At 43.1% G+C, this 288,358-nt stretch overlaps 2 protein-coding genes across 11 annotated transcripts in view; both read right to left on the bottom strand.

The window, feature by feature from the left end:
- The window catches only part of DNAH11 (dynein axonemal heavy chain 11), a 725,796-nt gene extending 625,183 nt beyond the window's left edge, over positions 1-100,613 (bottom strand). Inside the window, exons 1-2 of the mRNA XM_029589065.1 lie at positions 99,999-100,613; positions 75,401-75,544 (exon numbers count right to left, since the gene is read on the bottom strand). Of these exons, the coding sequence (XP_029444925.1) occupies positions 75,401-75,544; positions 99,999-100,235 (381 nt within the window). The 5' untranslated portion in view covers positions 100,236-100,613. The remainder of the gene's footprint in view (positions 1-75,400; positions 75,545-99,998) is intronic.
- Positions 100,614-137,317: 36,704 nt separating this feature from the next.
- SP4 (Sp4 transcription factor) lies at positions 137,318-255,932 on the bottom strand. 10 transcript variants are annotated; one of them, XR_003854525.1, is made up of 7 exons: positions 255,037-255,379; positions 254,614-254,695; positions 252,685-254,224; positions 213,849-214,080; positions 210,338-210,537; positions 150,432-151,017; positions 140,207-140,306 (listed from the first exon to the last, which is right to left on the bottom strand). XR_003854525.1 is itself a non-coding variant. In XM_029589062.1 (6 exons), the coding sequence occupies exons 2-6, from the start codon at positions 254,677-254,679 to the stop codon at positions 140,059-140,061; spliced, it is 2,286 nt and encodes a 761-aa protein (XP_029444922.1). In that variant the 5' UTR covers positions 254,680-254,695; positions 255,911-255,932; the 3' UTR covers positions 137,318-140,058. The 10 variants fall into 10 exon arrangements, 9 of the variants coding, with proteins under 9 accessions (XP_029444922.1, XP_029444920.1, XP_029444921.1 ...); XM_029589062.1 differs by lacking the exons at positions 150,432-151,017; positions 255,037-255,379 and adding an exon at positions 255,911-255,932 and having other exon boundaries at positions 137,318-140,306; XM_029589060.1 differs by lacking the exons at positions 150,432-151,017; positions 255,037-255,379 and adding an exon at positions 255,758-255,852 and having other exon boundaries at positions 137,318-140,306.
- Positions 255,933-288,358: the final 32,426 nt, after the last annotated feature.

Raw genomic sequence — 288,358 nt, 5'->3', positions numbered from 1 at the left:
GTCTATGGGTAAAACACAAAAAAATGCCTGTCCACCTTTCCTCACTTAAATATGCTGAAAAGCACTCAGAAATCCTAAATACCTAGGTAATCAATGAGGGAAAAAAAATCTTTCATTCAACAGTATCATAATTAGAAGGTAGTTAAAGAGTATGCTATACAGAAGTTAGGAATGGCTTAAATATATGTAGAAATCCAAAACATGAAAGGGTCTTATTTTTGATTACCGTGGTTTGCTCTTAGCTCAACAAAAGCTTTGCAAATCAAGCAGGATGAAGTCCTTCACAAACATGCATGCTTTTTCAATGTTAAAGCTTCAGACTGCATTCTAACCCCACCTAGGATAGGATGTGATAGATAGCTCAGAATTAAGAACATAAGAAGTTGTCTTACTGGGTCAGATCAAGGGTTCATCAAGCCCAGCATCCTGATTCCAACAGTGGCCAATTCAAGTCACAATTACCTGGCAAGTACCCAAACATTAAATAGATCCCATGCTACTGATGCCAGTAATAAGTGGCAACTCCCTAAATCAACATGATTAATAGCAGTTTATGGACTCTCCCTCCAGGAGCTTATCTAAACCTTTTATAAACCCAGCTACACTAGCTGTTTGTTTTGGTTTTTTTTTGTAATTTAACTTTTTATTTTGACAAACAATAATATACATGCCAGTAATTTTCATACAGCTACATCTCTGCAGAGATAGTCAGATTATCCAAACATTTTTATACTCCCAGCCCGCCCCCCCACCCAACCCCCTACCTAGAATACAGCAAATCTCTTAGCTAGTATAGTTGTCGCAATGAAACAGCATGCCCCACATGAACAGTAAAGTATGTGGATATGTAACATCTACATTATACAGAAATAAAGTATAGTGCGCCTGACATCCCTCTTGAACACAAATAAAATATATGACAAACCATTGTCTTGGCTCGTTCTTAAAGTATACAATGTGATGAAAAAGTAAACTGACAGGCCATTGATCAACCTGTGTACCGATTGACCTGAAGCCATTTGTCAAAGGGAGCCCAGATTTTCTCATATTTAGATAAGGTATCTCTGCGAAATGCAGTGATTTTCTCCATTGTTCTGATGCCCACAAGCCTTGTGACCACTAATCTCAACCGCGGTGTATCTTTCCTCTTCCACCACTGTGCTATCACTAATCTGACCGCTATGGCCAGATAACGCATGAGCCACAAGTGGGCTATCCCCTGTTCCTCAGGCCACAACCCCAAAAGCCACATTTCTGGTTGTAGCAATGGTTCCGTACCCATCATGTCTTTGGCCATCCCTTGAATTTGAACCCAGAACACACGAATGATCGGACAGGACCACCAAACATGGAGAAAGGTGCCTGGCTCTTCTTCACACCGCCAGCAAGTGTTCGAAATCTTGGGGTGCCACTTCACTAGCCTAACAGGGCAGATATACCACCTGTAGAACAGTTTATATTCATTTTCAATCATAGCAGTAGACATAGAATGATTACCTTATGGCCTGGAAACAGGATGCTGGGCTTGATGGACCCTTGTTCTGACCCAGTATGGCATTTTCTTATGTTCTTTTCTAAACCCAAGAAGCATGTATCCCACCGTTCAGTGTCCCAGCTGTCCCCCAACTCCTTCTCCCAGGCTTTGATATGTGATGCTTGATACGTCCCATCATCATCCAACAGTTTATATATCTTTGACATCAATTTAGAAGGTTTCTTATTTACCAAACAAAAACCTTCCATCAAAGAGACTCCACGTCCCATACCTCTGGAGACCTCGGAGCTGTGGAGTGGCGTAACTGAGCATAAGCCAAAGACTAAGCCTGGGAAAGATTGAATTCCCTTTGCAATGTTGAGAAAGGCTTCACAGCTCCCACCTCCCATACCTGTTGTACTCTATAAAGTCCCTTTTCTGCCCATGTTTGAAAAGCCTGAAAAGTCCAACAGGGAAGTCTGACATATCTAAATTGGGCAGGGAAAAAACACCCTTGTTTCCAGTTATGCGCTCCCTCCAGTTATACCATATCGTCAAGGTACAGTGTAAAGACGGCAATATGGAGGGCTCCATCAAGACCGGTCTCTTCCGATCCCAAAAAATGCTCTCCGAATTCTCTTCCCATCTTTGAGCCCTCAATATCCATCCACTGCTTCCTATAACCTAAAATGTGGTATTCTATTACCGCTTGGAGTTGTGAGGCTACATAGTATTTTTTTTTTTTTTTTTTTTTTTTTTTTTTGTGTGGTACTCCCAATCCTCCCTTGGCCCTAATCCTGTACATAGACTCTTGGAGGTCTTTTTTTCCCCATATATATGAAAAAAAATTTCCTTTGTACAGCCTTGAACCAGGCATCTGAGATCAAACAAGGTAATATCTGAAAAAGATAGCTTAATCTGGGGAATAAGTTCATCTTCACGGTAGCAATCCTACCCATCCAAGATACATGAAATCTAACCTATTTCTGCATATCCTTATACAGGTTACTAAGTAAAGGCTCATAGTTCACCTTAAAAAGATCTTTATGATCCTCCACTAAATTAACCCCTAAACATCTTATAGGACCTTTCGTCCAGCGATAAGGAAATAATTGTGACAAATTAGATTGTTGTGTGACAGAGAGATTCAGAGGCAAAATCTCTGATTTATCCATGTTAATCCGGAATCTGGACACCTACCCAAATTGCTCCAAAATTGTCGTCAATGCCCTTAGTGACATAGCTGGTTCCGAGACCGCAAAGATAATATCGTCAGCATATAAAGATATTTTTAGTTGAGCTTTATCTGCACTCCATGAACATCTCATGAGTTGCGAATCAATTCTGCTAAAGGCTCTACACTCAAAGCAAAAAGCATAGGGGATAGGGGACACCCCTGCCTAGTGCCCCTATAAATAGGGAATGTATCAGTAAAACCCCCATTTATTTTTATGGAAGCCCTGGGATCCCTATACAATTCCTTTACCCAACCTAAAAAGTAGCCTCCCAGGCCCATCTTGTCCATTACCGCAAACAGGAAAGGCCAATGAACCCTATCAAAAGCCTTCTCTCTGCATCGATAGTTAACAGAATGGACGAGGATTTATTCTGTTTTAATAGAGACATGATATTGAGGATCTTACGCACATTGTCAGAGGTGGATCTCCCCGGCATAAAGCCTGCTTGATCTTCCTTTACAAGATCTAAAGTCACCATCTGTAGGTGAGTGGCCAACACTTTGGCTAACAATTTGAGGTCTATATTTTTCAATGATATAGGGCGGTAAGAACCACATAACTTTTCATCTTTACTGGGTTTAGGAAGTATGGTTATCCCTGGGCAATAAATGCTGTCCCTCCCTGAGAGCATTAAACATATCTGTAAGCAGTTTTACTAGTATTCCCATGAATTTTTTATAAAAGAAGGGTGTATACCCATCTAAACCAGGTGCTTTTCTGGTTTTGAGATATTTTATAGCATTTTGAACTTCCAACACTTGTATAGGAGACCCCAATAGATCTTGCGCTTTTTGTGAGACAGAAGGCAATGACACCCTGCTTAAAAATTGGGAAATATCAGCCTCCATGGTTTTATGATCAGTAGCATACAGAGCCTCTTAAAAAGTTCATAAAGCTTGTCTTTATTGCCGACAACCTAGTTTGTTCCTGGCTGTGCTAGTCTTTAAATGACATGAATATGGGAGTATGTCCTTTGTCCTTTCAATTTATGGGCCAGTAATTTACTGGACTTATCACCCTGTTCATAATATACTTGCTTCACTAGATCTAGTTGATATGCAACTTGATCCGCATCTAATCCTTTTAAATTCCTGATGGGCCTCATCTAAACTGCGTAACGTAGTGGGTTTTTGCCCCTGCTTATGTTCTTTTTCTAGAGCTGAAATCCAGCTTAACACTTTTTGCCTCCTAAGTTCTTTTTACTTCTTGTGATATGTGCCGAGACTAATAAAATTGCCCCGCATGGTGGCCTTCAACCCTTCCCACAGAGTCACTGGAGAGATCTCAGGAGAGTTATTGAGCGTTAAATAGTCTATCTGGTCTTGCAATTTAGGAAAATAGAATTTGTGTTTTATTAAACTGTCATTCAGCTTCCAAAAGCGAACACCAGGATCCCATTGGGGCATATCCACCTCCCACCACACCGGGGCATGATTTTCTATATCAGCATTCCTCGTGTGATCGCTCAGAGTTTTATCAATTAGAAAATAATCAATACATGAATACGTATCGTGGGGCCTGGAGTAAAATGAGAAATTACGGCTATGTGGGTACAAGAGTCTCCATATGTCAAGTAAATGCCAGTCTTTCATTAACCGTGCCAGGGAACGCCTATCACTCTGTGTCGAGCCACCCTTCCCTGAAGAGATATCCTTGCCTATCTGAAGAGCCAAGTTAAAATCCCCCCCCTATCTCTAAAAAGCCTCCGTCCAACAGAAGCAATTTCTGATTGATCTCATCCAATAATGCTCCCTGGTTTTGATTTGGGCAATACACGTTTACCAGTGTAAATTTAAAGTTATAAATCTCCACCACCAAAATGAGATATTGGCCTTTTTGGCCTTCCACCTTTTCAAGTATTTTCACCCCTAAATGATTTGCAAACAGTATTCCAGCTCCGCTGTATTTGCAATCCGGAGTGCTGGCTGCAAAATATTTTTGAGAAAAGGATCGCGGCTTTAGTAAATGCTCATGGTGGCACCTTAAATGCAACTTGATCTGGTCAAAAAAACCTGCTGGAAGTTCCATCAGTAAAAAGTGCAGCATTGAGCGTGACTAGAAATAGAGCTTTTTCGGTTGTTGGACCTGTTCTTTGGAATGCTTTGCCGGATTTTTTAAGGCAAATACCTAGTAAGAAAGAGTTTAAAAAAGCATTGAAAACTCACTTGTTTCAAGAAGCATTCAAAGATATTGAACCTCTTAGTCAGAGTAAATAGTTGTTAGGTGAACTGTTCTCAGATATATTTTACTAATGGTAAGTTAGTATCTACTTTTCTGTTCTAATTTTCTGTTCTTTAAGTTTTTAAAATGTAGCCGCCAATTTTATTCTCATATCACCTTAAGTTTTATGTTATTGATAATTATTGTACACTGTATTTTTATTCTTACTTTGTTGAATTTTTTTCTGTTTTACTATTTTCTGTTTTATTATTTTATTAGTTATAATAGTACTGTAAACCGCTTTGATCAGTATCAATACTGGTAAAACGGTATATAAATATGCTAAATAAATAAATAAAATTAAATGCGTTTCTTGTAAGAAAACCACACAAGCATGGAGCCGGGACAAGTCATTACACAACTGCTTACGCTTCATTGGCAAATTTAAACCCCTGCTACCTTGAAACAGCGCAGGGATTTTCATCCAGTAACTGCGTTCCTCCGGAAAGATAGTCATAAATATCGTTGGCTCTATCCATGTGGGATGGCATTTACCGTTAAAGGAGTGACCTCCAGGGTCAAAACGAAGCCATGGTCCCACATCTCCCAACCACTGCCAGCACACCAAAACATACTATACCATACTGTCACATGCTAAAACATCCATACAAGAATCATGTTTCCCCCTTCCCACCCACCCCCTCCCAACCCTCCCCGCACCCCTGATATATCTGAAGTCTCCCCACATGTGGTAGACTCCTGAAAGAGGGAGTGACATCTAGGCCCTCCATCCTCTCCCACAAATAAATATTGAAAAACATTCCAGTTACATAAAAAGTAGTAATAGGCAAAAAACACAACAGCAAAGCGAAGTAATTTCCTAAAATGTATCTGTGGTGCAAATAAGTAGACGGAGACGCAGTATTCCGCAAACAGCTGATGAAAGAGTCCCATAGGTATACCGGTATCGTACGCCCACTGTAGATCTTCATGTAGTAGATTGTTCCTTCCGATTATCTGTGTTAGCTGGTTGCCATATCTCACCCGAGCCAGATGTTCTCTTCAGGCGGCAGCCTCCTTTTCCTGCCCTCTGCCATTTTCCAGGTTCCACAACTGGTAAAGCTGAATCAGCAGAAGAGGCCATGCAGGAAATCTCCAAACCTGCCGCCCACAAAACAGTGACTGCTTCTTCTATCGTTTTGACCCTGGAGGTCACTCCTTTAACGGTGAATGCCATCCCACATGGATAGAGCCAACGATATTTATGACGATCTTTCCGGAGGAACGCAGTTACTGGATGAAAATCCCTGTGCTGTTTCAAGGTAGCAGGGGAGAGATCATTATAAACAGATAATACATGACCTTCCCATTCAAAAGCTTCTAATCGTCGTGCAGCTTTCATTACAGCTTCTTTAACAATAAAGCTATGAAGACAAATGACAATATCCCTAGGGGTATTTCTTGGAGCTGGTCCCAACGCCCTATGCGCCCTCTCCAGCACAATAGTTGAAAGTCTCCCGCAGCCTCACCTGCATCCATCGTTGCTGTGGCTTGAAGAATCGCTGTACAAATGAGCTGGACTACTTCAGCTATATTGGCGTATGCCGGCTCTTCCGGTAATCCCCAGATCTGTAAGTTATTGCGTCTTGTGCGATTCTCTATATCTTCCAACTTCAACGCAGTGTCTTCCTGCAAATGTTTCATATTTTCTATCTCAGATGTTAAAGATTTAATGCGGGTATCGTGATCTTCCATCTGTGCTTCACTGTCATCTACCCGGTGCCCCAGCTCTTTAATATCAGTGTGTAGGGTAGAAATGGCATCCCTAAATTCGTCTGACAGAGCTTTAATGTCATTTTTCAGATCTTGAAAACAGACTTGAAGATCTCGTTTTTGAATCTGCTCGGCTCTCCCTGCCGATTCCTGCAGCTCAGGACGCTGTTTATTTCCCGTGGCCTCCGGGCCCTCTCCAGGCCCTGTGGCATCACAGAGGGCTGCAAAGCGGGATCCGCCGGAATCAAAGGAAAATTGCTGGAGGTCCACCGCTTTTTTCTTCGACGCCATAACTACGCTGTTTAAGGCATCTTAGCAAGGGAAATTAGAGGTTGTGCACCGTTGGAACTGGAAGGATTATCGATTGAAGGTTAGAGGAGAGTAGGAGAGAAATTCTAAGCAGCCATCTTAGATCGATGACATCACTTCCTCCTACACTAGCTGTTTTAACCACAACCTCTGGCAATGAATTCCAGAGCTTAATTGTGCACTGAGTGAAAAATGTTCTTTGATTTGTTTTAAATGTGTTACTTGCTATCTTCATGGAGTGCCGCTAGTCCATCTATTATTTGAAAGAGTAAATAACCAATTCACATTTACCTGTTCAAATCCTCTATGTTGTAGACCTACATGATACATCGCCTCCCTCCCCCACCCCCCAAGCCGTCTCTCTTCCAAACTGAGCAGCCCTAACCTCTTTAGCCTTTAACTCATTTTGGCTGCTCTTCTTTGTACCTTCTCCAGTGCAACTATATCTTTTTGAGATGCAAAAAGAGAATTGCATACAGTATTCAAGGTGGAGTGACAGAGGCATTATGACATTTTCTGTTTTATTTATCATTCCCTTCCTAATAATTCCTATCATTCTGTTTGTTTTTTTGACTGCTGCAGCACACTGAACAGACAATTTCAATGCATTAACCACTATGATGTCTAGATCTTTATGCTGGGTGGTATTTCCTTATATGGAACCTAACATCTTATAACTACAGCATGGGTTATTTTTCCCTATATGCAACACTTTGCACTTGCCCACATTAAATTTCATCTACCGTTTGGATGTCCAATCTTCTAGTCTCGCAAGGTCCTCCTGCAATTTATCCCAATCCGCTTGTGATTTAACTATTCTGAATAATTTTGTGTCACCTGAAAATTTGATCACCTCACTCGTTGTACCCCTTTCCTAATGATTTATAAATATATTACAAAGCATCGGTCCAAGTACGGATCCCTGAGGCACTCTACTGCTTACCTTTCTCCACTGCAAAAACTGACCACTTAATCCTACTCTCTATTTCCTATCTTTTAAGCAGTCTGCAATCCACAAAAGGACATCACCTCCTATCCTATGACTTTTTAGTTTCTTTAGAAGCCTCTCATGAGGGACATTGTCGAATGCCTTCTAAAAATCCAAATATACCACATCTACCAGTTCACCTTCATCCACGTCTATTCACCCCTTCAAAAATATGTAGCAGATTGAGATTGACTGTAAAGAGCGCGTTGCACAGGATCGTTAGCAGGATTTATTTATTTATTTATTTTTAATTTTTATATACCAGAATTCCTGTATGCAATACAAATCAATCCAGTTTACAAGTAACGAAAAGGTTGCCCTGGTCTGGGGGGTTAGACCGGGGTTATTTTACATGGAACATTGAACAATAACTAATCAACCATTGAACATTATTTCAGGGAATATTGAAAGTAACAATAATATTTAACAAATTTAAACATAATAACATAATAACAAAAACTTATTCGTGTATTGAATAGTATGTGTGTGTTCACCTTTTTACAAGGAACTTTAGTAGCGTTAATGGTCTGCAGTAAGCGGTAATATAAAGGTGAATATTGAATGTTAAATAGACATGCGAATAAGCAAGGATGGGTATGCAATTAAGGGACAAGGTGTTAGAGACACCCTGCAAAGGTTGGATCTGAAAGTCAGGAGGAGTGCCTAGTTACACTCTGGGAGTTGGAACGCTTGCCTGAAGAGCCAGGTTTTTAATCCTTTTTTGAACTCTGATAGATTGGGTTCGAGTCGTAGGTCTGGTGGTAGCGCATTCCATTGGTTTGGTCCCGCCGTGGATAGGAAAAGGGAAGTTCATCTGCCTCTCAAAACAGATCTTTAGCTTTCAACACGCCAGGTCTCGAAACATACAATACAGCAGAATCAAATTACAAACTGGATAACACAAACACATACACTCCATGACCCTGAAGAACATCTTGCAACCAAGGGAACAAGTGTTCCATTTTTTTTCCTTGTAAATACATCTTTTGCCTATTATTTTTGTATGTCATGGGTGTAGGGCCACCTAAGTCCAACTATATTATTAAAAGTGGAAGAGTAGGCTAGTGGCTAGAGCAGTGGGCTACAAACCACGAATCAAATCCCACTGCCACTCCCTGTGGCCTTGGGCAAGTCAAGTCACTTTACCCTCCATTGCCACAGGTACAAAACAGATTGTAAGCCCTCTGGGAATAGAGAAATACCTACAGTACCTGAATATAATCTCTGCTTTGAAGTGCTGAAATGCGGAATATAAATCAGTTAAATAAATAAAAGTAGGAACATTCTAGAGATGGGGGCGCGTTCGGTGGGTTTATTTATTTATTTATTTAAAGGTTTTTTTATATACCGCGGCACATTTCAAAACATCACCTCTGTTTACAATGAACAATAATTTAGCAACAGGCTTTACAATCAATTCAGAAAGAACAAGCATATATCAATAAGGTCAGCGAACAAGGCAATAAATCCACATATAGTACAATTGAATCCCATCTAATCTCCTGGGAGAAACTATGTATAATTACAAACTATATATGATAAGGTGCATTAGGGTCAAATAACAATAAATAATAATAATCATAATAATAATATACAAACTATGTATAATTAGGTACATTCAGGTATAGTGGTCACTTCTGAATGACAAGGAGGTCTATCATCAGAAGGGTGGGTCGGTGAGGAGTATAAAAGGGAACTCCATAGCTCACTAGGAAGGAGATCTTGAAATTGGCAATGAGAGAAGAACGACATCGTGAAGGGAACTTGGGGTGAGGCAGCCAAGGGGCTGGGCGCCACTTTGGAGCTCCATTTGATCAGTAGGTGAGGTGGAAGCCTTCCTGGAAGTGGCAGATCCTACGCTTAGACAACAGGGAGAGGATATGATCCTGGTAAACCAGCACCTGAGAGTAACTCTGAGAACAAAAGGAAAATTCTTTGAAATTCTGGTGCTGTCTACATAGTAGAGGCTGTCCCTAAAATAAAGTTCCTGAACTTGATTTAAGCTAAATAAGGAACTGAACTACATTTTGCGGGTTTTGGAAAGTAAAATCATTTCCTGTTTTGGATTGTAGTATTCTGGTCTGTATATATGTTTTTGTATGCTGAACTTTTGGTTTTCTTCAGTAAACTCCTTTTATTTGGAATACAACACTTTGTGTTGACTTTTCTTAAAACAAAACAAGAAAACTTACAGGCTTATTCTGTCCCCATCAGAGAACCCATGTCCCAAACCTTCTAATGAATGGATCCAGATTCAGCAGGGTTTGGAAGTGCAATCCCCTTCCGGGAGGGTGGGGGGGAATTACATATTTTATTTTATTCTGCTTTTTCAGGAATTTCAAAACGGATTACATATGTATGGAAGAAAAACTATGGAAGGTGAACTTACGGTACATAGTAAATGACGGCAGATAAAGAACAAAATTGTCTAGTCTGCCCAGTCCCCTTTATTTATTTATTTTAAGAATTAATACCTGCCACTTCATGCAGGTTACCCCAATGTAGAAATGTAAAACTTTCGATGTAACAGATGTTACCCCACTTCTTTATTTCCATTCTCTAACCACTAGGGACCCTCTGAGTTTGTCCCACACCCTTTTGAATGCCATTACCATTCTGGTCTCCACCACCTCTTCCAGGTGGGCATTCTATGCATCTACCACCCTTTCCATAAAGAAATATTTCCTGATATTGTTCCTGAGTCTTCCCCTTGGAGTTTCTTATTGTAACCTGTGGTTTTCCCATTGGAAACTATTTGATTTTCGCACACCATTCATCCCTTTCAAGCATTTGAAAGTCTGTATCATAAATCCCCTGTTGCTCTTCTCCTCCAAGAGCTGTGTCTTCCTGGAGGCACACCTAACCAGTCGGGTTTTCAGGATATCCATAATGAATATGCATGAGAGATGAATACATACACTTTGTCTCAGTTGCATGCAAATCTCTCATATACAGATTGATTGTGGCAATCCTGAAAACCTGACTGGATGTGTGCCTCCAGGGTATACATATTTAGATCTTTCAGTCTCACCTTATGTCTTCTGGTGCAGAGCAGACCCCACATCATTTTAGTTGCCTCTCTCTAGAGCATTTCCCTTTTGTCCTTATCTTTTTTGATACACAGTCTCCAGAACAGAACACAATACACCAAGGGGGGCCTCACCAATGACCTGCACAGGAGCATCACCATCTATGCCTCTCTATGCAGTCCAGCCTCCCTCTAGCCTCAGCAACCACCTTCTCACATTGCTCTGCTGCCTTCAGCTCAGACACCATGACCTCACAGTATCTCTCCTAGTTTATACACATCAGTTATTCACCCCCATCACATACAACTCCTTTGGATTGCCGGACCCCAAATGCATGACTGCACTTCTTGGCATTTAATCCCAGATGCCAAAACTTCAACCATGCCTCAATATTCTTAGGTCACTTATCTCTCTACCCTTTCAGGTGTGTCCACTCTGCTGTAGATCTTAGTGTCATCCACAAAAAGAAACATTCCTTCTAATTCCTGCACAATATCACCCTCACTGTTAAGAAGATGTTTGGTTTGAGAAGAGATATAGTGAATGCTATTTGTACATTACCATGAATGACAGAATGGATCTATGTGGCAGTGCTGTGCAAATCAGTGTGAGCAACCGATGCTAGTATAGCAATGCTCTATGACAGCAGTGTGATTTCTCTACAGTCCTAGGGATCCATCATAGAGAAGCTGAACAATAAATGTGTCAAAGTGCTTACATGCATGTAAACAGTGTGTGGAATACAAATACAAGCATGTGACATGTAACTGAATGAATATAAAGAGGGAAAGGGTTTACACAGATGTGCATGAAAACAGATTAGAATAAGATGTGAAATATTGTATAGGATTAAATGGTCAATTTTCTCAGTGGAAAAGGGTAAACAGTGGAGTGCCTCAGGGATCCGTACTTGGACCAGTGCTTTTCAATATATATATATATAATCTGGAAAGGAATACAATGAGTGAGGTTATCAAATTTGTGGATGATACAAAATTATTCAGAGTAGTTAAATCACAAGCAGATTGTGATACATTACAGGAGGACCTTTCAAGACTGAAAGATTGGGCATCCAAATGGCAGATGAAATTTAATGTGGCCAAGTGCAAGGTGTTGCATATAAGGAAAAATAACCTTTGCTGTAGTTACACAATGTTAGATTCCATATTAGGAGCTACCACCCAGGAAAAAGATCTAAGCATCATAGTGGATAATACTTTAAAATCGTCGGCTCAGTGTGCTGCAGCAGTCAAAAAAGCAAATAGAATGTTAGGAATTATTAGGAAGGGAATGGTTAATAAAACGGAAAATGTCATAATGCCTCTATATTGCTTCATGGTGAGACCGCACCTTGAATTCTTTGAACAATTCTGGTCACCGCATCTCAAAAAAGATATAGTTGCGATGGAGAAGGTACAGAGAAGGGCAACCAAAATGATAAAGGGGATGGAACAGCTCCCCTATGAGGAAAGGCTGAAGAGGTTAGGGCTATTCAGCTTGAAGAAGAGACAGCTGAGGGGGGATATGATAGAGGTCTTTAAGATCATGAGAGGTCTTGAACAAGTAGATGTGAATCAGTTATTTACACTTTCGAATAATAGGACTAGGGGGCATTCCATGAAGTTAGCAAGTAACACATTTAAGACTAATTGGAGAAAATTCTTTTTCACTCAACGCACAATAAAGCTCTGGAATTTGTTGCCAGAGGATGTGGTTAGTGCAGTTAGTGTAGCTGGGTTCAAAAAAGGTTTGGATAAGTTCTTGGTGGAGAAGTCCATTAATGGCTATTAATCAATTATACTTAGAGAATAACCACTGCTATTAATTGCAACAGTAGCATGGGATCTTCTTGGTGTCTGGGTAATTGCCAGGTTCTTGTGGCCTGGTTTTGGCCTCTGTTGGAAACAGGATGCTGGGCTTGATGGACCCTTGGTCTGACCCAGCATGGAAGTTCTTATGTTCTTATGGGTTAAAGTGGCAATGTCCTTTCGTGGATTACAAACTGGCTAAAAGACAGGAAACAAAATAGGATTAAATGTACAATTTTCACAGTGGAAAAGGGTAAACAGTGGAGTGCCTCAAGGATCTGTACTAGGACCGGTGCTTTTCAATATATTTATAAATGATCTGGAAAGGAACACGACGAGTGAGGTAATCAAATTTGCAGATGATACAAAATTATTCAGAGAAGTTAAATCACAAGCAGATGATGATACATTTAAAGAGGACCTTGCGAGACTGGAAAATTGGGTTTACAAATGACAGATGAAATTTAATGTGGATAAGTGCAAGGTGATGCACATAGGGAAAAATAACCCATGCTGCAGTTACATGATGTTAGCTTCCATATTAGGAGCTACCACCCAGTCTCAGTGTGCTGCGGCAGTCAAAAAAGCAAAGAGAATGTCGGGATTTTTTAGGAAGGGAGTGGTGAATAAAACGTAAAATGTCATAATGCCTCTATCACTCTATGGCGAGACCGCACCTTGAATACGGTGTACAATTCTAGTCGCCACATCTCAAAAAAGATATAGTTGCGATGGAGAAGGTACAGAGAAGGGCGACCAAAATGATAAAGGGGATGGAACAGCTGCCCTATGAGGAAGACTAAAGATGTTAGGGCTTTTCAGCTTGGAGAAGAGATGCCTGAGGGAGGATATGATAGAGGTCTTTAAAATCATGAGAGTTCTAGAATGGGTAAATGTGAATCTGTTATTTACTCTTTCGGATAATAAAAGGACTAGAGGGCACTGCATGAAGTTAGCAGGTAGCACATTTGAAGCTAAATCGGAGAAAGTTCTTTTTCACTCAACGCACAATTAAACTCTGGAATTTGTTGCCAGAGGATGTGGTTAGTGCAGTTAGTGTAGCTGGGTTTAAAAAAGGTTTGGATAAGTTCTTGGTGAAGTCCATTACCTACTATTAAGCAAGTTGACTTGGAAAATAGCCACTGCTATTACTAGCAACAGTAGCATGGGATCTACTTAGTTTTTGGGTACTTGCCAGGTACTTGTAGCCTGGATTGGCCACTGTTGGAAACAGGATGCTGGGCTTGATGGACCCTTGGTCTGACCCAGTATGGCATGTTCTTATGTAAGAATTCTTCCATACCACATTCTGTACTTAATGCCATAAACCAGGCAAGTGGCAAAATTGTTTTTTCCAACTTTGGTAACCTGTGGTAAATGCTACACCATTTGTTGCACTTTAATGCTTACGTTGTGAATAAGCTCAATAGCTTCTCTTTCATTAGCATGTTCACTGCTACATTAGCACAGGCAGTCACAATACTATTTACAGCAGGTTTACAGGCCTGGTGAATGGCTAGTATAGAAGGTGAAGTGATTACCATATGGTGAACATCCCAATGCCCCCCCATCTTACCACACTTTTGTAGATCGACTTCAACGTCAAATTCACAGCTTAAAGGAGATTCTAAAGGTATAATCGGAGGTTTCAATGAAATATCAGACCCTCTAAATCTGTCCCTATGTCCTTTAGTGTTCAGCTGGTAGCCATTATGGCACTCACTGTTGCTGACCTGATTAGAAGAAAGATATTTGTTGTTATCTGCTCACTCTTGCATGGTTTTTATTTAAATATTTGCACAGTAAACAAGTTGCCAGAGCTATTGTGAAATTGTTAGCTGTGCTGGGCAGAAGATATCAATCATGTGAATAGCTATACTAGCATTGTGTGTAAGATTTGCTGCTGCCGAGGACCAGATGCTTGTTTGTTGCTGTACATCTTCCCTAGCAACAATCTAAAAAGGAAGTAATTCAACCTTAAGAAGCACTTTAGAATAGCTGGCACAGTAAGCTAAAAGGGATACTTGCAAGATCCAAAAATATATCTATTTCAAATTAAACAGATTTGGAAACAGGACATTTGTTAATTGTTAGTCTTTCTGTTTGACTTATTAGCCACACAAACATGGTTTTGTGTCCAAAAGTGAGGTATAAATAGTATATTTTTGGTCAATAGCAGGCAAGTTAAACATTTATTTCAGATCAAGGGAGAGCTAACTGCTAACGAAGGGGAAGAAAAAGTACAAAAAGATTAGGGAACATGCGGGTCAAAGGGCAAGAGAAAAAAAGGGAACATAAAGGAGGAAAAAAGATCAAGAGGAATAGATGGGATTGTTTTCAACTAGGTCTGATGATGGGTAAGTCCAGAGAATATGTTTAAGAGTGGGCACACTGCAGGGAAAATTAAGTTGCAGCTCACCTCTTGAGTCAAGAGCTATAATCCTGGTATTATAATCACCGAGGTACAAAAGAAAAGAAAAGTAATCAATCACTATAGACACTTACATAGGAGGGAAAGAACTGGCAATTGTTAAACCAGAAAAAGAGACTTAAGAATAATCAGATGACTGAAAAATTGTCAGTGAATGTAGTAAAGCAGTAGGGAAAGCTGACTGTATGCTCATGTGTACTGCCAACAGGAAAAAGAAAGTAAAACCGCCCTTGTTCAGATCACTAGTGATACCCCTGCATGAGTACTGTGCTGGTTCTGGAGGCCACACTATTTTAAGACACATCAAGACAACAGATGCAGTTCAGAGAAGAGCTACTTACTAGTACTACTACTGATGCAATTAATAGCCACTGCTATTAATTGCATCAGTAGCATGGGTTCTTCTTAGTGTTTGGGTAATTGCCAGGTTCTTGGCCTCTGTTGGAAACAGGATGCTGGGCTTCATGGACCCTTGGTCTGTCCCAGCATGGCAATTTCTTATGTTCTTAGTACAAGGCTTGCAACACAAACTTTACACAGAAATGTAAAGAACTCAAGGGTATATTTCCTGGAGAAAAGAACCAATGGAGAAATTACTTACCTGATAATTTCGTTTTCCTTCATGTAGACTGATGGACTCAGGATCAATGGATATTGTGCTCTTCTGCTAGCAGATGGGAGACGGAGTTAGATTTCAAGCTGTCGTCATCCTGGGTACATATACCCCTGCACTTACCTCACTTCCTCAGTATTCTCTTAGAAAAGCCAATGTGGATATATCTGCTTAAATAACTTGCTTAAACTTGATTAAAACTTAACTGGTTCAAATGATTTCCCAACTGGAGACCACCAGTGCACTCAACCAATTAACGCCGACACCGGACAATCATGGGAGTCTTGAACTAGGGGTAGGCCGTGGCTTACCCATATTTGCTTAGTCTTGAGGTTCGTTATCCGAGGTTATCCCTTTTACTAGGGCAGCCGTAGGTGAAATGCTGAGTCCATCTGTCTACACGAAGGAAAACAAAATTATCAGGTAAGTAATTTCTCCATTTCCCAGCGTGTAGCCAGATGGACTCAGAACCAATGGGATTACAAAAGCTACTCCTGGATGGGGCAGGAGGCTGCCCATGGCCCACTTAGTACTGCCCTTTCGAAGGCTGCGTCCACCCGGGCCTGAACATCCAGGCGGTAGAACCTGGAAAAGGTGTGTATGGAGGACCACGTTGCCGCCCGACAGATCTCGGCGGGTGACAGCAGCCTGGTTTCAGCCCAGGAGGTTGCCTAGGCCCTCATATAGTGAGTCTTAACCTGTAGGGAGTAAGGTTTTTCCTGCCTCTATGTAGGCCACCTTGATTACTTCTTTGATCCAGCGGGCTATGGTCGCCAACAAGACCGCTTACCCTTGTTTTTTCCCACTGTGAAGAACGAACAGGTGGTCCATTTTACACACAGGTTCCAATCTTTCCAAGTATCGGACTAGGAGTCTGCCAAAATTTAGATGGTGAAGGTGGCATGAGTCTTCCGAGTCCTTATGTTCATCTAGAGATGGTAACAAGATGGTTTGGTTCACGTGAAGCTGGGAAACCACTTTTGGTAAGAAGGAGGGGGCAATGCGCAGTTGTATGGTTCCCAGCGTGAACCTAAGGAACGGTTCCCGACATGATAGTGCCTGTAGTTAGGAGATTTATTAAGTTGAATGTCTGTATATAAAAAACAAATAAAATCACCACATCGGTTTACATATAACAAATTAAAAAAGAAAAGGTTACATTGTGATAGTCGAGAGTAGATAGATAAAAAATAGAGGGAGAATTAAAGAGGAGGGGAAATAAAGTATGATTTGCAAACATTAAATAGAGTGGTGGTGATGATGATCCTTATTATGATGGGTATGCTTTCTCAAAGAGCCATGTTTTAAATTTTTTTTTTTTTTTAAAGCTTGTGATGATGGCTCAATTCTTAGTTCAGTGGGGAGGGTGTTCCATAAAAGAGGCCCGGTCAATGAGAAAGCACATTCTCTTGTTGAGATGCGAAGAGCTGAACATATTGCCTCCAAGAATGCAGTCTTCAATGTTAAGAGGCGTAGTGACGGGATGAAGAAGGGGCGTAGGACGGGATGAAGGGGAGTTGAGTGACAACCCCTTCTTCATACCGTCCTATAGGAATTCCAAAATCATGTGGATTTTGGCTGTCCACGGGAAAATCCCGTGGTCCTCACACCAGGCTTCGAACACTCTCCAGATTCATATGTAAGACAGGGATGTGGAGAACTTGCCCACTCGGAGCAGAGTGTCAATCACAGCCTTTGAATAACTGCGCTTCTTCAGGTGAGTCCTCTCAAGGGCCAAACCATAAGAGAGAATAGAGATGGATCTTCGTGGAGGATCGGGCCCTGCTGAAGAAGGTCCCTGTGTGGAGGTAGGCACAGAGGGTTCCCCACAAGGAGTCTTTGCATGTCTGTGTACCATGGTAGTCTTGGCCAGACCGGGGCCCTTGTGATGTTCTATCTTGCGGATGATCCTGCTCAATAGTGGCCATAGAGGGAAAGCGTTCAGAAGGTCTTCCTCTGGCCAGGTCTGGACAAGGGCGTCTATTCCTAGGGATTGTGGCTCTCGTCTGCGGCTGAAGAATCTGGGGACTTGGGCACTGAGACGGGTGGCCAGTACATCCACGGCTGGGAGGCTCCAGCTACTTACTATCAGTTGGAAGGCTATGGTCAACAGCATCCATTACCCCGGGTCTAGACTCTCTGCTGAGGTAGTCTGCTGAGACGTTGTCTTTTCCCACGATGTGGGAGGCAGAGATCCCTTGTGGGTTTATCTCCGCCCATGCCATGAGGGGGTCTATTTCCAGAGACACCTGCTGGCTCTTGGTTCCTCCCTGGCAGTTGATATAGGCAACTGTTGTTGCATTGTCCAACATTACCCTGATTGACTCGCCACGGAGTCTGTGGCTGAATCGCAGGCACGCTAGTTTGACTGCTTGAGCTTCCAGGCAGTTTATGTTCCATTCCGCCTCTTTCTCGCTCCATTGTCCCTGGGCCATCAGTTCCAGACAGTGGGCTCCCCACCTGCGGAGGCTCGCATCCGTGGTGAGTAAGATCCAGTTCGGGGGTGAATAGGCTTACTCCCCTCTTAGGTGGTCTTCCTGTAGCCACCATTGGAGCTGGTCCCGAACCTCTCTGATGGTAGTTGGAGATGAATTGAGTAGTCCTACATTAGGAGTCATCACTCAGGAAAAGGATATATGTGTCACCTTTGAAAATATGTTGAAATCTTCTGCTCAGTGTGCAACAGCCAAGAAAGCAAATAGAATGCTAGGGATTATTAGGAAAGGAATGGAGAATAAAACAGGGAACCTCATAATGCCTCTGTATCTCTCCATAGTGCAACCTCAGCTTGAGTATTGTGTACAGTTCTGTTCACCACATCTCAAAAAAAGATACAGCAGAAGTAGAAAAGGTACAGAGAAGGGCGACCAAGATGATAAAGGGGATGAAACAATTTCCCTATGAAGAAAGGTTAGAGAGGTTAGGACTCTTCAGCTTGGAGAAGAGAAAACTGATGGGGTATTTGATAGAGGGCTATAAAATGATAAGTGGAATGGAACGAGTAAACAATCAGTTATTTATTCTTTCAAAAAGTACAAAGACCACGGGACACACAATGAAGTTACTAGGCAATCATTTAAAACTAATAAGAGAAAATATTTTTTTACTCAATGCATAATTAAGCTCTGGAAGTTGTTGCCAGAGGATGTGGTGAAAGTAATTAGTGTATCTATGTTTAAAAAAGGTTTGGACAAGCTCCTGAAGGAAAAGTGCATTAACCATTAAGGTAGAGTTGTATAAATCCACTGCTTGTTCTTGGGATAAGCAGCTTGGAATCCATCTACCCCTTGGGAGTCTGCCAGATACTTGTGACCTGGCTTGGCCACTGTTGGACCCAGTATGGCAAATCTTATGTTCTTATGAAATGTTCCTGTGAAGGGAAAAACAGACTCAGTTTTCCTAGAGAATTTGGCAACAGCTGATTAACTGAGATCAGCTATAGACTCTGTCTGTAAGCTCCCGCCAAGGGAGTCAGAGAGAAAACATAGCAAAAACTATTCATCCAGTAATACTTCTTAGTATCTGAAGGCTGAAGAAAAGAGGAAGAAAAAGCTTGCCAAGATCTGGAAGAAAGCTCTTGCTTCACTATTATTCGGGGAAAGAGAGAATTCCAGCCTTGAAAGAAGAACGTTCCAGCTGGGATACGGGATCCAAACAGGCGTCTGCTGTGATTCTATGAAGAGAAGGAAGGCATGCTGGTTTATCAGTCAATGTGACCAGATGCAATGTGGTACTTCATACTAGGTGGAGAGAATACTTTGCCAACATGGCGCTTATAGGAAGGGAGAAAGTCTTTCTGTAGAGGTGAAGCAGGATTTCCAAGTACAAGAGTATCCCAAAAAGTGCATGAGCTCTTACCAGAGTCTGTGGGACAGCCTGCAACAAAGGGATTAAGGAGATCCTGATTGAATATATCGAATGAGTGACTGGAAAGAAATGATTCACTACCATGCAAATGCAGTGTGTGTTAAATTTTCTACTGAAGAAGTTTTGTTACAGGAAAGACTACTAGGAATGCATTCTTGAGTGTGGAGAGTTTTACTGGAACTCAACAAGCATACCTGAAGAGGTCAGATGTTAAGCTTCGCCCTGCTTTATAATTTATAGCCCATCTAGTATTGTTGATAGGTGGGCTATACATTTTTTAAACAAATAAACCACCATCAATGCCCCTTCATAGTAAGAAAGTGAGAAGGGGGAAGGGGATACAATAACCTTTGTTCACATTGTGAAAATTCAACTGGCACAACCGAGTATAGGCTCTGAGAATGCAAGATAACATTCTGGCAAAGAATATTAAACAAATACATTGCTAAAACAAGGTACAACGAAAAGAGAGAGAGAGACAGACAGACAGACACACACACACACACTCTGGGGAGGGCCTCACGGTATGCAACTATTTATATCTCTATAGGAGGGCCATCTAATAGGTCGTGGTGAGGTGCTGGTGGTGCTTTAGGGGACAGTTTCTCATGCAGAGTGAGATGTACAAATAGCACAGTACACCTCGGTGAAGATTTTATGACATTTATATGGCAATAATAAACCAACTTCCTATACAAGATTACAACATATTTTCCCTCCCTAGACAAAAAAAAAAAAAAAAAAAAAGAGGGGGAGACATATTACTAGCAACAAAAAAAGGCCTTGGCTTTAAACTACACTCGATTACATCTGAACCCAAGCTAGAAATCGGCTTCTTCTCCTCAGATCAACTCCAAATCCTCTTAGTTTATGCCCCCCCAGGGCTCCTGGATACAGACACCTCCCCAATCATCGAACTAATTACTACCACTATCAACCTGGACGCACCAGCAATCATTCTGGGAGACTTCAACTTACACGTTGACGAACCAACCCCTTCACGCAGCTGCGAATCCTTCCTCATGGCTCTATCCGCCTTAGGATTTAATCAGATAGTCAAAAAACCCACCCACAAAGCAGGCCATACGCTTGATCTAATATTCGTCAACTCAGGCATCAAGCATCCTTCTCCTCCGAAGTGCAAGAAAATTCCTTGGTCTGATCATTCTCTCATTACTACGAATTTATCCACAAATAAAACCAGCCCGACCCACGAACCTCTACCCTCCTTCCAATACAGGAAAACCTGCTCCACGGAAGACCTCAATGCGCATCTAACCCCTCAACATAGATCTCACCAACCCAAATACAGCTCTGCGGTCATGGAACAAAATCACGGAAACCATAGCAAACAAGCTTTGCCCCATCACAACAAAAAAATCTAACACAAATTCGCAAAAAAAACCAACCCTGGTTTACTGAAGAGCTAAGAAAACAAACTCACATTAAGAAAGAAAGAAAGTAAATGGCGTAAAACACCCTCCACGAGCACTCTTGGCGGCTACAAACAGACTCTCCACCAGTACAAAACCGCTACTGCTAAGTTCAAAAAGGACTACTATGCAAATAAGATTCATGATCTAATTTTCGACGCCAAAGCTCTATTCTCCTTTGTTTCAAACCTCACAAAACCCACCATACCAGCCATCCCTTTTATTCAAGCTCAATCAAAAGCCGAAGAACTGGCCCAGTTTTTCCACGACAAAATCAACAAGCTCGTAACGCAGCTACCAAACACCACCTCGCCTCACTTAACTTCCTCCCCAAGCGCAAACAACAAAGCCTCGCATCTTGATCAATTCGAACCCACATCAGCCAAAGAAATCCAATCTTAAACAAAATGAGATCCTCCTCTCACCCTGTGGACCATATTCTCACCAAATCCCTCCTGTCCATCCCAGAAACTATATCACAAAAGCTAGCAGACATCATTAATTGCTCACTATCACAAGGCCTCTACCCAGATGACCTCAAGATGGCAGCCATTAAACCGCTTCTAAAGAAGCCAAATGCGGATCCCAATGACTTAAACAACTTCAGACCGATCGCAAACCTACCATTCTTAGCCAAGATAATGGAAAAACTAGTCAACTCGCAAACAGACTACCTTGAAGACAACAAACTTCTCTACCCCTCACAATACGAGTTTCGCAAAGCATCCAGCACAGAATCCCTCCTGGTATCACTAATGGACCACCTTATCCTGGGGTATTGACAAAGGCCATTCATTCCTACTGATCCTGTTGGACCTTTCAGCTGCCTTCGACACGGTCAACCACTCCAGCCTCATAAAACAACTCTCATCCAATGGAATTGCAGGTACCGCTCTAGCCTGGTTCAAAACTTTCCTTAACAACAGAGGATACAAAGTGAATATACACAATAAGGAATCCTCCTGCTTCAAGGCCTCCATAGGAGTTCCACAAGGATCCTCCCTATCACCTACCTTGTTCAACATATACTTACGCCCACTGTGCCACCTTCTAACGCATCTCAATCTCAAACACCTTATATATGCTGACGATGTTCAGATAGTAATTCCTCTTAAAGAATCACTAGTCAAAAAACTTGAATACTGGGAATCTTGCCAATCAAAAATCAATGACATCCTCTCCAGTTTAAATCTCATCCTAAACACCTCCAAAACCGAACTAATTCTCATTACTCCTGAAAACAACAATCAACACACTCACACGTCAAACATCCCCCTATCTTCTCAAGTCAGAGACCTAGGAGCCATTATTGACAACAACTTGAACCTGAAAGCTTTTATAAACCGCACCACCAAGGATTGCTTTTATAAACTACAAGTATTAAAAGAATTAAGCCACTATTCCACTTTCAAGACTTCAGAACCATACTTCAAGCAATAATCTTCGCAAAATTAGATTATTGCAACGCCATACTTCTGGGACTCCCATCTTCATACACCAAACCCCTTCAGATGGTACAAAACACAGCGGCTAGAATCCTTACAAATTCTAAAAGAAGAGACCACATCTCACCCATCTTAAAAAATCTTCACTGGCTCCCCATCCAAGCCAGAATCCTCTACAAATCCATCACCTTCATCTACAAGTCAATCCATAACTACACCTTCCCTGGACCTTCAATATCCGCTCAGCCTTCATCTCTCTCAAAGACCAATTAGAGAAGTCCATAGAGGATCCCTCCAGGTACCGAACACAAAATCCACCCGACACACAACAGCAAGAGATCGGGCATTCTCGACAGCCGGACCCTCACTTTGGAACTCCATCCCCACAAATCTGCGCCTAGAACCCTGCCTACCAACTTTCCGCAAAAGATTGAAGACCTGGCTTTTCCAACAAGCCTTCCCGGACAACTCATAACCACCTCCAACTCCTGTAAGAATGTTACTGTAAATATTCATTAAGTTATTTATCTTATCCCCATACAACTCTTTTACTCCCCACTGTTCCTCTTCTTTCTCTCTCCCAGTTATTCTACCCCTGGTTTTTTGTAACTGCTTCCCCTTTGCACCAGTTTAGTTCTACTGTTCTATGCACCCCTTGTTTTTATGTAAACCAGCATGATGTGACTTGTTCATGAATGCCGGTATATAAAAAACCTAAATAAATAAATAAATTTGGAGTGAGGAAAGTCTCACAAAGTTGAAATTTTGCACTATGTTATCTCACCCTAGCTTGATGGTACCCTGTTATAGAGTCCATCAAGCTAGGGTGAGAGAACATAGTAGAAATTTCATCTTTGTGAGACTTTCCTCACTCCAAATGACATCTGATCTTCACAGAGGTGTACTGTGCTATTCATACATCTCACTCTACATGAGAAACTGGCCCCTAAATCCTAGCCCACCACCACGAACACCTCACCTCAACCTATTAGATGGCCCTCCTACAGAGATATAAATACTTCACTATGAGGGCCTTGTAGATAGTCTGTCTCTCTCCAGAGAGAGGTTTGTGGGTAGTGAGTTCTAGCAGTGAGACCAGCAATGGAGAGGGTTCGGTCCCTCGTGGAGGTGAGGTGTGCCTTCTTGAGGGATGGGATGTGGAGAGTTCCTATATTGGTTGCTCTGGTAGGGTGGTTAGAGAGTGTGAGGTGGAATGGCTCATCAAGCCAGTTGGAATTGTGTCATATTCACAATGAATATACATGAAAGATTTGCATACTATGAAGGCATGCATGAAGATCTCCCATATGAATATTTATTGTGGACATCTGGGGAAAAGATTGGCTAGGAGTTATACTTGAAGTCTGGGTTTGAGAAATACTGACAGAGCAGGGGTAGGCAAACTATAGCCAGCAGGCCACATCTAGCTCCCATGAGGGGTTTTTTTTTTGGGTTGGGTTTGTTTTTTTTTTTTACCATGCCTGTGAGCTCCATTGCATATTTCTAGTCTGTAAAAGCCAGTTTCTGTCCCACCCCTTGAGTCCCAGATTGCATAGGGAGAGGAATATGGCAGAGGGCCTTGAATCAGTGCAGAAAAGGCAGGAATTGGCACTGGACTGCCTCAAGGACAATGGTATTGAGTTGGGACCCAACACAGTTGGGACTCAAAGGGTAAAGTCCCTAAGGTGAAGGACAAGTAAAACAGGAGGGCACGGGGCCCAGGTGACAGGCAGCAGTAAAGGCTCAGAGCATCAGACAGCAGTGACAGTAGGTGCCCTGTCATACAATATCCATCCTCTAACATAGTCCTCGGGCCTAAGAGTTTGCCCACCCCTGATAGATACTCTAGGGAAGAGGAGAGGTAAAAGGATGTTTCAGTCTTAAATGTTATGATATAAAAGAATTATATCATTTTCTTATATATATATATTAAGCTTTGAAAACTTTAAGAAAAGATAATTTTAAAGAAAATACAAATAAACCAAGGGGTTTATTAAAAGCTTGTTTCACTGCTGTTCAGCACCATGGTCTGGACAGCTCCTGTGACAGACCAACATATTGCAATTAATAGCCCTTTTTTCATATTTTGAACTTAATAAAGATGTGCATGTTGTCAAACACTATGACTGTAAACCATCTGGCCAGTTTAATCTTTTTGTTTTTTTTGAGAAGCTGAGGTGAGACCCATTTAATTTTTTCCATTAAAAAAATGCCAAAATGTACTAGAGAGGGGAAGGGATTGCATTGTGACCAGTATAAGTTTATCACTTTCAAGATTCAAAACAAATTGGTTTATTGCTGTTTGGGGTCTATGCTTTCAACTGGTGTTCTTATTAATGTTCTATGGGCATTTCAGATCCATGAACTAACTGCACCATCTAAAGCAGAGGTAGATAGACCTGGAGTAACATTACAGGATATGTGGTTGAACAGGGAATGTATCTGACAAGGAAGATCAAAAACAGATAAAAAGGCAAGGGACGTGGATTAACTTGGGCAAAGCAAGCTAGTGATCACTGATAAGGAATATAGACCACAGAGGTTAAGTGCACAAGGATAGCTCTTTACTGTCAAGGGTTCAATTTCAGAACTCTTTGAATGGGACTTTGAATGGACAGTGAATGTTTTAAAAACATAGAAACATGATGGTAGAAAAAGATTATATGCCCATCGAGTTTGCCCATTAGGCCAATTCGTTTAACATTATAATTCTCATCACTTCCTTAGAGATCCCCTATATTTATCCCATGATATCTTGAATTCAGATAATGATGGGGGGTTTTATTTTATTAATTGTAGAATATCATACAGTCAGGAATACTTTATTGAAGAAAACATATCAGGCCAATTTCTACAGATAAATAATAAAATAAATTCAAAACAAGCAGGTTGCTATTACTTAGTCCACCAGGAGAGAGATACAAATATGAAAAAAAGAGAAAAATCAAAATTAAGAGACAAATGTTTAAGGTCTCATCCAGAAGAGATCAGGACCTGCATATTTCTATTCTACAGGAAGTTATCTAGCTGTGAGGGGTCACAGAAAATATACTTAGTTCCTTCAATTTTAATTATGGGAATTTAAGTAAAAAACAAAAAACAAAAAAAAAACAGCTTGGAAACCCAAAAAACTCTGCCTCAATGCAAGAAAGCAAATGTTGCTTACCTGTAACAGGTGTTCTCACAGGACAGCAGGATGTTAGTCCTCACATATGGGTGACATCACACGATGGAGCCCAATCACAGAACACTTTTGTCAAAGTTTCCAGAACTTTGACTGGCCCCTACTGGGCATGGCACTAAACCTGCAGCCAGCAGGGTCCTCCTTCAGTCTTGTTACAAAGCTACAGGCAGTGCCGAAAAATATAAGAAAATGAACCAAACACCGCGGGGTGACGAGCAGGTTTTGTGAGGACTAACATTCTGCTGTCCTGTGAGAACACCTATTACAGATAAGCAACATTTGCTTTCTCACAGGACATGCAGGATGGTAGTCTTCACATATGGGTGAGTACCAAGCTGAGGATGTCCGGACATGCACCAAATGTACCCAGGGATGTGCCAGAGGAGCTAGGATGGAATTTGGGAGAGGGCATCCTGAACCCCACAGGCAGGCGGAAGGGTAATGGCACGTCACATCGTAAATAGGTTACGCAATACAGACTGGCCGAAGATGGAATCTTGTCTTCCAGCTTTGTCTAAGCAATAGTGGGCTGTAAAAGTATGGAGAGAACTCCATGTGGCAGCCCTGCAAATGTCAGGAAGCGGCACCGATCGTAGTACTGAAGTCGCCATGGCCCTTACAGAGTGTGCTTTAACAGGTCTTGAAGTGGAATGCCCGCTTGCTGATAGCAAAAGGATATGCAGTCCGTTAGCCAGGAGGAGAGAATCTGCTTACCCACAGGCTGTCCCAATTTGTTAGAATGGAAAGAGACAAACTGAGTGCTCTTTCTGAGGGCAGCTGTACGGTCTAGGTAGAAAGCTAGAGCCCGTTTACAGTCAAGGGTATGCAGAGCCTGCTCTTCTGGACTGGAATGGGGCCTGGGAAAAAAGGTAGGTAGTATGATGGATTGATTGGGATGAAACTCTGAAGCTACCTTAGATAGGAATTTAGGGTGAGTGCAGAGTACTGTCCGGGCCTGCAGAAGTTTAGTGTAAGGCGGATAGGTAACCAGTGCCTGTAACTCACTAACTCTGCGAGTGGAAGTGATAGCCAAGAGGAACATCACTTTCCATCTTAGATAGCAAAGATCGCAGGAATGAAGAGGCTCGAATGGTGGTTTCATGAGCCGACCCAAAACTAGGTTGAGGTCCCAAGAAGGGGCCGGAGGACGCAGTGGAGGCTTGAGGTGAAGCAAGCCCTTCAGAACTCGTGTGACAAGGTGTTGCACTGATATAGGGACATCCCCGACACCTTTATGGAAGGCGGCTACTGCACTGACATGCATTCTAATGGAGGAAGTTTAGACCTGACTCTGAAAAGTGCCAGAGATAGTCTAGAAACTTCAGGATTGGACAGGTAAAGGGATCAAGGGCCTGAGAAGAGCACCATGACGTGAACCTGTTCCATTTGTAAGAGTAAGATTTTCTTGTGGAAGGCTTCCGTGAAGCAATCAAGACACGGGAAACTGGGTCAGAAAGGTTAAGAGGTTGAAGGATTAACCTTTCAACATCCATGCCGTCAGGGACAAGGCTTGAAGATTGGGGTGGCGAAGGCACCCGTTGTTTTGAGTGATTAGAAGCGGGTCTGTTCCCAAAGGAATGTGCCTGCGAATGGAGAGATCCTGAAGTATTGGAAACCACAGCTCCTCACTGGCCCTGTCAGATATCAGGATCACAGTTCCCTTGTCCTGATGTAATTTCACCAGAGTCTTCGAGAGAAGTGGAAGTGGAGGGAATGCGTATAGGAAACCGGTTACCCATGATAGGGAGAACGCGTCTCTTGGTGGATAATGCTGGCTGCGAGTGAGAGAGCAGAAATTGCCTACTTTGCGATTCTGGAGTGATGCAAAGAGGTCTATTTGAGGATAATTTTTGGAAGATGGTGTTCGCTACTGAGGGGTTTAGAGATGACTCATGCAGTTGGAAGGCGCAACTCAACTTGTCTGCCAACATGTTGTCCACTCCCGGCAAGTAGGTGGCCCTGAGGTACATCGAGTGGGATAGGGCTTCCGCCCATATCTGTGCAGCTTCCTGACACAGAAGGTAGGAGCCTGTTCCTCCATGCTTATTGATGTACCACATGGCCACCTGGTTGTCCATCTGGATCAGGATGACTTGATTGGATAGACGATCCTGAAATACTCTGAGAGCGTATCGGATTGCTTGCAGCTCCAGGAAATTTATCTGGTGTTTGGCTTCCTCTGGAGACCAAGAACCTTGTGTCTGCAGATCGGCCACGTGGGCTCCCCATCCGAAGTTGGAAGTGTCAGTGGTGAGAATTATTTGAGGGTCTGACACCTGAAAGGGCAAGCCCTGGAGAAGATTGGTCTGATTTGTCCACCAGGCGAGAAAGAGATGGAGTGAGTCAGTTACGTGGACAATGGTCGACAGGGGCTGAAGGGATTGAGTCCATTGCGACCTTAGAGTCCACTGCATGACTCATGGCCAAGCGGGCCATTGGGGTGACCTGAACTGAGGATGCCATGTATCCCAGGAGGATGAGAAAACTATGTGCAGTCGTTGAATGTTGAGACCGCAACTGATGCACCAGAGACACAAGAGTGAGAGCTCGTTGTCGAGGCAGGAAAGCCTTTGCCTGCAAGGTATCCAAGTCTGCCCCAATGAACGATAAGGTTTGAGATGGGACTAAGCAGGATTTGTCATAATTAACGAGAAATCCAAGTGAAATTAGAGTGTTTAAGGTGAGATGTAGGGACGACAGAGTGGCTTGCTGAGTCGAAGCCCTGATTAACCAATCGTCCAGATAGGGGTAGACGTGAACACCTTGAGTCCTCAGGAAGGCTGCAACCATGACGAGGCATTTTGTAAAGACACGTGGTGCAGATGCGAGGCCGAATGGAAGCACTCTGTACTGATAGTGCTTGGGGCTTATGAGAAACCTCAGGTATTTGCGATGAGATGGAGTTATCACAATATGAGTGTATGCGTCCTGGAGGTCTAGAGGGCAGAGCCAGTCTCTTCTTTGTAGAAGAGGAAGAAGTGAGCCCAAGGTTACCATCTTGAACTTTTCTCTCTGGAGGTACTTGTTTAGGGCTCTTAGATCCAGAATTGGATGAATGCCTCCCGATCTTTTAGGGATTAGAAAGTACCAGGAATAGAACCAGAGGCCTTGCTGAGGGGATGGTACTGGTTCTAATGCTCTGGACTGGAGGAGGGAAACTTCCTGCTCCAGAAGCAATGAATTGTCGGCTGTTTTCCATGTCCTTAGAGGTGGTGAATCCGGTGGGATAGAGAGAAAATTTGAGATGCTATCCTTGAGCAATTATCGCTAGGACCCACTGGTCTGAGGTGATTGAGTGCCACGGCACAATCGACCTCCCACTGGTATGTGGGGTAATGGAAGCTAGCTGCTGCTCTCTATGTGAGAATCAAAAGCCAGAAGCAGGGCCCGAATGGGGGGCTGTTTGTGGCTTTTGTTTCCGGGTCTGACGAGACTGTTTTTAGAAATGGTCTCGTAGAACGGGTGGCTGGTAGGACTTCTTTGGACGGAAGAAAGACTTTTTAGAGACCTTCCGGAAGGGCTGTTTGGATGAATAATCCGAAGGTATCAAAGAGAGCTGTCTTAGGGTCTCGTGATGTTCCTTTAATTCAGCCACTGTCTTTTGAATCTGCTCTCCAAATAGATTGTCTCCAATACAGGGGAGGTCGGACAATCTGTCCTGGACTTCAGGTCGAAGGTCTGAAGATTTGAGCCAGGCCCATCATCTTGCTGAAATAGCAAGATTTGAGCCAGGCCCATCGTCTTGCTGACACAGCAACCAGGGTATCTGGTTGCTGTGTCAAAGATATCATAAGATGTTCTGATCTCATGTTTGCCTGCCTCAAAACCCTTATTAAGTAGGGTTTGTGGCTGTTCTTGAAGTGGCTGAGGCATGAAGTCTGTCAGCTCTTGTATCTGCTTAAAGATGACCCTATTATATTGGGTCATATAAAGTTGGTAAGCGGCTATTCGAGAGATAAGCACTGATCCTTGGAAGACTCGGCGACCAATGGCATCTAGAAACGTCTGCTCTTTTCCAGGGGGAAAAGTGTGAGGTTTCGATCTTTTGCTCTCTTCTGTGCAGATTCAACTACCACAGATTGGTGATGCAATTGAGGTTTTTGAAAACCTGGAGCTGACTGCACTAAATAGGTAGTGTCAGCTTTTCTGTGGACTGGCGCAATGGAGCCAGGATGTTCCCAGTTCTTCTGGAGGAGGTCCAGAAGAACTTGGTGGACAGGGATGGAGGTTATTTCCTTGGAAGCATCAAGGAATTGGAGCAACTCCATTATCTGATGTCTATCGTCCTGCTCAGTCTAATTGGAAGGGAACCAATTCAGACATTTCCTTCACAAAATTAATGAAAGAAAGGTCCTCTGGAGGAGAACGCTTTCTACTCTCAGTGCGTGAAGGTGGTGATGCCAAGTCATCAGTGTCTGGTGAGGCGTCATCAGCCCAGGTATCATAAGGATCAGCACATGTCCTAGGAACTAGAGGGGGGACGGGGTGGTTTGATACCTGAAGGCCCTGGTCTAGGCTCCGAAGGAATTACCAGAGGCACCGATGAAGGCATCGAAGGTCTCGGCGCAGGCATCGAGGGCAGCGATGGACGTATCGGCACCGATGGAATTGGTGGCGATGGCTGTATCGTTCTCAATGGCTGAGGCAGAACTCCCAATGGAGGGATGCGGAACGGTGTTTCTCCTCCCGATGACAGAGCAAGCGGGGAGGGCACCAGAGCAATTGGTGACCCGGGGTACATCGGTGGAAAAGCGGCAATAAGCGCTTCCATCCTGGATAGCAGCGGTGCTAACGCTGCCGGAATCGGGTCGGTGGTCGGTTCCACTATCGGCACCAGTGTCGGGGGAACATGGAGTCGTTGCATTGCCTTGTTGATTGCCTCCTGAACCATCCGGTCCAGTTCTTCTCGGAGACCTGGAGCAAGCAGCCCCAGCTCCGGAACAGAAGAAGGAGGCAGAGGCATAACCGGAGGGACCACCGGTAAAAGCGGAGTCGCGGCTCCCGATGCCCCATCAGGGGAGGGTTGCCTCGGTGACCCGGTCGCCGAAAAGGTCAGTGCCTTTTATGGACAGGGTTTCTTCGACAGCGGCTCGGACGATGGCGAGGTCGATGATTTCGCTCCCTCGATGGTCCGAGTCTTTCGGTGCCGATGGCAATGTTTCTCCCTACGATCCCCTCGGTCTTGAGGGGGAGTAGAGGGTGTCGATGCCGGGCAGTCACCGGCCGGTGGTCAATGCTGGCGCGAAGTTGACGGTGCCGATTCTCACGATGTCTATGCAATGGCCAGAGTCGGGGTTTGAGCACGGAAGAGAAGTTCCATCTTTTCCATTCTGACCTTGCGACCTTTTGGTGTCATTAGGGCACATTTGGTTCAGGTCAAGACATCGTTCTCTCATCCAAGACACATTACACAGACTTTATGGGGGTCTGTAATGGACATGGTACAAGTACAGTCTGGGCACCAACGGAACCCCGACGCCATGGCCATAGAAAACAATTGAGCCGCGGTACGGTAGACGGCCAGTAGGCCGCGAGGGCCAAACTCAATGGTAATCGACGGAAAACGGGTAGAAACTTACCGGAGTACCGCGGCTTGAAAAAAGTTAACATGGGGACCCCTGCGGGGCAATTTAACTTTTAATAATTCCGCGAGGAAAATTCCTGTCAGGAATCTCTACAGAGCTCCTTAACCGCGAGGCTACTGCTGTGCGGAAAAACGAAGACTGAAGGGGGACCCCTGCTGGCTGCAAGGTTAGTGCCATGCAGGGCATGCCCAGTAGGGGCCAGTCAAAGTTCTGGAAACTTTGACAAAAGTGTTCCATGATTGGGCTCCATCCTGTGATGTCACCCCATATGTGAGGACTACCCATCCTGCTTGTCCTGTGAGAAACTTCCTTCTTTCAACTTGGGTTTCCTTGGTAACATCAGGGGAAAAAAAAAATCAAAATTTTCTTTCCTATGAAAAAAACAAAACATCTTTCTTCCAGAAAAACAAATTTCATAGTTAAATCTTTATCCGATTCTTGACAGAAGGTAGCTCTCAATGTGGCTGCTTCAAGCAATTCTAAGGGATTGCTCAAGAAAAGCAGTCAAATTGAAGTTTTCAGGCTGTATCTCAGCCACCTCAGAAACTTACTCCATTGTACCCCTTCCATCAATCTGGTAAATAAAACACTAAAATTCTGGCACAGATGCTTTGGAGAGCTTGAGATGGCCTAAGCAAAACTCTCTCAACATTTCAATGGGAGAAATTAAGGGACATTTTGGAAAATATATAAAGCAGAGGTTACATCTTCTAGAATGATTTGTCAAAATTTTCTACTTTCCGATACAAAATTAAATTGTCTTTCACCAAAGATAAATTTGTACTCTGAACCTCACCACACTTCTCCCTTAATTTGCCTATTTTATCATTATAATCTTTTATAGATTGAAAATGATCATTCACCATTGTAGTAATTTTCTCCATGGATACAAGCATAGGGCCGGATTTTAATATCTACGCGCAGGCATAGATTTGTGTGCACCTGGTTGTGCGCGCATGTTATAAAATCCGGGGTCAGCACGCACAAGGGGCTGCACACTTGTGCACCTTGCATGCGCCGAGCCCTAGGGGAGCCCCAATGGCTTACCCTGTTCCCTCTGCCCCCCCCCACACCTTCCCCTACCTAACCTGCCCCCCAGCCCTACCTAAAACCCACCCTAACCTTTATTTAGCAAGTTGCGCCTGCCTCTGGGCAGGTGTAGGTTGCACGATACCTCAGCCTAGCAGCCCTAGGGAGGCCTCTGGCCACGCCCATGCCTCTTTTTTCAAGCCCCGGGTCATACGCGCATCCCGGGCCTTGTACGCATTGCCGGGCCTATGCAAAATAGGCTTGGCGCATGTAACCCCCCTGCGCGCATAAACCCAGCTAGATTTACGCGCGTAGGGCTTTTCAAATTTGCCCCATAGAGTCCATCCTTGCAGATAAAGATCTTTCCATAATTTGAAATGCTCGTTCAAAGAACCTTTAAGGTTATTACTTCAGGTTTGGTAATAGTTATTAATTTTGTTGACTCAACACCAGAAGGAGTCTCACCATTACCAACACCAGCCATTGAAATTTGCCCATCACAGGACAGAATAGGGGTGGAGATATCAATTCCCCTAATTCTATCTCTTAGATCATTCGGAGAGGAATGGGCAGTCTGAGGTGGAGAGAGACCAACTGGGCTCAAGGAAGTCAAAGACTCCAACATAGCAGTGTTTATTAAACCTAGCTCAGCTTCACCAGGTTGTAGTCTCTGTATATTAAAGGAGTACAAAGTCAACTGAGTCAATGTGATGAGAGAGACTGTCCCAGATGGGGTGGGTCTTACAGAAACCTTCCTTTGTTTTGCTTATATTGTACTTACAGATACCTGGAAAAAGGCACTCCAAAAACTGTCAGAAGGGGCATGTGGCTTAGGTGCACTGGTGGCAGTATGCTGCTGCCCAAGGTCTTAATTAGAAGGGGATTCGCGGAAATGATGTCAGTGTAATGCAGCAAGGCAGGGATCCAAAACACCAAAGCAGACAAGATGGAAAAGCCTGGTCTATTCTCACCACAATTACATGTGCGGGAAACTAGGGAGCTGGAGTCACAGTCGGTAGAACACCCTCTCTTTCCGATCAGATACTGTTTTTGTCTCTACCACCTCAAGTGGGAGGTTGTTCCATGCATCCACCATCCTCTCTGTAAAGAAATTTCCTACACTGGGTGTCCAATGTATATAAATCTCTCTTATGCATACTGTGGAAACCCAACTGGGTAGGTGTGCCTCCAGGAGAGGGCTGGGAAACAATGAGCTAAGCGTCCAAGCAAATGGTCATTCTAGGTATTTGACAGTTTAGGGTAAGACAAGTGGGGTTTCCTATTAAGATAGGTTAGGTACATTATGCTGTGCATCTTGGTGGTGATGTTTTGTTCTTATTTGCTATGGTTGTTTATGGCTATTATTGAAGGCCTGATTCAACAAAGTCCCTGTTCCCTCCCAGTCCGCTCCTTAATTGGAGCGGACTGGGAGGGAACAGGGGAAGGCCCGATTTCATCGCCGTGCCTACTTTTACAAAATTCGGCCCTCCTGCGCACGGCCCACTTTTTTTATAATATGCACGCGCCGGCGTGCACATGTTATAAAATCCGTACGTCCATGTGTGTGCGCACGTTTTAAAATCTACCCCATATTGTTCTTGGAGAGAACCATAAGCTTAGTAGGACCAAAAAAAGATAGTGTAGTGCATGAGCTTTTCAGACCATAAAAGGTTCCTTCTTCATAAGTGAAAATTTTATTTACTCTGAGAAGTTTTAAATAAATGCACTACACTTGCCATGGAGAATATTTGTATAAATTTGACCTTACACATGTGGTCATGCTCACTTTCTGTTGCTCTAATAGTATATATGTTGATTTTCACATTTAGGTTAACAGTATAAAAGTTATATTTGCTTGATCTGTACTGGTTTGTATGAAATAAAACATGGATACTGATTGCTATATTTGTGTTATTTTTAATCAACTGAGGATGCTAGGAATGATCACTTTCTGAATTAAGTTTGTAAGATTATTTTATATAGTATCATGAATATTTAAGCACATGTTAAGGAAATTGGTTGAGAAATATTGTTTACAGATATTAGTCACTGAACTGTTCTGAGTTTTACAGAAACCTTACAAGCTGATTTTAAAAGCCCAAAGTTTGCCAAAGCTCAGAGATATGCAAATATATCAGGCTTGCATGCGCCACACTGATTTTAAGAGGTACCCAAGTATGCATGCATTTCCCGGTACACGTACAAATCAGGAATACAAACATATAAATCAAGTTTGCATTGGAAATACATGGGTTGGTATCCAACTATAAATTATAGAAAAACAAATTTTTTATCCTAAACCAATAAACAAAAATCTGCAGATAGAAAGCAATACCATTAGTACTAAACAAAATTGAGAGCGTGTTGCACAATAAGAAAACTAAAGGGAGAATCTCAAATTCTACGTAGTAGGGCATTACACATAGATCCTGCTATTTCTTTTCTTATTGACTAGACAAAGGGGATGAGGACGGGAGTCTCCTCTGATCTAAAAAGTCTTTTAACTGTTCGGGTACAAAGAAGATAAATATATCATTTTGTTTTTTAATCAAACACTTACAAGGAAACCGCAATGTGTATGAAAAACCCAAGCAATTACCTCTTGGCGTAAAGCCAAGAAGGCTTTTCTCCTTAATTGTGTAGAATACGCCAAATCTGGGAATATCTTAATTGGTTTACCCATATAATTGACTGGATATTTTTGAAAGTAATTCTTCATTATTTGATTAATATCTTTAATAGAGGAGAAAACTACCAATAAGGTTCCCTAGTCAATTATCTGAGCACTTGACTCAAGAAAATTGGTGAGGTCCCCTTGAAACATCAAATCAGATCTATCATTTACATTCCTAGACTTAGGTAGAAAATAACAATTCGTTATTGAGAATTCACCAGAAACAATGCCAAGTATATCAAAAAGAAATTTTTTCAGAGTGACTGAAGGTAACTCCCCAATCACTCTAGGGAAATTCAGAAATCTTAGGTTATAACGTTTGGCACTGTTCTCAAGTGATTCCAGTCTCCTAGTAATTATTTCCCTATCTTTAGCTACCGCTGCACGAAATTCCTGATTCTTCTTTTGAGACTCTTCTAAACCTTTTATCCTGTCAACTGAGTCCTTAATTTGTTTCTGAATATGCAATTGCTCTTGTTGATTCCCAGCAGTTAATGCATCTACTTTCCCTTCTAACCCCTTAATATTAGACATCATTCCCACCATCATATCCCACAAAATATCTAGTGTAACCACTGCTGGACGGTTGGGTATTCCTGGATTTATACCATGAGTTTTTTCCCCAACATGTGGGCTTAATAAATCCGGATCCCTTTCACCTTTCTCTGGAGTTGCCCCCATGGAATTAGGTGCTCTTTCTTCAACTAGATTATTGCAGGATATTACTTCTCCCGCTTTTGGCCTAATTGCGATGGTCTCAAATGAAGTTCCCTCAAGACTTCTCACCCAGTCTTTGAGCAGGTGGTATTCCGGTGTTCGGGCTTAGTGAAGCCTCGTCTGCCGGCTCAATCAGTCCTCCCTGACTGATTGGCACATCAGATTCCTTAGTCTCCACTTCTTTTAAAGCAGGGGAGAGCATAAACCTACTGATTTCCTGTTGTATCGGTGACGGTAGTGGATGTGAGGGAAATACCCTCACCTTCCCTTTCCGTTTAGGAGGCATTGCCCACTCTGGAAACACTACTCAGGATAATCTGCCGTTTTTGCCCAGTCTATGCTGCCAACTAAATCCACCGTGCAACAGATGATCAGGCAGAGAGAAATGTAAATAAATCTCAAAGTTAAAAGAACACAGTACTTTAATGAACCAGGGTCCATCAAACAAAGGAAACTGCAGACAAATCCAGATGAATCTGGGCGAAGCCGGGCTAAGCCAGTACGCCGCGCGCCCCTGCTGCGTGCCGCAAACGCCCCGGCTTAAATGGGGCACTTCCGGGTTCCGTCTCTGGGGCCGCCCTTCAACGTCACGGCGTCGAAAACCGCCGCAACTGGGAGATACTGTCGGGAAAGGTCTCTCACCCCGGGAACTCACAGGCAGTTAATGCAGGTATGTTGGACCTTGTTCTTGTTCTCTGTGCCCTCCTTTGTGTTATTTTTAATCAACTGAGGATGCTAGGAATGATCACTTTCTGAATTAAGTTTGTAAGATTATTTTATATAGTATCATGATATTTAAGCACATTAAGGAAATTGGTTGAGAAATATTGTTTACAGATATTAGTCACTGAACTGTTCTGAGTTTTACAGAAAACCTTACAAGCTGATTTTAAAAGCCCTATGTGCGCCAAAGCTCAGAGATATGCAAATATATCAGGCTTGCATGCGGCGCGCTGATTTTAAGAGGTACCCAAGTATGCATGCATTTCCCGGTACACGTACAAATCAGGAAGTCCCAAAAAAGGGGCGGGGCATGGATAGAGTCTGGGTGGGACATGGGCATTCTGGGTCTGCAACCTGAACTATTACGTTCACAAATGCCTGCCATGGTTCCCTATCATGCAGCTTTACTTCTGCTGTAGATGGCGTGTACGTTTTAAAATAAAAAAAATCTGGACTAGTCAGCGGGGTTTGAATGGTTGGGACTCATAGGGTAAAAGGGAGGCCTATCTAGCTTGGGGGGGGGGGGGGGTAGAAAGTCCTATCCTTTCCCCAGCGAACTGGGAACGAAACGAGGAAATGGGTATTTGTGTTGGCACACATACCTAGCAAAATCCCCCTACTTGCGTGGTAAAGTTGGCATTCGCGCACACATCCATATAAAATGTTCAGCTCACTGCATTGGTGATAACTCACTGCTTGTGAGTTATCACCAATGCTGTGTTCAATGCTAAAGTGTCTGCATATACAAGATATATCAGACGTGTGAGCACTCAAGTAATTACATTCAAACCCACTGGATGTGGAATCCCAAGAAACTTGCCATGGAATCAGTATTATATAGAAAGAATTAAAATTCTTCCATTTATGAATTCTGAGGCAGAACATACATAACTGAAAAATGTCAGGTAAGACAACCCATGCATTTATTTTTATATGGTTTTCAACTTTCAGAATGTAGATATGTAGAAATGGATATTTATGAATTCTTTAATTAAGTGGAATTTAATTAATATTAGTCAACACAGAATCAGTTTAATCTTCTATCATCCCTGTTTGGGGGTGAATGGATTGCTACTTCATAAAAACCATAGATTCAGTGTAAATCAGTGTTCATTTGACAGCAAGCCTTGCTCTATGGCTCTAACTTACATTACCATCCTTCGAAATGAGATCATCTTTGACTAAAGTCCATCCACATATCAAGGGCCCCTTTTGTGACCCAATAAGCCAAATTTCAGATCTACCTAAGAACTTTCAAGTCATAAAGTACAGAGAGGGACCTATCATTAAAATCATCCATTGTACCTGAAGACTGGAGGGTGGCCAATGTAACCCCAATATTTAAAAAAGGCTCCAGGGGCGATCCAGGTAACTATAGACCAGTGAGCCTGACTTCAGTGCCGGGAAAAATAGTGGAAACTATTCTCAAGAACAAAATTGTAAAGCATTTAGAAAGACATGATTTAATAGAACATAGTCAACATAGATTTACCCAAGGGAAGTCTTGCCTAACAAATCTGCTTCATTTTTTGAAGGGGTTAATAAACATGTGGATAAAGGGGAACCGGTAGATGTAGTGTATTTGGATTTTCAGAAGGCGTTTGACAAAGTCCCTCGTGAGAGGCTTCTACGAAAACTAAAAAGTCATGGGATAGGAGGCGATATCCTTTCGTGGATTACAAGTTGGTTAAAAGACAGGAAACAGAGTAGGATTAAATGGTCAAGTTTCTCAGTGGAAAAGGGTAAACAGTGGAGTGCCTCAGGGATCTGTACTTGGACCGGTGCTTTTCAATATATATATAAATGATCTGGAAAGGAATACGACGAGTGAGGTTATCAAATTTGCGGATAATACAAAATTATTCAGAGTAGTTAAATCACAAGCAGACTGTGATACATTGCAGGAGGACCTTGCAAGACTTGAAGATTGGGCATCCAAATGGCAGATGAAATTTAATGTGGACAAGTGCAATGTGTTGCATATAGGGAAAAATAACTGTTGCTGTAGTTACACGATGTTAGGTTCCATATTAGGAGCTACCACCCAGGAAAAAGATCTAGGCATCATAGTGGATAACTCTTTAAAATAGTCAGCTCAGTGTGCTGCAGCAGTCAAAAAAGCAAATAGAATGTTAGGAAGGGAATGGTTAATAGAACGGAAAATGTCATAATGCCTCTATATCGCTCCATGGTGAGACCACACCTTGAATACTGTGTACAATTCTGGTCGCCACATCTCAAAAAAGATATAGTTGCGATGGAGAAGGTACAGAGAAGGGCAACCAAAATGATAAAGGGGATAGAACAGCTTCCCTATGAGGAAAGGCTGAAGAGATTAGGGCTGTTCAGCTTGGAGAAGAGATGTCTGAGGGGGGATATGATAGAGGTCTTTAAGATCATGAGAGTTCTTGAACGAGTAGATATGACTCAGTTATTTTCACTTTCGAATAATAAAAGGACTAGGGGGCATTCCATGAAGTTAGCAAGTAGCACATTTAAGACTAATTAGAGAAAATTCTTTCACTCAACGCACAATAAAGCTCTGGAATTTGTTGCCAGAGGATGTGGTTAGTGCAGTTAGTGTAGCTGGGTTCAAAAAAGGTTTGGATAAGTTCTTGGAGGAGAAGTCCATTAATGGCTATTAATCAAGTTTACTTAGGGAATAGCCACTGCTATTAATTGCATCAGTAACATGGGATCTTCTTAGTGTTTGGGTAATTGCCAGGTTCTTGTGGCCTGGTTTTGGCCTCTGTTGGAAACAGGATGCTGGGCTTGATGAACCCTTGGTCTGACCCAGCATGGCAATTTCTTATGTTCTAACATTAGAGCAGTTTGGAGTCATGAGGATTTAATGTCGACAGTCTGGTCATCCGCCCATTATTTATTTTATTGTATTTATTTATTTTATTTAGTGTTTTTTTATACCGGCATTCATGATAGGAATCACATCATGCCGGTTTACAATAAACAGGGTGTGCAATATACAGCGAACAAAGAATTATAACGAGTGCATGGTTAGAAAATCACAGTTACATTAAAACAGGGAGGTGCACAACTGGGAGTAGAGGGGAGAGAAGAAGGAGATTAACTGAAATCAAAAAATATTTACAATGATGCAAAATTAATTACAGTGAAGTGGACTTGATGTAGTGAAGGAGATTGTTACTAAAGAGTTTGTAATGTCTTATGGTAAGTGGCTGTAATGTGAGGATCAGTTGAAGTCTGGATAGGCTTTTTTGAAGAGCCATGTTTTCAGCCTTTTCCTGAACGTCGGAAGGCATGGTTCCTGTCGCAGGTCAGATGGGATGGAGTTCCATAGAGGAGGTCCTGCTGTTGAGAAAGCTCTGACTTTGAGGGATTTGTGTTGGAAGATTTTGGCGTGAGGACATGAAGTGATTCTTTGTAAGACTCTGATGGGTCTGGAGGAGGTATGTTTTTTTTAAAAGGTATTTGTAGATTGAGCAGAGCGTGTTGATGGATGACTTTGTAAATGGTGGTGACGGACTTGTACATGATTCTGAATTGTATTGGCAGCCAATGAAGTTCTTTGAGTATTGGGGAGATGTGGTCAATTCTCTTGGAGTTTGTCAGGATTCTGGCTGCTGAATTCTGAACCATCTGTAGCGATTGGTATGGCATGCTGGTAGTCCTAATAGAGTTGCAATAATCTAACTTTAAAAATCTAACATTAAAAATAAATATTATAAGTTTTGGACTTTACTGATTGGCACTATAGGACTATTCCTATGAATCCTAAATCAAGATCAACTTGAATGTATCTTGGTCACTGAATCAAAAATTCAACACTGCAAGTCATGGCCAACAGAGATCTTACAAGAGATCTCCAATGTAGGGATATTGTTAGCCACCCTAATTTCCCTACCAGGTTTCATGAGAGATAGTCTTCAAGATTTGAATGCTGTGTTGCAGACTAATACTATTAAAAATGTTAAACTGCTTAAAACAACTACATTTATGCAGAAATTTTCTGTGAGTTGAAACTGTCCTTGAACTGGCACATAACCACAAAGAGTTAAATGTCATTTTGACTTTCACAGTCCACAGCTTGCTCCCTTCAAGACACCTTTATAGTTCTTTAACAAATTACACTAAATAGAGTTGAAATGAATAGATAGGGAACGATGTGACATTTAACAAAAAAATGGGCTAGAAAAAAAAAATTGAGTCACATGGCCTTTTCCTAAAATTTTCCATGTTCTTACATCACACCTAGAAAGGGATGCTTTAGTTGGGAAACAAAACCCACAACTATGAAGGTTATTTAAACTTGTTAGAAACAGTACAGTATTTAGTTGTTATGGCATTAAAGTTCATGCTACTGCTTACGTGGAAAATCTTTCAAGATGCAAGTTATCTAGTCTCTGTGCAAGCGACAGCTTTCAGTGGGCTACAGACAGTGGTTGAAACTATTTCCCTCTCTCACTCTTGAGGCTGGAAGAATGGGAGGGACCTCAGAGCTTTTATCTTGAAAATACAATAGCCTGCAATCAAACATTCACAAAAAGGTTATTCACCAATATGTTAAATTTTTATCTTTCTGTTAATCTCCTATAAAACTATTCATTTCAATGAGCATGTCATTTATTTTTTAAATAGCCCTGTATACAGAGGAAGTTAATTTATTATACACATTTATGGTGTTGTATTGCCTTTCCATGCTAAAAACGTACAGCAAAACTGACATTTCTGTTGTTGCTTCCTCCAGATCTCTCCCACGATCATGGGCATATTTCTTTTTCTACATGCAGAATATAACTTCAGAAAGGCTCATTTCATCCTACTCCAGGAGTATTCACTATGGCAGGGGTGGCAGATAATTCCAGTCCTCAAGATCCACAAACAGGCTAATGAATATGCACAGCTGCATACAATGGGGGTCACACTGCATGCAAATCTACCTCATGCATATTTATTATGGATATCCTGCAAGCCAGACTTGTTTGTGACTCTTAAGGACTGGAGTTAGTCACCACTGCACTATGGTATGGTTTTCAAGATAATCAAAATATACAATGACCACTCTCTTGCTTCTGGTCTATTTTGTCCAGAGTTTTTCTTGTTAGTTTCAGACTTGTTTTCTGTTATGGTTTTTATTTGTATCTCTGGCTTATTTTGCTTTACAAGTTAATGCTTGTATGATATATTATTATAAATAAAGAGTAAGAAAAAAATTCAAGTTACCATAATCCCTCCAAATGTATGCATATACTGACTCCATGATATGCAAATTAATCTCATGCATATTCACTGAGGATTTCCTGAAAACACGACTGGCTGTGGGGTCCCCAGATCAGGTTTGGGAAGCCCTGTTCTAAGGGTTTCAGTCCACGCTAGAAAGAAGGCTAAGCCTCATTTGCAACCCAAACTGTGCAATATTTGCTTATCTTTGTCAACATATGGCCTAGGGAAGAATGATGGAAGGATAATAGACTGGTTAAGGTGGAAGTCCAACACTACCTCAGACAGGAATTTAGGACACATGAGCAGAATGACTGGTGGATAAGTCACTAGGGCCTGGAGCTTACAGACTGTGCACTGAAGTGATTGCAAATAAAAAAAAATTTCCAGCTCAGGTACTTCAAACTTCAACTCATCACTTGGGTCAGTACCACATTGAGGTGACAGTGGGAGCCTTCTACTGAACCCCAGCCCCACATAAAATGAACTGAAGGCTATACAACGATAGGTTTATCAATATGTAGAAAGAAAACCTTTTCTTCAGTGCTACTCAATGCATGCAGAGCTGTACAAACAGATGAGACAGTCCCTGCTAGGGATGTGCAGAGCAAAAAACATGTTTTGGTTCGTTCATTCATTTTGTTCGGACCTATCTTCGTTTCATTAGTTTGAAAATGAAAAACATTTTTTCATTCATTTTCCATTAAAACATATGGGAGAATTATTACAGTCAATAGGCTTTAGATATTGAATTTTATATCAATTGTAATGAAACTTGGGAGAAGAAATCAAAAGGGAAAGAGTGGCATTTTAGAAAATGGCAAAGTGGCATAAAGTAGCCTAAGGCTCTGCAAAGGGGTACGAGGATTATGGGATTGGGAAGAGTTCTCTAATGCACTGTAAGTGAAGCAAAAGAAGCAGTAAGAGGAAGAGGAAGAACACCTCTAGGCTTAGAAAGAGGATGGCTGCCCAACAACAATGTCATGAACAGTTGATGGCAGCACAAGACACAAAGTGTCACCAAAAGTGGCATCAGGACCCTAAGGCAATAAAGGGGGAATGAAGCAGAAAATGTGGCAGAAAAAAATGCCAAGGTACAGATAAAGGGACCAAGAATCAGAGTGGTATCAAGATAAAGAATTCAAAAGCATGGGAGAGGTGCACAACACTACCCCAGATTGGCAAGAAGTCCTCAAAGTGTAAGAGTATGCCAGGAAGATACAGGTAGAAACATGTTAAGAATATAAAGGTATAAAATCCGCACATAGCAGCAAGGCTGAGCAGCACAAGGATCTGAAGGTGTAGGATGAGGGGCATAGCATTAAGGCAGAGCGGCATGGGAGATACCAGTCATTCCATAGAGAGGGCAGATGACTCTTCCTGTCAAAGTATGGCTCATCCACCAGTCCAGTAGGATATGTTTGTGTCATGGGGTAAGCCACACATCACAGCTAGGTAGTAGGTAGGTACCCAAATGCACAGTACAGAGGAACTGTTAGTGGGTCATGAAATCGGTTATGGCTCATGAAATGTTGCCACAAGTGTGCAAAAGAATGGATAGCTAAGGCAAGGGCAAGAAATGGAAAGAAGGTGAATACCATAGACAAAGAATGGTCTTAAAATCTTGAGGAGTGTTTCAGTAAGTTTGTAATGCAATTCTAAGGCTAGGGCCTCAGAGGTAATGATTTGGACATGGCATGTCATAGCTGTGTCAGGCCTCAGTAGTTAGGATTTGAACATGGCATGCCGTACCTGTGACAGGCTTCAGTGTTAATGGCTGGAAGATGGCATGCTGTAGCTGTGAGAGGACTCATTGGTAATGGTTGGAACATGGCATACTATAGCTGTAAGTGACAGGCCTCAGTGGGTTAGGGTTGGAGGAAGCCAGGATGATAAAGAATAGGTTGTACTAAAAACCAACATTTAATACAAATAGGTGACAAAAATAATAATTAAATAAGTACCTGGATCCATGTGGGGCTTGGATAGCCCGTGGAAACTAACCTTTTTTTTAGGGTCTGGCTGGCCTCTGTGTTAGGAGGATAGGCTGAGTGCTGCGGGGTTTTTTGGGGGAAAGAAAAAAAAAAAAGAGAACGACACGTACCGCGATGGGACCTCAAGCGGCATGATCGCCGCGTTTTGTGAGGGAGAGGATGTGAGAGGAGCAAGCCGGTGGCGGCATGAGCACCGCAGTTTTGTTTTGTTTTTTTGTGAGTGGCGTGTGCCGCATGTGCAGATTTCAGCAGCTTGAGCCATGTCCGAAATTGAAGCAGCGTGTGCCGTCAGAATGGATGACGGGGTACAGCAAGTTGGCTGCGTTTGCCGCATCTGTGAGGGAGAAAAACATCAGGGCCGGAGCAGGCGAGGCTGCTCCGTGTCACCAGATGTTTACTGGGGTTCCCGATGCATCTCCTGGCTCGGGAATGTCGGCATTGGTGAAGGTGCCGCGGAAGTGTGTCTGCCAGCGCAGGAAAAAAAAAGTTAAAATGTTAAAAAAAAACAAAACCCAAAACAAAACAATAAAAACAAAAAACTCACACCACCACGAGTAAGGGGAAGCTAAAGCAAACAGCAAATGTCAGCACTGCTGCTGCTCGGGGTCTCTCTGTAGCTCACTTACCATTGTGAGGATTGAAAGTTTAAATGAAATAAAAAAAATAAAATATAATATACACTTGGTGGTTAAGATTTCCTGGTGCATGGGGAGCTAGGAGACTGGCTGATGACATCATTAATGACATCAGGAAATTACTGATGTTATGCCTGTAAGTTGGTTTTTTTTTAGTTAAAAATAAAAGTTTTAGAGACATTTTAAGACTCTAAACTCTAGCATTTTTAATATTCATGAGTTAAAGAGGTTCACATAAAAGCTTTAAAGAGAGATACATTTATTTTCATACTTATTTGGGGAAGTGGGTCAAAGTGTCTACTGAACTTTAAAAATCCAAAGTTTTGTTGGTGGTGGTCATGAAAAGACTTGTTTAAAGTAAGATTCATATGAAAATGAAACTTTTAAAAGATTTGTTTAAAAATTTACATTTAAAAGTAGTTCCGGAGTCCAGATTAAAATACACATTTTTGAGGAAAATTGGTTCTGTATTGATAAACATTTAAGAAATGTTCAGGGAAAGCTTTCAATCTGCTTTTAAAAGGCTTTTAAGCTCAAATGTTACACTGAGGGGTTTTTCCATGGGATTTTGGGTGAATGGATGTTATGAGGTGAGTGATGACAGGGTGAATTTGATGTGCTTATCATGTGTTTGGGAAAGATAAAAAATTATTTGGAAACTATAGATTTAAATTGTATTTATAAATTTGATCTCTTACTTGGGGAGGTTGAATTCCATTAATTCAAAACTTAGAACAGCTAAGGCAAGGGAAATGGTTGATATGGAGTTTCCTAAACAATTTTATTGAAAATTCTTAAAATAAAAAAGGCAGAGTGATGTTACTATTCTTAAGTCATAGCACTGAAAATATTTGTAAAGATAAATAAGAGAAAAAGTAAACTGAAAATTTTCTTTGCTTTATTGTTTATTAATGGACTGATTGACTAGTAGATACCTGTTCTTATTTATTCTAAATGGAGAAGCTAGGAACTATTTTATTTGATGATCTCATTAAGAGTAATCTTTTGAAACCAATATAGTAGTTACAATATAGAACACTGGGGGGATTCCTGAGTTGACAGCCAAGGGAGAAGACCTGCGCAGCTTCTGCCGTTTATTTTGAGGCCTAGTGAAAGCACTTAGTGAAAGATAAGTTAGGCAAACATAAAAATGTTTGTGTGAATGTAAGGAATATTTGTTTACACTCTTCAAAGAATAAGTTTCACTGGTCCAATTAATTATCATTAGAATTATAACCACTTATGCAGTACCACATATTTATTTGTAGGACCTACAACTTAATGAGTTTGGCTGTCCTTCAAACTCATACCACAAGTGAAAGATCCATTTGCTTTATTTAATAATCACTCAATTTTTAGATTTTTTAACTTTAACTCCGAAGAGTTTTTTTTAAAAAGTATATGTACACAAACTATTGAGCAGATATTTGAAAGATAATACTCTGTTGAATTTGAAAAAGAGTCTCAGACAAATATTGAAGGAAAAAAGTCCCGTACAGCATGTAGATAAATTAGTACCTTTGTCAACGGAAAAGGAGCTCCTTTTCCCATTGACTCCTCTCCCAAAAAAAGTTAGAGATTTACTAAAGATATTCATGGAATTTTGGAATGCCTATTATGTAGTTCTTATAATATCTATTTCTGCAACAAAGTGCTTTGTTTGTATTATGTTTGAAAATGGTAAAATATATTAAAAAAAACACAAAAATTAGTACCTTTGTCTTATAATTGAAGTTTTAAAAATGTTTTGTCCTTAGAGTAACAGTAACTATCTGATACCTTATATAATTATTTTATGGCTTTCATTGAGTATGTGTGAGTGACTGGGTTCCAGTTATCCTGATGTTCCCTGTTTGAAGATCCTTCCCCCCCCCCCCCCCCCCCCCCCCCCCCATCAACAAATACACTAAGATACACTTTTGATGCGCTAGCTTTACCCCTTATTCAGTAAGGGGTAACAGCGCGTCAAACGCCCGGCCAACCCCCCGAAACTAATAGCACCCGCAACATGCAAATGCATGTTGATGGCCCTATTAGTTATTCCCGCGCAATTCAGTAAGTAAAATGTGCAGCCAAGCTGCACATTTTACTTTCAGAAATTAGCGCCTACCCAAAAGTAGGCATTAATTTCTGCCAGCACAGGGAAAGTGTACAGAAAAGCAGTAAAAACTGCTTTTCTGTACACCCTCCGACTTAATATCATGGCGATATTAAGTCGGAGGTCCCAAAAGTAAAAAATAATTTTAAATAAAAACAAAATTTTAAATCAGCACATGGCTCACGGGTTGAAAACCGGACGCTCAATTTTGCCGGCCAGTTTCCGAACCCATGGCTGTCAGCGGGCTCGAGAACAGAGGCTGGAAAAATTGAGCATCAGCTGTCAAACCCGCTGACAACCACCGCGCTCCTGTCAAAAAAGAGGCGCTAGGGACGCGCTAGTGTCCCTAGCGCCTCCTTTTAACGTGGGCCCTATTAGCATATTTTTCTTTACTGGATCGCGCGCCCAGGACACTGGCCTGTGTGCTTGCCCGCATTTCTTTCTGTATTGGCCTGATAGTTAGGTAACCAAGAGTGAGAGAGAGATTTTATTTTTTATTAGATAGAATCTAATACGTTCACCAAGGTTCCTGACTGCATACACATAGCAAAACATAGTAAACTGGGAAGAACAATTTAAATAGGGAGATAGTAGATAAAAGAAAACCACGAGTCAAGATAGATCAGAAACAATTTGTAAAGATACAGCGTTCTGGCCCGCGATAGCTAGCAGTGCGAGCCAGCTTCTCGTCTCAAGCAACTAAAGCTTCTCGTCTGCCTTTCTAAAGTTATCATTGATAGCCAGCCACAGTCACTAGCCTCAAACTCAATCGACCATAAAAGAATTAAGCTAAGTTCAATATATACGTTGTCACGAGACATTTAATACGTAAGTTTAATATAAACCTGGTACCAGAGTAAATGCTACATTGATTTAATAGTATGATTATATCTATAACCACATCTACCTTATAAATGGGCTCTGACCGACGGCCCGCAAATGCGCAGTAGAGAGCAGCTCTACCGCGCATGCGCGGGCAAGCATGTCGGTCAGAGCCGAGCGTGCCCGAAAAAAAAAATGGTACTGGGGCCGCAGGAGCGGCGACGGTGAGAAGCAGGAGCAGCGGTGAGAAGCAGGAGTGGGAGAAGCAGTAGCGGCGGCAGCGACGATGAGCAGGAGCGGGAGGGACACCCCCCCCCGGAGATCTTCCGTCTGCTGGTTGTGGATGATCTTAAAGGGGAGGGGAGGGGGAAGGTGAGAGAGAGAGAGAGAGAGAGAGAGAGAGAGAGAGAGAGAGAGAGAGAGAGAGAGAAGGAAATGGACCGAGCCCGATGTTAGGGGCTTAACGGCTAGTATAGATATATGATACCTAAGTCTAGAATATATTATTCATTTCATATGTCATGATATGGTACATTTAATGATATACGACTAATGTATGAGAGTCAATTCCCCTTTTACTGAAAATAATCCATATTCCTGTTATGTGAAACAAATTGTTTTCATTGAACATAACAGAATATTGTTATTGTGGAGAATCATATCTATTTCCTCTTATCTTTAGAGTCATCTTGAAAATAATAATAAACTGCCTGTTATCTATAGATGTTTTAGACAATCCATTATTTTCTTCTTCGTGTAGGCAACTGGTACAAGAATTGTTTTGGTAATTCATTTAAAAAGGGGGAAACCGATCTTTACTGCTTGGCTACTAATAAATACAACTGTGCGAAGCTAACAATTCTGTGCCAGGTGCTCTATATTAATAAGTGTCAGAGGATCTCAGTGGAGTCCTGTAGTGTTTGTCAAACTTTACACGGAGGCCAATTCCTCTGACCTCACCTGCCTGCTTCACCCCAACTATTAGGAATTAATAGTGAGGGCAAAGGCGATCGGCGCCATTTTGAAACCAATCCGGCACCCCCCGCTAGACCACCAGGTACATGTAAAAGGTTTTTTTTTTGGGGGGGGGGGGGTAATTTGTAAAGGTTCGGGGTGGGGTTTTTTTTTTTTTTTTTATTGGGCCATCGGTGCCATTGGCCCGAGAGATAGCACCGGCACCCCCCCTCCCCACACTGGACCACCAGGTAATTTAACATTTTGGGCGGGGGGGGGGGGGGTCGGGAGGGTGGGAGAGCAAAGGGGTCATTTGTAAAGGGTCGGGGTGGGTTTTGTTTTTTTTATCTGCTCAGGTCTCACTAAAAAGTTAACGATATGAATTGGAATCGGAACAGATTCCAATTCACATCTCTAACGATCCGATTTTTCTCTCCCTCCATCCGAACCTGATCGTTAAAACGATCGGGCACACGATTCACATCTCTACTCTGTATCGCTCCATGGTGAGACCGCATCTTGAATACTGAGTATAATTCTGGTCGCCACATCTCATAAAAGATATAGTTGCACTGGAGAAAAGTGCAGAGAAGGGCAACCAAAATAAGGGGCAAGGAATGGCTGCCCTATGAGGAAAGGCTAAGGAAGTTAGGGCAGTTCAGTTTGGAGAAGAGACAACTGAGGGAGATATGATAGAGGTCTACAAAACCATGAAAGGACTTGCACAAGTTAATAGTTTATTTACTCTCTCAGATAATAGAAGGACCAAGGGGCACACCATGAAGTTAGCAAGAAGCTCATTTAAAACAAATTAAAGAAAATTCTCACTCCGTGCATAGTTAAGCTATGGGATTCATTGCCAGAGGATTTGGTTACAGCAGTTAGTGTATCTGGGTTTAAAAAAAAAGGTTTGGATAAGTTTCTAGAGGAAAAATCCATAAACTATTAATAAGCAATAGTAGCATGAGATTTATTTAATGTTTGGGTACTTGCCAGGTACTTGTGATTTGTATTGGCCACTGTTGGAAACAGGATACTGGGCTTGATGGACAGTTGGTCTGACCCAGTATGGCATATCTTATGTTCTTATTAGTTAATGAGACTGAATGAGGACAGCCTCAAAAAGGTGGGTTTTTAGATAGGATTTAAACATGGTGGTGATCAGCATAAATTGCATGGATATGAACAGTGATTTAGTCTTCAGAGCAGATTCCAAAAAAATGTAGAATATATTCAAGCAGTTTTTATGTGGAACACACCAAAGGATCTATTGCATTTTGCTAACAGAAAGCAAAGTCTCCATTTCAAACCACAAGAAACATATAAACATAGAAATGATGGCAGAACAGGACCATTCTTTACTGAGGCCCGTATCTATTGGAGTCTAGATCCCAATTAACTTTCTTCACCTCAGAGAAGCTTCCTTCACAAAACACTGGCAATTAACTTTTATGTAAGAGTACCAAACATCAATGTCCGAGAACCAGCATCAGGGCCCCTCCAACAGATGCTTTAGGAGTCTCCAGCAAAGGATGGATATCAGTCTGTAAAGCCACCAATGCTAAATTGATGCCAAAGCACAAATTCTTGCCTTATTTCAGTCCAAGGACTTATGAAGCTTTTTAGCCAGTTCCTCCTCAAACTGACAATGTAATTTCACAGGGGAAGCAGGTGAGGCCACATATTCCTGGGTCACATGAAGATTGTGGCTGGCATCTGGACCCTTTGTTGCTGCTAAGTTTCTCAAGAATGATCCACCTTCTCTATGGGAACACTTTGGGAGATTTGATTCAAGTCAGCAACCAGAATGTCCCTACTCTGCTCATGTCGTGCATTGACAGATGGACATTGATGCTTCTAGGCCTTTGTATGATATATATTACTGGAGCTCCTCGATGCTGGTATAAAAAAAAAAATGGAACCCTGCACTTTCTTTAAGTGGGAGGAGTTGAGTGATGACCTATCACCCTGGTCTTTACGGGTGCTTGATTGGGAGGGTATTGATTACCCTCAACATGACAATGCTAATGCTTTTGATGTTGATAGGTCAAATTTAACTGTCTCAAAGAGTTTCCCCATCAGCTTTAGTTGAGAATGACATCCTCTAGGGGAAATCTCAGGTGTAGATCACCTTGAGATGACATGGTCCTCCTCCAAGCAAGCTCACACAAGTTCTTTGTGATAGACATGATGTGTTCACTCAAAAAGCACTTATTGAATCTGCTGGCCTTCTTTGCTTTCTGGGAACCTGGCCAAAAAATAAGGCACAATCAAATGACTCAATTTTAACAAGAACCTGACCAATGTTGCTTGATGCACAGATGTCAATGTACTACCTGGTGGTCAATGAAAAATAAAGAAAACTCGAATCACATGATAAAATCTACCTAGTGAAGCTAGAGAGATGGAAATGAGAGAACTAATATGTCCTATGCAAGAATTCAATATTTTTTAGAACCTTTTCTCCAAAAGAGAGAAGCACTGTGACAATGAGGTACTATGGAAAAATGAAGACTGAGATGGCCCCATGCAATATTGTGCTGTAGGTCATACCATACATGCTCAATCAAGCACACCAAAAGCTCCTAGAAGCTTGTATGTAAATCTTCTGCACCAAATTATATCACCCTACTGATGAGGGCTTATCCCGCTTGTCTTAGGAGAAAGGAATTTTAGATATGCTGTTACTAAAGGCTCAAAAGGCAATTTCATGAGCTGAGCAAGAATTGCATTTACATCTCAAGGAACAAGTGGATCTTTAATTCGGGGCTTTTAGATGAATCTGGCAACTGTAGGTTGCCGAGAAAAACTCCTCCTGAATTGTCTATATGCGCTCCTATAGCACTAAGATGCATGCATAGTTTTCAAACCCTGCATCAGATAGGCTTAAAAGGTATGAAAGAAGAGAGGTGAACAGTACATTTAAAAGGGTCCTGATTGACTCAAAAACCAGACAGAAAACCTTTTTTCCATTTAAAGTGGTAAGATCTTCTAGGAGAAGATTTTCTTGGTGCTACTCAATCCACTTTAGTCAGCAACTAATAGAAGAAACTAGTTGATTTTCAGCATCCATGCAATCAGAACAAACATTGAAGGTTAGGATAGAGAAGATTTTTGTTGCATTGAGTGATCAAGGATAGGAATTAGGAATATAATTTTGTTTGAATTACATTATCTATATTGTTTCATGTCCTTTTTAAAAACGGAACAAAATAATCCACACATTTCATGTATTTTATCTTGTTTTTAGTGTGCACTAACAAAAAAGTCATGTACACTAAAAAGATACTTACATTTTAAAGTGACAAAAAAGAAATACTAAAGAAATGAAGACAAACACTATAAAAAAAAATATTCCCTAATTAGGAATATTCTCAAATGTATTGGCTGATATTGAAACCACAGAAACCAAACTTGATGTGGCCGAAAAGGGGCTATAAAAATTATCTTTTTCATCATTTTGGCTATAAATAGAATTGGTGGGGGGGGGGGGGGTGAAAACACATAATGAAAGCCTTGATTCCATGGGATTGAAAAAGCACCCACCCCTAGACTGTCCTTTGCTGGTCTTTTGGAGCAGTAGGTAGGAAACCTTATTATTGATGGTGCTGCAAAGAGTACTATTTGCAGACTGTCCCAAAAGTTGAAACAGTTCTTGTGTTACTTGATAGTCTAATGGCCATTCATGTGGTTGCAGCTGGTAATTTAGCATATCTTCTTTCTGGTTCTGACTTCCAGGGAGTCAAACAGCTATTAGCTACATTATTTTATTTATTTACGATTTTTATATACCGATGTTCATGTCAAAAAGAGATATCACATCGGTTTTACAATAAGGTACAATAGGTAATTCACTATCCCCTAAAAGGGCTTCCAATCTAAAATTTTTGTACCCGAGGCTAAGAGATTACAAAAATAAAATCAAAATCATTCTTTGGAATACTGCCCATTTCCATAGCTTGTATGTCCCTTGATAGCGGATGAAGGAGTCTGCTCCTCATTTATTGAAGTAGATTAATCGATACCACTTTCCCCTTAGCCAAGGGCTAAATACTTTTAAAGCACTGAAGATTACTCCTAAGTCCAGGTAATTTGTGTGGCATAAATCTCTCTCATGGAGACTAGCTCTTTGATAAGAAAGGCTGGTTAGATGAGCTCCTCATCCTTGACGGCAGGCATTTCTGGTTACTGTAATTTGAAAATGAGGTTGGTGAAAATATTGACCTCTCTAGCCACTTTGCAAGAGAATGGATGAGAGGGTTAGATATAGTCACCTTGTGGAAAAAAGTGGTTATAGGTGTTGATGCCACTGAGATTTCAGGTGCCACTAAGCTTATCATGAGGAGACATGCAAAAAAGGGCAACAGGAAGTGGGCAGAAACCAGTTTCTGATGTGAAAGGGATTAGAATTGTCATGGTCAGATTACCTGTCCTCTGCTGAAGGAGAAAGACCTTTTCTTGTGTGGGGTCAAGGCAGACTATCATACGAATCTCCTCCAACCTCAATTTTGAGAAACTAATGAATCCTAGGGATTGGAGGGTATTCATCGTATAAAGTGTGGACAAATGAACTTCTTGAAGAGGATGGCTGGCTAATGGTGCAAATATGAGGAAAGAAATACATTGCTCTCTCAGATGAGCAGCAACACCCTGGGCACTATGGAGATGCCCACAGGGAGAGTTCAATATTGGTAATGATTGCTGGCTATTTATTTGATTTATATTCCACCTTTCAGCTACTTCAAAGTAGGATTACATTCAAATACTGTAGCTTTTTCCCTATCTCCAGAGGGCTCATAATTTAAATTTGTTACTGAGGAAATGGAGGGTAAAACAACTTACCCAAGATCACAAGCAGCAGCAATGGCATTTTAACCCTGGCTTCCCTGGTTCATAGCCCACTACTCTAACCAGTAGGCTACTCCTCCACTCTTTGGCTATGGTGAAGCACACAAATTCTATGAGAGTTCTGCAAATCAGGCTGTGTGTCTAGACAACCTTGAGGTCTACGTTGGTTAGTCAATCAATCTCCAATTATGAGAAGATTGTCCCTAAATAGTTCATCCTGAACTTTTCTTTTTTCAGGTATTTTACTCCTGGGGGATTTCTGCGCAAAACAAAAATTTTAATTCTGCAAACTTTATATTGGTCAAAATAACACAATTTACATGACAGTCTAAGTAATTACATTTTAAATTAATACAGAAAAAAAGTTATTACTTAAAGATGCAGAATTTTAAATATTTTGAGCGGAATTTCCCTAGAGATTCACTGTAAGTGTCCCTTCCACTCGCTCTCCTTACTCCTCTGGCCATTTTGCCCTCTCAGGCCCCAACTCCTCTACCTGCCAATATCTCTCCCCTCCACTTCTAGGCTCAACCCCTTCCACTCTATTGCCAGTCCCAGAGTTTGACCCAGTTCTCAGTACTACCCCACAACACATGCTCCCCTCTGTCCCTCCCTCTCACACACATGCTCCCTCTCTCTAATACACATATACACACCCTCTTACAGGCTCCCTCTCTCATACACACGAGCTCCCAATCTCTCACATACATACACACTGCTTCACATTCTCCTCATATAGGCTCCCTCTCTGAAACCCTCACTCAAGCATCCCCCCCTGCTCTCTTACCTCCCATTCTCTCTCACACACACACACACTCTCAACGGGGCCTTCCATCTTTGCTGCGAGTGGAGCGCATCCCGTGGCAGACACGGGACACACTCCATTCACAGCATGCCGGGGTCTCCTCTGCTATTTTCTGCGCAGAATTTGGAAATTCAGCGCGGGGAGGGGGGGGGAAATTCTGCATTCCGCAGTAGCTCAGAATTCCCCCACGACTAGTATTTGAGTTCTCAGAGGCTTAAGGTGGAGTGGAGACCACTTGTTTTCTTTGGAACAAGGAAATATTTCAAGTAGAGTCTGTTTCTTTGCAATAATGAGATAATTTCCATTGTTCATGCAGTGAGGAGTTAGAGCTGCTCTGCATTTATAGAGTGATTTTTTGAGTGGATTCTCTGGGGAAGAGGATGTGAAATTCAAAATGATAGCCCTTTTGTATGATATTTAATACCCAAAGGTCTGCTGTTATCAAAAACCATTAGTAGGTGAAATGTTGGAGTTGTCCCCAGACTGGAAGGCTGTATAAATCTAACTAGGAAGCCTTTTTGATATTGTAGATAAAAAGTAAGGTTAGAATTTGGTTGTGTTTCTGGAAGAGGTTTTGGAAGTGCTCTCTCCCTAGTATGCAGCGTGCTCTGCTACGGGCAAGGTTGTTAAAAAGGGTGTATTTGGTACCTTCTTCTTGAATAGGATTACTACCTCCTGTAATGCTGAGGCTGACCTTTACAGCTTGAAGAGGGCTCCTGTAGCTGCTAACAGAGTAAGGAGAATGGAGCAGCTCTGTGATTGGAACATCAACAAGTTTCTTGACAATATCTTCACAAAGACTCGAAGGCCACAGCCATACTAGCAGTCTGGATCCAATGGCAACTATAGACGTTCTGTAGAAAGTATTGTATGCCTCATAAGCTGATGCTTTCCACATTCTTCCATTTCTTGAAGTACAGGAGCGAAGCTATCAATGATTTTTGAAGGAATCGGATGGGTCATATTGCAACCTTTGCAAGGAATTGTGTGTGTGTATTGTACCATAAAAAGCTGATGGGCAGCTATCCAAGATGGTTGATTGGAACATTTTTTATTTATTTAGCCACACTATCTAGTAACTTTGCGGCTTTCCCCAGAGGGGTAACCAAAATGCATTTTCGCCTGCTTTGCTTTTTTCAAGGCTGATTCTATTACTACTACAGATTCATGGGGGAATTGTACCTTTTGATGTCCAGGACAAAGTTGAATTTTATACTTGAGATCCAACTTTCTTGGTACTGGTAACAGACAAGGGAGTCTGCCACATTCTGGTTTGGAGTACCTTTAGTACTAATATAAACCCTGCCCCCTGGGAACAACTGACACCCCAAGTCCCCGCTAGAGTAGTCTCTAAATTGGCTGTCTAATGTAAGGGGTGGTTGTTAGCTGTGGGCAACAAGGTTTACAAGAATAAAGAATTAGAACCCTAAAAGTTGTTTTACACTTCTTTGATCACTAGTAAGAAGTACACTATCTTAATATACTTAGGAAGAAAGCACTTAGACTCAAACTGGTAGTTTTGTTAGAGCAAATAAATTCAAAAAAAAGTTTATTTTTGTTACATAACTTTCTGAAAATATCCCAAATACAACAGATTCAACAACATGTCAGAAAAATATAAATAAAACAGAATTCACTTCCTCTCTTTTCAATTATGTATCCTTCCTTTTTATTTTCATAAATTTCTCAGTCTTTATACAGAACCTCTAACATGCTTTCCGGTCTGCTCTTTTGCTACAAAAAAATTGTTATTGTCTTTGGTTTAGTGAGCTCACCCATTGAACAGCGGTGGAGCCCTTTCTTTCAGATTTTGCTTCTTCTTTTCAGAGACTTCCGTTTTCTCCGCTGCAGGTCTTCCTCAGACACCTAACAACTTTTAAATCAATATAGGATCCTCAGACTCCTAAATGATTCCTTTAATTTCAGACAGTAACAGCAACTTGAGAGGTCCTGCCTTCCTAGCAGCCAGGTTTAAGCTCAACCGGCTTCAGAGAGGAAATTAATTAGCCTACGGTCAGTTCAAAACCAACAAACTTCTTATAATATTTCTTAGGGCTTAAGAAGTTTCTTTTAAATCAATATAGGATCCTCAGATTCCTAAATGATTCCTTTAAATTCAGACAGTAACAGCGGCTCTGTCTTCCTACCGTAGCAGTCAGGGTTAAGTTCAAGCAGTTCAGATAGGAGGTTTGTTACAATAACTAGCCACTGTCAGCTTAAAACTAACAAAACTTCAACAAAATTCTTTTCCTTTTAAGAGTCCATATCACAATCACACGCTAGAGCCAAACTCCCACGGGGGTTCTCTAAGTTAACTAAGACTCTCATTCATACACTCACCCCCTTACACTCTCAGACTGTCATAAAAAACCTCACAAAAATGCCTTTGAGAGAGAGGATCTTCACATACACGACCTCTCTCTCTCTCAAGGCTACCCACCCACTCACTGTTTAACTGCCACACTTTGAATGCTGACAGCAGCCGTACCAAGCTCAGTGACCCTGTGACAGCCACATGCATACAGACACACCTAAACTTGCCCTCTTTATTCCCCCTTACCTCTTTTCAGAACTTTTCTTTAATTTCTTCCCCCCCCCCCCCCCCCCCAACACCAATTTCCCAGCCTGAGGATCCAGGGAATTACTTTTTTTTTTTTTAAATTTTAACCCTTATGGGTTACACTAAGCGAACCAGAACATCCACTAGTTGTTTCGGGGCTTGAATATATTTCAATATACCAAATATGGTCTCTTGGTTCTGCCTCCTCCTATAAAGTAGATTAAAAATGTATGCTTTTTTGGACAAAACCAAGATATTACATACCCTCTGACAAAGATTTACTTCATAGATGTTATGGAGAGGGGTCCAGTGGAAGAAGAGTGGGCTCTTCATCAGAACAGTATGACAGAATTATGATGATGATTGTGATCCTTCCTGAGAGTCAAACAATATTATAGGTGGTACTTCTTAGATTGTCCTATCCTTATAGGAAACTTTCCTAAGGAAAGTGAACCTTGAAGCTCAATCTATTACTAAGTTTGCGGAATTTCATTCCTGGCTTGTAGTAGATTGTATTTCAGAATTGGGGGCCATGGATTCCAAAAATGGGAGGCATGATCTCTAACTGGGGTAAAGGAAGTAAAAAAACAAACAAAACAAAAAAAATCTGATATACTGGTAAAATAGTTTTTGATTTTATCAAGAAAATGTGGTTTGAATTAAAGAATAATGATCCTGTTTGAAAGAAGGAATCTGAATAGATTTCATTTATTTATTAAAATTTCTATATTTGGTGGGAACCATCATATCGGTTTACAAAATTACATACAAACATTTGTACTAAAAAAATCAAAATTACAAATATAACGACAATTCTAAAAAGTTAAAAGCTTCAATACAATTTTCATAATAATGGCCTAACAGTGAGACATATAGGCAACATTCAGCATTGTATGACTCCAGCTCCTTTCCTTTTTGTAATTTTTTGCTTCACAAAATACTGTCACCATCATTAAAAGCTTGCTGAAAAAAACATGTTTTGACTTTTTTTCTAAATTTGGTTCTAGCCGAATGTCAACTGGTAGGTTATTCCAGATTTTTGGAGCAGCTGAACTGATTTGGGAACTAGAATGCTTTGTAGAAGTGTATTTGGAATAAATACTAACTTTTTTGGTTAATCATTGCCAATATTGGTATTTTGACATAAGAAGTTGAAGTGCCAACAAGAACATGGCACCTTTGCTTGTTAAGAACATAAGGCTTGTCATACTGGGTCAGAACAAAAATCCATCAAGCCCAATATCCTGTTTCCAACACTGGCCAAGCCAGGTCACAAGTATCTAGCAGACACCCACGGGGTAGATTATTCCATGCTGCTTATCCCTAGGATAAGCAGCTGATTTTTGCAGCTCTACCTTAATGGTTTATGGACTTTTCCTCCAGGAACTAGGCAACATGCTGTTGACTATGCTGGAGGAAATTGTGCAAATTGATGGTGCCAAAAGTGCTTTTCTATATGTCAGTGTATTATTGGCACTCTAGGACCTGTTCTAGCTCCTGTACACCTCAGTGCTGAAGGCACATTTTCTCTCCTTTAGAAGATGGAGAATGGTACCTGTGCCAAGACAGAGTCATGAGGCAGCTCTGCCTTTTTATTTTTTTTTTTTTTTATTTAGGCAGTGGGCCCTCAGCTGGTGATGGTTTCCTCTTTGTTGATTCATAGGCTTGAGGGGAAATTATATTATTTTTAGATCTTCTGTCCCTGGGTGACATTTGAACATAGATAGAACAGAAAAGACTAAGCAGCAAATACGGCGGTCATACTGGTTTGATAAGGACATCTTGTAGGACCAGCAGGGAACACATTTTGAAACCCAGTTTGCTGTCTGCCATCATGAAGAAAGCTGAAGACAGGTCAAACACAATTTTGGAAATCTGAATTATTTATTTTTTTAATTTAAGGAGATTTGCAATAAGAAAAAGAATGCTTCAAGAAAGGAAAAGAAAAAATGCAAGGAAAAGATAAGGAAAGATATTAAGCATTTATTTGCAATAGCAGTGGAAAAGAATGAAGACTTTCACAGTGGTGGCTGCATAGAACACCCATATATGCTCAGAAGATCACCTTGGGGTTTTTTGGGTTTTTTTTGAGCTAAGACATTTTCTGTCTCAGTGCTGTCGAATGATGTCACCCATTTGTGTGGCCGATTACTGCTCTGCTTGTCATGGAGAAAATAAGCATTTCTGTTGGATTTCTGAAAATAAACCTCAAAGGGAAGAGGCAATTAAAAAAAACAAATTGATTTGGATGTAAATCCAACCACAATGAAAAGATGCTTGGAAATTTGGCATATTCGCTCTAATTGTCTATCAGAAAATATATCGCAAACAAAATGTCTAACAGACTTTTCAGCTGTAAGCCAGCAATCCCTTCAATAGCCCAACCAACAGGCAAAAGTGATACATCTGCTATGAAGAAGAAACGACCCAGAGATTTGATTCTATACAAATGCACACAATACAGGAGTTTTGTTTTCACATCATTCTTCCTTTACCTCTGCACCAGGAAAAGGGACATATCTGATTCTTTGCTTTTGAGCTGTAAAGGTCCATTATGAGGCAGGAGTATACAGACCAGCTACTGCACAATTAACCAAACACAAAAAGTCCTCAATTAACCTTTACCTTCTGCATGGCCCTGTCTGGTGATAAACAAAATGGAAATGTCTCTTCCTGTAACAAGGGGATGCAAAAGTGCATCTCCCCCACACATGCAAATCAGGAACTGCAGGCTAAAATTAGTGTGCACTTCAAAGCATCAGCAAGATCTACCTTAAAAAAATTGATGCTTCAGTAACCCCAGAAGTGAACCATATTTTTTAAAATGTTTGTTTTATGACAGGATTAAGAGGAAAAAAAAACCCCACACTGCCCTAGTGTTCATTAAGGGATAGAAGCACACTATTCTAACTTTACACACTACAAATGCTTTCAAGATGATCTTAAACCAATAGATGCCTCTGTACAAGGGTCTATGCCTTCAAAAGATAATTTTATTTCAGTGTGTGTAATCTATAGGTAAAGATACACACTATACACCTAACTTGGGAAACTGCAGGGAGGAGAGTGCTAGCACATGTTTATTCTATAGTGCCGTGAAGCCTTGAATCCCTTCTGATAAAAGCAATAGCTCATAGCCCACAATTTTCTAGTACCAGGGATAACTGTCCTAGAAAAGGTAAATCTTATACCCAAGATAAATGACTGAATGGCTCTTTGGGCTGCCACAAATTCTTTGAAAGCCATTTCAAATCTTGTTTTAATTGTTTGACTTTTTTTTTTTTTAATTTAGATTTATATTCCGCTTTTTGCACGTTTTCAGCGCTTCAGAGTGGATTACATTCAGGTTCTGTAGGTATTTCCCTATCCCCAGAGTTTACAATTTAAGGGCCTTATTTTCCAATATCGCATTGGTAACGCATTAGGGGGCGTTACCAATGCAAATGAGGCTTCTTTCGTGCAGTGGGGAAACATCGTGTGCGGCGATGTTTTCCCACTGCACGATGATTCTTTCAGTCTTATCGCAGTGCACGATATTTCGATAGTCCCAGACAGCCTGTTTCAGGCTCGGGGGGGGGGGGAAGAGAGGAGAGAGGAGAGGAGAGGAGAGGAGAGAGAGAGGAGGAGAGAGAGACGAGGAGAGAGAGGAGTAGAGAGAGAGGGAGAGATAGAGAGAAGAGAGAGAGGGAGGACGAGAGAGAGAGAGAGAGAGAGAGAGGAGAGAGAGAGAGAGAGGAGAGAGAGAGAGAGAGAGAGAGAGAGAGAGCGAGAGAGGGAGAGAGAGAGAGAGAGAGAGAGAGAGAGGAGAGAGAGAGGAGAGAGAGAGAGAGAGAGTTACTATAGTGCCTATGCCCTACATAGGTATTTTAACCCCTATGGGAGGGCCACCTACTAACTCGGGGTGGGGATTAGGTATGAGCGTCGGGGTTGGGGGCCACTTTCGCATTCCACATGAGACCTACGGACAGAACAGTGGTCTCTAGTGCAGATTTGCTGGCTGTCGGAGTGAGGACGCTCACTCCAAGAAGTGGTTTGGGCAACGTTCTCTCTACCTAGCTTGATGGACACTCTACCTGGGCAACAACATGCTAGGTGGAGAGAATGTTGGCCAAATCTCCGCTTGGAGTGAGCGTCCTCACTCCGACGGCCAGCAAATCTGCACTAGAGACCACTGTTCAGTCCGTAGGTCTCATGTGGAATGCGAAAGTGGCCCCCAACCCCCGACGCTCATACCCAATCCCCACCCCGAGTTAGTAGGTGGCCTCAGGCTGTCTGGGACTATCGTGGATGGCGGTAATCCTTTTCAGGCCTGTAACGCAGTCCATAACGCGAGGTTGGAGTTGTAGTTATTAGCCGCGATAGCAGCTGCGCTAACACTGCGGCTGTTTCGCCGCACACGATACACAGGTTCCCGCTTTACATATGCTCCGCCCCAACTCCGCCCCCTGAATACCAAATGACTAATTTGCATTCGCAAATCGCGTTAACAGCTGTTAACGCGATTTGCGAATTTATCGCACGCGGTAAAGTGCTTGGAAAATGAGGCCCTAAGTTTGTACCTGAGGCAATGGAGGGTAAAGTGACTTGCCAAGGTTTTGAAACATTTATTAATTATAGTTTTACAATTATTTCTGTGTGAGGCTCTATAGAAGCTTGGCTTATTCTGTTTTCCTAATAGGAGGTGTATTCATGTTTAGGGCCTGGTTTAATAGTTGTATTTCTTAGATTGGGTTGTTACTGTTTGAGTGTGTTCCATAATCCAGGTGTAACTTTGTGCGGATTAGTTTGTAGGCATGTGAATCGGAACAGGTTCCAGTTTCGTGGATCATCGGGAAATTCTGTTTTCCGCGGTCCGAACGGTTTTTTTTTTGTTTTGTTTTTTTTTAAATCGCTGCGCCTGAGCCGATAAACAAAAAACCCACCCTGACCATTTAAATCTAATTCTTTTGAATCCCCCACCCTCCCGACCCCCCAAAAAAAACTTTCTTAAAGTTACTGGTGGTCCAGCAGGAGTCCCGGGAGCGATCTCCCACTCTCGGGCCGTTGGCTGCCAGTAAACAAAATGGCGCCGATGGCCCTTACCATGTGACAGGGGCTATTGGTGCCATTAGCCGGCCCCTGTCACATGGTAGGAGCAATGGACGGCCAGCACCATCTTTAAAAATGGTGTGGGCCATCCATTGCTCCTACCATGTGACAGGGGCCGGCCAATGGCACCAATAGCCCGTCACATAGTAAGGGCAAAGGGCCATCGGCGCCATTTTAATTATTGGCAGCCAACCGCCCGGGAGCGGGAGATCACTACCAGGACCCCCACTGGAGCACCAGATACTTTAAGAAAGTTTGGGGGGGGTTTATGTGCCCTTTCTTCCCACCCCCCCAAAACGATAAGAGAACCCCACAAAGATTTCATGAGGTTTCCCTATAGCTTTCGGGGACCCCCCAATTTTTTATGAGTTTGAAAATATTGTACGATATTTTCAATCGTCAGAAAAACGATTCACATCCCTATTAGTTTGTGTGCATTATTGCAGATCCTGGGACTATGTTAGGTGCTATATTTCTCTTCCCATTTCTCCATGTTTGCACTGCATGCAGAGTGGCTTTTTTGGTTTTCCATTCCAGTTTCTGTCTCCATATTTATAATTTGTGGTCTTTCTGTACTTGGTGAAGGTCAATTCTGGGTGTGTGACAGAGGTGAGGTATTTTACTAGCATGTAGGCATTTGTATCAATCTTATTTGATGTGTTTTCTCAATAGGTTATGCTTTAGTGGTAAATTATTGCCTTTTCAAAAGGAGGGCTATTGTGCCAAGTAGTAAAGGAGTTTGTTTTGCTTTTACTGAGGTGTCATCCGAACCAGAATATCTTTTTTGCATGGTGAGTTCTATGGGTAATGCCCTAGTTCTGCTCTGCACCCATTGTTGGGGGTTGAGGGGGTTCCTGAGGATGCAGAATGTATATTTACTTTAGCCCCATGACAGGAGGCTGCTTTGGCGTTACAGCAAAATGGCACCCTCTGCTGGGAGGATACGCCAGAGTTAATTAACTCCTGCATGACTCCAGCAGATGGAATCGTTACCAGTAAGAAGAAAGAAGACAGCAAGACCTACAAAGAGGATGTCCAAGGTCTGGGCTCTGGGCCTAGGCTTCACTCTAGCATGAGGCCCAGGCATCAAGACCCAGCCGCTGGGCCAGGCTGCTGCATTAGACCTGGGCCTGAGTTGAGGCCCTGGCATCAGTACCTGGGATCCAACCTAGGCCGAGGGTCCAGCATCAGGACCCAGCCTCCAGACCAAGCTGCAGCATTGGGCCTGGGCCGATGCCCAGGTGTCAGCATCCGGTCTTTGGACCAGGGCCAAGGCATTGGCACCTACCTGACTGTTGCTTTGGATTCCCAACAGGTCAGGTAAGTTATTTTTCGTGGGGTTCTGGGCCTCTGCTCAGGTCTTGGCTGAGGCACAGACATTGGCCTGACCTAGACCAAAACCTCAAGTGTCGCACTTGGGGTAGGTCATGGCCCCTGCTTTGGGTGTCGGTCTATGCCTTAAGCAAGGCCATGGCCTCGGGCATAGGCCCAGACCCAACCGGAAGTTTTAAACAAACTAACCGAATAAGGCTTGTTTAATTCAGGGGACCCCCTCAGTTTGTTTCAGGGTCCCCCGAATTAAAACGAATTGCTCTTTATTCGTTGCATTTTGCAAATTTGTTTAACGCAAATGCACATCCCTAAAGGACATGACATTTTTTAGCCTGCACACCCTTAGTATATGACAGGCTCTTAAAATCCATCTCTCTGCCCCTTTGCACTTACATTGTACTGAGACAAGACATTGGGTATGATTGAGACTGGCTCCTTACCTTATAAAACAAGCATGCCTAAAGCACACTAAGGTGCTAGGAACTGTAAGTTGCCTCTAACCATAGGGATGGAGATCGTACAGGCACAAGTTGCTGAATCTGTTAAAACACAGATTCAGCCCTTCAGGGTTAACTACTAGAAAAACATTAAAAAAAAAAAAAAAAAAAAACCAGAAAGATCTGGGCCAAAGGGTTTGATCCTAAAATTCCTTACTGCCTGATTCATATAAATAATGCACATCTAGTTACCTAAAAGCAGGTTGATATGTTTGCATTCATTCAAAAGGGAGAAGATGACAGCAGCATAAAGAAATCAACTATTAAATCGCTTATGCATCTGTTTATGACCATGACAAAATCAAACACTGAGAAAACAAGAAGTTCTACCTGGAACTAAAGAAGCCCACTTTCTTGGACATTTGCACAGTTCCCAGATATGCATGGATCAAAAAAAAAAAAAAGAACAGTCCTCAGTCTCCTCATGTGCCTCTGACATAGCTTGTAAATTTTATCATGAATAGGATACCAAACACAAAAGTTATTAGGGAAATATACAGCACGATCTGAGAAGCCTCTCTTCATAAAATAGGCTAAAAATATTAATGAATTTATTTCAAAAGCGTGAGTTAAATATTTGATACAATAATATGGCAGCAGCAAGCTACAGGTTCTCACTTCCTTTGAGAGAGGCATACAGCCTTCAGTTTATCTTTAATTTAGTCCTTTCGGCATACCAAAGTGTTATTTCGCAGAATAGTGAGCCAGAAATAGTTCTCCCCTAGGGCAGTGTTCCTCGATCTCTTCAAGACCAAGGCACAGCTATGTTAAGAATATTGTGTGGCACACCAACCTCTCCGGAGCAGGCACTGTGGACATGGAGAGGTCTTACATGCTTCTAGATTTGTTCCTACAGTCAATACCCGTGATAGATGCAGCCTGGTTGTTGTGCCCCCAACTGGCCACTGAAGCACTCACCAGCTATGCAAGGAGAAGGCGGGGGGCGTCATCAGGGGATTAATGGAATGGATGCATCACTTCCTGCCCTCCCTCCTGGCATCCAATGCAACTCCCATTAGTACCTTGACATGCAGATCTGCGATCAGCCCACATTAGGATCCATGATTACAGAGCTCCAGCAGGAGAACGGTCCCCAGCAGAGGACAGTCATTGCAATGGACTGGCTCAGTAAGTTGGGAGAGGACATTAAACAAGGGAGCATCCGTTCCAATTGATTTGGAAGCCAAAAGGAGCAGACGAAAACTTACTAGGCTGAAAAAAAAAAAAAAAAAAAAAAAAAAAAACTAAAACAAAACCAGAATAAAAGGGTAGAAGACTTGGAATAGAAACATTTGGGACTTTCTGAAGTGCCCAGTTCATTAATATAAGCATTTTTTCCTTAAGAAAACAGAAAATATAGAAGTCCATATTCATCCACTGTCCAGCTATCTTAAAGTTAGCTGGTTATGTTGACCTGGCTAATTTTAGGACAGCCCTATGACCCAGAGTTGGCCACTTAAGATAACCAGCGAACTCCACTCCTCCCAAGAATGCTCCTACTCTGCCCCGGCACACCTCCATCTCATCCAACTAAATTTTCTTCTTAACCCCCTCCTCCAGTGTTTTCTAGTTACCCGGCTAGAATTTAGCTGGATAAAGGCTAAACATATCCTTCTAAATGGCTTACCCAGCTAACTATTACATTATCCATCTAAATGGTTTTTGAATATGGATCTCATGGAAAATGTTGAAGATTAGAAAGCTAATGGTAATCTTCCTAAACTTGATTCTCTCTCCCTTTTAGAAGCCTTTCATCTGTATTTATCCTGAGGATCTTGGAGTAATCCTGAGGGATGACAATTTTTACTCCCTATTAATTTTTTTTTTTTAATTTGTCTTGGTAGTAAATTGTTTAAAAAGATGAAGTCAAGCTCCTAAGATGTCAACCCATATGTGGGAAACCAGGCAGCGTTTCCCAAGCTGAAGGCACAAAGTCACATGGATTCCAGCCTTTTCTTATGCAAATAAATCTGTATTCAAGACACAGCAATTCAACACAGTACACTTCCTACTCCCTAGGCTTTGGGTCAGCATAGATTTACAAGAGCTGCATCTCCTGAAGATGTAGCGGCCTCTCGAACCCAGCTGGTCCCGTCCTCAGGCCTCTCCCCTGTCCTGCAGGGTCCGACCCACAAATCTCTCCCCCTCTGTGGGATTTAAGGTTCACCAGACCTGTAGCCTGGTCCAACACATACAAAAGGGAGAAAACAGGGACACTCAAGCCAAGCATCACTACTTCCCCCCTGGATCCCATTCAGCGAAGTACCACACCCCCCATTCCCCTTCATCTGGCCTCCACCAGCTAGGCTTGGGGACAGGGATCTAGGGTCAGATTCACCCCCGTACCTTAGGATTACCCTAGATTACACTGTTAGTACCACCCACTGTATCCCCACAGTCCTTTGAATCCCTCTGTAGCTCCAGGTTCCACTTCCACCCTAGCAGGACTCCTTGGACTGGCTGTGGGACATGGGGCGAGTACTTGTCACTCATTTCTGTGGTGGCTTGTGCCTCCTTTGCATTGTCATGACCAGAGCCCTCTGGCGACTCCATCACAGCTCTTGCTGACTCCTTGTCCGTTCACGCAGTGTCTCCTCAGAAGCCCCTCTCACTGGGAACTCCCTGACCTACGCGACCTCTTCATTTGGCCCCTTGGCAGCATCTCACAGGCTCCTCAATACTTCCTCTTGCTGGCCACCTGGTGCTGCCCCCTTCTGGGCAGTCTGTATTTCCCTCTCCTGAGCTCTTTTAGTGTTTGGGCACCCTATAGGTCCTTCTGTAGCATCAACCTCAGACTTCCCTGCACTACCCCTCAGGTTTCTTCCTGCTGCATTCCTGGCTCTCTGTGAGACCTCTCTTGGGTAATACAGTCATTGCAGGACCCGCATGGGCTTTAGCTCCATTGCTGCTTTTTATTCCCTTTGGAGTGGAGACTCTAAAGGGTCAAGCACCAGTCATAATTCCAATGGCTGCTGAGCTCCTTCAGCTTCCAATAGCTCTACAGCCTCATCTGGCTTCACTTCAGGCACACTGGCAATTCTCCTCAGTTCACTTACTACCATAGTGTTCTCTCTGGTGACTTGCCTTACCTCCGCCTCCCATTGGGTCACCTTTGCTGCAATCTCCTGTAGCTCAGCAAGCAGCTGCCACCATTTACTTCTGCCTTCCTCTCTGTGCATCTGGGAATGGCTTCACTGGCCCCACTCTCTTGGCTGGCCTTTCCATCTGCCAGACCTCCAGCCTCAGTTTCTCTCTGTCTGCCAGGACTTGAGAATGAGGAATGCCCCTTATACAAAAGTACATGGCTATTCTTCTTTTAAGCACACTGGCTTCTCTTTCATCTACCTGCACTACACCCACTGGATCCAGACTAGGTTTTTGGTAGTACTGCCCAGGCCTTTAAGCCCTCTGGCTTCTTTACTTGCTAGCAGTTTCCATTTTCACTCTGGGCCATGCCCTGCTCCAGCTACAGTGCACAAATGCTTTTGTCTTCAGGGTTAATCAAAGTGAAGATAATTTGTCAACATGCAGCAAGATATAAATAGAATTGGAGATCAATTTGCATTGAGATATCCAGCTAAACGCAAAAGGATTTACAAGGATCCCACTTTTTTTTTTATGACCCTGAACACGCACTTATTTGGTGAAAGCCAAGAACATGTGACAAATTTTTCCTCTAAATTCTGTTTCTATATGTAAGGAGAGTAGACTCTTGTGCTGTGGTGTGGTTGGCACAGCCTAGTAAACAAACCCATTAGGCCCAAGCCAACAGCTGGAGAACTCACTCTGGATCAGGACAGAACCGGAGCTTCATCTGTACCAGCCCCATTCCCAGCAGTTGGGTCCTTGGGTTCCAGAGACCGACAGGACTTAAGCGATGGTCTCACAGGGCAAACAGGAAGTCAGAGGCCAAGCTAAGGTTAGGGCAGGCAGCAGACGGGCAATCTCTGGTCTTCAGGTCAAGGGTCAGGGCAGACTGTGAGCAAGGCGTAGTCCAGGTCTAAAGCAACGGTCAGTGGCAAGCGACAGGCAACAGAATGACCCTTGCTTTGGACCTGGACCAATCTGGGAAGTCAAGCCAAGGTTAGGTAGGGTGGACTGGAGCAGGAAGGGATGAGGTAAGGCAGGAAGCAGGAGCAGAAGGCGGCAACATACTGCACAAGGCGGCAAGAGACTTGTTGCTGAGGCACTGGCTGTGAGCAAGTGCCAGACTTAAGTTCACAATCAACTGACGTCATTCCTGGGTACCTCAGTCTGTTTCCTGCTGCTGGGCCTTTAAGAGTGGTCCATGCGTGTGTGCCTAAGGGGCTGCCAGTGGTGGCATTGCAATAGCAGAGTCTGCCATGAAGAGCCAGAACAATGCACTGGGGTGGCATGATCACCACCTGGCTGCTGCTGAGGCAGTGCTGCTGGGCACCTCTGTTGGTTTTACAACCCGGGTCTTTAACAGTGGTCTATGAGCTTAAGGGGCTGCCAGTGGCGGCATTGCAATTGTAGTGTCTGCCGCGAAGAGCCAGGATGACGCATTGGGGTGATATGAACACCATGCAGCAGCTGCCAAGTGAGTGCTGCCAGTTGTGGGCTGACCCCACAACAGGAAAACATTACACTATATTTATTCATTACAAAATGTTTTCTATACTGTTTTTTTGGCCTTGCAGTGTCGACCAGAGCAGTTTACATCAGTGTACAATAACACACACACAAAGTTGTAATATAATTTGTACCCTGATATAGCACTGTCCCATTGGTTTTCCTCCTTCCACCAAGTCTCCAAGATGCCAATTATGTCTACCTCTTCATTCACTGCTAAATACTCTAACTTTCCCATCTTACTTTTTAAACTTCTGCATTGCCATACAGACATATCAAAGTATGTTTTGTTTGTATTAAAAACTCGCTTATTTGTTGACAGGGATAATTTGAAAGCTTTCAACTCAGCTGGGTCTTTATTTATAGGCACATGAATTACTTTTGCTTTTATTGGAACCTCTTTGTTGGAATGCGCTAACTCTCCTGTTTCATTAGTATATTTCAAAGATATCTCTTTCCGAATTATGCGCTACTGAGAAACTATCGACTTTCCCCCATGTTCTAGTTTATAAGCTTCATTATCTCCTTTTTAAAGGTTAGCGCCAGCAACCTGGTTCCACCCTGGATAAGGTGGACCCCATCCTTTAGGAAAATAATCCCCCTTTCCCAGATGTTTGCCCAGTTCCTTACAAAACTAAATCCTTCTTCCCTGCACCATTGTAATCCATGCATTGAGTCTCTGGAGCTCTGCCTGCCTCTGGGGTCCTGTACAGGGAACAAGGAACTTTACAGACAATGCTACCATGGATTTTAACTTCCTATCTAAAATCCTAAATTTGGCTTCCATAAACTGCCTCCCCTCCTTGAGTCATTGCTGCCCACATATACCATGACAGCCAGCTATTCCCCAGCATTGTCTAAAACCCTATCTAGGTGATGCATGTCCACTACCTTAGCATCAGACAGGCAAGTTACCAAGCAATCCTTACATCTACCAGCCACCCAGGTATCTACATTCCTAATAATCAAATCACCAACGATGATGGCTGACCTAACTCTTCACTCCTGTTCAGTAGCCCTGGAAGACTCATCCTCAGTACAAGATAATGCAGAAGCTGGAGAGCAGACCATTTGTACACGATCACTTCCTGCTACACTAGGGTGATGTTCTCTGATCAGGTAACCTTCCTCCTCTAAGGCAGCACCAGAGCTGCCAGACTGAAGTTGGGACTTGACAACTATGTCCCTGAAAGTATTCTCTATATACCACTCTGTCTGCCTCAGCTCCTCCAGGTTTGCCACTCTAGCCTTCAGAGATCAGACTCTGAAGGCTCTTTGCACCAGGTACACACATGCAACCTCTCACACCAACTGATAGTTGGTGCATTCCTCTTCTTCCAGGAACTTGAAAGTCTCAATATGAACCCAGATTACATTCGTCTCTGGATCCCTCATGAATGTCTGGGTTGGAGAGGCCAAGTCTCATCATTGTTCTGGCTCTCTTTGGTGAAACACCACCTCCTTCCAGGATACTTGAAGGTCCCAGCTGGGGGTATAAGGGTACAGATCTGGTCTTTGTCTTATGTATAAGGCATTCTCAATCCACCAGAATTTGTTTGTATGGACAGCTACCCTAGGTCCCCTCAGCAGAACGCTCTTGCTGAGATCAAACCATGTCAGAGCCCTGATGTGATCTCACCTTCATGGTTCCTCAATAAGGGAGCCTTGGGTAACGGATCATCTAACACACATGGGATTTTGCAGGCACTACATATTCGAAAGAGAAAGGGAAAGAGTCACTCTCTCAAGATCTCCCTTTCTCTTCTAGGCCTCTTCAACTGGCCCCACCAGGCCTCTTCTTGGGCCACCAGAAGACAGTCCACGGTGGCCCCAATGTGGGATGGGGGCTACAGCAACCCCACTGGGACTCCTCTTGAGGCACTGGGTCCATTGTGGCCCCACCTAGCTTTCTCTTAGGCCACTGTAGGACAGGGTCCTCTTCTGTCTACAGCATCAGATGACATTTGACCTGTGCAACACACGAGGGACAGTAGAGGCACCAGCATTGGCAGCACAACAGCCAACAGTTGACATTAAAACTCCATCTGAAACTGGGGTGGCAGCAGGGTAGCAAGCTAATTTTGGGGGTGGCACTTGTCACATCATAGTGACACCTATGCCTTCATGAGGGTACCTTTTGGGCATGACAATACCACCTGAGCTGAAACATTTTCAACTATCTGTAGCCTGTGCGCTAGTTGTTGTGGAAGGCCCGTACACAGGCCAGTACAACACAACAGCTATGAAAGCACCAAAAGCTGAACTATTGTTCTGAAAGCCCCCACCTCTAAATAAGGGTGATGTTTTCTTACTTGTCACAGATTTTAAAGTGTCAATTAAACCATCTTGTTTACCTGTGCCTCAAAACTAAACTCTGGTTCCATAATTTATGTCCAGATTCCTATTTCCGAGGAAGTTACTTTGGAAGGGGAAAGGCTAATGAAGGAGCAGTGTCCAAGGTTGGCTGACCCATCTAATATCTCTGGTTTTGAAAGAATTCAAAAAACCAGGTTACTTCTGGCAAGCCAATGTGCATTCATTCCAAATGTATTATTTATAACCTGCAGTGCCCCTACCTCCATTTTCAATGGGACCACCAAATGAATATATCATCTGCATATAAATAACCCCACACTCCTAAGGTGGGGAGTAGTGGTCCCAAAGGCTATATGAAAATATTTTAAAAGCCATTGAAAAAAAAAAAGGGAGGATCCCCATGGCATCCCAAAGCCTCCCTAACCCGCCCAGGAAAGATCCAAGCCAGTGCAGAGCCAACCCATGAAGGCCAGACCTCTGACATTTTTCCAAAAGGAGAGCATGATCTACTAGATCAAACGCCAAAGATACAGTAACATCAATAACATTGATATAGGAAGCTATAAGCATTTTTTTTCTATGCCGTTTACCTCTATCATGAAAGATTTTTTTTTCATGGCTGCTGACCAACTTTACCTCGTTTTGCTTTTTATTTACAAGAATTTGAGACCTTGCGTTTTCGTCTTTTTTTTGGTGGCTGTGTTAACGGAGGGGGGGGGGGGGGGGGAACAGGCGGCAATGGTTAATTTTCTACCTGAATTTAATTAGGATTAGTTTTTTTTCCTAATTATTAAATTGTACTTTGTTTAAAAAGTAAAGGACACAGAGTTCTGTTAACATTCCCAACTGAATTTCTGACTTTCACGCTATTAGAGGCTACTACAACAGACTAATCAAATACAATACTTTAATTCTCCAGCAGCATAACAACCTGCCAGAAAGCAGTAACGTCACACACACAGCCATCACATTGAATTTATGTAAATTTAAGAACTGAAAAAAAATCATGACTAGAGATTTCCTATGTGCCATTCATGGAAGAACAAAGGGTGCATAGCAAACTCTTTCAAGGACTTAGTGTTCCAGCGTACCATTGTAAACCTGGCAGGATTATGTACTTCACATGGCGAGATCCATTGTATGCCTCATTCAAATTTGGCCAAAACTGAGAACGCATGTAGCACTGCTGTTTTAAATGAATAATCAATATAAATCGCAAGAATCCAATAATCCGCTCTTGCATGAGCTAAACGGAGAAACCAACACAGGCTCAGTTCATGGAGATATTTCTTAGTTCAGAGCTACTTCCACTTGTGCACTGGGGGTCCCCAGTGGTTCTAGGCATAAAAAACTGAAATTGCTCATACTTTTCAAGACAGTCTTAAAGACTAGTTGGCCAATGCCAAAAGACTGATTAGCTCCATGAATGGTATTGAAATACAAACTATGCTAATGTCTCAGCCACTGAAAAGGTAATGAGATTCCTGATGCCATCGACATATGGCTCAATATTTGGGACTTTGAAAAGATACTGAAAGAGGCATAGGATACTGGCCCATGCAAGAGCCTGACAAAATAGCAACTTCTTATGGCTCAGTGAATACAGATAGGTTTAAATTATGGCCTGTAAACTAGTACAGTTATTTACTTGGAAAAATATGTACACACACAGACACCTACAAAGGGCTGGAATTAGCCAAGCATAAACCTGTAAGCAATAGCACTAATCAAAAGCTTTAATCCTAGACACTGTCCATTTCTGCATCTTACGCATTCTTACATTTAGGCATATTTTTTTTCAATTCAGTTAGGAAAGGCAGTTTATAAATAATGCTATGTTTAAAGTGATGTTCAAAAAACATAAAAATGTATACATAGACAAGATTATAGTATACAGGACATCAAGACTAAAAACCACACATAAGAAAGAATAAAATCAAACTAAACATAAAACCTGTATAGTTTTATGTACCAATGATTTTTTTTTTTTTTTTTTTTTTTAACAGGCAAACAGGTCAACACTTATTTATAAATCATCTGATCTTAAGATTTCAACTCATGGCAATTTACAACACACAAAATATCCAGTGTGCGCCTCTAAAATGTACTTTTAAATAAATTAGAAAATTTTAGAGCCTAAATAAAATTAGCTAAGTTTAAGCATTTATACAGAAAGAGGATAAAGACTGTGGCAGATCAAGTAATTCAAGGTATTTGAATTATGAATACTTATAAAAGTTGCAAACTTTTGTTAGGTCAACCCCTTTGTGTGTATTATTTACACATAAATCATACCCCTGGGAGAATTCCACACAACTGTTCGGTGCAGATTTTGTGTAGAATTCCTCTCCTGAGCAGAATTTGACTGCAGGTACTTGGGGAGCCAAACAGTTACCCAATTTCAAGGCCCATCTGGGTCACACAAAGGTAGGAGGCAGGTGGCATCACCAAGGCTGGCCACGGGAGCAGGAGGCATCTGTCAGCTCATGCCACCTAGGAGACAGTAACAGTTTCAGCCACACAGAGGAGAGACAGACCACGTCATTCTCCCACATGGCTGAAGGGAGGCAGGCAGCATCAGCAACAGCGAGGGTGGAAGGGAGGCCATTTCATAGCCTGCGTATTCCAGCAGAGAGGCAAACATGCAAGGGGCAGGGCACGTCACGTTGTCCCGCACGGTCCTAGACAGAGGAGAGAGTCGGGCATGGGGAAAGGGGGCAGGGAGGCAGGAAAGGTATGGAGGAGATTGGGACTGGAAGGGTCAGACCTCAGATGAGAGAAAGCCCAGGGGGCGTCAGCTCCAGGAGAGAGAGAGAGAGAGAGAGAGTGTATTGAGGGGGGGGGGGGGGGGCTCAAGCCCATTGGTAGAGAAAGCACAAAGGGGGTCAGGTTGGGAGGTAAAACCCTGGGGTTGAGGAGGGTGGAGACAGAAAGGAAGGATTGAGCCTGGAGCTGGAGAAAGAGAGGAGAAAGATAGTGGAGCGTGGAGGGGCTGAGTCCTGAAGGGGCAAAGTTAAAGGGGGTCAGGCCAGGGGAAAAGAGTAAATCATAAGGCTGTAAACTTCCCTTCCTTAGTGTGCATTCCTAGTGAAATTATGCAAAAAAATATTTACAAATTCTGCATCTTTGGAGTAATAAGTTTTCTATATTAAATTTTAAATTACACAAATTGATTTATATTGTGTTATTTTAACCAATGTAAAATATGTAGAATTCCCCCAGGAGTAAAATCACAATCAAGATATGAAGCACTATGTACATGAAGCAAGCTAAATTTATTTATTTTCAGGTTTATCAATCACCTATCCCAAGAAAGCAGGAAAAAAGTCAATTTTTTAAAATGATATACAAATTAAAAAACAGAAAATAAAAATGTAATGCTCAGAGGGGGGGGGGGTTCACAAAATAAAAACATGTTGATGCTTTTTTTTTTTTTGTGGTTCTCATCATCCTTTCCCCCTATGTGACTAGACTGCACCCCTATACCTAAAATCTTCAATCTTCTCTTTCTTACATTGGCAGAGCCACACCTCAAACTCACAACCCTAGGTTTCAGCAAATATAATCCATGGAATTAAAATATTTCAAAATTATAAGCTTTTCTTTATCTGGGGTACCAGAAGTCAACTAAAAAAAAAAAAAAAAAAAAAATCATTGGAAATCACAGCAGAAATAAGCAGCAGCAGTAACAAAAGCAAAGTGCTTTATGCTTCTTCCTCCAACCTTTAGATCTTAGCCACCTTCTTTAAAACAGCAGCTCCAGTAGTCATTCTTCACACACATCCCATCACAGAATGAACTTTAGGTATATAGCATCAGATCTCTCACACTATAGATGTGGTTTATCATCCCATTAGTAAATGCCTAGGAGTGTATAGTTTGCTCTCCAGCATGCAGGGTGACAGAGGCCCTAGTTCATCCAGTCAAGTAAGAAGGTCCACAGAGAGTCTCCCCAGACCCAAAATCAGTCTAATTTCCCCTCAATTCCACTTCAAAGAACTCATCACTGTAAGAGCTCAGTCATATCACAGAGCACACTTCTCCAGGGGGACTTCCACCCCCCACTATCACTCAAAGAGAGAGTGGCAAACAAAAAAAGAGCACCATACTCCTTTGTAACAGCAAACTCACAAGAACCAGAAGCAGAGGTTAAGTGGCAATACTGGACCAAAGTAAAGGACATCTATTTCAGTGGCTTAGGACTACAATTTAGGGCTTGGCCACAAAAACAAAGCAAAACAAAAAAAAAAACCAAACACACACCAGCAAAAAGCCACAAAGTACTTAAATCAAAACCAACTCAAACTGTATGGCTGCACTTAGGGGCAGATTTTTTTTTAATATTACGCACGTGGGATACATTTGTGCCCGCTACCCGGCGCGCAGAAATGTACACCCGATTTTATAACATGTGCGAGCTGCCGCGCGCGCATGTTATAAAATCCAGGGTTGGCGCACGCTCAAGGTGCACACTTGTGCACCTTGAGCGTGCGCCGAGCCCTAGGGGAGGCCCGATGGCTTTTCCCTTTCCCTCCAAGGCCGCTCTGAAATTGGAGCAGCCTTGGAGGGAAGGTTTTTTTTGGGGTCCCCCCCCCCCACATCTAACCCAGCCCCCAGCCCTACCTAAATCCCCCCTACCTTATTTTGTTGAGTTACGCCTGCCTACCTTATTTTGTTGAGTTACGCCTGCACACCGGCTCGCCATCCCCCGGCACAGGCCGCTGTGCAGGAGGATTCTGGCCCACCCCTGAACCGCCACCACGCCCCCAGCCACGCCCCCAGCCACACCCCCAGCCCGCCCATTTTTTAAAGCCCCGGAACATATGCGCGTTCCGGGGTTCGCGCGTGCCACCGAGCCTATGCAAAATAGGCTCGGTATGCGCAGGGGTAGGTTTTTTTGGGGGGGTTACACGCGTAACCCTTTGAAAATCTACCCCTTAGTGTTAGGAGCAGGAATCAGACATGGATTCCTTGCATCACATTTCTGGAAAAGCATAATGGCAGCAAACATGCATAGCTACACTGAACATCCTTCCAGAACAACTCACCCCTTTCTATGCATTACAGTAAATTTATTGCTGGTATCAATCTTTAAAAGGTCCCATTCTGCTTGCAAACAACATTAGGCTCTAGATGCAAGTTGTTAAAAAAATAGTTAATAGCATAAAAATTACAATACCTCTTCTATAACAGCAGTCATATGCTTGAGTGGTGTGCCAGACAATTCCCCAAAGACAAGACTTTGTTTGTAATTGTCTTTTCCAATGTATTCTGCATTCTTCTTCACAATATAAATTGCTTTAGTTTTTATATCACTGGGAACCTAAATGGGTGAGGGGGAAAAAAAAAAAGTTACCAATTATACCACTAAGTGACAAAACACTGGTTTCCATCCAGTTTCATAATATACATGGAATGTGGGATATAGGTTCAAATAATAAAATTGTACTTTGTGAATCTCAGACTGTTTTACGATTGCCGTTTTGGTAGATAGAATGCACCAAATAAGGGTAACACACAAAAGGAATTCAAACCTACTAACAAATGACAATAGAGATGTTCAATGCAGATCACAAAAGTAAGTTAGAGGTATGGGCTGTATATAAGAAACTGTAAACAGAATTTGACCCTGACAGCTGAGATGACAGGGGAAGTGATTATTACTTAGGAGTACAATTCACAGGAAAGAACATAAAGAATGATAAATAAAGAGCAGGTAAACTTATGTCAGATCACAAGAGGCAGTGTTCTACAGCAGGGGTACACTAACTTTTTTGAGCTGTGGGCCCCGGCCCCTCTTCTATTCATGCAATTGGTGGGGGCATTCCCAAAATGGATTACGAAACAGATACCCAGACAGACATACCTCACAGAGAGAGAATCCCAGACAGACAGACCACAGCTCAGACACATTCCACACCATACACCACAATGGCAAGGACTTGGAAACCAAACAAACCAACTTAGGTGTCAGCTAAACTTTGTCAGAAATTAATGAGAAATTCCATCCCATCCTGCCCAACGTTTTTTTTTTATCCTATTTTTCTCTATTTTTTTTATTTTTTATTTTTTTAGTTTACTCATCTTATTTTGATTTAAACTTTATGCTTTTTATAGGAGTAATGAAGAGGCATCAGACAGCTTTCATGGCAGGCAGGAAGAGGGAGAAGGCAAAGAGGCAAAGAGGGTTTGTCCTCCCGAGCCTCTTCCTTTTATTGTACATTCATACAAAGGCAGATGATGTGTCATTACATGATTGGCTACTTTCCCATCGCAACAGAAGAGTCATTACACCATTGGCTTTGGCTCAGGGGGTGTGCACGGATCATATCATTGGCTGCTGAAATCTATACCTCCTGACTTTGTCCTGCCTCTGACTAGGGAAAACCCAGCCCTTCTTTCAGGCTAACAGGATTAATTATAGGCCAGAGAAATACATGAAGTCAGGTATCCTCTCCTAGGCAGAGAGGCTTAAGCACAAGTGATGCTTTTATTCAGGCAAATGTCAGGGAGAAGGGAAGTTAGTGCTTAAACCTGATGAAATGGCTTGCTGGCAAGCGCATATTTCCCACACTTTTTAACTTTTCTCCTTTCCCACCTTCTCCTTTTTCCCCCACCACTTCCTCATTCTGGCTTCTTTGCCCATTCCCCTGTCCAAACTTACCACTTTTTCCCTGGTGAAGAGCAGCTATGATCCCTCTTCCCTTGGTAGGGACCCAAGTAACTCCTCCTGGGCTGATATCCGAGGCTGGCAGGTCTTCCTGGCTTGTGGAATATCACAGTGGTTGTTCCCATGAACAGTTGGCCCTCCACAGTGGAAGCAGCTCCATTCCCTGGCCCACTGAGAGACCACATGGCTAAACCGTGGCATGCTTACAATGAGGCCCCTGTAGTCTGGCAGCTCCCTCCCTCCTGAACTTGCAGTGTTTCCACAGCAGAGACTCAACTGCATATCCATTTTTTCTTCCTTGACTGGGCAGCCAGTGTGCCTCCTACAGGACTGTTCAAGTCCCCCACTTTGCTCACCCCAGTAGTCTATGGCTATCCCTCTTATCGCACTGTTTTGATAGGTGATTTGACAGGTGGTTCAGCCAATCAATGTTTACTTCTGGGTTAAGCCCTGCCCACCGACCCCCTCCTCTTAGCCAGTGTTCACTTACTGTCAAAGCCCCACACCTTTGTTGACAGCACCAGAGTTATGTCATAACCCCACCCCAAACATGCCTCTTTGTCCTTTAATGTTGTCATAGTGGGAACATGCCCCTTTCCGTCCATTTTTTGATGTGGTAGATCAGAACCAGAAAGACTGGTGGTTGTACTTTCTTGATCCTTCTATTCTGTGCACTGGGATCTTATGCTGGTCACTACTGTGGCTCTTGGGGCCTCAAGCTTCTCTGTATGAGCTGTGTGGGTCAAAGAGTTCCAGTGGTAGGTTTTGTTGCACCTCTCTGTGTAAGTGGAATGAGGCTGGAAGCACCTCAAATGCCCGAGTAGTATTTGGGGGAACAGGCCCCCACATAATCCTCCTTTATCACTGTGATAAAAAAATATGTAGTGCCTCTTTAAGCTAAAAGTGAGTAGCATACTGCTTTCGGTTAATCAGAATTTCTGCATTTTAAAACTTAACATTTTTATTTTTCCTATGAGGCAGAAAACTTTTTACTTAATACTTTGGAAATGCATGTATACAAAGCATTTACGTTTTTTTCTAAAAAAAAAAATAAAAAAATTTCAGTATCACCCCAGGCAATGCAGGTAAACTTTTCTCTCCCCATTTATACTAATAGGCTGCATGACAGCTGTGTCCTGCTTTGTTTGGCACACACATTGCAAACATCACTTCCTCATCTTTTTCCCTCCGAGTCCTTCCAGCCTCTGTCCTATCCCCATGCTGAGTGAGATGGAAAAAGGTGCCATTACACAGTATCAACACGTACCCACTGAAATAAAGCCCTATTATTTAAAGGAAAATATGGATTACATGCTCTCTTTTCAGTAATTTTTTCTTCTGAAGTATTTCTAAAATGGGAACTATTGTAACTTTCAGCTTTTCACAAATGATAAAACATGTCTAAGACTATTGTTTTGCAATTTGTTCTTTTGGGCAGTTAGGAACACGTAGAGTAGAGATGTGCATTGGCTTTTTTTTTCCGTTTCGGGCTTCATTTCGGGGCCCCCTGTGGGAAATTTTGTTCTTCCCGCGGGACCCCGATTTTCATGTTAGTGCGCACCAACATGAAAAATGGATTTTTCCGAAATTTTAATTCGTTTTTCGGTTCCCCAAAACCATTCCCTAATCCGGGAAAAACAAATGCACATCTCTATTACAGAGTAAACAGACAACACAAGACGTAAGTAATATTCTCAACAGGACAAGAATATGCCTTAAAGCAAGGCTTTGATATTATGTGAATACCTGTTTTGTTTTTCTTACAGTATTGGAACGGATAGAAATTGGGGCCAATAAGTCTGAAGATGTCCAAGAAGTTGTGAGGACAAGGCAGAGGCTCACCCACACAGCCTGCATAGAGAAGAATTATAAGCAGCAGTCACCATATAAACCAGACCGCAGGCAAGTTTTGGTTGGGTTTTTTTTGGTTTTTTTTTAAAGCTGTATCATAGACCTGTTGAAAAAGAATGGATCCCTACAACCCCCCTGAAAGACAGACAATAGAAAGTGGGGGACAACTCCCAGGTCTCAAAGTAGGCCGTAAGCTCCACTAATTTTTAGGGACCTCAGAGTTGGAAGGGAACCTGGTTGTAGGAATTGTGCTTGGTAGCTGGTGTCAAAGTGCAAAGACTAAATGTCGTTGGCACAACAACTGTTTAACTTCCAAGATATGAGCAATAATGAAATAGACTGAGAAACACTTGAAAAACAGATTGCTAGAAAGAGGGGAAGAGCCCATCACTTTCAAGGAGGGGAAAATGCTCTGTGATGTTATTAGGGACCTCACACCCTTAAACTGGAGCCAGAAGGGCAACTGGATATAGGAATTTTTATTGAATCTCCAGAGATCATTACTAGTGCTGAAGGAGAATGCAAAGAAGGGACATCCGATGCAAAGACAGACTAGATACCATTGGCGGAAAAGTTGTTAGATTTCCAAAAACGGCTTGATACCGAAGAGGACTGCAAAACTGCTGATCCAGAGACAAACGTAAAAGGTGACAATAGTAGTATAGATTGTATAGACATGGAACTGGACCACGCAGTAGTAGTTGCCAAGATGCTGGATTACTTTAACAAGAAGATTGTTCATACATGGTAGCCAAAGGTAAGAGCATTTTTAAAAAAAAATTTATGAGTGTTATGACAGAAAGTGAACTAGGTTTTAGAACAGCTCTGCAATCTTATAAACATTTTACATTATAGCTCACGAATGAAATCTTTCCTGACCGGAGAAAATTAAGATGCAGTGGTCAAGGTGTCCTAATGTGCTGGTTTATGCTTGCAACAATGAACTGGAAGATGTGGAAGGTAAACAAAGATGGCAAAAGGGCTTCCAGAGCAGAGGATGTAAGGGATATGAGCTGGTGGAATGAAATGAAGCTTTGTAAAGAAATGTGTGTATACATTTGTTATCGTAAAAGCATATTCAATTTGCTCATGTGATCAATGGTGTCTTGCAATATGAAGAAATGTTGGTACAGGGCCCTACATAACTGCAAGAAAATTCCAGGCAGAATTTTTATGAGTGTCTGAAATGTTTCTGACACATGGAAAAGCAGAAACTAAGAAGCATTTGCAATAGACTGTCTTGAGTGTGTCATAAATGTATTGGTGCTGGTGGGATATAAAATGGAGATATTGGGACTTTGTAATGAGGATGTAAATATGGTTATGGATTTGATCAAGTCTGTCAAAAATGCAAAGGACCCCTCAGACAGTCCTAACACATTTAGTTAGGCCCAATGTCGATAAAGATCAAATAAGGCTTACCAACCCTTGCATCTTTTTTCAAAAATGAAAAATGTTTTAGATCAGGGGAGACCAACTCCAGTGCTTGACAGCCCCAAATGGACCAGGTTTTCAGGATATCCACAATGAATATGCATTAGATAGAATTGCATGCTCTGCCTCCACTGTATGCCAATCTATCTTATGCATATTCATTGTGGATATCCTGAAAACATGATCTTTTGGGGCTCTCGAGGACTGGAGTTGGCTACCACTGTTATAGATGTTGAAGCGATCCAAGATGTATTTTGAAATAACAGTACTATGAATAGAAAGATATAAACATTTTTTGTAATCTGTGTGTTTTAAAACTATCCGCAATAAAAAAACAACATTTATACATTTTTAATAAAATCTATGGGCAGCATGACCCCGCTTTTTCATAAGACATGAAATGAGTCAGACTTTGTTGACCCTCTATTACTAAAGACAATGCATGTTGACAGCTGGAAAAATAGATTAATAGTTTGTGCATTTATTTCTAGAGTATGTGCATTTTTACATGACAAGCAATAAACATGACGATCTAATTCTCAGATTTTGTAACAAAATATTTTAATTTGACTGCTTCTTACACACTTCAGTTTGTTGTAAAATGAGTCACAACTCCAATTTTCTTTTTCCAAGGATAGAAGTCCTTACATTTAATTTCTGAAAGGAGATGCATCTAAATTAATGCTACCATGTAACCTGTGTGTTTTGAAACTAACAGTAAAAGAATGATACAATTTTTTTTTTAATAAAAATCTACAATTCAAACTAAAGGTTATGTCCTGCAGGTTTGTATAGGAGCTGCAGCACCAGTTTTACAGGGGCAGGAAATGACAACATGGATGAGAATGTGCAGTAATCTCACCACCATAGAGCATGCAGAAGCAGCCATGTTTAATAATTTCACTTGCAGTAGACTACCTATAAAAGAAAAAATGGTGACATTCAATTAACCATTTTAATTTTTGTTGTAGTACATTTTACTGTACTTCCATAAAACGTTTTTGCTTACTATGTTTCCAGGCTTAAGTCCTCCTCTGTGCCATATGTGATCCAAGGCCCTTCAGTGGGAAAAAATGCACCCATATGGACAAGTTTTAATTGTGCGATATCAAGAACACGAAGCAACTTGTGGTCAAAAACATTACACAAGTTTTAACTGTGTGAAAACACATCCGTTTGTTGTATAACAAAAGGTTTAAATGTGCAATGATATTAGGAACAAAGCAAGTATTGGCAACATACTTTCATTTGGGCTCATGGTGAAAAGTCTTATGATAAAGACAACCTTCCCACAGATAATGGATTACTGTAATGATTATGTCAGCAATTTGTACGCAACAAAAGCAAGTTGTACTTGGCTCTCCAGCTGGCATTAATTAGAACAAATTTTATACAAAGCCTTTCACAGAATCCTTCAGGCTAGCCAGGCAGTTAAAACAAAGTTTATCAGGTTTCCACAGCATTGGGACTCACCTGAACAAGCTGGTATCTCATGACCATGACATATAGTACATCACTCCCTCCCCATACTACTATACAGATAACATAGTAGGAACAGTATCACTCAATGCTGAGGAAGAGACTTCAAAAGATATAAACAGCATTGAAGTGTTCAAAGATATGCCAGACCAAAGAAATTCATAGAGCTAGAGAATAGTTACCATGATACATAACGACTGCTCATTTTGTATGAGAGGTCATGCTGAGGGTCTTGGTGAAGAGTTGTATATGCCATAGGACAAGAAGAGGGACAAGTAGATAGATTTGTTGCAGGTGGAGATTCTTCCTGATCCAACACCAAAAAAAATCAAAAGGAGACCCACCAGAAAAATTTAGAAACCAATAACCAACAACAGTAAATCAAAACAAAGAATATGGTTATAAACAGATGTCCCATGACTGACAAGGAAAAAGGAGAAGATTCCAACTTGGAGAGAAAAAACCTGAAAGAAGGCATCCCATAAACAACTCAAGTGGATCAAAGGAAGTGGCCATTCCAAGTCCCATGGTGTTGAGTTTTGTGTGGTGAAATACTATTTTGCAATAATTTAAAAAATAAATAAAAAGTCTAGTGTTAGGATAAATAGTTAATAATTCCACTCAAACAGGTGAGTGTGTATTGGCTGATTCTTGGCATAAAAGTTATGAAAGGTATATAAGAGCTCAAGGCACATTGACACATTATAGTCAACCATGGTAAATTTTAGGTAAAGCAAAAATTGTATGGATGCCAAAAAAAAAAAAAAGAAAGAAAAAAGATGCTGCAATACTTATGAGCCATGGAAGAAAAAAAAGTATCAAATTGTGATACTGTGCATCACTTCCAATCTAGAAAAAAAATTCTGGGTTTTGGCCCACATTCCATTATCTAGAAACATTTATCATCAGATAAACAGAACTGCGTGGATATTGCAAGAACACTTTGGTTTCATTCTGCTTTGCATGAAAGCCATGATTACAGATGCAGCTATGGATGGTAAGCAGCTTTAGCAGTAGTAATTGCAGCAGAAAAAGGTGAACAGATCTACGATACAGCACTAGCATCAATTTGTATGTTCAGAAACGGTGAGCCCATTATCTAAGAACATGCAAACTTCATAGAAAAATGTTTGAAAATAAAGTCCAGCTATAAAAAGTTATTTGATATCTATTCATAAGTAGAGATACTTAAAAATGATCACAGAGCAAGTATTGCTAAACTTCAGCACAAGTATGGTGTTGGGCAATCTAAGATTTAAAAGCACAGAAAAACTAAATTCTTATTTTATTTCTTAAAATAATTTATACAGGGGTAGATTTTTAAAGACACGCGCATCCAATGTGCTTGCTCTACCCGTATGTATGGACAGCGCGCACAAGGGGAGGTAGACATGCAAATTTCGTGTGGCGACGCATCGCAGCCTACCCCCTACCCCTCTCCTCCTCAACCCCTAAATCCTACCATTTTTCATTTTTTTTTTCTTTTGGTCTTCAAACTTACTTCCGGGGCCCGAACTGAAGTAAGTTGCGCGTGCCGCCAGCCGCCAGCACATGAGGTTCCAGGACAGCGATCAATGGCGTTGTCCCGGCCCACCCCCCGCCCCCCCTTCCAAGAGGCCCGGCACTCGAGTGTGTAATGGCCTTTACACATGTGGCCGGGGCTCTTGGAAAATTCACCCAGCGTGCATAAGGCCCAGCCTCGCACATAAAGGCTGGAATTTACGCGCGCCGGGCATTTAAAGTCTGCCAGACACTGCACAATCCATTGTTCTAAGTGGATTGCAAAGTTTTTATACTGAAAATGGCTCTGTAATGAGAGTATCTAAACATAACATCATGAGGCCTCAGAATTTTGATTGGACAATGTGTTATATAAATGGTTCTTCCAGCATCACAGTGAGGGTGTGCCTGCTTCTAGACCTATGTTAATGAAGATCAAGCTTTTTCATGCAGAAATTCACTTTCAATCTGCATGTGATTATTCTACTGCAGAGGTGGCCAACTACAGTCATTCGGGCCGATACAGTAAACGTCATGGGAGAGCACACAGGCCGCTCACCTGTGTGTGCGATTCTGTGTTCAAATGAGGGCCCATGGCAAAAAGAGGCACTAGGGACACTAGCACATCCTAGCACCTCTTTTTGGACAGGCTGTCAGTGGGTTTTACAGCTGATGCTCAATTTTGCCGGCGTCTGTTCTCAAACCCGCTGACAGCCACGGGTTGGGAAACAGGATGCCGGCAAAATTAAGTGTCCGGTTTTCAACCTGCGAGCCTATTTCAATTTTTTTTTTAGCTTTTTTTTTTTTTAAACTTTCGGGACCTCTGACTTAATATCGCCATGATATTAAGTCGGAGGGTGCACAGAAAGGCAGTTTTTACTGCTTTTCTGTGCACTTTTCCGGTGCCCGGAGAAATTAACGCCTACCTTTGGGTAGGCGCTAATTTCCGAAAGTAAAATGTGCGGCTTGGCTGCACATTTTGCTTTCTGAATCGCGCGGGAATACCTAATAGGGCCATCAACATGCATTTGCATGTTGAAGGCGCTATTAGGTTCGGGGGGGCGGGGGGGGGGGTTGGACGCGCGTTTGACGCGCAGGGGTAAAGCTAGTGAGTCAAAAACGCGCGTCCAATCGCAGGTTAACAGTGTGCTCCGCCTGATTGAGAGCCAAACAGAAATCCATACATGGGGTGAAGCTGACTGTTGTAATGCAGCTGGTACAAATAGCAAAGGGGCAAACTGTTGGTGATTGGTAAAAGTGCCCATCCAGCCAGCCCAGTTGCAGGTGTTGCACACTGCCTTAAGGAAGGTTACCAGTTTGATTCCAGGATAGAGACTTTTCTACAGCTGGGCTATTTGGGGATGCTGTGGAGGCAGCATTCACAGTTCTTAGGGAGAAGGGAGTCACTTAATGGCCTAATTTACAGGCCGATGCAATATCATCGTGTAAAACAACATGCGTCCAAACTAGGTGCACATTTTTTTTTTGAACACTGCATATCCACCTCTCCTGGGTGCTCGATGCAATAAGCAAATGAGCTGTTGCAAAAAAAAAAAAAAAAAGGGACATGCATTGAGTCATTTGGGAATGCCTAGTGCTCTGCATCAGGCACCCAGGAGACTTGGCTGTGCTCCCACAGAAGCATGGCCAGAGCTCCCTCACCACCCTCGGTAGGGCTGTTCCAGATTGGTTCTTTTCACTGACATGTGACAGTGAATGGGGCATTTGGCATTAAATAAATGACTGCTGGCAGGGGTTCCAAGTGGGCATGCTGCTTTCTGTGGCTCCTCCTACTTAGTATCGCTATGATACTAATAGGATGAATCACAAAAAAGTTTTGTTTTTGCAGTGAGCCCTTGAGCAGGGCATGCTTTAATGCCAGCTCCCAGGCAGGCGTTACATTTGCTCATTAAAATTGGCTCTTTGGATGCGCAGCAATTTTTGGCATCCTGGAGAAATAGCTAATAGACTCATCTAAATGGAATATACATGTGATAAGTGCTATTAGCTATGCACTGGTTTGGATGCACGTACTGATCCCAGTACTGCATCAGGCGTAAGTCTAGCGCGTCCAAAACATGCGTCCAACTGAGCACCTGATATTGCATCGGCCTGTTAGAGCCTATGATACAAGCTTCCAGAAGTTGTGGTAATGGCTCCTGAGCTCAGTACCATTGCAGGGGTGCAGCGGAGCTATAAAATAGGGAAAAATCCCCAGGTTGTTGGTGAAGAAAGCCTCATGATGTGGGGATACCAGGACTAGATCTGAATGGATTGTATCCAAAACAAGGTGTCATCTAGAACATGAAATACCAATATAATAGAATTCATGAAGAAGTTTCTAAGCTTTAAAGGAACAAATGGCTATGAAGGCTTCAGAAAAATCTCCAAAGATGTAGTTTGATGTATTGTTAGTGGCTGGGATGCTGCCACATCTCAAACTCTGCAGAATGCATGGCACAACCTATGGTCTTTCACCATGTTCTTAGAGAAAGAGGACAACATCGATATCAAAGGACTCAAGTCAGAGAGGAAGGTTGGCATTGCCAAACTAATGTGATATCTCCAAGCCTCAGTATGGAAGATTTTGAGAAATGGATTAAGTGTGACATTAATGCTCCTACATACCAAACTCTCATGCCCTGAAATTAATAGTGCTTTAAACATAAGACAGCAGACAATAGCAACAGTGAAGAAGAAAAATGTTTGGCCAGGCACACAAGAGAAAATGACAATAGATGAAGCTATATCCGACTGGTGAACCTCCTGGAGCAGAAATTATCACCTAGCAGAAAATCATGCAAATGCAGAGGCTATAAGAGAAATGTAATTGATAGACATGGATAGAATAATTCAGGGAGGCTTCAAGTGAATGATCACAGCAGTCTACACTAACATCAGTCAACTTGACAACCTTTGAAGATCTGCAACATCCTCTGATGCAATGACTTAGAACATAAGAAATGCCATACTGGATCAGATCAAGGGTCCATCAAGCCTAGTATCCTGTTTCTAACAGTGGCCAATCCAAGTCACAAGTACCTTGCAAACTATATCCTTTTTGAGATGTGGTGACCAGAATAGCACACAGTATTCAAGGTGCGGTCTCACCATGGAGCGAAACAGAGGCATGACATTTTCTATTCTATTAACCATTCTTTTCCTAATAATTCAACATCGTTTGCTTTTTTGACTGCTGCAGTACACTGAGCTGATGATTTCAAAGCATTATCCACTATGATGCCTAGATCCTTTTCCTGGGTGGTAGCTCCTAATATGGAACCTAACATCATGTAACTACAGCAAGGGTTATTTTTCCCTATATGCAACACCTTGCACTTACCCACATTAAATTTCATCTGCCATTTGGATGCCCAATCTTCCAGTCTTGCAAGTTCCTCCTGTAATGTATCACAATCCGCTTGTGATTTATATTTTTTTTTATATTCCACTTTTCACAGCGCTTCAAAGTGGATTACATTCAGATACTGTAGGTATTAACTTCCCTGAATAATTTTGTATCGTCCGCAAATTTGATAACCTCACTTGTCGTATTCCTTTCCAGATCATTTATAAATATATTGAAAAGCACCAGTCCAAATACAGATCCCTGAAGCACTCCACTGTTTACCCTTTTCCAGTGAGAAAATTGACCATTTAATCCTACTCTGTTTCCTGTCTTTTAACCAGTTTGTAATCCACAAAAGGACGCTGTCGCCTATCCCATGACTATTTTCTTAGAAGCCTCTCATGAGAGACTTTGTCAAACGCCTTCTGAAAATCCAAATATACTAAATTTACGGGTTCACTTTTATCCACATGTTTAACCCCTTCAAAAAAAAAAAGATTTGTGAGGAAAGAATTCTCTTGGGTAAATCCATGTTGACTATGTTCCATTAAACCATGTCTTTCTATATGCTCTATGATTTTGATCTTTAGAATAGTTTCCACTAATTTTCCCAGCATTGAAGTCAGGCTCACCAGTCTATAGATTTGCGGATCACCACGGATGACTTTTTAATTATAGGAGTTACATTGGCTATCTTCCAATCTTTACGTACATTGGATGATTTTAATGATAGTACAATTTAAAGCCTAATAGTTCTGAAACTTCATTTTTTAGTTCTTTCAAAACCCTGGGATGTATACCATCCAGTCCAGGTGATTTACTACTCTTCAGTTTGTCACAGGCCTACCACATCTTCCAGGTTCACCGTGATTTGGTTCAGTTGATCAGAATCATCACCCATGAAAACCTTCTCCAGAACTGGTATCTCTCCCACATCCTCTTCAGTAAACACTGAAGCAAAGAAATTGTTTACTCTTTCCACGATGGCCTTATCTTCCCTAAGTGCCCTTTTAACCACTTGATCATCCACGCTCCAACCAATTCTCTTAAAGGCTTTCTGCTTCAGATATATATTTTTTTTAAGTATTTATTGTGAGATTTGGCCTCTTAAATTTTCTTAGCCTGTCTTATCAATGTCTTGCATTTAACTTGCCAATGCTTTAGCCTATTTTCTTCTGAAGGATCATTCTTCCAATTTTTAAATGAAGATCCTTAGGCTAAAATAGCCTTTTCACCATGCCAGTAATCGTTTTGCCTTCCTTCCACCTTTCTTAATGCATGGAATACATCTGATCTGGGCTTCTAGGATTTTTTTTTTTTTTTTTTTTAAAGAATGACCTTGACTGTTGCACACTTTTTACCTTTGTAGCTGAACCTCTCAGTTTTGTTCTATTTCTCTTTTGAAAGGTTAGCGCTAGAGCCATGGATTCCAGTCATTAATTCAAATTTGATCATATTATGATCAATATTGCCAAGCAGCCCCACCACCGTTACCTCTCACCAAATCCTGTGCTCCACTGAGAATTAGATCTAAAATTGCTCCCTCTCTCGTCTGTTCCTGAACCAATTGCTCCATAAAAACTTGTCATTTATTCTATCCAGGAATTTTCTCTCTAGCATGCCCTGATGCTTCATTTACCCAGTCAATATTGGGGGTAATTGAAATCTCTCTTTACTACTGCACTACCAGTTTAGTTAGCTTCCCTAATTTCTCTGTCCGTCTCACCATTTTGGCCAGGTAGATGGTAGTATATCATTATTCTCTTCCCCAACACAAGGGATTTCTACCCACAAAGATTTGATTGTATATTTAGTCTCATGTAGGATCTTCAACCTGTTGGACTCTATGCCATCCCGCCACCAAGGTGCTCCTCTCTGTAATTGTGATATTTGTACCCTGGTATAGCACTATCCCATTGATTATTCTCTTTCCACCATGTCTCTGAGATGAATATTAGATCTATGTCATCAATTCACTGCTATACACTAATTCTTCCATCTTCTTAGACTGCAAACATTTCAAAGTGTGTTTGTATTAACATTATGCTTTTCAGTTTTCAGGGATACATTGGAATCTTAACTCAGGTGAGTTTTTAATTACAAGCACTTGAACTACTTTTGTTATTAGTGGAACCTCTCTGTTGGGATCATTTATATCCTTTGAAGATACCTCCCTCCGAACTATATCCTTTGAAGATACCTCCCTCCGAACTATGCACTGCTGAGTGACTGCCAGCTTTCCCTGTTATTCTAGATTAAAAGCTGTTTTATCTCCTTTTTAAAGGTTAGCACAGTAGCCTGGTTCCAGCCTGGTTAAGGTGGAGCCCATCCCTTTGGAAAAGACTCCTCTTTCCCTAAAAGATTCCCCAGTTCCTTACAAAACTGAATCCTTCTTCCTTGCAAACTTTTGTTTGTTGCTTAACTTTCTGACTACCTATTTAAAACAAAACACATGAACAGACTAAATAATATACTCCAATAGTTTATTTCTCCCCAATACTTAAGTTTTAAAAATTTATCCAAACTACTTACTGATTTTTTCCAGCCACCAGCAAGGTGATACTCTCCTCTCAGTGCTCCCACTGGATTGTGGGTTACTGAGCTCTTCCCTTGCAATATATCTTGTGCTTCTAAGATAAATTAGTTCAAAACAATAACTTTTGAGATTTACACTAGTTAGTTGTCCTGAATGACTCATTGCTGTCCTGATTAACAAATGTTGGTACCTAATCAAATCAATCACAGCACTTTAATACTTTTCCAAGGTGAGTAACAACTTTTTTGCTTAGGCATACAATGTTCCTAGCTTATCTTTTAGCTACTTTTTTTTTTTTTTTTTTTTTTAAATAAAACACACAAAACTTGTTTGTTGCCTGACTTTGATTATCTGTTTAAAACAAAACACACGAATACACTAAATAATACCTCAATAGTTTAGTTCTCCCCAATACTTTTAAGTTTTAAAAATTTCTCCAAGCAGTACTTACAGATTCTTTCCAGCCATCAGCAAGGTAATCCTCTCCTCTCAGTGCTCCCAAATTCTATACCAAATTCTTAAATGAGTTGGATAGCACAGCAGACTGTATTGTGAATTAGATTCAACATTAGCCATTGTTTGATATATTGAATAAACTGTATTTTGCACATTCACTGTTTTATTTTATTTTTAACATATGGGAAACTTCTGTCCTCTGAAAATATCCACCACCATACCCACTATGGTAACAACCCCTTTCAAATATAAACCTTGCTTTACTGTATTTATAAAGTAGGTATCAGATGACTGGGTATAAAACTGAAGGGAGACAATAAGCAAGCTTAGTTTTGTCCACATTAAATTTCCAATGGTTGTGAAGCATCCACAGACACGCAACATTGGAAAAAAGTAAAGAGATTCTGCAGAACAGCTGGAGTGCTGTCAACAAAAGAGCACGTGTGCTAATGGGTCCACAAACAAATAAGACTAAAACTTTGGCAAGGAAACCTTTGAAAGCCCTGCCAGGACTAAGGGGTCTATAAGGTATAGAGGAATCATGTACAGCAATAAAACAAAAGTACCAAAATGGCAACACGTTTTTCTCTCTGGCATGTTAGCAAAGAGCAAGAGACTATGGAGGTCACTATGATTTACCAAAGCATTAAGAGAACAAAGAAGGGTAACCCTCCCTCCCAATAAGCATAGCATTCTAAAATACAAGCAACCACAGGAGGAAAAAGGAGGAGATACAAGGTTACCAGAAGAAACAAAAGGGATGCAGGAACAGCCATTAGACTGACAAAGGCTCAAATGCAGGAGTATATTGGCCACTCAGTAAAGGCATGGGAAAAAGTTTCTTTAAATACACAAGTGAAAATAAGAAGGATTAAAAAGGAGAAATAAGAACTAGAAGTGGGTTTGACATCAGTGGTAATCAAAATAATGAAAGCACCACTGCAGGATAGAAGAGGGCAATACTTTGAGGTCAGTGGGTTGCAGGATCCTAGGCAACAGTTTCACAAAGAGAAATCTTGCCAAACAAGATTGATTTCTTTGATGAGGTGACTAGTGGGGTGCAATAGATGTAGTCTGAATTTCAATAAGGCCTTTGACACAGTTTCACAAAGACAACTAGTGAAAGATTTGCCAATCTAGAAATTGTAGGGAAATACATAAATTGATGAGAAAGTTGGTAGAGCAATAAGATTCAGAACAGTGATCAATAAGGCTCATTCTAGTAAAGACAAAAAGGGACTATAAGGGTACGACAAAGATCAGTACTAGGCCCATTCTTTTTCATTGTCTATTTAGGTGAAGAACTAGGAGGAAAGTGCATTGATGCAGATAAAAACATGTTTTATACATGTAATGCTTTTGAAAATCAGATCCTTTAATATTAAACTGTTTCTTATATAGTAACACAGTAAAAGATGGCAGATAAAGACCAAAGTGGTTCATCTATAGATATAAATGGGCTTCAGATATAGTGTCACAGTGTCTCAATATTATACTATCATTTTTGGGGATAGACTGCAAATAATTAAAAAAAAATAAATCAAGAAATATATAAATGTATAAATTAAAAGAAATATATAGCAATTAGACTAAAGGTAATCTGTTAGGGATGTGCAGAAGAAACTATTACGTATCAAAAAAAGAACTTAGACAATTTCCACAACACCAAACTATACACAAAAAAGGAAATGTCATATCAGAAAGTCTTATTAGATTGCAGTATTCCAAAATTATAGAAAATTTTAAGTATATAACCGCATCATCAAGCCTGACGGCATGTTCTAAGGGCCTGATTTTAAAAAGCATTTACTCGAGTAAAACAGGGTTTTACTCGAGTAAATGGGCTTTTGAAAATTGCTATAATATATACCATTGAATTGTCCATAGGATTTACTTGTGTAAGTGCACTTTACTCCAGTAAATGGCTTTTGAAAATTGCTACAATAGTAGTTACATTTACATGTGTAACTCCTTTTGAAAATTACCCCCTATGACTTCAAAAAGAGAGCCGCCCGGACCTCTAATCATCTGCGGCAAAAATTGTATCCTTTTATTGTGTCTTTTTTTTTTTTTATCAATTTTGCAATTTTTCTATTTAATGTTTATATTCAATCTTCAATTCAATGGCACTACCATTGTCAAAGTTGTTGTAATTTAAACCAAGCTCAACATATGGCCGAAGTTTCGCAGCGCTAGTTGCTTCATCAGGACCTGTAGTGCAAGCGCAGAATCTTATCAGACATATGATCAATCTTTCTCTGTCAAAATAGATTCCTGTATTTAAACAATTTTTATATATTTAGCAACTTTGGATATATAAATAAATAGTTCAATCACTTATCTGGGAACGGCAAGCAGTCAAACCTTAGAGCTGGACGAACACCGTCTCACAACATCTTTAAACAAGAAGAACAGAGACCATCTTTGCGTCAGACGCGAGCTTATAAACAGCTATCATCCAATCCGGACTTCACATGTCATTGCCAAGTGTGACGTCAGTATCAAGTTTTTTCACAGAAAAACATTAAGTTCTAATTCAGCATTCAACCCCCTGGGATAAAGGGTATCCAAGAAATGTATCCATCTTTGTTCGGCTCTCAAAAGTTTCTTGTTCATGTCACCCCCACGCCAGTGAGGCATAATTTGCTCAAGTACACATACTCTCAGTTCTTCAAAACTATGATCTTTTTTAAGGCAATGAGACACTATTGGTGCAGTCAAACGTTGTGTGACTAAACTTGAACGATGTTCAATAATACGAGTCCGAAGCTGTCTTGTGGTTTTACCAACATATGTTAATTTACACGGACACTGAATAATGTAGATGACACCCGCGGACTTACATGTCGTATTTTGCCTTAATTGTACTGTGATAGATGTATTCTCAAACTGGATGTCTGTGGTCACAAGCATGTTTCTACACACGGAGCAAGTTCCACACGCTGTGTGTGAGCCAGTGTTCTGTTTAGGTACAACAATCGTCGAGTCAGAATGTACAAGTTGGTCTTTCAAATTAGAACCTCTCATATGTGAATATGGGTCGCAATTTAAATTCACTATGATGTTGTAGTATTTGCCAATTTTGATGAATGAGTTGTTTGAGTGTGGATGCCATAGGAGAAAAAGGCACCATACATGTAATCAATTCTTCTGTGTTTTCTTTCGGTAAAAATTTAAAAAAATGGTTATTTGTTATTGTTGTACCTAAACAGAACACTGGCTCTCACACAGCGTGTGGAACTTGCTCCATGTGTAGAAACATGCTTGTGACCACAGACATCCAGTTTGAGAATACATCTATCACAGTACAATTAAGGCAAAATACGACATGTAAGTCCGCGGGTGTCATCTACATTATTCAGTGTCCGTGTAAATTAACATATGTTGGTAAAACCACAAGACAGCTTCGGACTCGTATTATTGAACATCGTTCAAGTTTAGTCACACAATGTTTGACTGCACCAATAGTGTCTCATTGCCTTAAAAAAGATCATAGTTTTGAAGAACTGAGAGTATGTGTACTTGAGCAAATTATGCCTCACTGGCGTGGGGGTGACATGAACAAGAAACTTTTGAGAGCCGAACAAAGATGGATACATTTCTTGGATACCCTTTATCCCAGGGGGTTGAATGCTGAATTAGAACTTAATGTTTTTCTGTGAAAAAACTTGATACTGACGTCACACTTGGCAATGACATGTGAAGTCCGGATTGGATGATAGCTGTTTATAAGCTCGCGTCTGACGCAAAGATGGACTCTGTTCTTCTTGTTTAAAGATGTTGTGAGACGGTGTTCGTCCAGCTCTAAGGTTTGACTGCTTGCCGTTCCCAGATAAGTGATTGAACTATTTATTTATATATCCAAAGTTGCTAAATATATAAAAATTGTTTAAATACAGGAATCTATTTTGACAGAGAAAGATTGATCATATGTCTGATAAGATTCTGCGCTTGCACTACAGCTCCTGATGAAGCAACTGGCGCTGCGAAACTTCGGCCGTATGTTGAGCTTGGTTTAAATTACAACTTTGACAATGGTAGTGCCATTGAATTGAAGATTGAATATAAACATTAAATAGAAAAATTGCAAAATTGATGAAAAGACAAAAAAAAAGGATACAATTTTTGCCGCAGATGATTAGAGGTCCAGGCGGCTCTCTTTTTGAAGTCTTAGAGAACAAGCCGTCAGGCTTGATGATGCGGTTATATACTTAAAATTTCTATAATTTTGGAATACGGCAATCTAATAAGACATTTCCTTTTTTGTGTATAGTATTGTAAACAGAAGAAACTATTTACATTTCTTATATTCCAAAGCTTCCAAAAAACTCATCCTGTGCAGATTACACACAAAATAATCATAAATCATAACACATAAAACATACAAAACATACAATCATATAAAAGTAACATCATACAGTTAAAACGCTAAAACATGAAGAGCACCACCTCATCAATATACCTCTTTAAAATGCATTAACTTAATCTTTTACTGTAGCCCAGTGGTTAGAGCAGTAGGCTATGAATTAAAGAAACTAGGGTTCAAATCCCACTGCTGCTTCTTTTGATCTTGCACAAATCATTTTCCCCTCCATGGCCTCAGGTACAAACTTAGGGCTTCATTTACTAAGCATTTTTCCAATAGACACAGAATGGGAGAAAAGCCATAGTAAATCAGACCATTAGATTGTAAGCCCTCTAAAGGATAGGGAAATACATACAGTACCTGAATGTAATCAGATGTGAAGTGTTGAAAAGTGGAATATAAATTTAAAAAAATATTTTATTTTTCTATTTATATTGTGGGGACTTAAATGTTTCATTAGTTTCAAAATGAAAGGAACATTTGGGTTTTTTCCCCATTTGCAATTAAAATTAATGGGGGAAGTACTGCAGCTTATTTTGGAGCTCCAGAACTGGTGTTCTCATCAATTCTCATGAAACTTGTGGGAAGAAATCGGAAGGGGGAAAGAACTCAAAGGTATCTAGACTGTAGCAAAGTGGCCCCAAAAGTGTGGAATGAATAGCCTAAGTTTCCAGCATTAGTAGGAGCTGTCCAAGGCATTATCATAGGAGCAAAGAAGAAAGGTAATGTAGGAAGACTCTAAAAAGAGGGCATGGCATGAACCCTCGATGGCATCACCAGAGGCAAGTGGCACAAAAAGTGGTATCAGCATCATAAGGCACCAAATAGAGGGAATGAGGCAGGAAAAACCCCAAGGTATTGAGAAAGGGACAAAGGAGCACAAAGTGTGGCATCAACACACCAAAGCAAAGCTGCCCTCCACAGTGGCCAGAATGCCAAGTGTAGAGTCTGGGGTACTGGCAGCAAGGCACGGTGGCAGAAAGAACTCCAAGGTGTAAAATCTGGGCATGACAGCAAGGCTTAGTTTGACAAAGATCCACTGGGCCAGATTTTCAAAGGGATACACGCATACCCCCCGAAAACCTGGCCCAAACTCCCCCTGCGTGCGCCGAGCCTATGTTGAGTAGGCTCGGCGGCGCGCACAAGTCCCGGGGCGTGGCCGCGGCCTCCGGACCAGCCCCAGACCATGACGCGCCGGCCCAACGCGCGCAAGTTACACCTGCTTCAAGCAGGCGTAACTTGTACAAAGGTTGGGGGGGGGGGGGGGGGGGGGGGAGCCCAAAGGAAAGTTCTCTCCGTGGCCGCTCTGATTTCAGAGCGGCTTCTGAGGGAATGGAGGCAGGCTGCGCGGCTCGGCACGTGCCAACCGCCGATTTTGGGCAGCTTTGTGCGCGCCAACCGCCGATTTTAATGGCTACGCGCGTATCTATTGAAATACCGCGTACTCTTGTTCGCACCTAGTGCGCCAACAAAAGTACGCGTGTGCGCAAATTTATAAAATCTACCCCACAGAGTATAACATGAGGAGGTATAGCAGCAAGGCAGATTGGCATGGGAGATGCTAGTCAGTCATTCTGTTGAAGCACACTTGCCAACTGTCAGATTCAATACAAAAAATTGAACTGATGAATATCATTTTCTTGAAGTAAGTTTATACTACATTTCCTGCTTGAACTAGATCTAGCTGCTGGGTAGAATTTTGATTTTCTTCTGAAATGAGCTCTCTGAATGCAACTATTATAGTCAGAACAAGCAAATAGTTTCTCTCCTCTTATGTTTTCTTTTCTGCCTGCATTTCTTCCTTCAGACTGAGTAATTTTGTGGACAATACACCCCAGTATAAACAGACAGAATGGGAAAACAAGACTGGGTCTGTGAAGGAGAGAAGAAAAAAACAACTTTAGAGCAGGTGCTGTGGTAGACGTAACCTGTAATTTGACGTTTTGTTTGTTTTATTTTTGGTCTGGGGACAAACAAACACCCCCCAGTATAAAAACCAAGAAGAAAGCTAGTATGGGACATGAACTCCTGATGGAAGCACGAGAGACAAACTGGAACTCAACTTGGCAACAGCATCCTAAGGCACCAAAGTGACAATGTAAGTGTGGACAGCTAAGTCTGCTGCCTGCTGATCTGCTCAAATCACTGCTGACCTCTTTGGATTGGACTGGTGCAGCAGTGCCCACTGCTTACTCTGAGAGAAAAAAAAACACAATCTGTACTTGCACTGCTGGTCTGCTGTCACTCTCTCCTCCTACACAAACCCTGCTGCACATTCGCCTATAGGAGGGAGAAAAAAAATATAATAAAGTGCCTGCCTGCCTGGTAATTACTTTCCAAAGTGGGTGACACCAGTGCAGCTGGCCAGACAGCCAAACAGATTTTTATTAAACATGATTAAGAAAGGACCTGTGAGAACAGTGTACAATATACAATCTTCTTTCACTCGAAAGTTTGAGAAGAAATGGTGCAGCACTGTCCACCCCGTACATGCCTAGACTCCAGGATCGGTATAATTGGATCCAGAAAGCAGAGATAGGCTGGAATTGAAAAAAGCTTCACTCTGATTTGTTCCCTCTGAGGTCTCCTTGCCAACAAGTCCGGCCCAGTACTCACCAGTCCATCACAAAGTTGTGACATCATGCATGACTTACAGGGAAGGGTTGGTTGCTATGCCAACAGGGATGGGCTGGCTGATGGTTACAGTAATTTTTTTTTTTTATTTTTTAACTTTCAGAGGAAAAAATGCACCTGTTAACATCCCATTCATTTCTATGAGCCAACAGAGCCATAGGAATGAATGAAATCACAACGAATTAAACTAATAGGATGTGTTTCATTCGTGGGATGTCCCCATTAGTTTTGTGGAGCCCAGGAATGAAACGCATGGAACTCATTTGTTTTGGAGATACATTTGTTTTAAAATGAATGCACATCCCTAGTAATCTATGAAATGGCTAGCTGGGCTGAACTAGTATATTTCCCTTACTACTTGCCAGCCAAAAAGTTATTCAAACTCTGGTGTCACCTCAGAAACGGTGACACAAATTCCCTCCATTATCAGAAACATTGTGAAATAACAAAACCCTGCAAAAGGACACTTGGAACCTATATAGCATATCTGGCATAAGAAGGAGCACTGTTGCTGTGACTGCACCCTCCAGAAGCTGCTACCTGAGGTGACCACCTAGTTTGCATAATGAGAAAGCCAGTCCTGGGCAGTCGCCTGAAACTGACTTTGAGAAGAAGTGATAGGAGCCAAGGAATGGCAGAATTCAAGCAATCAGTCAGATACAAAGGGACTTTGGTGGCAGGGGATGGGGGAAGACCAGATACTGAATAAGTCTATGGCAAAATACTAGGCAGGCTGGACGGAAGGGCTGGTGCTAGCTTTTTTTCTTCTCTGTGCGAAAAGTTACTGTGCTGCCCCCCCACCCGATTCTTTCAGTGCCTGTCCCAGTCTTATCAAATAAAGCCCAGCTCCGTCCTAGGAAGAGTATGAAGTACCCTTGGCAAACCTTACAAACTTGCACACATACCACCTCCCCACACACATGGATCAACATTTACAGACACACAATTAAATTATGCATTTATAAAGTTTTACATGAAAAAACATTCAAAAGTAAAGTCTGCTGAGGCAAAAATATCACTTACAACATGCATATTATATGGTATTTACATGCTCTCCTGTGGTGCCAACCAGAAAACTCTGCAAAAAAAAAAAAAAAATTTGGAGCTCTTATGGAATTAGACTTTTTGTAATGTGTATTGGGTGTGAGCTTGGCCCTCAGAAAGCCATGAACAAACAGAATAACCATTACAATATAGTAAACCTCCCATACCAAAACAACCTTATCTATGAAAAAGCAACACTGCACATATTACACCAGGCCCTAGAACACCAATGAAAGTTCTTATTAGGAAACCAGGCTGCTATAGATCTCTACACAGAAATTACATGCTAGCAAAATACCTCACCTCGGTCACATATGCAGAACTCAGAGAAACCCTGACCAAATCCAGAATAAAGAGATCAGAAAGTATAAACAGAAATGTGCTGAGAAAAACTGAACTGGAACCCACAACAAGCCAGCCTCTACATGCAGAGCAACAATGGAAAAACAAACATTACATAAAAAGAAATATAAAACAATCATAATAGTAAAATCATATTCATAAAAAATATTTCTAACCAGTTAATGAATAGAATATCCAAAATTTCCCAAACACCAATATTTCAAAACATCTGATGATTAAAAAATTCAATAATTAAAAAATGTTCTATTCCCCCCCCCCGAAACCCCCCCCAAATATTTCAAAAGAGCAGAATCAAATTATACCCAATAATTAGAACTAAGATTTAAAAAAATCTTCTGCCCTCCCTACCTGTGAGCTTCTGATTTCCAGTCACCCTGAGATAGTCATGGATTGGGGGAGGTAGGGCTGCACAAATTTTATCTTCTCTCACACACATGCACAATAATATTCATTCTCTCACACACTCCCTCTCTAACATACACAGGCTCCTTCTCCTTTGTGTGTGCGCGCCTGTGACAGCCTATGACTCATGAGCTCTCACAGGTATACAAACACACAGGCTCTCTCACAGTTACATTCACAGGCACACAGGCTCTCACAAAGACACACATACATAGGCTCTCTCACACAGTCATGCACACAAACACAGGCTCTCAGACACACACTGGCTCTGACACACATGGCCTCTGGTTGTCTTCGAACCATGGTGGCATGAGTTCCACCATGGCCTATTGACCTTCCTGCTTCGGGGGGGGGGAGAGAGGAGTGGAAGCTGTGTGTGAGCACTCGCACAACAGAAGACCCAGGCCTCTCACTTTCAGCCACTGGCGTGTTGAACCCTGGTACCCACAGCCTCTCTCCTTCAGCCACCAACAGGATAGGCTCCATCAGCAGCCCTATGACCTCTTGATACTACTGCCGCCCCATGCAACTGCTCGGTATGCAAACCTGGTCCTGCCGGGCCTGCTAAGTTATCTTTATCTGATGACACCTATTTTTCCACAAAGTCAGAGGAACAAATGTAGAGGTTAGAAGATTTGCTATGCAAGCATATAACCTTAAGGGACTTCACCCAAAGTAGGGTAAGAGACAAAGCAAAGATTAGAAAGGTGTAACTAGATCCCAACTAAACCACATCCAATTATTCCATTGCTGAAAGCAATGATTTTTGAGCTGTAAGGTCAAGACATAACAGTTCAATTTGGAGATATATAGATAGTGATGGCATGAGATGAATAGTTCAGAAACTAGCAAAATGTTCAAGTTTCAATTTAAAGAAAATAGCATTGGAACTATTTTACCCATACTAACAAGTGAAAAAAAGATAGATTCTAATAAGTTATTCCTATAAATTATTTTACTGTTCTGCAACTATGAGGTAGAAACCCTGTGAATTCTTGATGGCTGGCATTACCCATTTTCCTCACATGCAATTAAAAAAAAATTGCTAATTTAGTTTAAGAAAACTGGCTATCAATGCTTATGGAAAAAGAGCTATGGCCCAAGTGATAAACTGATTAGCCACAAGTGAGTGTAAGAAAGTATGCGCTCCCCACTCGGCCCCACAAATCCATGCTTATCTGAGTTAAGGGGAAGAGGAGGATGAAAGTTCGAAATGCTTCTCACCAATCTGACCTTCCACCTTCCGACTCCCCCCCCCTTTCCCAAATTTAGCAATCAAACTCAGCCTTAAGGTAATTGCAAACTGGGTTACTAAGACTTTTCGCCTATTCTGTGTCTAGTGAGGGGGAAAACTAAACTGAGTAAATAAGGCCCTTAAGGAGATCCGATAGGCAATAAAAGTTAAAGAAACGGACACGAGGAACAAGGAGCAAGCAGGAAGCGTGGTAATGCAGCCTCCAAAAGATTTCTTTTGATTAGAAACGGTACACCAGCCGCTAAGTTTAATCACAGCACTGCAACTAAAAAATTAACCAGTGCTGTTATACCTGTTTCCCGAGTGGGGCGGAAGGCTATTGAATAATTTTTCTTGCAAACAAAAGACGACTGACATTATTCCAAAGCATTCCATTTCCCCAGGCTTCCGTAAGGCTGCATTATTTTCCTTCGGCAAGCAATCGGAGCCATTACTTACCTCCCGTGCTGCAGTTAAGAGTCCTGCAGGTGATACACAAAACGCCAAGAAAGCCCCTGGATCGCTCGTTTCAAAGAACTCTGTGAGGGTTTTCTCGCTTTCCTCGGTTTCAATATATTTACTCCATCTGTCGGCTTTGAGTTTTAGTAAGTACTGCAGCCGAGCTCCTACGAACTGCACTCTTTCATCCTCCGAAAAACTAGGAAGCTGCACCACCTCTTCTTCCTCCTCTTCCATGCTTATTATTTTTCAGCAGTGGATAGAGACAGTAGGGAAGAGTTTGTGGTTCAAGCTGGAACGGGCGTACAACGAATTATTCTCCTCCCGATCAGAAACTATCCCTTAACACTCCTTACGCTCACGTTGTGCCAAAACTTCAGTCCATCCGGACAGTATCGTGCTGTGCGCGCCACTACATTTCTACACAAGTGAGCTGCACTGCTTTCTATGCCTGCAAAATGGCTCTCTAACGTAAATGCCTCCGTTTGATGTGCACATTAGCCCGCGTTACAATCCCCCCCCCACTACATGTGTGGTCTACTCGCTCCTAAAGTTTCCACCGCTGCCTGGGTGGGACCCGCCACGCAGGGCTTTTATACATGGCCAGGAAGTGCCGCGGCATCCTGTTTCCCTGGGGATTAAGAAAGTAACCAGACTCGGGCCCCGCCCCTTCCCAGACCCTTTCACAGGACTCGTCCTTCCCGGCTCTGGGGCGCGTGCAGTCCAGGGCCCGCCGGATTCTGCGCTAGGGCACTGGTACGGCTTGTACATGCGTTTGCCAAAGTCAAATGCAGAGCGATTCGAATCAAAGCGGAAGAAAAAGGAGGACTTACAAAATAATAACAGTAAAGCAACAGTTTAAGAACAATATCAGGGACGTGTGTCAGGTTTCGGTGCAGGTTCATTTTGTGCCCGGTCCGATTTCATTTCTGGTCGGGTGGCAGCATACCACCTATTTTGCTGCTAGAACAGGAGTGTCTGCCCTTCTCTGCTCTCAGGATTAAGACACCATTGTTTCTGCTCACTCTTTTTTGGGAAGTATTTGATTTGCTCTGGAATAGTCCATCTCTGATATTTTTGTATTTTATACAGCACTGAAGGAATTTTTTTTTCTCCAGTGGCCTGTTGCATTGTGTAGGGCAGAGGTTCTCAATCCAGTCTTCCAGACCCACCTAGTCAGGCATGGTTTCTGGATATCCAAAATATGCAGGAGCTGTATTTGCATGCAAGCAGTACCTGAGAAATGAGTTGAGATCCACTGGAATAGATTCTGGCTGCAGGTTTCCAGTTCAGTTTCTCTGTATCTTTTTAGTTCTTGTCTGAGCTCACTTATGCTGTCTTTGGTGTATTTTGACTGTATTTTACATTTTTGTAACCAAGCTGCTCTGCTAGCATTTATTTTCTGTTTCTGGATGTGAAGCACTCCAGTTTGTTTCTTTTCCAATTTTCACCTCCGAATACACCTGACAAACCCAATTGTATTGATTTTTGTTATCACCATGCCAATGAGGTCCATATAACAGACCTCAGGTGGTAATTACTTTCAAATAAAGCAAAATACCCACTGTCCTCTCTCTTTATTGCAACATTTAGGGCTAGCCCAACCAAAGCAGGGGTGGCCAACTCCAGTACTCGAGAGCCAAAACATGCCAGGTTTTCAGGATATCCACAATGAATATGCATGAGATATATTTTGCAGGCACTGCCTCCATTGTAGGCAATCTATCTCATGGATATCTTAAAAACCTGTCCTGTTTGTGGTTCTGCAGGACCAGAGTTGGCCACCCCTGTACTAAAGCATACCCCCATCCATTTTGTGTCTACTGAATAAGACCTGGCAAGACCCACTTGGCTGAGCTGTAGGTCTTTCCACTCTAGCAGCTAGGGAGCAACGCTGAGTTTAGCTACTGCCACTTCATGGGGCCAGCTCTACTTGCTACTGCATCTAGCCTGTTTTTGAAGCATCACTTTATTTCTTCCTAATACATTCTGGGTTTTTTGTCTCCCCCTTTTCACAATGCACAAGCCCCTCTAAGGGTTCCACCTGTGGATCAGGAGTCACAGCTGATCAGGAAAGCCCTCCAGGATGGTCTATCATCTACCCAACTAGGGTCTGCAACACAGAATGAACTATGGAAACAGTGGCAGCTATGCCATCAGTATGCACGGGTGGAAAGAAGAAAGTGGTTGCAGAATTATCAGCACATACCTATATCTGACCCCTCTCCCTTTTGGCATAATATAGTGAAAACGGGGTTTCAGATATTATTAGGAGTCACCCTATGAAGGAAACCAAGAAGGGGGAGGGCAGAAAGAGAATTCTCCTTCCAACTGAGTCTTCCTTACAATGGAAAAATGGGTCCAGAACCCACCCAGCACATCCCGCAGGGGAAGAGGGGGAAGGCAGAACCCAAAATTACAAATGCAAAATGTAAATATAACCTGATGAAATTTATTTTCAAGCAAGAATTATCAATGTGCATCTGCAATGAATAATATCTTAACAAAACAGGATAATAGATGTTCACATAAATGTTAACTAATAAGAGCTCTTTTCTTATTTTTCTTAGCTCCAGAACTAACAGAACCAGTTCTGAATATAAGCCAACATAACTATCAGATATGTCCTCTATTAGTCCTTTTCTTTAACAGTGGACTATTAAAGATCAAGAATTAAATCAATAGCTGTTTAAAGAAGTTGACTCCTTGTCTAAACTCTTTTTCAGATGTTATTGGAACCAGTTGATGAATGATACTTTACAAAGATTACTAGGAAACTTCTACAGTAAGTATACGTTATTCAGTATCTGTCTCCTTTTACTTTTTCTGTCACTATCTGATTTTGTTTTTTTTAATCTCCTCCTTTCTCTCCCACTCTCTCTGTTTGTGATGTTCACTGTTGCCTTTTCTGTTTGTGTGTCCTTTCCTTTTCTTTAAACTCTTTCAGGCCAATGCAATAAGACGTATGCTGAAAACAGGCACTTGTATTGAGTGCCTGTTTTCCTAACACGCCCACAGCCACATCCCTGTGCACCCCAGTGCAATATTTAAATGAGATGCAGCGTAAAAAAGGATGTGCTACGGAAGAATGTGCATCTCTGGCTCTCAAAAGATATTATTGCATCAAGCACCTACAACTGCAGTGGGCGCTCAATACAAGCATCCATTTTGATCACACTTCTGTTGGTTATTTTGCTGAGGTATCGATTTCAGTGCTGCAGTTTATTATATCTGGCACCCATTGCTACAGACATCTAAATTGTGTGGTCATAAGAAACATGAGCTTCTTTTCGAGCAAATAAATAGAAAATGTATTTTTTGCCACTGCAAGCAGTAAATTCAAAAGCCGGGATGATACTAAGGAGGAAGACACATTTATTGCAACACATAAGACCATATTTTGTAATGTTTCTCATGAGCCCTTGACTTTGAGTTAACTTTGCTCCAACTCTGGAGCTGGAGTTAAATTCCCCGCATTGAGAAATATGGGTTGGGTGCCCAGCACTTTCCTGAATCAGGTGGTAATAGTTAATGTCCCCGTCTAAATGGAATGTGCACGCATTCGGGGCTATAGGGTTCGCATTTGTTAGGGCGCTTGTTTTGGACGTGCTAATCTCCTGCCTGCATCAGGCGCTAGTCTTGTGTGCCCATAACATGCGCAAACCGTGCCCTAGGCTGGGAGCACTTTCTTGCATCGGCCAATCTGTGGTCAAGCTAGACTCTCTGGTGGTGAAGGTGTCAGTGTACAATTACCTGTGTCCTTATTTGAGTAATTTGAGAGCAATGGGCTGGTGTTAGCGTGTGCTGGTTCTGGGGGTAGATGATAGGGGGCGCTGTTTGTGGTCACTGCTTGATTAGCTGAGAGGCCTTGGTGGATTCTATCTCAGGAACTGTTTATCAAAACGTGTTGATCTTCTCCTATTCCGTATTTAAAAAAAAATGAAAAACAAGATTCAGTAAAGTCTTCTGGTCAGGGAAACTAAAGTGTAGACTAAGTGTTGTTTCGCCGGCTTGGTGTCACTTTATACTAGCTATGGCCTCAAAAAAAAAAATAATGATAATTGAGTATCCCTATGTCTAACAGGACAAAAAGGGAGGTGGTGGCACCTAATGGTGGTAATACAGACTCAGACATACAGAAAACTTACTCTCACTCTATACGGACTCAGTCCAAAGTTATCATGAGAATCTTAAAGTTGTAAGTTATACAGGTATTACAAGTGCAGCTTTGGATTGCAATGTGACTTATTTCTTGCTACTGAGAATTATCCTGCACTTCTTTATTTTCCAGCCTCACAAGTGTTTAACTCTAGAACCCCTTTGGACCTTTTATACTGTAGCTGTAATAAGGCAGGCATCACTGTACTCTCCCTCTCCATGTTTTCTGTTTCTATTCCCTATTGTGATATATATAAAAAAATTACTTTCACATAAATCCTCCTTTCCTGAATTTAGAATACCAGGTTTGCTTAACTTTACAATTTTTAGTAATAAATCAGCTTTAAGATGAGGAGGGCTTATTTAAAGAAGAAGTCGGCTCTTCCCCTGCTTTCTCATACAGCACCTTCATGTTACCTGGGATCCTACTGGTGAAGGAAGATAAAGTATTTTATCCCCAAATAATGGTTATGCGCTAGGGTACCACTGCAACTCATAGGCTAGATACTAATTTTTTTTCAAAAGTGATACCTCTCACACCTCCAGAATTCCTTAGCCTGTCACAATTTTTCTAACAAATGGCAAGAAAATATTCCATGGTATTGGCTAAAATTTATTTTTATCTGCTCCTGTCCTGTCTCTTACCTGGACAATCTTCTTCAAATTTGTATCTAACCACTGTAAGTTTCACACACCCACACACACACACCACACACACACACACACATCCCCTTCAATCGTGAATGTGCTTATACCTTTCCGCAGTGTCCTTTTTCCAGTAAAAATGGAACAGACTTTGTAAAACAAGTTGCTGCTTTGAACTCCTTCTCTGAGCTGTGCCCCACGTCTCTCTGCACCTGCTCTCAAAGTGGCGGAGCTGCTAATTTATAAATCATTCAGTATGAAAGTAAAATCTTGGCAGCTCTGCTTCTGCCTTGATCAAGACTCACTCTCTTCAATCCCGGCGGCCCGCTTCTTGGGTGCACGGTGCTGCTTTTTTTTTTTTTGTCTCTGCAGACTGACGCGTACTCCAATATCTCCAAAACTCTGGGCCACTACAACCACACAAATCAAGCCAGAGACACCCCGGAATTGTGAATTCTCTACAAAAGGGGCTATGACAGCCCTAACAGCTCTCTCCTTCAGCTGTCTGGTACCCAAGCTCGGTGCAGGCAGGGTGGGCAAATCAGGTCTGTTCAGAATAAGCTATAACAGCTCCGCCTCAGCCCAGGTCAGTTCTGTTTTCCATTAAAAAAAAAATTATATCTTCCCCCTCTTTTAATTTTTTTAACCCAGGGGTTACCTATGGAAAGCAGCAGCTCTGGCTGTATCTTCCACATGCACCAGGGAAAAGAAGGAAGCAGCATCGGCTGGATTATCAGCCTGGGCCCACAGTGAAGGAGAGATCATCTGTAAGGGGAAGGGTGCAAGAGGGAGACAGAGGGGAATGGAAATCAGGGAGGGCAGGGAAGAGCGAGAAGCTGAAAGGAGGCGAATAGGGAAAGAAGGTGAAGGGACTGAAGAGAAGTTGGAAAAAGTGACTGAATGGGATTGTGTGGAAGGAGGAGGAGAGGAGAGAAGCCGGAAGGGGATGTGTAGGACAGAGGCTAGAAGGGATTGAGAGAATGGAAGGAGGGGAGGAGGAGAGAAAAAACATCATGAGGAAGTGGGAGAGGAGAGACATATATACTCTGCCGTCCTCAGCAGCAGGGTTTATCCATGGCACTCGCCCCCAGCTATTGCATCAATGGAGCTGTAGGCTGAAGCCATCACTTTAATAAGAAAGAGACAGGTGCATAGTAAATGTAATGGGAGAAGGATGGGACTGCAAAGCACTACTCACTCCTACTCAACAAAATCTAAGGGGCACCCTTGCTGGCTCTTTGTGACTTTAAATGCTCAACGTGGCCCCTTCTCATCAGAAGGTTGGGGACCCCAGATCTACAGTATTTAGGTAATACCTGCGTGGGGGGCGAGGGGGTGGGGAAGAGGAATTTATCTGAAGCTTAACATCTAAGCCAGGAGTAAACAACTACAGTCCTGAAGTGCCACAAATAGGTCTGTTTATTCAGGATAGCCACAATGAAGATGCATGAAATATTTACCTTTACTGCCTCCATTGCATGCAGATATCTCATGCATCTTCATTGTGGGAGCCCTGAAAGCCAGGCCTGTTTGTAGTACGTCAGGACTATAGTTGCCTACCTGATCCAAGAATTTGAGGCCTCCCTTCCCGTCCCTTGATTCTGGGCCTTCCTGCCCCTTTCCTTCCCCTGCTTTTTGTGGTTAATCACTGCACTGCATTTTTTTAGTTGAAGCACACTGTGCATAAGGATTACCACATTTCCCTTTCTTCCTGATTGGAGAGTTATTCACGTGCAAGCAATTATTCCATTAGCTTGTTCCTAATTTCTCTCCCTCTCCTCTGTTCTACCTCAAAAGAGAAGGGGAAGGGTTTTTTTCTTCATCTATAGGTGATCCTCTGAGAAGGAGCGAGCTCCCTTTCCCTTCTCCTTAAAGGAGGCATGACCCCTCCATGAGTCCTGGGAGAGAAAAGAGAGGATAATACAGGAGTGGGTGTCAGGAAGCCCCATCCTTTTTTTTTTCTATCTCCAATACAGTTTTTTGGTTTCCCTATTTACTTTTGGCTCAAGGTAACTTGGTCCTAATTGTGTTCCCCCCCCCCCCCCCCCCCCCCCCCATTCCCTGTTACTTGAGTTGTTGCCTATAAGCTTAACTTCTCCATGTCAAGTTGCTCCTATTTACCACTCCCTATAAACGTGGCACAGTGGGCAGCAAGCCAGGGAGGAGCCCTGCGCACTCCTTCTGCAGTTTGCCACCACAACAATGGTCACTGCAAGGGCTGTGGTATCTCAGCCACCCCTCCCCTCCAGAGTCAACATAGCTACAGGACAGCAGAGTCCCTCCTCAACTGCCAAATGAAATAAAACACTCCCAATGCCTCCTAATAGAAACCACACATTTTTCAGCTGCATGCCCCCAAGTTCTAGGAGCCATGAAGTTTTCATCAGTACCACTGGCGTGTTTATTGCTTCCAGCACTTGGCCCATTACAACTTTGAGTACATGCGCGTGATTGGGTGCCTGGTGTCAGAGAGCTTTGCCTTGCTACGATTATCCTGGCAGGAGCCAGGAAACTTGGCCATCACCAGCAAGTGATGATCACAGAAGACCTCAATGTCCAAAACGGTGATACTGCTTATGGTTCTGTTAGGTACTGCCTAGCTTCTTGTTAATAGACTTCACTCTCTTCCTCTCAAGAGGCTCACCCGTTTAACACTCAGCAGTTCATTTGGTTTTTTAACAAACTGGACACCAGCTCTGCTGCTGCTGCTGCTTTTATTCAGCATCATTTGGAATAAAGCAAACACAGGAAACTCCTCCTCCTTGCTGGGCAGGTCACTTCCTCTCAACATAAAGCAGTGCGCAAAATGGAGAGAGAGACTAGTGTTTAGTGATTATTTCACATAGAACATTACATGAAAATAATTTTCAGTTAAACACATCTACTCCAGCATTACAAAAAGAGAGCTATAAAGTACCTTGAAATGAAAGATGGAAACTCCTCTTTAATGGTCAGCATACAGCAGTGAAAAAGTGGAGGAGAGACTTGGGGACCAGCACAAGTTATAAGCTTCCTTAAGTGCAAGGCACAATAGCAAAATTACCAATTTTGCTAAAACAGTAAAATGCTAATTTATTCTTATTTAGCTCACCCCTTTTCAGTGATAACCCTGAATATAGCTCAAGGCGAGTTATAGTCAGGTACAGTAAGTGTTTTCTCTGTCTCCAAGAGGACTTATAATATAAGGGGCCAATGCAAAAAGCTGAGCATTAAAACTGTGTGCTTAAATTCAGCACATAATTTCATAATGCATGTGCTTTTTTTTTTTTTTAATTCCTGATGCAGTAGGCTAGTGGTATGCTAATACATCGAGAGCTTAGAAAAAAGTGCACACCAACCAAAAAATGTATGCAAAGGCCCAGCACATAGCAAAACATGATTTATGAGCATTAACCATATTTTATAGGCTGAAAACATGATTTCTGCAAACAAAGATTGCCCATACATAAAATATGATTTATGTGCACAAAAAATGTATTCTGCTGGTAATTAGGAGCAGAATTAGGAGCATAGCTTTTGTGTCCCTATCTCATGTTGTGCTCGAGTGCTGGGACTTGTACAGGATTTATGAGCAGAAAATATGCTTTGTGCACCAAAAAATTATTTATGCATCCACACATTTTTTTCAGTGCACAAAGCTCTTTTTTAGTGCACATAAATCATATATTATGTGCAGAAATCATGTTTTCTGTGCATAAAATCTCAACCAGAGATCCCAGCACCAGAACTCCAGTTTCTGCTGGTAGACTAACATTAGCCCTGGACACATTACTCTACCTCGGACAAGTTGCTTCCAAGACTACGAAAACACAAGGTAAGCCAGCGCACCTCTCTGCATTGGGAAATAATTAAGATGGAATTTCCATGCAAGGGCATTAAGGATTATGCAAAGTTCTAGGCACCATGTTTTTTTGTGCACAGACCTCCACACTGCATCAGTAGTAAAGTTTGTACACAGCAAATGTGCGTGCACCTGTAGGTTAAACTGTGTGTACGGCCAAGCGTGCCTTATTGCATTGACCTCTGACAGCTCGATACAGTAAAGTGGGGCCGTGGTTACCCTGCTCCTAACCTGCTTTCTACTCACTTTTTGGCCGCGTTAGTCCAACCCGCGATACACTATCCCCTTTAACCCATTCTTACCGCCTCTTTAAATCCCCGGGTAACCCCTTCCGCACGCGGCATGTATATCAGATGTAAACGATCAAATTAGCTATTCCCTCCCATACAGTAACGCGCGCCCCGACTATCGCTATTTTACCCTGCCGTTTTGCCACGCGTTTAACCTGCTAACTTACCGCCTGCCCTTACCCCTGCATTAGAGGCAGGGGTAATGGTAGACGGCAAACTTTCCCCCAAAAGAAACCGAAAATCCCCTCCTCCCGAAGCGGCTCGACATGTGGCAACTTACCTTTTGTTGCTTTTCAGCCCCTTCCCTTCTCTGCCGCCCTCCGGAGGGGGCCGCCGGCGGCAAAAGCGGCTCACAGCGGTCCCCCCCCCCGTGCAGGTCCCAGTTCTCCTGGCTCGGCAACAGCTAGGGCTCCATCGGCCCGTCGATTTGGGCGCTCCAGCCTAACCTCTGCACAGCTCCCAGACTTTGCTAAAAGATGGCACCCAACTTGCCTCCCCTCCCCTTACAGCGTCCATAAAATTTATCTAGCACGAGTCTGGAAACCCACCTTACTAGCCCTCCCCCCTACACAGCACCTAGAAATCTGCCCCGTGTACCCCAATCTAACAATTCTCACTGTCCCCATTATCCAAAGTACGCCAAACACTACCATCACCTGCGATTCAACCTCCATCATCCAAACGTACTTCAGACCCGCAGTTCATTTCCTCCCCTACACATACCCTCCAAACGCACATAGACTGGCGTGCTTTCATTGGCCGGAGCGCCCAAATAGACGGGCGCTCCGGCCGTTCGATGGAGCCCTAGCTGTTGCCGAGCCAGGAGAACCGGGACCTGCGCGGGGGGGACCGCTGCGAGCCGCTTTCACCGCTGGCTGCCCCCTCCGGAGGGCAGCAGAGAAGGGAAGGGCCTGTAAAGCAGCAAAAGGTAAGTTGCCACATGTCGAGCTGCTTCGGGAGGAGGGGATTTTCGTTTTTTAGGTTTTCATGGGTTAAAGTTGGGATCCACTTCCTGGTGCCTGTCATTTCAAATGTCATTTGAAATGTCATTTGAAATGACAGGCACCAGCGCTCCCAGGATACTGTATAGGCGCTGTATTAAGCGCCTATACAGTAAAATGGGTTGCGCGGGCCTAACGCTTCGCCTAACGCTTCGCAGACGCGGCTTGCATTTGTAAGCAATTTAAATAGAGTATCGAGCGGTATGTGATCAGAACTGTGCGTGGGGCAAACGAGGGTGCGCCCGGCACTGCCGCACTCTTTGTAACGCGGCCTTACTGTATCGATCTGTGTGTTTGTACCTGAAGCAATGGAGGGGGAAGTGACTTGCTCAAGGTAAGTTGGGTGTAATGTTGATTCTGCTGATCCTTGCCTTGTCTAATGTTATAGGTTAGAATGTAGTTGGTACTTTCTGTCCAGGAAAGGCACACAGCACGTAGCTGAGGTGCACAGATTCTTTTGGGTTTATTTTCCTCTACGATGTGCCTCTGTTCCCAAATAAGATAATCTGCTGGGAAGTGGGGGGTATTTATTGCCCCCTCCCCCCACAGAGACACTGCCCTGCTAAGGTGCTTTGGTTCTTTTGTTATTTACCTTCAGGTGTGTACCTGTCAGCAAAGAAGGAAAGCTGCTGGGACAATACCATGACAGCAGGATTTCTATTGAAATGTTCAAGCTCCAACAGGGCCTGTGAATGGGAGGGGAGGGGATGGATTGATAATCAAATGCAGGCTATTACAGGCTCTATGATTGAGGATATCCTGCTACCACTGTGCTGTCGCAAATTAGTATAGCCTACAAGGACTTTTTCAGTGCCATTATACTTGCAGGAAACAAGTCCACATGAATGTATTCAATAGCCCCTTAAAAAATTAAGGAAACAAGCTATCAAGCAGAAGTCTATTTGCTCTTCTCTCCTCTCTTACTTAGTATATAGGGATACTGAATGTAATCAGGTGTGTAGGCAAGCATGGCTTCCAGAAAGGAATAGACATAGTGTGAGACAGAGGACTGATTGATGGCAGTCATGTCTCCTGCCACCATCTGGAAGAAGCAATTAGCCAAATAACACAGCTGTCATCATATCAACAAGCAAACTATGAGGGTGGAACCTTCCCCAGAACTGGAAGATGAGAGTTCTGGTCAGGTCAGATCTTCTCCGGAACACTCATCCAGTTTTTCTAAATCTGCACTGGGGCAAAAGATTACACTATCAGATTCAACATCTCCTATAATGTGAATAAGAGAGTAGATGTTTTATTAGTGCCACTGAGATGTAAATTCTAATGTAAATCCATCTTAGCTAGACAAGACACAAAGAACATCACAATTCTCATCCTTCCTATTTATAAAGGTTACTAGTAATTGTGAAAAATTAACAAAGGAGGCACTTCAGCTGTTGCAAATAAGCACACACACTTGTTCATTTAATTAGCTCTGATGTGTTGTCCTTGTTCTGGTGCTATGCACTAAAAAAAAACAAAAACCTGCTGGCATCAGGACCAGCTGTTCACTATTTCTGAGAAAGACGCATATCAGAAGGATCTATAGCACCACCTCATCACCCCCTTTATTCAGCTCATCCAGGAGGCAAATAAAATGCACATAAATTGATCCTGTAAGTGTCATGATTGACATTGAGTTCATAGATGGTCTACAGCTGCAGGGGAAGAGGGCATGTGCCGTCACCACTGCACTTGGCTTCTTGCATCCACTGCTTTTCAGCTATTTAAACAGCTAAGTCCATGCAGGCTGAAAACCAGCTACTGGACCAAGGAACACCTCTGAGGGACCATGGAAATCACTTCAGGAATTCTCAACCGGGGAACGGACCATTTGGTATCACGCAGGAGAGTGGGGCAAATTAATTTTCTTTATTTCTCATTTTCAAATCAAAGCAATCCCCAGTGAGGAGATGCTCATCCACCATCTGCTGGAGACTGAGAATATTGACAGGCTGATGTCACTGCTAGGGTATTTATACTGTGACGTCAGTTTGCTCCTTCTCCATCTGCTGGTGGAGGTGCATAACCTACTTCTTCTGGATTCATCTGACTGGACACTAAGAAATATTCTTTAATCTGCATGAACTCTGCTGCTGGTGTGGCACTGCACATCCCATATTGCAGGTACGGATCCCAGCCAGGCCCTCTCAGTTCTAAACAGACCCCTTTGGACTCTACCTCAGGAATTTGGCTTTGTATGAATGCAAATGGGGGCTCAGACTAGGTAATTGAAGAGGTTAGTTCTAAATTTTGGTATGGGGCCCGGGAAAATCTGTGACCATTTGTCTTCAGGACAAAGGTGAAACTGTAAATCATTGAACTTTCATTGCTCAGGCATTTAGTAAGATAGTGACAAAATTGGACCAGTTGCAGGAATTATCCCGATTATAGGACTTGACATGAACACTGTTGCTCAAAGAAAAAATTGATACTCTGTTTTACTGTGTATGTAATATAAACATTAAGTGATCTGCAAAAATCGTCACAATACCCAACAACCCTGGGCATGCTGGTTAGGGGCATCGATGAGGACAAGAAAACTAACTTTAATCTACAGTAGCTACAGTCCCCATTCTGGAAGTGTGTTATTTTCTGTTGTTTTGGTTGGAATTGCATGTTTAGTTGTAGATTTGCCTTCTCTCACCCAGCATACGTAATGGTGGATTTCTGCTCTAAGAACATACCGGTAATATTTCAATAAGAACACAATGGGCATCTCCCATTGTACAGCAATTATAGCTCCCAGAGTAAACTGTTTTCAGAATGACTGATTTCACACTGCTTTGTTTGAGTTTCTACTCATGCTAGAAGCAAAATAATGTCAATGGCTAGGCAGGTTGGAGCAAGATATAGTCTTACCTCACCCCAAATGTTAGCATACAACAAAGCCTCAGGCTTGTTTGACCACTTATTGTACAGCTGATGACTTATGGTAAGGCAGAGGTAGGCAACACCATTCCTGAAGTGCCTTAAATAGGTCTGGTTTTCAGGATAGCCATAGTGAAGATGCATGAGATATATTTGCATGCATTGCCTACAATCTATGCAAATACACATCATGCATATTCATTATAGATATCCTGAAACCCAGACACTTTTGAAGCACTCCAGGACCAGAGTTGCCGACCCATGTTGTAAGGGTTTGGAAAACCCTAGCCACAAGTTTGCTGCTCATGGGCATATGGAAATTTGTGATCTCATACCATAACTTACACTCTTAACTTGCTAGAAAGTTAAAAACAGAGAAGCCATCCAAACTGAGGGTCTGCTATTTAAAAAGTGCTGTCAGTAGAATGCTTGGTTTTCCCCATAGTTTTGCACACTTTTTGTGCACAAACTGTATTGATGCAGTATGGATTTTGAGCATAAAAATGTGTACATAAAGCAGTTTGTATTGCTTAGCATCCTTTCATGGGAAGCCCATGCTAATGAAGGTACTTTAATGCAGACAAGTGCACTTGTTTAACTCAGGTTTTCTTAACATGGAAATTTTTTCTTCTAGTCAAAGGTGGAGTAAAGTTTCTAGTACTAGTGTTAGTCTATGGACTGAAACAGAAGTTTTGTTGCTGACATCTATAGTTGGGATTTTGTCCACGCACAAAGTATGTTTTCTGCACATAAATATAATTTATGAGCACAATACATTTTTGGCTGAATGCATTTTCGTACACATATATCATATTTTATGCACACAAAACCAGTATAAATCCTCTCCAAGAGGCTCCCTCTTCTACTCAAGTTAAAATGTGTGATCAGCCCTTGCTGAGCAAAAATTTTAACTTGGGTTTGTCTGCATAGTTTTTAAATTCCCAGTTAAAAATTGTGCACCTGGGGGGTGGGGAATACCTAGTGTTTGAGAAAGGGAGTGTGCTGAGATATTTGCCCGGAGAAAGACCTGAGATGTTTGCTAGTTAGCTGATCCCCTCTTCCCCTTGCTGCCATGACTTAAGAGTAGCTGCAGCGGTGTTCAGCCAAAGCTGTGAGCCCCTGATACCTAATGGGAAGAAAAAGGAAAAGGAAAACTATAACCTCCCCTTTAGCTTCTGGGACCATCAGAGGAAAGATGGAGGTTCATGTCCAGCATTTGGGTGAGTTGTCTTTTCAGGACAGTAATGTTGAAACCTCCTTGTTGGAGGTTTCTTTAAGTCCTGGTGTTATTTAGCTACCACCCCAACCAACAGAGTTATCTTTGGACAAAGTTTACATCCAGCTGAAAGAATCTGCAGCTACATCATCACTCTCTGCTTTGACAACAGTGGAGGAGTGTGTGTGTTGGGGGGGGGGGGGGAACTGGATTCAGATGACCACCAACTGGGCCCTGACCTTTTTGGTCTGGAGTACTTATATGCAGACATAAGTGAAAAAGTTCAGGACTGCTTCTAAGGCCAACTCCATAAGCAAGACACATCATCATTGTCTGAATTTTCAAGAAGGCTCATCAAATAACTGCACAGAACAGCAGTCGCTACCCTTAACAGAAACGTGGGCGGTCCGGGGGCGGGGGCTAGAGGCCTCCGACAGAGCAGCCATTGCCGCTGTGTCGGAGGATCGCGTGCCGGCAACCTGCTGGCGCGCGCAACTTGCACCTGCCCAGGGGCAGGCACAAAAGGTAAGACAAAGGACGGGGGGGGGGTAAGGTTAGGGGAAGGGGTGGGAAGGTCAGGCTAGGGGGGAGGGAATGGGGGAAGACAGCGCAGCTCGGCACGCACAAGACGCATAATTGTGCACCCCCTTGCGCACGCTGACCCCCCGATTTTATAACATGCGTGCACCTGCGCACGCATTTTATAAAATCAGGCGTACATGTGTGCGCGCCAGGTAGCGTGCGCACATGTAGGCCACGCGCACTTCTTTTAAAATCTACCCATTAATGTGGTAACTTTGAAGGATGTTTGGAAATTGGTGGCCAAATTAGACCATACTTTGACCCAGACTGCATCTCAACTCTCTTAATTTCTCAGCTGAGACTAGAGCTAAATTTGAAGAGCAGAACATTTGTCTGAGTTCTTTAGGAAGTACTATCTCCACTCTTAATAACCACTATTACATCTGTGCAAAATGCTGGCTTATACTTTATAAAGGATAGCTTGGTTGTTCATAACTGTTCAGAAGCACTGGAAAATTCAATGTGTTCAAGAAATTTGAGGTTTTTGAATTTTCTAATTACAAGACTGTTGTCACCTATTGAAATGTTCAAAAAATATCTTAAGAACATTTTGGGCTTTTTGGAAGAACGGATTCCCTGAATTTAAAAAATATATTTGGCCAGGCAAAGAGGGTTAAATGTGGAGGAGAGTATCATCTCCTCCTAAGCAAGGTAGTCCCAACTTAAATCCTTTTTTAGAAGCTCCTATTGATATTGTGCCAAATAAGGCTACTTTAATTTTTTTTTGTTTGCTTAGAAAAGGACAGATTGTTTTCTAGAATAAGGATTTTTCTTTTTATGGTAATAAAATACATCTCAACATCTGATACCACTGAGATTATCAAAAACATGAAACAATTGTTTAATCCCCTAATCCATGTCATACCACATTACTCAAACTAATTAAACTTGACCACTCCTTTTATCACTAACTTCATTAATTCTTCTCTACAACATGGTATCATTCCCGTCCATAAGCCTCAGTCCAGCCCACATCAAAGAAAACATCAACTGACCCAACTCTTATCTCCAACTACCGCCTAATCTCTTCTCTTTCATTCATGGCTAAAAGCACAGAAACAGCAGTTCTTACCAATTGCGCAACTTTATTGATTCTAATAATATCCTAATTAATACCATTTTGCATTTAGGAAACATAATAGCACTGATCTGCTGTTACTTTCCAGCTTTGACATGGTGAGGTGAGGATTTAACCATGGTTCAGCTTTCCGTCTACGTCTCCTGGATATCTCAGCATTTGATTCAGTATACCATCTCATCTTACTTTCTAGATTGCGTTCCCTTGTTCTAACCTTGTTCTGTCATGATTCTTTTCATATCTTAACAACAGGGCCCAACAAGTCCATACTGATTCCTCTACCTCTTCCCATGATGTAACTTAACTCTGGGTACCCCAAGGGTCTGCTCTCTGCTGCCTTATTTAACATCTATTTAACACCATTATGCCACACCCTTGTGGCCTTGGATTTCACTATAAGATCTATGCTAATGATATCCAATTCTTCTTCCCTTTGAAGGACACATGGGCCCTTACAGAATCGTTCCTTACCCACTGTCTCATAACTATCCATCGAAAACAGAAATCATTGTCCTATCATGTTCCCCTATTGAAAACACTCCCAAAAATTTCTTATTCAACACTCATTCCATCACTGCCTCCCAATCAGTACGTACTTGGGTGTCACCATCTATCCCTCTCTCTCATTGTGTGACCATATAAGAACCATTACCAACTTATCCTACTACAAGCTACGTCTACTCCGTCTCCTCAAGCCACTTCTTGAACACTCCATTTTCTGGTCTGTCCTTCAATCTTTATTTCTGGTATTATTGTACCTCTCTCCTAATAGGTCTCCCACTCTTTTCTATCCACCCACTGCAGATGATACAAAACTCGGCAGCAAGACTTAACTGGCACTCCCATCAATGAACATATCAATTCCCTGTCCTTGAAACATTGCACTGGCTCCCAATCGCATACAATACAAGCTCGCCATGATCATACACTCAACTATTTACAATTTACACTCCCTTCTAGATTTCCTCGATACTAAAAATCCACACTCCTTCAAGGTCCCTCAGGTCAGCAAAGCTAATGCTATTAGATGTCCCATCTCCAAAGCTCACCCACCTTGATAAAACCAGAGAGCCTGCTTTCTTCTCTGCACGTCCTTTCCTATGGAACAGCTTACCAGAGGAAGTAAGATGCCTCCAGGAAAGAACATTCTTAAAAAAGCACTAAACCTTTCCTCTTCAGAAAAGCATTCCCAAACCTAAGTGATAATGGATAGCCCTCGGCTTCTCGCTACTTCAATGAATCCTCGATATCCTACTTTAGGCCCCCCAATTAGCTCTTCTGATTTGCTGAAATTAACACCTATGTTTTTAATATGTTGTCATATTATAGGCTATGTTCCCTTATTCAAGAATTTGTAATGTGTTATATGATTTTGTTCTTCCTATCTATGTGTGTTCATAATGTACCCCGCCCTGAACATAGGAAGGATGGGTAATGAATGCTTTTTAAATAAATAAATACACATATTACATCATAAGTATGTGGGCTACAAGTTTAGAACCACATTGCAAACCAGCAGTGAAAGAATCTATAAAGGGTTGCCACACATTGAGCATAATTTCTTGTTTATGGATAGGCATGACTTTGGCAGTCAGATATTCATAAGTTAATAATTTAGTCATTCTAGATTTCCATTGGGTCTTTTAGGTCCTTTCTTATCCATCCAAGTAGCTAAGATTACTTTCTTTGCTATAAGACCTGCTTTATCAATAAACAGCTTTTGTTTGACACCTAAGGTGAGATTATCTTCAAATAGTCCGAAAAGCCAGATTCTGGGGTTGCCACTTATTGATATATCGAGAAGCTTGGAGATCAACTTTTCCACCTCTGTCCAGAATCTTTGGACTGTGGGGCAGCTCCAGAATCCATGTAGGTAATCACCTATCTGCATCACGGTTAAGACAAATAGCTGTATTACAGATCTTTGCTTTGCATGCGCGCTCCTGTAACCCATAGATTTGCCACAAAAACTTATATTGTGTTTTCCTTAATATTACATTTTCTGTGATTTCATAGATGCGCTTATAACAATATTGGAAGTCTGTGTGTGTTATCTTGAATAATGCCCATTTGTGCCAATGGAGTAATATCAGTGAGTAATCTACCTGAGGGGCGGATTTTAAGAGCCCTGCTCGTCTAAATCCGCCCAAATCCGGGCGGATTTAGGCGAGCAGGGCCCTGCGCACCGGTGAGCCTATTTTACATAGGCCTACCGGCGCGCGCAGAGCCCCGGGACTCGTGTAAGTCCCGGGGTTTTCGGAGGGGGCGTGTCGGGGGCGGGACCGAGCGCAGCGCCGTTTTGGGGGCGTGTCGGGAGCGTTTTGGGGGCGGGTCCGGGGGCGTGGTTACGGCCCGGGGCGGTCCGGGGCGTGGCCGCGCCCTCCGGACCCGCCCCCAGGTTGCGTCCCGGCGTGCTAGCGGCCCGCTGGCGCGCGGGGATTTACGCCTCCCAGAGGGAGGCGTAAATCCCCCGACAAAGGTAAGGATGGGGTTTAGACAGGGCCGGGCGGGTGGGTTAGGTAGGGGAAGGGAGGGGAAGGTGAGGGGAGGGCAAAAGAAAGTTCCCTCCGAGGCCGCTCCGATTTCGGAGTGGCCTTGGAGGGAACGGAGGTAGGCTGCGCGGCTCGGCGCACGCCGGCTATACAGAATCCATAGACTTGCGCGCGCCGATCCCGGATTTTAGTGGATACGCACGGCTCCGCGCGTATCTACTAAAATCCCGCGTACTTTTGCTGGCGCCTGATGCGCCAGCAAAAGTACGCCTATTCGCGCGGTCTGAAAATCTACCCCTTAGTGTCTTAAGTCAGCTAAAGCTTTAGAGGTAGATTTTAAAAAGTTGCGTGCGCACATCCACGTGCACGTGTGCTACCCGGCGCACACACATGGACACGCGATTTTATAACATGCGTGTGCCGATGCCCGCGGCCTTCTGCAGTTCCCTCCCCCCCCCCCCCAAATCCTTATCTTACCATTTGCTTCTGCCTCGGGGCAGGAGCAAGTTGCACACGCCAGCACCCTGCTGGCACATGATCCCCCGGCACAGCGGCAAATGTTCGCTGTGCCAGGCACCTCTAGCCCCATCCCCGGACCGCCTCTTTCAACAACCCCAGCCTTACACGCGTCTTGGCCAGGCCTTTGAAAATAGGGCTGGCGCACATAGGTCTTTTAAAATCTATCCCTTAGAGTACTTAGCACATTATATTTTTCCTCTCTTTTCCCCCATAAGAGTCTGTTTCATATTCCCACGTATACCTAATTTCTGAATTACTTGAAGTAATTCTGTGATATAGTGTCTCAGTTGCAAATATGCGAAGAAATCCTGATATGGCAAGTGAAATGTGGATCGAAAATCTTGAAAGCTGTGAATTGTGTTGGAATTCTCAATAAAGAATTGTTATATACACTTAAGATCTTTTATATGCCATTCTTTAAATACCTTATTTTCCTCACCTAGGGTGGAATGTGGGTTACCACAAAAAGGATGAGACTCTCCCCTTTTGTCTATTCAATTTGCATAAGAGAGTCCAGGCCTTTCTACACTACCAGTTGGGATTTAAGTGTCTCTGGGATTTCTCTCCTCCATTATATAAGAGAAGAAAGCGATTAGGGTCCAACCAACTTTGTAGGTACTCATGAGGGGAAAAATTAGAGGACCCCATAGCTAATCCGTAATGTGTCTCATCATACATGCTAAGTTATAACATTATAGATTCGGGCAGCTTAGCCCCCTTGAATCATAGACTGCATAAAAATATTTAATGGCAACCGAGCCCTTTTCCCATTCCAAAGAAAAAATCTTATACATCTATTTATCCCTGTGAGATGCTTTTGAGACAGTCAGATCGGTAACATTTGCATCAGATAGAGCCATTTGGGAATATCCATCTTCAGTAGCTGAATTTTATCCATTAACAATAGGGATATCAAGGTCCATGTTATAAATGTTTAGCCATATTCTGCAGGAGGGGGGAAACATTTACTTTATATATTGAAGTTATATGAACAGGGATTTTGATACCAAGGTATCTCATTTCTTCCTCAACCAATTGCAGTGCAAAGCGTTTTCCTCATTGTTCTTTCAAATTCCCATACATCACCAAAGCTGCAGACTTGTCTTGATTAATTTTTAACCCTGCAAATTCTCCAAATAACCTCTGATGTGCCAAAACTTTAGGTATGCGGTTAACCAGGTTGGTTAAAAAAAATTAGATCATTTGCAAAGGTTGCAATCTTGAAAGTTCGGCCCCTCCAATCAAATCCTTACCTTATCCTCTTCTATTTTCCTCAAAGGGTCAATGGACAACACATACAATAAAGGTGAGAGGGGACATCCCTGTCTTACAGCCCTCCAAATTTCTTTATAGAGCTCCAGGGTCCTTCATACTTGCCCCATTGGCAGTGTCCTTCATACTTGCCCCATTGGCAAGGACCCTGGAGCTCTATAAAGAAGCAATATACATTTAATTATGCTCCCTTCAAACCCAAATCTTCAAAGAATGGAAAACATGTATGGCCAAGAGACTCTGTCAAATACGTTTTCAGAGTCGAAACCTACAGCCACGGCTTGAGGTTTGCATTTTGCAGAAGGCCATAGCTGTGGTTAATTTGACAACGTGGGAGCCTGCAGTCTTACCTTTTATAAATCCCACTTGATTATTAGAGATGATTAAGGGGAGCACTAAACTTAGCAAAGATTTTTAAATTGCAGTTTAGCAGCGAGATTTCAGTTGAGAACATGCCTGCTTTTTTAGAAAAATGGCTACCAGAGGCGCTAACTTTTCCGGAGCTGCAAGGCATGATAATTATAAAAAGTGCACACCGACTGGGGAGTTAAAGAGAAGGAGATCTCAGGCCAAGAATTACTGTGTCAAAACTGCTGAATTTTGCCCAAAAGCAAAGATTAATGCAGGCTTATCGGAAGAAAAGAGAACTGAAATATAACGACAAGACTATCTGGCTTTTCCAGAACTACTCAATGAATGTTTCGACAGAGGCGAGCATTTAATCTGCTTTGTGCAACCTTAGCCCAGAAACAGATTTAAATTCACACTCCAATATCCAGTGAAATTAAGGATTTGGTTTGAAGGTAAAATGCAGCTGTTTGAAGACAAAGAGAAGGCGCAGTGGTTCATCAACATGCTGTAACACCACTTTTCTGATTTTCTTCTCTATCTTACCTGTTTTGGCAGCATGGTTTCAAAAACTTGTTGAAAAGAAACCAGTCCCATGTTGGAAATTGTTTCCTTTCCCTGTTGGTTTGATAATTTTTGCTATTGCCATCAGAAGCCACAGTTTAAACTTTGACTGTTTCATATTATATGCTGGCAAGAAAAGACGGGTATCGCTGGATTTCAAAATCAGGAATTTCTCAAAATGACATTGCTGACCAGTTACCATGGACTGAGGAGAAGCTTGGACTGGGCATGGATTAGCCCTAAATCTTATGATGGGGAGAGCAATTCCTCTACCTGCTAATATAATAAGTCAGAACCTGGCATTTGAAAATACGAGCAGAGAATGGATGTGCCTAAACATGGCTGGGTGAATTGATAAGAACAGAGGAGAACTCAGATTGCTCACCTCCTGGGTTTATAAAATGCTCAATGCAACAGAGACTTCGGCAACAGGAAGGCTACAGTGAGTCACGCCAAAGATGACTTGCTTGGTTGTAAGGAAAAGCTATATTAGAATGCAAGCTGAAAGTATGTCAGGAGTTTGACAAGAGGAGAAAGTGGGTCACACCAGAGGTTTCCTCATCAGAGAAAAGAAGATTTGTAAGGTTATACATAGGACCGCTTTACTAGTGGGGAAAGGACAGCAACATTGCACTAAGCTTATTGGCATTTTGGTTTATCTTTTGTCCCTTGAAGATTACAGGGACAGTTTTGTCTTAGTCAAAGTTAGAGGGGAGATGAAACATCTGTTCACATCAAACGGATTCCATGCTCTTATATAATTAGTGTATGAAGTACGCTATCAGGGACAAGTACAGAAGGGTTCGAGGAGGGAAAGGAGGGAGAGGTGGAGGGGTAAAGAAAAAAGGTGGGGGACTGAGAGGAGTCATAAGGAACATTGGGGTGTTAAATTTGGGGGCTCAATGGCCTTAGTTTGAATGTTTGGTTGGGGTTCGACTGAGAGAAGAAGGATGTGGGGCAAGGCTGGGTGCCTCACCCCAGAATATTTAGTTTTCATGTATCTAATTTTAAAAATCATATTGATCTTGGCTGACATGGTTCGGCTGCTATAATTAAACATGAATGGATTGGGCTCTCCTATTAAAAGAACAAAAATACTGCAGGTGTTGAAAAGAAACAAAGCTGATATTGCATGCATTCAAGAAACACATCTCTCAGACTTGGAAAGCAAAAAATTGGAGGGAATGGGTAGGTTCCTGCTATTATTCTAGGGCAAAGAGACAGAAGGCTGGTGTAGCCATACTTTTTCATAAGCATATAAACTTCCAGTTAGGAAAATAAATCATTGATCCGGAAGGCAGATTTATAATAATTATTGGTAAATTAAGAAGTATAGAGATTACCATATGCAACATCTACACACCAAATGAATATGAACACTTTTTTTTTTGTTAATCTAGTAAATTTGCTAATATCAAATGCAAAAGGGCATTTATTTCTAGCTGAAGATATTGTGTTCACGATCGAAAAATCGATAAGTCACCAGCAACCAAAGGGTCATTTAAATCTGAAAAGAAAGATATAGCTTTCCCCTGCCACAGATTACAAATTCTAGACGTATGGAGATCTTTGAACCCAGAGGTAAAGGATTTCACTCATATTTCAAGGATAGACTATATTATAGTTTCACAGGCATTTTCCTCCAGTGTCACTTCAGCATCGATAGGCTTCACCAGTGTGTCAGACCACGCACCTGTGTGGGTAGATTTCTAGCTGGTAGGGATAGAAAGGGATGAGAATATATGGAGGTTTCTGGGCTATTTAAAGGGTGACGGTTTTTAATAAAAGTGTAGAGGTCATGTTAGCTTAGAGGATTGCATAGTCTCAAACTTCCATTTAAAAAAAAGTGCGCTCCAATCAGTATTAAAGCTTTTTTCAGTAGGGCCTTACAGACAGATTGGTACTCTTCTCAGGACAGGTTTTACAACCTAGGCATTCCTTCTGCAAAGCCTACATTTCTCAGTCTCAACACATATAGAAGAATGTCCATAATGCTTTGCTCTCTGTCTTCCATTTACTTTGGTTCAGAGAGAGAGAATTCCTTTAAGATATACACAGAAAATGATGGTCTGAATTATCCCTACAGATTTGATGGGATACCCTTTGATTCAGGGGTTAAAGGGACTCCTTCTTCTGGGGAACAAATCTGATACTTTGGAAAGGAAAGGTTGAAGGGTGCACTCCTTGTCCTCATCCATCAGAGTGGCAAAGAAAGTCTTCAACTCTGCCACTTGGTCCAAAGGGCTACTGTGACCTCTGGCCATGCATTGGGGATGGACATCCTCTTCAGAAATCAAGATGGTGTCTTCTTGAAAACCCTTTGGACTTCGTAATATTTGTCTTGGGAGGCAGTTAGAAATTAATGGCACCATCGAATAGATGGGATCCAGCTTCTCTAATCAAAGAATTTACTCAAGTAATCTAAATAGGGAAATCACTCTTAAAATAGGAAATAAGTGGAGCATATCTCCCTGCATACCTTCCATCAACCAATGCCCACAAGAAAAGCAGGTCTGTGAAAGCTTAGAACTATACTTTTTGTATCTCCAGCTTTTCAGAATTACAGGCAGGACATTGAAAGTGCTCAAAGAGCATGAAAGGACCCTGAACTAGGCAAGCAAGGCAGAAAAACATTTCTAAGGGGTCTTGTAGTGTTAAGGCAGAAACATAATTACTCTTGGAGGTAGCAGAATGGAGAAATTACTTACCTGATAATTTTGTTTTCCTTAGTGTAGACAGATGGACTCAGGACCAATGGGTATAGTGTACTCCTGTTAGCAGATGGAGACGGATCAGATTTCAATCTGACGTCAGCCCCTAGTACATATACCCCTGCAGGAAGTGCAGCGCTTCAGTATTCTTCCTTGAAAAGCATTGTGGATATATGTGTGACTGACTGATTGATTAACTTAATATGGTTAACTTAAATAACTTTGTTAGAACGTTAAAAACTTGATTAACTTGAACTGGTTGATTGACTATAGCTGGAGACCGCCAGTGTACTCAACCGGAAAGCGTCGACACCCGGCAGGGTGGATGCCCTAGGTAAATGAAAACATGGCTTACCCTTGATTTGTTGAAAAACCATGTATAACGGCAGCTGAGGGTGGGATGCTGAGTCCATCTGTCTACACTAAGGAAAACGAAATTATCAGGTAAGTAATTTCTCCATTTCCTAGCGTGTAGCAGATGGACTCAGGACCAATGGGATGTATAAAAGCTACTCCCGAACTGGGTGGGAGGCTGCCCGTGGCCCACTTAGTATTGCCCTTGCAAATGCTGTGTCCTCCCGAGCCTGAACATCCAAAGGTAGAATCTGGAGAAGGTATGGATGGAGGACCATGTTGCCGCCCTGCAGATCTCGGCATTCTAGTTTCGTCCCAGGAAACCGCCTGGGCTCTGGTAGAATGGGCCTTGACCTGTAGAGGTGGTGGTTTTCCCGCTTCTATGTAGGCCGCCTTGATGACTTCCTTGATCCAGCGGGCAATGGTTGCCCGTGAGGCCGCTTCCCCTTGCCTCTTCCTGCTGTGAAGGACGGAAAGGTGGTCTGTCTTTCGTACTGGTTCCGACATTTCCAGGTATCTGGATAGGAGCCTGCCAATGTCGAGATGGCGTAGACTATGGGCTTCTTCTGACTTCTTCAAACCGTCCATCGTAGGTAGTGAGATGGTCTGGTTAAGGTGGAAGTGTGAGACCACTTTGGGGAGGAAGGAGGGAACCGTGTGTAGCTGAATGGTCCCCGGGGTGAGTCTGAGGAATGGCTCACGGCAGGACAGTGCCTGTAGCTCTGAGATGCGGCAGGCCGAACACACAGCCAGCAAGAACACCGTCTTCAAGGTTAACAGATGGAAGGACAGGCCTCGGAGGGGTCTGAATGCGGATCCCGCTAGGAACTCCAAGACGAGGTTGAGGTTCCACAGGGGCACTGGCCACTTTAGTGGTGGGCGAATGTGTTTGACTTCTTTCAGGAAGCGTGATACATCTGGGTGCGAGGCTATGCTGTCGTCCTCGCTCCTGGAGCCGTAGCATGACAATGCGGCTACCTGTACCTTGATGGAGTTGAGGGACAGACCCTTCTGTAGTCCATTCTGTAGGAATTCCAGAATCACGGGAACTTTAGAGGAGCGTGGTTTGACGTTGTGGTCTTCGCACCAGGCCTCAAATACTCTTTAGATCCTTATGTATGTTAGAGATGTGGAGAACTTGCGTGCTCGGAGGAGAGTATCTATTACTGCCTCCGAGTATCCCCTCTTTCTCAGGTGGGCCCTCTCAATGGCCAGACCGTAAGAGAGAATTGAGCTGGATCCTCGTGGAGGATGGGACCTTGTTGTAGCAGGTCTCTGAGTGGAGGCAGGGGTAGTGGATTCCCTGCCAGTAGTCTTCTCATGTCTGTGTACCAGGGTCTTCTTGGCCAGTCCGGGGCCACCAGAAGAACTAGCCCCCTGTGCTGCTGAATCTTGTGAATGATTGTGCCCAGCAAGGGCCACGGAGGGAAGGCGTATAGCAGGGTCCCCGGTGGCCAGGCCTGTACCAGGGCATCGATCCCCTGGGACTGCGGATCCCGCCTGCGGCTGAAATATCTGGGTACTTGAGCGTTGGATCTGCTTGCTAGAAGGTCCAGGTCTGGAGTCCCCCACCGATTCACTATCATCTTGAAGGCTGAGGGTGACAGCTTCCATTCTCCTGGGTTTAGACTTTCCTGCTGAGGAAGTCTACCATGGTGTTGTCCTTCCCGGCGATGTGGACGGCGGAGATGTCCTTGAGATTTGCTTCCGCCCAAGCCATCAGAGGGTCTATTTCTAAGGACACCTGTTGGCTTCTGGTTCCGCCCTGCCGGTTGATGTAGGCCACCGTTGTGGTGTTGTCCGACATCACTCTGACTGCTTTGTCTCAAAGTCTGTGGGCGAACCGCAGGCAGGCTAATCTGACCACCCGTGCTTCTAGGCGGTTGATGTTCCACCCCGCCTCTTCTTCGTTCCACCACCCTTGGGCGGTTAGCTCTTCACAGTGTGCTCCCCACCCGTGTAGACTGGCATCTGTGGTGAGCAGGGTCCAGGTTGGGGAGGATAGTCTTGATCCCCGGCTCATGTGGCTGATCTGTAGCCACCACCGTAGCTGGGTCCGGACTCTGGCCGGTAGTGGTAGACGTACAGTGTAGTTCTGGGATCGTGGACTCCACCGTGATAGAAGTGAGCGTTGCAGGGGCCTCATGTGGGCTCGCGCCCATGGCACCACTTCCAGTGAGAATGCCATTAGTCCGAGGACTTGCAGGTAATCCCATGCTGTGGGACTGGAGGCGCTCAGCAAGGTCTGGAGCCGGTTCCACAGCTTTGATCTCCTCGTAGGGGTCAGGCTGACCTTGTCTTCCTTGGTGTCGAATTGGACTCCTAGGTATTCCAGCGACTGCGAGGGCTGTAGGGAGCTCTTGTTTGTGTTGACTACCCAACCTAGGCTTTCCAGTAGGGTTATGACTCTGCTGTTTGCTTGGTGGCTTTCCTCCGGTGATTTTGCTCTGATCAGCCAATCATCCAGGTAGGGATGAACGAGGATTCCTTCCTTCCTGAGTGTTGCCGCCACCACTACTATTACCTTGGTGAACATCCGGGGTGCAGTGGCTAATCCGAAGGGTAGTGCCCGAAACTGGTAGTGATGATTCAGGACCTTGAAGCGTAGGTAGCGCTGGTGTTCCTGATGAATTGGGATGTGTAGGTAGGCCTCAGATAGGTCCAGGGATGTGAGGAACTCTCCTGGTTGTATTGCATGTATGACTGATCGTAGGGTTTTCATGCGGAAGCGTGGGATCCTTAGGTGTCGGTTGACCGACTTGAGGTCCAGGATGGGTCTGAATGTACCCTCTTTCTTGGGTACGATAAAGTAGATGGAATAATGTCCAGTATTTATTTCCCGTGTAGGTACCGGGGTTATGGCCTCGAGAGCCAGAAGTCTGGTCAGTGTAGCTTCCACTGCCGCCCTCTTGTGGGGATCGTGGCAGGGAGATTCCACGAACTTGTCTGGAGGGTTTCAAAAGAAGTCCAGGTAGTACCCCTCTCGGATGATGGCTAGGACCCACTTGTCCAAAGTTATCTCAACCCATCTGCAGTAGAATAGGGTTAGCCTGCCCCCTATGGCTTCTTCCCTTGGATGGGTTGGCTGAATCTCATTGTGGAGTGCGGCTGGGGCCTGGACCCGAGCTGGTTCCCCTCTTGCTGTGCTTGTTCTGAAAGGACTGGTTCCTGCCCGTAGGGCGGGGCGCTTGATAGTTGCTCTTGTAAGGGTTGAAGCGCTGTGAGCTTCTGCCTCTGGAGGACCTGGGGAAGGGACGCTGGTTTCTCTTCGTCTTGTCTTCCGGCAGGCGAGGTAATGGGGAGTCGCCCCATTTGTTGGCCAGTTTTTCTAGTTCGCTGCCAAAGAGGAGGGATCCTTTGAAGGGCAGTCTCGTGAGGCGTGTCTTGGAGGAGGCGTCAGCCGACCAATTTCGAAGCCAGAGTTGTCTCCTGGCTGCCACTGTGGACGACACTCCTATGGCTGCTGTGCGCACTAGATCGGAAGCCGCGTCAGTGAGGAATGATAGTGCTGATTCCATGTCTTCTCCCGGGGTGTTGTTCCTGGCTTGAGATAAACAGGAACGTGTCACCACGGTGCAGCAGGCCGCAATCTGCAGGGACATGGCTGCCACCTCAAATGATTGTTTTAGTATGGCTTCCAGGCACCGGTCGTGTGCATCCTTGAGCGCCGCTCCTCCCTCCACTGGGATGGTAGTGCGCTTAGCGACCGCACAGATTATGGCGTCCACTCTAGGGCACGCCAGAAGTTCCTTGGTCGCTGAGTCCAGGGGGTACATGGCCGACAAGGCTCGACCTCCTTTGAATGAGGAATCCGGAGCATTCCATTCCAGGTCAATTAGCTGTTGTGCCGCCTGTAAGAGAGGAAAATGGCGAGATCTGTCGAAGGCCCTCCAGCAGGGGGTTCATTCTAGGTTCCCCCGAGGTGCCTTGGCCCGGGATAGCGAGCTCCGATAGGCATTGGGATACAAGGTCCGGAAGCTCATCCTTTGTGAAGAAGCGTCTCATGGTTCGGTGTGGCTCCGTCCCCGAGGGGAGTTCCCCCTCCTCAAGGGGCTCGACTTCCTCTTCGGAGAAATCCGTGTCCCCGTAGGTGGGGCTTCTGGGTGGTGGGAGCCTGTGCCTAGGCCTCGAGGGTCCTGGGGCATGAGGGTCTTCCGGTGGCGCATATGGCTGTTCCGCCCGGGGTTCAGTTTGCATTTTGACAAAGGCGTGAATCCCCTTAAACAGCTCCACTCAAGAGATCGACACTGGGTCTAAGTTGAGGGGCTCCGGTTCCCTGGGGGTCCCCATCTGTGGGGTGGATTCACTGGGGCCTGCTAGGTCCGGGGTGCCCCCTGAGGAGCTAGAACTGGGCCCTGGGTGGGGCTGGCCCTGACCTGGATCTCCCAGGGCCTAATCACAGTGTGCGCATAGCACGTCGGCTTTCTCGCTCTGTGCGGCTCTGATGTGGCATGCTGGGCAGAGGCCTTGAGCTTTTATTCCTGTTTCTGGAGGTGCCATTTCTGTGGATGCTTAAGCTCTTATGCGCTCCATTGCGTCTGATATGTGCGCGCAGATGTGCGCCTTGTTGTGTGCGCGTAACTTATGCGCGTAAGGTTTTATGTGCGCCTAAGATTATGCGCACAAGTAATTTTGTGTGCTTAGCTTAATTTGTGCACTCGGAACGGACGGCAGGCGGCGCGGCGAACAGGGCCAAGATGGCGATGGCGAGCATGCGGGCAATATGGCGACCTCCTCGGAGGGTCTCCACATGGGCAGACCCTGGAACAGCCGGGGGCCTAGCCCTGCTAGGGCGGATCAACCCGGTGGCACAGGTTCCGATCGCTGACCTGTGCTCCTCCTCGATCTTCGGAGACCGGCTTAAAGTAGAAGATTTCCACCTTACCTTGTCTTCGGCGCTTCCCGGTTTCGCTCCGGGCAGTCTCTGGCTGCGGGGGGAGAGGGCAAATACCTTTACCGCCGCGCTCGAGGGAGTGCACCTGCTGCCTCTCAGCCGCACCTGGGATCGGGGGCTAAGTCCTCGCCGCGAATCGGCCGCCGGACCGAGGCTGCCTCTACGCCGCGCCTGAGGATTCGGGGGCTAGGTCCCTGCCGCAAATCGGCCACCGGACCGAGGCTCACCTCCGAGGGACTACGGAAATCGCCTCGGGAATCTCAACTGGGGGAGGGACCCAAGGGTATCACCGCAGGAGTGTGGGGCTCATCTTCAGGTAGGTTTCTTCTTTAAATTTCGGGTTTTGTTCTTTAATTTTGGTCTAACGCTCTGAGAGCGTGCAGATAGTTCCTAACTGCTATGGAGACGGAAAATACTGAAGCGCTGCACTTCCTGCAGGGGTATATGTACTAGGGGCTGACGTCAGATTGAAATCTGATCCATCTCCAACTGCTAACAGGAGTACACTATACCCATTGGTCCTGAGTCCATCTGCTACACGCTAGGAAATAATCTGTTTTGGACTCACTAGCTGGGTTAGGAATCCTGTATGCACTCCAGTGGATGAAGGTTGGCCTCATCATTCTGTCAGGATCTCTGGACTTGGGGTACATCACCCCTGGAACTGTACAGAACAACAAGGCAGGATACTGAGCTACACAAGGGCCGGTCTTCCGCCTAGCCAGTCCCCTCCCATGCAGGTTGAGCCCTTGGGTTCTGGGGGCCATTAGGTCTTTGTGGCATCAATACATCATGATGAGTCTTGCTGGACAAGGCAAGGCTTGGTACAGGCTGGATGAGGCAAGGCTTGGTACAGGCTAGGAACAGGGCAGGACAAGACCAGACAGACAATGATTAAACTAGGCAGACAAGGGCAGGACTTAGACAAGGCAGACAAGGGTAACACAGAACAGAGAATACGAAAGTCCAATTGCAATAAGGCTGGATGCCCATAGGCCACTAGGCTACAGGAATGCCTCAATCAGCCATAAGGCATGGTAAGACAAAGCAGGCTTGAAGGACACAAGGCAGAATACAAGTCAGAGCAGGTCCAAAGGCCACAAGGCAAGACAAGATTCAACAATGGCCAGGTCAAGAGAGCCAAGGGTAACGCCATGATGAGGCAGGGATACAATGGTAGGGCTGGGTTACACAGAGCAGGACTCCTGATGGAGCGGAGGCTACAAGATAAGCTGATTCAGGAAGCCATTGAGAAAATGCCTTGGATAGCTCATGGCAGAGCTCAATGGACGCCCCTGCAGGTGGGTAGGCATCATAGTAGTCCAAATCAGGGTACAATGAGGCTGCACAGCAGACAAAATTATAACTGGTAGACATGGTGCAGTTGCAAAAGTAAACTCCTAGCTGTAGTGGCGATGTGAGCCTCCACAGACACTGTGACATCAATCACTACCGCAAGATGATGTACTTTTTTGCTAACTGGTAGATGCACTCTGTCCAGCACTGGAAAAGAGTTTAAGGGAGGTGATGAGCATTTTCCAACCTATAGAACCTCTGCCTTGGCTAAGTTCAGTTTAAGTTCATTCATTCCATCACTCTTACCAGTCAGAGGTTCCATTTACTGATTCTTTTTGATTATTTTAGCAACACTACATTCAGTTGTACAGTATAGGGTGAATTTTAAAATCTAGAAACATGCCAAAAATCAGGATATGGCCATGTTTCTATCCCACACACGTGTCCACCCAATTTTATAAGACACCCACATACACGCACAAGTATAATAAAATGGAAAGTGTCATGACTCTGTATCACTCCATAGTGAGACCATACCTTGAATACTTTGTGCAATTCTGGTCGCCGCATCTCGAAAAAGATATAGTTGCATTGGACAAGGTACAGAGAAGAGTGACCAAAATGATAAAGGAGGTGGATCAGCTCCTCTATGAGAAAAGACTAAAGAGGTTAGGGCTCTTCAGCTTGGAGAAGAGACGGTTGAGGGGGGATAAGATAAAGGTTTATAAAACCATGAGAGGTCTAGAATGGGTAAATGTGAATCGGTTATTTACTCTTTCAGATAACAGACAGACTATGGGGCACTTCATGAAGTTAGCAAGTAGCGCATTTAAAACAAATTTGAGAAAATTCTTTTTTACTCAACGCACAAATAAGCTCTGGAATTTGTTGCCAGAGGATGTGATTAGGGCAGTTAGTGTAGCTGCGTTTAAAAAAGGTTTGGATAAGTTCTTGGAGGAGATGTCCATTATCTGCTATTAATCAAGTTAACTTAGGGAATAACCACTGCTACTACTGGCATTAGGCGCATGAGATTTATTTAATGTCTGGGTACTTGCAGGTACTTGTAACCTGGAATGGCCACTGTTGGAAACAGGATGCTAGGTTTGATGGACCCTTGGTCTGACTCAGTATGGCAACTTGTTATGTTCTTACCGATGTGCAAATATCTCGCAATGGGAAGAAAAGGGGCAGAATATGGGTAGGTCATGCATGTTCCGGGGCAGGACCAAGATATATGTGCTTATGTACACACCTGTGTGTGCACCCAGGTATATTGCAGCGCAAAGTTACTTCTGCTATTTAAAAAACAAACAAAAAAAGTAGCCAGAAGCTAGAAATAAGCTAGGAGCAGTGTATACCTAAGTAAAAAGATTGAAAAGTTCAGTCCAGTTACTCACCTTGGAAAGGTATTGAGGTAGTGTGACTTGGTTTGAATAGGTACCAACATTTGTTAATCAAGAGAGCAGTGAGTCACTCTAGCTGACTAATTGAAGTTAGACTGTTTGTATTAGAATGTATAGCAGTGAATGATGACATAGACTTAATTGGCATCTCAGAGACATGTTGGAAGGAGGACAACCAATGGGACAGTGCTATAACAGGGTACAAATTATATCGCAATGACTGAGAGGAGCACCCGGGAGGAGTTGTGGCGCTTTATGTCCGGGATGGCATAGAGTCCAACAGGATAAACATCTTGCATGAGACTAAATGCACAATTGAATCTTTATGGGTAGAAATCCCTTGTGTGTCGGGGAAGACTATAGTGATAGGAGTATACTACCGTCCACCTGGTCAAAATGGTGAGACTGACAGTGAAATGCTAAGAGAAATTAGGGAAGCTAACCAAATTGGTAGTGCGGTAATAATGGGAGACTTCAATTTCCCCAATATTGACTGGGTAAATGTATCATCGGGACACGCTACAGAGATAAAGTTCCTGGATGGAATAAATGATAGCTTTATGGAGCAATTGGTTCAGGAAACCGACGAGAGAAGGAGCAATTTTAGATCTAATTCTCAGTGGAGCACAAGATTTGATGAGAGAGGTAACGGTGGTGGGGCTGCTTGGCAATAGTGATCATAATATGATCAAATTTGAATTAACGACTGGAAGGGGGACAATAAGCAAATCCACAGCTCTCGTGCTAAACTTTCAAAAGGAAAACTTTGATAAAATGAGAAAAATAGTTTAAAAAAAACTGAAAGGAGCAGCTACAAAAGTAAAAAGTGTGCAAGAGGCGTGGTCATTGTTAAAAAATACCATCCTAGAAGCACAATCCAGATGTATTCCACACATTAAGAAAGGTGGAAAGCAGGCAAAATGATTACCGGCATGGTTAAAAGGGGAGGTGAAAGAAGCTATTTTAGCCAAAAGATCTTCATTCAAAAATTGGAAGAAGGATCCAACAGAGGAAAATGCATAAACGTTGGCAAGTTGAATGTAAGACACTGATAAGACAAGCTAAGAGAGAATTTGAAAAGAAGTTGGCCATAAGGGAAAAACTCACAGTAAAAACTTTTTAAAATATATCCGAAGCAGAAAGTCTGTGAGGGAGTCAGTTGGACCGTTAGATGATCGAGGGATTAAAGGGGCACTTAGAGAAGATAAGGCCATCGCGGAAACATTAAATGATTTCTTTGCTTCGGTATTTACTGAAGAGGATGTTGGGGAGGTACCCGTACTGGAGAAGGTTTTCATGGGTAATGATTCAGATGGACTGAACCAAATCATGGTGAACCTAGAAGGTGTGGTAGACCTGATTGATAAACTGAAGAGTAAGTAAATCACCTGGACCGGATGGTTTACACCCCAGAGTTCTGAAGGAACTAAAAAATGAAATTTCAGACCTATTAGTAAAAATTGTAACCTATCATTAAAATCATCCATTGTACCTGAAGACTGGAGGACAGCTAATGTAACCCCCATATTTAAAAAGGGCTCCAGGGGAGATCCGGGAAATTACAGACCGGTTAGCCTGACTTCAGTGCCATGAAAAATAGTGGAAAGTGTTCTAAACATCAAAATCACAGAACATATAGAAAGACATGGTTTAATGGAACAAAGTCAGCATGGCTTTACCCAAGGCAAGTCTTGCCTCACAAATCTGCTTCACTTTTTTGAAGGAGTTAATAAACATGTGGATAAAGGTGAACCTGTAGATGTAGTGTACTTGGATTTTCAGAAGGCATTTGACAAAGTTCCTCATGAGAGGCTTCTAGGAAAAATAAAAAGTCGTGGGATAAGTGGCGATGTCCTTTCGTGGATTTCAAACTGGCTAAAAGACAGGAAACAGAGAGTAGGATTAAATGGACAATTTTCTCAGTGGAAGGGAGTGGGCAGTGGAGTGCCTCAGGTATCTGTACTGGGACCCTTACTTTTCAATATATTTATAAATGATCTGGAAATAAATACGAGTGAGGTAATCAAATTTGCAGATGATACAAAATTGTTCAGAGTAGTTAAATCACAAGATTGTGATAAATTGCAGGAAGACCTTGTGAGGCTGGAAAATTGGGCATCTAAATGGCAGATGAAATTTAATGTGGACAAGTGCAAGATGATGCATATAGGGAAAAATAACCCATGCTATAGTTACACAATGTTAGGTTCCATATTAGATGCTACTACCCAAGAAAGAGATCTAGGCGTCATAGTGGATAACACATTGAAATCATCGTTTCAGTGTGCTGCGGCAGTCAAAAAAGGAAACAGAATGTTGGGAATTATTAGAAAGGGAAAGGTGAATAAAATGGAAAATGTCATAATGCCTCTGTATCCCTCCATGGTGAAACTGCACCTTGAGTATTGTGTACAATTCTGGTCGCCACATCTCAAAAAAGATATAATTGCGATGGAGAAGGTACAGAGAAGGGCTACCAAAATGATAAAGGGAATGGAACAGCTCCCCTATGAGGAAAGACTAAAGAGTTTAGGACTTTTCAGCTTGGAGAAGAGACGGCTGAGGGGGGATATGATAGAGGTGTTTAAAATCATGAGAGGTCTAGAACGGGTAGATGTGAATTGGTTATTTACTCTTTCATATAATAGAAAGACTAGGGGGCACTCCATGAAGTTATCATGTGGCACATTTAAAACTAATCGGAGAAAGTTCTTTTTCACTCAACGCACAATTAAACTCTGGAATTTGTTGCCAGAGGATGTGGTTAGTGCAGTTAGTATAGCTGTGTTTAAAAAAGGATTGGATAAGTTCTTAGAGGAGAAGTCCATTACCTGCTATTAATTGAGTTGACTTAGAAAATAGCCACTGCTATTACTAGCAATGGTAACATGGAATAGACTTAGTTTTTGTGTACTTGCCAGGTTCTTATGGCCTGGATTGGCCACCATTGGAAACAGGATGCTGGGCTTGATGCACCCTTGGTCTGACCCAGTATGGCATGTTCTTATGGATGAGGTGTAAGTCTGAATAAAACTATTTCCAGCCATGTACAGGGTGTTTGAGGGAGTGCAGACTAAAGAACTGGGGGGTCTGGAGGACCTAGCTGCAGACTGGGCAAACTGGTGGACGAACCGGTGAAAATCGTCCTGGACTAGACGCGCTCCTGTTGAAAGTCATTATGTTTCTATGTGTATACAAGCTTAAAATTAGCCGCACACATACACGTGCTTGGCCTATTTTATAACATACTTATACCTGCATCTAACCTATACCTGCATCTAACCGTGCACCCATATACATGTGTATATGGGTGCCCTCTGTTTAGATAAGAATATTTAAGGTCAAAACTATTGAGCTAATTCCTCAACGGATTTTAACAAATTTTAAATAAAATAATTGGGGAACACCACAGTTTAGCTGTCAGGAAAAGGAGGAATTGTCTCCTAACTTCACCGTGTTCTTTAAGACAGAAAGGAGTTGAACCATTTGAGCACTACTTACAAACCTCTATCCCTGATAAGCAGTTAGGTAGTATCTTGGGATCATTCATATTGAAAGCAACTGTTAAATAGAATTAAACTAGAAGTGAGTTATTACCTTTGTCTAATTCTTTCCATAGATCATCAGCACTATTAAAATAGTTTCTGAACTATGGCCCGATCTAAAGCTTACTAGAATGTATCTAAATAAGCATCATTCAAAAAGTTCTGTGAATGCCCAGCCAATGAACGTTCAGTAGAAGTTCTCCAAGAAAAGGAATATTTGAGACTGGTCCACAGTTTCCCCAAATTGTGATACTGAGACTTTCTTTTGATAATATGCACAACACTGCTGTTTTTAAAAGAACTAGCACAATCCCTTCATTAAGTAAAGTATTAGCCAACTGATCCACTGGCTCTAACAAGCTCTCCTTTGTTCTCTTCAGAATCCAGGATGGTCAGGGGTTAAATCACTACACATACCTGAAACTATTAACGTGTAGTACAAACTCATACAAAGCACTCAAACTGACACAAAGGAATGAATACAACAAATTTGCAGGTCGATACAGTAAGGTGCGGTAGAAAGAGGTGCGTTAGTGCCGGGCGCACCCGCGTTTGCCGCATGCACAGTCTGGATCACATACCGCTCGATACTGTATTTAAATGGCATGCAAATGCAAGCCGCGTCCATGAAGAGCAATCCATTTTACTGTAGTATCCTGGGTGCGCTGGTACCTGTCATTTCAAATGACAGGTACCAGGAAGTGACAGGTACCAGGAAGTGGATCCCAACTTTAAGCAAAAGTAAACCTAAAATCCAACGCACCGGGAAAGCCACTCTTCAGATCGCGACTAATCCCATCCCCCAGCCCCCGCTCACCTGCCCTGGCCGCGTCCATGGGTGCCGGTCTCCGGGGCAGCCCCAATCCTCTCTCCCATCCTCTCGGGGGCAGCCGGCGGTGAGAGCGAGAGCAGCCCGGGGCGGATCGCGAGGCGGCTTCCAGCAGCCCTCGCCGGCGATGGTGAATGGGCGCACGCCGTTACCTCTGACGTCCAGCCAGGCGCTCAGGTCACGGTGTGCGTTCATGCACCTTCGTTGCCATGAGCGCATGCCGTGACCTCTGACGTCCAGCCGGGCACTCAGGTCACGGCGTGCGTTCATGCACCCTCGCTGGTGGGGGCTGCTGGAAGCCGCCTCGCAATCCGCCCCGGGCTGCTCTCGCCGCCGGCTGCCCCCGGGAGGATGGGAGAGAGGACTGGGGCTGCCCCAGAGACCGGCACCCATGGATGCGGCCAGGGCAGGTGAGCGGGGGCTGGGGGATGGGATTAGTCGCGATCTGAAGAGTGGCTTTCCCGGCGCGTTGGATTTTAGGTTGGGCAGGCAAGAGTTTATGCTTGGAAACAACAGGTCCTTCCTTCCTGCTCCGGAGCTGTCAGCGCGCCCGCATGGGAGACCGGCACCATGGATGCGACCAGAGCAGATGAGCAGGGGCTGGGGGAAAGTTTGCCTGATCCTGGCTCTTGTCCCGGGGGGTGAGGGGGTCGTTTGCCCGTGAAATTTCGTCTCTCTGACCTGACACTCCACACTAACGCAGGGGTAAAGGTAGGCGGTAAGTTAGCAGGTTAAACACGTGGCAAAACTGCAGGTTAAAAAAGCGATAATCGGGGCACACGTTACTGTATGGGAGGGAATAGCAAATCCGATCATTTACATCTCATATACATGCTGCGGGTGGAAAGGGTTTCCCGTTGATTTAAAGAAGCAGTAAGGATGGGTTAAAAGGGATAGTGAATCGCGGGTTGGACTAACGCGGCCAAATTGTGAGTAGAAAGCGGGTTAGAAGCAGGGTAACCGCAGCCGCACTTTACTGTATCGGCCTGACAGAAAACAATGCTCAGAAATCACTCAGACCTCATTTTCACTTCCTGAACATAACTCTTCTGGGTCCCAATGCTCTCTCTCTCTCTCTCTCAGACCACTAGATAAAGGAAGAAATACTCAAAACATAACAGAATTTTAATAGGTTACTTGCAAATATTTATTGCAGGCAACAACTTGTACATCAGTTTATTTCCAAATAATAAAAAACAGAAAAAACACCCCTTACAACCTCCCCCATAAGAAGATTATACAAATCAATTCTGTAAAAATGTAATATTACAGCTTTTTGTGGCTTTGCTGGCAAAACTTTATGTTCTAGGTTCTAATATGTGGGAAATGTTTTCCTGTTTTTTGTTTGTTTTTCATTTTTTAAGAAATTTTCCATGTGGATTACTACAAAATTTGCCATAAGGAATATTTGCAAAACATTTTCCTTTTTTTTTTTTTTTTTTACCATTAGCTTTAATACCCTAAGTTGGACAGAAATTTATGTGGGATGGCATTTTTGCGACATGCATAAAAGAGACAAGGCCTTAAAATGAAGACTTAAATACAAATATTCTTCCAATAAAACAGTTATAAAATTGAAAAATAGGACCCAAACATCATGCTTACCTACGTTTGACAAATTAACTCCCTCCCCCCGATTACACATCTTTATTACTGCTCTTATGAAAGCATGTGATAAATGATGACCTAGTACCCACTTTCTAGAGTAATTGGCAACACTTACACAAAGCTAATCAAAGAAGCTAATAGTTTAACAAAAAAAAAAAAAAAGTTCTACCAAACACTAAAGTTTTAATATGAGAAATACATAGCTCTGCACAGATTACAACAAAGCAAAAATATTACAACTGGCAAAGGGAATGAATAGTGAAATGTCATTAAATCAGATACTACAGCACATCAGTGCCCTATCACTCACAACAGCTATATCCCACGACGTCAAATAAAAGGACACTGACATTTATGATCCTTCTAAGACAGAAAGTGGAATCTGAACAGTATGCAGGACATACCATCAAAGCGTTTCTAATCCCAGTGGTCAAATGTGTACCTGCTCACACAATGTAACATATTTCAACTGATACAAAAAAAATCAACCAGATTTAGTTTAATAAATAGGTTTAACTATGAATAAAAATAATTTATAAATGGATGCTGAACTGCATACACACTCCAAGTACATATGGAGAATGTGAAAGAAATGGTCATGTAGCGATCTCATGCCTTTTAGTGAACAAAAACAATCCACTCTTTCTTTCAGAAAACATGATTAAAACATTAGGAAAGTTTGTTTTGCATAACAAAATTCGCAGCGTCAATTGTGCAGCATGATAGATACGATATGTGTGTACATATATATATATTGTATACATATATGCACACACATATACATATATACAGTATATATGCACATATATATATATACATACACACATAATTTACAATAAAACATAACTATTCTACTTTATGGTAATTTTTACTAACTGCAACATTGAATTGGTTCCGATGTTTTAAATCATAAACATCAGCTGTTAAAGTACATTAAATAATGCATACTAAACATACAAAATTAAACTAAAATTAGAGACTTTGTTACAAGTCTAAAAAAAACTTCAAGAAACTTGAAATTTTATAACCACAGTGTAAAATTTATATTTTATCTCAAAGCTTTCTTATTTAAACTAAAAGTATCAAAGACCTTCAGTTTGTATGCTACAAAGGGCTGGCCCAAGTGTACAAAGTGTAAACAACAATCAGCAATTTGTTTTCCCTCAAAGTACATGGTACATACATCACAACACGAACACAGAACTTGATGAGGAAGACAGGTTTTCAAGGAGCAAAACTAACATGTAAATCAGTTACACGTTTAACTGTCCTTCAAATATTGATCTTCTCTGTAAAGAAAGCTATCTCATCTTACAGAGAACAGCATTATACCATCTCTTTATTTTTGGCATATAACTTGTCAGTTGTGAGATTTATATGATTTAGTCATCCTTTCTGCATGGATGTCAAAATTCTGGAATTTAAAATGCCATGGGATACTATTTCTGTTGAACAGCAGCTAAAAGTGCAAGTTTACACTTCTATTTTTACATAATTTAATAAGTGCTATGACAAGCTATTCTTACTTTTTCAGGCAGACTTTCAATAGAAGGTGAACAGTTAAATGATCAAAACAGACAGGCTGGCAGGAGAGGGACTTAACAGGAACGTTGACATTTTATGACACTGGATATTATTTGTACATTTGATAACCCACAAATATGATTAATTTCCAGAAATGAAGCAATAAATCATACATACAATTATTGGTGTATTTTTAATTTTTGAAATTCTAAATATTGGTCTATTTCTTTGGCTGCAAAGAAATGCAATATATTAGGATACAAAACCAATGTAACTTGTCAATAGTTTGCTCTTTTAGTAGTTCAAATCATCATGAACTCTTTGAAATTCTCTTTTAGCATAAATAATTTCTTTCTAGTACTTTTTAATTCTCAAGCATCTCTTCCTACAAAAAGAACAATTTCAGTTGACTGTGATTGTCATTGGACACACTACTATAATGTAGTGCTAACAATTATCTAAGCTGTCCCCTCATCAGTGACAGCTGTATCCAACTCAGATGCTAGATGAAAATTTTCTAAAATTGAGCAAAGATGGCCACATTTAATTTCAATGTTTACACATGAAGTCATTTATGCAAAGAAATCAGGTTGTCTTTATATCATGGTTGCAATTTATACAGTAGGAGGGGTAACGCCAAAATAAATGTTACTGCTGGCTTTTACTAGAGCACATTCAAATAAAAAGAATTCCTACCTAAGATTATTCCTGCAATATGTTGGCATTTTGTTTAAAATATGTCATGTGCTATGTATCCACGTACTGTAACAATACATGCACAAAATATTCCATGATTTTTTTTTTCTGACAGTTTGCACCATCTCATTTTAGAAAAATGCATTGTCGCACCATTGTACACTTCTTATGCTCACCCTCCAACCTGGAATACTTACAGAAATCAAGATGGTTATACATGATTTCCTGTCACATAATCCACTTTACCAGTCCACTTCCTTCTCTCAAAAACGTATATCAATTTAAGTGCAGAAAAAAGTAGTCCCAGCATGGTTAATTTTTCAGAATTCTTCTATGTTCGTTGAAACGTTAGGAGTTGCTGGGTTAGAATCTTGTGAAATAGCTGCAACTGTGACAATTCTCGGAGATCCAAGAACCTCAGTAACTGAAGAGTCCAGTTCTCCTGAGGTAACAATAGCAAGGGCTGTTCCACCACCTTTCTTGTTCTGATGGGTTTTTACATGTTTCGATAGATGGTCACTTCGCATAAACCTTTTAGAACATTCTGGACATTCAAATCTCTTTTCACCTATGGAAAAAAGAAGCATAGCGTGAAAACCTTTTCCTTTACATGAAGAAATAATTTGTCTTAGCTTGCAGTATTTTCTGCTAGCATTATGAACACATTTTGTTTTAAAGTAATTCTTTTTTTTTTTTTTTTGGCCTAAAAGCTCCCCCCATCCTCCTCCTTTCAGCTCAATTGGCACCGGTGCTGAGATCTGACACCATAATCCTTCATTCATAGCTCCCTAGGGGTTGGGGGGTATTTCACCTATTTTTTCAGACGCTTCCTTTCCTACTGTTCCAAGTCTGGTCACTGTAGCAAGATCCCAAGACTGGGAGCTTTGCACCAAGGCCCCCACTGGATCTCTGCTGCATAGGCTCTCAATCCATCTACCAAATATCTCCCATATTGATGGCCATAGCTCCCTCACCCCCTTCCCCAGGGGGTGAAAACAGGATCCCCAACCCTAGTTGACTTGAGGAGCAGCAGATATGATCCAGGAATTGAACCAGAGACCCTCAGCATGGCAGCATGTAACAATACCAGTGAGCCTCTGGGCCAACTCTAAAATACTTATATTTAATATTACTCTTTCGAATTTCACAAAACAATGGCCTATATGTGAAATTAAAAGCAAATTTAAAACAAACATCTTTACATACTTGCACAAGAAATAGAGAAATTGAGAATAATTGTGGCAGCAGAACAAAGGGATGCCCAAGAGTATATGACAAAAAAGGAAGAGAAGGACAAGGAATTCAGTTATCGAGATGACATGGCAGTCATTTCTGCAACTATATTATTTTTGTGAAAGCAGATGTAACTAGAATCTTCTGCACAGTCCATTTGATTGATTTGTCCCTCACAGACAGGAAGCTGTTCAGGTGGATGCCAGCGCCAATCCCTCGGCCCACCCACCACTGACAGGAACAAGAGAGCAGCTGCAATGCCGAAGGCGCTTGCACCGACAGGCGCACGCCCTTTGGCAAGCGCACAAAGGAGCCTGCCCCTTTGTGTGCACCTGAAGTGTAGGAAGATTAAAAATTCTATTGCTCTGATTTATCCTCCCTCACCAGAAGACTCCATCTGAATACAACGCCTGAAAACACCACTGCCTGAGGAAACCACCACCCTGCGCCAAGAGACAACAACCAAAGGAGACTACTCAAGGTAACAACACTCCCTACACTGAGAGCCACCACCCACAGTCTCTACTGTATACCCAGTACCGAGAGACAGCCTAGACCACCCATCCCACCTCCTCCGAAACTAACCCGCAAACCTCCTCTGGACCTAACCACCTGTGGATCTTACCACCCGCGGACTTCTCCACCTGTGGACCTCACCATTCCAACTGCAGCCCGCTCCCCACCCGAGACTGCCAGCAAAGACCACCAACCTTACCACCTGCTGACCATACCTGCTGCCCATACCACCTACAGACCGTACCTCCTGCGAACGTCACCTATTGCTGAATTGCACTCTTTACCATCCACCATCTTCACAACCTGAAGATACCACTACCTCAGCATGTAATCACAGTTAGAAGTGGAATTAGAAAGCAAATCTCATCCAATAACAGGACAAAGGAAAAATTGTGACATAATGAGCAACAAAAACAAAAATCCTACAAAAGCTAATAAATCTCTACAGCATTCTACAAACAAATACCAAAAATCAAAACAGGCCTTTTGTTCACCCTACTACTACCAAACATGCAATCTATTTCAAGAAAAATCCCACTAATAAATTATATTAATGTTATAATTAGTGAGCTTTGGGTGGACCCTTGGACACTGTGGCAGCTGACCACGCCCACGGGGGGCAATCCCGTGAGGGGCCACAGGTCAGGCTCAGCTGAGGACACACAAACACAGAGATTGATCTTTTATTAAACTATGTGGTGTAGCCACCAGAGGTGGCAGTAGTGAGCAGCAGAAGTAGCCCGGCTGGGCTAGTATCCCTCAGGCGCTGGAACAGTGACTCCTCCGGTAGCAGTGCTATAGTGGAAAGAACTGAGAATAATGAGTACAGTGGAATATGCACAAACCCCAGAATGGAGAACCCCAGGATAGGGAGAGCAGGCCCTCGAGGAGCGAGTACCTGATCCCTGAGAGCTGAGAGGCTTGAAGGTGATGTACTCACACAGCGGTTCCACGTAGGAGATGGCACCAGGGCTGGAACGGAGGCAGGCCCTCGAGGAGCGAGTACCTGGTACCAGGGAACAGCTCTGAGGTGAAGATGGTAGTACTCACTGGTGTTGAAGATAGCAAATCCTTCCAGGCAGAAAAGAAGATAGGAGCAGACAGCGAGTCAGGGAACATGGGCCCTCGAGGAGCGAGTAACTGGTTTCCTGATAGTGATCTGAAAAGCAAGTGAGGCCCCCGAGGAGCGGGTATCCCGTTAAGAGTCCAATAATAGATTGGAGGCAAAGTAGCTGGGTACGGAGAGCGAATCCCATCCGTAAGGTATCCCCTTGCTAACTCAAAGGCTAGTAAACAATGTAGGCTTTAAATATCCGTGCAGCGTGACGTCATCACAGGGGGACGCCCCTGAGGTTCGCGCCAAGTAGCAAATAAGAGTGAGGGCCACGCGGCGCGCGCACCCTAAGGTACAGGCGGAGCATGGCAGGAGGCAGCACCCAAGCCGATCCAGGGATGCTGGAGAGGACAGCAGGGAGATGCTGCGGCAGCCAGGCGTCCATCCATAGCGAGAGGAGGTGCAAGGAAAGAAAGGTAGGCGGAGTGAAGCCGTCCGGAAGGGACGGTTGCAACAATTAATGACCAACAACTAACTATATTCTGTCTAACTGAAATCTGGCTAAACGACAAGGATAATGTACTTTTAAACCAACTATCACATCCAAACTACAATCTATTCCACATACCAAGACAAAAAAGAAAAGGTAGAGGCTTACTAAATCTGCAAAAAAGAACTCAATTTGACACTAAAGAAAACTGATATCTACCTCCATATGAAGTGACCCTATTAAAATCAAAACAAATCAATATCAGACTCGTATACTGCCCTCTTGGCCTTCTCCTTAAAGATTGGTCACCAATAATCAAACTTTTCATAAAAGAATTCCCTAACTCAGAGACAACAATAATCTTAAGAGACTTTAATCTTCATATAAATGAATCACCAAGATTCGTCTCATGTGACATGTTCCTAGAAGCAATGCAAGCCTTAGGATGCACCCAACATGACTATGAAGCCATCCACAAAGCTGGCAAAATGCGCAATCTCATTTTCCCAAATCCCAAAAATTATTGTATAAAGACTAAACAAACAACAAGCCCATCTAATCAAGGCAGAACTTATTTACAAAAAACAATAATGAAAAGCTCTGAAACACTCAGAGGAAAAATAAAATCTGAAATGCTAACTAATGCTGTAGAGACCAAAAGCTGTGACCTAAACCTAAACAACTGGAATGAGGCATTTGATTCGTGGGAAAAAATGCTTAAGGAAATAGCAAACAAATATTGCCCAATCCAAACCAAAAACATAAACAAAAATAATAATCACAAAAAAATGAACCCTTGGTATAACGAAGTACTGATAGAATAAAAAAAACACCTAAGAAAACTTGAAAAACATTTGAAAAAATCTTTCAGAAGAATCACTAAAAAGATACAAATATCATCCATCTCAATACTGAACACTAACGAATAAATCAAAGAAAGATTACTATGCAAAACAGATACATGGAGTAATTTTCAATTGCTGCCAGCAGGCGCAAAAGGTAAGACAAGAGTCGGGGGGAGGGGGAGTTAGAGTAGGGCTAGGGGGAGGAAAGGATAGGGGAAGGGGTGAGAAGGTTAGATTAGGGGGAAGGATTTCGGAGCGGCCTGGGAGGGAATGGAGGAAGGCAGCATGGCTCGGCACGCACAAGGTGCACAATTGTGCACCCCCTTGCGTACGCCGACCCTGGATTTTATAACATGCGTGTGTCTGTGTGCACATGTTATAAAATTTGGCGTATATGTGTGCACGCGCCAGGTAGCGCACGGACATGTAAGCCGCGCGCGCTTCTTTTAAAATCTACCCCTCATGTAATGAATACGCAACAGCTCTGACCGAAAAAATCCAGAGGCTGAAACAACAAATCACCAACACGGTCTCTCCTTACAATTTGGAAGTTATGGATATAAATGATAAATGGTCATTCTTTGATCCAGTTTTGCAACTAGCAATAAGCAAAATCATAGCAAAACTAAAACCAGCTGCTCATACTCTTGACCTGATTCCAGTCTCTTCGCTGAAGCAAGTAAACCAAACAATAACCCCCATAATCACAATACTTGTCAACCTTGCCCTCACAGAAGGATATATGCTCCAAAATCTAAAACAGGCAGTTATAAAACCAATTTTGAAAAATAAATCAGGAAGATCTGAAGATTGGGATAACTACAGACCAATCTCTAACTTAACCTTCCTTGCGAAGATTCTTGAAAAGGCAGTTTTTTCCCATTTAGAGTCTCACCTAGAAGACAAAAAAACCCTATACCCTAACCAATTTGGCTTCAGGAAGAAATCGTTCAACAGAAACCCTTTTTCAATCCATAATAGTCCTATACTTCAGGGCTTCGACTCCAATAAATCATACTGCCTGGTTCTGATTGACTTAACAGCTGCCTTCAACACTATTGATCATAATCTTCTATGTCACCAGCTGAGAAACATAGGGATTCTTGGAAATGTACTAAAATGGTTTGTTTCTTTCCTTGCTGACAGATCTTTCCAAGTAAAACTAGATGATCACCTATCCGACAATTTCCAGTGCACAACTGATGTTCCGCAGGGTTCTGCGCTATCAGCAACCTATTTAATATCTACATGCTGCCTTTGTGCAAATTATTAACTGACCTTGGAATAAACTTCTTTCTATATGCAGACGATCTGCAATTCTATATCCCTCTAACAAAATCATTCAAGAAAACATCACTTATTTCTGAATATATGATCACCATAAAAGAAAAAATGGCAAAACTGAAAATGAACCCGAACAAAAATTAACTAATTTGGTTGAGCCAAAATCCTCCAAAATCTATTTCACCTGGTGTTGATCTTGGAAAAACTGCCAACTAATTCCAACAACTCAGGTAAGGGGTTCTAGATGTCCAAGTCAACAAAAACTTAACTATGAAGACCCACATTAGCAAACTGATCAAAATCTGGTTTTCACAGAATATGAATTCTGAGCTGTCTACTAAGCACAGTTGACTTCAGAAATGTTTTAAATCTCTGATATTCTCAAAATTAGATTACTGAAATTCTTTGGGGCAGATTTTCAAAGCCTACGCGCGTAAATCCAGGTGGGGTTAAGAAAGAACTGAAAACTTGTCTATTTGATAATGCCTACTCTCTCACTGGTATAACCAATTCCCCCTCATTCTGATAACCAACTATGTCTTGCACATTATTCCATACTCTCACACCCCCCCCCCCAATAATGATTACAAACAGATTAGCATTTTGAGCATTAACAGCCTTCAAAGTAAAACGTCATCTACACACATCAACCAATCCATTTGTACATTAATTCTCAAACCAAAAAAAGCTTTTTAGTAAAAATTTTTGAAAAATGTTTTAAAAATATTAAGATAAAAATGTACAATTGTACTCATAAGTTTACAAACCTCTGGCAGAATTTGTAAGATGTGTAGCATTTTAAGAAAACACGAGTGATCAGACAAAACACGTTTTATTTTTGTTACGTGAGCAGCCTCGAAAGGCCTTGCATTCTGTTACGTGACGGCCTCGAAAGGCCTTGCATTCTGTTACGTGGCGAAGTGTTTTAGTGTGCCCTTGGGCCTCAGCCCGACCCCAGACGGATCCAGGAACAAACCGAGGGTTGATGGCGTGTTCCACCATGGCTGACGGTCTTACCCTCCGCCAGGCCTGCAAGCTCCCAAGGCCAACAACAGGATGGTGTTGGAATGTGAATGGTCCTCCGACCATTCCGAGCCCTTTTGGACCTGCCGCTTGGATCGGCATGGAGCAGCAGGTCTGGCCTGAGGATGAGGGCAGACGGACCTTGACACGAAGACATGACAGGCTTGGGTTTATGCGACGGCATCACAGACGAAGACTTGGGTTGATGCGACGGCATCACAGACTAGACGAGGAACTAGGCAAAAGCTGGGAGGATAGACTTTGGCACTGTCTCTCAGGGTGCCCTACTCAGCTCACCTACATGGGCAGACCCAATGGGCTGGTCGCGGACCACCCTGTCCCACTGCGTGCCCTACACAGCCCGAGGGGGCTGGTCATGGACCACGCTGAGAACGGGACAAGCGCAGGAAGGATCCAGTCAAAGCAGAACTCCAACGACAGAGCCGATGTCGTCCGAAGCTCCACCAACGGCTGGCAGGACATGACGCTCAGGAGCGCAGGGACCGGCGTCTACTACCGGCATCTCCAAAGACGAAGCAGCGTCACCTGGAGATCCACGGCCGGCAGTACGGAAGGCTCAAGAGCACAGGGACACAGGAGCAGGACACCAAGGAACCTGGAACATCAGGAAGCAGCAGATCTATGATGAGACATCAGGACACCTGGACGAGGACCTCAGGCAACAAAGACATGGCATGACGAGAAGACGAGACGAGATGAGGAGCTCCACAAGAAGACAGAAGACCTAACGGAGCTCTGGCAGGCAGGAGCCTCCAGAGTGAAGTAAATCCGATGCAAGGCGAAATGACGGAGCAGCCCTTTTAAAGGGCTGGTACAGAAAGTTAGTCTATAGGTGGGGCCAGCAGCACTTCCTGGAACTGGTCCTTTATAGCAGTGAGGCGCGGTCACGTGCCTAGAGGGAGCAGGAAGAGCTGTGCAGGACCATGGACAGCGGCCTGCACCGACGTCAGACGCCAGGGACGCAGGGCTGGGCCTGAAGAGCAGGCCGGATGACGGCAGCGGCTCCAGCCGCTGCAGGCAGCCCCGGGGGCGGCTCCAGCCGCCACTCGAGCCCGGGAATGCGGCCTTCGCGCCGCAAAGAGGGGGTGACTGTGGCGGCTCCGTGCCGCATGGGACGCTGAAAAGTCCGCTGCACCGGCCGCGGTGAAGACTGCTACCAGAGGCGGCTTCCGGCCGTGGGAGGGACTTCAGTCCGAGGCTCCGGCCGCATGGGAAGGCCCGACGGCGGCGTCCGTGCCACGTCGGGTGAAGCAAAAGGCAGCATGGGGTGAATGCCTGCTCGCGGGGGAGCCCGCGGGCAGATTCATAACAATTTTCAATGTGCTTCAAATTAAACTAAACTATTATGCATCACAAATTAGCACAATCATTAAACAAGCCATAGCAATAAAGGAAATAATAACATGGTCCTGTTCAACAGTTTGTATACCCTTAGTTTTAAATATCGTGTATTGCTCCCTTTTGCACCAATGACAGCTTACATTCTTTTGTGATAGCTGTGAATGAGGTACTTTATTTTCACAGGTGGTAAAGCTGCCATTCCTCTTGGCAAAAAGCCTCCAGATCCTGTAAATTCTTTGGTTGTCTAGTATGAATTGCGTGTTCGAGTTCTCACCAAAGAGGCTCAATGATGCTGAGGTCATGAGGCTGTGATGGCCACTCCAAAATGTTCACTTTTTTTCTGCTGCAACCACTGAAGATTTGACTTGGCCTTAATTTTTGGATCATTGTCATGTTGGAAAATCCAAGTGCACCCCATGCACAACTTCCTGGCTGATGAATGTAAATTCTCCTCCAATATTTTCTGTTAAGAAACTGCATTCATCCTGCCATCAATTTTGACTAAATTCCCTGTGCAGCTGTAGCTCACAAACTCCCAAAATAGCAGATACACACCTCCATGCTTCACGGTAGGGGTAAGGATGGTGTGCTTCTCTTCACAGGCCTTGCTCACTCCTCTCCAAACATAGGGCCAGATTTTGTAACATACGAGCGGGCATAGATTTGTGCGCGCAACCCGCTGCGCACAAATCTACGCCCAATTTTATAACATGCGCGCATGTTATAAAATCCGGGGTCGGCATGCGCAAGGGGGTGCACACTTGTGCACCTTGCACGCGCCAAGCTCTAGGGGAGCCCCGATGGCTTTCCCCGTTCCCTCCGAGGCCACTCCGAAATCGGAGCAGTCTCGGAGGGAACTTTCCTTCCGCCCTCCCCACCTTTCCCTATCTAACCCGCCCCCCAGCCCTATCTAAATCCCCCCTTACCTTTGTTTTAGTATTTTCGCCTGCCTCCAGGCAAGCGTAGTTTGTGCACGCCGGCTGAGTGCCAGCATGCGATCCCCAGGCCCAGCAGCAGTGGTGAGGCCTCTGGCCACACCCCTGCCCCACCCATTTTTTTCAAGCCCCAGGACATGCACGCGTCGCCGAGCCTATGCAAAATAGGCTCGTCGCGCGCAGGAGGGGTTTTAAAGGGTTACGCGTGTATATTACATGCGTAACCCTTTTAAAATTTGCCCCATAGCGTTTATAGTTGTGAACTTAATGTTCAATTTTGGTCTCATCATGCCAAATGATTTGGTTTCAGAATTGTCGAGGCTTCTCTAGGTGCTGTCTGGTGTATTGTAAGCAGGGTGTTTTGTGGCATTGGTGCAGCAATGGCTTTTTTTCTGACATCTCTACCATTTTTGTTCAAGTATCTCCTTTGTGCATGCTGAAACATCCACACCACTTTGTTTCAGAGAAGCCTGTATTTCAGAAGAAGATTCTTGTGGGGTTTTCTTTGCATCCTGACAAATTTTCCTGGCAGCTGTGTCTGAAATCTATCTTGGTCTACACCTGACCGTGGCTTGGTATTTAACGGAACCCATAATTTTAAACTTGTTGATCAGAGTTTGAACAGTATTGATTGGCATTTTCAAATCTTTTGATTTCTTTTGATATCCTTTTCCTGATTTATAAAGTTGAACTACTTTTGCTTGCAGATCCTTTGACAGTTCTTTTGCTTTCCCCATGCTTCAGTAACCACTAAAGTCAGTGCAGCCTTGGATGAAAAGCACAAGTGTTTCTCAAGAACTAAGAAGCTCACTGACTATTTATACATAGACAATAATTACAATCAAATAAGGCACAGGTATAGATACCTACCCTTCATTGCTATCTCAACCTGTGTGTGTCAACTTGAGTATATAGTATCAGCCCAAACACTCAAGGGTATGTAAACCTTTGAACAGGATTATTCTATTATTTCTTTTATTGCTATAGTTTAATGATTGTGCTATTCCATGATGCATAATAGTTTAATCTGAAACACATTAAAAAAAAGATGTGTTCTGTGCAATCACCTGTTTTCTTAAAATGCTTCACATCTTACAAATTCTGCCAGGGATATGTAAACTTATGATCACAACTGTACACAATTCCTACTTTTTATATTAATATAGCAATAAAGTCTCACATTTTAACTATAAAAATAATGAAACACATTAATACTACATATGGGCCATGATTTATTTTTAATTTGATTTTCATAATGTTAACGATATCTACAACCTTTTACCTTAGAAACAGTATTTACCCTTAAAATGTTGAGAATCACACAAAGGATTTTGAAGATACTATTGTTTAGAAGTTCCACAGAATTTTAATAAAAGAAAGCTTCTGCAATCGTAGTGCTTCCCTCTCTCCGTGCAGTTGATTTAGAACCCAAGGATTCTGTTAGAAGTATGAGTGTTTTCTTGGAATCTTAGCCACAGGTTATGGAGGGGATATTCTGACTCCAGAGGTCTGGAAGGTGAATAAATTGTTTCATTTTCTTTCTAGAATGTTGTCCTTTTAGGTATGCATTACTGACTCCCCAAATATACAATACCATCAATTTTCATTCAATTACTGCAAAAGTTTTTACCTCTGCACTTAAACTGATGGGGTCTAAACAGACCCTTGTTGGGACACCTGTATGGGTTTTACATACAGCCTCAAGTTACATAACTTGCAAACTTATGCTTCTGGTTCCAGAAATTACTCAGCATATTTTTTTGTGGGTGACTTAAAGGTCAGGGTGTGTTCAAAGTCCACTAAACCCCCAAATTTGTTGTGCTGTATATAGAGGCAAATAAAGAAATAAAATCTTGCTTTTCTCCCTCTATTGGTTACAAATCTCATATGAACCTTGTGCCACCCCTGTGCTCAAATTTTCATTATTACCTCTCCCTGAGTATTTGATTACCTTGGAAGATAATAGCCTCTTGATGACAATCCCAGTTCCAGGAAGCCATCATCTCTTTGACCTTCCAATAGATTATGGGTTACTTTGCTCTATTAGTACATGAAGGTTAGAAGTAAGAAAGAAGAAGCAATCAACATAAAGAGAGGTCATATCTTGGACACAATAGACTTCTCTGTCATGGGTTGAAAGGGATAATGTTGTGGTCTGTTTCTGTCTGTACATTCCATGGGATGGGTGAGAATCCTGTCCTATTTCTACCTTGGCAAAAATTGTGACATGCCTGGAGATTTTAACTGGGAAGAAGGGCAAAGGTGGCCATCTTTACATTTCATTGTGCCATTATGTTATGTCAAGGAAGTGAAGTTGCTTGTGTGAAGAAATGATCAAAAGACTTTCAGTGATTCTTCATTTGAGGGGTACTTCATTGATGATGGTGATCCAAACTTTCTTCCAGGGGATGATGCGTCTGTGAACCTGATGATCACAAGTCAAAATGTTGCTGGACTCTCAATGGGCTAAGTAGAAGGTGACAGTTCTCTTGTAATTCATGGAAGGAAGGGTCTTTTCATCTTTATGAATGCTTGGATTAGAAAAAAATGTTGGCAAGATAATTAAATTAGAAGTCAGACACTATCTTATGCAATAATGCTGGATATGTGTGTGGAGCACCATTTTATTATGAAGCAATTTAGCATAAGATGGATAAGTCAACAGGGCTAGACTCAACTAATTGTTGAAGTAACAATCCCCCAAAAAGCAACATGCTAATTCAAGTACTTGACTCTACAAATGTCAAGGAGTTCGAAGGGGGTTTTTCTCAGCTAGATAAAAGCCATATTGATATCCCATAATCTTACAGGCGGCTAGATAGGCTTCAATTAAAGCAAACCCTCATCAATCTAATAAGAGGCTATATAGAAAAAGGGTTTCCTTCTACATGTTGGTGACAGATAACCACAGCATTAAGGTGAACCCCTTACGGAGCTGATCTTAAGGTAAACTCTGAAAATTGTAGGAAAATGTAGGAAAATTGTAGGAAAATACCAGGACAACCATTGTCAACAATGGTTGTCCTGGTATATCCCAGCTATATCAGTCATGGATCCGAGACTATGGAATTCAATGCCAGAGAATATCTAATGTTAATATGCAAATATATCTCATGCATAATTCATTGTGGATATCCTGTCTAGGGAGAAGGGCAGGTTTTGCATGGCTAATTCATCCTGCTATGTACTGAAAACACTGTTTACGATAAGCAAGCTTGCTTTTTTCCATCAATAAGCAGGCTAAATTAGCCATGCTCAATGGGGAGTCCCAAGCTGAGGGTTGCAGTGTAGTGTTTTCTCCTTTTTCTTTTTAGCAACCCAGACTAAATGGTTCCTGCTTAGTTTTCTCATCCTACTGAGCTGTCTAAGGCTGCTGATTAACTGAGATAGTAGTGAGATATGAAAGTATAGACAGAACTGGTAGTGGCCCTGCCTACATCCTTTATGGCCACATTTTTGGGATATGCTATCAAGGAAGGTGTTGCACGCACTTTATGAGCCCTTACTGGGTTCGTGAGGCGCGTAGTTTGTGGCATAACACTATTGACGGCAGGAGGTGATCTAATTTGATAGGGCACATTTTGAAACTGGTACCCCTATTATATTGGGATCATACAAGATGAACAGTTGCAAAGTCCATTTATAGTAAGTTAATGCCCTCTTACAATCCAGAGTGCATAGCTGTTTTTCTCTTTCTTGTTTGTGGGGCTTTGGGAAAATGATAGGGAGGGAGATGGTCTGATTTTTTTTTTTTTTTTTGGTAAATATTTTTTATTGGAACAGTCATAAGATCAGTAACAAGAACAAGAACAATAAGAAACACAGGTAACTAGTACTGGAGAAAAATCACCCGAGTACATATTCGATACATAGGCAATCAGAATCTCCACATTTTCAAGACAGCAAAATACAGAGTGTTCCGTACAGCGGACTGTCTCCCGTTTTTATTTTTCTGTTACCCTATCACTACCCCCCTCCCCCCCCCCACCCCACTCTAATTCCACTGGTATCTGTGATTAACAGATAAAGTCATATGCACACATATGATAAAAAGACACGTCACCCATATCTAGTAAGTACAAAATTAAGTATATGAAGTGCTGGCCATAGGGTAGCAAAAGAGTACACAACCCTAACATGGTAGTAGTCCTGAATCTTCTGAAGGCAGGAGAACAATATATGCTTGCCATAAAAGGCGCACCTTTGTAAATTTTGCTAGAGAAATAGATTTCGCTATCAGCAGTTCCATGTGCATAAGTTTATGAAATTTGGCCCTCCACACCTGATGGTACGCTGGAATTGGTTGTATCCATTGTGTCAAAATCGCATCCCGGGCTATGAGAATGATCTTCCGGAAAAACCATTTTTTATGGCCAATAAGTAAAGGGTCCGTCACTCTGGAGAACCCAAATAGCCAAAGGAGAGGGTACAAAGGAAGAGAGATACCCCACATGGAATGAGCCAGCGTCTGTAACGTAGACCAAAAGACCTGCACCAAAGGACATAACCAAAAACAGTGGTAAAAATCTGGATACCCAATTTTACATCTCATGCAAAGTTTGTCCTTGGTAAGTCCCATATAATAGGCTTGACATTGGGAATAAAAGGCTTGGTGCAAAAACTTATAAGCTTGATCTCGGAGTATGACATTCGCCACCGTGCGAGGTATAGAAAGAAAACAGTCTTGCAAATCCTTAGGAAGAATACCTTGGGGTAAACTCTTATTCCATTGCATGACAACCTTATCCAGATTCTGTTGTTGAGGCAACTTCGTGAAGGCCAGATAATATTGCGATGCGGACTGGCGTTTCCCATCCTCCCCCACAAGAAACTCCTGTATTTTGTAGCCTTGGAGGAAAGCCGGATTCGCCTTCTGCTCTTCTAACATAAAATGTCTGAGCTGTAAATAACCGTAAAAGTCATTTTTGGGAATATCAAACTGAACCATTAGGTCCTGGAAGCTGCAGATCTGATATTGATTATTCTGCTGAGTAAGTAATTGAAGCATACTGTTCAAGCCTTTGGACGACCACTGCCTAAATATCATTTGCGTCATGCCTGTAGGAAACAGTTGATATCCCCGAATAGGTAGACAAGATGACGATCCCCCAGGCACCTGAAGTTTCTTACAAAGGGAAGTCCAAAGCTGACGTATTGGTCGCACTACCACACTGCCACTTATGGTTTTAGGAAGTAGAGAGTCTGATAGATGCAAAGTGGCACCAGGAGCATGGGGCGACAACCACGCTATGTAGTGTTCTAGTGGGGTGTAGAACGACGTATGACATATCCAGTCTCGGAGATGGCGTGCTAAACAAGCATGATTGTAGCGTTCAAGGTCTGGGCAGTTTAGACCCCCCTGGCCTTTAGGTAACATTAACATTTTAAGAGGTATACGGGCCTTCTTGCCAGACCAGAGATATTGTTGCAATCCCCTGTTGATATCTTTAATGTCCTGCTTCCTTAGCCAAACCGGTAGCATATGAAATAAGTACAACCATTTCGAAATTTCCATCATTTTAACCAATAGGAGTTTCCCTGAAAGGGACAGGGGCAAATCCCGCCAGGCCATAAGGTTTTTAAGCATTTTCTGCTTCATAGGAATAACATTTAACCCATACAACTGGCCAGGGGAGGCAGAGATGTGAATTCCTAAATACTTTAACGAGGTGGTAACCCACTTTAAAGGAAAAACCCCAGTCCAGGTGGATTTTAAGGTCCCCAATATATCCAGGGCCTCAGATTTCTCCACATTAATTTTTAACCCCGCAAATTCCCCGAACAGGGCTTGGAGACGTAAAACCTGGGGGAGGGAGACAGCCGGGTTGCACAGAAAGACTAACATATCATCAGCAAAAGCCGCGACTTTGAACAACCCTTGCTTGAAGTGCAGACCTTGAATAAACGGAGATTCTGCCAATTTCCTTAACAGGGGATCCAAGGACAATATATATAAGATAGGGGACAATGGGCATCCTTGCCGCACTCCGCGGGCTATACCAAACGCTTCAGATACAGTATCATTCGCCACAATATGTGACAGCGGCTGCTTATATAAGATTGAAATCGCTTGGATAAGCTGGTTGGGGAACCCAAAGCGTCGGAGGACGGAAAACATGTATTCCCAGGAGACCCTGTCAAAGGCCTTTTCTGAATCGAACCCCACAGCCAGGGATTCAATATTATAATATTGTGAGGTTTCTATAGCAGAAAGCAATCTGATGACAAGGCCCCCAGCATTTCGGCCCCCCACAAAGCCCGCCTGGTAAGGGGAGATTATAGAAGGCAAAACAGAGTTTATTCGTAGCGCCAGAATCCTAGCATACAATTTCAAATCGCAATTTAAAAGCGATATGGGGCGGTAGGATGACGCTAACATGGCGTCTTTCCCCGGTTTAGGTAATACAGTAATATACGCTGTGTTAAATTGTGGAGGAAAACTGTTCGTTTTACAGGCCTGATTATAAAAAGCCGCTAAGGGGTCTACCAGGGAGGTGCTGAGAATTTTATAGTATTCTAAGGTGAACCCATCTGGCCCCGGAGATTTGTGAATCTTCCCCGTCTGAATAACCCCACGGACCTCGCCAGCCGTTATGGGCCGACTGAGAAAATCCCATTTGTCCTCCAGTACCTGAGGCAGTTTGAGGTCTTTGAAAAACGCCTCTTCCTCAGCCTTTCCCCCTGGCCTGTCTTCGGTATACAATGCTTCATAGAACTTACACAAAATTGCACAGATATCCTTACTAGAGGTGACAGAATGGCCCAGAGGATTCTTAAGACCCCCTATAAATGTCTTCCTCCGTTTTATCGCCACCATACGGGCCAGTAGTTTACTCGATTTATTCCCATAGTGAAAAAAAAATTGATCTGAGGCCTTTAATGAGTTTTGCGCCCGAAGGTGAAGATGTGAATTTAAGGCGAGAAGGCATGCCTTATAGGCATCCTTATGAGACTGAGAGGGGGAAAGCGCTAATAATCGCTGCGCAGCTTGTAATTGCGAATCCAAGTGCAAAATTTTAGCATTTAACTTTTTCCGCTGCGCAACAGAGTAAGCAATCACTTCCCCTCGGAGAACTGCCTTGCTCGTTTCCCAGAACAGAGCGGGATTACTTCTATGCTGTTCATTATCCTGTGCAAAACACTCCCACTTCTGTTGGAGATGAACTTGGAAGTCCTTATCTGTATATAAAGACCCAGGGAAGCGCCACGGCTTTTGTCCCCCCTTAACGGTTGAAAGCCAAAGATCTACCCACACCGGTGCGTGATCTGCAATCACAATAGACTCAATATGCGCGGTATCTACCCTATCAAACAGAGATCTGGAGATTAAAATATAATCGATCCTGGACAGGGTAGCATGCGCCCTAGAGACGTGTGTGTATTCCCTATCGACAGGGTGTAGCAGCCGCCAAGCATCTAGTAAGCCTAGACGCGAGGAAAACTGACAGACCCCAGAATCTGTATTTTTTTTTTAAACTTTTAGGAAGGTGAGATTTATCCAAGTCCGCTTGAAATACACTGTTAAAATCACCAGAGAGAAGAAGATCACCCTGGGCATTAGTTAATAATAAGTTGACCACTTTGGTGACAAAAAGAGGATCGGGCACATTCGGGGCATACAGAGTACCAATAGTTACCATTTTACCCGCTAAGGTACCAATAACAATGATGAACCGACCCTCTGGGTCTTTCACTTCTTTTACAAGGGTAAAGGGCACATTTCTGTTAACTAATAAAGCCACACCACCCTTTTTTCCTTTTGCTTCGGAGAAATAACAGGCCGCGGCCCACTCCCTGCAGAGCTTCCTACTCTCCGCTATATTTAAGTGGGTTTCCTGAAGACAGGCAATCCCCACCTTTAATCTTTTCAGATGCTGGAAGATTTGTTTTCTCTTAATAGGGGTGCCCAGACCGTCGACATTCCAGGAAATTATCCTGCACTTACTACCCATTACTGCTAATAAGACCCATATACCAAGGCATCTTGCCAAAATGCTGAAGGGTAAGCTCCCAGCCTAACTCACCCTCCCAAACCGGTGCGTGGGCTTGCCAAGTCGAAGAGGCCCATACACCAACACACCAGAGAGAAAAAGAATATGGATGAGACAAAAACATATACCAAGCAAGTGATACCAGTGCCCTCCCCCCCCCCCCCCCCACCCCCTCCCCCCTATCCCCTATAACATAATACCCGCCCAGACACATAGGTCAGGGTAGTGGAGTCAAACATGAGTGCTCGGTCTCCCAGGACTCCCCCTCCTCCTCCAGAAAGTATACCACCGCTGTATGAAACTGTTATTCAAGAGGTGGTATTCAAGGAATCCAGAAATTTTGTAGCTTCCTCGACGGTCGCACATGTACACCATTTCCCTTCATGATTGATTCGCAGCTTTGCTGGGAATTGCATTGTGAAACGCAGGTTTTTCTCAATTAACTTGCCACACACCGGTGCAAACGCCCTTCGTAGTGCTGCCACTTTAGCTGAATAATCCGGCGCTAGGCGGACGTTCGCGCCCTGAAACTGCAACGAATCTCTTTTCCTCGCAGCTTGCATAATCAGTTGCTTGTGATGAAAATTGAGAATCTTCATTATGACCACCCTGGGTCGTGACTGGTCCGAGCCCCTTGCTCCCATGCGATGCGCCCGCTCAATATCAAGCACCCCTTCCAACTCCGGCAGGCCTAGAGCCTCCGGCAGCCATTTTAGAAGAGAAGGCCGAAGTAAATGTTCATCTACAGTTTCAGGGAACCCCAAGCATCTGATATTAGACCGTCGAGCCCTATTTTCTAGGTCATCAGTCTTAGTAATCTGTTCTTGAAGTAGCTGCTCGAGTGTACTCACTTTCCCCTGTAAAGCAGTATAATCGTCCTCCAGCGCGGACGTCCTCTCCTCCACGTGGCTGAGCCGCGGAGCAAAGTCAGTTAGGACCTCACGGAGGGCCCCAATTTGATCCGATATTCCCGTGAATTTGCAGTCCAAAGCCGCTAAGACCGCATCCTTTATTTCTGTTACGGTCAATGTCGGCGCTGCGGTAGTCGGCGAGAGTCCTTCCATCCCTTTTCCCGCCGCCGCGGGCGCCATCTTGGGATCCAGCCCTCTGCTTTTGTCTTTTTCGCGTTTTGCCAGTTTAGGAGGCATTGGTGATGGCGATTTTGACATGAAGGAGGTAATCGACATATGCGACGAGTATCAGATCGTAGAAGCGGCGTAAAGGCAAAATTGAGCGGTTAATGGAGGAGAAGAGGAGCCTGGTCGACCGGAGCGGGGTCAGAAACGTCCGATCCCGTTCACCACATCACGTGACTCCTGGTCTGATTTAAGTGAAAAACAGTCACTACCTTCTGTAAGAATTTAGGATATATTTGCAGAACAACCCATATGGAAGAAAAGCAGATAAGGTGAAAAATGAACCAAGGCTTGCAGTTCACTAACAACTCATGAATGTAACTAACTCTAGGCAGAGTACCTTCGATGTCAGAAACCTTAGCATGCCTGATGTGAGGGGTTTAAATAGTGGTTTCATCAATGTGGTGAGGACGATATTGATGTTCCAGGGCACTGGAAGTTTCTTCACAGGCAGGTAAAGATAGAGTAGGCCCTTCATGAAGCGCATTATTAAGAGGGGGCGAGACATTGGAGATCCATTCTCCTGTCAATGGTATGCCACTATAGTGCTTAGGTATACCCGCATTGATGCGATCGCTAGGCCTAACAGAAGTGATGGAGTTAGGATAGTAATTGACATGGTGTGGTAGGTGAAGGGATCGATGGATTTGTTTGTGCACCATTGGAGTAGTGTTGCCATTTGAATGCATAGTTATATCTGGGTGAAGGCTTTCTTGCAAACAGCAGAATCTATTGAATAGGATCTGATAGGGATAGTACTGTGCATTCAATATTCATGCAGTAAGGGTTAAAAACATAAGGGTTCAGTGATGACTATAGTGGGTGGAGAAGAGACCCCACCTCCTGAGTAAAAAGGTCGGTATCACACCCTAAGGCGAGCGGAGGATGTATTGAGAATTGTACAAGCTACACATTCCATGGCTGTCTCGGCCAAGTAGGAGCTAACAAGATCGTGGCATGGTCCTATATGCATTTCTGGACCATCTTGGATATTAGTGGTAGCTGAGGAAAAGCTCTTTATCCATGGCAGTAAGATGTCCAGTGCTTCCCGGTATGGGCTGGAATGGACAGATGGAGAGAAACGGAGTACTGTCCTATTTAGTTCTGTGGTGAAGAGGTCTATGTTTGGCCATCCACTGTGATGAAATAGGATGTCAGTTACTCTTTGTGATAGGGACCACTTGTGCAGGCAAAATATCTTGCTGACTGTCTTTTGTGCTTGTAATAACCGGCAGCTCTGGTTTTCAGGGTTGCAGCAGATTGATCCATCCATTCCCAGATCTGAAGGGCTTCTCTGCAAAGATAAGCTTCCATTGAACCAGTGTCCACGTTTGTTCACACAGAACATGGCAACTTGGTTGCCTGTATGGATCATGATAGCCTTTACCAGCAGCATGTGTCCGAATGCAGTCAAGGCACGTCACATTGCTCACCATTCTGGTAAGTTTATTTTTAATGTTATCTCCCAAAGGGATCAGAGGTCCTGTGTTTTGTAATGGTGCAGGTGTGTGCCCCATCCCACAGTGGAGGCGTCTTGTTTTAAGAATCACCTGGTGTGGAACTGGACATAGTGGGGCACCCATCTCCAGTACATCTGGTCACAGACACCAGAGAATGTCCTCATCATCAGATCTGGGATATGGATAATGGTTGAAGAAACTGTCACCAATGACTTGAGGCCCCATTGCAGGCAATGCATATGAAGACAAGTGAGGGGGTACAAAATGATTTGCAGCCATCATGTGACCTAACATTATCAGTACGCAGTGTGCTGTCAACTTCAGCTGCAGAAACTGACACGCCATCGTGCGAAGCGTATGCGCTAGTGCAGGGAAAGAAGGCTCTTGCTTGAATGGAGTCTATTTGAGTGCTTATAAATTGAAGGCATTGCGCTGGGTAGAGTACGGATTTTTTGTAGTTTATAAGGAATCCTAATTATTCTAGGCAACGAAGAGATGCTTTGGCATCAGAGAGCAGAGCATTTTCATTTGGTGTTATGATTAACCAGTCATCGAAGTACAGGAATAGCCATATCTCAGACCTTTGTAAATTGGCCACAGCCACTGCTAGGCATTTTGTGGAGTCCAAATGTGAGAAAATAGTAGTGGTAGTGTTGGTCCCCTACCTTGAAGTGGAGGAGATGCCAACAGGAGGGGCGGATAGAGATATGTACATATGCAGCCTTGAGGTTGAGAAAGCACATCCACTTGTTTGGTTGGATGAACAGCAATAGAGTGCTGAAGGAGGTCATTTTGAATCTTTCCCTGTTACAAATGTCTGTTGAAGGTTCTTAAGTTCAAGATTGGCATATAGCTCCTGACTTCTTGGGAATAAGGAAATATTGGGAATACTAGCCCTTGTTGTGCTGGGGTTTGATCACCTCTTGGATGGCGTTTTGCGTGTAAGACAAGAGGGGGAAAATGGGCTGGATCTGGTGGGGGAAGGACCAGATGGGGCAACTTTTGTTTGGGAGGAGAAGTTCAGATGGTAGCCCTCTTCAATAAAGCAGAGTTGCTTACCTGTAACAAGTGTTCTTACAGGACAGCAGGATGTTTTTATATTTTATTAAATTTTAAGCATATTATGACAAACTGTCAATTACATTAGATATCTATGTTCAAAGAATAACAAAATAAAATAATTAATCTTTAACATGAAATACACCATTATCCCATAGATATCCTATTTACAAACGGGCCAATACAGTACAGTGCACTCCGGAGTGCACTGTTAACCCTCTATTGGACGCGCGTTCTCGATACGCTAGCGTTACCCCTTATTCAGTAAGGGGCCGAAAACGCCCGTCCAACCCCCCCGAACCTGATAGCGCCCGCAACATGCAAAAGCATGTTGATGGCCCTATTAGGTATTCCCGCACGATTCAGAAAACAAAATGTGCAGCCAAGCCGCACATTTTGCTTTTAGAAATTAGCTCCTTCCCAAAAGGTAGACGCTAATTTCTTCGGGCACTGGGAAAGTGCACAGAAAAGCAGTAAAAGCTGCTTTTCTGTGTACCCTCCGACTTAATATCATGGCGATATTAAGTCGGAGGTCCCGAAAGTTACCGGTGTCCGGTTTCCGAACCCGTGGCTGGCAGCGGGCTTGAGAACAGACGCCGGCAAAATTGAGCGTCGGCTGTCAAACCGGCTGACAGCTGCCGCTCCGGTCCAAAAGGAGGCGCTAGGGACACGCTAGTGTCCCTAGCGTCTCCTTTTGCCTGTTTTTACCGCCGGGCCTAATTTGTATAGTGAATCGCGCTACAACTGCCAGGCATTTTGTGAAAACCCTTGGGGCCGATGCCAGTCCGAATGGTAGTACACGGTACTGAAAATGAGACTGACCCTACTATGAATCTGAGGTATTTGCGATGAGGCGGATAATTTGCGATGTGTGCGTAAGCCTCCTGCAGGTCCAGAGAGCAAAGCCAATCTGTTCTTTGAATCAGTGGGAGCAAGGTTCCTAAGGTTACCATTCTGAACTTTTCCTTTTTGAGATATTTGTTTAGGGCATGCAAATCCAAAATAGGATGAATGCCTCTTGATTTTTTTGGGATCAGGGAGTAGAACCCTCAACCCCAATGCTGTCGAGGTACTGGTTCTATAGCATTAGATTGTAGAAGGGTCAAGAGCTCCGCTTCGAGAAGTGGGGAGTGAATGGATTTGTAAGAGGAGGGAATAAGCCGTTTGGTGGTACAGTGAAAAAGTTTAGATGGCATCCTTGGCTTATTACAGAGAGTACCAACTGATCTGTCATGATGGTGTGCCATAGAGTGGAGAAGAGGAACAAGCGGCCCCCCACTGGAATGGCATGGGAAGGAAGAGATTGGCTGTTGCTCTCTAGAGGAGAGTAAAAAACCCAAAGCTGGCTCTGTCTGCAGGGCTGGTTGGGTTTTTGGTGTTCTAGTCTGACGAGTCTGTCCCCTTTGGGGAAGTTTAGATTGTCAAGGACGAGACTGAGGTGGATAATACCTTCTGGTTTTACACTGAAACAGGCGAGGATCTCGTCTGAAAGATCGCTTTATAGTGGAAGGATAATCTGAAGGAAGAGCAGAGAGTTGATGTAGGGCGTCATGGTGGTCTTTTAATTGTGCAACTGTTTCTTGGATTTTGGTACCAAATAAGTTGTCACCAGTAGATGGCAGGGCTGCAAGACGATCCTGAACCTCTTGCCACAAGTCAGAGGAATTAAGCCATGCCCAATGTCGTGCACTGATGCCTGCTGTAGAAAACCTGGAGGCGGTGTCAAAGATATCGTAGACTGCTCTTAGCTCATGCTTACCAGCATCTAAACCCTTGAAGAGGATGTTATTAAAACCTTCCTGGTGTTCATCAGGTAAAGATTCAGAACACTTATGTACTCTCTTCCAGAGATTTCTGGAGTACTGAGTCAAATATAACTGGTATGCTGCAATGCAAGCAATAAGCACTGAGCCATGGAAGACTCTTCGTCCGAAGGTGTCTAAGGATTTCTGTTCCTTACCTGGAGGTGCTGAGGAATGAGGTCTGAGATTTTTGGAAGCCTGGGGCTGATTGTACCATATAGATAGCATCAGCTTTCCTATTCAGAGGAGGAACTGAGCTAGATGCTCCCAGTTACAGTTTAAAAAGTCCAGTAATACTTCATAAACAGGAACCGCCATGACTTCCTTGGGTGCATCTACAAATTGTAGCACTTCAAGCATTTTATGCCTAGCATCCTCTTCTGTTAGCAAATCAAAAGGAATTGCCTCGGACATTTCCTTAATAAAATTTACAAAGGTCAAGTCTTCAGGTGGGGAACGTTGATGTTCATCTGGAGGTGAAGGTTGTGAAGGAAGATCATCTGAATCAGTGTCAGAAGTATCAACTCCCCATGGATTGTAAAGGTGATCACGGCACCTCCAGGACCTTGAGGTTGATGTGGAGGTGCAAATCCAGCCAGATCTAGAGGTGGCATCGATGGAATTAGAGGGGGCACCAATGGAAGTCAAGGTGGCATCGATGGAGGCACTGAAGATGGTGAGGGCATCGATGGCATCAGTGTTTTCGAAGGCCAGTGCGATGGTACGACACCTGATGGTCCTGGTGTTGGTTCGGGCATTGGCCGATTCGGTTCCTCATCCGAGGATAAAGGTATTGGCATCTGTGGCTTCGCGGCGGCCCGATGGCACAGCTGGAACTGCAGGAAGAGCAGTGATTAACGAGTCCAGTCTATCTAGAAGAGGAGCTAGCATCATCAACGTGGGATCAGGCATCGGTATGGGAGCCAGTGTCAGTGGAGACTGGAATGATCATAAAGCTTGAAAAATCGCCTCTTGGACAATCCTGTCCAATTCTGCCTGAGAAACTGGCATAGAGGGTACGGCTAATGGGGGTGGAGGCTCGGAAAGCATAGTCTGAGGCTCCACCGATGACAGTGGAGTTCCGGATCCCGGCACCAATACCGGTGGGGAACACCTCGGTGCCTCGAGTCCAGACTGGGATGGGGTCTCGTCTCCTCGGGGTTTTTTTGGTCGGTGGCTCCATCGCCGATGTCGATGGCTTTCCGATTCCTACATCGGAGGAGACACTTCGTCGATGACAGTGTCGATGTTTTTCTCGATTATCGGTCTGCTGTTTGTCTGGCATCGAAGATGAAGACATTGATACTTTGGACCAGGAAGAAGAAGGCGAGGGGAAAATCACCGGTGGATTTTTGCCATTTAGGCTTCGATGGCGACGGAGTCTTCGAGGATAGAGGGTTTTGACTCTATGCCGGTTTAGAAGTCTGAGAAATCTTGAAAAGGAATTCCATCTTCGCCAAACGGGCCCTCCGGCCTTTTGGAGTCATTTATGAACAGCTTGTACACTGTTGCACGTCATGAATGGGTCCAAGACAGAGTATGCACACGTCGTGCAGGTTTGTGAGACACAGTTCTTGGGCACTTGGGACACTTATGGAACCCAGTGGCCATGATTTTAAAAAAATAAACGGTTGCACGTTCGATGACCGAACACCATGAGAGAAAATCTCCAGGAACCGACCGAAAAAACGACAGGAAGAAACTTACTGGTGTCGACGATGGACGGAGGTCAATGGGAGACCCCCGGGTAGGGAAAAATACAAATTTAAGTTTAATTTCCGTGAGGAAAGTTTGTGAGGTAAACTCATAGAGCTCCAAGATCCGCGAGGCTACTGCTGTGTGGAAAAAAAAAGACTGAAGGGGGACCCCTGCTGGATGCAGGGTTGGTATCATGCTGGGCATGCTCAGTGGTGCCAGTCAAAGTTCTAAAAAATTTGACAGAAGTGTTCCACGATTGGGCTCCATCCTGATAATGTCACCCACATGTGAGGTCTACCATCGTGCTTGTCCTGTGAGAATCTTCAATACCCATTGTTCTTATAGTTATCTGGGTCTAGGCATGTAGAAACTGCTGGATTCTGCACCCGACTTGTACTGGTGACGACTGGTGTAACAAAAATGGGGTGGTTGGGTGGTGAGTTGTGGCTATGCCTTTTCCGTGCATCTATCCCCTTGGCTGAGGAACTTGCAGTTGTCTGAGAAGCTGTTGGGATGGGGGTAGGCGGTACAATTGGAATGATCTGTATTGTCTGCACGTGTAGTAGAGATGTTTATACCAAGGGTAGAAATGTTTGTTCATGGCCTGATGCTCCGCTGTAGTTGTCAAGGACTGTATGGCCACATTCTGTTCCTTTATCTGGAAGACCGTTTCTCTCACTTTTTCTCCAAACAAATTATCTCCTAGACACGATAAGTCTGCAAGATTTCTTTTCACGTCCTCTCTTATCCTGTTGGTCTCAAGCCAAGTCATTCACTGGACTCTAATTGAGGCTGCAAAAGTTTATGCCATGGTGTCAAAAGCTTCACAGACTGAATGAAGGAGGTCGAGAAAGCCTTCCTCTAACTCTTGGAGAAGTTGGGGCATTTTCAAGTCACTTGAGTCAGAGTGAACTTAGGGCTTCAGACTCTGAACACAGTCATACAGATACTGAACCATGTAAAATTGGTGTTGCTCAATTCTGATGTAAGCATGGATCCCCAAAAGATCTTGCCAAAATCATCCATAATTTTATGGTCCTTGTATCAGAATGGAGCCTGGACTTCTTGGCCTTTTTCCATCGCTGACTCCACCACTACGGAGCGAGTACCTGGTTCCAGGGAAAGCTCTGAGAGAGCAATGGTAACTCACTGATGTAGTTGGCAGTGATGACTTCCAGGCAGAAGAGAGTACAGAGAAAGTCTGGGAATGAGGACCCTCAAGGAGCGAATACTGGTTCTAGACTGTCACTTGAAAAACAAAGGAGAGCGCGAGGCCCCCGAAGAGCGGGCATCCCTAGTAAGTCCAAGGAGGCAGAGTAGCTTGGAAAGTCGAAGCGAGTCCATAGTCAATCCTTGCTAACTCGGTGTTAGCAAATTCTAAGGCCTTATATATCCATCGCGGGTGACGTCATCTTCAGGGGACGCCCCCGAGGTTCGTGCCATCGCCGGTACTTCAGTCGGAGCCGTGCGCGCGCCCCTAGGCCTCCAGGAAACATGGTGGGTTGCAGCGTCAAGCCGGTCCAGGGACGCTGGAGGGCCACGGCAGAAGGATGCCGCAGCAGCCAATCTTCCCGCGGACGAAGATGGAGGTGCCAAAGAGGTAAGGAGGGCAGAGAGAGCACGTCGGGTACCGCTGGACACAACAGTAACCAACGTGTATGAATGGTAAATGTGTCTTCAGAGACATATCTTTAAATAGAGAATTTATTTTTGAGACAGATTAACCAAGCAATCTAGTTTCTTAGATTTATGGCATAAGAGCGTCACTTATTTCCATTAGGCTACTCAGACTAGACATTCCCTTCATATTCTCATCAGAACTGGCTGGATACTGAAAATGCTCTTAGTAAAACTAAACTGAAAAATCCCTCTGGAATAAGGAAAGATATATGCATGTTGTACAGCTTTACAATAAGTTTGAAACATTTTAAATGTATTTGCTGGGGAAACAGGTTTAGCCTATCCAAGATAATAAAGATTGTCTTAGTTTAATGAAAACTAAACTTTGTTTTTCTGTTTTGTTTGCTTAGGATTGGAATAAAACTCCTGAAGGCTGCTTTAAGCTTCATATAATTTTTAAAGACGTATTATTGAATGATCTGCCCACTGATACTGAAGTTGAGATGGAAGTTTGAGTCAATTACATGGTGCAATGCAAGGTCTACATTTAGCCTGGGCTGTTCAGAGCCTAGCTCCAGTCCCATAATATCAGTACCATGAGAGAATTTTCAAAGCTCGCAGGCTAACTGTGCTGCCCTCATAATGCATGAGATCAGGACATTCAGCTTGTAAACTTTGAAAATGGTTGCTTGTGGTTCTGACATTGAACAAGTAGGAACAGCATTGGACAGTGGCAAGGCTGTGCTGGGGAGCCAGTGACCAACTGTACAGCGGTGGGATCTTTCCTGACTCCCCTCCCAAAAAAGTTAAAACTGCAGTACAGGAACCCTTTTCCCCATGAAAGCATCAGGATTGTGTGCCCCCCACCCTCTCAACCACTTGATTTTATCAAAAGGGAGAGGGGCTCAGGAAAGAATTAAAGAGAATTTAAGCCCTGATGCAATGGTAAACTGAATAAAGAAAAAGGATGCTGACCAGTTCACAAGAGAAGAGAAAACACACAGCATGACACCAGCAATGGACCTATTTTGTCAACCAAAATGAAGTTGAATGCTTATTAAAATATTGAATTTCTATTTTAAATGAAGAAGGATGCAGGGGAGACAATGAACATCCAAGTAACCCTGCAAAATAAAATAATTCTGACCTGCCAATTTATGTCAACTGAAAGATTGCTGTGTGAGGCTAACTACTCCTTCGGTAATGGGAAAATTAATGAAGACTCTGCTGAAGGAAAGGATAATAAACTACCTATAATCAGGTGGCTTTCTGGATCCGAGGGTGCATGGATTCACCAGGGGAAGGTCCTGTAAAACCAGTTTTATAGATTTTTTTGATTAGAAAACTGGATCAAGGAACAGTGCTCAATGTGATCTACTTGGATATCAGCAAAGTTTTTGATACTGTCCCACATAGGAGGCTTTTAAATAAAATGAGAGGCTTGGAACTGAGCGCCAAAGGGGTGGCATGGATTACAAACTGGTTGACTGATAGGAGACAGTGTGTAATGTTAATAGAACCTACTCTGAAGAGAGAACCATGTTAAGGGAGGTGCCACAGGGATCGATTTGGGGACTGGTTCTGTTCAATATCTTTGTCAGTGACATTGCAGAAGGGATAGAAGGGAAAGTTTGTCTATTTGAGGATGATACTAAGATCAGCAACAGAGTGGATACACCTGAAGGAGTAGAGAGTTTAAAAAGTGATTTAAGAAGCTTGAAGCACGGTCAAAGATCTGGCAGCTGGGATTCAATGCCAAGAAGAGCAGAGTCATGCATCTGGGGTGTGGTAATCCGAAAGAGCTACATATGATGGGGAGTAAACATAGATGTGCACGGACCAAGAGAGAGACTTTGGGATAATAGTATCTGGCAATCTGAAGATGGAAAAGCAATGTGACAAGGCAATAGCTAAAGCCAGAAGAATGATGGGCTGCATAGAAAAAGGAGGTGATAATGTCCTTGTACAGGCCCTTGGTGAGGCCTCACTTGGAGTATTGTGTTCAGGTCTGGAGACCATATCTCAAAATAGACAGAGGATGGAGGTGGTCCAAAGAAGGGCAACCACAATGGTAGGGTTTCTCTATTGGAAGACTTATTAGGAGAGGTTGAATGATCTAAATATGTATACCTAGAAGAGAGGAGGTACAGGGGAGATATGATACAGACCTTCAGCTACCTGAAAGGTTTTAATGACGCACAAACTTTGAACCTTTTCCGTTGGAAAGGGAATAGCAGATCTAAGGGTCACAACTCAGAACCACCAGGAAATATTTCTTCACAGAGAAGATGGATGCTTGGAATGCACTTCTAGAGGAGGTGATGAAGAAGAACAGTCAACGAATTCAAAGGAGCATGATATAAAAAGTGTGCATGGGGGTAACCTGCACTGAGCATCAGTTACTACTCTTAACAGAAAGCATGGCAAATACTACCCTCAATCAATAGCTTTGATGCTTTTGACGTAACTGCAACATCATTCCCTGCTTCAGTAGGGTGGATGGGGGGAGGCATAGGGGAACAATACAGACAACAACCAACAAGGGCTCTGACTTTTATGGTCTGCGGTACAGACATAACAGAAAAAGCACAAGACGGCTTGAATGGCCAAATCCCAAAGCAAAGAACATCAAGCAAAATTATCTGAATCAGCAAGAAGGCCCCTCACACAGTAAAAATATTGCTAACAGTACTTTGTGTTTGACAGTTGCTTGGTTTTGATTGTAAATTTTACTACCCTTATCAAAAGGCTTGGGGGTAACTGCACAGAGTGGCAGTTACTATCCTTGAAAGAAACATGAGGTATCCTGCATGGAGCATCAGATACTATCATAAGCAGCTTGCTGGGCAGACTGCTTGGGCAATCTGGTCCTTTTCTGCTGTCATTACTTTACTATATAGTTTTAAGCTATAGCATACTTTTGTTTTAATTTGTGCCAGTATCTGGTAAAAATGAGTTTGCCACAATACTTAAATCAGCTAAAAGAAATGAGTAAAAATGGTTCAGTTTAGGGCAATTTTAATGCATGACAGGTGTTACATCCGCTCCCCAGTGAATTCCAAATAGAAAAGATTCAGAATCCACTACTTTCAATATAGTTTTATAAATGATACATCATAAATGAGTTGCAGCACATCAACAGATTAATAGAAATACATTACATATGCTGTGCAAAGGTCTGTTTTAACAAATTAAAATACATTCTGACCCAGACAATTTTTACAGGCTATAGTGTCTAATATTTTTTTTTCAGTTTTCTGACAAATTAATGCAGCAGTTGAGAAGAAAAAATGGTATATTTATATTCAAACTTTCTGGCCCAAGTTTCTCCTTTTATGCAAATGCTGACATAATCAGAATATGGTTGGAATAAATTCAAAATGATATGCAAATTCCACACTGGAATTTCTGACTACTATGAACAAGCACATATTTGAAAGATGCTCTGCATGTAAATATGCTGATATTTTGTGGAAAAGTGGCATACAATCAATCAAAAGAATAAATGATGAACTCAGTTAAAGAGTTACTTAGCATAACAGATGCAAAGGGTAATAATATACATCAGCTGTTTAAACAAAATTTACTTTTTAATGTGTTGAGAATATAATTACAACTGAAGACTGCAGGGCATCTATAACTAGAATCTGCTGAACAAATGGGAATTCTTTTCTCTGTCTTTAGCTAATCTCAGGGTATTTCTATCATAGAGAACAGACTACAGGTTTACATATTTACTAAGAACCATCTCTCTTGTGGTCATAACGATGCCTGGTGAACAAATTAAAATGTGTAGTGTTCCCCCTCTCTCCTGAGAGTACTTGTACAATGAAGAATGGACCCTGGGGAGGTACCAGTCAGCAATTTCAAATTGTAAAAAGAATTTTATATTTTGTGCTTCAACACTTGACAAATTGTATATGTTACAGCTATAGCATCAGGAATCTAATGCATGAAAGTATTATCTTAATTCCTGGTCTATCATACCAGTGTAGACACCAGAAACAAGTCCACAGCTCTAGATCAAAGGCCACTGATTTTCCTGAAGATCTCAAGATCCTTGCTGCCTTCTTAAATCAGTCCCTCTGTTTTCTCTATTTCCAAGCTCTTCCCTAATAAGTATGACCCACAATCAAGAAAAATTCAAGATTGTTACATTAGATAATCTGGTGATGCAAGATGAAACACACTCATTTACGTTTGATACAATGTGTATCATGATAATTATCCATGATTATTTCAGTAAAAATCATTGAATTTTCTTTTTAAACTTGAAAGGTAATCTGGACTGGTGTTACAGATAAGAAAAAAGGAAATGACAAGATAATATTAAATGACTTATTTCACTTCCATCTATTTATATTCTAGGAATTTATTTTGTTAAATTTCTGACCCTCAACTGCAGAAGCATCCTAAGCAAGGAACAAATTACAATACACATACAAACAGTGAATTATATGAAAAAAAAAAAAAAACAACCCATCAACATAAATCCTAAGAAAATACAGAGCTAAAATTAAATTCCGGAAACAAATTTAAAAAGGTTCCTGTATCCAATATTTCAATCCCAAAATGTGGGATTGAGGTAGAAAAAATTTGACAATGGATCCATTGGCCACCCAAGATAAAAAGTACTAATTATAAAGAAAATAAAAATCATAAATTGGTATAACAGTCAGAAATAATGAAAGGGGTAAACCCAGCTAATCAAGACAACTTCCTCGATGTATTATAAATTGTGCATTTATTACTTTGATGGTCCATAAATTCTTAGTCTGCCAAGTCAAATATCAGAAATAAGCAGAAGAAGAGAGTCATATTCCCTAAAAAGCTGAACCTAAGAAAGGTTTTCACAGACTGGAGGAAGGCCGGTCAATCCCAAGTATCTCTGATGATGAAGATTCTTCCACAGCTGTGATGTACTTAAGGGTGCAACATGTTGCTTTTATAGAAAAACATTCAGAGAACACTTTGGGAGAACACAATATTCTGCTATGGCACAGGAGGTGAAGGTGATCTTTAAGATAGCCTGATCCCACAACTTAAGATTTTAATATATCATTCATTACTGGAAAGCACATTCAAAGTCACCCATGAGCAGTTATCTGCAAATACGCTGGAAAGTGTTCCCTCTGGACATAATTATATTTTATGTAAAAGACAGGTATCAGAATGTTATAAAAGTATGGAGTTCCTTCCTAAAATAACGTGGGGAAGAGTTTACTACCTTGATTCTGGTTGGCATGCCTCAAGACTCTTGAAAAGGATCAGTCTGATTGCTCAAGGGTATCAGGCAAGTTCAGGTGTACTATGCGGCTGTTTTTCCCTTTTCTATGCACATTATTGTGTCCCCCTCTAATCTTGTTGACATGTAAACCAAAAAGTATTTGATAGTTAAGTACAAGTGAGTTTTAAATAAACTAAACACAAGATTTTAAAATGAATTGGATGACCAATTGGAAGCCAGTGTAATTGTTTTAAAATAGTGGACACTGTCTATATTTAGTGTCTATGATAATGAATGCTGCTGTATTTTTCATGACCAAGAAATAAATGTACCCTTTCAGGAGTCTAATATACTGTTACAGTAAGTAATCCAAGCACATTAGAATAAGAGCCTGAGTTATAGTAATAGTCTTATTCTTTGTCGAAAACAGCTTAGCCTGATGAAATAAAGGTGCATAGAACATTTTACAGATTGATTTGATCTTTGGAATCATACATAATTTATATTCAATAAATGCCCCTAAGTCCTTGACCTAACTGCTAACAGGTAATACCAGCTGCTCAACTGTCATTCATTGGTTGAGCTTCTGCAATTCACCTAACCAATCCAAACTATTTTACATTTTGACACATTTAAATTATCAAAGAGGTTCCTTAAATGGTAGGGAATCTTTGCAATTTGGGCGTATAATCCTTCCAAATGACTTTTCCTTTTCCTCTACAAAGATGCAGCTATGGCTTTTGTGGAATAAATTTTAATAAAACTAGGTGGTTATTTCATTTTTTTGTAAACTTTAAATAAGAGGTTCGTCCACTTCAAAACCTTATATTATAAATGCCTTTAATTCCAGGTAAGTAACATTTTAGAGTTCTTAACAACTAGTGTTATTTTGAATTTAGAGATTTGGACATAAAGTTGGTAAAATATTCTCTTGGTTTATATGAAAGTTAATTTTTGAGGATAAGAGAGTTTTCTTTTCCGAACAAACAAAATAAAAGTTGATAAAGCTTGAAACTAACCTCAGGCTCAGCTAGCAAAAAAAAAAAAAAATACCAACTGAAAAACGTAATAGTTCATGTGGTGGATGAAAGCATTAATGACTTATTGCCAGTATGGCTGATAGATCTTTTCCATCTAGAATTAATGTAACTTCACATGTACACATTGTACATGTTCTTGAGGTTGCAAGGTTAGCAAGACCTTCCGTGCAAATACTGCTTACATAATGGTGACCGTTTTGCTTGAAGTGTAAGTATTTCTGCCAACATTAGACCGACCCAATATTAAAATATGTTTCCTATAGTTCTAGGGTACATTGAGAAACTCTTATAGTTTGTATTATGATGTCTAATGAGTTCAATAATGATTAAATCTGTGGCATAAAAAAAAAGAGACTGAGTTTGAAACACCATGACTATGTATAACAGCAATAAGGAAACAGAACACCTTTTATAAAGTCAAAGTCACCATATACAATTTTATTTGAGTCTTTCATATAACAAAGGCAACATAAGGCACGTAAACATTTTTCAGTCAGCATAGTTGGTCTCATTCCATTGTGTAATGCAATTTCAATAAAACGTATAATTCATAGAAAAATGATATACCTCTTGTTTATATTATAAACCACTTTCCAAACATAGGTAAGTGTTCAAACTTCTCAGACATAACTGCATAAAGTTTTCATCTGTGCAAACCACATCCCGATCACTAAGTTTTAAAAATGCTATAGGAAGAAAAGAAGTCTTTGTAAAAGCTAAAGAAGCGCAAATGCCCAGTGGAAGCCAAGAGAATTGAAAAACTGGATGTCAGTCACAGCAGCACAACTGACCAAAACGGCTCACCTCTCATGTGGACAGTAATCTTCTCATGTTCCTTCCATTAAGCATAGGTTTTCTTATGTTTTGAAAACCTACAATTAATGCAGACAATGACCAAAATGTCAGTCATCAGGCTCCCAATCCAAGCAATAAAATCATACTAGAATAAGGACTCTCCCAAGGACAGGTCCAACATCAAGAATATACCAGCTCAATGATAAAGGCCCATCCTGTGTGAAACAAAACTTCTTGCAAAACAATTCTGATAGGAAAGTGGAACAATAAGATATATGGCCTTGCCACCTATATCAAGAAAGGCCTATTAAAGATATAGAAGATCCCTACTCTGCCTCCAAAGTAGGCAAGCTGATTTATTATAAATATCCATAAGCTAACCAAGAACCTATGGCCAGTTTTGAATTGTAGCCTGCAATAGATTTATCTACATCAATGATTTTAACAGCCACTGTCACATGAAAGTCAAGAGGCCGTTAATAAAGAGTGGGTGGCTCTCCAGAATGACGTCTACTGCCTGGAGATAATACCCTTATTCAATAAACATACACATGGTTACTGTGACTCCAACATCGCTCTAAGCTACAACAACAAGAAATGTGGAAAAAAGGATTCGCACTCACAAAGCGGGGAGTAGCTGGCTTGTTACGGCGGTTACTACCCCAAATCAAATAAGCCTGTTACTTCACTTTCAATGCATATCCAGCATAGCTCTCTGCTTCAAGGGCAGGGGAGAAGAAAAACTGATACTTCACGCATATCAAGCATAGCTCTCTGCTTCAACGGCAGGGGAGAAGAAAAACTGATACTACACGCATATCCAGCATAGCTCCCTGCTTCAACGGCAGGGGAGAAGAAAAACAACCAATAAAGGCTGAATAACATAATCTGGGTAAAACAAATAAGCATGGGTGTAGCTTGCTTATTGCGGTGGTTACTTCCCCTACTACCCCTAACTAATCAAGCTTGATATTTCACTTGGATGCAGCTCCATCACTGCTCTCTACATTAATGGTGGGGGTGGAAGGGAAATAGAACCAAGGAGCTAAGAGAAACAGATAAGTATGAGAAAAAAAATGTGTGAAGCTTGCTGGGCAGACTGGATGGGCCGTTTGGTCTTCTTCTGCCGTCGTTTCTATGTAAGGATATACTAACAATACTACAAGAGTATTTTTCAGACTGGGTTTCCCTATATGACAAGCAACCTGGCACTTTTCACTCTGCCTGATGGAAGGTGGTTTCCTTTGTTTTAAGACTCACAATAACAATAACAAACCTCTGATAAGTTTCCGACAAATGTTGCTTATTTTTCCCCACTTTCAACACAATTCATGTTGACCTCAGATTACCATCAGTATATTTTAAGTCAATATCTCAGTGAGTATATGAAAGAGCAACTGAGATGCTGCAGGTATAAGGATATGATCCCTCCTCTCCTTGAAAATTATGATTTTCCTCGACTCAAACTGGCAGCTACAACTTTTTTTCTATAATATTCAGGAAAACCTATATCCTCTGTTGGACCTCAGAAAGCAACAGACTCTTGGAAGACTTGGAAAATGAGAATCCTGCTACTACTAATCATCACTTCTACAGCTCTCTACAAAAACATGAGTGAGTCCCTGCTCAATAGCGCTTGCAATTTAATCAAGACATACAGGACAAAAGAGAGACTTTGGAAATGTCATTAAGAAAATGGTGAAAATCAATAAGGCTGTAAGTAGGATAACCAGGGTTAAGATTTAAAAGCAGTCTCAAAAAGGTGAGTTTTAAGGCTATATTTAAATAAGGCAAGATAGGGAGAAAGGCACACCAATTCAGGAAGTTAATTCCAAGTCTATGGTGCAGCCAGGTGGAAAGCATAGAGCCAAGCGTTTGCAGTAGAACAGAAGAGCATAGATAAGAGTGAATTGCCTGATGAGCAGAGGAAGGGTGTAAAGAGAAATAAGAGGTAGTGAGGAGCAGCAGAGTAAAAGCTCTTGTAGGTGAAAAAGTGGAGCTTGAACTACATGTGGAAACAGGATAGGGAGATAATGTAGTGACTTGAGAAGAGGGGTTATATGGAGGTAGCAACTTTAATGAAAGATAAAGAGCTGCCCCCCATCCCCAAGTAAGGGAGCATTTGGCCAGGTCTGTGGCCAAGCATTAGTTAAGAGTGAGGTCATTGTTTCCTTTTCCTTGTACCAGCCCTGCTATGGTGGTGAAGCGATCGCTGCACTGGGGTTTTTGTTAGTTGGACCTACAGCCTGAAACATGGGATCTCTTGGTCTGGAGCTGCAGCATGGTGAATCGGGGAGCCAACATTGGGCTACCTCCTCGGGCACTCGCAAGGTAAATAAAGAGGACGTTCTTTGTTGCCTCCCCGGACAGCATCTGGGGAAGGTAGGACAGGGCCGTACCAAGAACATGCCTAACTGGGGGGGGCTGCCAGCCCCTTCACTGTTGTATTGCCAGCTGGTGGGACCAGGTAGGTGTGCAGCCCACTGGCTGAGCAGAGCCGGAATTGATCCTCTTCACAGCGGTGTTGACATGATAGCATAAGCCTGTAAACAAGGAACTAAGGAAAGGGGGCAGCCATCACCCTGCTACAAAATGGATAGTTAGCCACATTTTCATCCACCATTCCAAATCATCCCTCTCCCATCATACCTATCACCAACCCCACCTGGAGCATGTCCATGGTCAGAGGAGACAACAGACCGTACAGCATGGGCTGGCAACAGGCGGGACCTTGCTGTTTCCTGCATTGGGGGTGGGAGACAGTCCCCCAGCATGGTGACCGGGAACAGCACGAGAAAAAGTTCAGTATCTGTCATTTGGAGATCATGATGGATGGCAACAAGGATCTCACCCCATTGTGGATGGGTACAGGCCCCAGCATGGTGGCTGGTATGAAGGTGGATCACTCTCTAAGTCCAGCCAGAGCCTGGGCCTTCAACTTTCAAGGAAACCTTTTAATTGTAGTTGTGGCCCCTTTTCAATGGGGCTTGACATGGAATGGGTGCAGCCATATTTGGGAGGTTCATGCCATTGTGGTAGCAGCTGTGATGTACTGTCTGTGGCCATCTTGAGCATTCAGCTCTGCCCTGATGGCAGCTATCTTTAGAGAACATGCTATGTGTATTAGAGCCACTAGCAACTTAAAAAGGGGGGCGTGAATATGCAGCAGGCACAGGCTGCTGGGGAAGTTCAAAGTTGAGTGGCATCCACTGGCCCAGATGACTCCTGATATTGGCAGTCTTCTGGCCGCAGTTTCCATCATTTTGGGCCACTTTGTGGGACAGTTGTGATTGGCCCAGGGGACTGAAAATAACTTTTAAAAAAAAGGGGGAAGGAAGTACAATAAGGATAGTCCTGATTGTTATAAGATGGCTGGTGCACAGTAATTACCTGCTCCCACATAGTTGGGGTTCCCAGGATATGGTTCTTCTAGTGGCCATAATGGAAGAGGGCAGAATGGCCGGCAATACAAGGCATGGCCATTTTGAAATAAAGGTACAAGGTGGAGAAATTCTCTGTGGCTGCTGTTGTATGCCTGCATGCAGCCAGTCAGGTTGGGATGGGGCTGAGTACCCCCCTCCCACCCCCATGGGGGCTGCTTTAGTGACCTTGCTAGGGTTTTTTTTCCTGTCCTGAGCCATTTGGATAGGCAGCTCTGGGCAAACGCCCAGAGGTGGAGGATTCCACCTCTGGGCGTTTGCACTGAATGCACTTCCTTTGTTCTTACAGAACAAAGGAAGTGCATTCAGAAGGGAAATCAGTGGTCTACATGGCAAACAAAAACTTCTAAGGTGCCTTGGGGTTCTGTGCTGTTCCTCTCTGTCCTGGTTAATCTGTTTATCTCCACTAGGAAATATATCTCAGATCTTGCGTCTGGTATATTTTATATTTGTAGATAATGTTCAGACATTTATTCCTTGTAACAATGATGGCCAATTTCCCCACATTTATTTTGACAATCATATGTATACTGTGAAAAACTGGTTAACTTCTAATGGATTACCCTTAAATGTTTCAAAAACTAAACTTCTTTGGACAGGTGAGAGTTCACTGAAGTTGAGGCTCAACTTCTGTAAGCTTTTCAGGTATTTCTTTGCCTTTATTAACCAAGGTTCAAAGTTTAGGGGTTACTTTGAATTTTCAATTATTTAAATCTCATTTTGTCAACTAGCAAAAATTGCATTGTATAAATTGAAGTTATTAAAGCCGGTAAAATTCTTGTTACTGCCTGAAATATTTACAAGTGTTTTGCAAGCCCTGGTGTTGGGGGGCATCTTGATTCCTGCAGTTGTAGTCTTTGTACCGGACTTCCAGACCCACTACTGGGCCGATGCAATACAATACCATGGAATCCTGCAGTCCAGGGAAGGCTACATCCAGCAGCATGCTCCTTGACAGCTTAATCAGTATGTAGCTCTTCCTCCCAGCTTGAAATACACTGGAACAGCTTTAAATCATGCTTTCCATCTGTGTTTACTCCAGAACCTACATTGTGATTCTCCATGCTACTTACATAAGAACATGCCATATTGGGTCAGACCAAGGGGCCATCAAGCCCAGCATCCTGTTTCCAACAGTGGCCAATCCAGGACATAAGAACCTAGCAAGTACCCAGAAACTAAGTCTATTCCATGTTACCATTGCTAGTAATAGCAGTGGCTATTTTCTAAGTCAACTCAATTAATAGCAGGTAATGGACTTCTCCTCCAAAACTTATCCAATCCTTTTTTAAACACAGCTATACTAACTGCACTAACCACATCCTCTTGCAACAAATTCCAGCGTTTAATTGTGCGTTGAGTAAAAAAGAACTTTCTCCGATTAGTTTTAAATGTGCCACATGCTAACTTCATGGAGTGCCCCCTAGTCTATTATCCGAAAGAGTAAATAACAGATTCACATCTACCCGTTCTAGACCTCTCATGATTTTAAACACCTCTATCATATCCCCCCTCAGTCGTCTCTTCTCCAAGCTGAAAAGTCCTAACCTCTTTAGTCTTTCCTCATAGGGGATTTGTTCCATTCCTCTTATTTTGGTAGCCCTTCTCTGTATCTTCTCCATCACAATTATATCTTTTTTGAGATGCGGCGACCAGAATTGTACACAGTATTCAAGGTGCGGTCTCACCGTGGAACGATACAGAGGCATGACATTTTCCGTTTTATTCGCCATTCCCTTTCTAATAATTCCCTACATTCTGTTTGCTTTTTTGACTGCCGCAGCACACTGAACCGACGATTTCAATGTGTTATCCACTATGACGTCTAGATCTCTTTCTTGGGTTGTAGCACCTAATATAATAATAACATTGTGTAACTATAGCATGAGTTATTTTCCCCTATATGCATCACTTTGCACATCCACATTAAATTTCATCTGCCATTTTGATGCCCAATTTTCCAGTCTCACAAGGTCTTCCTGCAATTTATCACAATCTGCTTGTGATTTAACTACTCTGAACAATTTTGTATCATCTGCAAGTTTGATTATCTCACTTGTCGTATTTCTTTCCAGATCATTTATAAATATATTGAAAAGTAAGGGTCCCAATACAGATCCCTGAGGCACTCCACTGCCCACTCCCTTCCACTGAGAAAATTGTGGATTTAATCCTACTCTGTTTCCTGTCTTTTAGCCAGTTTGTCGTCCACGATGTAGAATGTTTATCCTGGCAAGGCAATAAAATAGACAAAAATTCTGATTTAAGTGTTGGAGACTGTCATTGCATTGGGTTGCTAAAGGTTGTGAGAGGGTAGCCAGGGTAACAACCTACAAAAGAAAAAAACAGCTCCTTAGAATGGTCCCTAGAAGGGAATGGGATCTCTTAGTTGTTCAGTAGCATTGCTTTACACCAGTGCCCAGCTTATTTTTTTATGTCATAGCATGCTCAGCACAGCATTCACTTTATCATGGCATATCCTCTGTCCCTGGCATTATCTCCTTCCCCTCCTCTACCATCTTCAATTCCCCTCCCTCTGCCTTCACAAATATCACTTCTTTTCTCCCCCCCCCCCTCCCCAGCAATCACCTTTTTTCCCTCCCCCCACCCAAAATCCCACCTCTCTGCACAGTTCCAGACTTCAGAGGGAAGTCAGCAGAGGAAGCAGCAGCAACATGTAAGCTTTTCTTGCCGAATTCTCTTGCTGGAGAGAGGCCATTGTGCAGAGAAGGGGTGTGGGGAAAAGAGTCAGAATTTTCACCAGCAGCCATAACCTGACCCTGTCTTCTCTCTGCAGATAGATCACTTGGTTTTCATGATTCTGTCCTGTTTTGATTCTCTTCTTACCTCTCTCATCACACTGTGCGTTTCCTCTAGCGCAGGGGTCGGGAACCTTTTGGCTGAGAGAGCCATGAACGCCACATAGTTTAAAATGTAATTCCGTGAGAGCCATACTAACTACAACCCCCCACCCTCCTGACGCCCCCTAAGACCTCCAAAATTAATTTACTACAACCCTCCACCCTCCTGACCCCAAGACCTGCCAAAAGTCCCTGGTGGTCCAGCGGGGGTCCAGGAACGGTCCGGGAGCGATCTCCTGGACTTGGGCTGTCGGCTGCTAGTAGTCAAATGGCGCCGATGGCCCTTTGCCCTCACTATGTCACTGGGGTCGACCAATGGCGGCGGTAGCCCCTGTGACATAGTAAGGGCAAAGGGCCGTCAACGCCATTTTGATTACTGGCAGCCGACGGCCCTTTGCCCTTACTATGTCACAGGGCTACCGCCGCCATTGGTCGACCCCAGTGACATAGTGAGGGCAAAGGGCCGTCGGCGCCATTTTGACTACTGGCAGCCGACAGCCCAAGTCCAGGAGATCGCTCCCGGACCGCTCCTGGACCACCAGGGACTTTTGGCAGGTCTTGGGGGCGTCAGGAGGGTGGGGGTTTGTGTTAGATTTTTTACTTTTTTATTAAAGATTTGTCTGCGAGCCAGATGCAGCCATCAAGAGAGCCACATCTGGCTCGCGAGCCATAGGTTCCTGACCCCTGCTCTAGCGGATCCTCCTCTATTGCCATCTCATTATCATTTGGTGTGCCTCAGAATTCTGTCCTGGGCCCTCTTCTCTTCTCCCTGTATACAAATTCCCTTGGGACTCTTCCTCTCATGGATTTCAATACCATTTTTATGCTGACTTCCCCACAAATTTATCTCTCTACACTAGAAGTTTCATCAGAAATCTAATCCCAAATCTCAGCCTGCTTGCTGAGATTTGGGAATATTGCTACCTAAATGTCCCATTGCCACCTTAAGCATAACATAAGCCAGCTCCTTATCTTCCCCCCACAAGCCCACCTCGCCTCTTCCTTTCTCTACTTGTGGATAACATAGTTGTCCTCCCAGTCAATCTCAGCCCATAACCTAGGAGTCACTAACTCCTCTCTCTCCTCTACACAAATCCAAAACTCTGCAAAACATGCCTTTTCTCTATACCACCACCAAAATCCACCCCCTTTTTTTCTGAACACACTATCAGAACCCTTATCCTTTTTCTCATCAACTCCCACGTCGATTATTGCAACCTGCTCTTTATAGTTATCTCTCTCCACTATTTATCTTAAGTTGCACTGCGCGACTTATCTTTTGCCAAAGTTGTTAGACCCATATAACCCATCTTCAAAAGTTACTCCCTATCCATTCCCATACAGTTCAAACTCCTCTTACACCTACAAGTGCCTTCCTCTTTAGCTCACTACCTCTCCTCTCTTATCTCTCTCTACATCCCTCCTTGTGTACTCTGCTTATCAAATCACTCTTATCTATGCCCTTCTTCTCTACTGCCAATTCCCAACTCCTTGCTTTCCACATGGCTACATCACATTCTTGGAATAGACTTCCTGAACTGGTGCATTATGCTCTCTCTCTTGCCTTTTTTAAATCTCATCTAAACACTCACCTTTTTGAGGCCACTTTTAAATCTTAAGCCCGATTGTCCGCCTTCAGCCTCATTAACTAATTTTAACCAGTCTTACTATATGAAACTCCAAGTCTCTTGACCTGTATGTTTATCTTGATTAGATTGTAAGCTGTATTGAACCACAACTGTCTCTTATGCTTTGTGTTTGTACAGTACAGCATACATAGAGTAAAGCTATAGAAGTGTTAAGCAGTAGTAGCACAAGTTTCATGGAACATCTGAGGCTCTCCCTGGCAGGACACCAGTTGAGAATTTCTTTTGTAAAATGCCACAAAAGAGAGACCTGGGTTTGATTCCTAAGACTGGTTTCCAAACCTTGGGATAGGGATGTTGTGGAGTCAGCATTCACAGCCAATGGGAGAAGTTTCAGCAATCGTACAAAGGTGACATAAAATGGCCAGACTCAGGGTGCATGCATGTTAGATTTTGGAAGTATCTGTACTTCATGAGCCCTAGGTCAAGGACTGTTGCTACAATGCTGGAATTAGATGGGAGGAGGGATCTGCAATGAAGAAAACACCCCAGGTTCTTTTAAGTGAAAAACTGTGACCTGTAGCCCAGTAGAGGCTGTTTTCAACGGAGATGGAAGTAAAAAAGAAAGAGGAAACTGCAGGTATAAAACAAAACCTACAACAGAAGATACATTTACAAAAAGTACATTTGAGCTGAAAAGTAGAAAAGTTTACAGGTATCCAGCCTATTTCAGGACATAAGAACATTGAAATACAGGAGTCATGAGACGCTATAATCAGCATGCATGTTGAACTTCCGTCAGCCAATCACAATCTATTCTGAACTTGCCTGGGTACATTTTGAGTCTTTGCAGGCAGACAATACAGATTTGTCAACTCTATTTACAGTTCCTTTGAAGTTACCACTGTCAGCCAAATTACTAGAACAAACCCAATTATTGTGCATATTCAGCAGACAGGTCTGCCATCAGCAGATTATTGTAAATACCTTTAAAAGAGAAACTGTCACCCATTTCATAGAAACATGGAAATGCGATGGCAGAAAAAGACCATACAGTCTTTCTAGTCTGCCTATATACACCAATTAAATGTCTATTTCCTCCCATAATTTTTTTTTTAAACTAGAGATAGCAGTTTGGCACATAGGTGACCTACTATGTATTTGGTAAATTTGGCACAGCATGTCGTTTGAAGCTCTAGAAAATGAATTAGTATTCCTTTTTATAACTGATTTAACTTGCTTGTTTTTAAAATTACTTTAAGAAAAATTCAGAACATGGGAAATGCTCATTATACATAAAGAAATAATCAAAAGACAATTTAAACACATTGGGGCAGATTTTAAAAGCCCTACGTGCGTAAATCCAGCTGGATTTACGCGCGCCGAGCCTATTTTGCATAGACCCAGCGACGCGCGCAAAGCCCCCGGGATGCACGTATGTCCCAGGGCTTGAAAAAAGGGGAGGGGCTTGGGCGGTCAGGGGCAGGACCGAGGCCTCCGGCACAGCCGCCATGCTGGGGGATCTTGTGCTGGCGGCCGGCCGGCAGGCGTAATTTACAAAATAAAGATGGGAGGGATTTAGGTAGGGCTGGGGGGCAGGTTAGATAGAGGAAGGTGGAGGGGGGGTGCCAAAGGAACGTCCCCCTCCGAGGCCACTCCGGAACAGGGAAAGCCATCGGGGCTCCCCTAGGGCTTGGCACACGCAAGGTGCACTAGTGTGCACCCCCTTGTGCGCGCCGACCCTAGATTTTATATCATGCATTATAAAATCGGGTGTACATTTGTGCATGCCGGATAGAGAGCACAAATGTAGGCTGCGCGCCTAGGTTTAAAAATATGTATTGGATTCATACACACAGAGATTGAAGAATCACCATCTGAAGCAAAGATATCAACATACCTGTCTCCCCTTTACGTCAGGTGAAACAAGTCTGAGGTAGATCCCGAAATCCCTGCCCCCCCCCCCCAAGGAAAGATATCACCTCCTCCCTCTCCTCATCATTTCCATCCACCAACTCCTCCCTCATCAAAATGTTTCCTCACTTCTCCCTACAGCCTGAATCAAGGGCGGAAGTATCCAGCCCTCTTCTCCACATACCACTGACTGCCCAAGAAGCAAGAGCAATACCCAACTGCTTCTGGTGCACTGCATCTCCCAGGAATTGCCAGCATGCCGTGTGCCTTAGGACTCTGAGAGATATCCGCTCCTGAGCTGGGTGACTATCCAAGATCAATCCCAGATGCTAAGGCTTGGTTCTCTGAACCTGAGGTGAGAAACCCCGAATCAACGGCTGAGCAGCACTCATGGATTGAGCAGGCTCTGGGGGATAGACCTCATGCCCTCTTTGTGCTTCACCTTTACTGCAGGAAAACAAAATCTAGGAAAATCAAACAAGGAGCTCTTCCACCTCAATGCACGCAGCCTGATTCCATCTTCAAATAGCCAAAAAATAAGTATTCCTACTCATATCCACTTTATCTACAAATTAAGACGACACTCCTACAGCTGACCCCTACAGCAGTGCTCCCTTCCACAAAGCCAAGTGCAACTTATCAGTAAATTTCAGATTTTTTGTACATTCATAGTTCACTGCTTCAAAATAGTTTGCATGCAGCGGATTCTGATATAAAATAAAATACATCAATAGTCCTACAAAGCAAAGTCCTTATCAGGGACAATCAACAATATTACATAATGCAGCAAAATGTACTAAGACAAAACAGCAATAACCCCACAAAAGAAAGATGGCATCAACCCTCACCAAAGGCTTGCTTAAAAAAAGAAAAAAAAAGAAAACCTTAAATCTTCTAATATGCAGGAGGCTGTTTCAAGTGAGCTTCAAATACCAATGCATTCTATAATATATGACTCATAAGAGATAGATATTGTGCCATTCAGACAAATGCAAATCCTTAGCTGCTGGAATACAAAAACCTTGATTCACTTGTGTGATAGGTGACGGTGTGAGCTCTTGCTGCTGTGGCAAGGTTGATGAAGCCAATACAAGGCCTACAAGGCCTATACCAATAGCTGGCAAAGAGACCGATTGGAGCTTCACCTAGACTAGCCGCCTCTCCTGTAGGTTGAGCCCTTGGGTTCTGGAGGCCAGCAATGCTTAGGTGGGTCCCTAGGGTAAACAAGAGTCCAAGGGCATGCCAGGTTCAGGGCAGGCAGCAGACTTGAAGAGTCGAAGGCAGGCTACGATCGGGGGTAGGCTGCAGACAATCGTGGTCAGGTCCAGGCAAGAGATCAAGATCCAGAAGTCAGGCCAAGGGTGGATGGAGACACACAGAAGACACAGGATGAGACAAACAGGACAAGGCAGGCTGAACGAGGCAAGGCAGGAACCAGGATCACAGACAGGAGTCTAGAACCAAGACGCAGGAGCAACACACACTGCAGATGCAGGTGATTTGTTGCTGAGGCAAGGTAATGCTGCAAGGCCCTTGATTAAATAGGCTGGTAGGTCTGACTTCATGCTCAGCATTTCACACTGTGGGGCCTATATAATATGCACATGCCTAAGGGACAGCAGCAACCTGGGAGTGTCAGTGGTGTCGAAAGCATGCCACAATGGCGACATCCTGCCATGACGTTTCTGGGCCTGCGGCTGTGTCGGGGTAAGTATGGTTTAATGGAACAAAGTCAGCATGGCTTTACCCAAGGCAAGTCTTGCCTCACAAATCTGCTTCAATTTTTTGAAGGAGTTAATAAACATGTGGATAAAGGTGAACCGGTAGATATAGTGTATTTGTCAAATGCCTTTTGAAAATCTAAAGTTCCTCATGAGAGGCTTCTCAGAAAAGTAAAAAGTCATGGGATAGGTGGCGATGTCCTTTTGTGGATTACAAACTGGTTAAAAGACAGGAAACAGTAGAATTAAATGGACAATTTTCTCAGTGGAGGGAGGGGGCAGTGGAGTGCCTCAGGGATCTATATTAGGACCCTTACTTTTCAATATATTTATAAATGATCTGGAAATGAATACGACGAGTGAAATAATCAAATTTGCAGATCATACAAAATTATTCAGAGTAGTTAAATCACAAGCAGATTGTGATAAATTGCAGGAGGAGCTTGTGAGACCGAAAAATTGGGCATCCAAATGGCAGATGAAATTTGATGTGGATAAGTACAAGGTGATGCATATAGGGAAAAATAACCCATGTTGGAGTTACACGATGTTGGGTTCCATATTAGGAGTTACCACCCAGGAAAACAATCTAGGCGTCATAGTGGATAATACATTAAAACTGTTGGCACACTGTGCTGCGGCAGTCAAAAAAGCAAAGAGAATGTTAGAAATTATTAGGAAGGGAATGGTGAATAAAACGGAAAATGTCTCTGTATCTCTCCATAGTGAGACCGCACCTTGAATACAGTCTACAATTCTGGTTGCCGCATCTCAAAACGATATAGTTTTGATGGAGAAGGTACAGAGAAGGGTGACCAAATTGATAAAGGGGATGGAACAGCTTCCCTATGAGGAAAGACTAGAGAGGTTAGGGCTGTTCAGCTTGGAGAAGAGACAGCTGAGGGGGGATATGATAGAGGTCTTTAAAATCATGAGAGGTCTAGAACAGGTAAGTGTGAATCTGTTATTTACTCTTTCAGATAATAGAAGGATTAGGGGGCACTCCATGAAGTTAGCATGTTGCACATTTAAAAGTAATTGGAGAAAATTCTTTCATTCAACGCACAATTAAACTCTGGAATTTATTGGCAGGGGATGTGGTTAGTAAAGTTAGTGTAGCTGGGTTTAAAAAAGGTTTGGATAAGTTCTTGAAGGAGAAGTCCATTACTAGCTATTAATCAAGTTGACATAGAAAATAGCCACTGATATTACTAGCATCAACAGCATGAGACATACTTAGTTTTTGGGTACTTGCCAGGTACTTGTAAGCCTGAATTGGCCACTGTGGAAACAGGTTACTGGCCTAATGGACCCTTGGTCTGACCCAGTATGGCAAATTATTATGTTCTTAACTTGCAGACCTACGGGATCATGGAGGCTTGTATTTCATCACAGATATCAAAATATTCACAGACCCCCAATTTGACAACTTGAAGGTGAGTAAAAATCTCAAACTGCACCCTGTAAACAGGGAGCCAGTGAAGTTCTCTAAGGCAGGGGTGCACAAATGGGGGTGCCCCCCTTGGGGGGACACAAATGAGCCTTCAGGGGGCTGCCAGCAGCCAAGAGGAAAAGAGTGCCCAGTGGAATGTCATACCATGAGGGAAGGTGCATGCAGCCAATGGTGGACCCGATCCCACAGGTGGCCAAAAACAGAGAGAGAACGTGTAGCCATTAGTGGACCTCATCCCACTGGCGGCTGAGCAGAGGGCACAGTTCCCATCTATGCAGATCCGCGGTATTAGAACATGTGAGAGTAGCACTTTCTCTATGCTAATCTTGCTTTCCTTCCTCCCTCGCCGAGGTTAGCTTCATCCCCAGCTTTTGGAAGATTCAGCATTCAGCACTGCATATGAAACAGCCCCCTCCTGCCCAGTCGCATTTGCCGTGTCATTGGCAAGCGACTGGGCCATGTCTCTACTGGGGTCACGCTGAGCTGGAGGCTGGTGCAGGTCAGGGCTTAGGGACGCCTCTTCCAGGGAAACTTCCCGCTCTCCTTTGCGGGAATTCCCAACGGGTTCACCAGCTCCCTGTTCTTCCAGCGTGGACAAGAAACTTTAGATATCGAGCTGCATTAGGGGAGGTAAGGATATACCCTACAGAATCCTTATCTTCCCTTTTCTCTTTGCTGCATAGCAGAAAATTCTCTTCCAAGAAAATTGGAACAGCGTTCCGTGATACGTCTATGCCGCCTATGGAGGGGTTGTCTTTATGGACATGGATACCCCATGTTCCCATCTTTTCCACAATCTTTGAATAGGTGGGATCCTCTGGTGTGGTCCATAAGCTCTCGTACAGGTCAAAGGGTATGCTAGTAGAGTCGCCTGAGGGCAAGGGTTCACTTATCTAAGACTCCAGTGATGAAGAGTGTGAACTGGGAGGTACATCTGGTGATTCTGAGAAGGAGCTGCCTGGTCCATCAACTCTAACCAAGTGAACTCTACTGCAACTAAGCAGGATGATGAGGAACCCCTAATTAAGAGTTCTGAGTTCACACCTATTAGAGAAAAAGGGATACCAGTCTGTGGAATTGGTCAGACAAGCAAAAACTCTTCACCACACCTGCAACTGGTATATCTCAGATCAAAAATAGGTGTTCATCTAGAACGATCTTCTCCAATCCAAGCTTGTTGTATCCTTCATACGTAGTAACATAATAGCAACGGCAGAAAAATGGTCCATCCAGTCTGCCCAGCAAGTTTCTTTTGGTATTAATTACATCTCCATGCAGGTTATCCATATGTTTAAGGGTAGTAATTGCTGCTCCATGCAGTTTACCCCCAAGTCTTATGTTAAGAGTAGTAATATTTACAATCAAAACCAAGCAACAGAAACATACAAAATTACTGCTAGCAACATTTTTTACAGGGTAAGCATCCTTCTTGATAATTCAGACATTGCTGCTTAAACACACTTAGCTTTAGGACTTGGCCAAAGCAGGAGTCCTGTACTTTTTACCTAATGTTTGCGTATCTGTACACCCGGACTGTAAAAGTCAGGACCCAGTACTGTCTGCATCCAATTCCCCTATTGCCTTTTGCCCCCGCCAAAGCAGAGAATAATGCTGCAGTTGCATCAAAAGCATCAATGCTGATTAAGGCATGAGTAATCCCCATGCCTTCTGTTGAGGGTAGTACCTGCCTGTGCAGATTACACCATGTACACTTTTCTTCATTTCTAATTTCTAGCCTTTTAGGGCTTCGAAGTGTTTCTCTCATGCCCTTTTGAATTTGTTTACTGTTTTTTTCCTTGCATTATGCAGCCCAGCATTCTTTTGGCTTTAGCTACCGCTTCATCACATTGCTTAGCAATATTCAGATCGCCACACACTATTACCCCAAGGTCCCGCTCTCCCAGTCCAAACACAGTATCTCACCCCCTCATCACATACCGCTCTTTTAGATTGCTGCACTTCTTGGCATTGAATACCAGCTGCCAAATCTTCAACCACTCTTCAAGCTTTCTTAAACTACTTTTCATTCTTTCTACACCTTCAGGCGTGTGCCCACACTGCCACAGATCTTAGTATCATCTGCAAATAGACAAAACTTTACCTTCCATTTCTTCCCCAATGACACTCAAAGATATTGAACAGACTGTCCCAAAACCTATCCTTGTGGCACTCCACTTACCACCGTGCTCTCTTCAGAATAGGTTCTATTAATTACACGCTGTCTCCTGTCAATCAACCAGTTTGTAATCCATTCCACCACTTTGGCACCCACTCCCAAGCTTCTCAATTTATTCACACCCCTCCTATGCAGGATCATTTCAAAAGCTTTGCTGAAATCCAAGAAGATCACATCGGGCGCTCTTTCTTGATCCAATTCTCATCCAGCCTCCATGGCTTTACCTATTTTCAGTTTTTCTAGCTCTTCCCATCCATTCTCGTCTGTAAAACAGGGTTGCATCTACCCCACTTCCATCCATGGTCTTGTCAACCAGCAACAGTCCACTCCCTAGGGTCGCCTTTGGTGAACACCAAACTGAAGTAATTGTTTAATATTTCTGCTATTTCTTAATTTTTCTCCACACATTGCTCCTGGTCACCTTTCAATTTCATTATACCACCTTGGGTCTTACTCCTTTCTTTGATATACCTGAAAAATGTTGTGTCACCTTGCTTTACCTCTCTGGCTATCCTTACTTCCACTTGGACTTTTGCTTTCCTGATTTCTCAGTTTCTCTCAGTTTTACCATGTATTCCTTCAATGTGTTCGTTTTTTTTTTGGGATCCTTTATACTTCTTGAATGCTGTTCTTTTTGCCTTTATTTTTTCAGCTACCTCCTTTGAGAACCTGATCGGTTTCTTTTTCTTACTTTTGTTTACATTTTTTTTACATATAAATTTGTTGCCTTTGTAATAGCTACTTTTAATTCCTCCAGGTATGTCCCCAATTTGGCAAAGTCTGTATTTTTGAAATTCAAAGCTTGGATCTTCGTGTTATTTTTCTGTATCCTATTTGCTATATCAAACCATATCATCTAATGATCACTGGGGCTCAGGTGAGCACCTACACAGACATTATCCCCATTTGTGAGCCCTAGGTAGAGTATCACCCTCCCTCATGGGTTTCATTACCATTTGTTTGAGCAGAGTCCCTTGAGGAGCGTCCACTACCTCTACCTTCTTGTATATTCCGCAGAAGAAATACTCCAATCCATATCCGGCAGATTAAAAAATCACCAACACTTCACACTTTTCCCAACTTTTCAATCAGATCTCTGTCCAGTTCATCTATGAGTCGGGGGGGGGGGGGGGGGGGGGGGCCTGTAGACCATACCTGTGTAAATGGAAGCACCAATTTTTTATTTTTTTATTTTTAACAGGACAGTCCATAATGCTTCTTCCCTACCCTAACATCCCATGCATTTCAGTTACTTAGATATTGTTTTTGACACAAAGAGCTAATCCTCCCCCTTTTCTGTCCCACCTTAAATTATATAGCCTGGGATGACTGTATCCCAATCATGAGACTTAGTGAACCATATTTTCATAACAGCAACATCCAAGTCTGCCTCCACCATTTCTGGTTAGAAATGAGACAAACCCTTTCACAGCTGGTACCCCCACAGCCTAATCTCCTTCACTGTATTTTGCTATTCTGTTTGATCTAGGGAATCAAAAGCAGACATCTCAAAAACACTACTAACACTGCGCTCAGAATTGGACATGGGGATAGAGCTAATGATCTAACAGTGAAATCAAACTGGTCTCTGTGCTGTGTCTGCTGAGAAACCCAGACTAATACGAGTTTAGGATCTTGTACTTTTTCAAAAGATTTTGAAGCTGGCTCACCAACTGCTCTAGAGTTTCCCTGCCAAAAAAAGCTTAAATATAGGCCTAATGTTCTAGAACTGATGGACCTAGAAAAGCTTTTTAAAAAAATTGGAGTAATGACTGCCTTTTTTTATGGAGCTGGAAAAATGTCATCTGTCAAAAAAAAAGTAATATTCATAAATAAGGAAATCAAATACTCTTTCATTGATTTGAAAACCCAGGTACAGTATGGGTCAGTAACAAGTGAGTTGTCTTTATATAGCTTAACATTAAATGTTAACTGGCTGCAAATCCTCTAGCACAGAGTTAAACTGGGGCCTCATTAAAAGAAATATCCAACATTTTGCTACCATCCTTCAAAGAATGAAAAACAGATTCAATTTTATCCACAAAGAAGTTTACAATGGTCTCCATCAATTTTATTCACTACAGGTTTCTGGCCAGAGGGTTCTAAGATTTTTTCCCAAACTGAAACAATTCCCATGGTCTATTTATAGTAGAAACGATTTTATGTAAGAAATATACTTTCATTACTGAGTCAACCATGGTCCTGCATGATCTCATAAGAGATAGCCATGTCAGCAATACATATAACACTATCTTCAGTGCCATTCAGCTTATCTAACTTTTCAGATACACCTGCTATTACTCTTCAAATTTTGTAGCATCTATATTAACTCAGGCCTAACTTAAGGACCTAACATTAACCATACTAGACTACAGAAGTCACTTAAAAATCAAACAATTAAATGAAGATCAGACCAAGGAGTTGATCAGAGGTATTACTAATAGTACCAGTCATAATTTGATGACTCTTAATAAAAAGGACTAAATCAAGAATATGTTCAGCAATGAGTATGGAGTTTTTCACCTGGGTAAAACCTATAATCACAAAAAGCTGAAGAAAACAGTCAAACTAATACCAACTGGTATCAACCAAAACAGTGCTGCACACTGTCTGCAATCTTGTGCCTGCATTGGACTATAGACCATATCTGCTAGGTGCATTGTAATATTTACTAGTTATGTATAGTAAAAGATTTCTATGAAAAAGATATCATGAAAGATTCTATCAAACACAAATAACTCAATACTTATCCAAAAATAAGGCAAGTATGGTGAGTATTGAGAGTTATTTTGATGTTTTTGAGAGAATCTCTTGATATCTTTTTCATAGAGTTTTATTGTACACAAGTGGTAAACCATAAGAATTACAGCTTGCCTAGCAAATATAATCTGTAGCTCGTTGTGGGCACAAGACTGCAGATCAAATGTGCAGCACTGGTTTGGCTGATACACTTGGTGTTAGTTTGTGTTTCTTCATCTTTTTGTGGTTGTTGTATCTAATGCTGAAGGTTAATGTGCAATTAATCTTTTGTAGTTAAACCCTATATAATGGACATAGACAGAAACTCCTAAACAAAAGATCAAGTCACTTCATCAACAGGTACATTAAAATCACCCACAACAAAGTTACCAATTTCTAATTTCGGAGACAAACTGATCAATCAAATTTAATGGTTTGGCAAGTGAGGATTCTGGATAACAGTATGTAAGAATTAAAACCCACTATTTAGCCTTCAAGAAAAGCCCTTCATAGACAGACAAATGGGCTACTTGACAAGTAGGAAGGAAGCAAATTTTAAAAATTACTAGAACCACATCCCCATTTTTACCTAGCCTGGTTTGATGTTCTCGGGTGTTGCCTAGGCAACATAGTTGATTCAAAATAACTATATCTGTCTTGTGCAACTAGGACTGTCACACAGAGACTATCTAATTTAGAGTCTTCACAAAAAATGGACACCTTGTTCTTCATGGATCATGCACTGACCAAGCTAAAGGAAATACTGTGTTTTCTGCAAGATAATGCATATTATTAAATCGGAGGCAACATCTCTGTGACAGATAAAATTGGATGCCTATAATCTAATCAGTTGAAACACAAAACTAATATCCTTTCTATAGATGGCTCCATAAAAATCCAAACTGGAGCTCGATACACCTATTTTGTTGATTTAGATTTAAATCTTGACTGTGGAAGTCAGCCTACAAAATACTGATTTATGACAAAAGGGAAGAGCTGAAAGTTAGGAAGTTACATCAGAGATTCCACTGTTGGGTTTTTTTTGTTTTTCTTAAGAATTGAACTTTCAGCTTCTTACATGTGGTAATATGCATTCTCAACAATTATGGCAGGATGTTCAATGTGAGATCTTGACCATTACAGGAGTGCTCATATCCTTGACACCTGTAGTGCTTATTGGGTCTATGGAGCAGGACTGCTCCTTTAATTCATAAGAAACTTAGTATATGTGGCTTGATCACTATAGCCACCTTTTGGAAACCTATGCCTAGGATTCAGCATTAGTGAAATTCTGAGAGATACACAGCTCAGCACAGCTCAACTAGCAGGTTAAAAGCTAACTTCCACACTGGCACTTACAGAAATCAAGCAGGTTTCATCTGCTAACATCTCTATGAATGAAATATTACTGTGAAATGAAAAATAAGACAGTTGCACTACTGTTCTAAGAAATTGAAACAGTGCTGGCAGTGTTGGGCAGCTCTCCTTTAAGAACAAGAGGCATTTCAAGTTAAGTTCTTTTATTATTTCTCAAAAAAATTGCATGCTGAAAAATTCTTCAAAACACATTTGTATGACCAATGATTATAAACTTAAGACAAGGTCTGGACAAGACCAGTTTGATTTTCTACTAACAAGACGACATTTCTGTTTTTTAAATGATGGTCATATATGTTTCCTTCATAAGAGTGTGTCTATCAAGTACAGATGAATTTTAGTTTCACTATCATTTGATTATTCACCCTTCGGTTTTATTTCCACTAGGATTCAGCATTAGCATAAACAGGCATATGAGCTGGAAACAGACACAGAAACAAAGAAACAATGGCAGAAAGACCATATGGCTACCTAGTACACCCATCCACACCAACAAGTCAGCTTTACAGTCTCTACCATTCTCTGAGATAACCTGTGCTTATCCCATGCTTTGTCTCCACCACCTCCACTGGGAGACTATTCCATGCATTCATCATGCTCTGTAAAGAAATATTTCCCTAGGTTACTTCTGAGTCTACCCCTTCTACCATCATGCCATGACTCCTTGTTCCAGAGCCTCCTTTCCGTTGAAATAGCCCTGTGTATGGATACTTTGGCAGTATTAACTCTCTCTCCTAGCCCATCTTTCCTCTAGGGCAGTGGTTCTCAACCGGTGTGTCGCCACACATCCCAGTCCCCCGCTGACCCAGCTGCTCCCCGGTCCTCCTCCGCCCGGGCTTAAAATGCTGTCAGCCCGGGCGGAACGCGGCAGGACAGCTGGAGTCAGCGGTACCGGCATGGTCTCTTCTTCCCACCCTCCCCCCCCCCTGGCCCGGAAGAGGAAGTGGTGAGCAGCGGGTGCTTGCGCGGGAAGAAGAGAGCATGTGAGTGTGGTCAGCGTCGGCCCGAAGAACAGAAGAGAGGCGCAGCCGGAGGAATGAGCAGCGCGGCTCAGAGAAAAAAGATGAACGTCAACCCCCGCGGCCCATGGGGCTCCTTTCTCCGCGCGAGGGCTGAAAATGAAGGAGGTTAGGGTTGGGAGGAGGCTGCTGCTGCCGCTAGTTCCAGGGGAGGGGGAGATAGAGTGAGGGAGCATGTGAGTATGTGATTGAGAGCATGTGTGAAAGTGAGAAAGACAGCATGTGCGTGTGTGTGAGATGGAGAGCTGGTTTAGGTGAGGGAGCATGTCAGTATGTGATTGAGAGCCTCTGTTTAAATGAGAGAAAGAGAGAGCATGTTTGTAAGCATGTAAATGAGAGTGTGTGTGAGAGAAAAAGACAGCATGTATGTGTGTGATTGAAAGCCTGTGTGTGTAAGCCTGAAAAGATAGACTGCATGTGTGTAAATGTGTAATTAAGAGCCTATATAAAAGTGAGAGAAAAAGCAAGTGTATGTGAGTGACAGAGCATGTTTGTATAGGTGTGAAATTGAGAGCCAGTGTGAGAGCGTGCGAGTATGTGACAGAGAGAGGAGAAAGTTCCAAGCAAACCACTCCTCCTCCTGCTAATTCAAAACAATCTTAGGACACCTGGATATCAAACGTTTCCAGGTATGCAGAGCAAAAAAAAATTTGTATCCTTATTTTTCATTACTGGGTCTTTGTGTCTATTTTGAAATATTTTATTGGTATCTAGAAATTTTTTTATATGAGTTTTTAATTATTGGATATTCTACTCATCAGCTGTTTCGAAATAATCTGTTCTTTTTGTTAGTATGGTTTTAATGCTATTGATTTTATATTTCTTGATTTGTTTCATAAGGATGAGTAATGTTTCTTTTTTCCTTTATTACACTGCATACAGAGACTCTGGCTTGTTGCAGTTTCCAATTCAGTTTTTTCTGCATGCTTCTAGTTATGCGTTTTGGTCTCTTTATTCTTTGTTAGGTGAGGGTCAGCACATGTGATTTAGGTGAGGTTTTCTGCTGGCGTGTAGTTTCTGTGTAGGGCTTCATAGCAGCCTGACTTGGTCCGTTTTCCTAATAGGAGATGTATTGGTGTCTTAAGGCCTGGTGTAATATTTCAGTGTTGCCTTTTCTTAGGTAAGGTGGTTACTGTTTAAGTGCTGGAAATTGGTGCTGTTTTGGTGTGGGATGTTTACTATTCATGCAATTTCTGTTCAGACAGAATATGTATCTTTTCCTTAAGAACATAAGAAAATGCCATACTGGGTCAGACCAAGGGTCCATCAAGCCCAGCATCCTGTTTCCAACAGTGGCCAATCCAGGCCACAAGAACCTGGCAAGTACCCAAAAACCAGATCCATTCCATGTAACCATTGCTAATGGCAGTGGCTATTCTCTAAGTGAACTTAATAGCAGGTAATGGACTTCTCCTCCAAGAACTTATCCAATCCTTTTTTTAAACACAGCTATACTAACTGCACGAACCACATCCTCTGGCAACAAATTCCTTGTGTCATTTTAAACAATAAAAATAATTACCGGACCTTTACTTTTTATTTCCGCCGTGAATTGTAATGAAAAGTGTGTCACACATGTGAGCGTGGCCTGTCAGGTGTGTCACGATGGCGAAAAGGTTGAGAACCACTGCTCTAGGGTATATGTTTAGATCTTTAAGTCTGTCCCCATATGTTTTAGAATAAAAACCAATGACCATTATAGTAGCCACATCTGTACAGTTTATATCCTTTTGAAGCTGCGGTCTCCAGAATTGTACACAGTATTCTAAATTACATCTCACCAGCGACATACAGGGGCAATATCACCTTTCTTCTGTAGAACATTCCTCTCCCTATACACCCAGATATGTACCGGCTCTTGTCATCACCGTATCTGTTTGGCCGCCGTTAGCCCACTGGATATGACCCCCACTCTTGTTTCCTGATTAGAATTTTACCCTCTATACTGTATCACTCCCTTGGATTTTTATAGTCCAAGTGCATGACTCCATTTTTTAGCATTAAATCTTCATTCTCAGACTCTAGATCATTCCTCAAGCTTTGCAAGATTTTGCATTCCAGGCTGTCTACTCTATAGCAGAGTTTTGTATCATTCACAAAAAGACAAACCTCTCCTCATAGTACTTCCAAGATATTGCTTACAAAAATGTTGAAAAAGCACCAGTCCAAGGATCAAGTCTTGCAGCATACCACTCGTAATGCCCAGCTCCTTAGAATTAACACCATTTATTAGTATTCTCTGTCACTCCCACTCAACCAGTTTCTAACCCAGTCAGTCACATTTGGGCCCATATGAAGGGTGCTCAATTTATTTATAAGTTACCTATGTGGAACTATTTCAAAGGCCTAACTGAAATCCAAGTATACTGAACCTAATGCTCTCCCCTAATCTAACTCTCTGGTTGCCCCAGACTAATCTGCTCTCGGGTGAGCAGATTAGTCTGACAAGACCTACCTCTTGTAAAACATGCTGCCTCGGATCTTGTTATCCATTGGATTCCAGAAACTGTACTATCCTCTTTTTCAGCAGCATCTCCCATTAGTCTGACCTCGGTGAGTAAATTAACTTGACTATAAGTCTAGTTAGTCCAGCTTCCTCCTTACTTCCACTTTTGTAAAAAGAAACTACATCCTCCTGTTTCCAGTCCTCGGGAACCACTCCAGACTCTAAAGAAGCATTGAAAATGTAGGCCAGTGGAGCTGCCAGAACTTCTCTAAGTTCCCTTAATACGAAAAGAGAAAGGTCCAAAGTGGTATAGTGAAATTGAAAGGTGGTAATGATCAATGTGTGGAGAGAGACGAAGAAATGGCAGAAATATTAAACGAATACTTCAGCTCTGTGTTCACTAAAGAAGACCCTGGAGAAGGACCATCTCTACACAACAAGAAACTGGAGGGAAGTGGAATAGATGAAAATCCTTTTACAGTAGAAAATGTGTGGGAAGAGCTAAAGAACCTGAAAGTGGACAAAGCCATGGGGCCTGATGGGATTCATCCAAGGATATTGAGGGAGCTCAGAGATGTTCTGGCGGGTCCGCTGTGTGACCTGTTCAATAGATCCCTAGAAACGGGAGTGGTGCCAAGTGATTGGAGAAGAGCGGTGGTGGTCCCGCTTCACAAGAGTGGGAACAGGGAGGAGGCCGGCAACTACAGACCGGTTAGCCTCACTTCGGTGGTGGGAAAAGTAATGGAGTCACTGCTGAAAGAGAGAATAGTGAACTATCTACAGTCCGGAGAATTGATGGACCAGAGGCAACATGGATTCACCAGGGGAAGATCCTGTCAAACAAATCTGATTGACTTTTTTGACTGGGTAACCAAGGAATTGGATCAAGGAAGAGCACTCAATATCATATACTTGGATTTCAGCAAAGCTTTTGATACGGTTCCGCACAGGAGACTGGTGAATAAAACGAGAAGCTTAGGAGTGAGTGCCGAGGTGGTGACCTGGATTGCAAATTGGTTGACGGACAGAAGACAATGTGTGATGGTAAATGGAACCTTCTCTGAAGAGAGAGCGGTTTTAAGTGGTGTACCGCAAGGATCGGTGTTGGGACCGGTCCTGTTCAATATCTTTGTGAGCGACATTGCGGACGGGATAGAAGGTAAGGTTTGTCTTTTTGCGGATGACACTAAGATCTGCAACAGAGTGGACACGCCGGAAGGAGTGGAGAGAATGAGACGGGATCTAAGGAAACTGGAAGAGTGGTCGAAGATATGGCAGCTGAGATTCAATGCCAAGAAGTGCAAAGTCATGCATATGGGGAGTGGAAATCCGAATGAACTGTATTCGATGGGGGGGGGGAAAGGCTGATGTGCACGGAGCAGGAGAGGGACCTTGGGGTGATAGTGTCTAATGATATGAAGTCTGCGAAACAATGCGACAAGGCGATAGCAAAAGCCAGAAGAATGCTGGGCTGCATAGAGAGAGGAATATCGAGTAAGAAAAGGGAAGTGATTATTCCCTTGTACAGGTCCTTGGTGAGGCCTCACCTGGAGTACTGTGTTCAGTTCTGGAGACAGTATCTACAAAAAGACAAAGACAAGATGGAAGCGGTACAGAGAAGGGCGACCAGGAAGGTGGAGGATCTTCATCGGATGACGTACGAGGAGAGATTGAAGAATCTAAATATGTACACCCTGGAGGAAAGGAGGAGCAGAGGTGATATGATACAGACTTTCAGATACTTGAAAGGATTTAATGATCCAAAGGCAACGATAAACCTTTACCATAAGAAAAAAATCTGCAGAACCAGGGGTCACGATTTGAAGCTCCAGGGAGGAAGATTCAGAACCAATGTCAGGAAGTATTTCTTCACGGAGAGGGTGGTGGATGCCTGGAATGCCCTTCCGGAGGACGTGGTGAAGACCAGAACTGTGAAGGACTTCAAAGGGGCGTGGGATAAATACTGTGGATCCATAAAGTCAAGAGGCCGCCAATGAAGTGTGGGTGACTCGCCAGAATGATGGCTACTGCCTGGAGACAATACCTTTATTCAATAAACATACACATGGTTACTGTGACTCCAACATCGCTCTAAGCTTGAACAGCAAGAGGAAATGTGGAAAAAAGGATTTGCACTCACAAAGACGGGAGTAGCTGGCTTGTTACGGCGGTTACTACCCCAAACCAAATAAGCCTGATACTTCACTTTCAATGCATATCCAGCATAGTTCTCTGCTTCAACGGCAGGGGAGAAGAAAAACTGATACTTCACACATCCAGCAGAGCTCTCCGCTTCAACGGCAGGGGAGAAGAAAAAAAAGGGTTCGCACTCACAAAGCGGGGAGTAGCTGGCTTGTTACGGCGGTTACTACCCCAAACCAAATGTACCTGATACTTCACTTTCAATGCATATCCAGCATAGCTCTCTGCTTCAACGGCAAGAGAGAAGAAAAACAACCAATAAGGGCTGTATAACATAGTCTGGGAAAAAACAAATGAGCATGGGTGTAGCTTGCTTATTGCGGCGGTTACTACCCCTAACTAATCAAGCTAGATATTTCACTTGGATGCAGCTCCATCACTGCTCTCTACATTAATGGTAGGGGAGGAAGGGAAATAGAACCAAGAGCTAAGAGAAATAGATAAGTATGAGAGAAAAAATGTGAGAAGCTTGCTGGGCAGACTGGATGGGCCATTTGGTCTTCTTCTGCCGTCATTTCTATGTTTCTATAATACCTTCAGATGTATCCCCATCCTACACCAACACTTTATTAAAGTTAGCTTACCTCCTCACAAAAACAGTATTCTGAAAATCGTTTGAGGTTTACCTCACTTCCAATCCTGGGTTTATCTATTGTCTATAGTTCTACCCTGGCCCTTCCTTAGGACCCTTGCCTTTGCCTAGTTATCACTGAGGGTCTTTTGTGGAAGGGTAAAGTTAAATGATTTAACCTTCTGTGTGACTGATTTGTAAAAATTATAAAATGCACTTCACTATTTCAAGACATACTGTACTTAAGTGCAGTAATTTTTATTTTTGCATTTGTCTCTAGCTCAATAAATAGTTAAAAAAAAAAAAACCTAACTGCTTTCTATTTGTTTTGCATCAAACTGGACCAAAAGAGCACATCACCACAGAGTGAAACCAGCAACAATTTATGAACTTTCAGCTCCTCCTCTCTTCCCTGTTTAGACCATTTCCTCCACAGTCTAGTTATTGGTTTTAGAGAGAAATCTTTCCTTGTACTCCCTTTACGGCACTTTTTTTTTTTTTTTTTTTAAATCAGTCTACTTGCCAACTTCACGGTTTTATTTTTGAGTTGTGGGTTTGTATTAAGCTTATTACATTAGGGTTATATTTATTAAATTAGCTACATTTTGATTGATTCCCTTTTAGTTTTACTAAGTATTGTGCATCGCCTGGAGCAAGGGACAGATTCCCCACATCTGACTAACAAAACTTTGTGATAAATCAGCTGTTTGCCCTAACTGGGAGCAGAGTATGGAGGATTAGAGGTGGCCTCACTAACTTTCTGGTTAGGTAGACTATTCTTGGTATTACTTGCCAGCAAATATGAATCAAATTATCTGTGGGCATTTTATTTGTGCAAGCATAGAAGGCAGGCTTTTTCTATGAAGAGGACGACTTACAGCTTGCAGGAACGTTAAATCAGGAGTAGGAGTAAAAGTATTACCTGGTACATCCAGCATGTCATCAGAAGGCATGTACCCACATGGTACAGTCTGATGTGAGTTGCAGCAGAAATAGATCATGTTGTCCTATCTTTCAAACAATGCAACTCATTTTTATTTCCTCTTCCGCCACCTTTGGTTTTATTTATTTATTTTTTTTTTTACTAGCAGCATTCAGTATTAATTACACTGGGGAACACAATTTTCGTTGTTAGATCTGACATTTGTTTTTACTAACTTTTGACATCTGAATCCAAAAATGACCCCAGTTTTTCTCTATCACGTCAACTTTTTAAGGTACAGGATACTCTCCCTTTGTCCCAAAAATCATACAAAATGTACATACAAAGGAAATAAAAGAAAAAGTTACCTGAATAGACTATTTAGAGTTATTTCATTCATACAAAGGCTATATATCGTTCCTGTAAGTCATAGTGTACAAGTAGTAAAGTTCTGCTACCAAACATACATGTTAAGGTAAAAATTTACAGATGGAGGAGCGAGACAGAGGAAGAAAGCCAAGACAGGTGGGTGTGGGAAGGAATGCTGTACTGCTGTGGGAAGGAAAAGCAGCAAAAGTAGATTTGAGATAGAGAAGAGAACCAATGGAGGGCAATGAGGATGAGAGGAGAAGAAATGGGGAAAATGAAAGGGAGGCAAAGTAAGAACAAGGGAGGTGCTTCTAATACAGGAAGTAAATAAACAATAAATCTAGGAGAGAAGGGAAGAAGGACATTATTCAGTATTTTCTGGTTTTCATAAGTGTACCAAAAATCATTTTTGCATCAATGTACCCTATGGGGTAGATTTTAAAAGAAGCGCGATCAGCCTACTTTTGCTTGCGCATCAGACTCAAGCAAAAGTACGCTGGAGTTTAGTAGATACGCGCGGAGCCGCGCGTATCCACTAAAATCCTGGATCGGCGCGCGCAAGGCTATCGATTTTGTATAGCCTGCGCGCGCCGAGCCGCACTGCCTCCCCCCGTTCCCTCCAAGGCCGCTCCGAAATCGGAGCGGCCTTGGAGGGAACTTTCCTTTGCCCTCCCCTCACCTTCCCCTCCCTTCCCCTACCTAACCCACCCGCCCGGCCCTGTCTACACCCCCCGCTTACCTTTGTCGGGGGATTTACGCCTCCCGGAGGGAGACGTAAATCCCCGCGCGCCAGCGGGCCTGCTGCGCGCCGGGCCGCGACCTGGGGGCGGGTACGGAGGGCGCGGCCACGCCCCCGGGCCGTAGCCACGCCCCGTACCCGCCCCCAAAACGCTGCCGACACGCCCCCGGAACGCCGCGACGACCGGGCCCGCCCCCCGACACGCCCCCGACACGCCCCCCTCCGAGAACCCCGGGACTTACGCGAGTCCCGGGGCTCTGCGCGCGCCGGGAGGCCTATGTAAAATAGGCTTCCCGGCGCGCAGGGCCCTGCTCGCCTAAATCCGCCCGGTTTTGGGCGGATTTAGGCGAGCAGGGCTCTGAAAATCTACCCCTATGTGCATTTAGCTGCCACCAATAAAGTCTCTTATTTCTTTCAACTTACTTTATTGCTGGCACTTTACTGCAGAAAAGGCACCAATGCCTACATATTGATTTTAGTGATGTGTAGCACTATAAACCCTCAAAAATTAAACCTGTACGTACCTTCCACGTTTCCACTCCTTTCTCCCCTCTTCTACTCCTCCCCCTTACCAGCTGATGGCTACCAAGGCAGGTGTATAAGGGTATGTGAGGAACTACATCGTGAATAGAATTGTAGTCACAGTTGCACAGTGAGTGAAAGCAGTCTCCCATAAAATATTGACTGGATTTCCTTTGGCCCTTCTTCCCCTTGCAAGCTAATCTTGTAGACAAGGGAGTACAATTTTTTTTGTTTTGGGCTAGTGCAGTTGAAACTACTGTGTGTCCTGTAAAGAACTAGCCATAAGCAGCACAGACTATGAAATACAGTGAAAGTAACTGGACAGAAGTCTACAAATTACACTTTTTTTAACCTTTCATCTGAAAGCATTTAAAGTATGATTCTAGGGACTGCCATAATCAAAGATGTTTAGCTGAGGGGTATCAAGAGGAAAAACTCTTTCAATTCTTTGTGGCCTGGCTATAAATTGGAACTTGTTTTCCTGTTTTTAATTAATTTTTCTTGGGAATTTGTTTGCATTTATGACGACAGAAAGGGGAGAAAAATCAGTGGAAACAATGTTTTTTCCTACAGATTTCTTTCCTGTGTTCTTATAATTAACACTGATACATTCCCAGGAAAAATAAAATAAAAATGAAAATGAAGGTCTTTAGTTATAAATTAAGAAAACTGATTTTAGCCAGACTTCTCTTAGCATCTTTAGACATTTTATATACCATCATTCCATATCAAGATCACAATGGTTTACAAACATTTATAAATATTTATTAAAATAAAACTAGTAAAATAAAAATCAATAAAATATACATAAACTAAAACCACCAATACAACACAAGTTATCACATTTAATCCTTATTTCCAACCTAAATACGGTTCTCATCATTAATATTACTGTTCATAACTCAATAAATTCTCTTAAACAAGGTTATATGCATTTTGAAACCACCATGTTTTTAGCTCACATTTAAAATCTCTTCGTATCAGTTAGTGTACTCAACATCTCAGGCAATGGGTTCCATAATTTAAGAGCTGCTATGTAAAACACACGGTCTCTTACTTCTATCAAAATGTGCACTATGCAATGTTGGAACAACCAAAAGACCTTTATTTTGTAACACTGCACCAATCAAGCCAGAATCATTTGAGTGAATGATTTTAAATTTTAAAGTGAGAACTTTATAATAAATTCTAAACTGCACTGGTACCAATGTAGTGAGATCAAAATAGGTGTTATATGCTCACATTTTTTAAACCTTAGTAAGAGTCTGGCTGAAGCATTTTGTAATAATTGTAGAGGTTTCAAGTGTATAAGCAGGAATTACAGTAATCTAGATTTGAAAAAAATAAGACTGCAATACAGTGTGAAAATCATCAAAGGTCAATAAGGGCTTCAAATGATATAATTAACGCAGTTTGGCATAGCCTACATTAACTTATTAATTCTTTTTTATAGTGAGATTCTCAGCTAGTTGGATACCTAAGTTACTTACTTGATCTGACAGAATAATATTAGAGATACCCACATCAAGAACAGACTGATTAACCACTGAGAGATTCCTATTTAACCAAATAATTTCAGTCTTACTAGAATGTAATGTAAGTTTAAGATGTAACAAAACTTGCTGAATAGCCTTCATATAAACTGATAGACAGTATGTTTTGTGCTAGGGCATGAAGTTGGTCCTGGAACTGCAGAGGTAAGGCCTCAGCAAAGTCTTGAATCTTCGTGAACAAGGCCCTATTATATTGGGTCATGTAGAGTTAGTAGGATGCAATGCGAGAGATGAGCATTGATCCATGGAATACCCATCTTCCAAATGCATCCAGGAACTTCTGATCTTTCCCTGGGGGAATGGATGAATGAGGTTTGGAGCATCTGGCCCTCTTCTGGGCTGAATCTACAATCACAGAGTGATGATCCAACTGAGTTCTTTGGAAGTCAGGGGCTGACTGAACTAAGTAGGTGGCATCTGCTTTTCGGTTAACAGGTGCCACAGAGCCAGGGTGCTCCCAGTTTCTCTCCAAAAGGATGTCATGAATAGGGATGGACATGATTTCCTTTGGAGCATCAAGAAATTGTAGAAGTTGTAGCATCTGGTGTCTAGAGTCCTCTTCAGTCTGAAGCTGGAATGGGACTGTTTCAGACATCTCCTTTACAAAATTAATAAAGGACAGGTCCTCTGGAGAGGAATGCTTCCTTTCATCAGGAGGGGAGGGCTGGGAAGGAAGATCATCCGAATCCTAGGACGAATAGTCGGTCCAAGGATTATAAGGGTCATCACCAGCTCCCAAGTGTTCTTCAGAAGGAAGTAACGGGATTACATGGTGGTCCCGAAGATAGGGTGAAGGATGCTGGGGCCTATCTTCGAAGAGATTCTCTCCACTACACAGCAGGTCAGAGAGTCATTCCTGTACTTCTGATCAGAGATCAAGAGGCCCACAGCCATGCCATTCTGTGGGTGCCAATTTCCATTGCAGAGACTTTCAATGCTATCTTGAAAATATCATAGGTCGTACGGACCTCATGTTTTCTGCACTCCAGGCCCTTGTGCACCTGCAAAATGAGGGTATTCTGCTGCTGTTGAAAGCAGCTGCTCAGCCATCTCCTGCATCTGCTTCCAGATATTCTGCGAGTACTGGCTCACGTAGTGCTGGTAGGCAGAAATGCGGGCAATAAGTATGGCACCTTGAAATACTTTCCTCCCCAAAGTGTTCATCACTCTTTGGTCCTCGCCCAGGGGCACCGAGGAATAAGTCTGAGAGTGCTTGGCCCTCCTGAATGGTGGATTCAACCACCACCGACAAGTGGGGCAGCTAAGCTTATCGAATCTGGCAGCCTTCTGGACGAGGTAAACCCAGTCTACCTTCTTATTAACGGGAGGCACTGTGAGGGGGTGTTCCCATATCCTCAGCAGCAACTTGAGTATCAGGATCACCATCATCGCCTTAGGAGGCTCCAAGAACTGGAGGATCTCAAGCATTTTGTGCCTTGCATCCTTCTCCATCAATAATTGAAAAGGGATGGCTTCTGCCAACACCCTCACATCCCTGTGAAAGTTAAATTCTCAAAAGGAGACTTTCTTGCTCCTCTGAAGGAGAAGGATCTGAAGAGAGGCCCTAAGAGGAGAACTCCAAAACATCATCCCCCCAGGGGTCATAAGGTTCCTCATCCTCACTGTAGGCGAAAGGGGATGGGTCCCTAAGTGCTTGGCCTATGTCCAGAGGTGTAGGCAGTGGCATCTCCGTCAGCCTCTGTAGAGCTTCCTCCTCGGAGGAACCGGTGATCACCAGCATATCGGTAGAGGGGGATGGGGGGAGGCCTTGGTATCCTACTGGGCACCGATGCTGTCCTGGGAACCAATGCCAGCTGGGTCAGAAACACTCCAATGAGGACGTTGAGCTTCTTCTGAAGTGGTACAAAGACAGGTGGCATTGAGTCCGGTGCCATCAGTGCTACAGGACCATATCCCTGCATCACCCGGTTCACCACTACTGGACTCTGTGCTCCAGCTCTTCCTTGAAAGTTGCCGATGCCATTGGTCCCGCCGATGTCGATAGCTCGGTGTGCTTCGGTGTGGCTCCTTGGTCCTTCAATGCCGATGGCGCGGAATCCCTGGACCCAAAGAGCTGCTCCATTTTGTCGAGTTGAAGCAGATGTCCCTTTGGGGTCATCTGAGCACAAACAGTAACCCTGAACGTCATGCAATGCCTCTAGGCAGGGAACACATGTCTCATGCAGGTCAGTAATGGACATGGTCCTCAGGGAGCATCACCGAAAACTGGATGTGGCCATAACAGACGAAACAAACGGGGTACTAACTGAAAACTATGGCAGCAGTGCGTTGATGGCCAGTGGGCATCGATGCACTGCCGCCACGGGGGAAATAGACGAAAACCCCGACTAGGAGACACTACAAGAGGGTCGCAGCGATGGAACGAGGAAAAACCCGCAAAATAACCCGAAGTTTTCCACAAGGACAAAAAACAGCCAAAATGAGCTTGCTTACACCATGAGGCTTACAGCTCCGCGGAATGAGACTAGAGAAGGACCCCGCATGGATGTGTGGTATAGGGATTGCTCAGTGTACCTAGTCAAAGTTCTAGAAACTTTGACATACGTTTTCTGTATCGGGGCTCCATCTGATGATGTCACCCATGTTTGAGGACTACCATCTTGCTTGTCCTGAGAATAATGAGTTACTTACCTTTATTATGCTAACAAAAAATGTGGATTAGAATTTGTTTGTAAAATGTAAGACAATTGACCAAATGCTTATTTACTAAAAGCAAAGGAGGTCCATAATCAGCAGCATGGGGAGTGGGTTAAGTTATATATATTTAGCAGAATACAACTGGTCATTTATTCTACTGTACATACTCAAAGTCCAAATTATTCAGATAAAGTTAACCGGTAAACAACTGTTGTCCGACATGATCAGACTTACCCCAACAGCGAACGAGTTATCTGGCCAAGTTATCCAGTTTAACGGATATACTGATAAAGCAGTGGCAGTTGGCGTGGCATGAAATTTAAGGAGAAATTACTACTAACCTGATAATTTCCTTTTCTTTAAATTAAGACAGGTTAATCCACATCAGTGGGTTATGCAACTCTACCAGCAGATGGAGATGGCGCTAAACTGACATCATGTATATACACCCCTGCACTGACATAAGCCCAACAGCATTCTCTGCAAAAGGCAACTGTGGACAACTAAATACATGAACATAACTATTAACAGACAACCATTCAAGCACTCAGTTAACAAGAAAACACAAAACTCAGACAAGATGTAATATCATTAATCTAGGGACTGGATCAGACACCAGTAATCCCTGGAAACACAGGCACACAGGAGGAAAATAGCACCACCATCCGGCAGCCAATGGCAGAAAAGTGAATTAACCTGTTTTCATTAAGAAAAGGGAAGTTATCAGGTAAGTAGTAATTTCTCTTTAGCATTCGGACAGTTTAATCCACACCAGTGGGATGTACCAAAGCCACTCCTGAACAGAGCGGGAGGCTGCCCATGGTCCGATCAACACTGCATACACGAAGGCTTCCAGGTCTTCATATCCAGGCGGTAATGGCTGGAAAAGGTGTGTAAGGAGGACCACGTTGCAGCTCGACAAATCTCGATGGGAGACAATCAAATCTCCGCCCATGAAACTGCCTGAACCTTAGTGGAATGAGACCTGACCTGACTAGGCAATGGCTGCTCAGCATCCACACAGGCAGCATCGACAACCTCCTTAATCCAGTGGGCTATCGTAGCCCACAATGCTGGCTCACCTTATTTACTCCCACTGTGGAGTATAAAAAGCTGGTCAGTCTTCCAGAGAGGATTAGAAACCTCCAAATACCTCATGATATGCTGCATGACATCTAAGGTCCATAACAGGTGATATTTATCCACATCTTTCTCCCTATCTAGTGTCAGCAGGGAAACTGATGGATTTTCACTTGAATCAAAAACCACCTTCGGCAAAAAGGATGGAACAGTTCGCAGCTGTACAGCCCCCAGAGTCACTTGGAGAAATGGTTCCTGGCAAGACAAGACCTGCAGTTTGGAAACTCTACATGCAGAACAAAGTTGCCTTTAGAAACACTGTCTTCAAAGTAAGTAACCTCAAGGAGAGGCTACACAGTGGTTGAAAGGAGGGAACCACCATAAAATCCAAAACCAGATTAAGAATCCACAAGGGCGGACGAAGGTGCTTCACCCCTTTTAAGAATTGGGCCACATCTGGATGGGCTGACAAAGATTCACCATTCACCTGACCTCTGAAACAGGCAAGAGCTGCCACCTGTACCTTCAAGGAATTAAGGGCCAAACACAAACAACCTATCTGGCAAAAAATCCAGAATAAGTAGGAATCTAACTGAACAAGGATGAACCTCTCATTCCTCACACCAAGCCTCAAACACTCGCCAAACCTGAATACAGGCTAAGTGGAGAACTTTCACATTTGAAGAAAGGTGGAAATCACTGCAGTGGAGTATCCATGCTTCAGCAACAGAGTCCTCTCAAGGGTCATACCATAAGACAAAATTGAGTCATGTCTTCATGAAGAACGGGCCCCTGCCGCAGCAAATCCCTGTGAATAGTAAATCGGTGAGGAGAGTCCACCAGGAGCCTCCACATATCTGCATACCATGGCATCCTGGGCCAACCTGGCACCACCAGAAGCACCATCCCCGTGTCTATCTCTATCCTCTGAATCACTCTGTCCAACATGGGCCACGGGGAAAAGGCACATAGAAGCTTTCCTTCTGACCACTCCTGCACAAGGGCATCGATGCCCAAAGACTTCAGATCTCTTCTGTGACTGAAGCAACAAGGAATCTTTGCTGATAAATTTGGCTCTTACATCGTCTTTTCACGAGATCTCTTGAAGTTGTACTTCCACCCATTCCTTGGGCTATTTCCTGAGACACTTCCTGGCTATTGGTTCCTCCCTGGCAACTGATGTAAGCCACAGTCGTCGCACTGTCTGACATTATTCAGACTGCTCGACCCTGCAAGTGGTTGGTGAATCACAAACATGCCGACCAAATGGCATGGGCTTTCAGCTGATTGATGGGAGAGAGAGAGTTCGGTGTTCAATGGGAAACACCCTTCCTCAGATGATCTGCTTGCAACCACCACTGCAGTTGGATGCTGATTTCCACCATTAAGTGAAGTCATATTGAGTAGCCTTGACACCGTGGACTCAGACATGCAAGCAGTGTGCACTGAAGAGGACACATATGCGCCCTTGCCCACGGAACTACCTCTAGAGTGGTTGCCATCAACCGGAGTACCTGTAGATAAAGACCATGCCCTCTGGCGAATTGTTTCTGTCAATAGCCTCACCTGCGTCATCAGTTTCTGAATGCGGCTTTCTGGTAGGAACACCCTGCCTTGCTTCACGTCAAAACGAACACCGAAATACTCTAGTGTCTAGGATGGCTGCAGATTGCTCTTACTAAATTCGCCACCCAACCTAGTTCCTATTGCAAGGGGATCACCTTGCATGAGACCTAAAGGCTCTCTTTCATACTTTGGGCCCAAATTAGCTAATCATCTAAGTACGGGTGGACCAGAATTCCATCCTCTCTCAACTGTTGCTACCATCACTATAACCTTTGAAAAGGTTCTAAATGCAGTGGCCAAGCTGAAGGTTAGCACTTGAAACTGATAATGTCCCCCGAAAACAGTGAAAAATACAGAAACTGTTGTTCCAGCCGGATGGAAATATGCAGGTATGCCTCTGACAAATCCAGAGATGTAAGAAACTCTAACTGTTTTTCTATTATCACTGAACATAAGGTTGCCATGTGGAAACAAGTCACTCGCAAATTGTTGACTCCCTTGAGATCCAGGATGGGACAAAAGGAACCCTCCTTCTTGAGTACAATGGGTCGGCACACCTTTACTGAGGGCAGTCAAGAGTCTGCGCCCTGTCTGGACTGCCTGGGACGAAAGGACTGAGACCTGCTCAAAGGTTGAGCCTTCTGAGAAGCCACTCCTCTGTAGGATCAAAAACATTTGAAATCCCTAGCACGACCTTTTGCCAAATGAGCGCAGCACCTGCTTTCTATCCTCTGGTAAACAGAGGAACTTGGGACTCACCCCACTTATTGGCCATTTTTTCCAACTCACTCCCAAACAAGACCGATCCTTTAAAGGGCAATTTTGTAATAGACTTAAATTGTATCAGCCGACCCAATTCCTCAGCCATAGCAGATACCTGGTTTCTATCACCAAAGACACCCTTCTCGCTGAAGTGCGGACCAGGTTGCAGCCCACATCTGCCAATTCCATCACTGCCCTGGAATCCAAACCAGATTCATTGACTTCCTGAGAAAGAAGCAGGCAAGTGTAAGCCACCAAGGAGCAGCAAGAGGCTATCTGCAAATTGATTGCCATTGCTTCAAAGTTCTTCTTAAGGATAGACTCAATTCTCCTATCCTGCACATCCTTCAATGCCACTCTCCCTTCTACAGGGATAGTCGTCTGCTTGGTGACTGCACACACCAGCGCATCCACTTTCAGAAAGAACAACTGCTCTCTCGCCACTGGATCCAGGGGGGTACAGCACTTCCAAGGCTGGTCCCCCTTTAAAATTAGTTCCTGGGGCGCCCCATTCAAGATCAATCAATTCTTGAAAAGCATCCATAATGGGGAAGAAACATAATGCTTTATGCAAAGAAATCAAAATGGGATCTTTCTTTGTCTCAGGCATGGAATCAGCACCTGGCACCCCCAGCATCTTCAATGTCTGGGAGAACAGTGCCAGTAACTAATCTCTAACAAAGAAATGCAACATTGTTCTATATGACTCCAACCCTGAAGGAATTTCCCAATCTTCCAGGGAGTAAGGATCACATTCATCATCCATGCTCCTGGGTCCCTATCAGAGTGACCTGCAGCAGGTCTAGACATGCTCCGACACTTACCGTGGCACCAGGCGTGCGGAGATCTACAGCCTGTGATCCTGAACTTTTAGGTTTGGCTGGGGCCACCGACTTTACCTGAAGAAAATGATGCAGCCCTTGAAAAACTTTCACCCCACGAAAAAACAGAAGGAGCCATACCAAAACCAGGGGGCAACAGTCCTCTGTCCACCGAGATGCCTTCCTCTGCTGATGAACCAGTTATGGGAGCCCCCAAACCAGGTGAAACATCTGGCAGTGTTCCCTCCTCTCCCATATCATGCTGGGAAAGGCCGGGCTCAGCAAAATCAGAGACAACTCTCCCTGAGCCTCCAAGCGGCGCTGACACAGGTTAGAGGAGATGCCAGGCTGTGATGCCCGAATATGACAAGCAGCACAAAGGGTAAGGTGCTTAGGCTTTTTTTTGCTATCAACATCATGGGTAAACATCCGCTAGCAACATGCTACCAAAAGCACCTGAGAATTGTGCGCCCAGCTGAGCTCCTGCACAAGCGAGCCTCGACAGAGCTCTTAAAAAGCCCAAAACGTAGGCACCCAATACACGGTACAGGTAGGCGTCCACCTCAGCACCCACACGAATTGATAGAGACTTTTGCGGCAGACTTGTGTGTAGAAAAGCACACAAGCACCTCTGCAGCCTACCACATAGTATCTAAGCAAAGCCTGAGAGCCAAAAAGGTTGCTCAATTCACCAAGGTGCTACGACTCCCCAAGCTCCCCCGGAGAAGGGAATGGATGTCAGATAAGCACGCCAAGCTCAGAGACCAGAAGGGGAATGGAATCCCTAAAATTAACTCCTCTTCTTTTTATTTTATGTATTTACTCTTTACCTGAGCTCAGCCCGTTCTGGCTTGAGTACAGAGTCATTCTCTAGCTGTGGCGGGGAGAGGGCAAAGGCCTTCACTGCCGTACTCTGCTTCCTGCACCGCTAGCCTCTCAGCTGTTTGTCTCTACAGCTAAATCCATGCCGGAAAAAACCGGCTACCAGACAAAGGCACTCTACTGAGGGAGGGATCCGCAAATATCATCTCAGGAAAACTCCCCTTATGGTCCCCCCCTCCCTCAGTCATCACTATAGGAGAGCAGAAAGAATTAATTTCCTTCATTCTCCTTCTAAAAAATTTTTTAAGCAATCCCCAGTAGAGATGCACGTCCACCATTTACTGGAGATGGAGAATACTCGTGGGGTGATGTTAGTGCAGAGGTATGTGGATTAACCTGTCTGAATGCAAGAAAATCCTGTACTTTGTCTATTTAAATCTGAACTTAGCTGAACAAATCTCTTGGAATATGGACCTCTTAAAAACTAAATTAGACAAAATATGAACCACTTGCTTTGAGGTGGAGAATGTTAAGCCAAAAATATGGGATAACCCAATTCTTCTGATCCTCCGTACTGCTGAGCAGAAACTTGGAGAGCTGATTTTGATTCTGTGATGCCACATGTAAGTCAGCTTTTCCCTTAAAATCAGTGATGACCAAAGTTGGTAAAAAAAAAAACAAAAAAATACGTGTCAGCTGACTTGACTAACCTGTGTGAGTTCTTCTGTGCCTCTGCAGCTCATCACTTCTGGTAAACCTTTTGCCACAAAATATCCAATTACACACAAATGGTCTTTCTCCAGTGTGCCAACGGAGGTGTGCTCGAAGGTGAGAGGTTTTACCATAAACCTTTCCACAGCCTTCAATATGGCAGATGTGCTGCTTCTTTTTTCCTGGTTCACTGCTGCCTCTAATAAGAGAAAATTATAAATATCTTGTGACTCATCCTGAAAACACCTCTAAATGAAAAGGTAAAGGAAACAATCTAAATTTACTAAATACCATGCAACTGCTTTTTTGTACTTGATTTCAGATATCAGAACAAATGATTCATACAGATGAGTCATGTGGTCTGTGTTGTGTGTGCGCTGGTTGTAGAATTTTTAGTGCTTCTTTCAAAACCAGACTTGCTGCTCTTCAGTTTACTACGTATCTTAGTTTAATAGCCAATGGTTTCAACTGAAGGAAGGGTTGCATGAATTATTGTTCAGATACTATCCGAGAACAATGATTGTAGGTAAGCTATTACACTTTCCCAGATAGCAAGCAGAATAAGGATTCACACAGATGGGGGGTTACCTACCTAAAGTTTGCCTTCTAATAAATGCTGAAAGACAAACCATGATCAACAATGAACAGAAAAAAAAAATATATATGTTTTTGACAGAGGAAAGCAGCTATTAGGTTTTTTTTATACTTGTTTTCCTGGTGTCATAAAAACATGCAGCACAAAGAAAACCCCAGAAACCAACAGAAATGGGCCATAGGAGGAAGAGAGGTGGCTTTCCATTGCAACAAGTTTTTCAGTGCAAACTGAGAATCCCAACAGAAGGCCATATCAAGACAATAGAGATTGCCAAATGTGCGGAAAATGCCCAGTGCTGCAGCCTTGCACATCAACTCTTCTTCAGAGAGGCAACTGACCACCATAATAGCAGGGGCTCTGACCTGACCACCTAAGGTTAAACCTACCAGGAAAATAATGAGACACGCAGTCTGCTACCAAATGGTATTCTGGGTCAGAGCTGACATTTGGAGAGACCTCGGTTTGACTCCCAGCTCAGGTTTTCCACTCCCCAGGATGCCCGAGACCAGACTTTAGTGCCCACTGGGCTTGCTTCACACAAAATCATGCCATGGAAGCAGCATGTATTGATAGGAACAAGGGGGTAATTTTCAAAAGGATTTACACACTTAAAACTGGATTTTACATGTGTAAATGCACTTTATTCATGTAAGAGGACTTTTGAAAATTGTTACAGTATGTCATTGAATTGCCAATAGCTTTTACACACGTAAGTGCACTTTAAGCATGAAAATGGGCTTTTGAAAATAGCTACAATAGTATGTTACACATATAAATGCAACTCCTTTGAAAATTACCTCTATAGTATCAATTTGTCTCAATATGGCACCATGCTGATCTCTGCTGACACAATATCATGGTTTTCTGTTTCGGAAGAAGAGACTTGACCCAAGCCATACTTCAGGGAGTTCAAAAAGGAGTGATTGCCAGAAATGCACAAAGTTTCAGAAAATTGAAGACCTATTTCAGTTTGCATTTGATCTTTATGCACAATAGTACTCTTAAAATTGTGTTTCATTGATATCAAGGCACAACAGCACTCTTGGTATATATATATATATTTTTTTTTTTACTGTGATATTATAGACAGCGATATTTTGCTGGGAGGCTTGATTTAATGTTTTTAGTTTGATTTTTACATTTACGTTGTATTTTTAAGTATTTAATTACGCAAACATAATTAATTTAATTATGTTTGCATTCTTGGAAACCACGCTGAACCATAGAGTAGGCAGTATAAAAAACTTAAAATAAATAAATGGGATTATGTATCTTTACTAGGCTAACAAAAAAAAGATGATTATATTTTACAAATGGTTAATAATTCTAAGACAACTGACCAAATGATGTTTATATACATTCAGCAGCACAGGGAATAGGTATATTATCCAGACTGAGTTATTCAAACTTTTTGTATATTCAGTGGAATGCATCTGAATGGCAGCAGCAGTGGTCTGGTGGGACATCTTCAGATGATGGATCAGGTGAAAAGAGGACAGCAGATCTGATGGCATGAGAGAACTTCCTTGCATACCCAAAGCTTTACAAAGGCAGCTCCTGAAAAATGCTAACTTGTCACATGACTCACCTGCATATAAATCTTATCCTCTGATTATCCTACTTACACAGCCTTATTGATTTTAACCATTTTAATAAATGAAATTCGAAGTCTCTTTTGCCCTCTATGTTTGTCATATGTTTTTGTACAGCACTGCATACATCAAGTAGCATTACAGAAATGATTAGTAGTAGAACTACTTTGTGCATCATTGTTCCTGCTCACTATCAGAACTGAAGATTCCTTTGAACAAAAAAAACAAACAAAACATGATCATAATCTAGTAATATAGTACTGTAGAGCAGTGGTTCCCAAACTGGCCAGTTTTTCAGGATATTCACAATGAATATTCATGAAATATCTGCCTCCGTTGTATGCAAAAGGTCTCATGCATATTCACTGAGAATATCTTGAAAATCCACTTGACTAGTGGTCTCCCAAGGACTTATTTGGAAACCACTACTATAAAGCATACCCAGTTCAGGGGCTGATGCAATATCATGTGCTCAGGCTAGCACACAGCTTAACCAGCGATTGGACATGTGTTTTGGATGCTTTAGGCTAACACTCGATGCAAAAAGGGGATCAGCGCAACCAAAATGTACATCCAAACTTGTGCACAGCTAACAGCGCTCATCACATGTAAATGCCATATAGATGCAGGTATTAGCTATTACCCCCCCCCCCCCCCGATGCAAAACATTGCCGTGCACCCATTGCACACTTTTTAACACAGCAAATTTAACACCAGCCCCAGAGCCAGTGTTAAAGTCTTGTCGTGTGTCAAGGGCTCATTAAAAAAACAAAATAAAGCCTGCTTTCTGTGGTGCCTCTACTTTTAGTATTGTTGCGATACCAAGTAGGAGGAACCACAGAAAGCAGCAACATGAAAGAAAAAGTTAACAGCAACCAGCTTAGGACACTCAATTTATGAGCATCTGTTTCCCTAACCCACACAGCCATGTAAATTGAGCGCCTGTGCACAGAGCCATGTCACCTGGACGCTCGATGCCAAGGGGACGCATAATTCATTCCTAGCATGTCCTTTTTAGTGCGGCACCTTGTTACCATACTGCATTGGACACCCAGGAGACATGGCTGTCGTGCGGGCTGCTGGGCGGGCTTCACAGACCAGTTGGCTATATTTGTAGCCTCTGTCCGGAGAGGGTTAAGTGTTCCAGCTCTCCCGGACCGTTTTCATTTTACTGTAATGTGCCTTTTCAAACCTAATAAAAATGTTTAACAATAAAAAGCGGGAGCCCAGTTTGGGAGCACGTTTTTATGCACGGCTTATTGCATCAGCCCAGAGAGAATATCCAAGCACACCTAACGATCTGATAAAAAATCTAAGCTTTACCTTGCTTCTCCTTCCCGACAGTTAGGGCATGAACATGCAACTCTTTTTAACCTCTTGCCCGGCTGCACCTCTTGATCAGAAGCTTGTTGGGCTTGCTGCAACTGCACTTGTGTGATTTGGTCAGGACTGACAGCTCCAATTGCTGTATTAGCAATTCCTCCCACTGCCACAGTTACAGGAGCTATAGCTGCTTGTTGTACTTTTAGACCGCCATCTTGTCCTTGTTGTTGACCTGCATAAATAAAAACAAATGTCCTGTTAATCAAACTACTAGAAAACTGCATATTATATTAAAGAAAAAAAAAGTGGAACAAATCTGTTGGGGAAAAAATTATGTGCATGGGTGCATTCCCCTTCATAACAGTAAATACTTGCAGCCGTTTCAGGCTTGGACTGTATGCCCATGACGAAGCTTATGCTAAACTGCATAGAATGGACTGCGCGTGGAACCGAAGGAAACAAAAACAGTAATGAATTCAAAAAACGCATTGTTTAAGCATAGTTGATCCCCACTGACAAAGAAGTGAGGGGAACATCAGATCTTGTTTAGAAGAAAAGCATAATATAAATCCAAACTTGACTATTTATTAATAATTACAGATGGGTCCTATCTATCTTCGTAGGCCACCAATGATCCCTTTCTACCCACCTGTTACCTTAAAACTGATATGCAGACCTGAATATGTAGCAAGGAAAAATGTGATATTTACTTGTTACTTTGTAGGGTTTTCAATGACATAAGGAATTATGGAGTAGATCAGTGGTTCTCAACTTTTTTCCCATTTTGAAACATCTGACAGACTCCACAATACACGCCACAGCTAAACTAAAAAAAAAATCCTTATTATTTTACTGTTAAAAATGGCACAAAGAAAAATATTCTTAATTCTTTAAAAGATGTTATTGAAAAAGTTATAAAATTTTATTTAAAAATATTTAATCATCACTTATTTCATCAGGGAGAAATGTGGAACCAATATGCTGTACACAGTTTCTCAATACAGGATTGAATGGTAGATAAGCTGTTGTGCATCTCACTTTCAGCAACAAAATATTTTGAGCTATTCTGGAGTTTATACAGGAGTAGAATTAGGACGTTTCTCCTTTCAACTCACCGTACAAAAAAATTCTGTTATCAGCTCCATAGCAGAAACTCAATCCTTCCACTGCCAGACACATTGCAAAACACAAAAACTTGCAGAAAAGACACTCAAAAGTTATAAACTAAGAGATAAAAAATGCACAAAGGTGACATTATCCCAGTTACTAAAAACTGAAAATAAGTTGTATGGACATTTTTATTTTTCTAAGTTGGGGTGGTCAAAATCTCTCATTCTGTTGGTTTTCTCCTACTTTTTCATAGAGTAGAGGAGTGGGCTGTAAGTTAGGGTTCATTCAAATTCCACTTCTCTCATTCATGCTTCCTGGGACTTTGGGCAAGGTGCTTTACCCTCCATTCCCTCAGGTACAAACTTGGGGTCCCATTTTCTAAGCTTTTTCCCCATAAACACAGCATTGGATAAAAGCCTTAGTAAATCAGGCCCTTACATTGTAAGCCCTTTGGAGTCAGGGAAATAGCTATTTTACCGAGTTATAACTTGTCTTGAGGCTTCTCCATTCCTTCATTGCATCAGTCTCAGACACTGATCTTTTAAAAACTCTGTTTTATTTCATTTATATTCTGCCTTTTTTTTCAGGCACTTCACAGAAGGTTACATTCAGGTGCTATTGCTATTTCTCTGTCCCTAAAGAGCTTACATCTAAGTTTGTACCTAAGGCAATGAAGGATGAAGTGAAATCAAGGTCACAAAGGATTTTACTGGTTTACTTGCTTCATGTCTCGCTCTTCTAATCACTAGGCTGTTCCCCCATTGCCACGATCAGCACCTCTGCTAGCTGCAGAGGAGAAGGAAATGGCTCAAGGCACTCATCCTCCCATATTCCTCCTCCTGACTGGTCCGTGGAGAGGGTGAGCATGGGAGGGGCATGAGAGCATAAGGATAAGCCTAGTGCAGTAATGTTGCTGTTGGGGGAGGGGAGCTAGGAGTGGCAAGTGCTTTGCCACTCACAAAATGGCTTGCTGGATTTAGATTAGGTGGGACTGGGATGGGGGGGGAGGACTCAGTGCTTAGATGGGGATGCAGGAATAGGGTCAGAGATTGAATGGGTTTAATGACCTGCAGTGTGTTTTTAAAAAGTTAAGATTACTGCTTTTGGGTGCAAGGAGAATTTCATGTAGACATTTTGGACTACAAGTAAATGTGATATTTAATTGTTTTCCTGAGTGCTTGCTATTAGCATTAACAAAGACATGGATAATGGCTTTCAAAGAGATATAGCCTAAATTAATGTTGGCATTTTACCACGATTCTCATAGGTTCTATCCTCAGTGCTTTTATCCCCTGCTTTGGGCCATCTGAATTCTTTACAGCACCTGCTGTAAAACATACGGCCTTCTACTGCTCTTTCCTCCTATCACCTGTGGCTCTGAAAACCAGGATAAAACAGGTAAGAAGAAAACGTATCTATGCCAAGGGTGGGTAAACTAAGGCCCACGGGCCAAACCTGGCCTTACAGATTATTTCTGGGCCTCCTCCTCAATTTGACCCATTATATCCGGCACACTAGCACCTTTGATGTCATCAACAATGGTCTGAATTCACAATCAATTCCCCCTTTAGAAATGCTATTTATATCGATTCTATCAATTTTAGAAGTTTGCTGATTGCAAATCATTTCAATGATGCAGTGTTTTTATTGGGAGACAGTCAAGCCTAATGTGCTGACTCAACTGGCTACCCATATAACTAAGACAAAGAAAATTTTTAAAGGAGTAGAGGAGGGGTTTCATATGTTTGAGTTTAAAACCCCAACCAGGGTGAACTCAATTCATGTCTGCATAATCATGAACCAGACCTCCTCCATCCCCTATTTTTTAAAATTTTGTGTGCAAACAAGCCTACACCCTTATGTGTTATTTTAAATCACTTCAAAAACTGAATTTATCATTCTTCAATATTTGATTTTTTCAAAAAAATGTCAACAACGGATAACTCAGGAATTGCTTTAAAAGTCCCGACTTATCTGTTGGAAATCAGCAACCCGACGTAGCCACGTTTCTGGTCCGAGACCTTTCTTCAGGGGATGTTGTTATATTTCAAAAAGTAGTCGGTGTACAAAAATTATCCATGACATTGCAAATCTTTTCGGGGACGCCTAATGCGCTCCCTATTCAATTGAAACGCTACATCCTACCCGCCGCTGTTTTTAACCTGAGCACACAGATGGTGGATCCACCAATCAAAACGTTCATTGTTGTGACGTAATGACGTCTATGAGACGAGGGCTCGATCAAACGCCATTTTCAAATTTCAGCTGAACAAACATGGACGTACGTAATGGATATGTACCATTTATATCAATGAAACCCAATCTAACGCTTCATTTAACCCCAAAGGGGCTTGGGTTTTTAGCGTAAAGATCCAAAACGCCTCTCTTTTATTAAGCAACCCCTCCCGGTCACCTCCTCGTGTAGCCATTGGTACGTAATCAATGACAGTCCATTTTAAAGCTCCAAACAGATGACCTTGCTGTACACAATGCGTCACAATAGGCGCTGTCAAAGTGGCGGTGTTCAATTTTGACTTATGCTCGTTTAATCTTACCCTGATTTTTCTAGTGGTTCTACCCACATACACTCGAGGGCACGGACAAATAATTGCATAAACCACATGATCAGAATTACAAGATGTATTAAAATTTCGAAAAACACGATATCCTGTGATCGGTTCAGGCCACATGTATCCATCAATGCTATTAATACAGCAAACTTCTAAAATTGATAGAATCGATATAAATAGCATTTCTAAAGGGGGAATTGATTGTGAATTCATTACAGTTAGTATAATTTCCCTAAAAAACAATTTTTGGTGCTGATTGCTGATTGGTATCAACAATGGTCTGACATCACAGGCCTTCTTTGATGACTGACTGGATGTTGGTGGCTACACATCAGCACCACCAGGCAAACTAAGCCCTTCTGTCATCTCTGATGGTCTCAAGCAATATTAAAAGCTTGTGAAGGCAGCACATTCTCTGTGCTGATCTCGCGATACACAAAATCAGCAGAGCCGGTGACAACAACATTGGAGGAGCAAGTGAGGCTGCTATGTGCATGTGTGTGAAAAAATTAATTGGTACCTGCTTGGGGGGGGGGGGGGGGAACGGGGGTGTAAGAATGAAGGAAAAGTTACTATTTACCTGATAATTTCCTTTCTGCTAAGGAAGGCAGGCCAAGCCACACCAATGAGTTATGCACCTCTACCAACAGATGGAGTAAAGCTGACGTCAGACACATTGCCCTGCCTAGACACCAGCATTCTCTGGAAAAGTCAAACTGTGGACAAACTGATTATACATGAACGTGATTAACAGTCAAGCACTTGTGCTTCTAGCCATTTGGTAACACAGAGCTCAGCCAAAAGAATTAACATGCACTATTCGCAGGAGCTGGTTATGTCACTTACCAGTCCTTAGATGAATGAACTGAACAGTCTGCATCATCTGCAAAGAAGGGCTAAACTAGAAGAAAGTAAGCAGCCAAGGACGGTTGGTAGATTGGCCTGCCTTGCTTAGAGGAAAGGAAAATCAGATAAGTAGTAATTTCCCCTTCCTCTGCACTCAGGTAGCCAATCCACACCAGTGGGATGTACCAAAGCTATTCCTGAACAGGGCGGAAGGTATTCAAGGAAAACCAAATCACTGCTTGGAAAAACTCAGCCGGAGACAATAACCAAAGCTCTGCCCACAATACTGCCTGAGCTCTAGTAGAATGCACTCTCTTGCTTAGAAAAAAACAACCACACAGGAGGCCATGACCACAACCTTTTTCCAATGGGCTATAGTTGCACCACATTGCCGTTCCCCTTGTTTACCTCCGCCATGCAGCACAAACAGCCAATCCTACTTCTTGAAAGATTTACAAATCAAGTACCTCATCAGATGCCGCTTGACATCCAAAGCCTGCAAAAGACTATACTCACACAGTGCATTACCCCTGTCCAGTGTGGGCAGGGAAAAGGGTGATCCAATTGAAATTTCTGAAACCACTATCTGCAAAAAAGAAAAAAAAAAAAAAAAAAAAAAAAGGAAAGGCACACACCGAAACGGCCCACAGCTAGAAGATCGTGCAGCTCGGAAATCTGACGCACTGAACAGATCGTGAGAAAAAAAGTGCCTTCATGGTAAGTAGCCGCAAGGAAAGACCATGCAGTAGACTAAAGGTGGGAACCATCAAAAAAATCAAGACCAGATCAAGGTCCCTTTCAGGCAACATTAGCCACATGGGAGGCCGAAGAAGCTTAACTCACTCTTTTTTATTTGTTAGGCTTTTATATACCATTGTATTAGACTAGCCATCACAACGGTTTACAAACATTGCAGTAAAATATCTAAAAATAATAAGAACACAGTAATGAAAACATAATATTAAACTATAGTTTTAAGAACTGGGAACATCTGGATGAGAAGACAATGGCTCACCATTGACTCGCCCTCTATAACAAGAGAGAGTTGCTACTTGAACCTTCAGGGTGGTAAGGGCCAAGCTTTTAAGCAAATGTTATAGCAAAAATTCCAAAATTAAAAGAATTTCCCCTTGAGAGGCTGACCACCTTGCTCCTCATCCCAGGCCTCAACTCTGACTGTAACAAAAGCCGGGACATAGAAAACTTTCTGGCCTGGAGCAAAGTGGAAATAACTACAGAAGGGTAATCATGCTTCAACAAATGAGCTCTTTTCAGGGCCAAACCGTAACACAAAATCAATCTGGATCATCGTGTGGAATGGGTCCCTAACGCAATCTATCCATCCTGAGAGCCTATCACAGCCCCGGAGTCAATCCGGAACCACCAGAAGTATATTTTTGATTGGGTTAGCAATCTTCTGAACAACCCTGCCTATTTGTGGCTATGACGGGAAGGCATATACATCCTCTCCCACGTCCACATCTGAATGAAAATATTGGTATTCTGCACTTTTGGATCTCTACTACAACTGAAGAATCGTACCTCCACGTTGCCGGAGGGCACCCACAAAACGTACGAACCCAGCTCACTACTAAAGCTTCTGGTTCCACCTTAATGACTGATGTAGGCCACTTTTGATGCATTGTCAGACAGTACCAAGACCACACGAGCTTCCAGCCACTCTGTGAACCAACATGTCAGTGGAACTGTATGCGCTTCCGTCTCTTGATAGTGAGTTCCCCCAACTCAGAAAGCTCACATCTGTCATGAGAAACAACCAGCCCACTGTCTCCAGGAAAATCCCCTTCCTAAATTAATCCACCTGTAGCCACCAGTGCAACTGAATGTTCACTGCTAGGGGCAAGTGACATCACACCATGCCCTTCTGTGCCTGCAGATTCCACTGAGAGAGCAACATATGTTGAAGGGGCCACAGGAGTGCCTTCGCACAGGGGACAATGTCCAAAGTGGCCGCCATGGACCCCAGGACAAGACTGCACTGAACTAATAGTCCTCAGGGCCTTACTCGAGCAATTCACTTCTGAATATGACTCTCCGGCAGAAATACTTTGCCCAGCTCCGCGTTGAATTGCTCACAGAAATACTCCAGCATCTGAGATGGCTGTAAGCAGTCCAGATCTAAATGTACCCGAATGTCTTCTTTGCGTAGAGATGCTGCTAGTATCACCATGAACTTGGGGAAGGTCTCGGGAGCAACAGCAGCCCAAAGGGCTGGGTCTGAACATGACGACAATGACTGTCCAGAATGGCAAGGTTCAGGAAATGCTGATGTTCATGGCCAGTGTATAGATATACCTCTGTCAGATCTAAGACATGAGTAATTCCCTTGTTTGTACTGCCATTACTACTCAATCCAGTTTCCATCTGGAAATGAGTCAAACACTGAAGACAATTAACTTCCTAAAGATCCAGGATGGGTCAAAGGACCCTGCCTCCTTCTTGGGAATGACAGAATAAGACCTACAAGACCAACAGCCTCTTGAAAGTAGTCTACACTGCCACTCTCTTCTGCAGAGAGTTGCAAGGAGGGACCATAGAGTAATACAGAGAAATCTAGAAGAATTCCAGGAGCATAGCCATCCCTTATCTCTAGGACTCACTGGTCCATCATAATTTGACCCCACTTCCGTAGGAGAGTCTCCATACCTCCATTATAAAGATAGATGAGCTCTGGTTCCAGAGCCTGTATCCTTACAAGGCTTTCTAAGCCAAAAGCATTGAGATCTTCCAAAGTAACGAGGCCTATGAAGAGAGACTCTTCCGTAAGGACACAAATAAAAGAGAACCCTGAAAGGGTAACCTTGTAAGATTGGACTCACAATCATGACTGGCAACCAATTTCATAGCCATGTCTGATGTCTATTCGCTATCATGGAAGCCACCCCTCTAGCAGCTGTCTGCACCAAGTCACAGCCCGCATCAGCTAAGAATGCGGCCCCTGGCTCTATACCCATCTGCCATCAGACCCTGCTCCTTGCATCTCTTGAATGCAAACTAGTGCAAGCTACCTGTTGCATCTGTCGGTTCCCGACGCCCTCCTCATCTTGTTGGCGCCTCCCTCTTCGCTTTTGTGAGGATTGATTGCTGCAAACCGCCATGGCTCCTATGGTTCTAGGGGTGCGCGGTGCGGCCCCGATGAAAATACAAGTGATTGCGTGAACTTCGGGGGGGGGGGGGGGAGGGGGGCGTCCCCCGAAGATTATGTCACTCGCAACTGGGATAAGAGGACTCTATATTCGCTAACATGAGTTAGCAAGGTTTACCTAAGTCAGTTGCTACCTAGCTACTCTGCATCCGGATTTACCAAAGGTACATGCTCCTCGGGGGCCTCGCTCTCTCTCTTATTTTGTGCAGGTTACTGACAGAACCGGTACTCTCTCCACGAGGGCCCTCGTTCCTAGAATCCTTTACAGACTGTCTGTAGAACCAGTGCTCGCCTACAGCTCCTGAATATACTGAAGACTCTCTGTGGCATAGAAACCATTGCAGACATCTACTATTGTGAGTGTACCATCTTGTATCCAGTATACCCTGTCTACTCACTCCTAGTCTCTCTCTACAGCTCAGCGACCCAGAGATTACATTCCAGTATCAGAAGGACTTCAGCCCTACCAGACACCTCGATTCTCTACTGCCACCTCTGATGGTCCAACTTCCAGTCTAATAAAGAACTATCTGTGTTTGTCTCATACTCCAGCCTAGCCGGTGGTCCCTCTCAGGATCCCCTCCTGGGGGTGCTGTCATCTGCCATTGGCCCAGGGATTCACCAATTCAATTACGAGTGGTATCCTACAGACCGTCACTCTGTGGGAGCCAACCCACTACAGAATATTAGCTCCGCCTACGGAGTATTAGAAGTTGCTAGCTCCTCCCCTTGGAGGAGTAGCATTGAACACTACCAGGGTGCAAAGAGAGACAATCTTCAAATTCATCACCATAGCCTCAAAGGCCTGCGTAATAACCTCAATCCACCTATCCTGAGCATCATTTAGAACTGCCCCTCCTTACACCAAAATGGTGGTTCTCTTGGTAAAAGCATTTCCAAAGGTGGCTAGGTCTTCGATCCAAGGAGTACAATCCCGCTAAAGCCCGCCCCTCTTTGAAGTTAACTTCAGGAGCACTCCATTCAAGGTCCATCAACTCTTGAATCGCATCCAGGAGGGGAAAAACATGACCAATAAGGTCCTCCTTTCGCACACCCAAAGAGCCACTCCCAGCCACACTATGCATTTTCAGAGTCAGATAAGAGACTTGCAACACATCTCTGTGAAAGAATCGGAGTGGAGTCCTATGTGGCTCCAAAACCTGAGGAATTCCCCCCTCTTCCAGAGGGGAGAAATCCAAATCCCCAGAGTCATCCAATGTATCCTTATTCACTTCCTCCGGAACATCATCATCAGGAACTGCCTCACCGCGGTGTTTGCATGCAGTGGCTGAAAAGTGGGAACCCCGAGGATGCAAACACAACTTAGAAGGGATCTACAGCTCCACTGGGTGACCCTGCAGAAAGGTCTGAAGATCCTGGGAAAATAATTCCACTCAGAAAAGAGGAGGATGGATCCATATCGAGGCCCATAAGCTCAAACCTAAAATTGTCCGTCTGAGCCACATCTCTCATCGATGTCTCTGTCATGGGAAATAAAGTAAGAGGGGATTCATTCATTGTAAAGCCTTCCACCCTACTCCCCTCCATCTGCGGGGATGGCCCAATGTTGGCCACCTCCATAGTACGTAAATCACACTGTCCAAACAGCACTGACACAGGCTTAGAGGAAGCTATGGCAAGCCACTTAGATAGCTAGACTCAGACCTCTACGTCCCTGGCACGATAGCTGTCCGGCACTGTGCTAATCAGCTACTGCGAACACCAACTGTGTCTGGGAGTACACATGCAATCCACGCCCAGACAGGATGCACTCAAGAAGATTCAATAGAATGCGCACAAGTTCCTGCATGCGTAATATGCCCAAAACCATACACAACCCCCAAGTTCAAGAATGTGCACAAAAATATAGGCCACGGCTTTACACACCCAAAAACACATACGCTTACATCTGTGCACCACTGCGCAGTATGCTCACCCGCCGGCGCGTGGGAAAAAACACCGCCATGTTCTACAACATGGCTGAAAAACAGAGCCTTTCAAGAGGGACCTAGCCATCGGCTGCTCAACCTGCCGAGCCCCCACTGCCTCTGCTCTCACTAAACTCTGCAGAGAAGTGAGCGGGAAGGGGGTGGGGGGGAAGGATGCCAAACACCCAGCGCCAAGGGAAGGAGACCTAGTAAGGAAAGGAAGAGGGAAACTAAAACCTCCCTCACTTTTTTCTTTTTACATACCTGAACTCAGTCTTCCCTGGCTGAGGGCACGAACAGGTCTCCAGCTACTAGGGGTGGGGGCACAAGCTGTCACCGCTGAGCCCTTCCTCTGGCTCCAACTGCTCTCCCCCCCCCCCCAGTCTACGCCCGAGACAGGCTCCTGGGCTGAAAATGCTCAACTGAGGGAGGGACCTACTTGTGTCACCTCAGGAGCTCAAGTGGTGTCTGAATTTCTTTTTTTTTTTTTACCACATTCAATCCCCAGTAGGGAAATGCATGTCTACCATCTGCTGGAGACTGAAAATATTGGTGGGCTAATGTCGGGGCAGGGCTATGTGTCCTTGACGTCAGCTTTACTCCATCTTCATCTGCTGGTAGAGGTGCATCACACACTGGTGTAGACTGGCCTGCCTCAGTGCAAAGGAATGGATGCCTGCCTGGGGGGGGGGGGGGGGTGCATGAAAAAGAATGAATGTGAGCCTCCCTAGGGGTGTGTGCAATATAATTAATGGGAGCTTGCCTGGGATAGGTGTGTGTATAAGGGAGAGTGAGTGCATTTGTATGTGAGGGAACCAGAATGAGGTTTGTGTATATGTGAGGGAGTCAATGAGAGAGTGTGCATGTTTATAACTATGTGGGTAGATGAGAGAACAATGCGTATGGGTGAGGGAGAGCATGAGTGTATGGGTGATAGAAAGAGCGCATGTGTATGCAATCCCCCCCCCCCCCCCACCCATTCCTCTCTGACCGCTAATCTCCGAAAATCTTTGGCATCTGAAAATCAAAAGTTCCCAGGTATGGAGAGCGGGGCATTTTTAAAATCCTTAATATCCAATAATTAAAACTAGTATTTGATGTGTCTGTTTTGGAATATTTTATTGGTGGTTAGAACCAATTTTTATGAGTTTAACTATTTGATGTTATTTGGTTAATTGTGTTGAATTCATCTTTTTATTGGTATAGTTATAGGTTTTTTTTATTGGACCATGAAGCTTTAGGTTCCCCCCCCCCCAAGAAAGGGAGACTCAGGCCCTGTCTCCAATAATCACCAGTAATGTGGCCCTCTTTAAAAAGTTTGCCCACTCCTGTGCTAAAATTAGTTTCTAGGGGATTTTGGAGTTCAACAAGCATCTACTCTTTCCCCCAGATTTTGTTCTTCACTGTAAACATTTTGACATCAGATAGCAATAAGTAAAGAGAAGCAATAAAGCTATTCAGCAAGTTTTTAAAATTAAGCAAGTACTCTACACTCACGATTAAAATCACTGGTGAAACCAATTACAATTCATTGTTACTCTCCTATATGCTTTTTGGCATAAAGTGCTCTACAACTTCAAAACAAGTATTTGCATGTGGACTGAAGTACTTTTAAAGCATCTCTGCACATAAAAAATGAAGTAAAGCTGAAGGCAAAGACAAGGGAATAAAAACTCTGAACTGGGAAGAAAGATGTTTTTAAGATAGGGCTTCCCAAACTTGTCCTGTGGACCTCACAACCAGTTGGGTTTTCAGGATACCCACAATGAATATGCTAGAGACAAATGTGCATATCTCAGTTTGTGAGGATCCCAGGACATGTTTGAGAAGTCCTATTTTATGAACTTGCTAGAAAGAAATAATTAGGCTTGGAACAGAGGAAGTTACCTGAACAATCAAACCCTTATAACTATGCAAAATCTTTTGCCCAACAGATTCACCCAATAAGGACTAAACAAAAAAGAGTATATATATCTTCATTTTGTAGCAAGCAATTTCCTTCATGAAGTTGTCCTCTGCATCCAGTCCAAGACTTGGCAGTGTGCTGGTTAAGACCACTCATATGTGACAACTTCCACACAAAACAAATTCTTAAGAAGTGAACTCAACCAGCAGAAAATCCAGTGAAAGCAATGGAAAGGTGCTACTGAACCTCTCAGGCCATTGCTGCCCCAATTTTTTTTTATACTGACACCTTGTGACCAATGCTGGTACTACAAGCTCTCAAACAGACCAAGAGTAAGCAAGACATTTTTTCTATGTTCAGTTTAAAACAGTTCTTAAAAAAATAAAATAAAAAATGTCTTTACAATACACTGCTACAGCTCAAGAGTTTACTAATGAGATATGGTTCATTCAATTCATATAAGAAATATAAAAAGAGATCACTAGAAGCATAGATAATCTGTGTCTAGCCTAAGTGTCAAATGGATGAGACAAAAGAAGTTTTCTAGAGGAAGCACCCATTCAAATTACATGTAAAGCCCAATTTACCAAGGGTTTTATTCTGTGCTGATCAAAACCTTGTTAAATTAGATCCACAACAACTTACTAAACACCTTTTGTTCAGTCCTATTTAATTCTACAATACATAGATATATTTAAATATATTACAGATAAATGATTGCATTTAGCCAGAGAATCTGCTTGTACTTTGAGTACTGGCAATGATTAAGCTACATTTGTACTTTGCATATTACAGTGAAATATTGGACATTCAGATCTCTGCTTTCAACAAATAAGAACTGATAACTATTTGGTTATGCTATGAATGCCATTTACCGGCAAAGAAGTTCTCTATAGTTTACTATAATGCATGTCAGAACCAGATTCGCACTACAGGAGTCGACCAATAAGGAGGCTGAACTTAATAGCTATTTAGGAGGCTTCAGTGAATCTTATTTGCCACCTTAAAAGTAGCTCTTCCAGAGCCTGAATGGCAGGTCATTAATATAAGTATACTGCTCTGTGTGTTGATCATTGCCACAATCCAAAAACCACATCTAAGCTGACTTTTCAGGACAGTTGTTAACTAATTAGCTTACGGTCTGCTCTCAGTATCTCATCCAAAACTGGCTCTTAATCCCAACTGAACAAGAAAAACGGTTAAAACAAAATTTCCCTTCATATTTGTCTCCTCTAAATTTGGATACACATATACATTGTGGTACCATTTTGGCATACTTCAATCTGTATATTTTCTCACATACACTACCATTGTCTTTGCAAGAAGCTAATACATTTCTTTTTAAAATGTCTCATTTTGGATTATTTAAATCTTAGGAAACACCACAGCAAACTGTCCAAGAGTTAAACATTGAAAAATGATCATCAAGTCTAAAACCCAAGACAATAAATCAGCCGACAAAGGGAGAGAATTCTGGACTTAAAAAAAAAAAGCCCAAAACTTAGTTTATGCTACACTTCACAGGATGATTCAACTAAAATAAGTATACAGCAACTTAAACTCCCCATCAACCCAAAAAAAAAAAAAAAGAGAGCCAAGATCTGGAATCAGATAATCCTAAAAGTTGATACTTTTTGTATGCTTGGTCCCACAAAAACAAACAAATAAAAAGCAAAGATAAACCTGAATGCTTGGTACAGAACATTCCCAAACCACTGATAAAGAAAACAATTATGTAGAGAACATGCTGCTGGTTTTTAAATTCTATTTATTGAATTTTCTTATGACATATCATGTCATACCAAATACTACTGGACTTGTTAAAACTTAATGCAATCTGTTCTCTACCAGGAGCATTTTGGCAAGCTGGTTAGGAATCCCTCTGTGCTAACATCCCCACAAGGGTTTACTAGCAGGCATAAAAGGAATATTTGGAACAAGGCCATAAACATTTTCCTTTGGTGAGACATCTACCTGTAAACAAGGAGACCTTGATGGCAAAAAAGGACAGCTCTACTGTACTTATGAAAAAAAAAATACCTGTGCATGTCCATTCACATATCAATTTTCAAGCTACATAATTGTATCCTGTTTGGACTGCTGGTGAACCGTCACACGGTTTCATAATAATCTCTGAACATGACTAAGACTTTGACGTGACCTTTCAGGTTTAAGCCTGCCAGAGCACAACAGTGAGATTCGCTAGCTGTAGCCAATAAGAGACTGTACACACAAGGGGGGAAAAAGGATTACTGGTATGAAAAAAAAAAAACCGAACCTGGATAATTTTATTTTTTTTTTTAAATCCACTATAGATAAAAAAAAGCAGTTCTTTTATTCCAGTTTGTGGAAGGCAACTTCTCTGTGAGCACGAGGGAGAAGGTAAACATTTGGAAAAGTAAATTGACCAAGGTGAACTTTCACCACATCTTTTGGCTCCAACTCTGGATGAGTGCAAAGCAGTATCATTTCGTGATGACATATGCACATCAGCCACTTGGCTTGGAGCTCATGAATACTGCAAAGTGCCGTGTATCTTCCAATTTCCAACAGTACTAACGGAAACAGAGAGTAATTGATTCACAAAGCAAAGATGAAATAGCTCAGCATAGCTTTTCAAACAGACATTATGCAGAATTTTAAAATTCTTTAAGTAGCCAGATTAAGGGGGAAGAAATATTTCCTCTAATTTACTATCCCACTATATACAGCACAGAGAAGTAAAATGAGGGAAGTTCCAGGAAGAACAGAGAGCTATTTGAGAATGGAGATATTTTGTGATACTACATTTCTCAGTGCAGTCCATGTCTCTTCAGTTGAGTTACAAAACAACAAAACTGCAGTGAAAAATGTAGCTGAAAACATAAGAACATGCCATACTGGGTCAGACCAGGGGTCCATCAAGCCCAGCATCCTGTTTCCAACAGTGGCCAATCCAGGCCACAAGAACCTGGCATGGTATAATCCCAAGTGCTAGGTTTCTCCGACCACACACCAAGCTCCACATGCAAGAGCTACGGACAGAAGGTCAAGTCTTCTCACAGGTTACAGTTATTTCATGTCAGAAAGTGAATATACTGTTACGGAAGCAGAATCGATCATTCAAACTGACTTCCTTTTCCATCACATTTGTTAAATGTTCTACAAACTTTATTCAAACATAATACAAAAGAGAACTATGAGAGTAGTTCCCTTGGACATAGTCTTGCAGTTTATCCAGATAATTGTTGTGCCTCTTTCTACTCTTCACAACAAACATTTAAGCAACTTGTAGTTAAATCAGGGAAATAGCTTTAGGATGTTTTAGATGATTAGCCTGAGTATGAAGTGTCCCTGCTCCTGTTGAGCCTCCCATTCAGCTTATTGCAGTGATAAAACCTGTATGAGCTACTGCATAAAATCTTCTGACTGTGTAATTCAGGCACCAGAAAGTCACAATTTTGCTTTCTCAGTACAGGAATGAATCAAGCATATATTATTTCCAGAAACCCAGCTCTGACGATATTCCATAACTACCTGAATCTGAAGCTCCCTTGCTTTGTTTCCAGGCAAATTGTTCTGCTTTTCTGTATGAATTTTCAGACACAACCTCCACAGAAATGGCAGGGGAAGTCAACTTCAAATGACTTGTCCATTGTCAAGCTAAGAAACCCATCTTTTGTTAATAAAACATGCAGCAGCAGAAACAGCATCCATAATAAGTCTTTGTAGACACCTGCATAAAACCTTAATGAAAATATAGGCTTGACTATCGCATAGCTCTAATAACTTGCCTGCTCCTCTCGCTAATTAACCAGCAACTCTACATATCTAGGGATTTTACAATGCCTTTAAATATATAATTAGAAATATGACCCAATACTTACAAAAGATTGCACCTTTCCCACTACATTTGAAACTAGCTACTGAAAATCCTTTTAAATGTCACACTGTAGAAACAAAAATTAATAGTGATTGACAAAATACCTTAAAAAGAAACACTACTTACCTGTAATAGGTGTTCTCTGGAGCAGCGATTCTCAACCGGTGTGTGTCAACGCACCAGTGTGCCGCCAAGCACCAGCAGGTGTGTCACGGCCCACTGCCCCTGATTGTGTTCCCTCCTCCCTTCTCTTCCTACCCCCCGCAGGTCAGTTGGAAGGCTCCTCTCTTCTTCTTGCCAGTGGAAGTAGGAAGAAGGGAGAAAGCCTCTGATTGGCCGGTGGGGCAGGAAGAAGGATATGGCCTGAAGATGAAGGCATTTCATGGCTGCCGGGGTGCCCAGAGGAGGAGACTGCTGCCGCTCGTAGGGAAAGGATGTGTGGGAGAATGCGAGGAATATGAGCAAGCAGGTCTGAGAAAATGATCAAGAAAGTGAACATGTGACTGTGTTAAAAGTGAGTGTGCATACCTCGGAGCCTGACCCCACCCCAACTAATGGATGAAATCTCAGGGTGACTAATTCAAAAGTACCCAAGTACGTACATAAAGTAAGACAGCAGCATAAGCCTGGACCAAAATGAAGCGCAACCTGCGATCAGAGATGGGAGAAAGAACAGTTTGAAACCCATCAGCTGTGGGGCTATGTTCTCAGGCCACAGGGGCTGGAGAAGGCAGCTAATGCAGCTGCCATTTGTGCTCGGCAAGAGGGGGTTATTGAGAGCGGGCGAACCAGAGGGAGTCCGAGCCCGTGTGTGCGCGACACCGAGAGTGGTCAGGGAGGTGACTGTGTGCGTTTGTGGGTCCTAACTTCAGCAGCCACTACTCCTTCTGGTGAGTGCTATTGGCCTGCAAAGGGAAAGGAGTAGTAAAGATGCTGGAGAGGGTAAGTAAAAGTTTATTTTTCTTGATTGACTGCCATTTGAATTATTGGGTATTATATGATGACTGCTGTTTTGAAATATTTTATTGGTATTTGGACAATTTTTAATTTTTATGAGTTTTTAATTGGTGGATGTTATTCTGTTCATCAGCTGTTTTATAACATTTATTCCCCCACAGAAATAGTTTTACAACACTTCTCAGTGCAGCAGGGAATCTATAACAGCTTGACTTATTTTGTTTTCCTAATAGAGGTGTATTCGTGTTTAGGGCCTGGTTTAAATATTTGTAGTGTTGCCTTTTCATAGGGTTGTTACTGTTTGAGTGTGTTCCATAATGCAGGTGTAACTTTGTGCAGATTAGTTTGTGTGCATTATTGCAGATCCTGGGACTGTGTTGGGAGCTATATTTCTCTTTCCATTTCTCCAAGTTTGCACTGCATGCAGACTGGCTTTTTGGGGTTTCCATTCCAGTTTTTCTCCATATTTATAATTTGTGCTCTCTGTACTTGGTAAAGGTTGGTTTTGTGTGTGTGACAAAGGTGAGGTATTTTTCTAGCATGCAGGCATTTGTATCAGTCTTATTTGTTATGTTTTTTCAATAAGACATGCATTAGCGGTAAATTACTGTCTTGTCATAAGGGCTATTGCACCTGGTAGTAGTAGGAGTTTGTTTTGCTTTTACTGAGATGTCACCAGAATATCTTTTTTGTATGGTGAGTTGTACGGGTAATGCCCTAGTTCTGTTCTGCACCCATTTTTGGGAGCAGAGGGGGTTCCTGCAGATGCAGAGAGTATGTTTACATTTAGCCTTGTACTGGTCACATATTCAGCGTTCTACTACAGTTGATGCTGGTGGTTGCCTGCATACAGCAGTTCAGCTTTCCTGAGTATGCGCCACAACTTGATAGATCAGCGCAATCACTTCTCAGGCACTAATGTCTCTGTGTAATCACCACATAAAGTCAAACAAGAGCCGTCGTTTTGCTGCACTCATAAAATCAAGAGAATCCCACCACCACAACTTGATAGGTTGGCACGATCACTTCTACAAACCGTAAATTCCCCCCCCCCCCCAGAAAATGGCAGAGTAGACTGCGGCAAAGATGAAGACCCCACGTGCCTCAGGACCTGCTCCACTCGTGCAAAGATGAAGGTCCCGGTGAGAGAGAGTGTGTAAGGTAGGGGAGGGGTAAGAGAGAGAGGTGAGCAGGAGGGTGAGAGAGAACAGGGGAGTGAGAGAGGAAGCCTATATGAGAAGAGTGTGAAGGAGTGTGTGGGAGAGAGATTGGGAGCTGGTATGTATGAAAAAGGGATCATGTGTATGTGACTGTGCTAGCCTGTGTGAAGGGATTGTGTATGTGTGAGAGAGCCTGTGTGAAAGTGTGCTTGAGAGAGACATAGGTAGCCTGTGTATGCAAGAGAGGGACCCTGTATGAGGGGATGTGTGTGCAAGAGAGTGAGGGAGCCTGTATAAGGGTGTATGTGTACTAGAGAGAGGGAGGCTATATGAGGAGATTGTGAAGGAGTGTGTATGTATGTGAGAGATTGGGAGCTCGTGTGTATGAAAAAGGGATCGTGTGTATGTGAGTGTGCTAGCCTGTGTGAAGGGATTGTGTATGTGCGAGACAGAGCCTGTGTGAAGGTGTGCGTGAGAGAGACATAGGTAGCCTGTGTGAGGGTGTATGCGTGAGAGAGAAAGGGAGCTTGTGTGGGTGTGTATGCAAGAGAGAGGGACCCTGTATGAGGGGAAGTGTGTGTGCAAGTGAGGAAACCTGTATGAGCGTATGCATGTGTACTAAAGAGAGGGAGCATGTGAGTGAGAGAGGGAGGGACAGAGGGAGCCTGTGTGAGGGGCAGTAGTGAGAATGGGGTCAAACTCTGGGACTGGCAATAGAGTGGAAGGGGTTGAGCCTGGAGATGGAGGGGAGACATCCTGGCAGGTGGAGGAGGAGTTGGGGCTTGAGGGGGCAAAGTGGCCAGGGGAGTAGGGAGAGCGAGTGAAAGGGACGCTCTTTACAGTGAATTTCTAGGGAAATTCTCAAAATATTTAAAATTCTGCATCTTTAAGTAATTACATTTTTAAATTAATACAGAAAAAGTTATTACTTAAAGACTTAATGAAGCACTCTTTTCTTGGTTTTTTTTGACGATAATACTAAATATTCAAAAGGACGTCAAAGAGAAAATACTTAACATTTAACTACGTGCTCTGTACAAAAATCCCAACACCAAAAATGTTTTGTATTTCATAAATGACCTTCATAATGCCCTGCAGTATTCTTGGGCATTGCTGCTCCTTCGTTATACTGCTTAACTTTGTTCACTTTTCCCTCATCTCCCCATCACTTACCCTTCACCTTCTCAGCCCACACCCACCTTGATCTGCACTGCAGGGTCTGACTTCTGTTTCCAGTGCGCAGATCCACTGATGGGACTGCCACCTCCCCTTTCTTCCATTGTTGTCTCTTCTTCTGCTTCCTTTGGCAGGGCCTGGGAAATTCTGCCAGCTTCTCTTGTTGAATTCCAGTTTCGCTGGTGGGGCCCAGGGAACCCCATCACCCTGCTGCTGCCATTGTACCCAAGGCGGTAACCCCCCCCAAGGAGCAAAAACACTTCTTCTGAGGGACAGATCCAACCACCAGAAGGAAAATTATGGCAGGCCAGAAAATTGTGCTATTTGGGGATCCCTAATCTACAATATCCTTCCATCCCTCCCCTCATCCCTGTTATCAGACAACAGGAATAAGAGAAGTGTGGTTACAAATTGGAAAATCCAGAAACTGCACAAGCAATGGTTTCTCAATTGTTTTGGGTTTTTTTTAAAGTGGTGAAAAGAAGTTACCTAGTCAAAAGCAGTGAAGATCACTATGTTTCACTCATTTTTACCAAAAGGAAGCTAGCAGTACATTACTATTCTTATATCCTGGATAGCTATGCCATGATCTCACACTACTAATAATTCATGCTTTTATTGTATCACAAATTGACTACTGTAACTCTCCCCTTTCCCCTCTCTTTTGTTGAAGGCCCAAAACGCCTACAACTGTTTCAGAGCATTGCTGCTGAACGCATAATTCTAACTGCTAAGTTAGGCCCTAACTTGTTTGTGCTAGCACATGTCAAATACGTGCTGTGTGCTGTAAGGAAAGCAGCCAATTACAACCTCAAGATATGGGCCTAAGTCAACGCCCCATTTTATAACATGCACACACGTTATAAAAATCGGGGGTTGGTGCATGCAAGAGGGTGCACACTAGTGCATCCTGCACACACCGACACCCGCTGCCTTCCCCCGTTCCTTCCCCCCCTTTTCTAACCTTCCCACATTCTAAACCCCCCCTCCCCCCCAGATCTCTCTCTTACCTTTCGCGCCTGCCTCCAGACAAGCGCAAGTTGCGCGCGCCGGCACCCTGCTAGCACGTGATCCTCCAACACAGCGGCAAATGGCCGAAGTGTCAGGTCTCTGGCCCCGTCCCCGCCCCCTTTTTTTTTTTTCCAAAATAATTTTTATTGGGATGAAACACGAACAAACATGGAATCGGCCCGGCGCGCATAGAGCTTTTAAAATCCGGTCCTATATGCGTGGTCTGCGTGGAGATCAACGAGGAAGGAAAGTGCAGATAACGATGAGATGATCGATGATGTCTTCCTACAAGCTGTGGGAAGACTGTACAGAAGGAGAACAAACATTTGGACACGAAAGAGAGAATGAAAGTTTGGGTGCAGGTGATCTAGGGAAAGGAAGCCAAGCCAGAATGAAGTATTTAGAAATGATCAATACTGGCAAAAGGTAACTAGAAAAAAATCCATATAAGCCTTGCAAGATTGTGACATAAGTTCATCCTTACCTAAGGGCTCCCAATAATTTGGAGAGTTTACGCTTATCCTTTCCAGACACTTCGGCTATAACTGGCTATCATTTATTTACCATAATAAACATTTTACTAAATTTCTAAAATATCTGAGTCTCATGTCTGGTATATGGGGGCTAAAAACCATACTTAAGGAAATTTTTGGTTTAAAAAAATCTGAGCATGTGTCAGTTCTACAATTATTTCATTGGCTACCTATCCACTGTTGCATTAAAGTCAAAGTTTTGTATATCACTTTTCATGTTCTTCATTCTGGAATTCCATCTTATGGATCCAAAAACATAATTCCCTATTCTCCGGATCGACATTATGATCTTCCCAGAAATTAGTTTTTCAACTTCCACCACCCAATCATCAGGCTTGATATCACTAGAAACACCTCTTTCAATTACCAAGCTCCGGCTCTGTGAAATACCCTCCCCTCTTGATATCAGGGCAGAATCTAACATTTAGAAGAGTAGAGAAATCATGGCTCTTCTGTCTGGCCTAGAACTGCTAAAAAGTTAGATAGCTGAACTGAGACTTTATCACCTTGTCAGGCTAACAGCCTCATGCTATACCTTTTTTTTATGTAAGTTTGTTTTATTAGTTTTTAATGATATATGAGAAGTTACCTCTTATGAATGTTTTATCTTTGTAAACCGCTTGGTTACACCTATTTACGCGCAGTATACAAAAATTTCATATAATGACATGAAAGGTAGCCAATGTAATTTCACCAGCACTGGGGAAATATACTCTTTATATTGCTTTGCAATAGTCCAACTTAGTCAGGACAAATTTTTGCATGACACTGCAGAGATCCATATCTGATCTCTCATTTTGTCGGCTCATCCTATGTTTAAGGAGAGGCTGCCTTTTCAACCACTCTTATGGGTGGTTTCCAGGTCAATTGTGAGTCTAAGGTCACCTAAGTCCCAAACTTCAGAGACAATGGGAATGAATCCCCCAAAGTTTACCTGGCTTAAATTCTTTAACACTGGCTCCCTCCCAATCTTGAGAACCACAGGCTTTCTTAAATTTAAAAACGAATTTATTTGCTTCCAGCCTGACTTCTACAGTTCCTAAACAATGATTAAATTGTTGCATAAGAATAGCACTGTACCTGTGCAAGTATAAAACTTAACTCACATGCGTACATACGATATTCCAATCCTAGGGAGGCCAAAATTTAAGGTTTATATCCAACCATTTGGGGAAAAGGATGGATGATAAAGCTGATCTTTGAGAGACACCTGACCTTAAAAGATTTCCAGAAAGAATGTAAACTTCCAAGTCTAATCTGTTTTTATCCAGACAGGGAAGATTTAAACCATTATAGAACAGCTGATGATAGACCAGTAGCTTGAAGGCATGCCAACAGAATATCATGGTTTACTGAGTCAGACGCAGCAGCAATGTCTAACTGTATAAGCAACCCAAAATACTCTTAATCAAACACCTACTGTAGGAAATACTGACGCCGCTGTCTCAGAACTATATTGTTTCCTAAACATATTAATATTTATCTAGGCTAGCATTTTCAGCCAAGTAAGCTTCTGAGTCTACCACTTTTCCAAAATGTTGCCAACAGATGGGAAATAAATTAGGCAAAAGTTAGAAAATTCCAATTTTGATAATCTAGGGTCCTTCTGAATTAGCTGAACAGATTCTCTTTAAAAGCTCCAGCACAGACCCCTCCAACAGAGATTTTAACAACTCAGCAACAAACATGTCAGTGGGAAAACTATGCATAATCCAATGGAGAGTGTGTCGACTTAACTTGCGTGATTAATTCAGGGACACTATACAACAATACAAGCTTGGCTTGGGACTACCCTGATAATCCATCAATTGGTGTTTTCATCACTATTTTTATTGCTGACAAAAATTGGCAGTGCTTCCTGCAGCTTATCAACTTTCTTTTGATAAAAAAAAGGAAACATGGCTATACCTTCACAAATCAAACTCTGGGAAGGTGTTACGTTTGGCCAGCCACAGGATAAGCTCGTGACCAGCTGCCCTCACCCCATGGCATCACGGACTTCACTTGTGGTAGGGATGGCACCCGCTCACTGCCATGCTGTTCTTACTGAGGAATCTCCTAGGCGTGCGCACACAGTGTTGATACTTAAAGGGCCTATGGTGGGAACCTGGTCCCAGTCCATCCAGACAACATCTACAGGACTTCCTTATTTAAACTAGCTTCTCTGGACCACGAGTGCCTCAGCAACGGGTCTCCTGCCTAGAGCAGCGAAAGTTGCTCCTATGTTCCTGTATTCTAGCCTTATTTTGCCTAGCCTTGTCCAGTATCTTGCCACTTGCCCTCATCCATCCTTCAGCCCAATCTCCTGTTCTGACTTCTTACCTTGGATCAGACCATTGCCTTGAACCTACACTTGCTTGTTGTTTGCCCTGACCCTTAGCCTAGTCCTGGTATCTCCAGTCTGCTGCCTATTCCAACCCCAGCATACTCTTGGACTCATGCTCGCCCTTCTGCTCTAGGACCTGCCTAAGTGTATGTGAAGTTAAGCAGGGATTTCTTTCCTGATCAGATATGCCAAACCAACAAGTTTGTTTTTTTTTAAATATTGTAAAATGTATTGCAGAAGCTCATAGGGTTTTTTTTTGGTTTTTGTTTTTTAATTCTTCCTGATAAAAGCCTCAACTTCTCACCTAAACTTTTGTTGCCTATGCACAACTCTTCAGAACTACTTTCTTTTAATATTAAATTTGTAAGAACCAGGCAGCCTGGTGTTTCTCATGCAATGTAATGAAGCACTCTGGAGTAACTTGCTCATAAGACAATTATTACTTGATCAGATCAGTAACATTAACATTGGCTACATCAGAATTGCTTGCAGACTTGAGTACATACATTTTTTTTTAAACTTTTCTATATCTATTTTTGGCCTAAATCTTTTACACACATTCTTTCCCTTGATCCAAATTGACAGCTAGTGATTTTTCCACAAATTGCATGATAGGTCCACAACAATGGTTTTATACTTAAATGACTTCTTCTAAAAAGGGTTTCAAATATGTTATGTTTGGCAGAGTTCAAGATGGCGACCGAATGAGACGTGGAATAAGGCAGCTCTGTTTAAGTTCTACATTTTCCTCTGAAATTAGATCTCTAACTTATTAATGCCGCATACAAAATGTAAGGCCCAACTCCGTGAGAGCCAGGCAGTTATGGATTCCCCGGAAGAACGACAAAGCATTATTCCTGCCTTCTTCACCCCAATGCCGAACCAGCCGGGAGCAAGTGCCACAGTGGATGGGGGCGTGGAGCGAATGTCCCCATCTCAGACAGAAGAAATCTCGCTGAGCCCCAGAGCGCCTGAGACGTCATCCCCACCCCTGCAAGAGAGTGAGTTTCGGGAGTCAACTCCAAAATGTTCGCAGTCAAGCCAGGAGATGGAAGGAGGTTGGAGCCTGACAGAAGCGGGAGGAACGATGCTGAGAGATATCCCCGAAACTCCGCCGCAGAGAATTGCACGGGACACTGTAGCTGGAAAGGGAGAGAGTCAATACAAGAATTAACCCCCTTTCTTGTGAAGCCAGCGGTAATAATACTGGAAGCCCTCTGGGAAGCAATGGCTGCCATTGAGAATTTGTCAAAAGTTTGCATGGAGGAGTCAAATAAAAGTATAGAGAATGAGAAAAGACGAAGTTCAAGATGAAAAATGGTCTGAAATGGATAAGAAAATCAAGAATATTGAGAGTTACCAACAACTTGTGATTCAGCATGAGACTGTGTTAAATAAAAAAGTAGAAAATATAGAGAACTCTTCGCAGCTTAAATATCAGGGTCCTCAATTTTCCGGTCATACCCCAAATGCTAATTGATTTGTTTAAGAAATAACTGAAGTTTTAAAAATGCCCATAGAGGCACTGCCTTTAATCTTAAAGGCCTATTACCTACCACAAAAGAAGAGCGAGGCAGACCACGAGAAGGAAGAACCCCAAGTGCAGATGAATATTTCTGATCTACTAGAACTATCAATGGAGGATCCAGTCACTACAAGAGGAGTTTTTTTTGTGACTTTTGCCTTTGCTACAGAAAAAAAATAATGTGATGAAAATGTTTTTCCAAAAAAGATCTGAAAAACATTATGGTCAAAAAATATGGATATTCCCCGATATTACTCGGTCGACACAGGAGAGGAGGAAAAAGGTTTATTGAATTGAGGACGGAAGCTTTAACTATTTGCTCTAAATTTGTTATTCACTACCCCTGTAAGTGTGTAGTAAAATTTCAAAACTTAGTTTATGTTTTTTTGAACCATCCCAACTTGGTTTCTTTATTGACTCACATACAGCAGCTACAACGACAGCAAAGAAGGCATAAGTAGGCATTTTTTCAGACACCATTACTTCTTTTTACCTAAGATTTGCTCGCTCTGAAATGTATTTAGTATCTGCCTCCCTAATTTCTTATTATAAAAAGGATGGTATGAACATAGTATTATTGCTGATTGTATTATGTTTGCATGAGATTATTGCAAATGTTAAAAGAATCATCTGATTTTCCATTCATAATGTTATTTTGTGTAAATAACTTAAAATGCAATTTAAAAAAAAATGTTATGTTTGGCGGTTTGCCACTGGCTCTTCGCCCTTCCAGCTGGTCTATGGAAAACAAACCATTGCCACTGCCTGTCTCAGTGTTCTCACTAGTGGTTCAACTCTCCACCCAGGAATTACATGAACTATAGGAACAGAACAATCAGTTAATTGAGAAAGCCACCGCTCAAGCCAAGACAACGGCAGATGCTTGAAGAAGGCCAGCCCTTCAGCTCAATGTGGGAGAAAAGGTTTGATTGAGTACCCAGAACTTACACCTATGGACTTCCTTCTATGCGCCTGGCCCCACATTTTATTGGACCATTCCCTGTGCTTCAACAAGTGGGCCCCGTCACATATCAACTAAGGCTACCACATTATGGACCTTTTAATGTGGTTATTTCATGTGACCTTGCTTAAGCTAGTGGTGCTTTTGTGGCCCAACAGAGTCCTACCTGAACCTCAGGAAGTTGCTGCTGACTGAGATGACGACATATACAAAGTTCAAGAGATCCTGGACTCCTTCCAGAGAGGGAAAAAAGTTGAGTATTTAATCTCCTGGAAAAACTATAGCCCAGAAGAAAAAACACTCATGGGAGACATCTTCCAACATATTGAACACCAACCTCTTTAACAACTTCCATCAACAGTAGCCCAGAAAACCCAGGGCCTCAGGGAGGAGGTTTAAGGGGTGTACTGTTTGTGTTTGCTGGTTTACAAGCTGCCCCTGTAAACTGCCACACTCACCTCCCCAGCTGGGCTGTCCTAATGCTGACAGTTCTGCACACAGCAGGACACCGCCAGGCCCATCTAGCCGTGCTCCTCCTTAGGAACGCACGCGCCCAACCTCATTCCTTTAAGGGCCTGAATGGCCCCTGACCTCACACACCAAGCCCTATAAAAGGCTCTCCCTGGTCTTCTCTCATGCCTCAGCAATAGGTCCAGCTACTTCTCAGTAGTGCATGTTGCTTCCCTGTGTTCAGTCTTTGTCCTGCTTGTTCTTAACTTTGCCCACCTGCCTATCCATCCCTTTTCTCCTCCTCTGAACAGATACCTGGTTTTGATCTCTGCCTGGACCCTGGCTACACCTGACCTCCACCTGCCTCTGACCACTGCCTGGATCCACCTGACCGCTGCCTAGCTAACTCTGGACCTTCTCTCTATCAGCAGAGACCCCACCTAGGTCCTGCAGGCCCTGGCAACCAAAGACTCAACCCAAGGGGAATGTAAGCTGGCATAGGTGAAGGTCCTGACTGGTCTCTGCTTCGCCTGGGTATATCTGTCATAGTGTGAAGCTGCAGGGCTCCTCCCTGCAGGTAGCAGCAATCTTTCCTCAGCCCAAGGGTCCACAGACACAACAAAATATGTTTCCTGTAGCCATTAGTCTCATCACCTTTGAGAAATATTGGTCTATTCTTCTAATACAGAACTCTCAACTCTGTGAAATTTGAGGGCTTCCTTGAATGAACAGCTCACTTCAGTTCTTGCCACAACATTTCCATAGGAAAACTGCACTTTGACTTGTGTTCTGGAGTAGCCAATCTGTTCTTCAGCAATTCTGTAGTTTTACTTGAATGTTTAGCATTTTTGGTCTTGCTGCATGATCCTCTTTCAGCTCACAGACAAATGGTTTGACCTTCTCCTCCAAAAGTTTCTGATATAAAGACAGAATTCATGTGGCAAGCCATCCAGGTTCTGATGCAGCAAAGCAGTCCCATATCATGATACCTCCACCACCATGTTTGACATTTGGGATGAGGTTCTTATTTTGCAAGACAGTATTTGTTTTTTGCTGAACTAAATATTTATTATTGTAACTAAAAAGTTTGATTTTTGACTCATTTGTTCAGATAACATTATTCCAGAAGTCTTGCAGGTCATCTAGATGCTCTTTCACTACCCAAGATGGCAACCATGTTCTTTTTAGAAATCAGTGGGTTCTTCCTAGCTATCCTCCCATGAACACCATTCCCATTTACTTTTCCCCCCACACCCCGATTGTTGACACATGAACCCTCACATTAACCATAACAGTGAGAGAGGCTTTCCAGATCTTTAGATATTAGTCTGATTTTCTTTCTGGATGATTTTCAGATTTGCTCCTGGTTTGATCTTGGCAAGATGACTGCTCCTGGGTAGACTCATTATATTGTCAGCTTTTTCCATTTGCATACTGTCTGTTGGACAAAGCCCTAAATGTTTAGAAAAAGGTCTTGTAAGCCTGTTCCAACAGATGAACAACAAATTATTCTTTTTTGTAAGCCCACTGAAATTTCTTTTGATCATGATGAGTTCCCATTAATTTCTGGTGAAAATCAAGCTCAAAACCTTTTGGGCATTCATATAGCACAGCGTGCCCAAACTCAATCATGCAAATACTCTGCATGGTAGTTTACTTGCTACTCAAATATTTAAGAACTAGATACTAATTAGCCAAATAATTGTGGTAAGGAAACTAGAGGTTCACTTACTATTGCTCCTCCATTGTACATTATTGTGTCTCAAGAAACAGGGAATTTACACATTTTATTGCATAAGGAAAAAAAGGTTTCAAATAAGAGTATCAAGGCAAGAACTTGTAATTCTCATTGTTATACAGGTGAATCAAGTCACTGTAGAGGAAAAACAAAGATCCTCAATCAAAAATAAAGACAAACGTAGTCATTAAGAGCTATAAAACAGGAAAAATCTGAATTTATAAAAGGCCAAGATGTGCTCTCTCCATTGTGATTTTAAGCATGTCACCTCATCCTCCCTTATTTAAGTTTACACAGCTGTACTTGGGTGGTAATAAAACTTCGAAAGACAGGTGCTCAATTCAAGATTAAAATGTTGTACGCCCAACAAGGACAAGCTGCAGATAAAGTATAAAACAAAGAATGCACTCACAAAGGTACATAGTTTATCCTGAAAAATAAATTGACAGTGTCTTCTATAAGTTTTTATAGTCTTAAAAAATAAACATATCAAAATCTGCAGATGGGTTATGAATCAGATCCCTATTCCAATGAGCATTTTGCTCTCACTTCATTTATTCAGAGGTTAAGTGTGCGTAATCTTTGTTTTTATTTCATTAATATCGTATTCTCCCCCCCTTCCCCATTGGGCGCTGTCAAGCAAATCACTTTTTTTTTTTAATGCCCATGCATCTTCAAGCAATATCTTTGGTCAACTAAGCAGATAGAAATAAAGTAAACATGATATAACTGACCCAGCAATTTCCTCTTATTTCTCTGAACTTTCAGTTCAAATCTGAGCCTAGGCCGGCAGGTCTAACGCAAGCCTAATCGGCACCAAAAGGCAAACTCTTTGGTTAATCACCCCCTCCGCCCCCAACTTAATCTATTGGTGACAGCTCCAGCATAGTGCTCCCTCCCACCTACAGCAGTGCCTCCAGGACCTTGGCAGTATATTTCACTGGTATGGCACCCCTCTAGACCTCATACTGGTGGGATTTTGCCAACTCCCCTTCCCCCAACTCTTTGCACTCTAGGTGACTGCCTAGTTTCCCTAATGGAAGCCCTAGCCCTGCAAGTCAGGATTTGATGCCATAACACTTCATTTGCAACTATCCAGGGATTTTCTCTCCTGTTTTTAGATCCCTTTCCTCCCGCATCACTTCAGCTACAGTCCTTGGCTAGGGACCATGCACTAGGGCTCCTTCCAGAACCCTGCAACTGTGGGACCTAAATCCAGCCATTAGGTGTAACTTTTAAGCAATGGCCCCAACTTCCTCCCCACCCCCAAGGGGCTGTGAATGTTGCCTCCGAAGCATCCCCAGTTGCCTGGGGAAGCAGAAAACTTGAATCGGGAATCTAACAGGGGACTGTTATATATTTAAGTGTGCAATTTAAAAAAAAAAAAGCTAATTATATAAAGATGTGTTTTCTAATGAAGAAAAAAAGCAGAACCAGATCAGAGCTTCACACGACTAAGCCACAATGCATTTTTATACTTCACCACTTTTCTAGAATGCAAAATTACTAATCAGCCCAAACCAGTCAAGTTTTAGGATATCCATAAGTTAAATTTGCATATAGTGGGTCTCCAATATATGCAAATTTCTCATGCATAATTGTGGATATTTTAATACACTGGAGCCCCATTATATGCAAGTTTCTCTTTCACATTTGTAGAGAATATCCTGAAAACATGACTGGATATGGAATCAATGAAACTGATTTAAGAAACACTGACCAAAATGACAGTATGCTGAAGTTTCCAAGCAGTGCTTGGATAAAACAAATGCAAAGGACCACACAAGAGCCAGACTATAGGTGTTTATAATGCAGATAGTTTGCAGACAAAGCAAAGTGGCTCACATGTAGAGATGTATTTTCCGACAATAATTCTTCAGTCACCCACCTGATCCAAGTATCCATACTCAGCACCAAATGGATTCTGAATTAGTACAAAAGCCTATTAAGGCTCATGTAAAGCAGTTTTCATGCAGCTATGACCCTGCATCTCTCCGTTCCATATTACAGCTTTGAATGAAGGGAGAACATCTGCCGTGTGTGTGTGGGGGGGGGGGGGGGAGGAAGATTTATGTTCATGAGCTGCTGTCTTCACAAACAAACACTTGCTACTAAAACTTTATATCTTCTGAGAAAAAAAAAAAGTCATACACCTGGAAATCCCTAGCTAAGAGCTGACTTTAATTAGGAAAAAAAAAGGGGGGGGGGGAGGAAAGGAGGGACAAAACATTGCTTATGAGCAGGAAATATTCTCTCTTGGGGAAAATCCTTCCTATGTTGTAACTTTGTTTAAATAGGAACGATATCCCAAAATTATATAATGGTCTCCAAGAGGAACAAAATTAAGATCTACCCCTCAGAAGAGGCTGTGAAGATTCAATAGTCCAAAATTACTATTACACCAGGACTGGACAATAATGGGATGTGAATGTGAGGATTCAATTCCACATCACAGCCTTGCAAATCTCAATAGATAAAATCTTAGGCAGTGGTAGTTTTCTTTTAAAAAGGCACCATTGTTGGGGCTGGTGGCAGGTTCCATCTTCCTCTTTTTCTCCTATGAGGAAAAGCCAGTAAATTAAAAATGATTCCAGGTTGGTAAGCTGAGAGAAAATCACCACTGCCCTTAGGTGAGCAACTGACACCTCCATGGCCTAATATGTGCCTTAATATGCCCCTCTTAAAGTTATATCTGCCTAGGAATAACAGAGGAAACACAACCTGCTATTCAATTAGAAGTGGTGCACTTTATCACCACTCTCTCAGGTATCTTAAAACTGAGAGGACTTTCTTGGGTTTAAAGTTTGCTCCAAGCAGACAATGACAGCCGTCTTGTATTCAAGGAAAAAAAAAAGAGCCTTTTCACCTTTAAGAAGTGGTTAGGGAAAAATAATAAAATAGCAATTGAATAATTAAGGTGGAAATCCAACACCACCTTAAGCAGGAACCTGGGATTTGTCTGGAGCGCCAAATGATGAAATCTAGAATATTGCATGTATGTCACTAGCGCCTGAAGCTCACCAATTGTGTGCTGACATTAACGGCACCAAAAAAAAAATACAACCTTCTAGGTCAGATATCTGACCTCATATGAATCTAGAGCAGGGGTGAGAAATTCTGGGGACCACCAACTGATTGGGTTTTCCACATATCCCTAATGGATATGTATGAAACAGATTTGCATGCATACTACCTCAATTGTATGCAAATCCATCTCATGCATATTCATTTCGCATGTCCTGAAAACTTGACTGGAATCGTCCATCCTTGGTGTAAAGGCTCGAATCATCAGCTAAGTAAGAGCCACATTAATGTCTTATGATACAATGAGAGGTCTGATAGGAAGCTTCACATTCATCTGACAAGAGGCTGTACAGAAATGGGACTCTTCTACATAGTGGGCAAAAAGCACCAACACAGCGGTGACCTCCAATAGTTGTTTTATTAGGTCAGTCTCTGAAAGATGTAGAACACATGCAATCATTTTTGTGACCAGACCTAGGACCATGCCTTCATACTACATGGCAAACCTTCTCCATTTAAATCCATGAATTCCTGGAGGATTATTTTCTAGATAAGAAAAAAAAAGTTCTACAAATTTTTGTGAAACCAAGAGATTGTATTATGTTGCCCTCAACATCCAGGCTGCAAAACTCGGACTGGATATTTAGGTTCAGCAATGTTGCAAGTGATCAGAATTAAGGAAGTTCACAATTTAAATGGTTTAGATAGGAACAAATCATGAAGAAGTGGGAATCAAATCTGTTTTGGCCAAAATAAAGCTGTAAGTTTCCTGCTCTCTCAGTTTTAAGGTGTTAGCTACCATATGAATAAGATACATGTACAGAAGATCCATCCCTCAATGAAAGGTTAAGGCATACACAGCAAGTTTGCCTTCTGCAGATTTATACTGTTCCGGGATATCCTACACAAGGAAGAGTCTGTGACAGGCTGAGGATCTCTCTGCAATATGAGTCAATGCTGGTTCAATATATATATATATATATATATATATATATATATATATATATATATATATATATTTTCTGTGGGTCTACATGTCAGGCAACAGATTTTGACTAGGCAGACCACAAGTCAAAACCACAAGTGCCCTTTTTGCCTTGACAGTTTGCCACGTTCTGATCTAGAGACTATGACTGCTGCCTGCCAGGATACTGTCTTTCTGCCAGGTAGGTAGCTCTTATGATCATCCTGTGAAAGATGGCTCAGTGCCAAACCGTGACAGTCTCCCAATGCAGGAGGGTGGAGTCTGTTACTCCCTGCTAGTTCAAGAGGAACATTATTATCCAAATAGCCGATTGAACGAGGATGACATTTTTGGCCAATGACCAAAAATCATTAGAGTATTAATAGCTCTAAGGCTGATGTACAATCTTTTCTCCTGGCAGATGAGTTCCCTAATCCAAGAGGGAAGCATTTGTAGTTAAAATAATTTGGTGAATTCTGGACAGGAAGACCCACCAATACAGAAAATCTCTGGGCTGCTGTAAGATATATGCTCTCATGGATTCCCCAAAGTATCCTGGTTCCACTTAGACTTTAGGATTTAATCGTTCTTGTTTCATATACAGACATGCCACAGGTGACCAAAATAATAAAGGGGATGGAACTGCTCCCCTATGAAGAAAGGCTAAAGAGGTTAGGGCTGTTCAGCTTGGAGAAGAGACATTGAGGGGGGGATATAATATAGAGGTCTTTAAAATCATGAGAGGTCTAGAACAGGTAAATGTGAATCTGTTATTTACTCTTGGATAATAGATAACTGTTCTTATGTTCTAACTGTGGAAACTGATATGCTGACTCGAATTACTCTTTCCATTGCAGCCACTTTATAAGAACATAAGAAACTGCCATGCTGGGTCAGACTAAGGGTCCATCAAGCCCAGCATCCTGTTTCCAACAGAAGCCACACCAGGCCACAAAGAACCTGGCAAGTATCCAAACATTAAGAAGATCCCATGCTACTGATGCCAGTACTAGCAGAGGCCATTCCCTAAGTCAACTTGATTATGAGTAGTTAATGGACTTCTCCAAACCTTTTTTATACCCAGCCACATTAACTGCAATAATACATCCTCTGGCAACAAATTCCAGAGCTTAATTGTGCATTGAGTGAAAAAGAATTCTCTCCAATTAGTCTTAAAATGTGCTACTTGCTAACTTCATGGAGTGCCCCCTAGTCCTATTATCCAAATGTGTAACAGATTCACATCTACTCATTCAAGACCTCATTATTAAAATAATATCATCAGTGTTGCTGCTGGGGAGATAAGCCATGGCTTGCATCATGTTTAGCAGAGCTGCTATAAATCCCAACTATGATATCTGGTTCATATAGGATTTGAGGTGGTTGACAAACCCTATGACTGAAGCAGCCAGATGATGTTATGCATGGATTAAATTTGCTCCTGCCCAAGATGTGCTCTTGTCTAGTCAATGATCCAAGAAGGGAATACAAACTCCCATTTCATACAGAAATGCTACACACACACACACACAACATTCTGGGACTTCCTGTAGTGTTGATCTAGGCCAAAGTCAGAATGTGGTACTGGAAGTGATGTTTCCCCAATACAAGTTTGAGATACTTCCAAGCTGTATGTACAAACCTCTTTAGATCCAGAGAATATAACCCATCTCCTTTGTTTAACCTAGGGTAACCATACTGAACCTATTTTCAATATTTTTTTTTAGTACCTTAGGTCCATAATAAAGCAATATTCTCCTGTCTTTTGGAGGACTAGAAGTACCTGGCATAAGATTCCCTCTCTCCTCTGCAGCAGGACATGTTTGACTGCTCTGACCTGCAGGATGGATTTCCAACTCAAGTAGATTCTGGTGCTGCATAAGCCTCAGTGCTCTTTATGGCTAATGAGTCTGTGCAATTTGAAATCTTACTTTACAATTCAGAGAACCCAAAAAATCAAATTCCCCTCACATGGAAATTTTCCCAGAAGAGGGACTGGGATTTTGGCTCTCTCCTCTGAATTTGGTCAAGAACCAATCCCTGGTGCTGGTTTTGTTATATGAGACTTATGCTCGTCTTCTCTAGAGGGTGAGGCCTTAAGCCCTGTCTGGGTGAAGAGAGCCTAAAAAGAAATAACAGAAAAGAACTCACTTTTTTTGACCTTCTCTAAAGAGAGATAACTGCAAGACATCTGAGTCAAAGGCCTGAGCTCCACAACCATGAAAGCATGTATACATCAATAGCCATAGGAGAGGCTCTCAATACTAACTTAAAACCATAATAGGTCATGCAGGAGTAAATACTTATATTCTTCATTAGTCCCCTTATTGGGAGACATTCTCTTGAAGGAGAAACTCTGAATTCTAAAGCCCTTTCCCATACTGAGTGCAACTATTACATCATGTAGATCTGACAGGACCATATGTGGACTGGAGCACAGAGTTATAATGCTTCTTTCTGAAAAAGTCCAGAAGAGTTGCAGTTGGCAACAAGGTGGGAAATACTATGCATGTCAAGAAGCATTCTAGGTTTTTCTACAGTTTTGGACAAACTGTGGGGGTGGTGGTGGTGGAAGGAAAGTTCCCTCTGAGGCCACTCCGATTTCAGAGCGGCCTCAGAGGGCACGGAGACAGGCTGCGCGCAGGCTGCCGATGTTGCACAGCCTTGCGCGTGATCCCAGATTTTAACAGATACACGCATATCTATTAAAATCCCGCGTACTCTTGTTTGCGCCTGGTGCGCGAACAGAAGTATGCATGTGCGCAAATTTGTAAAATCTACCCCTATTTATGGTAAGCAAGTCTGTTGCCTTTTTTTTTTTTGATCAGTTTCTTTATAGACTAACACGTCATTTTTCATGCAGGATGTATTTAGCCACAGTAGTGGGTGATGTCATCACACCAGGAACCTCGGAGTTATCATTGATAAAGAACTTTCCTTCAAGAACCACATAGCAAATAAAACTAAAGAAAGATACCACAGACTCTAACCCTAAGACACCTGAAACCATTTCTCAACCCCTACGATTTCAGAACTGTACTACAACTTCTTATCTTCTCCACCTTCGACTATTGCAACTCCTTACTAATTGGAATACCTTTTTCATCCCTCAAACCACTCCAAATACTGCAGAGCTCAGCTGCCAGAGTCCTAACTGGAACAAAAAGAAGAAGTGAATACATAACACCAATATTGACCTCACTTCACTGGCTCCCTATTACTGCACGTATTGCTTACAAATCAATGCCCATAATCCAGAAAAATCCTAAACAATGATCATCAAGGTCTTAACACCCTAAACATAATCCCTCAAAATCCTCCAAGAAACCTACGCTCTAATAACTCAAGTTACCTAAACATTCCCCCTATCAAAGATGCGCATCTGGCAACCACAAGAGAAAGAGCCTTTTCAATTGCCTCACCTAAACTTTGGAACACCCTACCTAAATTCCTGAGAACCCAACACGACCTAAAAACATTCAAAAAGAGACCTAAAAACACTGTTCCGCAAATTCTACATTGACCTTCAGACGGCTGATCATCCCAACTCAACACTCAGTTGTAAACCTCTTAATACATTTTCTTCACCCTGAACCTGCATACCCTCCTCATCCAACCTAATAATGCTCTCTGGAATTGATATGCTTATTTCTGATATTGTTCAAATTGTTTTTACTGTTACACAACTAAGAAAAATGTAAACTTTTGTAAACCGTTGTGATGGCTCTACCGAATGACGGTATATAAAACTCAAATAAATAAATGATTCCACAGGAAAGTAGTGAGAGTGGGGGAAGAATTATGGAAAGAGTAAACAAGGGTGCAGGGTTGCCAAGTGTGGAGGTGTGAGAGTTTATATATGGGATGATTATGAAGAACAAACAAGAAGTGATAGGCCCACCTACACTGCTCATTCCTGATGCAATACCACATGACATAGCCTACCAAATTTCAGGCTTTACCACTACATCCTCTCATCCAAGGATCCTCTGTACCTATCCCATTCTTTCTTCAATTCTGTCACTGTTTTAGCCTCCATCACCAATGGGGTTGTTCCATTTGTTTACCATGTTACTCTTCTGTCTACCCTCTAAGTCTCACAACATGTCCTATGTTTCTAGAGCTTTCTTTCTAGTGGTAAATGATCATTTCCTACACATCATTTGCACTAGTGTTTCTCAATCTGATCCTCAAGGATCACCCAAGCCTGCTTGCCTTTTGCAAGGTTTACTTTCAGAATAGCCACAGTGAATATGCACAAGACATATTTGCAGGCATTGTCTCCAGTGTAGTGGAGTACCTGTCTAGTGATTAAAGCAGCTGATAGATCCAGGGAAGCCAGTGTTCAAATCATGATGTTCCTTAAGGACTAGATTGAGAAACTCTTCTTGCATATGTTTAGAAATTTGAATTTGTTAGACCTCACCAGTGACAGACATAAGTAGCGAGTTGGTTCAGCAAAGACCGTTAATGGCGCACTCCTTGTCTAAGAGTGGTCCATGATTGTTTCTCTATACTCATAACCTGCAGCCATGCAAGGACCCTAACTATATATACACAGGAATTGAAATGCTTAATGCCTGTTTGCAGATGATTTGGAGAGTATCACTCGTTATATAATACTCTGCAACCTGAAGGGAGTTCTCCCCTCCATTCATTCATGGTTGATTCACTCCCTGGCAGTCACTGCTTGACTAACCATCTGAGCCTCTCTGACAAAAGGCTTGCAGCTCTTAAAGGTGATGTGGTTACAGCATCTGAAGGCTCTTACTATGAAAAGGAGCTCATTAGCAGCTTTAAATGTTGCATCTTAGATAAGATGAACACCCAACAAAATGTAGAAATCATGATAGGCAAATACTTATACCAAGGGCAGAATTTAGAAGTAAATCCAAATTTTGATGTATGTGCACTAGGACCCCTGGCAGACATGCAGAATTCAGCCAGAACTTATACAAGTGCTAGAACAGAGGGCATGAAGTAGTAAAGCCACGCCCCTATCATGATACACAATGTCTGCAAACAGGATTTAAACTGTGGTGAAATTTGTATGTGTATCACCCCTCTCTCTCCTAGTTAAAATTCCATTATCCAGGATTTATCATCCAGAGTGCTCTAACTGGCTTCTCAGGCAAGCAGCACCTTCTGATGGGGGGGGGGGGGTTGGATCACAGAGTAGGTTCTCTCTGCTCTGTCCACAACTTCACCAACTCCCTAACTGTTCCCTGCTATCTGAGAGGGGAGGAGCTAAAGCAGAAAATGCTGGTTATGAGTCCTTTTCCGCATACATACCAGATAAACTCTAGATAAGTAAAAGCTCTAAATTGCATCTCAAAATGGTACTGTCTGAACTGGTTATTGCATCGAGCACTCAACGTGAGCATCATTTTGATCACACTTGCTTTGGTTATTTTACTTGCTTTAGTTATTTTGCTGAGGTGCCAATTTCACATGCTGCAGTTTATTATATCAGGCACTCATTGCTAGGTGTGTCATAAGAAACATGTGCTTCTTTTTGAGCCAATCAATATACATTTATTTTTTGCCACTGCAAGCAGAAAATTCAAGAGCCAGGATAAAACGAAGAAGGACACATTTTGTAATGCTTCTCAAGAGTCGACTGCAAGTTGACTTTAACATTGAGAATTTAACTCTAGAGCTAGAGTAGTGTGTGTTGGACACCCAGCACTTTCCTGAATCAGGCAGTAATAGCTAATACCCTCTCTACATGGAATTTGCATACGTTGAGCACTATCAGATTCATCTTTATTAGGGTGCAAACTCTGGACACACTTCTCCTTACTGGATTGGGTGCTAGTCTTGCGCATCCAAAACATACGCTAGGCTGGGTATACTTTATTGTATTGGCCCATATAATCTCTTTTTGGAGGTCTGGCCTCCAGAGTTAGCTACTTCAGATGAGATCACTTCTTGTTTTTCCTCTTCTTATGCACCTACAGAAGATATTCTGGCTCTCAGCACTGCCCTATCACATTTGTTTTTCTACTTTCAGGCTATCAAGTAGGCTTCAGATGGAGCACTCTCTTGCCTGGGGCACCTCAGACTCTTGCCCTGTACTTCTCTTGCATTTCTGCACCCTATATCCACGAATCTGCACTTTTTTTGCATTGAATTTTAAGCTTGCCAAACACTTGTTCACTCGTCAAACTTTTTATATCATTTTTTCTACTCCATTAAGTGTCCACCCTGCTACAGATCATATGATCTGCAGAAAGAAAAGCTGAATGACTTAAAGTAGTAAAGGAAGAGTGGTTATTTGGAATAGTTTATGTATGGAAAGACAATAAAATCAGGGTTATTAGGAGAGGGGAGTAACTGGGAAAAGTTACTGAAGAAGAGGGCGAATGATTAAAGTGGACTGTAATTATGGAGAGAAGAAAAGGTGAGTAAGCAAATTAAAGGGCTAGAGATAAGCAGAAAGGAGCATCTGTGAAGGTAAATTCTTTACATGTAATTCTAACAGTAGACCTTAGCAGAACAGTTTATCCATAAGCAAATGTTACAAGCAAAATATTCCTACTTGTAAGAGTATGCGATCATAAAAACTGTCATGAATTGCAGTGTAATGTCACTGCCAACAGATATTGTACATACAGCAAATAGACAATTGTCTTGTTTATGAGCTAAAATCAATTTAAACCAGAGCCCTACTATAAATGAGGAAAAAAAACTATTTGCAGCCAGTTAATGAATAGTTCGCTTCCTGTACTAGTAATCTACCATTTCAATTCTAAGACTGCTGTAAGCTAAATTTAGAAGTGATCATGAACTACCTTCCTCTAACTCCCCAATAGCAGCCTGCTAAAGGCTGCACTTTTGACAATTTGCTAATAGATTTATAAAAAACCAAAAAAACCCACAATCTTTTAATAGCATATTTATGCTTTACAGAAAGATGATTATTGCTGGATCTGCAGGAACCTCCATAAATAGATTACTAGTTAACTCTGGGTATACAATAGCTTGGGAGTCATGTTTATCAGCACTAGAAAACAGCTGTTCCCAAAGGCATTGCAAGTGAACAGTTTATAAGAAAGCAGCACACTGGAAACAAAAAGGGTGATCTGCATGAAGACTCCAGCTATAAAGACAGAAAGAAAGCTGGAAGGGGTTTAACAGTACAGCACATGAATGCCCTGAAATTGGACAATCAGTAAATTGTCTTCTCTTATCCAATCTTTATTAGTACAGTTCTTGCTATTTCAATTTCAAAATATTGAAAACATACAACCATAGCAAAACCACAAAGCAGCAGTAATAAGTCTTCAGAATATCAGCTTGTCATTTTTTGCTTCTTTTGAATTAGCAGATACTAAAGATCAATTAGAAAGCAGGCGCACTTCTTAAAAACCTTCCCACAGTAGTGTCATTTGCTACTACTGCTGCTTTAAAATGGAAAAAAAAATTTACACTGCATTTCTGAAATATTTTTAGTTGAGTTACACACTTAATGCATTTTAGTTAAAAGATTGGAAAACTGCACAGAATTGTGAATATAATTTCTACTTAAGTGCAGCCCATGCTAAATGGAATTGCTGACTCCTTTAAAAAAAATTTAATATAAAGCACTGGTGGTAAAAAAAAAAAAAAAAAATTTCTTACCTGCAACACTGGTAATTGTTACAGGAACTCCCTGCACCTGCACACCTGCTGCACCCAGGTTGGCAACACTTACTGTCTGCAAGTTAGGCACTGAAGCAAGCTGGGCAGCATTCAAAGTAATTGGTGTGCCAGCCACAGTTAATGGTGCAATCTGGGCAATAGTTGTGCCCCCGCTTGAAGACACTGGAGTAATTGTGAGCTGTTGGGGTAACCCAGCATTCTGGACTTGCAAGTTTGGCAGGCTTTGAATATTTTGAACCTGAACAGTCTGCCAACTGATTTGCCCTGATGGCGTTATGGTTGGGGCCCTGATGAGCACCTGAGTTGGACTCACAGCTTGAAGCTGAACATTCTGCAGAGGCTGTTGCTGAAGGGTCTGGAAAGTCTGACCTGGCTGGAGCTGAAATGACTGCTGAGGAATGGCCTGGATAATCTGCTGTTGAGGCTGCTGGATCTGTATTTGCTGTAAAACAGGTTGACCTAGTATCTGCACCTGCTGAAGCGAGCTCGACTGATCCTGCACACTTTGTAGTCCATTAGACTGAAGCTGGCTAGTGCTCTGGGCTTCAGATTCTGTAACAGATGTTTGGGGTTCTTCAGTGGTACGTTCTCCACTGGCTGATGTGCTTGCAAACTGACCAGTCTCTACAGAGCTGACTAGAGTGTCACTGCTGGTCAGAGATGTGGAGACAGTTGTGCAGGTGGAAGAGGAAGATGGAGATTCAGGCATAGTACTGACAGAAGAAGTGGTGATGGGTACAGACACCAACTGGTTCCCATTGGAAACCCCACTTTCCTGGGGCTGGACAATTTGCCCTGACCCTCCTGCTACATTGTTGATCACAGGCAATGCCAGAGTCACTCCTCCAATGTTTATAGGCAAGGTTGTCACTACTTGAGTTGGAGTACCAGGGATAGTCTGTAGCTGCAATGGAATCGATACACCAGGCCTAATTTGGACTGGAACAGTTTGGTTTGCTAGGTTTTGAGCAATAATATTGCCAGATGTTCTGTTAGCAGCAGTGATGATCGTTTGGTTATTTCCTGTAGGAATTAGCTGTATCTGACCCTGCAAGTCTTGCAGAGCTGTGGTGTTAGCAGGACTGATGTGAATCTGCTGACCTTCCACTGTCTGAAGCTGTGGAATCACTTGATACTGTACATTACCACTTGGATTCTGAACTTGTATGACTTGAAATTGCCCAGGGGTGGCAGGTGAATTTCCCAGTTTATTTTTTGTTGGTGATGCAGTCCCACTATTACCACTGGATGAAGTTGCTGTACTTGTAGAAATAGTAACTCCTGGTTGAGTTACATTGTTTTCTTTAGAAGTAGGAGGTGCAGCAGCAACAATTTGCCAGGTATTGCCAGCAAGCTGGGTAGTTACTAATTCTAATTGTTGTGGTTGATTTTGAAGTTGCACCAAACCTTGACTTGGATCTATAATAATTTGTTGTTGTCCACCTGTTTGATTATCACCAGTTGTGCCTATTTTACTGCAAGTGGCTGCCAGCAAGGCCAGAGGAGAAGGCTGGGCGTCCTAGCCAAAGAAAAACAAAAAGTGGGAGGATTCAGGGGAAAAAGTATGTTTCTGACAATACAAACTTACTAATGTGGAACATATATGACTAATGTGGAATATATATGACAGGAATTTATAATAATCTAAATAGCTCACACAGAATGAGGAAATGAGGGAAAGTCAAAAGCTCTTCCCTAAAGAGGGTTAGCTGTTGAGCATCTTTTCATTTACTGTTAATAACAAAGGGTATATGCTAGACAATTCCCACTGCATGTTTTATGTATTACTATTTTGGCTTTTCATTGTGGATTGAGTATTTTTTTTTTTTTTTTACACAAGCTATATTTCAAACGCCACTTTAAAGATAGAGACTGTTATCCTAAAAGTGTGAGTGTGATGAACATTACCTGGGAACCTGTTTTGCCTTTTTTACTAAAATCAGGATCTGAAGACTTCCCTCCTTCCGTAGCCATAGTTCCTTCTTTTGATCTGGAGAAAAAAAAAAAAAAAAAAAGCTTGGCACTTACATCAGAACGGTAAATGCAATGGACCGAGTCTGTCACTTTTTAAGATTATGACAAGTATCCTTTTATAAAAGATTAAACATAAAAAGCTATATAACGTGGTTTGAAACCCAACCCAATGGACAGAAAGTAACACCCAGAAAGGAGGTTTTCTTTTTACAAATACATTAAAAAGGGAAAGAGGGGAAAAAGGGGGGTGAGGAAAGAGGAAAAACGTAAAGAAAAATGATTATGTATATATATATCTAGAGAGAGAGATGCATTTATATACACATATAAACGTATGCATAGATTATACACACATACATATGGGTGGGGAGAAGAAAGAGGGGTGGGGATTTAAGATACCGCTCATCCCACAGATATAATGAAAAACAAGCAGGGAGAGGGGTGGAGGCGAAGGGAGTGGGCGAGAGGGGAAGGCCGGCCGCTCTGGAGCAGAGGCAGGCAGAGAGGGACGGCCTATCTCTCGGCGCATGGCCGCCGCTGGGCTGTGGCGTAGCTCGGCTCCCACCCGCCGCCCGGCCCCCGAGCCCGGCTCCCCGCGCTGATTGACAGCGCGCGGCCCAGCCCGGCGGAGGCAGGGCGGCGACAGGAGGCGGCATCAGCGGCCGCAGGGAGGCCCGTCTCTCGCCTGCCCAGAGCCGCGGGAGAGGGGAGCGGCCCCGGCCCCCCTGCGCCTCCCCCGCCGCCGCCCTCTCCCGGGGAGGACCCGCCCTGCCCCCGGCTTACCCGCCCGCCGGCCGGCTCTCACTGCGGGTGCGGGGAGGGATGGGATGGGAGGGGGGAGCGCTGGCTGCTGGCGCTACGGCGGGCTGCCACTATCCCCTCCCCCGCCTCCTCCTCCCGCTGCTGCGCCCGGGCGTGTAAGGAACGGGAGCGCCGTGTGCCTGCCGCCTGGTATCGGCCCCCTCGCCCTCCCCCGCGCGCGCACGCCACAACCTGCTGCCCGAGGATGTCCCACCTCCTGCGGCGAGAGGGCAGGTGACAGGCCGGGGGGGGAGGGAGGGAGGGGTGGAGACCCTACCTAGGAAAAGGATGGGGAAGGAGGGCACGGTCCTCTCCGGGGGAAGGTAAGAGAGCAGTTCGCGGGGAGCCACTACACCGCCCCCTCCCCAACTCGATAAAGCCCTACCCCCCACCCCTGAGATATTTAGTAGAAGCCACCGGATACACGCACTTATCCTCCCACTGTTTTCCATTGGCTGGGTTGGTGGGGAGGGGCGGAGACTGAGTGCCTGGAGTACGATGGGAGTTGCAGTTTTTGGGCGCGGAGGTTTCAATAGGGCGGGGCCTGTGCCTTAACCCGCTGTTAGGCTGAAGTTTGGGGAAGGCGGAGAGGAAGGAGGGGCGTGGTAGTGGCGGTGGCAGTGGCAGTGGCAGAGGGGGGGAGGAGGGCGTTGGGCTGGGGAAGGAGGAGTGGTTATTTTATAGTCATTCCTCTCACCGCCCACCACCTTGCTCCTTAGCCCTCCTCCCCTAGACCCACATGAGCTTATGCAAGCAGAGGGTGTAATTCTTCCTTTTCCTCGTTGACTTTTTAAATTTTGCTATTTTGTTGTGCTCCCAGCAAATACTTGTATTTTTTTTTTCTTTTAGCAACTTGGTTGTCTTTGGTGTTTGCTAATGAAACGGGTTCACATTTTATAGTTTTTAATCGAAAAGAAAAAATGGTCCGGAATCTTGTCCTCCGGCTCCAGGAAATGGCGGGGGCGGGGGTCTTGTATTTCCAAAAAATGAAAGCATGCAGCCACGCAGTTTTAGTTAGCTGATTTACCCATTACTTCATTTATGTTTTGAAGATTGCGGTATTATTTAGGGTGACTTCATCGATAGATTCAAAAGAAGGAAGAATACTGGTTGAAAAAATATAGATCTAATGTGAAAAGGAGGGGTGAGGTAGGCTGAAGGCACCCACCGGTCTTTTACTTTGGTTTGGGACAAATCTGGGACAGTTCATTTGGGGGTAGGAGAAGGGATGTCCAGCTGATTGTACCCATGGAAAATTGTAGTAATCTTTTATCAAAATATACCTGAAAGCACATTAAGTTGTGGTATCACAAAATAGTACAGACCCAATAAAAAAGCCTTAGGGCTGGTGGGTTTGGCCTGCATATAAAAGAATTATGCAAAACAGAAAAGCAAACTGGTCTACAAAACCAAGCTGTTATCAACAAGTAAATTCAGTATGGGAGACTCATTCATGTCAGAAAATTGAAGTGGATCCTAGAATATTTTTAGGAGTTTAATTTTCAGTTTGTATTTTTCCCTGGAATTTATCGGTGTTGATTACAAGAACAAACGATATTTTCTTGGGAAAATTATGTCATTTGTTTTCCACTGATTTCTTTCATATTTGTTGTTCTTGTAATCAACACCGATAAATTCCAGGGAAAAATATAAACTGAAGACAAAGGATCCTAGACATTTTACATTGATCAGTTATTAATAGACTTCTGTAAAGCAATAATTAAGTTTCCAACATTGTGGTTCTGGCTTTAATTTCTGGCTCAGCATGATCTGTTTTATTCTCTGGGCTTTTCTTTGTTCCTTTTTGTGCTCTTTCTCTGGTGTTCTTGTTTTCTGTTTCAGTTCTCTTTCTTTTGTTTCTTTCCTCTCTTTCTGCTCTTCCTCATCGCCTCTTCCTGATTGTTCTACTTTCCCCATTCCTCCTTTCTTTCCTTTTCCCTCTCTGTTGTCTCCTCCATGCCTCATCCCCTTCACCCTACATTATCTTCCTGGTTTCATTCCTTGCCTTTTCCAAAAAGGGCTCTTCCTCTTCCTTCCTCTTCCTTCCCCTCTATCCTGTCTTCTTCCTTTCCTCCCATTACTTTCATCCCATCATTGGTCTGTATTCCCTGTCCACCCAATAACCAGTCCTCATACCTCTCCATCCTTGATCCTACAACCTCTCTTAATCTCTAGCCCCCTCTCTCTCCACTCTCCCCAGTGCTCTCTCCCTCCTTGTACCTCTTCTTCCATCCTCATCCTGGGTCCTTTCACCTTTCTCCCATTTCCTCTCTTTCACTCTGCCCCCAATTCAAGGGCTTCCCTCTTCTGGGTTCTTTTGTTTTTTTGTATTCTTTATCTGTCTCTTGTAGACATCTTGTGTGCTCCCGCAGTTAAGCTCTGCGCTTGTGGGTGCCCTTGAGTCCCTGCGCATGTGGGTGCTCTTGGACCGTCCAAGCCCTACCAACTACTAGAACCAAAGGCTTAAGCTGAGGGGGGAGGTGGCCGCTACGGCTGAATGATTCCCTCCTGTCCTGTTCCTGCTCAAAGCCTGCCTGCCATCCCTGAATCCAGCCTACCCAGCCGCTCCTACCCTAGGGAGGTTACCCTTAAAAGTGGCACCAGTGCCCTGCCAGCTCAGTGGAAACGGCAATGATAAACCTGGCTTTACCTTTCTTGGCTCCTCTGGAGTTGTCACGCCATGTAAATGCACAGGTTACACGGTGGGTGGCGCCAGCCCTACTGTTACAATGCGCAGCTTGCAGGAGAGCCCAGCGAGCCGCCTCACTTACCCCCCACGCCACTGGAAGCCGCACGTGGCAGGTCCGCTGCACTCCTCTGCCCAGGCTGTGCTGCACGGCCCGCATGCCGACACGCATCCAAGCCCCGCCATTGTTCTGCCTCTCCTGGCCCTTTTCTTTAGGTGCGCTCAATCAGCTCACACCCATACTTAAAGGGGTCACGGCAGGAATCCTGACCCGGAGCCCCCCTGATGATGTCAGCAAAAGCCAGATCTTGAGCCCGCTCCAGACATCCCTTAGATGTCTCCGCAGCGGGTCCTCCTGCTTTGCAGAGCATGCTGCCAGCATTCCTGTTTCCTGCATTCCTGTCTCTTGTCTTTCAGCCTTGCCTCGTTCCTGCCTTGTCTTCTCCAATCTTCCTCATCCAGCCTCCCTCGTCCATTGTCTTCTGTGTGTCTGCGTCCACACTTGGCCTGACTCCCTGCATCTTGACCTCTTGCTGGACCTGGTCATGATTGCCTGCCACCTGGACCTGTCCCCTTGCCTGGAACTGACCACTCTTGCCAGCTGCCCGCCCCAGCCTTGGCCTGCTCCTGACTCTGCTGCTTGCACTGACCCTGCTGTGCCTTTGGACTTTAGCTGCCTTCACTGCCCTAGGGACCTGCCAGCTGCCAAAACCCAAGGGCTCAACCTACGGGGGAGGTGGCTGGTAAAGGTGCTCTGCTACAGGGTGCATCCGCCAGCTGCCGGCGTGGGCCTCGTGGGTCTGCTCTCGAGGCTGCGTCAACTACGCCGCAGCATGAAAGACGCACTCACCCACTACTCGTCACTCCTGTAAGTATGAGGGTGTTCTGTAACCTGTCTGATACTGTTCACTTATTTTCCCGCTGATTCTAAACCTGTCAGGACCAGCAGTGAGACAGACAGTTCTCTCTATTACCTCCATACACCTATACAACACAAATAACTCCGAAAAGACTACGGGGTTTATCTACAGAATCACTTTTATTTGTCAGACTTTTCAGTTTAGCAGTTGGAAGAAAATACACAATACATATCTCTAAAGTCCTTGCTGCTTAGCATTGGTTTTACTAAGTAAGCTATCACTAGTGGACATAAGCATATCAGAGACTTCACCTTGCTCTGGATATTTTAATAAATGTATCTTGGTCCCTGTACTGGCTAGGCTGAGAAGACATGTCTCTGCCTGGGAGAAGGGGAACCAGCTTCCGCACAACCATCAGGTAGCAGCAGGAATCTTGCTTGTGTGCGGGGTGTCTCATCTCAGACTCAGGAGTTATCCTTTTACGGTTGGGAGGAGCAAGGGTGACGTCTCAGGCGTTGTCAGACGTTGATGGTCTTTTGGCTGTCCCCCTCCCTAGCTTTCTCTCCCCTGCTGGTTTTAACAGCCAAGACATGCATTATGTAAACAACTCATGCATAGTCAAGCAGTGGGACGGACGGGTTCATTTCAGAGGGCTAGCCCTCCTTATCCATTGGGGAGGTCACTTCTCCTACTATGTGGTGCCCCTGTATAAGAGTCTGGTCTTGATCCTGTCATCTGCACTGCTTTGCCATGTCAGCACTCTTCTGTGACCTATCCCTGGATAGTTGTTTTCAGAGTTCACCTATGAACCCCCTTCTTGGATTGGTTATTTCTTGTTTCTAGGTAGATTTGAGTTGCTTGTGCATCTCTGACATGGGGCTGTCTTGGGGCTGCTTATTTCATTATTTGTGGAAAGAAGCTTATAGCCCTTAAATCAAATAAGCAGATCACATAACCTGGGTAGTATTGTCCTGGTCAAAAAGTTTTTCATCTTGTTTTTAAGTGCTGAGACATATATGTCTCCCAAAAACACACCTGGCATGTATGATTTTTTTAGGCATACTCTGTTGCTCACTTCAAATGATTGTACCATCGGTACACCAAAAAGTTTTTGAAAGGAAAGAGGATGGTTTCATATATTCGTCAATAGGCAACCCTCCTTCGGTGCCTTCCTTTTTTAATCATTAACTCACCCGCCGTCCTCCCTTTTATTGAAAATGTGAATTTTAAAACATTTTTTTGATAGTAGGGATAGCATGTAGTGGGATAGCAAGTAGCGTTCACTACTACCACACTTTATATAATCATTGGTCATTCAAAATATTTTTCTTTGCCATTCGTGTCAATGCACCATTTTGTGAAAATAAAATCAAAAATAGAAATTATTGCATTTCTCTTCTTTTGATATGCTTCAAATATCGTTCTTCTGTATATCGTATATATGATATTACATTATTCAAAATTTCAGCTACTTAGCTTCATCGTGAAGAAACACTTTGTCTTAGTGCCTTGAGGTATTTTTGACAAGCTGCCCGACACGGTCCATGTTTCGGTTAAACACCTTCCTCATGGGGCCATCTATGGAAGAAAAATAGTCATGTAATTCATCTATAAAATACAAAGAATTCTCACCAATCTGCACCAGCAAAGTACTAACGGTTGCATATGTTCAGCGTCTTTTATCCCCATCCTCCGGTAATGTGTTTCTTCAACTGGAGAGGGGGCGCTTGGGTGCCATTTTTAAAGGGCTATTAGCCAATGTAAGGACTCCACGTAAGGTGAATACCTTTGATGTCAGAGAAACCACATACGTTGAATGATTAATAATTTACAAAACAGAGTACCATTCAATAGCGGCATTAAGCCCCTCTCGGTGTACACAATTTAAACGAAAAATCCAACGCTGCTCATGTAAGTTTAATAATATTTGTGGATCACCTCCCCTACTTGTCATTGAAATTTTTTCAATAACCCGCCACTTCAAGTCCACAAAAGTATGAGATTTTTCAACACAATGTGCAACTATGGGTGCCTGCATTTTATTAGTAGTGAGACAACTACGGTATTCGATCAGTCTTGTTCGTATAGATCTTTTTGTTCTGCCTACATAATATTTATTACATGGGCATGCGATGAGATAAATAACATGCGTTGATGTACAAGTGGTGTCAATTTTGGCATTATATATGTTGCCTTTTTTTATCAGTCCAAGTAGGACCAGCAATAGTTTGTATGCACTTGGAAAGGTTTTGACATGGCCAATGGCCAAACGATTGTGGAATTGTCTGAGGAACTTGCGGACATAAAAAAGAATGAGTTAACATGTCCCTTAAATTTCTACCTCGACTATAGGCAATGGTCAGATTCTCAGTGAATATTAGATGAATTTTTAATATATGCCAATATTTCCAAATTGTGGCAGCAATCTCAGATGATTTTGTGGTAAATCTCAATGTGCAAATTAATGAAGGATCCTGTGATGTAACATCTTTCTCCAGAAGTAACCATATCCGTTGGGCATTAGATGCTCGCTTTACAGCTTTTTTAATTGACGTGGGTGGATAACCTCTGTTTATTAAACGCATGGCCAACCCATGTGCTTGTACCAAAAAATCTTCTTTCATTGAACATAGACGACGCAGATGCAAAAATTGTCCAATAGGTAAATTGTCTTTAAGATGATATGGATGGAAACTGGAAAAATGTAATAAAACATTTTTGTCTGTTGTTTTTTTATATAGAGAGGTAGTGAAATGGTTTTCCACCAATTTTATAGAGATATCTAAAAAATTGATTTCTTGATTATTAAATTGCATTGTAAAATGTAAATTTTGATCCAAAGAATTGATCCATGTTAGAAAGTCCGGTAAAGTAGATACCCCTCATGCCACAGAAAAAATATATCATCAATGTAACGACACCAGTGTGTTACATTTGCATACATGGGACCACGATATAGGAGCTGTTCTTCAAAGTTGGCCATGTACAGATTGGCAAGACTTGGGGCCATGGCAGCTCCCATGGCCGTGCCGTGTATCTGCTGATAATATTGGTCGTTAAAAATGAAATAATTTTTCTGCAATGTGATAGCAGCTATAGAAAGTAAAAAAGTGGTGGGAACCCGATGTGGGCGGCATCTGGAATCCAACGCTTGTTGTAAAATTTGTAATGCTTGATCCTGTGGTATACTGGTATATAATGCCCTTATATCCAGTGTAACCATGATAGCATCAGAAGCAGGTGTGATAGAGGTCAATTTGTTCAGCATCGCTTTTGTGTCCCTGATGTACGATTTCATTTCTGGAATCAAGGGTTGCAAAAATGTGTCTATGAAAATCGATAAAGGTTCCAATAATGATCCAATTGTGCTCACAATGGGCCTGCTGGGAGGATGAATGGGATCTTTGTGAATTTTAGGAACCATGTAAATGGTAGGAGCCTGATATGACTTATTGATCAAAAATCTTTTTCTTTACTTGAAAGAAAACCAATTTCAAACGCTTCCTCTACAATATCTGTAATTTCTTCGCATAATAATGGACCAGGATCTTGTGGTAGAATCGAATAATTCTCAATATCCAAGATGTGATCCATGACAGTATTAATATAAGTGGTTCTATCCTGTAGATCAATTGCTCCCCCTTTGACTGCGGGTTTTATAATTAAAGATGTGTTTTCCTTCAAAGATTTTAAAGCCTGATGTTGAAGGATTGTCATGTTGTATCGTGGTACTTCAACTGTAAATTCCATTTCATTTAAATTATGCAACACTAAATCCATAAAGGTTTTTGTATGGGGGTCTATGGGCCCCGGGGGGATCCAAGATGATTTGGGAAAAACCAATGAAGAATCCAATGTAGGGGGCTGGTGTGAAAAAAATAGGGAAATCTGGAGTTTCCGAAAAAACTTATATAAATCACGTCTCAATTGAAAAGGGTCATAGAAATAGAAAGGTACAAAAGACAATCCTTTTTCTAGAACAGATAATTGTGTGGGTGTAAGAGATGTAGATGACAAATTAACCACTATGGAGGTCTGGCACTCTGTGAACGCGTTTGTGGACGATTCTCTATATCCGGCCATGTTGAGCCACGATATAAATGAAAAAACGGCATCCCTGTCGCCAATTGGATGATCGATAGTTGTTGTAACGAAATTCATCAGATTGAACATTAACATTCGATGCTCCTGAATACATAGAAGAAGTAGTGTAATCTTCTTCAGAACCTGAAGATGAATCTTCTGAATTAGCAAAGGCTACCTTTCTAGGTTTTGTGAAAGAAGATTTTTTGGTACAAGCACATGGGTTAGCCATGCGTTTAAAAAACAGAGGTTATCCACCCAAGTCAATTAAAAAAGCTTTAAAGCGAGCATCTAATGCCCAACGGATATGGTTACTTCTGGAGAAAGATGATACATCATAGGATCCTTCATTAATTTGCACATTGAGATTTACCACAAAATCATCTGAGATTGCTGCCACAATTCGGAAATATTGGCATATATTAAAAATTCATCCAATATTCACTGAGAATCCGACCATTGCCTATTAGGGATGTGAATCGTTTTTGAACGATTAAAATTATCGTCAGATAATTTTAAAATCGTCCAAAATCTTTAGAGTGCACGATACAATACAAATGCCCCCGATTTATCGTCAGGGGCATTTGTATTGTATCGTTAAATTTTGGGGGAGGGCGGGAAAACCGGCACACCAAAACAACCCCTAAACCCACCCCGAACCTTTAAAACCAATTCCTTACCCTCCCCCACCCTCTCGAACCCCCCCAAAATGTTGTTACCTGGTGGTCCAGTGGGGGGGGGGTCCCGGTGCGATCTTCCGCTCTTGGGCCATCAGCACCATTTTGGTTGCCACTAATTAAAATGGCGCCGATGGCCCGATTAAAAAAAAAAAAACCCTGCCTCCCGGGGGCAGCCAGCGGCGAAAGCGGCTTCCAGCAGCCCCGCCGGTGAAGGTGCATGAACGCACGTCCAATTTGGGCGCTCAAGCAGCGAAGGCGCATGAGCGCACGCCGTGACCTCGGACGTCCATCCGGGCGCTCAGGTCACGGCATGCGTTCATGCACCTTCGCCGGCGGGGCTGCTGGATGCCGCTTTCGCCGACGGCTGCCCCCGGGAGGCAGGGGAGCCGCGGTGGGCGCCTCGGGAGGAGGGGAGAGAGGACTGGGGCTGTTGGAAGCATGCAGTAAGTTTACTTTTGTTACAATTTCGATTTGCTTTAATAACATGTCGAGTCGATTTTCGCCCTGTGCCTTGCTTCGGGAGGGGGGGGGGGAGAGAGGACTGGCAATCCCTGATGCCCGAGCGAAGGAGAACCATCCACTTCCTGGTACCTGTCATTTCAAATGTCATTTGAAATGACATTTGAAATGACAGGTACTAGCGCATCCAGGATACTGTATAGGCGCTGTATAGCGCTCTATACAGAAAAATGGATTGCGCTTCATGGACGCGCTTTGGACGCGGCTTGCATTTGCATGCCATTTAAATACTGTATCGAGCAGTATGTGATCCGAACTGTGCGCGCGGCAAACGAGCGGGCGCCCGGCACTGCCACACTTTTTCTTACGCACCCTTACTGTATCGGCCTGTTAGCTAGCAAAAATATAGAAAAATACAAAATTCCTAAAATGTGGGTCAAACTCTAAACTGTAATCCAAATTCAGCTCTGTTCAGAGCCTGTCTTAGTTGTATCCAATACAAGAAACCAAAATGACAATTCTCTTCACTTTGCTTTCCTGGTTGCTTAAGCAAAAAGAACAAAAATGACCCAGCCCTTCTGGATACCCAAAGGGGAGGCTGCCCTTCCAGACTGGTCACAGTTCCAAATCTTCCACTGCACTCCACAGCAAAATGTCTTCTTCTCCTTTCAGTCAAAGATCTCAGGGAGTGAGACCATGACCAACTGCAACTCCTACTCCTCTGTACTTTTCTGTTTGGAGATCAAGGGGTGATCTCTAGCTTCTCTTCCTGTCTGGCTCCTACAGCTGTGTCTAACTCTCTGAAGAACTGAGAATGCTCCAAGGGATTATATAGCCCCAGAAGTCTATCCCCTAAAAAGGTGGGATTTTGGCAAAGGGAGGATTAAAAAATGCAAAATCTACTTCCAGAGTCTAACTGATAGAAAAATACTAGGGATTGAATTTAGTGATGGGCAAAGTCCCTGTCACACATCAATAAGCCATGTGTGCTGAAAGAAGACAAAGACATTGGCCTGCACAGGCCAGAGGAAAAAACAGTAACGGCAGTCAAACCCGCCCATTAGGGGAGTCAATGAACCTGTGTATCACTGCTATTCCCCTGCTTTTACCACTGCCACAGCCCAGCACGCCCGTGTTCACCTGCCTCTGCACTGCTTTCTCTTTCTTCCTCCCCCTGCTCCTCAAACAGCTGATTGCAGTGGGGAAAAAATAAGACTAACTCCTGTCTCCATTATGGGTCTGGATGGCTCACTGCCCTACAAACTGCTTCTTCTCGCCTTCCCCTGTCAGGCCAAACAGCTGATCACAGCCCAGCAGGAGAAAACAGCTGAGCATGTTCCTTTATTTGACACAGGCCTCTTAAATGGAGAGGACCCTTCCATACCACATGTATGCACTAATAAATAAACTTGGCTGCTGTTTCAGAGATGGGAGGGGAAAGGGGAAGAGTGCACAGGTCAAGCCTGAAGTGGGGGGAAGTAGCATGTTCAGGAGGGAGGGAGAAGTCATGTTGAGGGGGGAGGAGAGTGCTAGGTTTGAGCCTAAGGGAGAGTGCTTGGAGAGAGTACTTGGATCAGTGGGGAGGGGAAGAGGAAAAATCCTGGGGTGATGGAAGGAGAGAGGGAGAGTTACAGGGTTAGGGAAGAGGGTGAGTGCTAGGGTATTGCCTAGGGATGAGTCAAAAGAGTGTTGGGGTCAAGCCCAGGAATGGCAGGCACAGTACAGGGGTCATCATCCTAGATAGGGGGGGAAAAAGAGAAAGTGTGTGAGAGAGGTTAATTGGGGAGGGGGTGGTATGGAAGATAAAGTTGACATATATTCCTTCTCTCCCTGCTAAGCCATACCAAATTCAGGAGACCACAACTCAAAATTTCCCAGATGTTCCCCTTTATCACTCTGAAGTTGGAAGGGGGCCAGCCATCTTCCTTTCTCTTTCACTATCACCTCGCTTTTGCTACAATCTCAGCTAAAGCAAATCATATAATGAAGAAAAGAACATTCTGTTTGAGTATTTATGGCCTAGTTCGGTAACATTCACTCCCAGCCCACACGGGCCGCCAACAACTTGGGTTTTAAGGATATCCCTAATGAATATGCATGAGATATATTTGCATGCACCCACCTCCATTGTATGCAAATCTATCTACAAGGGAGACCAAAGGTGCAGAGGGCCTTTAAGAAATAGCTTAATTCCCTAGTGTGAGCAGAGCTACCAACTCTGCAAATACGAGGGTAAATCAGTAAGTAAGTCACAAATCTCTCTACTAAGGTAATAAAACATATATCTGTAATGTTGTCATATTCCATAGATGGCAGCACCTTAGAAGTGCTTATGTACATAAATAGTTATTTAAACTGTGCATGCGCAGGGGCTGTGTACACAAGGAAAATGGCTGCCATGTTGACAGATTGTACGGTCGAAGAACAACGTGCTGTTGTCCGATTTTTATGGGCTAAGGGCTTAGTAGCAAAAGACATTCATAAAGAAATGTATCCAGTATATGGAGAGAAATGTCTCTCGTGTAAAGCAATTTATAACTGGACCGATAAATTTGCACAAGGACGTGCCAACGTGAACAACGAAACCAGACCTGGTCGACCTGTAGAGATTGCGACAGAGGCAACTGTGAAGCAGGTTGAAGAGATGGTTCGCGCTAACCGGAGGGTAACAATTGACGAAGTTGCCAAAGAAATTGGGTGTTCTCACGGATTAGCATATTCCTTAGTGCACGATGCATTGAACTTTCGCAAAGTCTGTGGAAGATGGGTTCCCAAACAGCTGACCGAAGACAATAAGAACAACCAGATGGGTGTCTGTTTGGAAAATCTCTGCCGTTATGCAAATGAAGGTGAATCAATGATGGCACATATTGTTACTGGTGATGAGTCATGGGTGCACCACTATCAACCAGAAGCGAAACGCGATTCCATGCAGTGGAAGCATCCACTATCACCGACACCGAGAAAGTGCAAGCTTGTGCCTTCTGCAGGAAAGGTGATGTTGACTGTGTTTTGGGACCGAGATGGGATACTCTTAACCAGTTTTCAGAAGCGTGGTGAATCTGTTAATTCGGCTTCCTACTGTGCTACTCTATTAAAGCTTAAAGGAGCTATTCGTAGAAAACGCCCAGATCTGGAAAAAAGAGGAGTGCTGATTCTTCACGATAATGCCAAACCACACACTTCGAATGAGACTCGTCAGACAATTGCAAACCTGCACTGGGAAGTTCTTGAACATCCACGATATAGTCCGGATTTGGCACCAAGCGATTTTCACTTGTTTGGCAAACTGAAAAGCCATCTCGGTGGTAAACATTTCACCAGCGATGAAGAAGTGGAACAAGAGGTGAAGCGTTGGTTACGATGCCAGCCAAAAGACTTTTACGCAAAAGGTTTTGACGGACTTTTCAAATGCTGGGACAAATGTATAAATGTTCGTGGCGATTACGTTGAAAAGTAGTTGGTTTTTCCAGAAAAACTGTTTGTGTCTATATTCTATATATTTCACAGTAAATAATTCATCTTTTGCATTTAAATAAATTTCATGAATATTAATCCCATGTATGTTTGTGACTTACTTACTGACTTACCCTCGTATGTATTTAGTAGGGGTGTGCATTCGTTTTCTATGTATTATGAATCCGCAACGTATATGCCATATTTGTTGTATTCGTGGGGGTTCCGAAACGTATGGCGAACCCCCATGAATACAATGGATCACCACGAATAGGCCCCCACCCTCCTGACCCCCCCCCCCCAAGACTTGTCAAAATTACCTGGTGGTCCAGCAGGGGTCCTGGAGCGATTTCTCCTGCACTCGGGCTGTCGGCTGCCAGTATTCAAAATGGCGCCGATAGCCCCTGTTTCATAGTAAGGGCAAAGGCTATCGGCGCCATTTTGAATACTGGCAGCCGACGACCCGCGTGCAGGAGATTGCTCCAGGACCCCTGCTGGACCACCAGGGACCCCTGCTGGACTACCAGGGACTTTTGGCAAGTCTGGGGGGGGGACTCCTGACCTCCCCAAGACTTGCCAAAAGTCCCTGGTGGTCCAACGGGGGTCCTGGAGCGATCTCCTGCACGCGGGTCGTTGGCTGCCGGTATTCAAAATGGCGCCGATAGCCTATGTCACAGGGGCTATCGGCGCCATTTTGAATACCGGCAACCGACAGCCCGAGTGCAGGAGAGATCGCTCCAGGAACCCCGCTGGACCACCAAGAACTTTTGGCAAGTCATGGGGGGGGGGGGGTCAGGAGAGTGGGAGGTTGTAGATAAATAGCTTTAAAGGGTTGGGATGGGTTTTTTTGGGGGGAACAAATGTATTTTTTGACATATGAACGGATTGTGGGCCCCTGAGAACGGATGCAACGGATTTGGGCCCCTACGAATCCGAATCCTGAATGGGACGAATCCGTCCCTGCTGAACATCCCTAGTATTTAGTGCCTCCCAGGTCTCAGGAAGCAATCCACCAGAACTGTAAGGTGAACATGAAGGTGTTCTGTGACCACAAAATCTTTGTAATGGATGTAGTAGTCAAGGCCAGGTCCTGCAACAATGCTATAAAGTAATACAAAACTTCAAGTATGAGTATGAATGGTCAGGATTTTCAAGATAGAAAGATACTATGTGTGAGAGTTGTTCGACCGTCGGTCTGCAACGACTTCGCCCCGCCTACCTTACCGGGCGATGTTACCAGTTGTACTGAACCGGTAGTCCTCCGCACCGGAGCCCTCCATACTGAGTCAATTTCCTTCTTTGTGTTAGAGAAGGCCATGCGCCCTATCATTCTAGGGTTACCCTGGTTGCACATGCCACAATTCAACTGGCTACATTGGAGCTCTCCCATTGGGGCCCAGAATGTCATGGCAAATGCTTAAAGGAGGTCTCTCCTATTCTCTGCATGCCTACAACTCCAGTGATGCCAGGGCTGCCGCCTCAGTATGGATCATTCCATGATGTTTTCTCCAAAGAATCTGCTGACATCCTTCCGCCACATAGATCTTATGACTGTGCCAAAAGACTGAAACCTAATGCTGAACCTCCTAAAGGATGTGTCTACCCACTGTCAGCGGTAGAGAACAAGGCCATGTCTGAGTACATCGAGGAAAACTTGAAAAAAGGTTTCATTAGACCATCTAAGTCTCCTGTGGGCGCAGGCTTCTTCTTTGTGGGGAAGAAGGACGGTACTCTGCGTCCTTATATCGACTATCGAGGTCTGAACGAGATCATGATTAAAGACCGATACCCCTTACCTCTGATCTCAGAGCTGTTTGATCGACTTCAAGGAGCCAAGATATTCTTGAAACTTGACCTAAAGGGGCAAGTGGAAAACAGCCTTCAACACTCAAGATGGCCATTTCGAATATGTGGTGATGCCCTTCGGCCTGTGCAATGCTCCCACTGTGTTTCAGAACATGATGAACAACATTCTGTGGGACCTGTTGTATAAAAGTGTCGTTGTATACCTAGATGATATCCTGATATTCTCACAGGATATGCCAATTCATCTAGCAGATGTCAAGCAAGTATTACTGAGACTTCGAGAACACTGCCTCTATGCCTTTCCTTGGCTATATCGTATCTAAACAAGGCTTCAGGATGGATCCCCAAAAATTAGAGAGTATCAAGAATTGGTCTCAACCTACCAGTCTGAAGGCCCTGAGATGAATTTTGGGTTTCACAAATTACTGTAGAAGCTTTAAAAAGAACTACTCTTCTTTAACTGTGCCCTTAACTGCAATGACACAGAAAGGGGCCAATGCTTCTAAATGGTCTGCAGAGGCCATTTCCGCATTCAAGGATTTAAAGACTGCCTTTTCCACTGAGCCATGTCTACGTCACCCTGACCCAAATAGACCCTTCATCGTGGAGGTTGACGCTTCAGATGTTGGAGTAGGGGCCATGTTAAGCCAAACCGGAGATTCCAAGGCCTTACATCCCTGCTCTTTCTTCTCGCGACGCTTTTCTCCTGCAGAGAAGAACTATGGGATCGGAGATAAAGAGCTCCTGGCTATTAAACTGGCATTCAAGGAATGGCAGCCTTGGCTCAAAGGCACCCAACATCAAATTACCATATTCACGGACCACAAGAATCTAGAGTATATCCGTAATGCGCAACGTCTTAACCACAGACAAGCCAGATGGTCCTTGTTTTTTAATCGCTTTGACTTTGTGCTCAAATATCGCCCTGGAGACAAGAATACCAGAGCTGATGCCCTGTCACGCTCTTTCCTCTCTGAGGATGTTCCTGAAGAACCTCAGCACATTATCGACCCGAAGAAAGTCATCTTGGCAGCTACCCATTCTGTACCTGCCGGTAAAACAATTGTGCCAAAACACCTCAGAAAGAAACTTCTATACTGGCCTCATGATTCCAAGCTGGCTGGCCATCCTGGTGGCCTACTATCAAGGAAGACACATACTCCTAAGTAGCGTCATGTTCCAACTGTGCCAAGCATAAGCCTACTTCTGGTCAGCCATGGGGATTGCTACAACCTCTGCCAGCTCCGGAACAGCCATGGACTCACATCGCTACTGACTTTGTAGTTATTTACCTCTTTCTGGAGGAATGAATACCATCTGGGTCACAGTTGACCGTTTCAGCAAGATGGCTCATTTTGTGGCACTTCCTGGCTTACCCTCAGCCTTGGAGCTTGCGAAGCTCTTCATTGCACACATCTTTCGCCTCCATGGCCTACCGAAGCACATAGTCTCGGATAGAGGATCTCAATTCACGGCAAGATTATGGAAGGCTTTGTACAAGCTATTTGACATTTCTCTGGATTATACATCTGCCTATCAACCACAATCAAATGGCCAAACCAAAAGGATGAATAGGACCCTGAAACAGTTCATTCGGGCCTACGTGAGTTGCCATCAGATTAACTTGGCCAAGCTGTTACCATGGGCTGAATTCGCCATTAATTCACATCCAGCATCATCCACTGGATGTGATCGAGCTAAGAAGTCCTATGATGCTCACCATTCTAAAGCGCCTGTGTTTCAACCTGGTGGCAAAGTCTGGCTATCCACTAAGCATCTGAGACTAAAGTTACCCTCCACTTGATTTGCTCCTTGCTACGTTGGACCATTTCCAATCTTCCGACGTCTTGGCAACATTACATACAGTCTGAAGTTACCGCCTGGATTGAAAATCCACAATGCATTCCACGTTTCACTTCTGAAACCACTCATTCTCAGTGAGTTCTCATCCAAGTCTCCTGAACCATCTTCTATCAATGCAGAAGAAGACCTAGAATACAAGGTTGATGCCATTCTAGTTGTCAGAAGACATGGCAAGACTTGGGAATACCTTCTGTCTTGGGAAGGTTACGGCCCCAAAGAAAATTCTTGGGAGCCGATGGCTAATATCCTTGATAAAGTTTCACCAGATGCATCCTCAGAAACCAAGACCTGGTACAAGAGTTGGAGTTTTCCTCGCCTACCTTACTCTTCTTGCAGCTCCTCCCGCTCACCTCGGACTACTGGCTGCCACGGCGTCTGTCTGCCGACCTCTCCGGCATCCCCGGACCGGCTTTGGTGCTGCTTTTCGCCATGCTCCTCCAAGGTACCATAGGGTGCGCGCACACACGCCGTCCTCATCTTTATTTCCTCATTGGCGCAAACCTCAGGGGTGTCTCCCTGAGATGACGTCATGCTGCCCAGATATTTAAGCCTACCTCTTTTGCTAACTAATCGAGTTAGCAACTACTCGGATTACTACGGATGGGATTCGATCTCCATACCTAAGCTACTCTGCCACTCCAGCGGATGGGACTGCCCCCCGTAGGTGTGGTCAGCTGCCACAGTGTCCAAGGATCCACCCAAACACCACTAATCTTAACAAGAGTGTATGATTCTGTATCAATTGTGTTGGGAGCCAGGTGTACTGTGAGTATTGTGAGTGGATTGTTGTACTTCTTGTTATGTAGAATAGATAATAATGGTTATCCCCTGTTATTGTGGCTGTTGATGCTATAGTGCAGCTCATTGCTTCACAGGGTTGTTACTGAATGCAGTTATGGTCTGCTGAAAAATGCACTTTAAGTGCTTGATGGTTTCTTTCTATGCCTGTGTAACAATGGCTTCACAAGCTTACTAAGCAGTTTATCCTTTTTTTTTTTTTAATCTGCTGGGAGATATTTTACATGTTTTGCGTCCTCCTCAGGTGATGGCCCTTTGAGATTGGTCAGTACTCCCCTTTATATTCTAGTGTTGAGGGTATTCAGTTTGGTTCTTGTGGTTGATGGTTTGAGTTGAATTGGAATTGTTGCTATAGTTGACTGCCTGCCTTTTTAGAGTTTTGGATACCTGGTGATTTGGGGTTTTGAAGATCCTACTACAAAGGGATAGCAGTAAGAAATTCCTATTTTTGGGCCCTGCTGATCAAAAAGGGGTTTCCCCTCTTTTCGGAGGAAAGAAAGAAGAAATGTGTGGACTTCCAGAGAGGGGGGCCTGTTTTGTGAGCTTTTATCCTACCTTGAAGGTAAGCCCCCCTCAGGGTAGGAGCTGTTTTGAGGCTGCCTGCCTACCTAACCTTCAAGGGGCCTGGCAGTGCTGAAGAAGAAAACTTTGGGCCCCCGAGAAGTCATTGTGGTGTTTTTCCCATTTTGAGGAGCTGCCTTCCCTTTTTTTCAACACCAGGAGAAGGACAGATGTTCAGGATGCATCTGGTGATGTTCAGGCTGAGGATCGACAAAGACACAATGATTTTGGGAGTGATTATTTTGCTTTTTCACGATGATTTTGCAATACTCACATGGATACCTTTCTTCAAAATTTCAATAAACCCTTTTTTATTTTGAACACTGCTCCTTTGTTTGTGCCTGAGTTTTTTGATTCCTTACATGGAGAGACTGACTGAAGAGAGAGCTACACCAGTAAGTACAGAGTGGGATATTGAAAGGCAAAGACTGAGTGAGACCAGCACTAGCCCCAGAAGCTTTACCCTCTTCCCTGCCGGATTGGACCTCAGTCTCCCAATGGCTTACTACTGCAGTGAGACTGGGAAGAGAGAGAGAGAAATGGTCCGGGACAATGAATGTGGCCCTGGGAATTGCTGTGACCCCTGCATTAGGGAAACCAGGAGTGGGGTCACACTTGCCTGAGAAAGCATGCAAGATTTTCATGGTGTGTTACTGTACCTGCTGTATATCTCTATCATTTATCTGTGACAGGCATCAGATGCAGAAGTGGAAGCAAAATTGTCAAACTATGAGGAGGAAGATGTAGAGCCAGAGATAACAGGAGTGGCTGCAAACCAACGATGGCAGAAAAAGTAGCTGAGTTCTCAGATCTATCACATCACTCATTTAAAATACAAAATTGGGTCACATTTACAAGGCGGTTTTTGAAAAGTTGTTTTAGTGCAGTACCAAACCAGAAAACTGGATTGGCATCTTAATATTTTCATGAATGATTCGGATGATAGATCAGAGTACATGTTTAAAGCGACAAGTTTTGTGATCATCACAACACATAATGACACTTGTCTTGTGGATAGATTCCATGCTGCTTATCCCAAGAATAAACAGTGAATTTCTGCAACTCTGCCTTAATAATGGTTAATAGACTTTTCCTCCAGGAACTTGTCCAAACTGTTTTAAAATGCACGTATACACTACCCAATATACAAACACTAACACTCAGCCCTTAGACACACATACTAATAAGCCTACAAAATCAGGGACATCAAATGCATGACAGCCAGTGGACAATGGCTGGAGTCTGTGGTGGAGGTGGCCTCCATTTCCCATTCTCAGTCAGGTAATGAGCATAATTACATAATAGCTGCCTTTTTATACTGTGCCCAGCCTACAAAGGGGTTAGCTCTGTTTGCCTATACAGAGCTGACAGGAATTTTGTACTCTGTGGTGATCTGAAACAGCAGGCTAGTATTTGTCTCTTCATATTTCTATTTCAGTTTCTCACCTTTCCTTCTGTCTCTTAATTTTTTTTTTTTTTGTTTCTGTAAATGATTGAACTGTTTCCTCCTGTTCTGCTCTGCAACATCCCTTTGGTTATGTAATCCCCCTATCACAAGGGGGTCACACTTTAGAAATTGCTGAGAACTTTCCAAATCAGTGCAGCACGAGTCATTCTGAAATGCATTCCACATCAAGTGTTGCATTCCAAAACAAAAAATAAAGTTTACTGAATAAAAATAAAGCAGTTCATCAATACAAAAGGCAGAAACCAACTCAGTAGTGCCTAAATAGTTCTTCCAATTGGAGAAAATACAAAAATAGACCAGACACAGTCCCAAAAGACAAAAAATAAGTCCTCAAACTATTCGAGTATTGGGGCAGGACTCAGGAAATACCTCCTAGTTCTCCCACAGGTGTTTTCTCCTCCAGAAACCCTTGGAACAAGAAAATTCTCTTTTCCCACGCCAAAAGCTTGATAGCGTTCTAACTGGCTGGTGACCAAGTCCTTTGGACACCAGACAGATATTAAGAACCTGCAGAAATAAGATTGCTATGTATTTGGGATTTTATTTTGTAATATAATTCAGCCACACACATGGCAGAAGTAGAACAGGAGAAGTAAGCAATATCTAATTAGAAAACAAAAATCCTGCCCACCACAAGAACAGATTCTACACAGCAGAGATAAAACAAACAATATTGGGAATACACACAATAAAAAGTTAGATTAAATTAGATTTAGCCAAAGCAGGAGACCAGGAGCAGTGCTGGAACCAGGTGAGTTGCCCCTAGATGATAAAGGGGATGAAACAGTTCCCCTATGAAGAAAGGCTAAAGAGGATAGGACTCTTCAGCTTGGAGAAGAGCAGCTGAGGGGAGATATGATAGAGGTCTATAAAATAATGAGTGGAATGGCATGAGTAAATGTCAATCAGTTGTTTACTCTTTTGAAAAGTACACACAATGAAATTATTCTGGAAAACATTTAAAACTAACAAGAGAAAATATTTTTTTATTCAACGCATAATTAAGCTCTGGAATTCATTGCCAGACGATTTGGTGAAAACTATTAGTGTAGCTGCATTTAAAGAAGGTTTGAACAGGTTCCTGGAGGAAAAATCCATTAACCATCATTAAGGTAGAGTTGAAGAAATTCACTGCTTATTCTTGGGATAAGCAGCTTGGAATCTGTTTATCCCTTGGGATTCTACCAAGTACCTGTGACCTGGCTTGGCCATTGTTGGAAACAGGATACTGGGCTTGATTGACCCTTGGTCTTACACAGTATGGTAAGCCTTATGTTCTTATGTATTTCTTTGACCCTGGGATAAGAAATTCTTCTGGTTCTAGATACAGTTGGATACTTTACTGAATCCACTCCAGCCTTAAGATGGAATAGAGAGGAAACTACCTAGAGCACTGCCTCTCAACAGCTCTTTTCGACATCAACTCACAACTCCCCTCAGTGAATCACTGAGTCGCCTTTTATATCCTGGGTCCAATGGCCCATTCATCGCTGAAATGTTCCTGCTGTGTAACCTAGAGTAAACCCTAGCTATCTCTTTTAACTTCTCTCTGTAAATATCCTCTCTCTCTCTTTCTCTCTCTCTTACTCTCTCTCTTCTTTTTTCAGCTCTCCAGTTTTATTCTTCTCTTATCTATTAGTTCCTTGCCTTTCCACAAATCCTTCCATTATTTCCTCCACATCTTGACACTTTCCTCTTCTCCCTTTCTAACTTCTCCTTCTCCCTTTTAAAGAAACATAAACTATCATGGTAGATAAGGACCATATGGCTTATGTAGTCTGTCCAATTTCCTTCGTGTTGCAATAAAATAGACTCCTCTGTTGCGTTCCTTCTGCAGCTGGTGTCACGGGAGGCGCTTACCTTCACGGTGCGGGCCGCCGCTGTTCCCTCGTGGTCTGGAGGCTGCCCTGAAACCTCATTCCAGTGGCACAGAGGCTGCGCCGCCGTGCCTACCTCCGCAGCTGGGCCACCAACGTCATCTTCCTCGGCACGGTCCAGAGGCCACAGTCCCCGGACTCTCCAGCGGCAGGAAAGCTGCTCCTCAGCCTGCCTTCGCGGCCGGACGCCGCCACTTCTGCGTCGGGGCCTGCCTGCGGCCCTTCTCTGGCTCCTCCTGCTCCCCAACTACAGTGACAGCATGGCTGCTGTCCAGGGTCGTGCCCAGCTTCCTCCTAGGAGTGGACCCGCGGCTTCTCCTGTGATTTAAAGGGCCAGCACAGGTGTGGTCCTCCTGGAACTCCTCCCAGGGAGTTGCCTCTCCTGCCCTATAAAAGGGCTCTTCAGCCATTCCTCCAGTGCCTTGGCAAGGAGCAAGTTCCTTGCTGGAGCTAGTTCTCCTGAGCTGGTCTCCTGTGGACTTCTCGTCTCCGCTCCTGCCTGGTCCATGTTCTTACAGTCCTTATGTCTTGATGTCTCGATGTTCTGTTCCAGTCTTGATGTCTGATGTCCCTTCCTGGTCCTGATGCTACAGGTACTGAACAACCTGTGCCTCTGGAGATTCCTTGCTTTTAATCCGAGTTCCAAGTTCCATGTTTTATCTGCTCCTGAATCCAGTTCCGACTCCGGAGGATCCAAGTGGTTGCTTCACTCCTATGCTCTGAGACTTCCTGAGCCTGTCCCACTCTCCACGTGGTCTGCGACCAGCCATCAGGCTGTGTAGGGTGCATAGGGGACAGTGTGGTCCATGACCAGCCTCCTAGACAAGGTCCGTCTCACCTCAGGGGCACACTTCTCATGTCCCTGTGGATCCGCACCAGTTGGCGATGGTCCTAAATAGAACTGGGCACATCTTCCTGGAATCGGGAGCGCCCCGTAGCGCTCCCGTCTGTGGCTCCACAACAGCTTGCCAAGGCCTCTGAGCATCCCCATGCTCAAGGCGCCTCCACCGCACCATCTACTTCACCTCTGTCTTTATCTTCTATTCTTTAAAACTAAGGATTCTCTGTATTTATCTCATGCATTCTTGAATTCTTTTACTGCTTTGGACTCCAACCACCTCCAACAGAAAATTATTCCATGCAGCACTCAACTCTTCAATGAAAAAATATTTCCTCCTGAGTCTAACCATTTTGAACATAATATCAAGACTTCTTGTTCTAGAGCTTTCCACTGAAACTTGCTTCCTTCTTGTGATTTATTTATATATGTGAAATATTTGAATTTCTCTATCATATCTCCCTCTCTTCTCCTGTAGGGTATACATATTAAGGTCCTTAAATCTCATTTCACATCACCACAAAGTGTACACCTCCTCTGGTGCACTTCTACTCTTTCTATAATTTTTATGGCCTTCAGAACTGGACTCAGTACCTCAGATAAGGTTTCACCAAAGGCTTGTAGAGAGGAATTATCACCTTTTTTCATTTATTTTCTCCAATGTATCCAGATATTCTTCTGGCTCTCACTGCTGTCTTGTTGCACTGTTTCTTAACTTTGAGATCATCAGATATGATCAACATAAAGGGCCGGATTTTAAAAGCTCCTCGCGCACCGGGCCTATTTTATAAAGGCCTGGCGATGCGTGTAAAGCCCCGAGACGCATCTAAGTCCCGGGGCTTTAAAAAGGGGGCAGGGTGGGGCCAGAGGCCTCCAGCACAGCGGCCATTTGCCACTGTCAGAGGATTGTGTGCTGGCAGGCTGCCAGTGTGTGCAACTTGCGCTACCCAGAGGCAGGCGCAAAAGGTAAGATAGAGGTCAGGGGGGGTTAGAATAGGGCTAGGGGTGGAAAGATTAGGGGAAGGGGTGGGAATGTTAGATTAGGGGGAAGGGAAGTTCCCTCCCAGGCTGCTCTGATTTTGGAGCATCCTGGGAGGGAACAGGGGAAGGCCGTGGGAATCGGCGCACGCAAGATGCACTAGTGTGCACCCCCTTGCGCGCACCGACCCCCAATTTTATAACATGCGCGTGCATGTTATAAAATTGTGCGTCCATGTGTGCGCGCCGGGTAGCGCGCGCAGATGAACACCTGCGCGTACCTTTGAAAATCTACCTCAAAATGTTTTCCCTGACTGGAGGGCATCAATATCTCTACTCCTCCAACCTCTATCCATTGAATTTCTGCTCTCCAATTGCATGACTATACTTTTTTGTATTGAATCTTAGCTGTCAAGCTTCTTCTTACTAGTCTTCAGATTTTCTTAAATTGCTCCTCGGTCAGTTGTCTATTCCATCAAGACTGTCCAGATCTTAACAAACCCTTTCTATTAATCCATTTGTAATATCATTTATGAAATATTGACTAGAACTAGCTTTAGGACTGATCCATGAGATATTCCACTGACAATCACCATACCTGGGAAATAAATTCATTTATGAGTACCTTCTAGGGGTAATAATTAAAACTGTCCATGCAGATAGAAACTCTGTGGGTACTTTTGCTGGTGGGATTTGCATCAATAATCAAAACAAAAGTCTGCACAGGCTTTTGTTCTGATTATTTCTCCCAGAAAAATTACTTGCAGGGATTGTGCCTACTTTCTCTGTGCAGAATTTTTCTGTCGGAAGCTACACAGGTTGGCTTGAATTATCAAACCTACGAGCATTAGGGATGTGCAGAGGGACGCCATACATTGTATTCGGGATTCGTATTCGTCGGGGTGGGGGGGCAGATACGTTGCATTCGGCAAGGGTGGCCCCCGATACGTTCATGCGTTAATTCTTATTTGTTTCCCGGCTAAACTTGAATTAACTACAACCCCCCATCCTCCTGACCCCCCGAAGACTTACCAAAATTCCCTGGTAGTCCAGTGGGGGATCTGGGAGCCATCTCCTACACTCACACCCTCGGCTGTCGGTATTCAAAATGGTGCCGATAGCCTTTGACCTTACTATCGGGCCGATTCAGTAAAGTCCCCGGGAGAGCGGGCGAACGCCCACTCTCCCGGTGCACAGGCGCACAGGCCACTCTCCTGTGCACATGATTCAGTATGCTAATTAGGCCCGGCGGTAAAACCAGGTAAAAGGAGGCGCTAGGGACACTAGCGCGCCCCTAGCGCTTCCTTTTGGACCGGAGCGGCGACTGTCAGCGGGTTTGACAGCCGACGCTCAATTTTGCCGGCGTCGGTTCTTGAACCCGCTGACAGCCACGGGCTCGGAAACCGGACGCTAGCAAAATTGAGCGTCCAGTTTTCGACCCGACAGCCGCGGACCGACTTCAAATTTTTTTTTTTTTTTTTACTTTTGGAAAGTTTTGGGACCTCCGACTTAATATCGCCATGATATTAAGTCGGAGGGTGCACAGAAAAGCAGTTTTTACTGCTTTTCTGTGCACTTTCCTGGTGCCCAAAGAAATTAGCGCCTACCTTTGGGTAGGCGCTAATTTCTGAAAGCAAATGTTTTCTGAATTGCGCGGGAATACCTAATAGCCCATCAACATGCATTTGCATGTTACGGGCGCTATTAGGTTCCGGGGATTGGATGCGCGTTTTCGGCCCCTTACTGAGTAAGGGGTAAGGGAAAACGCGCGTCCAATGGCGGGTTAACAGTGCGCTTCGTCGGAGCATACTGTACTGTATCGACCCGTATGTCACAGGGGCTACCGGTGCCATTGGTCGGCCCCTATCACATGGTAGGAGCAATGGATGGCCGGCGCCATCTTGTGCTCCTACCATTTGACAGGGGCTGACCAATGGCACCAGTAGCCGCTATAACATAGTAAGGGCAAAGGCTATCGGCGTCATTTTGATTACTGGCAGCCAACAGCCCGAGTGCAGGAGATGGCTCCCGGACCCCTGCTGGACTACCAGGGATTTTTGGCAAGTCTTGTGGGGGTCAGGAGGGTCCCCACAAGACTTGCCAAAAGTCCCTGGTGGTCCAGCAGGGGTCCGGGAGCGACCTCCTGCACTCGGGCCGTCGGCTGCCAGTATTCAAAATGGCGCTGATAGCTTTTGCCCTCATTATGTCACAGGGGCTACCGGTGCCATTGGTCAGCCCCTGTCTTATGGTAGGAGCACAAGATGGCGCCGGCCATCCATTGCTCCTACCATGTGACAGGGGCCGACCAATGGCACCGGTAGCCCCTGTGACATAGTAAGGTCAAAGGCTATTGGTGCCATTTTGAATACCGGCAGCTGAGGGCGTGAGTGCAGGAGATGGTTCCCAGACCCCCCGCTGGACCACCAGGGAGTTTTGGTAAGTCTTGGAGGGGTTTGTTTAAATTCGCCCCTTTAGACGGCCGAATAATTCGGTGAAGATTTGTTGTATTCGTGGGGAATCGCGATACGTTTCGCTTCCCCACGAATACAACGAATATGGCCCTATACGTTGCGGATTACCAATACGTAGGAAACAAATGCACACCCCTAACATGCATAGTTCCCCTCTCCATCCCTGGAATGCCTCCAGGAACCACAGCTGAACAATGCACATAATCTTACCACAGACAGGTTGGGCAATATTCAAAGATCCCCCTCCACACACACACATTTTTGCAGGTAAAATGCATTTTTACTAATAGAAATGGCTTTGAATAGTTCCCTCCCTGTTGCCTAACACTCAACCAGTTTTGAATCTAGTCCACACTTAGACATATGAGCATCATATGTGGAATGGCATTATAGAAACATATAAATATATCTATTACACGTCCCGTTTAGATCTTGGACACTGCTTCACATGTGAGGGTCATAGACCATGCAAGAACCAATGACCTCCTGAGGTTCTTTGCACAGTGGGGGAAAAGATTATCTTTTCAAGGCCCCGAGAGTTTTGTTCTCTCTGGGACTCTTCTGCACACAAGTCTGCACACCAAGAATTACTTCCATAACTGTTGTTCAAAAGAAAAGTGTTTACTGCAAACTGGTGGCAGGAAAAACAAAGACCAAAACACAGTACACCAGGGGTAGTGCACTCTAGTAACACAAAGTAAAAGAGAGAAAAAAAACCACCACCAAAAATCCAAATAGCCTCTTTCGAACACTCCATCTGACAAAAGTAAGCCCTTTGGGACATGTATCCTTTCTCCCTGGGCCCTCCCATTACCTTTTGGGTGGCAGAATCCTCTCTATAAAGCCTTTGGACTGAATTTCTTGATCAGTCTTTGACTTTAGGGATTTCCCCAGGCAGCCTGTCTGTCTTCTGACATCTCCTTGGTACATTCCACCGGCTTTCTTAGGAATCCCCTTCTCTCTTGCGTGCCCTCCGATTCTCTTGTTTCAGGAACTCCTTCCACAGCACACTCTGGACTCCCAGAACTTCCCACTCGTAGAATTCTGCACTTCTCTTGCTCCTGTTCTCCCAGACCGTCCCTTCGGAGGGGCAAGGCCCACCGAGTGCCTTCCGCAAGGAGAGACCTCTGCACACCTTTAGCCCTGAGCTAGGGATGATGCTGAACTCCTTAAGTCTTTTGGACCCTTTCTCTGCGTCACATGGGCTCAGGGACCTTAAACACCCTGGCAACCCTTCCCATTGGGAAGTGACACGCTGGCTCGTTAGCACAGCTGCATGACCCTGACCTCACAACAAGGGCAGAGTCTGGTTGAGACCCTGGACGCACACTGAGAGCCCTCAGACCAGCAGAAGCATGCAAGCGAAGGGCAAAATCCACTTACAGACACAGGCCTGTAACATTTAGAATATGACAGTAAAAAAAGGACTGCAAGGCTCATCTAATCTGCTGCAGTGCTATAGACCCATTTGATCTCTGGTTTTCTCCTCACTTCTTCACAACTATGGATTCTCTGTGCTTATCCCTGATTTCTTTAATTCTGCCACAGTTTTTGTTTCTACCACTGTCAGCAAAAAGACTCCCTACGGAGTTTTCCTTCAAAAATGTGGACCAGCAGGGGAATATAGGTATTTTGTGCCCATCTATTTTGCAGCGGCTATGAAGCATATATGTGTGAAAAATCATGGGAGGGGGGGATTTTCAAAATGAAATTTCCATGCATGTTTTTACTCCCCTCACCCAACCCCACCCGGTCCCTCTGCAGGGAAACGACCATGCGCTGCAAATATTGCGCATACTTTTACCTGCAACTAGTCGGGGAGGAGGGGGCAGCTGTCAGACGAGCTTAAACAAGCAAATAAATCTGTTTACCCACATAAAAATGTTTGAAAATTATTTATTTCATTTGATTTATTTGATTTATGTTCCGCTTTTACCCCCTGACACTATTGAGTATTATGGTAAACCGGTGAAAACTGAGATAAAACATGACTGCCTGTGAATGGGGCAACCAGCTAGTTACAAAGCATCTTATAATATATGTAGCATTGCCAAAGTGAGACGTTTAACCTTTTACCTTAAATTGCTCGTACTGTTTGTTAACTTAATGGGGGAGGCCACGTAAGTGCCTTAACAGTGTGAGCTCCCATTTGTCCTTGACAAATGGCTCCAGATATCAGTAGGAGACCGTGCGGATGCTGAAAGCATAACAATCTTCTTGCAGTACCTGGCAATGTTACCTAGTTGAATATCCTTTGTCCACATCTCTTGGACTATTCTGCCTATGTCCTTTCTCGGCTACTGAATAGATGTTTCAAAGGGAGACATGGAAGGGGCACACGAGTCAATTTGTTTCTAGAGTCGGCGTTGCATTTGAGTTTTTATTTCTTTTCTTTCAGGATTTTGTTGCCTTTGGTTGCTTGTTTCTTGGCATTTTACTTTTTCAGCGACTCCCAAAATATTACTATAAAGAAATTATCTTGCTAAATAGTTTTCTAAATGAATAAGCAATGGTTTTAAAGACTGCCAAATCTTTGTTAAAATGGATCATTTCGTTGAGGGAGATGGTTCTTAAGCAAGCCACCAGAAAGTCGCACGAAATAAAAGCCCTGCATTTTTGTGAACTGGCAATTTGCTTACATAAGTTTCTTTTTTTCAGTTTTTAATACCATTCTCGGTCACATGATCTTTTTTCATCCCTTTAAACAAATTGTGTTCAATGATAAAAACTTGTAGCGTGAGTTTTACATTTATAGAGGTAGCTTTCAAAACCTAAACTTTCATTACTTTGTTTCTTGACTAAATATCGGGAGCAGTGAGGAGCTGTGCAGATTTACACAAGCCAGTTTGCTTTAATGATTTCATAGCAGTACATCTTTTCCCCAAGGCTTCCTACAACTTTTGCAAAAGAATGAATTCCACAGAATAAGATGACGCAAGCAAAGATGTGTCCCTAAAGTGCTGGGGGACTTTTGCCTGATTGTTATGTTTAGCTCATAGGTGAAAATGTCCCGAGTGCTCCTTATACCAGTTTTCCCTTGCTCAATTATTTTTTGTGGAGTGGTGTCCTACCAATAGCAGCGGGAAATTAAAGACATAAGGAAAAGATCTGCTACTTCAAAATTACCTAGGCAAGCTGATCTACAGGCTTTTTGCACATTATTTAACCTAGTTTTGAAGTACCCCTTAATGTTTTTCAATTAATAGCTCCGATGGAATAATGAGTAGGCTTTGATTTATGATCACGCATCACAGAAAGACAGTAGTTATCAACCTAGAATGTTATATTTTTATGTTTAAATCTTTTTATTAAAATTATCAAGTAACTCATACACATAGATAAAAATATTGCAAGTATATCAGTTTGTAGATTGGATAATTATTATAATCAGAAAACAGAATTAAATATCCAGATACCATACACACAAAGCATACATGGCTTCAAATAAAAGGAAAGAGTAGATATAACCAGATTCTCAGTTTGTAAACTATAAGAAAACCAATATTAATAAATATTTTTCTCTACCACTCCAAATGAGAAATTGCTACTTACCTCATAATTTCCTTTTCTTTAGTATTGTTGTGTGCCGCGGCCGCCCCCGGCCACGACCCCCTACCTGAGCTGTGGTGTCGGGCTGCCGGTGCAGCGCCGAGGTACCCAGCCCGGGCATCTCCGCACCCTGCTGCACCTTCCTGTGGTGATGGCCGGCGGGAGAGATGCCCCAGGCCTCCCCTCGCAGCGTCGGGCCGGTCTGCAGGGCTTCCAAGGATCCAAGGTGGCCACCTCCTCTTTAGGCGTGAGGCCGCGCCCCCTGTGCTGATTTAAGGGGGCCTCGTCCTCTTTATTGCTTGCAGCTGTTCTTAATGGACCAGACCAGGGGAATTATATAAGGAGACTTCCTCCACTCACTCTTCGACTTGGCAACTTGTTTGCTACAAGTCTGCTCGCTCCGGTGAGTCTCCTGGTGCTTCGGTTCCTGGTTCCTGCTTCTTCTCGGTGATTCCTCGGTGTGTGACTTCGGACTGGCAAGCGTCGATCCTCTGGTACTTGACCTCAGACCTCTCTTGGACCATCCTCCTTCAAGGGCCCACCTAAGTCCCAGCGGCCCGGGTCCCTACGGGCTCTTCCAGTGGCGAAGATCCAGTTGGCCCTTGCACCGTCCTCATGCCTCTTCGACCTCTCAAAGGTCCACCTAAGTCCCAGTGGCCCAGGTCCCTACGGGCTCCTCCTGGGGGGACCGCGGGTCTCCAGTAGCGAAGATCCAACCGTCCCTTGCTCCGACTTCATGCCTCTCCGCCCTCTCCGCGACCATCCAAGTCTTTGGCACTGAAGACCCAGCCAGTCTCAACTTCTGTTCCGCCTCGCCACCCAACGGGGGAACCTGAGGGGCCATCTCCTAAGGTTATCAACAACCTCCCGTCGGTCCAAGGGTTCACATTCCCTCTGGTCATAACAAGTATAGACAGGTGGATCCAGAACAAGTGGGTTATGCTACCAGCAGATGGAGATGGAGCAAAACTGACATCACAGTATACATTAGGGGTGTGCATTCGTTTGCAACATATTGGAAATACGCAACGTATAGGGCCATATTCGTTGTATTCGTGGGGAAGCGAAACGTATCGCAATTCCCCACGAATACAATGAATCTTCACCGAATTATTCGGCCGTCTAAAGGAGCAAATTTAAACAAACCCCCCACCCTCCTGACCCCCCCCCCCAAGACTTACCAAAACTCCCTGGTGACAGGGGCCGTCCAATGGCACCGGTAGCCCCTGTGACATAGTAAGGGCAAAGGCTATCAGCGCCATTTTGAATACTGGCAGCTGACGGCGTGAGTGCAGGAGATGGCTCCCAGACTCCCTGCTCGACCACCAGGGAGTTTTGGTAAGTCTTGGGGGGGTCAGGAGGGTGGGGGGTTGTAGTTAATTAAATTTTAGCCGGGAAACGAATAAGAATGAACACATGAACGTATTGGGGGGCTCCCTTGCCGAAGGCAACGTATCTACCCCCCGACGAATACGAATACCGAATGCAACATATGTGGTCCCTCTGCACATCCCTAGTATACATACCCCTGCAATGACATCAGCCCACTAGTATTCTTTGAAAAAGCCAACTGTGGATACACTAACAAAACTGGATTATGAACAGATAACAATTCCAGCACTCAACCAACAGGAAAACTCTTAAGTTCAGACAAAGAATGTACTAATATTAGTCTAGGGACTGGACTTACACTTACCAGTAACCCCTGGAACATGCAGCCACACTGGAGGACATTAGCACAACCCTCCAGCAGCCAAGTGTGGGAAGGTGGATCAACTTGTCTATACTAAAGAAAAGGAAATTATCAGGTAAGTAGTAATTTCTCATTTCTTAGTGTTTAGACAAGTAGATCCAGAACACGTGGGATGTAACAAAGCTACTCCCAACAGGGCAGGAGGCTGCCCGCGGTCCAATCAAAACTGTATGTGTGAAGGCTGCGTCCTCCCAGGCCTGCACATCCAGACAATAATACCTGGAAAAGATATGTAAAGAGGACCACATCACAGCTTGGCAAATGTTGATGGGAGACCACAATCTAACCTCCACCCATGACACTGCCTAAGTCCTATTGGAATGAGCCCTAACCTAACTGGGCAATGGCTGACCAGCATCCACATATGCAGCCATGACTACTTCCTTAATCCAGTGGGCTATGGTAGCCTGTGACACCAGCTTGCCCTGCTTACCTCCACCTTGGAGAACAAACAGGCGATCCATCTTCCTGAAAGGTTTAGAAACCTCCAAATCCCTCACAGTATGCCTCTTGACATTAAAGGGCTGTAACAGGAGATATTCCTGGGCATCTCTTTCCCTGTCTAGAGATGGCAGGGAAATGGACTGATTCAAGTGAAAATCAGAAACCACTTTTGGCAAAAAGGAAGGAACAGTATGCAGCTGTATCACCCCCAGAGTCAGTCGAAAAAATGGCTCCCAGCAAGACAAGGTCTGCAGTTCAGATACTCTAAGCGCCGAAAAAATTGCCACAAGGAACACCGTTTTCAAGGTCAGGGAGAGGACACGCATCGGTCAAAATTTAGGGCCTGCTAAAAAATCAAAAATCAGATTAAGACTCCACAAAGGCACCAATAACTGCAAAGGAGGATGAAGATGTTTCACTCCTTTCAAGAAACAGGCCATATATGGATGAGCCGACAAGGGTCCACCATTCACCTGACCCCTGAAACAGGCAAGAACCACCACCTGTACTTTTAATGAATTAAGGGCAAACTCTTTATATCAATTCATCCAATAAAAATTCCAAAATGAGTGGGATCTTAACTGAACGAGGAAGAACCCCTCGATCTTCACACCAAGCCTCAAACACCCGCCAAACCCGCACATAGGCTAAGGAAGTGGAGAACTTTCTCACTCGTAGCAAGGTGGTAATCACCGCAGTAGAATATCCACACTTCAGCAACTGAGCCCTCTGAAGGGCCATACCATAAGACAAAATTGAGCTGGATCTTCGTGAAGAACAGGCCCCTGCTGCAGCAGATTTCTGTGCGCTGGAAACCAGAGGGGGGAGTCTACTAGGAGCCTTCATAGATCTGCATACTATGGTCTCCTGGGGCAATCTGGTGCCACCAAAAACACCATCCCCCTGTGACTCTCAATCTTCTGAATCATCCTGCCCAACATGGGCCACAGGGGAAGGTATACAGCAGCTTTCCTTCCGGCCACTCCAACATGAGGGCATCGATGCCCAGGTACTTTGGATCTCTCCAGCGACTGAAGAAGTGAGGAACTTTTGCAGTGCAAGTAGTTGCCAGTAGGCCCAGAAAAGCAAGGCCCCAGCGATCCACTTCCAGCTGAAACACCTTGTCTGCTCTTACATTGACTTTTCCTGCTATGTTTGAGGCTGAGATCTCCTGAAGATGCACTTCTATCCATTCCATAAGTTGGGCAATTTCCTGTGATACTTGCTGGCTATTGGCTCCTCCCTACCAACTGTTGTAGGCCACTGTCATTGTATTGTCTGACATTATTCTGACCACTCGGTCACCAAACCGCATGCATGCCAACTGGACCGCATGGGCTTCCAGCTGATTGATACTCCAGAGAAACTCTTCTGGACTCTAGCACCCTTGTGCTGTCAGCTCCTGACAGGGAGCCCCCAACCTTGGAGGCTCGCATCTGTCATGAATAACAGCCAGTCCGTTGAGCTTAGGGAATCCCCCTTTCTCAGATGATCTGCCTTTAATCACCACTGCAGGTGAGTGCTGCCCTCCATCAGCAGGTGAGCCAAATCGAATAGTCCTGAGATTGTGAGCTCCAATGAGTCAGCAGAGAGTGTTGAAGAGGATGCATATACACTCTCGCCCACAGCACCAATTCTAGGGTCATTGCCATCAATCCAGGCACCTGTACACAGGACCACTCTGTCAGATGTATTGTGGTCATCAATAGACGCACCTGCGCCATCAATTTCTAAATTTGACCCTCCGTCAGGAGCTCCCTACCCTGCTTAATTTCAAACCGAACACCGAGATACTCTAGCAACTGAGATGACTAAAGACTGCTCTTGGCCAGGCTCACCACCCAACCAAGTTCCTGCAACAAGGAGATCACCTTGCATGACACCAGGAGGCTCTCTTCCAGAGTCTTGGCCTGAATTAGCCAGTCTTCCAAGTACGGTTTGACTAGAATCCCATCCTTTCTCAACTCTGCTGTCACCACCATCATAACCTTGTAAAAAGTTCTGTTTGCAGTGGCCAGACCAAAAGGCAGCGCTCGGAACTGATAATGACATCCCAAAACTGCAAATTGCATAAAACATGATTCATTAGCCAGATGGGAATATGCAGGTACACTTTGGACAGATCAAAGGACATCAGAAACTCCCCCAACTGTACGGCCATTATCACTGAGTGCAAGGTTTTCATGTGAAAATTAGTCATGTGCAAAAGACAGCTGACCCCTTTGAGATCCAGGATGGGATGAAAAGA

The sequence above is a fragment of the Rhinatrema bivittatum genome, chromosome 2, assembly GCF_901001135.1.
Source record: "Rhinatrema bivittatum chromosome 2, aRhiBiv1.1, whole genome shotgun sequence".
Lineage (NCBI taxonomy): Eukaryota > Metazoa > Chordata > Amphibia > Gymnophiona > Rhinatrematidae > Rhinatrema > Rhinatrema bivittatum.
This window is presented reverse-complemented; position numbering and strand designations above follow the sequence as displayed.

Coding starts and splice junctions, on each gene's coding strand:
- SP4 (XM_029589054.1), bottom strand. CDS start 255,335: ATGCCGCCTCCTGTCGCCGCCCTGCCTCCGCCGGGCTGGGCCGCGCGC. Junction 214,081..252,684: donor AACAATTACCAGTGTTGCAG/GTAAGAAATTTT, acceptor TTATTTATGCAG/GTCAACAACAAGGACAAGAT. Junction 210,538..213,848: donor TGTCGGGAAGGAGAAGCAAG/GTAAAGCTTAGA, acceptor TTCTCTTATTAG/AGGCAGCAGTGAACCAGGAA.